Below are 288,358 nucleotides of genomic sequence, written 5' to 3'. Positions count from 1 at the left end.
CTAAGTCCCACAGTTCTTTCCAGGACTTATTCACATTTAAATAAAGCTCTTAGGCTGAACATTTCTTGTCTAGTTCACCAGTGTATTATTTTCAGAGCCCAGTTCTGTGCTTAACATTCTATAGATTCTCAATATATATGCATTGCATGAATCAAAGGACACCAAATGGTCTCTAAGAGATGGAATAGGAAGGTGAGAATTTCTGGCCAAAGGAGAAAGATATTTCAGGGGCAAAAGGAGCTTACATCTGCCTGAGTTTAGTCATTCAAGGTCTTTTCAGTTTTCACAGATTATTACACCTTAGAACATTCAGGTGTTCCAAAAGTCTCCTCAGTTAATCCAGCAAAGGAGAAAGAGGAAGAGATGGCTTTTTTTTTAAGGAGGTCATGTTTGTAAACAATCATTAGCACATATCATCTCTTTGCCAAGGACTCTGCCAAGCGCTTCACATGCGTACTACGTCACTCATTTTCACAACAATCCAATGAAATAGATATTATCCCTATTTGAGGTGAAAAAATTGATACAGAAATGTGGCAACTTGCCTAAAATCAGAAAGTTTGTGGTCTCTAAAATCCAAATTGGATCGATACTCTTTTTACTTACTTCACTTTGTTTTTATATTCACTATGTAGCTTTTGTATGAGGTACTATCTCTGTTTCACCAATTCATTTGTTCTTTCAACAAATATTTATTGGACATCATTTGCCTAGCACTAAGTGAGCTAAAACAACCATAATCCCTGCCCTCATGGAGATTAGAGTCTAGCTGGAGGAATGGATATTAAACAAATAATCACAAAATGGCACCACTTACAATTAATTAAGTGCTATGGAAGAAAATAGTAATGCTGTAAGAAAGTGTAACAGGGAGACCTATTTGGGGCTGCTTGAAATAATAGACTCCAGGAAAATCCACTGAGGTCTGGATTTCCAGTTTTGCCTCCTGAGATTGCTACTAACACTTGTTTACCATTGCTGGGCCTGACAAAGGAGCCTTATTACTGCATTTCTTTTTGAAAAGAGGATTATGGGTCTTCCTCCCAGGGTTTACCATCTCCCATTTTATTCCTCAGTCACAAGGCTCTAGTAACAGCGGACAATAGAGCTTTTTTGATGTTGGTAAATCTCCAAGGGAAGCTTACCCTCTGATGCAAAGTTCCCTGGGACAGTTTCCAGATAAAGAAATTTACAAGCACCTGTGTGTTACGTGCTCTTCCCAAACCCGTGGTTGCTTTCTTGTGGTGTAGATGTATAGGTCATTAGATATGCCCAAGTGCTTCTACAACTCTATGTGCTTCTACAAGTCCATGAAAGAAGCAGAGAGTGCTGCAGGAGCATTTTTGGGGTGCACAGAACCAAACTTTCCTAGGATGAAGATTGTAGGTGAGATGAATTTTGGAGATGTCAAGACTGGGAATTAGATAGACAAAGGGCAAAGGGAGTAGGAATGCTCTTATTAACAGAGGAAGCAGCAACCAAAGTATACAATGATAGCAGGAGAATACTTTGAAATGCATGTGTCCTGACATAAGGTTTTAAAGGGTTATAAAATCTTAATCAAATGAGCATAGTATCATGAAAAGAAATATGGTTTTATAATCAAGCCTACATTCCATTCCAGCTCAGTCACAAAATATTTTGAGTCCTATAAATCATTTTATCTGTGAAATGTAGATAATGATACCTATGTGACAGTATTATTGTGATAATTAAATTATAAATATTGCCACATAGGTGTCATTTGATGCCTGGCCTTTAAAGTAGTAGAAATGGTGGGTTTTAATGATAAGATCAATAATATTACATGGGGCTAATTTTTACTGACTTCATTACATGTGTTCATCTAATGATTACAACTTAATGCTAAGAATTTTCATTATCCCCATTATAAAGATAATTGAGACTTAGAAACAGTAAGCGACATGCCCACAGTCACATAGCCAAAAAGTGGCACATCTGGTAGTCTGACTTAAGCCCCATTTCTTAACTGCTCTCCACTGTCTCCCTGTAGTAGTCAATACACAGCTATTATTATTGTTATCATTGTCATTATTATGATCATTATTTAAAATTCAAAGGTCTTGAGGTCATAACCAGAATTCTGATATCAAACATCTATGATGTGCTTTTTTTCCTGGAGCAAGAGTTTGCAGATTATCTTTAAGGTATTTCCACTTTTGTTGTTATACTTCATAATTTACTTGGCAGATCGGAGTTAAATTCAGCTTAAAATGATAGATGATCCCAGATAACAATGACTTAAATAAGAGAGAAATTTATTTCTCACTCATATAAAGAAACTCAGAGGTAGGCAATCCCTGACAGGGTGGCTTCAGGGACCCAGAACCTAGACTTCTCAGGGACCCAGACTCCTTCAGCCTTTTTGCTTGGCTAGCCATCCTTAGCAGGTGGCTTGCACCTCATGATCTAGTGTGGCTGCAGCCACATATCTGCTTTCTAACCAGTAGGAAGGAGAAAAGGGAGATGAAGGTCATACCCTTCCCTGTTAAGGACGCTTCCCTAAGTCACACCTGAAAATTGGCATACATGCCATTGGCCAGAATTTAGTCACATTTAATATAACCCTTGCTAAAAATTAAGGATTTTATTACTAAAGAAGAAGAGGAAAATGGTCTTGGAGAAAACTAGAAGCTTCTGCCGTACTAGTAATAAAATTTTAAGATACAATAAATATTTAATTTAGATGTTCAATTTGTTCTTTAAAATGTGATATTTAAAAACCAGCAAAAAAAAAAAACAATGGCTTTTTAAATTCATGCCTAAGGTTCTAATCAACTATGTCTTTTACAAAAAACACTGTGAAAGAGGTCATACAACCTTGGTATTCTTGGCTGGGCTTCGCTTCTAGCTTTTCATCTTATTCAAATCACTTTCTTTTGTTGGGCTTTAGTTTTGTCATATGTAAAATGAGTAGGGGTAAACTAGGATTTATCTAATATCCTTCCAGTTCTACCTGCTATTACTGAATGACATAGGTAAATCACATTCATTTACTTACAAAAATTTTAAAGTAATTTAAGTGTTATAGGGCAAAAATCTAGCAATGAGCCAGTTTTCTCAGGAGTAGATACAGATTTATCTTTGTATATTTATATCCTTCCTCGTCATAGAAAAGAAGAAGACTTCTATCTATCTGTGAAAAACAGTACAATAAAAAATGAAATAAGCAGAGTAAACATCAGAAAAAATAAACATCAGAAAAGAGATTAAACTGACATCTTTTGCTGATTATATATATTGAAAATCCAAAGATTCAAGTAACAACAAAAATTAGTAAAAACTGGATAAGGAGACTAGCTATCAGATAAATTACAAAAATAAGTAGGCTTTTCTTTTAGCTTATCAAAAAATATTCAGAAATTAAAATTAGAAAAAAAGTTCTATGTTCAGTAGCAACCAAGGTAATATTTAGGATTAAAAAATGGAAGAAAGACAAAGTGCCTGTGTGTAACTATAAATCTTATTGAAGAACAGAAAATACAGTTGAAAAATTAAAAGACAATAGGAATACATCATATGTGTATATATATATATATATATATATATATATGTAACAATTATAATGCCACAAGGGTTTTTATTTTAGGCATGCATTTTTAAGTTGTTTTACATGGTCTTCAAGTTTGTCTGGAAGACTGCATTCTCAAGATTAGAGGTATTTAAAAAAAGAGTGAGGGTAAGCTTGCATTACCAGATGCCAGAACACACAAGCATTATAATCAAATGATATGGAATAGGCATACGAATAGACAAGTAGACCAATGGAACAAAATAGAATATTCACAAAGGTATTTCATTGTTATAAGATTTTATGAATTATCAACAAAGGTGGCATTTCAATTCAGTGGGAAGAACGTAGCTTATTTAACGGATGGTACTACTGGCACAACTGATTAACCATTTAGAAATAAGCAAATCTGAACCCCTATCTCACATTACATAAAATGAATTCCGGGCATATTAAAGACTTCAATTTTTTAAAGCCTCAGAAGAAAATCTAAGCGACATTTGTATAATCTAGATATAGTGGGAAATAAGCAATCAAGAAGCTATAAAATAATAGGGATATTTGATTCCATAGAATTGTAAACTTTCATTATGTCAAAAGATGTCATTAACATAGAAATTTGCAATATATTTTAGTATGCTTTACAAGATAGATCTCTGTATCCTCTGTACCATAATGCCTGGTCCATAACTGAGATTCAGATTACAACATATGAGGTAGAACAAAGTAAGAGCTACTACAAACAGGATAGACTATGTACTAAGACATTTTAGACATGGGAGAACAAATCTGTTTTCAATAGATTTCTTAAGTTGCTTCTTTTGTCCTCAAAACTTTTTTCAGTAAGAGTGTGACAGTTAATCCAACTCAACAGTTCAAACATTAATTGAGTGCCTATTATGTGTCAAGCCCTTTACTGGAAAAAAGATAGAAACAAAAAAGGATAGACTTCTTGATAGAGCTTATGGTAGGGAAGGGACAATAAACAGATGATTAAAAATTGATCAGTCTGAAAAATGGGGTGAAGAATAAGCTCCTGTGGACATACATAACAAAGAGAATAACTGCCTATGGAATCTAGGACAGAGACAAAGTGGCATTTGTGTTGACATCCTAAGTAGGAATAGGAGTCAGCCAGGTGAAGAGAGGCACAGAAAGAGTGCTCCCCACAGAAGCCCTAGCATGTACAAGGGCTGGATTTGATAGTGAGCCTGTTGAAAAACTGGAGCTTCTTAAAAAGGGACTTGGATGAATGGCACTAGATACTAGGATGAGGCTGAAGAGTTAGGTAGCAAGCTGTCAGGTTCCAGATTGTGATGAAACTTCCAAGCAGTATTAAGCAATTTTACTCCATCTTAAGAGCAGTAAGAATCTATTGGAAGCTTTAGAAAGGAAGTGATTTGATCAGACTTGCATTTTCAAAAGATACTTTTGGAGAATGGATTAGGAAGATGCTAGATGGAGACAGACCAGTTTGGAGGCTATTGCAGTTGCCCAGATGACGGATGATGTTCCTTTTGATATAGCACAAATTCAGAGACTTGTATAAATCTGAGAGAATTTAGGAGGTAGATCATAGGGGAGCGTGGCTGTGTTTGTGAGGAAAGAAAAAGAGGAGAGAGAGACTGTTTATGAATGATTGGGTAAATGGTGGTATAATTCTTCAGACAGAGAATCCACACCAAGTATCTATTCTTTTTTTTGGTGACTCTTAACAATAGCCAAGAAGTTAATCCAGAAAATGACACTCCCTTTACATTGTTCTAAAAAACTACTTATTGGAATAAAAATGTGACTCACATCAAACTCTCACCAGCCAACAGGGTCTGCAATGCCCCCAGACTACCGAATTACCATTCAATTCCACTGAGGTTTCCTCAGGGCTACAGTTTGTGTCAAATGTTTCCAATCTTTTTCAGCAGCACTGCTTTATACTTCTAAGACTTTGTAATGCCAACAACTTTTTCAAGCTCCCAAGGTTAGTAGTTGATCGAAAGAACACATAGTGACAAATAGCTACTATAAATTTAGAAATGTTAAAATTAATTCATATTTTATTAATAGTGATAGAATTGACATGAATTTGAAAAATAATGCAATATGTGAAAGAAACTCTATTCAGTTTCCAAAGCTTAGTGTTCATTTGCATTCACAGACTCTTGGCAATAATTTGTTGGATTCCCCCACCTTCAGACTTCACCCCAGCAATCAACAGACCACATTTTATTTTTCAAGATGAGCATTTTGTTTGCAATAAGAAACAAAGCTAATATTAACATGATCTTTTTAAGAATTTCACATTCTTTAGAAATCAAAGCAAAAAGCGTTTGGTCCCTAATGATGGCATTAAGACAGGGCAATGAGATTATATAAGCATGTGTTCTTTCTGCTCCCCTATAAGTATGACCTTAGGTTTAAAAACTAGAGTCTATCCATAATGAGGGCATACATTGCACTAAGGCAGATGTACCTGCCTCTAAACGTTGTGATTAGAAGAGGAGTTATTTTAAGGATAAACATCAGAACTAGACCTCCAGAGCCATCAGGAACCAGCAGATCTCTAGGGATTTATTGTCTTGTGAGATTCAAGATGTTCCTCTAACTATAGATAGCATTTCAGCTTTTCTCTCTGCAGTTTAGCTTTGCGTTCACTATTGGTGAATGATCTGGTACCATCTGTCTTCCATTCCAAATCCATGAAGGGGCAAGGCTGATTATTTTTACCTCTATTTGCAGAGTTCTTCCAACTATCCAACCCTACTAGTCTTATCACCTGGCCTGTACTGTGCCACTCTTGGGTCGGTGACTCAACCTTGATTGCCATCTCTGCCTAAAAACAGCTTAACACTACCTCCTTGAACTTGAAGTATGAATAGAGCCATTTCTGCTTAAAAAAAAGGGATGGGACATATTAATAACCAATATGCTCAATATATTTGACAAGAAACAACCAGAAAGGTGAGATAAAGGGAGAAGGGAAATTACTTCGTCCCAAAAATAAATCAAGCACCACTTACATGTATTACATAATGCATTATCCTCAGAGCAAAACCTAGCAGGGTTATAAAGTTATCTCCATTTAACAGAAGAGGATAGTGAGGCTTTGAGAGCTCACTAATGTGCTTCATTATCCAGCAGATTCAGGCCTGTCGGACTCCACAGCATGGCTTGTTTGCAAATTCATTGTAGCTGGGGGTGTTTAGCTATGTGTGGCATCAGTCAGTACTGTATGGAGAGAATACAGAGTATGGAAAATATTGGTCAGTCACCTTGTTCAGTTTAGGTAGGTCAAGACAGCTCTTCAGATATTAAGTAAATAGGTAATTGCTGAATATTTGAGAATTGCCTGTCCGCTATCTGAATGTGTAAGTCCTTTTTAAAAAAAAATACAGTTTTAGCTGGGCGTGGTGGCACGCACCTGTAGTCCCAGCTATTTGGGAGGCTGAGGCAGGAGAATCACTTGAACCCAGGAAGCGGAGGTTGCAGTGAGCCGAGATCGCACCACTGCACTCCAGCCTGGAGACAAAGTGAGAGTCCGTCTCAAAAAAAAAAATACAGTTTTATTATAAAGTTAATATTTGATAATGATCATGAATCTAGAAAAAAATTAAAGTAGAAACATAAAAATTATCATCCTAATATTCAAAGGTAGGTATTGTGATTATTTGGTGTTTTTCTTTCTGGTTTCTTATCTATGTTCTTTTTTTGTTTCGTTTTACATAGTGTTGACATAGATAAAATTTACCTTCTTACTTCTAAATAGTCTTCTTAAAAATCAATTCCTTTAATTACATGAAGGTTTTTTCAGAGTCACACCCTTCTTTGTCTCTTTCCTTGTTTCAGAAAGGATTTCAGTTAGGTTTAGGAAATGTGTCAAGCATCATAAAATAAAATAAAACAGAAAAAATGAATTAGAAAGGAGAGGTTTGAAAAAGGAAAACAAGGCTTTATTCTATTTGTTCTGGCCTAGATTTCTTTTTTCACCCCCATTCTTTTCACAGGTGTTGATTGGCCCACACTTCTGATCATTAAGTAGAAGTTTTTCTATGTGGTCTGGCAACCCGTTTATGCCTTCCTTGAGTCTTTCCAATCTAAAATGCATTTTCAGAGCCTATAAGCTGAAAGGAACTATGTCTGGATAGATGGCCAAAGATTGTGTTTCATTTTTGTAATGAGATGCATATTTATCATTAAATGAACCTTTATTACACCATCTCGTTAGGCTGTTCAGAGTGGTTTTTAAGAAATTATTCCAATACTTATGCTTAGGATTCTGTAAAAACAACAACAGCAGCAACTACAAATGATTATATCCTCATTGTGTGTTCTTAGTACAATGGCAGAAAACCAGATGACTCAAAGTGTTACTCCCCTTCCAACTTTGTTTTTTTTCTATTTTAGAACCTCTAAAGATAAGAATTTCTCAAGTTGCTTTACAAATTTGTGTTAAACGGCTGTGCCTAGTATCCCAATTCACAGATGAAAATAGAAACTTTATAAAATTATTTTTTAAAACACTTGCTGAATACCCACATGGTATAATTATTGATGAGCAAGACAGACTCCCACCTTCAAAGCAGTCAGGGTCTAATGGAGTCGGACGAGTAAACAAGTAGTTGCAATGCACAAAAAACTAGCTTGAAAGTATCGCAGATGCAATTGTAGTATCAACAAAGTAGTCATAAGATTATGGAAGTTAACCTGAATTTCAATTTAGTTGAATTTCTATACCAAATTTGTATGTCATGAAAATGAAATCACTTGAGAATTAGCAATGGAGTATCAGAGAAATGTATTTTTTCCTAAACTTAAAATGGACATGCTTTAAATTAGCAAAATTCTTAGTTATGGGACAGTTTTCTCTTTAGTATTCTACCATGTTTCCTTTGAGATGAACATGATTCTCTCTATGGTAAGAGCTAGAAGAAAAAAGATTATCTAAAATCATAGATGGCCATTTGATTAATCTTCAACATTGTAAACTACCTAGGACAATGTTAGTCTCGATTAGGGAGAAGTCTGAATTACAAAATACTTTAAAAGAAAATACTTTTTTATTGGGAGAAATTTCAAACATACAGAAAAATTCAGAGAATTATATAATAAATATCCATTGATCTACTACCTAGAAGTTATTAATATTAATGCCTTCTCATATTTTGAAATTATTTTCATTTCTATTCTCAAACTCACTCACCTACACCTTCTTCCTCAAAAGCAATCTTTCTATGTAATTTGGTATGTATTTTCTTCATGAACACTTTTATTTTTACTTAATATGTAGATCTATACAGTATGATTTTTGATATTTAAGTAGCTGACATCATACTTAATATATCATTCACCAAATTGCTTCTCTCAAAAGTACTTTTAGATCATGTTTATTATGATAATATGATATGCTATTATCAATTTACATGTGATAGTGGGTGCCTAATACAACAACAGAGAAAGAAAAATATATTCAATAAAACTATGTTAGTATAACCAAATGTCTACAGGGCAAAAATAAAATTAGATTTCATATAATATTATTCATTTATTATAACTACTATACAGCTTAGATGGTTTGGCTGTGTCCCCACCCAAATCTCATCTTGAATTGTAGTTCCCATAATTCCCACATGTCATGGGTGGGACCAGGTGGACTTAATTGAATCAACAGTTCCCACATGCTGTTCTAGTGATAGTGAGTCAGTTCTCACGAGATCTGCTGGTTTTATAAGGGTCTTCCTTGCTTCACTGGGCACTGATTCTTCTCTCTCCCGCCACCATGTGAAGAAGGATGTGTTTGCTTCCCCTTCTGCTGTGATTGTAAGTTTCCTGAGGCCTCTCCAGCCATGCTGAACTGTGAGTCAAATAAACTTCTTTTTTTTGTTATAAATTATCCAGTCTCTAGTATGTTTTTATTAGCAGCGTGAGAACAGACTTATACAGCGGTATTTCATCATGCGACTATATCTTGTTATTTATTCCTTATTTGATGAACATTTAGTTATCTTTTCTTTTTTTGCTATTACAAAGTTAGAGTGTACATCTTTTTCACATGGCTTCTTGTATGTATATGTGAGATATATAGTGAAATGGAATTGCCAGATCATGCTCTAGATGCATCTTCTGCTGTATTAAATACTGCCAAATTGTTCTCTACAGAAAATATACCAATTTATATTCCCACCAGCAGTATATTAGAAGAGTTCATATTGCTCTACATCTTTGCAGTCATTTGGTATCATAATACTAAATTTTTAAATCAAACTGATTATATAAAATGGTCCTTCATAATTTTTCATTTTCTTAATCTTTAGTGGCCATTTAGGTTTTCTTCTCTGTAAATTACTTATTCACAGGCCTTGCCTATTTTTTTAATAGGATTGTTTGTCTTTTTCTTATCCATCATTCAGAATTCCTTATATATTCTGAATGCAAACTATTTGTTATATACATTGCAGATATTATCTCTTTGCCTGTCACTTATTTAACTTTGTTTATGGTTGCTTTTGTCTTAAAAACAAAATTTTAAATTTTGAGATAGTTGGATTTATCAACCTCTTACCATGATTTAAAATACTGTGTTAAGTTTGGGTTTTAATATAACTGAAATGTATTTTTGAGATTGGTGTGAGGTTGAAATCTAATTTTATTTTTGCCCTGTAGACATTCAGTTATCCTAACATAGTTTTATTGAATATATTTTTCTTTCTCTGTTGTTGTATTAGGCACCCACTATCACATGTAAAGTCCCAAATGTTTAGCTCTCTGTTCTATTGCCATTTTTTATTTTTCCATTATTTTACCAGTACCACCACACTGTATTAAATAGTGTGGCTTTATAATAAGCTTAGATATTTAATGGAGTAGAACACTATCCGTAGTCTTCCTCAAAGTTGTCTTAAATATTATTGACCTTTTGCTTTTTCATTTGGTTAAACTTCATAAAAAATGTACTTGGGATTTTTATTAGAATTGAATTGAGTGTTTATACTAATGATAACAGAACTGATGCATTATAAGATGATTTGGTTTCCAGGTATATTTAAAATTTATTCAAATTTTTAAAAATAAAGTTCTATAGTTTTCTCCATAAAATTTTGGCACAGTTTTATGAGGTGTATTCCTAGGCATCTTACATGATTTTGGTCTTAATGTAAAGAGAGTCTCACAGAGTCTCACTTTTTTTGTTTTTTTTTCTAGAAGGAGTCTGCCTCTGTCGCCCAGGCTGGAGTGCAGTAGCGCGATCTCGGCTCCCTGCAAGCTCTGCCTCCTGAGTTCACGCCATTCTCCTGCCTCAGCCTCCCGAGTAGTGGAGACTATAGGCGGCCGCCACCACGCCTGGCTAATTTTTTTGTATTTTTAGTAGAGACAGGGTTTCACTGTGTTAGCCGGGATGGTCTCACTCTCCTGACCTCGTGATCCACCTGCCTCAGCCTCCCAAAGTGCTGGGATTACAGGCGTGAGCCACCGTGACCAGCCCAAGTCTCACTTTTTTAACGTCACTTTGCTATAGGTTTTTTGGTATGAACCTTTATCAGGTTAAGGGTATTCGTTCTAGTCTTAATTTATTGAGAGTTTTCTTTTTCTTTTTTTAGTAATCATTAATGTGTGCTGATTTTATTGAATGCTTTTCTAATAAAAGGCTTTTTTACTTCTTTACTAATAAGGTCAATACCTGTAATAGATTTTCTAATACGTATCATTTTGCATTCCAGGAATAACCCCTGCTTGATAGTGATATTTTAAATACATTGCTGGATTCTATTTGATAATTTGTAGGTATTTTACCTCTCTTTTCAAAAGTTAAATTAGTCTATTTTTTTTTAGATGATTCCTTACAAATGGCATATAGCTGGATTTTACTGAGATGATGAATGTATTTAGAATTCCATCTATCTTCTTATATTATATTTTTAATATATGCTAGGCTTATTTTTTGGCCTCTTTTCTGTTTTCTATTGAATTAAGGTTTATTTATTTTCCTTCCTTTCTTCTATTTACCTAGAAGTTATAATTACCACTGTTCTGATAACTATTTTTTTACCTTTTTAATATGTATACTTAACCATTTGGCGTTGTTTGTTTGTTTGTTTTGACAGGGTCTTACTTCGTTGCCCAGGCTGGAGTGCAGTGGTGCAATCTTGGCTCACTGCAACCTCAACCTTCCAGCCTCTGGTGATTTTCCCACCTCAGCCTCCCCAGTAGCTAGGACTATAGGTACATGCCACTATGCCAGACAAATTTTTTTTTTTTTTTTTTTGGTACAGACGGGGTTTTGCTATGTTGCCTAGGCTACTTAACAAATTTTAAGGTCAGTCAGTATCTTTAGTTGTCTTTAAACAAGTGAAGGACCTTGCATGTTTTGACTCCAAAACACAACCCCCATCATTCATGTCATTGCATCCTAGTATGTTTGTTGCACCTTAGTTTTTAATCCCAAAACATCCCTTGTTGTTGTTTACCAACTTTTTTCATCTATTTCTTTGCTCATCGTTGCTTCTTACAACTACTTCTTCATTCTGGTTTCAGTGTCCTTCCTCCTGAAGTACATCCTTTAATAATAGGGTCCATAATTAGTATTTCCTCTAATTTTTATCCAGTTGAAAATGTCTTTATCTCACTCTCATTTTGAATAAACTTTAACTGGGTATATAATTATTAGTTGATTTTTTTCCTTTAGCATTTTGAAACTATTCTGTTGATTTCTGGCATTAAATGTGGCTGATGAGAAGGCTGACTTTAGACTAATGGCTCTTCCTTTAAGTTAACCAAAATTTTCTTTCTGATAGATTTTAAGATAATTTTCTTCAATTTTTATGTTCTTAAATTTCATTGTCGCCGGGTATGGTGGCTCATGCCTGTAATCACAGCACTTTGGGAGGCCGAAATGGGCAGATCACTGAGGTCAGGAGTTCGAGACCTGTCTGGCCAACATGGCGAAACCCCGTCTCTACTAAAAATACAAAAATTAGCTGGGCGTGGTGGCAGGCACCTGTAATCCCAGCTACTCGGGTGGCTGACGCAGGAGAATTGCTTGAACCCAGGAGTCGGAGATTGCAGGGAGTGGAGATCATACAACTGTACTCCAGCCTGGGCAACAGAGCGAGACTCTGTCTCAAAAAAAAATAATAATAATAAAAATAAATTAATTAAATAAAATAAATTAAAAATTAAAAAAATATATTGTCATGTGCCCACATGTGGACTTGTTTCATTTCTCCTACTCTGAAATTCGTAAAATGTTTTATTCTGAATTTTTCAAATCTGAAAAACTCTATGGTTTAATTTCTCTCCTACTCTCTGTCTTATCTCGCTTTGGAGCTATTAATAGCTCTATATTGGAGCTTCTCATTCTAGCTTCATTATCTCTTAATGTCTCTTCCATATTTTTCATCTGTTAACTCACTGTGCTCCATTCCAGATAATTTCATTAGAACTAACTTCCAATTTACTCTTTCCTCTTCATCTGTGTCTCAACTATTATTTAAACTCTCTCTATTTAAAAATGTATCAACTTTATATTTTTAGAATTTCTATTCCATTATCCCTCATAATTACTTATTCTGATCTTCAAGTCTCTATTTTTAATTCTTTAACAAGAAATTACTGAAAGCAGGTAATGAAAACATCCCTTTAAGACCATTTTAGAATTTGTAATTGCCAGAGCTCCATAATAGTTCAGTGATATTTCTTGGCTTAGGGTTCTTACTTTGGGGAAATAGTACAAACTCAGACTATAACTAGGTAAGCATTCCAATTCAGGATTCCAATTTCTTGTTTTAAAGTTTTTATTTTGGAATATTTGATGAAGGATCTTTTCTGCTCAGTCTCATATACCTGGCATAATGTAAAGGAGACATTTTGAAATCTTGCAAATCTCCAAATTGGGTGTCTGACCGGTAATTTTCTTCATGAAATAAAGTGAAGAGATTGACCTCTTCTCTTTTCACGTCCATTATCAGCAGGAGGAGATGTGTTTTTTAAGGGGGACATTGTTCACAAAATAAACAAAGCTTTTTAGTTTTTGCTGTGTTTTTAAATCATTTATGAGACTCCCTACATGCATAGGGTAGAATAGAGATGAACAAAACTGTACTTAAATGCAGATGCTTGGGAGAATCACTTATTAGGGCTACACACCAGCCCTATACCAATCATGTTTTGAATGTGTGCTCCAAGAAACTTATAAACCACTTGACTTAATGAGCTGTTTAGGCCCATTATGAAATACCTGAAAATTTAAATATTAAATCTATTAACACCAAAGGTTTATAGTATTTGGCATCAGGATTTTTCTGAGTGTATCTATGGATTGGTATTATTTTCAAACTTATTTCCAAATGCAAATGGAATACACAGATTAATACAATCTGAGAAAATAAACCATAAAGGTAGATACTATTTATTAAGCATCTCCTATATCAGCCACTGTGTTAGGTTTATTACTTACATTATTTCTAATTTTACAAATGCCCTTTCAGTCAGGTGGTAGTATCATAATTTTATAGATGAGGAAACTGAGCCTTAGAAAGGCTAATTGATTGTCAAAAATGGCAAGACTAGGCTAGGTGCAGTGGCTCACACCTGTAATCCCAGCACTTTGGGAGGCCGAGGTGGGTGGATCATGAGGTCAGGAGTTCAAGGCCAACCTGGCCATGATGGTGAAACCTCAATTGTACTAAAAATACCAGGCGCGGTGGTGGCGCCTGTAATCCCGGCTATGTGGGAGGCTGGGGTCGCTTAAATCCAGGAGGCGAAGATTGCAGTGAGCCGAGATTGCGCCACCGCACTGTAGCCTGGGGAACAGAGCAAGACTCTGTCTCAAAAAAAAAAAAGGCAAAACTAATTTTCCCAAAATAAACTGGTAATATTTCCCTTTTTCAAACTTGGTTGATTAAAAAACTCCAACGCACTTTAAAATAGGAGGGAAAGAAATAGACTTATGATCTAAAAATATGCAAAATACCAAGAGCTTGTGTTTTAGCTATGGTTTGGGTCAGGCAACCTCCCTAGGGGTTTTGTAACCCTCAACCACACTTTCCTTTAGGTACTAGGGTGCTATCTAGCCGGAACCTAACACAACTAATAATAATTTTTTAAACAGCATTGTAGCCTTTAATCTGATTTAAGGTTGTTTTTCAGTTCTTCCTTGAGGTTGCTAATAATTAAGAACCCTACCTACTGATGCGTAACCCTACTGAGCTCATGAGCAGGCAAGGTAGCTATAGGAATTTCAAGTTGACCTTTCTTTCAACCAATTTGACAGAGACAACCTTTTTGCATTAATATATGAAATGAACACATTTATATATTAATACCAAAAGTTGTCACTATCAAGATAGATAGCCTATTTTTAAAAATGATCAAAAATTAAGATATTCATTGAACAAATATTTATTAAGCACCTACTCAGCACCAGGGACAATTCTAGGTACAAAGAGTGCTAACAAGACAGACCAGGTTCCTGCCCTCTTGGAGCTTACATTCTAGTGAAAATAGACAGTCAATAAATACTCATGTAAATTAACAAATACATTAGATAAGTCCAGATCATTTTAAGAGCTACAAAGAATATAAAGCAAGGTAATTATATAGTCACTAGGAGTGTGTCATGGGAGAGACTAGTTTAAATAGGCCAGAAAGACCTGACAGGTCACATTTGAGCAGTGATCTGAATGGCAAGAAGTCAGCCATAAAGAATCTTAGGAAAAGAGAATTCTAAGGAGAGAGAGAAAAGTTCACATAAAGGCTCTAATATGAGAAGGAACTCAATATGTTAGAGAAGACCACAAAGTGAGTATGACTGAAGCACAGTAAATAACAGAGAGGGTAATAGGAGATAAAGTTGGAGAGGTAGAAAGAATGTGCACCCTGAGTTTCTTAAGGTAGTCCTGAACAATGCCTGTTGTCCTGGTGTAAATAATAGCACCTCCTTTCACTCTCAAAGTATGCTTTTTGGACAATAAATTATACGATCTTTCTGTGGAGAGATATGGAGGAGCCAAATTATTTGGATATAGATAGCAGATGAATAAAAACTTTAGAAACTAGATAGCAAGTGGATTTCTTCTTCTTCCATTGGTCCTTCCTATTTTCATCTGAGTTGGAGGCACTTGTTTTTATTTTACATATGTCTGGCGCATGCAGTAGGATAAATAAGATACAGATATGTAAATAAGACCCGGTTTTCCACAGAGAACATCCAGGGCAGAGGTTTTGGGGTTTAGATCTGTGTACGACTAGGGGTCTCTAGTCTTACACTGTGACTGGAGCAGCCCAGGATACTTATGCCAAACCAAGTAATTAACACTAAAAAAGAAGAGGAGGAAGAAAAAGAAGAAGGAAGCAAACGGAGAGGGCCTCTTGTTTTATGCCATAAAATAACCATTATTCATTTCTATTACTCCATGTTTAATCTTCACGTAAGAGAGGTTTTATAGCTTGATTGGAGTCATACAGGTAGTGAGAATTAAGGCTGGGATTTAAATCTAACTCTGTCTAACCCTTTCCCTCAGGTTATCCTGCCCACCTCAGGCTTTCCAGTGGTATTCTCTTACTACTTAATCTCTGAACATAACATGCTCTTTCACATCTCTTTGTATCTATCATTCCTGCCTGGCAGTCCCTATTCATCCACTGCAAAGGTTGCTTCTCATGTGAAGCTTCTCTCAATTCCCACAAATGTGTTTGATTGTCTTCTCTGTCCTTCCATAATAGCCACATGAATCTCTGCTGCAATGTTTTATTCATTCATCATCCATTCATTCATCTATTCAACTGTTAAATACTGGACATATAACAGCCTACAGGACAGACGTAGTACTCATCCTCAGAGGAGCTTATAACTAGGGAGGATTAATTAGCAAAGTAATCAATATCTGTAAGAAATTTCTTTATTAAATCTCTTTTGACTCATTTGTTCATTCATTTGGCCATTCGACAAGTGCGTACTATGCTGACAGAGGCCTGATAAACCATTGACACATTTTGGAAAATGCAAATTTACTCATGTTGTAAGTCTGGGAGCATGAAGTAGGAGAAGTAAGAGATGAAACTGAAGAGAAAGGCATAAACAAGATCATGATGACCCCTATGGGTCTTACAAAAGAACTGGGACTTTCTCTTCAGGCATCAGTAAGGCATTGAATGCCTGAAATGGTCAGATATTTATTCTAGTAAAATTACTATGGAGGCAACGTCAAGACTAAATTTGAAGGGTACAGGCTACAAACAGGAAGACTACTTAGATAGCTTTTGCAAAAAAAAAAACAAAAAAAAGAGTTTCTGAAGTGAGGTGGAATACATGAAATGGAGAGCAGAAGAGGAATTCATGGTTAGAAATTATAGAATTTCTGATTAATTAGAACTAGGGGAAGAAATGGAGCAACATAGGCTGACTCATAAATTTCAGACTTGGGATTGCAAACTCATGACGCTTTGCTGAATTACTGAGACAGAGACGAGGTCCTGCCCACTGTATCCTCCATTGCCTTATGCTTCTCTGCAAGATGAGTAAGCTCATTTCTTCTGACACCTACTTGGTGTTTTTGTTGATTGACTTTGGGTAAAAGTGGCGACTGAAGAGAATATTGGATTTGGAATCAGGAGATGAGGCTTTGGAACGAGATCTGCCACAGATATTTTTTACACACTTAGAGAAAGCTTGTGTCTTCCCTAGACATGTTTCTCATCTGGAAAAGGAAAGAGTTTATCTAAACTAGGATCTTTCGATTCCCTCTCAGTTCAGTGATTCTAGGATTCTGCTTGGCGGCACTTGCTTAGTGGTTAAATGCAGTTCTCAAAAGCCAAACATGCGTTTTCTACAAGCAACCTAACTTTAGCAGCAAGGAAGCCATTTACTGGGATTTGACTTCACATTTTCTTTGTATTTCTCATGCATCTGGTAATTTCCATTGACTTCAAGTTTCGAAGCTTGTCCTGACATCCATTCTATTCTCCTGCAAGTCATAACTGACCCATAGGTTCTCGGTAAATCCTATCCTATGTCTTTCTTTAGTCCCCCCACCCTGATCTTTATATTTCTATAAAAAAGTCAGCAAAGTTCAGTTAACAGATAACTTTTTCTCTACCCCTGAAAATGATTATATATGGGCCAAAATACAGCACTTTTAGCCCTATCATCTCACGTGAAACACTCCTTCCTGACTCACTGTGTTCTTTCACAAAAGCTAAGCTCCTTTCTGCACCATGGTTTCAGAAGTGTCTGCCCCCTAACAATTTAAACTGTGCTTTCTCAGATGAGTCACCAATTTCACTCTTGCCTTCATCTTTCTTATTCAGATTTTAACTAATATTCCAGCTGAAAATTATTTGAGCATATTCAAGTTAGTCCTTTCAAAAAAGCAATCAAATACAGTCCATAGAATTTTACAAGTAGTTTAATAAAGGTGTCCATACACCCTGGGATCCTTGCCAGTCACTGGCTCCAGCTGAATACTCAGGTATTTTCCTCTGTTTGTTTCTCTTCTGCCCATTCATTTTCCATGCTGTATCTTTGGGTTGGATGTGGAAAAGAGCCTTGCCACTTATGGAAGACTTCACTATTTCATGAAAACTAAGCTAGCAAACTTTGTTTTTTGAGATAGGGTCTCACTCTGTCCCCCAGCCTGGAGTGTAGTGGTGTGATCATGGCTCACTGCAGCCTCCACCTCCTGGGCTCAAGCAATCCCCCTTCCTCAGCCTCCCAAGTAGCTGGAACTACAGGCACACACCACCATGCCCAGCTAATCTTTCCTTCTTGCTTTCTTGCTTTCTTACCCTTCCTTCCTTCGTTCCTTCCTCTTTTTCTTTCTTTTTCTTTCCTTTTTTCCTTCCTCTTTTTCTTTCTTTTCTCTTCTTTTCTTTGTATTTTTTGAGACAGGGTTTCATCATGTTACCCAGGCTGGTCTCAAGCTTCTGGGCTCAAGCAATCCACCTGCCCTGCCTCCCAAAGTGCTGGGATTACAGGCATGAGCCACCATGCCCAGCCTATTAAACTTTTTGTAGGAGATGGCCAAGAGCTGAACCTCTTCCTTCTGGATTGCCGGTACTGGGAAGGTAGAAATGCACCTGGTTGCTGGTCACCTCCCAACCCGGGAGGGAAGCAGAGGAGGAATTCAGATTCCTCAAGTCCGGAGAAAATAAGAATAAAAGGGCATCCATCATTAGCTTAAAATACAAGGGACTACCTACCTCTGAATAATTTGAAGGTTAAATCATTGAAGAAAGTCCATAAAATAATTGAAATAACACAATAGTGGGAGTTAGGAAACCTGGTTCTTTTTCTAAGTATAGTTCTACCTTTGTCACTCTAGACTACTTACTCTCTTTGGACCTCAACCTTCTCAACCTTATATAGGGAAAATTAAGTAGATTTCACAAATATCTTTTTTTTTTTTTTTTTTTGAGATGGAGTCTCACACTGTCGTCCAGGCTGGAGTGCAGTGGCGCGATCTCTGCTCACTGCAATCTCCGCCTCCCGGGTTCAAGTGATTCTCCTGCCTCAGCCTCCCGAGTAGCTGGAATTAGAGGCATGCGCCACCATGCCCGGCTAATTTTTTGTAATTTTAGTAGAGACGGGGTTTCACCATGTTGGCCAGGCTGGTCTCGAACCCCTGACCTTGTGATCTGCCTGCCTCGGCCTCCCAAAGTGCTGGGATTACAGGCATGAGCCACCGCACCCGGCCCAATTTCACAAATATCTTTACAAGTTCTCATATGTTAATATATAAGTTAATATGATAACCTATAAGAGATCACTATTTAACATTCACTTATTACCATAGAAACTGTAAATTATAGGAATATGCTTATCATTCCATATTATAAATTATAAATAATTTTTTTTGCATATTATTTGTCCCTCTCATTGGGTCATTGGTTTGTATAGGAAATAAGCCATTTCTTTTTCATCTCCATATCCTGATACATAACATGGTTTCTGCTTATAGTCCACACTTTTTATTCATTTGTAAGGAGCAAGAGAGGAAAACAATTGTCTTCATTTTTTGCAGTAACTAGTTGTAATTATAGAGTGTGTTTAATTTTGCATCTCTGCTTTCTCCACTTAGCATATCATAAGTAATTTGCCATGTTTCAACATTGCATTCACAATTTTATGTTCCATTGAGTTAATGTGCCATAATTTACTATCTATTTCCCTAGTGGGAAATGGTTATAGTGCTAGAGTTTCTACTACTATTAAAATGAAAATGCAATAAATATGTGTCTGTATGTAACTTTTTCCTCTTGGGTTATTTCTTTAAGATACCTTCCCCTGGAATCAAAAGTTTATATTTAATTATTTATTTCTAGTGTTTTCTGGTGGGTTATATTAACATGCAGTTTTGCTGTATTTGATTATTTGTAGGTGTAAACTTGGCCATTGATATTTAATCTTTTGTTCATATTCTATTGATGTTCATTGCTCAGCCTGCTAGCATAATCCTCTTCCCATTTATTTTTAAGCAATCTTAATACTTAAAAGACACGTATGTGGAATATATAGTCCCATGTTGTTATTTTTACTTTTTCTGTTTTTTTAGATTCCCTAAACTGTGAATCTCGATGTAGTTATATCTATCAGTCTTATCTTTCATAGTTTCTGTCTTTGCTTTTATTTAGAGAGTCCATCTTGACCTTAATAATCAGGTTAAACATACTTCTATCAGTTTACTATTTGTGTTTACTCTAGTATGAATTTTCTATTCATACTCTTTAATCATTTCTGTCTTCTGTCTCTGATGGTTTCCTTAATAATTGGTATTTGCTTTAGATATAAATACAATACAATCATGCATCACTTAATGACAGAAACATGTTCTGAGAAGTGTATCATTATGCAAACATCATGGAGTGTCCTTACACATACCTAGACGGCATAGCCTACTACACACCTGCCTATAGGCTACAAGCCTGTACAGCAGGTTACTGTACTGAGTACTGTAGGCAATTGTAACACAATAGTATTTGTATACTTAAATATATCTACACATGGAAAATGTACAGTAAAAATATATTATACTCTTATGGGACCACCATCATATACATAGTCCATTGTTGAGTTAACCGTCACTCTGAGGCACATGACTTTATATACACACACATAGCTATTAACCTTTTGTCTATATTTTCAGTTTCTGATAGTTTTCTTTGATAGTTTTTATATTGAACTTTTGATTCCAAATGTTAATGATTTTTTAAAAGATGGCATATGGTATGGTTCTTACTTTTTTTGTTAAATTGCTATCAAGAGGTGATTATGTCACTTATAAATTATATTTCCTCTATTTCCCCCCTTGTTCTGAAAAGCTTCCTTGATCATATATTAAGTGAGTCTGTATAGCTGGATCTATTTCTAGACTCTCCATTCTGTTATGCTGATCTATATGTCTATTTTTGTGCCTGTAAATTCTGCATGTATTTGAGGAGACCTCAAATGTCTTCTCTTGAGTCTTTTTTTTCTCCAGGCTAAACATTCCCTGTTCTTTCAATGGCTACCCTTGTATTTAGCATCCAAGTCCTTTCCTATCCCCCTGGGGACCAGGGGCAGGCAATTGTGAGATAACTGACCAAGCCTCAGGGGACCCCAGAGTTCCCTCACTTGGGGAAAAAAATGTTACATAAAGACAGCACCCAGGTGAAAAAGGGAGACTGATGAGCTCTTATGTGGAAATAACAGTTTTTGTCACAGAAAAGTACTTTCTTGTTTCTCATCTCTAATCTGACAGAATAGTTTACAATGGCTAAGGGCCTGTCAGGGTTCAAATCCCAACTCCATCATTTTCTTGTTGTATAACCTTCTCTGTAAGCCTCATTCACCTCTACTGTAATATGACTACTATTTTGTCATATTACAATTAGTAGTAATTGTATCTACTTCATAAAACTGTTGTAAAGAAGAAGTGAGGTAATCCATGAACACATAGTGAGCACTTGATCATATAAGCTGTTGTTATTACTGCTAAAATATCAGTCATATAGATTTATTATTTTATTTAACATTTTGAGGTAGTTATTAATATACACAATTTAATGCTGAATGAACAGGATAAGAAAAACTCAGTAACTTTCCTTTCCCAGCTAGTAGATGTGCTCCAGCAAGTATCTCACCTTGTTTGTCTAATGAGAAGGCCCGGGTCTTTGCTGTAGACAACACAACTCCACTGTATGATGGAAGGCACTGAAAACTGGCTCTTTGGATTCTGCCATGGTTACTAGGTGAAGCTCTAAATTCTTAGACAAAGGTAAATATGAGGTTCAAACATAGGATTGTTTTGAGGTTTTCTTTTGGTTTCAACATGGAGGGACATTAGGTTAATGGGGAGACACAATATGGTTTCATCCTTATTTGCAGATTAGCTGATGTGGAAACATGTCCCTTCAAACTGAGTATCACTTCACATAACTACTCCAAGTGAAAGTGACACAGGCCCAGAAGCATTTGTCATCCCCACAGGGTGCCAGAGGAAGCGGCACTTCCTCTCCTTCAGCACATGCTACCTGTGCTCTCAGAAGGCCCACGGCTGGGAGGGAGGCAGGTGGAGGAGGCCATACAACTTGCCAAGTCAAACACACCGGAAGGTCTAATTTTAGTCCCCCTAGCCTTGGCATTGTCCCTTTCAGCAAAGATATTTTTCATGCACTACAATAAAGTGCTTTGTTCCAGCCTTGCTGGATACTTCACAAAGGCCCAGCAAGGACAGGGTAAGCCTAAATCAGAGCTGGAAACACATCAAACACAGGGACCTCACAGGAGAGGGTCAGCATTCCTCTCGTAACCTTTGGTAAATACGTTCTTTCCATCCAGCTCCCAAAACCCTAAGAAGGAACACTTGGTTGTGCTTCTCCTTCTATGCAACTCCTCTTCCTCCAGCTTCTTTTTTGTGAATCTTCTGTTGGCTCCTCATCAACAAGTGTGTTTTCTCCATCATGCCAGGGATTTGAAAACCTACTCCCTCTTTTTGTCCCTGCCTAACAAAGCCCCCTTCTTTCTTTCTTTCTTTTTTTTTTTGAGATGGAGTCTCGCTCTGTCGCCCAAGCTGGAGTGCAGTGGTGCAATCTTGGCTCACTGCAAGCTCCGCCTCCCGGGTTCACACCATTCTCTTGCCTCAGCCTCCTGAGTAGCTGGGACTACAGGTGCCCGCAACCACGCCCGGCTAATTTTTTTTGTTTTTAGTAGAGATGGGGTTTCACTGTGTTAGCCAGGATGGTCTCGATCTCCTGACCTCGTGATCCACCCGCCTCGGCCTCCCAAAGTGCTGGGATTACAGGCGTGAGCCACCGCGCCTGGCCACAAAGCCCACTTCTTTCTATATAGTCTAGGTCTTGTTTTCTTTTCTGACGTTGCCTGGAAAGTGCACTAGATTAAGAGCGAGAAACAATTTTACAATTTGCAAACTAGCTCCAGGGTTTGTTCTTACAATGACCTGGCAAATTGGTTGAGGCAGAAACTTTCACAGAACTTGTATAGATGAGAAAACTGAAGTGCAAAGAGGACACAGACTTTTGCAAAGGTCACACAGGAAAACACTGGCAAAGCTGAGACTGAAACCTAGCTCTGGTGCTTTAGGAAAGGTGTGGTCCAATGAATTTATCAAAGCACCGAAAACCCACACAGGCATTTGGGAGGGCCCTGGGATGAAAGAATTCTGGAAAAGGAACTCTTGTGGTGCTTTCAGTTAGAGCCACTCCCTTTACAAACAATGAATTAACAGCAGTATTTTAGGATTCACAGGTAGATCAAAGACCTTTAGTTCTTAGGCTCATTCTATTTAGCTCTGGGTGAAGTGATGAATATGGAGGAGAAGCTCAGGAGAACCCTGAGCTGACATCTCAGCATCTTGGAGAAGTTGTGATCGGGAGACACAGTGCTGGGAGTCAGAGTCCCTGACCATCAGAATCTACTATGTCACCAAACCTCTCTGAGGCTCAGTTTTGTCTTCTGTAAGATTGATGCTAACAATGCCAAGGTTTATGTAAGATGTGAGATAGGAGAGAGCTTTGTAAATGCTAAAGCACTATCCACTGTTCATTACAATGACTTATATTCAAATTCAAAAAATAGAAAATTCAGAAATTCCATAGATCACCACTTCTGGGTGCCTATGGTTGGATCTAGAGTTGTCCAGTGAAGTCCAGAAAGGAATCTACCCAAAGGACAAAGTAAAGATCCGAGAAGCCTTGGGGAACATTAACATCTCTGGTCAACCTTATCTGCTGCCTTTCCAGGAAATAAGGAAATGATTTCTCTGAAAGTAAAACCCACCATTCTGGGACCTCAACCTGAAACTGTTGACCACAAAACCAGCTAATATCCTCAGGAAGTTTTCCAAGCCTCCCAAAGGCCTGTGTGAGTTTTCTGTGCTTTGACAGGTTCATGGGACCACACCTTTCCCTAAAGCACCAGAGCTAGGTTTCAGTCCAAACTCTGCCAGCGTTTTCCCGTGTGACTTTTGCAAAAGTCTGTGTCCTCTTTGAACTTCGGTTTTCTCATCTATACAAGTTCTATAAAAGTTTCTGCCTCACCTAATTCACCAGGTCATTGTAAGAAGAAACCCTGGAGGCAGTTTGCAAATTGTAAAAGTGTTTCTCACTCTTAATCTAGTGCATTTTCCAGGCCATGTCAGGAAAGAAAATGAAACCCAGACTTTATAGAAAGAAGTGAGCTTTGTTAGGATTTTATTAGTTTGGTGAATGAAATACATTTTGTGCATTTATTTGTTTGCTGAAATAAAAACATTTGCACATTTTTCTGCTTATAAATGTTATATGCTCATTATAAAGAGTTCACAAAGATATTAAGGAGAGAGTGAAATGCCACCATTATACCACCAGCAGTTATAACCACTGTTAAGATTTTGATATAAATTATGAACTGACCAAACTTCCTGTGCACACAAGCTCAAGCAAGTGTGTGTGTATAAAGCAAAAGTAAGTGGTGCTACACTTACTGTTTTGTGACCTGCATTTTTCACTTAACAATTTATTACAATATTATCTCTCCTTTTTCTTTCATTTTTATTCCTAAAGTGCTGCTTATGTTAATCGTATTCCTCAGATCATGGCTCAATATCAACATTGTTTGTATAAAGCCCTTATTGTGTTTTCTCATATAGTTTTAATTTATCCTTTATCTGCTATGCTCCCATTCCCTTCCTCCATTATATTGTATTATATGTCCTCAGGTAAGGGTTTATCCTTAAAAATATACAGTTTATTTGTACATTTGTGTGTTTTCACTTAAATAAATGACATTGAGTCAATACCCACCCATATCCATCAATGTAGATATACATTATCACTTTTAATGGCTTCATAATTTCCATTCGTTGCTCTAAAGAAATTTATTTAGCCAGTTTCCTGTGATGGACCTTTAGGTAGTTGGTAAAAGTGGTTTTTAAAAATGATTTTAAACAATGCTGAGGTAAACACCCTTTGTATATATGTCTCAGCAGGCTTGTGTCATTATTTCCTTGAGATAATTTCAAGGGACCACTTTATAAAATATTCCTTACTCAATCTCTCAAAGAAGCTTTGTTGCTGGTTTCCTAGAAAGAAGCATGTTCTCTCCCTCTTCCTTATGGCACTGCTTTTCTCTCCCTAATAGCACTTAGTGCAATCATCTTTAAGCTTCGTTTCATGGGTTCTCTCTTATTGCTCAACTGATAAGCTCTAGCTGTTAATGGGAGGGATTACATAGTAATTAATTAATTCAACAACATTTCCTGGGTATCTGTTCAGCAGTGGGCTCTGAACTAGTGCTGAGGTGAAGTGGACAATCACCCACCCTTGAGGAACCCCCATCTGTGAGATGGGAGACATGGATTACAGATACTACTGTGGCAGGTGATGCAGTAACAGCAGTTGTGTAATGTGCAAAAGAAGAAGTAGCCAGACAGTGAAGTCACTGAAAATGAGGTACCTCCTCTACATCTTGAAATATCAGTGGGAGTTCACTAGAGAACCAACGTGTAGCTAATGAGAACTGCCCTCAGAGCAAAAGGAACAGCAAAAGGAAACACAGAGAGGTTTGGCATGATATTAGGAAGTTGTAGCATAGGTGAGAACATGGGGAGAAAGGAAACTAAAGAGGTGCTAGGAGGGGTGAGGGGAAGGAGGAAGGTGGGAGGCTGGAGGGAAAGTATAGGCCCAAGTGAGCAGGTCTGGGAAGCCATGCTGACAGTTGGAATTCAGAGTGAGGATAATGAGAGACCGCTGAAGGGTTTAAGCAGGGAAGTGACATGATTGGGTTTTGTGTTTTAGAAAGGTCATTCCAGCTATGATAGTATGGAAGATGGAATTCAGGAGGGCAAGACTGTAGATGGGGAAGCAAGTTAGAAAGCTATTGTACTACTCAAAGTGATAGAATAATGGCTTGAACCAAAGTAGTGGCTACAGAGAAAAGTAGATGGAATCAAGAGTTAGAAAGTAGAATCTACCAACTTCTTAACTTGTTGATAGGTTTACATATAGAAACACGAAATAGAGAAGTTCAGAATGATGCCCAGACTCTGAATGGAACCTTGTGAAGATGGCGGGCCACTTACTCAGAGAGGAAAAAGAATAAAAGGATGTTTTAGGGGAAAAAGGAGGACAAATTCATGTTTGCATAGTATGTTGAGTTTGATGTGGTTGTAGAATACAATGGTGGAAATGTCTACCAGGCAGATGAATACATTATCTAGTATTCCCAAATTTTTCTTTAGGACCTCCCCTAAAGACCTGGAAAGACTTGTCCTAAAGAAAAATTTGGGAATCATATGATAATACTGAGTAAAAGTTTGCTGAATAAATGAATGAATTGACTCATTTTCAGCATCATGTTTCCTTCAACTAGAACACTTTACTTCTATAAAGCCACATTCATACGAGAATTTCAAAGTTGTTTTTAAGACTAACCAACATGAATTAAAGTATCTTTTTAGAATTACTGTAGAGATAACAACTTAGGAACATGGTGAGTGCAAATGGCTCTCAGAGAGGAAAGAGCACCAGCCTAAGAGTCAGAAGATGAGTGAATTGGGACTTGTCTACTATTGGTGGACACTGGTACATGCCACTCACCCCCTCCACCAAATATTCAAGTTCTTTGAATGCAAAGACAGGGGTTGCATTCCTGATGATCAATGCCTAACCCTGTGACAGGGAATGTGCAGGTGAAGCGGGACACTCCAGGTCTGCTCTTCCCGGCAGCTCCCTGCTGTTCTCAGATAAGGGCCACAGTCCCTCCCCACTGGGACTTGGCAGCACAACCTAGAACACAATCTGTTGGACAGAAGGCTGTGATTATTAATGAAAGCATTTCCTCTGTTACCTCACAGAACTAAGTGAGGTTCTAACACTGCCAAAGATGGCCCATTTCCTTTCATAGAAACCAATTCTCAGAAACACATAGAATGGTCAGAGACAGGACACATAGGGAAGTAAAAATAAGACGCAGAAAAGTGGGTGGCTGCTTGAAACCCTCCCAGATGAAAGGTTACCAGCTATTAATCAGCTCACACTTCTGTTCAGTGGGTGAGCAAGAAATTGGATGGAAACTTCACTCAATGGTTGATGCTTAGTTGGGGCTGTGAGGTCCTCAGATGACTTTCCTCAGTCGGGTCGGATATGATGCACTTTTATATAAAGGAAGGACAGTCAACAAGGCCACAGTAAAATTCCCTATGTTTCACAATTTGTGTACTTCTGTTTATGTGTGCCAGGCTTGGTGCCATGTATTGAGGTTAGGATGACTCCTGCTGTCTAGGCCTGAATCTTGAACAGTCCGCCTCTCCATCATCTGGAGCAGCCCAGTTGGCTGGGTCCTGTGATGAGGATAATAATAGTTACTGTTTTTTGGACACCTGCCTCATGGAAGCCACTGTTGGAAAAAAGTCAGCATTATCTCATTTATCCTCACAACAACCCTTTGAGCAAATAACATTATTTTCATTTGAAAAATGGGAAGATTGGGGTTCCAGTGGGCTAAGTAACTTATCAAAATTCACGCACCTTGTATTAAGCAGGAGCATCATTTGACCCTAAGACTGACTCCAGCACACACTTTTTTTCCCTACTACGCTAAGTCCAGTTGAAAATAAAAGAGACATCAGAACCTGACAAAAAGAAGGAAACCCACAAAATGGGATACAAGGGAAACTGAGTCTGAGTAGAAACTTTTCCAAAGTCATAGACTAGCACCTGGGTATCAAGTATGGCTTGGGTCTAAGTCATATTTCCTGGGCACTCAGGAAATGTTCTTTGTGCCTTGGAAAGGAGGCAGATGGCAGTTGCATCTGACCCCCAAGGGCTGATTATGCCATTTTGACCCTTTGCAGATCAGAGCCCCTGGACATCTGGCCCCCAAGTTTCCAAGTGGGTTTTAGCTTGAGACCACCTAGTGAAAGCCAAAGACCAATGTCCACTGGCAGCACCCAGCCTAGAGTCAGGGATATGCCATTTGGCCAAGGCTCCAGAGCCACTTCAGGCTCTCAGCACCTGCCCTGTAAAAAGACAGCTCAGGTGGAAACTTCACTGGGAGCAGCTGGGGCAGGCCTAAGGAGGGAGTCCACTTGTCACACCCTACTCACATGAGAAGACATGATTCTGAAGGGCTTAGGACCTTCAGCCTGTCTCAGTACCCAAGGATCAGAGGCCTGGGCACTGCAGCAGGCATGAGTCTTATCGTTGAGACTTGGTAGCCAGGGCATGGCTAGGCTGTTACTAACTCGCTATGTTTTCTGGCATAAGTCCCCTAGCCTCCTTGGGCCTCCTCTAGAAAACAAAGGGGTTGGATCAGATGATTGATCCCTGGGGCCCACTTCTGCTTTCACCTTCAGATGTTTACTATACTTTGGCAAACAGAACTCTTGTTACTCGCCCTAACATTGCCACTGCCACTGCTGTCAAAATATTTTCCCTCACTTATTATAGATTAAAAAAATATATTTGCCTTATCTTGAGTCCCCAGGGATGCAGTCTGTGGCCCCCCTCCTGTTCCATGCTTATGGGGTGAAACCTCAACTCTAATTCCAAGAGATTCAGGTTTTGAGGTAATGTCATCAGAGGATGCTGTAAGAAGGGATTTCTCTTCTTTCCAGAAGCTGCTTTAGTCCCCCGACACAGCATGAAATGCCAGCTTGTGGTCCACACCCTCCCTGCCCGCTGGGAAATGCTGCTGGGGGCTTGTGAGTACTTGGCTTCTGGAGGATGAAGAAGAGGGGAACAGAAAGAGGCATAGTGTCAGATATTTGCCTTCATTATAACAAAAAAAACCCATACAATATGCTGGGCAATTTTGAGGTATGGTTTTCAAGGCTGTTTTTAACAGTCTCTGGAAACTAGCGGTGTCAGTTGTTTATAGGATCCAAGGGGGTAGTGCTGGGGGTTGTTTCAACATCCTTGCACAGAGAGAAACATGGGTAGTGGCTTACAAGCTTTGAATGTTAGACACAGGGACAGCATGCTGTGGGGGTGAGGAGTAGGGGACACCCATCCAGGTTGGGGGATGGGCTTCTCATCCCAGCTCTGCCATCAGCTGCCCATGTGATCTGGGAAAATTCATCACCTTCCTGAGCCTCAAACTCTCCAACCTAAAACCAAAGCGCTTAAAGCAGAGAAGCCCACAGGCAAATCTTTTTAAGCTTTGGTCTTCCCTTGTTGTGTGATCTTGGAATTCTTTTTTTTTTTTTTTTTTTTTTTTTTTTTTTGAGGCAGAGTTTCACTCTTGTCACCCAGGCTGGAGTACAATGGTGCGATCTTGGCTCACTGCAACCTTCTCCACCTCCCTGGTTCAAGCAATTCTCCTGTCTCAGCCTCCCGAGTAGCTGGGATTACAGGTGCCCACCACCACACCTGGCTAATTTTTATATTTTCAGTAGAGACAGGGTTTCCCCATGTTGGCCAGGCTGGTCTCAAACTCCTGACCTCAGGTGATCTGCCCACCTCAGCCTCCCAAAGCGCTGGAATTACACATAAACCACTGCGCCCGGCCAATTTTGGAATTCTTAATGCTAGTCCCCAGTACAAGGATCTTGAAACCACATCAGGAATGCCAGACGGGGTTAGTGAGGAATCAGGGAGACCTTGGGTTATGTCTGTGCTGGTTTGGGGTGTGCTTCTTATATCATGTACTTCGATTTTTATTTATGCTTTCCAGCAGCATTTCCCAAGTTGACTCATGATCATATTCCCCTGAGTTGCTTTTTAAATGTACAAATTTCCCTACAAGGGATCAACCCACTAAGCTGTATTTTTAAGGAAGAACCAAGGGTGATTCTTGTATTCAGACAAGTTTAGGAAAGACTGCTTAAGAGTTTTCACCTGGGGACTGGTGACAGGTGAAGGTGCCTGATTTGGTCAGTATTTGTCTATTTGTCTATCCTCTGTACTATGTAGCTCTCTGCTATGAGTATTCATTTCATCATGCTTCATATTCCAAGACTTGTAAATGTCTCCTGCACCCAGGTCTGAGCCCTTTAAGATTGGTACCATGTTTTCTGTTTATATCCCGCCTTACCTAGCACAGAGGTAGAGAATCTTCTCCTAGAAGATTCTTACAAACATCTGCCAAACTTAGTTGTGCAGAGAGTTTTTTGCCTGATTCCATCAAGTTAATTATGCCATTGGTCATTGATGACCCCAAACCACAATATCAAATACAAGGAAAAGACAGGAGTAGTAACAGTTGGCAGAGAAGTATCATGGAGAAAACAGGATTGGAATGGAGCCTTGCAACAGGAGTAAGGTTTAGATAGATGGGGAAAAAAAGCACAAGGGCCATTCCAGGCAGAAGTCTAAGCATGAGAAGGCCAGTCTCTACAAAGGCAATTGTTTCAAGATATAAGTGAAGAGCCTAGGGCTCAAAGAAAAGATTTATTCAAGACTGACCTAAGTAATCTGTCACTGACCAGCCCATTGCAGCCTCTTTCAATACTTGCATTACATGCAGGTCTCCAACCTGAGCCCCTAAAGCCCTTTCTTCCTTTGCTCTGGGCCCTATTTCCAAAGTTGTTTTCCCACTGCTGTGTTTATCCTGCTATGTATTTGCACATGTGGTGGGACTGCTCCATTTCAGCCACTCAGTTTTTATTTAAATGAATCTTGCTAAGATTCAGCCAGGCTGATTGCTAGATTACCTGGGAGGAGCTGGATATGCAGTTCTGTGTGCCTCTTCATACTCAGCAGGCCCTGCTATGTCCTGGAAGACTGGATTTAGATACAGTAGGTAAGAGACAAGCTGAGGGCAACACACACACACACACACACACACATATATTTTGTTTCAATCCTCTTTAATACCCAAAGGGCTTATAGAAAAAAGGTGCTCATGGGTGTTTCTTAGCTCCCTTGTAGGCCCTTTCTGCATCCACGAAGTTCTCCTGGTCCTCTTCTAAGAGCATTCTTAAATCCTCTGCCTCTTCTGCTCTGGAACCTGCTATCAAGACAGGGTAGGAAATGGATGAGAGATGAGTAAAACTCAAGACAGGAAGACCAGTTGGGAGGTAGTTGCAGTATCTTTGAGATGATCCTGCAGGTGAGAGAAGACGATGGCCTCTATTAGGAAAGCAGTGGGGTGCGAGAGAACTGCATGCATTCTTTACTAAGCCCTTACTAGCTGGTTTAGCTAGGGTAAATTACTTAATCTCTCTGGCCTTCAAAGGTCTCATCAGTAAAAAGGAAACAATCGTAATCTCTTTTTTACAGAGTTTTTAAAAATACTGTTTTTAATGCTGTAAAAAAAGGGTCAATGGTTTATATGGGTCAATGTTGTTGCACAAAAGCCTGTTGTAAATCAGTGTACAAAAGTGCCATCTTCTCTGGACATCATTTGCCATTAAGTGAAGCTGTGCTTTCCTCCACAAGGGTTCTATCATTTGAAGTTCTCTTGTCCATCAAAGCCCTTCCACCAGTCCTGTTTTGTTCCTAGCACTGAACTTCTCTCTGTGACAACACAAGCAGTGAGAAATTCTTTTGGTTTGGGGATGGGCTGGCTTTAATATTATAGCTTGAAACCCCAGCTTAAAAGTAATACACTCCAGTTTCTGTCCCCTCCCTTCTTCGGTAATAAATACTTAAATGCTGATGGGTTCTCAGGTCAAGAATCCACAGAGCCCGCATGTGTTGAGACAAGCCAATAGGAAGTCTGACTCATATTTTCATATTTACAAAACCTATGTGGGAAATCAGTGAATGGTAGAGTTGGAAAGGCCTTAAAGATCATCTGGTCCAACTCCTCATTTTTTAAATGGGGAAATGGAGTAACTAGGAAGGAAAGGATCTTGGCCAAGATCACAGAGTAAGTTAGAGACAGAGCCAGCCTGCTTCCCCCTCATATGGTGTAGGGGAATCTCTTTATTGGGAATGTGATAAAATGTACTGTTTGTACTCTTTCTGTTATGCTGGTCCCATAATGAAAGATACTGCTTGGCCCATATCACTGCAGCCCAGAGCAAAAGGACTATAGGTGGAGAGTATTAATCTAACTACACTTTCATTCATTTATCACACATTACTAAACACCACCTTTATGTCAGTTACTGAAGATACTGAGATAAAAGACATGGGTCCCACCTGTGAGGTATTCAATTTTAATGATGAAGACAATCTCCAGGAGGGCTGAATATTTTCCATGCAGTTAAATATTTCTCCCATCTGCCAACTGCATTTTATATTTATACTTGTGAATGCATTGACTCTCCTCATATATAGATTATGAGACATTTTCTCAGAAAAAAAAACATACCAAGTATCTCAGACCCCTTATTTATTCACGTCTTCAAGAAATATTACTTGAGCACCTAATAGGAGTTACCAAGAAGCAAAAATAAATAAATAATAGTCCTCTCTCTCAAGAAACCATAATAACAATCCAGTAGAGAAATACATAATGATCATGGAAGCTTTTACAAGGAAAGGGAGATACCTAAGAGAATGGGTGCCTAAGTTTGCCATGGAGAGTCCACGAAGGTTTCGTGGAGGAGGTGGTGTGTAAATTGAGACTCTTTAAAGAAGGGGAAGAAGTCTGTTGAGCAGAAAACGGGGGAAAGTCATTCTAGGAGGAGAGAACAGCATATGCAGAGCCACGGAAGTGTGGAAGCGTGCAATCCTGGAATCTATAATAGTTTATAATCACTGACACATGAGAAAAGACAGATGGGCAGAAAATGAGGATATAAGTAGGCAGGACCTGAGCCACGCTAAGGAGATGAGGTTGCATCATGGAGACTAAGGAGAAGTACAGAGGCTTTTAGAGAGTAGATCAATGAGGTTTGTATTCTGGAAATTCACTCAGGCAGCTGTGCAGAAGGAGGGTGGTTGGAGTCAGGTAGCCCAGTGGGGAGGCCAATCTTTAATCCAGGCAAGATCTGATGAGGCCTATGAGGGCAGTGGCAATGCCATTCTGAGCCAGGCCAGAACCTGACTTTCTGTGTGATTCAACCATTGCCCGACACACCTGAGTGATGGTGCAGACCCATACAAGGAGCATGAAGTTATGCACTTGAGTCTCCAAACTGTGATTCACAGTCCTGACAATATTTCCTGTGTGTGTAAGAGACCACCCTCTCTCAAGTCAACTGGAACAGTTTAAGACATCACAAGTGACCCATGGAGAAGCCAAGCTTCCTTGCCTAACAAAGAAGCTGATACGTTGTTGAACTTCTAAAGGCACTTGGGGGAGGTGGTTTTTAATACAAAGTCACTTCTGAGCTTGTGGTTTGGTAAATTTAAGTCTTTTCCAAATAAGGCAGCCAGGCTGGCAAAGTGATCCTTTTTCATCCGTTCTAGGCAGTGATTCAGTTCTCTGAAGCCTTCCTGCTTTTGCTCTTCCTGTTCCTTCTCCTGAAATGTCTTTCATCCACCAGTCTATGATTGGACATTGGAGTCTTATAGATCCAGGTTCAAATTCTAGCTCTGCCATGCATTAATTGTATGCTCTTATACAAGTAACTTACCATAAGCGTTCTGAGCCCCAGGGAGCTCCCCTAATCCTGATTGCTTGGTGATTGCTGAGCAGGAGATGAAATTTATGAGGTGTTCCATTAAGTGCCTTCTCCATCACCAGCACTCAATATTAAATAGCTATTTTTCTTAGGAGAGATTCTAGTTTAAGAATGAAGGTTTTGTAATTCTCTACCAAAAAAACCAAAGTGAAGTACTGAAAGGTTTCGCAATAATACATCTTTTGATTTTCAGGGTAACCATGAATTAGAGTTTTCTTACCCACATTAATTAAACCTGACACCTGAGTACCCACTTGATTTCCACACCCAGCTGTGGAATTCCACAGTAACTTATAATTAAGAGACAGTTGCCAATAAGACATTTGGAACTTGAATTCAGAGCAAAAATAAGTAGAGAAGCCCCGTGACAAAGGGAAGAGTTGCTGATACTGGGCCCTTTTCTCATGCTGAAGAGTTTGGAGGGTAAATGGCCATCTTAATGGTATCATCTGACTGCATTTTGTGCTGCTGAGATTGTGCTGAGTGGAAATTTCCCTGGAAGTAGCAAGAGTGGCTTAGTTTCATTACAGTGAAAGAATTGGCCAATGTTGGGGCAGGTTGCTGACAGTGGGTGTGGAATCTGTTTTAGGAGAAGTTAAAAAATAATAACAATAAAGTATGTGATGAGATTACCCCTTCCAGGCTATTGCAAGTGTAGACATGTCTGCAGCCTGAAAGAGAGTTTGTCTCAAGCACAGTGAAGGACTGGGTTCGCTTGGTTAATTCTTCAGCCCTAACTCAGTATCTTTTAACTGAATTTGAAAGATCTTCTGGCACTTTCCTGATTCTGGAAATTTTCCAATTTTCAAGTTTAACTTGACTTTTTAAATCAACCTGGGGTTAATTTATGTTTTAATTCTTTTATTATTATTATTAGCAATAGTCTTATTATTATTTATTATAAAGCAACTTTAAAGGGAAAATTTTTTAATTATCTTTAATTTTCCTGCACAGTTATTTTAATTTTGGAATTTTTTTTGGCCTTTGTTTACCTACTTACTTGTTAATTAGCCATCACAATGAATCTGAAAGAGCTTTATTGTCTGCTTTATTAATGAATAAGTTGAAAATAATGCAGTTAATTAATGTTGCCCTAAGTAACACATGTAGTAATTGGCCAAATCAGGAAGAAAAATCAGGAATTATCTCAAGCCTGCTCTGTCTCCCTACTCCCTGCTGTGATGTTGGCCACACAACCTGGTGCTTAATGGATATAGGTAACATTATCTTATGCACTATTACTTTAACTCAAAATCAGAAATAATAGCAGTCTGGAATAATATCAACAAAAACTCCCCAACCAATCCCTAGAAGAAAACCATTAAGATTTTGTCAACTCTGAAGACAATGTTGTATGAAGTATCTAATTATGAGAGGGGAAATAGAGAATTAGTGTGACTAATAGAAATAGCTGTTTTTATTGGGGAAAATAGCTCCAACTTGAACCAGACCAACTGAGACTCCTTAATATTGCTGATTGGATATTCCAAGCCACTTATTGATCATTTAGTTATAAAGTCTTCTCATTGTTCTTGTCAGTAATCCCACTGAGTATCCCATTAAACTAAATGTAGAGTTAAACACCTGGGAAGCAAGTGTTAATAAAGTGTAATTTGTAGAAGGAAAAGAAAAACAGCTTCTATATGCTTACTATGAATAGCATGAAAAGGGATGGTTGCCTTCCATTTGGGAGTCAACACCATAAGAAAGATGACACAATGAGGTAAAGAGTGAACCCTACAGCCCTTGGAACTGTCCGAAGAGTCTATTTCACTCATATATTTTTCTAGAATACCAAGTAGAAGGAGGCAGACTTGGGAAGATATGGATCAGCCACACTGGAGGGAGTTCCGACCATGGGACTGCTCAGAACTCTAGCTTGGCTCCTCACCAAGTTTGAAATGATCACAGCCACAGCGCTAATTGAATTAATTTGCTTTTCTTCAGGCAGGATGGGGAAGCAGAATAGCAAACTGGCCCCTGAAGTGATGGAGGACCTGGTGAAGAGCACAGAGTTTAATGAGCATGAACTCAAGCAGTGGTACAAAGGATTTCTCAAGGACTGTCCAAGTGGGAGACTAAATCTCGAGGAATTTCAGCAGCTCTATGTGAAGGTAAGTTGTTTTTCAACCTTATTTTTATTCCTTAGGCCAGAAACTATGGCCTTCATGAAATGTACCCTCACATGGAATTATAACTCTAAGTAGCTAGTTTGTTTCAACTCTGGCTGTTTTCCATCCAGAAAGAAAAATTGACATTTAAAAATGCAAATGTATATGTGTTGTTCCCAAAATAAGCAATTTCTGAACAAAAAGAGTAATTGTTAAATCAAAGCACTGAATAGAGCTCAAGGAATGACAGCATCTGGTGAAAGAACCATAAAAAGCTCAGAGAGGAGTGTTTGCTGATAATTATTGATGGTTTGCTAATTACAGCATTGTTTGGCCTGTTAAAGGTATGTGTACTTCTCCCAGTTAAAGAAAAAGTACACAAGAGGGCTTCTTTTCTCTCTCTCTCTCTTTTTTTTTTTTTAAAACCAAAAAAGATACTCCTGTATCCAGATAAGAACCCAGATTCCCACAACAGCACATTTAGAAAGGGGGTGGGGGAGTGTAGCGTATCTCTGGTCAGCAATGTCTACAACATGGACGATAACTCAACACTGTACACTGCTCAGAAGCTAACTTTTCCCTGAACATTACACAGAACAGTCCCATAAAAGGTACAATTTCTACTGCAGTAGTATTGTTTTGGCTTGTCTGAGTCTACAAGTTGTATTGGTTCTAGATTGGGCTGATCTAAGACATTCCACTTCGTGTATACTTATGTAATGTTACACAAGTGAAAGAAATACATTTTTAAAACTTTTTCTGATTAAAATACCAAATAGAAAAATATTGCTTTATATCATTTAATTAGCAAATGTTGATTTGGGCAATATTGAATCACCCAGATATATATATGTGTATGTGAAATGATTGAATGAAATATTTAGCATTATCATTATGTCCTGAAGCTGAACATTTTCCATAACCTATGATCCAGCAATTCTATTCTTGTACTGTACAAGAAGGGGCATGTGTAAGAATGCTCATAGCTGCGCTATTCACAATGGCAAAACTGGGAAACAACCCAAGTGCCCATCAAAGGGGAAGTGGAAAATAAACAGTGGTATATTTGAACAATATAACATTATATGGCAGTCAAAATACTTGAACTGTAGCAACACTAAGACATTAAAAAAGCAAGTCTCGAAAGATTCTAAAGTAAATACAAATTTTAAAAAATGCACTTTATAAGATTACCAATAAATGCAATAAAATCATATAAAAAGGAAAGCAGGGAAGTGATGAACACAAGATTCAAACGAATAGTTACTTCAAGTGGGGAAGACCAAGGGATGAAATGGGGGTATGGCCATGTGGTTAGATATATATTGTGTTCAAAGTCATAACTGTTGCAAGTGTTTATTGCGTCATTAAAAGCTCACTAATCAACAGAATAAATAGTGTGCATTTTATACGATCACTGTGACATTTCTAAGATCTGAGTAATCAATTATTAGCATGCCAGGATCTTTTCTATAGAAGTGCTGAGAAAGTGCATCTGTTACTCAATTGATGTCTATTGCTTTTGCAGAGAAGTGGGATAGTATGTATTTCCTAGACAGCCATACTGCTCACCCTAGTTTTCAATGTCACGTCTTCTATTTTATCACCTAGGGGCTAGTCCGTGCCTCGGACCTATCTCTATTCTCAACCCCAAGGAAAGTACAGACAAACAAGATTTGTCAAAGTCACTTTCATACCACTAAAGGCCATGCAAGCTGTCACCCTATGATTAAGAGAGCTCTGTGTGCCACGTTCCTCACTATTTGTTTAAAATGAGAGGGGTATTGCCTTTGAAGAAATAGTTGAAATGCAGGAAATCAGGTATTTTATTTACACACTGGAAGTATGTAGCACTGAAAAAGCACCAGCCTCAAGGTGAGGGGTCATGTAAACATTAAGCATGGCTTGGTGTTTTATGGTACAAGTGATGTATATGCACCAAAATCATCTCCCACCTCCCCATCTCACTCCTAGAGTGGGTTTTTTATTCCAGGAGGGGAATATATGACTTTCTGAACTTAGGTCTATATTTTTGGCAACCTCTTATTCCAACTCTGCCTGTGCTCTTATGTCAAATAGAAAGCAGGCAGTCTTTTTCTCCTTCTAGAGTTGTCCAAGGACAGAAAAAACTGCAGCAGAAATATGCCACGTACACAGAAAAAAGAAAGGCGGATCTGATAAGCTGGAAAGGAGAAGCATGGAAAAAGATGTGGATTATGTAATAGGCCCAGAAGATGGGCTGATGAGAAAAAGCTTCTTTCAATGCTTCTGGAAAAAAATGCAAATATTCAGCAAGACACAGTCATTATCCTGGTGAATGGGCACATTCAGTAATTCCTTCTATCTTTGGTGCAGAGATTGAGGCATCTTGGGATGCAACTGAGGGAGCAAAGCTGACTGCAGCCTCTGACCTCCTGTGTGTGCAGTCAACCTGGCACATCCCCTCTTGCTACCAGACCCATTTCCCTTTCCAGGGGGAAGTCACCTCGGTTGCTAAAAAACAAGTTCTGATGAGTGTTTAAGGAGGAGCAGGATAATGGGAGTGGCTCCGCTGCAAGGCCAGGGGCCACACTCTCCCAACTTTAGAAGCCCTTGCATTCCAAATGTGAAGGAACTCCTTCAGCAGATATATTTTTAAAAGCATTTAAAACTGAGGTTTAGAGAAATGAGGCAATTTGCCCAGCATCACAAACTGAATGTGGAACAGACTTCAAAGACAGGAATGCTGACTCCCACTGCAGCACATAGCTCTGCCTCTCAGCCAAACTCCCAGGGCAGCTCCTCATTAACCCCCTCCAGCCCATCCACCATACAGCTGCTGGAGTGAGATTTGTAAAACACAGATCTGAACATGGTCCCTCCCAGCTAGATGCAGGCTTCACTCTTTAGTCATGAAGACACAGTCACCTCATTTCAATCAATGTAAGAGACCCAGCGGCTAGCACAGGGCCTGCCACAGAGCAAGTGTGGGTAAGCATTTCTTGCCTGAATGTAATAAGTGCTGGCTGTGCATCTCCTTCTTAGGCAGCCTTGTGATGGAGGCATATAAAAGTGACTATGGGACAGTCCTGCCTGCACTCCCGAATTTCACAGGCAAGTTGGGAAGATGTGATTCACCACAATGTAAGGTGTAATGACAGAAATGTTTGGTGGTAGGGCAAGAGTAGAAAGCAGAGAGGTTGATTTCAAAATGGAATATTAAAGCAAGAAGTTCATTAATGCAGTGATGAGAGGAAGACTTTTCTATTAGCCTTTTAGAAAACAAAATGTCCTCTAGCAGATAGCTCTTTCCTTTTTCAAGCTTGCTGCCTGTTATCAGCTGAATAATATTCCCCCAAATTCATATGTTGAAGTCCTAACACCCAGTACCTCAGAATGGGACTGTATTTGCAGACAGATCATTTACAGAGGTAATAAAGTTAAATGAGGTCATGAGAGTGGGCCCTAATCCAGTGTGACGTGTCCTTAGAAGAGGAAATTTGGACACAGAGACGTACATAGGGAAGGCCACGGGAAGGCACAGGGAGAAGATGGCTGTCATCTACCAGCCAGGGAGAGAAGCTACATTTATTGGTAATCCTATAAAGTGTGTTTTTTAAAATTTGTATTTACTTTAGAATCTTTTGAGACTTGCTTTTTTAATGTCTTATTGTTGCTACAGTTCAAGTATTTTGACTGCTGTATAACGTTATATTGTTCAAATATACCACTGTTTATTTTCCACTTTCCCTTTGATGGGCACTTGGGTTGTCAACACATTCTCTTGGACTTCCAGCTTCCAGAACTGTGAGAAAATAAATATCTTGATTTAAGCCCCCCAATCTGTGGTGCTTTGTTATGGCAACCTGAGCAAATGAATATAATTCTTATTCCTTCTCTGTTGTCACATGCGTTCTCTGCGCCCTCTACATCTGATAGAAAGATGCTTTCTGTCCCAGATGTCTGGAACTCCCTGCACACATAGGGATTTCTGTGTCTCTGGCCACAGAAGTCATAGCAGATGTTTCATCATCCCCACCACAGCACTGCCGCTGATAGGTTGGGAAGAAAGCGTTTGAATTTTGTCACCAAGAACCAAGTACCTGATCACCCCCCAAGGGAATTTCCTGTTTTCAACAATCATTTTGATTGCCAATCCATCACAAATTAAGATGGGCAGTTTGCAATTTTAACTGTATTTTCACAGAATTGGCCGCAGTTTAATGAGAAAATCAACCCAGGGGAAGAGCAAGCAAGTGTGTAGGGAAGAAGTGTCTCCATCCCAGGGTCCTCTACCTAGGAGAGTCGGTGCCATTGCTATTTTGCTTAGCCACTATGACATCAAAGGCAAAGAAATCAAGAAACAAACCTAGAGGAATCCTACAAAGAGCCCTAAGTGGATTTTAATTTATGTTTGGAGTTTGACTTTCAATATTATTTTCATCAGGAAACATTTGGGTTGGTTTAGGTTCAGTTGAAAAGGCAGTCACAGAGTTGTTTAAAAAAATGGGATTTGGAATCTGACAGATGTGAGAGTCATTCCTAGCTGTGTTACATTTACCAAATCTCTGATGGTTTGAATTTGTTTCCCTGTCTATAAGGTGGAAATAATAAGGCCTGTTTCATCACCTCACATGGCGGAGTCCCAAAGGAAAGAAGGGAAATGAAAACTATTTATGACATATCAAAAGTTGTGTTTGCTGTCCTGATTGACGGTCGTCTCATTTACACTTAAACAGCCAGGATGAAAATAGGTTTCATTTCATAGGCCACGTATGATGGCAGCACCAAATGGTGCACAGAGGAGGGTGAGAGACTCTATGAAATTTCAACAGGAAAATGTGCCCTAGTCAACTAGTGATGTCTACCGTGTATTCCGGTGGGTTTGGGGGCAGTGGTCATGGCAGGACATACTATGAGGCAGTGTCATCCCTATTCCCATCATGGATTCTTAGACACCGAACTCTGTGTCCCCTAAGCACAAACCCTTCCCCAGCTCCCTGCTGCCAGATAGGATGAAGATGGCACTTAAGGCCTTCTTTACCATTTCCTACCAATCTCTCAATGTCCTGACCCTCATGCCCCTCCTCCAGAAAGGAGACTTCCTACCTCAATTCTACTGCTTATTATTTTTCAGATGAGAGGAGAGGTCCTCAGAGGCCACTGAGTACCCAAGGGTTGTTCTGTTGGGCTCTGGCCCACCTCTCCTGAGCCGCAGCTTGTGCCATTGCTCCAAATTTTCTTCTAGAAAAGTCTTAGGCCACTGACAGGTGCACCCGAGACAGGTGAGAGAGCCCTAGAGTCCAATTTGATCATCATTGATTTAACAGTTTGAATTTTAATAAAATATATTTGCATATAACAAAAGAGTTCCTACCAAGTCATTCCCTGTCCCTCTAGGTGGTCATTTCCTGAGGAGTTTCTGTAATTTTGCCATTAGAAAACACGCTTCCAGCTTTTCTAGCTAAGAGCAGGCTTGTCCATTGGTTCATTCATTCACTTGAGACCCATTTTCTCTGTGCTTTCTGTGGGACAGACAGTTTATTGGGCATTGCCTTCAATTGCCCTGAGCAAGCTCAGAGCCTGGAGGAATTGGTGTATCATCTTATTTTTGAGCAATGCTTTTCACTTCACAAACCATCTTTATTTTTACAACAAAATATACTGGTGGAATTCCCTTCAATGAGAAATTTTCCAGGCCTAAGGCATTGAAAATACAAATTTACTCACCAAAATTTTGTTGATACAACTACCCAGGAATATGTATTAAAACAAAATAAGAATAAATGCTATTATAGGACCAGCACCTAAATATTTGATGGTAAAAATCTTTTAATAGAATAAGAAATATTTTTCTAGTTAATAAGATATTATGAAAACATTCTGTAATTGTATGGTTTTAGAATTCTACTTTTAAATTGTGCCCTTCGGCTTAAAAACCTACTATGTGGAATAAAAGGCATTCTTCCTAAAGTTGTACACAAACATATAATAATTATAGGATTTTAGGTGCATAACCTCTGTCTTATAGAATATGCAATAAAGTATATAATCAAGGTCTGCACTGTTTGCTGTGGGATTTGAACAAGTGCCTTTGTTTTTCTGGTTCTAAGTTCAGCATCTGTGCAAATGAAAACGTTGGTCTATGTAGGTGGCTTTCAAATCTCAGAATCACTTGGGTTGACTGCTCAGTTGGCAGATTGCTAGGCCCCCTCCTCAGGTTGCTAGTTCACTGGAATTAGAGACCCAATATCTGTATTCTTAGTAAGACCTGCCAGGTGGTTCTAAAGGACAAAATCTATAAGTGACATTTTGAAAAACACTAATCTAGGTCTTAACCTGGAAGTATGTTTAAATAGGCTTCAGTAGTTCTGCCCACACTGAAGTTGCAAGTAAAATTTTATATATAAACTCTCTTGGGGTAGCTTTAATCAGATTCATTGAGGATTCTGTAGTCCCAAGAAAGGATAAGAGTCACTAAAACTGTTTTTAACCATTGGCAGACCTAACATTCTAGGTTCCATAACAGCAGTTATTGAGTCTTAATTGGCACTAAGACAAATGCAGCAAAATCCCCTTCTAAGTTATACTTTCAAACAAATTTCACTGGCATAAGAATACAAATAAAAGCTTCTAGGCTTTGTTTTGTTAAATTGGTTTTTGGTATGTAGATGATGTTTGTCTGATTCATTTATGATCTACCAATCAAGCTTTATTTTGTCTATAGCTCCATGCTAATGCAGAGGGAGTCTCTAGTGGGATAAAACGCAGCCCCTGCTTTGCAGTCCTCCTGAGCCCTCCTATGTGCCAGGGGCTGTGTAGGCCCTGGGTTTGCAGAGGAAAACACCACAAATCCCTGCCGAGGTGGCTATGGTCTGCTGCCATCCAGAAACCTATAGTCAAGATAGGGTAAAAAAATACGTATATGAACAGCTATCACACTGGGTTGATTGTGATCAGGAACAGGAAAGACAAGGAAGGGCCTAGAGGGTCAGAGAGGGCTGGTTAGGAAGGTGACATTCAAGTTGATCCACAAAAGAGGGTGAATTTGGACATGAGGACCCATCAGTCTGTCTAGAAACTAAAAAATCTCATTGACTAAGACAAAAAAATTTGAATTTAAAAATGATTATTGTGTTTTAGAGCCTCTGTTCCTATTGTGTTGGCAGGAGGCCCACTGGATCAAGTATGTTAGGTTGAAACAAAAATACAAACATAAAAAATAATCAAAAACCTCTTGGTAGCCTTGCTGAGATCAACAACCCGAAAACAACCTGTGGAAGAAAAAGCTTGTATACTTCTGGGGCTTCTGCCATAGATCTCTCCCTTGTTTCTCACTCCCTCTTTTCTCTCTTCTTCTCTCTCCCTTGTCTGCTTTATTCCCTTCCTTTCCAATTATTCTAACCCCTGTCAGTCCGACAGTGGCTTACTTGATTTCACCAAGTCCTATGAAATCGATCTTAGAGATAGCATTTCCCTCACTTTAAGCCATAGAGGTCGGGAAGTCAGGAGACTTGGCTGAGGTTACAAAGTGGTGAGTGGAGACAAACACCTGAGTCACTCAGCCCAGCCTCCTAGCCACCTTTTCGTGCTTCCTGTGTCCTGGTAGTCACGTTCAGGAGCAGGCATCTGGGAGGTTCTCCAGTTTATCTTGTGGTAGAGCAGAATGCACATCATGTTGCTCAGTCCTAGCCGTCTTTCCAGGATCAGTTCAAAAGCTTCTCCCTGGGAAATCATGTCTTGACCTCCCCAATTCCCAAAGCCAAAACAGTCTCTTCCCCCTGTGTTGACAAGACTTTGGTGTGCATCTGTCCCAACTTTTAGCAAGGACTTTCTGTTCTGCAACCTGAATACAGGTAAATGCAGTGTGATTTTAATTAGAAGGCTGGATGTGCACCTGGTTCTGCCATACACTAGCAGTGTGAATTTGGGAAAGTCCTTTATGCTTAAGATTTGTTAAATAAATCCACAGACCACTCTGCCCCTCAGTTTTCTCACCTGCCAAATGAGAATAACACTCTGGGCCTTGCTTATTTCATGGGCTGTTGTTGAGATAGGAGGGTGGTGAGAGCAAAAGTGCTTCATAAGCATTGAATCATCTTGCACAGGTGAGGCTTATCAGTGACTTGGTGTTAGGTACCTCAGCATGGGAGGATATCCAGATGCCAAATAGTCCAGTTTATTGGGATGTGGCATCAAGAATTTTCTCTCTCATCAGATATTTTATCAAAAGAAAATGTGACAGAGATGACTACTGTCTCTTCTCAACATCTGATTCAAATAATTTTGAAAATAAAACATTTCAAAAAAGATTTGGGGATGACCAGTTTTTAGGGATTCAGATTTTGTTTGTTACTAAGATGTAGTTAGGAGCAGACTTTATTAAAAATTCGTTGGGCAGAGCTGTATATAGAAGGGTTTTAATTCCTTAAGGAATAGACATTACATGAAATACATAATGTCATCCAGACAGGGCTGGTGAGGATGTTGCAATTTTTAGCGTTTATTTCCACTTGGAATGTTTGCCAATACGATTGAGGCTGCATTCAACTTGAATTAATGTGGAAGACAAGAGCTGGGGTCTGAAATCTCAAGGAAAAGACAATAATAATCTAGAGTTCTGAGAAAACAAGGTCCTATGTGAGGCTCCAATGGTATTTTATTATGGTGATATTGTCTCAGGGAATAGCTAGCTACCAGCATTAGAGACAGCAATTACCCCACAGGGGTCAAAATGATAACCTTCCCCTGTCTCCAAGGGTGTGAAGTTATTTTGGATGGCTTCCACACCTTGGGATTTTGCTTTCCCATGGTAGGGCAGGTGTCGTTTAGAGATATATCAGTGGTTATTGTGACTGTGGCATCCTGAAGGAATGCTCTTAGATGACACCTCAACCTCTCTGCCCTCAGGATAAGGTTGGAAAGAGCCCTTTAGAAGTCTCTCAGTCCACTCCCTCCCCCATTTTACAAATAAGGACACTGAAGCCCTTGAATGAGGGTTTAAAGCTAGAAGGATCTGCTGTCCCATTAGTTATTCTCTGCAGCAGATTGCTCAAGGACACTCCATTTCTAATTGCAATAGAAGAAATGTCAAAGCAGCCAGGCATGGTGGCTCACACCTGTAATCCCAGCACTTTGGGAGGCTGAGGTGGGTGGATCACCTGAAGTCAGGAGTTTGAGACCAGCCTGGCCAACATGGCGAAACTCTGTCTCTATTAAAAATACAAAAATTAGCCAGGTATGGTGGTGCATGTCTGTAATCCCAGCTACTGGGGAGGCTGAGGCAGGAGAATTGCTTAAATCTAGGAGGCGGCAGTTGCAGTGAGCCAAGATCACGCCATTGCACTCCAGCCTGGATGACAGAGTGAGACTCCATCTCAAAACAATAAATAAATAGGCTGGGCACAGTGGCTCACGCCTGTAATCCCAGCACTTTGGGAGGCCGAGATGGGTGAATCACATGAGGTCTGGAGTTCGAGACCAGCCTGGCCAACATGGAGAAACCCTGTCTCTACTAGAAATACAAAAATTAGCTGGGTGTGGTGGTATGCACCTGTAGTCCCAGCTACTCGGGAGGCTGAGGGCACAAGAATTGCTTCAACCCGGGAGGCAGAGGTTGCAGTGAGCCGAGATTGCACCACTGCACTCCAGCCTGAATCATAGAGCGAGACTCCACCTAAAAGAAAAAAAAGAGGAAGAAATAGCACATTTATATTACAGAATTGGACTTGAACATGCAAAATCATGTCTGGATTTCTCAGTGAAAAGCTGTTTTACATTACTGGACTCTTCTAACATTTTGAAATGGTGATCTGGATTTGGATCTGGCTATCACTGACCTACCTTGGGTCTGTGAATGACCAGCTCACCTAGGTGGGAATCAGTTACCCCTGCCCTCCAGTGGCCCATGGAGCAACTGCTGAAAGAAGGCTCTCTGTCTTACTGATTCTTCCATCTTTGGTGTCCAGTTGGAAGGATTCCTGGGCCATTGACTGTTTCTCTCTGAGGGTTGTTATGAAGCTTGTGGCTCCATCCTCATGACTACTGTGATATTGCTGTGAATCTGACCCTGCCCTGAACTCCAGGTCAGCTTCTCGCCTCACAGGTGAAATCCAGTCCTATTATAACTGGGGGAGTGATAGACAGATTTCGGCCTATTTTACGACCAACTTTCCCTGTCTAAAATGTCAAAGCAGCTGGGCGCGGTGGCTCATGCCTATAATCCCAGCACTTTGGGATGCCGAGGCGGGTGGATCACCTGAGGCCAGGAGTTCGAGACCAGCCTGGCCAACATGGTGAAACTCTGTCTCTACTAAAGATATAAAAATTAGCCAGGTATGGTGGTGCATGCCTGTAATCCCAGCTACTGGGGAGGCTGAGGCAGGAGAATTGCTTAAACCTAGGAGGCGGCAGTTGCATTGAGCCAAGATCATGCCATTGCACCCCACCCTGGAAGACAGAGTAAGACTCCATCTCAAAAAAATAAAATAAAATAAAATAAAATGTCAAAAGGAGGAATCCCTTTGTAGTAATACAGAGAAGCTATTAGTTGTCGCCCACCTTCAACAAACAACTATAGAATGGTGTCTAAAACGAGTCTGTAGCCAAGAGCTATGGAGTGTGTGGAATTTGAGTCAGACTCTTACCCTACTCTAAGGGCCTCACAGCCTAGGGGAAACTCTTAACAATCTGTGTAAATAGCTAGAAGAGATACAAAGTAACGTTTGCCCCAACATAGATGCAGATTTTCTAGCCTAAGAAATTTCTGTATAAATAACTTCACTGAAGATTTCAAGACACCTTGAAATTTAGGTGGATTTGTAGCTGCAAGGATGTCATTCCTAACAGAGAGACAACCTAAGAAAGGGCACAAGGGCAGAGTCTCAGTTCATTTGAGCTGCAGTAACAAAACACCATAAACCAAGTAGTGATAAACAACAGAAATACACTTCTCACAGTTCTTGATGCTGGCAAGTCCAAGACCAGGGCAGATTCAGTGTCTGCTGAGGGCCCACTCTCTGGTTCATAAATGAGTCTTTCTTGCTGTGTCCTCACATGGTGAAAGAGGCCAGTGAGCTCTCCTAGGCTTCTTTCAATAAGGGCACTAATCCCATTCATGAGGGTTGCACCTAGTCCCCTCCCAAAGAACCTATCTCCTAAGAACATCACCTTGGGGATTAGGTTTCAACATGTGAATGTTGCAGGGGACACAAATATTCAGACTGTATCGGGCAGGAAGACAGGGGGATGATGTGGGAAATAGCAAGGATTTCTGTTGGCTGAAATGTCAGGTAACCAAAGAAGTATCGGGGGAAAGTGAGATGAAGATATGGGTAGAGCCAGGTCACAGAGGGCATCAAATGCCACAAAAGTCCTAAGGTCCTGAATGTGGTATACAAGGTGATCAGATGGTTTTCTGCATAGACAACTAATCCACAAACTGCCAAATGTGTTAGAGGACAATGGAAACTCTGGTGGCCTGGGGTTGTATTCTTAAAACAACATGATGGACAATACCAAGAAGGAAAAGTTAATTTTCATTTTTCCTCATAAATGTCCCAGTGACTCAAGGGATGAAGATACAGGAGCTTGCATTGTGCCTTCAGGAGAATGACTTAGAGCCCAAGATGACTCAAGTTACTCATGAAGAATTTACTGTCTGTACCTTGTGTGTACAGTACTAGAGTCAACACCAGGGGGGTCAGCAGGTAGGACATTCATGGATATCCCAGGCCACCTGGGAAGATAAAGCCTTCAAAACTGGCAACTGCAGCAACAGCCCAAGAGCTAAGTGTGGGTGTAGGTGAGCTGCGGCCTTGGGAGCTCAAAGAACAGGAAGGGAGAGAGCAGGTTGGGGGCGTCCAGCAGGGCAGAGGGTGTGGAGCTGAAGCTGATGTCCAGAAAGGACTTAGACAAACAGGAAGGGTAAAAAACACTCCCTTGCACTGAGCAGGTGATGAGCAGGGGAGCAGAGGAGCAGGTGGTGGCAGGGCCTTGATCTTGGAATGCCAGGCCCATCCCTGCTCAGGGGCATGTTGGGATTTCCCCTCATGTGGTCTGTCTGCTTAGCCAGCCCCTATGGGCAAAGGCTGACCCCAGCCCACCAGCCTAGTCTTGTGGTGTCATCCTTGTACAGTTCCCAGCCAGAGCTGCCTGCCCTGAGCCCTCCACTTGCTTAGGGAGGAGGCCCTTCCTTGGCCTTTGTTTCTGCCACTTCCCACAGAGAGAAGCTGGTGATGACTTGCTGAGTAAAAAGTGGATTGACCAACTCCGGGTAGAAACAATAACACGGTGTTCCCGTGAGAACCAGCTGGGCCTGGGGGCCACTCAAAACATTTTGGTCTGAAAGCAAAGACAAATGGGTTGTTTTATCAATGTGGCTCACAATGCTTTTAGGGACCAGTGCAAGATGGTTGTTGTCCTATGTTTGTTCATTTGGGTGCTTTTTTTTTCTCCTGTGTATATTTTTTATTACTAAATGGCACAAAGATGTGCGGTGAAGCTATACATACTATCGTTTTGGGCTTGGTTCTCTCTATCCAAGTCGGAGACAACAGCTTAGAATACGTGTTAAGTAATAGCTGAAAAGGCAGCTGCTCTGTGGAGAGAGCAGCCCTGGAGTAAGACACAGGGTTCTTACGGGGTTTGAATCCAGGTTCTGCCCCTTGGGAGCTGTGAGTTTTAGGGCAATGGCCTTCACTTCTCTCATTTTAGATTCTGCAGCTGCCCAATGGCTCTTCATATCTACTTTACAAGTGTCTGCCATTCAACTGCTCAATAAATGGTAAAGGTCACTCTAATTATGACTGAGGATAGAGTATGGGGATGAGGAAGCTGGCACTGCTGTCTGATTATGCAGCAAAGATCCTTCTCTGCACAGCATCAAGTTAGGATCTGATCCAGGGGACTATACCCCACTGGTGGTATAGAAACTGTCTTGGCCTCCAATCCATGTGAACCAGCCTTGCCAGCCTTCCCCAGAACCCCTACCAGGCTGACCCAGTCACCACTGCTTCTGTGTGAAAAAAAGTTTGAGGAGGAAGAGAAAAGGCTGTCCCTGGTGCAGGCACCAGGGAATCCTCCCAGCGACTCAGGGGGTAAGCCAGCAGAGAAGGAAACCTCCTGCTCCTTGAGCCCCTCCGCAGCAGCTGGTAACAGACTTGAAGGTGTTACACTGATGCAAGAGAAAGGCTCTCGGAGAATACAATTTTCCCTCGACAAAACAACCCAGGCAGAGTGTTAGGGGCATGTGCAGAGCCCCCTCTGAGGGCTGACCCAGAGGGACAGGATCAAATTTGACACCAAGCATCCTGAAACTTGGAAATATTGGAGTGGAGGTGGAAGGAAAGGTGTCTGTTATCCCCGTGCAGCCATCAAATTTACTGTTGGCTCCAGGCAGGCTGCCACACCCTGGGAATGCAGGCAGGGAGTCTGGTTGGCTTTACCACATAAAACACCATAGAAAACCAGATACTTTAGGTCCTTTCTAAAATAAATCAAAGGATGACTAGATGCATAGATGAATAATAGATAGAGAATACTAGCCAACATTCATTGAATGCTCAGTGTGCGTCAGGCATTGTTCCAAGCACTCTGCATATATTAACTCATTTCATCCTCATAAGGGTATTTGAGGTTGGTGCTATTATTATTTGCCCCATTTAACAAATGAGGAAACTAAGGCACAAAATAGTTAAGTAACTATCCCAAGGTCACACAGCATTGAAACCCAGCAGTTGGACTCCATTGCAAATGCTCTTTACCTGGTAGAGAGAGCCTTGATGGAAATCTCAGGTGATCCTCATCCCCACTAATAAGAGTGGTTTGTGTGCTTTCCTTTCCTATAGTCTTCAGATTTAAAACATTGACATAAACGTCTGATATGGTTCCAAGTGGCTCCTAGGATGAAGTGCAGAGAAGTGAAGAGTCGGGGGCTGGAGTCAGACAGAAATGAGTCCAAGTCCTGGCTCTGCACTGTCCAGCTGTTTGGCTGTAGGCAAGTCCTTCATCCTCCAAGTCCGAGTTTTCTCATCAGACAAATGGGATGATGACCTGCTTCACCTGCTTCCCAGAGTAGTGGTGAGGGCCAGGAGGCTGAGGGTCTGACAGTGCCTACACTTCTAGCTTAGGCTCCTTGTTGACAGCACTGGAGTTGGGTCAGAAGAAAACCAAGGTGGGCTATGTCTGCGAGGTTGGAGAAGCCCACCATGAGGAATTACAACTTCCCTCTCTAGCATACTTCATGACCATAAACTGGGATCATAGGTCCTCATGCCTGGCACTGAGGAGCCAAAGAGAGGGGGCTTGATTAAATGAGACACCAGACACTGTTGGTTACCTACCGGATGGTCACTATCCCTTCCTCTCTAGCAGTAGCCTACCTCTCAAAATAGAGGCTAAAAATCCAGTTACATGCTTTCCTGGTCTACTTTGCATGCAAGACCATTGGGTAATGTAAGTTACCCAATCCTGGTCAAAGGGGATCTCAGAAAAGGTCTCCTGAGGTGGGAAGGATTCTGGAAAAGGTTTTTCTTTCATCCAGACAAGCCTGCTGGATTTTGTTGTGTCTGTGTGTGATGCCTGGAGTTGCCGTAGCTAACTTTCAATGGTGAGGGGAGATAAGGCTTCCAAGCTGAACGTGGCAGAGTAGAAAGGGACTAGGAACATCCCTGAGCTGCAGAATTAGTCCTGAAACAGGACCTGGGCCACATGCTGTGTGGGATAATTAACCCTTTGTGTCAAGGCCTGTCTTAATGGGGTCTTATGTTCCTTGCAAGAGAAAGCATCCTACTTAATATGAAGGAGAATGGGGCTGAGCCAGGAGGCCCAGAGCTTGGTGAGGACTGCTGCTAGCGAGTTGATCTGGGCCAGTTACAAACCTGTCTGGGTTATAGAGTCTAAGTTTATTAAAGAGGGTTAGTAATCCCTGCTCTACCACCTTCAAAGAGTATTTGCGAGGCGAAATGAAACATTTTTTTTTGTCTCCACCTCCTACTTTGATCTGGAGATACAAAAATGAATAAAATGTGGTACAAAGGCAGAGATAGGAGTGAACACCCTGTTCAAGGGACAGAATGAAGTTCAATATGAGTGAGAAAAGTGGTCGGTGAGTAGGAGAGGCAGGTGTGACCTCAATGTCTTCCTTTGTATAGAGAGGGAGTTGAACCACGTGACTTCTTAAGTTCCCTTCCAACAGCAAGATTCTAGAAATCACGTGCAGCTGTCACTCAATCTCTGCTAGACATGCCTTTCCCTATAGCACAGGTCCCTTGACATTGTGGCTATTTTTTTGTCCAGCTGCCCACAAGGTCAGGGACTGTGTCTTAGTCATCTCTGTATCCCCAGCAATCAATAACAAAAATTAGTTTGATGAAATAATAAATTAACAAATGAATAAAGGACTCTGTTTCATAGCTTAACTGAAACTCAGTTGAAAGAATAAGTGAAAGAAATGAAACATTTAAAGTGTGTTATCCAGAATAATGAGCTACAGAGATTCTCAATGAACCTTTTCAATACAGAACATTTAAATAAGTAATATGCAGCATAACATAACAGAATAACATAACATCCCCCATTCTGAGAGTCAAGTAGCTAGCTAATTTTCTTACGAATACGGGAGGTACTTACCAGCAAAAGAGAGTCGTCAATGAACTTCCTTAAATACTATTTTCCCAAAGAGGAAATGAAAAGATAAACTGTAAAACTTGACATGCCCAGTATGAAAAGGCTATCTGATGACTTGAAATTAGGCTTCTTATGTTGGAGTTTGTAACGAGATATTCAGAGAAAAATGTGAACACTGAAATGATTTTCTTTTCGAAGAAATGCAAGGAAGACCATAAAAGACAAAGTTGGTCTCTGAAAATAGATAGCTGTGTCTGCTTTCTAAGTAAATCTCACTGCATAGTCAAGGTAGTACTTATTTTTATCCATGTTCTTTTAAAAAATGTGACATGTCTACCAGGAGCACGATAAATGATGACATCGTGTTAAAGCTAATATGTCGTGGCTTCACAGCTCAGCCCCAGTCAAATCTCTTGCAGACTTCAAAGCTGGTGCCCGGAGACATCTTTCAAGATGACACAGCTGGGTTGCCAGGGTAACCCACTGGATGAAGCTCTAGCTGGCTTTGGGAAAGATTACATAAGACCAGACCAACTGGGAAGAGTCAAGGGATATCCTGGGGGTGAACAGAGTTGTGACTGTTGTCTGTTCAGCTTTCAGGATAAGGGAATGGTGGTGACATTTGGAAGTGAGTAGCATTAGACACCTGGAGCACCTATCTCAATACAAAAGTCTTTGTGGCGAGACTGATGACGAAAGCACTGGGAAAATGGGGATTCTGGTTGACAGAGAATAATAATAATACATATCAGGCAGGAATGACCATTTTCCCAAGAATCAATCTCACCATTTAGTTTTCCGATTTCCAAGCTGTCATAGATATCCCATTATTTTGTGTTAGGGATGTATGTTAATATGTGTTTATCATTTGAAGGGATGAATGACTCCCTTAAAGGATTAAAATTCTATTAAATTCATAACTTGCAATGGAGGAGATATAAAGAACCTGCTGACTGTGTGTGTGTGCATGTGTGTCTGATTTTCTACATACATACATACACACATGCACATATATATATTCAGTTCATTGATGTGAGTGCCTAAGTTAGGATCTAAGTTCAACTGTGACAGAGACTCGCATGGTGTTGACATGATTGAAGATTAATTTTCTCATGGGGAAAGTCCAAGCTGGTTTGGTAGCTGTGCTCTGTGAGTCCTCGTGGCCTCGGTCTCTTTCTCTTTTCGAGCTCCTTCCTAAGGTGTTCCTGTGATTCATGACCTTACCTGGCTCACCACAGTGTCACATAAGCTGGTAGGAAGGAGAAGATAGAGGGGTAGGGGAGCATGTCCTTCCCCTCAGGGTCAAGACCCAGAAACAGTGTACATCACTTCAGCCTATGTCCAAGACCTAATCTCATGGCAACAGCTAGCCGCAGAGGACACTGGAAAAGTAGCCTTCATTTTGGGTGGCCACATGTTCAGTTAAAAGTCGGTTACTATGGAAGAACAGGAGACTGGATAATGGGGATAGCTAGCAGTCTCTGCTCAGTGGGTACATTTTTGGAGGGCTTCTTTCTGTCATCAGCCTCTCCTCTGAAGGTCAAGTGCAAGATGTACAGCTATGTCAGCTTCCTTCCTTGCAGATGGGATTTGAGGCCCTGACAAGCAGGAATGGACTCACTCTGTATGCTTCTGCGTTATCAAGAGTGGTTGGTGCTAAAATACCCTGTTCTGCTGCCTGGGCTGGACCTCACAGCTTCCCCAGGGCTTTGCTCTGTCTGAGGCACTGAGGACTGAGAGAAACTTCATCCAAATAGAGAGAATTATACTGTGACCATAAAGGTCCCACCAATTGATCACTTCATATGCTGTAGGTGATGGGGTTCATTTTAAAAACAAGAGAAACTGTTATCCATAAGTTGATAGCTTACACAACCCCCCACTGCCATCATCTCAACCCTTTTCCTGCACCCACTCCCCAGCCTTTATCCCCACATGGAGCCCAGCGGGCTGTGCCACTGGACTGGTTGACTGTAACTAGTACTTTTGTTTCTTGCTGTGTGTCAGTCTGGCAACAGAGGCCTTTATTTAATTGCATTACTTGAATATCACATAATGAGCAGGCCAGCAGGGGCACCAGGCAGTGCCACATGGGTAAGGGACAAACACCTAGCGTAAGAGATGCTGAAACACAGGGGCTTGGGCCTGCAGTCACACTCATAGTCAGATTTACTGACACAGAATGACTGTTTGGTCTTTGTACTTCATCCATCCATGTATTTGTTGAACATTATTGAGCGTCTACTCTATAAAAGCCTCAAATTAGGATTCTGGAATGAACCAACAGCCGTGACTCCTGCCCTCAAAGAGCTCAATCAATGAGGGAGTCCATCAAGTGGACTGGCAATAATACTACAGTGAGACAAATGTGGCCCAAGAGGCTGTGAAAAATGGGTGGTGCTGGAAGAGGCTCCAGGAAGGCCTCTCAGAAGAAATAACACTCAAGCCATATCTGAATATAGTGAACCAGGTGGTGATGAAAAGAAGGAACTCCCAGCAGCAGGAAGCATTTGCAATCTTTTTTTTTTCTTGCTAAGATTTATTTCTTCCCAGTCCTAGTCCGCAAAATCATCTTGCAAGGCAAGATCCTAGATATTTCTCGGCCACTCTAAAAATACATCCATAATCTAATGGAAACAAGCACATTGGCAAGACATTCCCCTTCCTGCCCATTAGTCAGCCTTTTATCAGAACAGCCCTGTTGAGGACAGAGAACATGATGCAGATTGCAATGTGTCAGTGACATGGGACTGGAAGCATCCAGATGACAGGGGCTTGGCTCTCCATCTCCAGGGAACCTTCCTCTGAACTCTAGCCAGGCAAGGGCCACAGTTCAAGGCCCTGAACTCTGCTTGCTTTGATCCAGTAGTGCCAGGGTTGGCTCTTTTTCCCAAGGAAGAAGAAAATCTTTGCTTGATAGATCAAGCAGTTGTGGCATTTTTCTGATCCTGGTGGTAGTTTTCAGAAAAATAAAGGAAAGGGAAAAAGAAGAGAGCTAATGTTTATTGAGACCCTACTATGTGTTAAATAGATGCTATGAGAGAAACAGAGAAGGAGATAGGATCCCTTGGAAACAGTATTGAACAAAAACAAGAACAATAATTACAGCAAATGCTTATGTAGCATTCACTGTATACCTGGGTAGTATGCTATACATGTTCTCTGTGTTATCTATTTAATTCATACAACAGCCTTCTGCCCTAGATACCATTATTATCCCCATTTTACAGATGAGGCAATTGAGGCACAAGGAGAGAAAGTAACATGTCTAAGGGCACACAACTAGTGAATGGCTAAGCTGTGCGTAGGTTCTAACTTCACATTTCCCAGCTCTGACTCTTGCTGTGTGACATATGACATAAACCATTTGAGCCTCAGTTACTTCATCTGAATGATGGAGATAGCAATGCCTTACACCCAGCTCTGTGGTGAGGGTGTCAATGATTATACTGAAAGACAAAGCTTGAATAGAGATAAGATGAAGGATGATCGCGCCACATCACTAAATGTGGGGTAGTACACTCACATATGACTGCTGTGGGGATAGGCTCCATCCAGGAAGGGGGCCTTGAACTTGGTCGAAGAGTAGACTAAGAGGAGGTTTGGAGGATTTTCCCAAACTGCCCGGACTAGACCAACTCCAGAAGTCTCTGAAGAGGACAGTGGTGGCTCAAGGTGCGAAAGGAGCCAGCTCAGTCTCCAGCACCCCCACTTCCACTGCTCCGTGCCTTGCTCTCTGCTCTGTAATCCCCACCCCATGCCCCACTGCTATACTCTTGTCTTGCCCTCACCCAAACCTGCTCCCCCAAATATCTCTCATCAATTTATTGATATTAACATATCTATCAGTGACTGATTATATTTAATGTGTACATCCTGCTAAGGGATTTATAGTTTATCAGGAAAACCAAAGTAATACTGATGAGATTTTAGGTCCTGTTCAGGGGACTTTCTTTATATTCTCAAGTTAATATCAGAATATATGATACACACAGAGGTGGGCAATGCAAGGCAAGACTTTGTCATTTGTCAGGGAGAGGACTTTGACAAACCATATTCTTCATGCACTCTGTGTGTGTGTGTGTGTGTGTGCTCTCACTCACACACACGCACGTGCCTATGCATACCGTGAGAATGAGGAGAGGGATAGATGTGTTTTGAAGTTCTGGCTTTCCTTGATTTTGACCCCCTTCAGGAAAATAATCTCTTTGCAGCGTGGTCCTTTTTGGAGGCTGAAGCCTCTCAACCCCAAGAAGGGAAGCAGAGGTGGCCCCAGAGGCTGCCTGATAGCCATGTGATTTCTGTGGCTTGTCTCGGGGACTGACCAGCAAAGCTGCTGAGCAGGGATCCCCCCTCCCTAAGTGCTCCACAGTGTAAAGGCCCCTTCCGCCTCCATGCACATCCATCAGTTCTCCATCAGAGGCTGAGGTTGGGGCTGACTGTGGGACGCTGGGTAATGGTTCTTATGGTTAGGAAAATCCACATAGACATTCAGTTCCCTCAAACCTTACTAAATGGATGAACCCAGGTATGACAAAGAGATGAACCTGCAGTCAGTGCAAGGTCATCTACAGAAGAGGCCAGGGAAGGAGGAAGACTGTGACAGAGTGGTCCCCAACCACAGGAGTATGCATTTTTGATTCACCTGATGGGGCGCATCCCTCCCTCTTCCGATTCAGTGTAAAGGAGGTGAGACCAACATCTATACTTTGAAAAAGCTCCAAGATGACTCTGAAATGCATCCCAGGTTGCCTCTGGGCTTTAACATGTTGCTGGAAGGGGACAGGCAGCTCTGAGTGACAGCAATTCCTTCGTTTCCCAGAGGGTGGATGTGCCCATTCTACAGTACATTTATTCACTCAAGGAAGAATTTCCAAAGCCCTTCTCTGAGTCAGGCCCAGGGCTCAGTCCTCAGTTCTAGGGACACAGAGATGAATAACATACCCAACCTTGGGACAAAGTGCTTCCAGTGCAGTGCAGTACAGTGCAGTGCAGTGCAGTGAGGCAACTTTCCTCTCCTCAGCTCCTCCTCACCCCATCTCCTCTTCATTCCCTTAACTCCTTAGGCCATCCTCATCCTTCTTTGTCCTCATTCCCAAATCCACCCCATCACTGTTCCCATCTTCCCCTCTCTTCTCTCTTTTTTTGGAGCTCAGACTTCATACTGCAGCATCTTCCCCCACAATTCATCACCATCCACCAATACCCAGGAAGGCCAATTTCAGTGGAACAAGAAGGGATATGGCTGTGTGAAGGTACCATCGGCAGGAGTGATTTCTCAAATCTTCAGCAAGGGATTATTTAGCAAGTGCATGGAAAATACTAATTGAGATAGGAAACAGGAATTGTTGAAAGCAATTTTTTAAGTTACTTGGAAAAAGTACAGCGAAATTCCTGGAAAACATTTGATGAATTATACATGTACCTACACCCCTGAGACTGTCATGGCCAAATTCAAATCATGGCCACAGGGCAGCAAACAGAAGTGAGCCCTGGGCTGGACCTCAGTTCTAGCCCTACCACTGGCCCCAGTGATGCATCCTCATAACAGATGTTTCCCTTCTCTGGGCCTGTTTCCTCATCACAAAAGAGGTCAGAGCTAAATAATCTCTAAGGACTCTTGCTGGGATGGTCAGTTCAGTGTTTTCTTTGTGCTGAGCACTCTTCACTCATCATTACACCCAGATTTCTTCCTGGAGCGGGGGGTGGGGCCATACACAGGGGAATGCTCAGCTATTCCCTGTGCTGCACAGACCCACTGGTCCAGACCTCATTCACCCATCTTTCCACGTTTCATCCTGTTGTCCATAAGCAAATGACACAGTTGTTCATCTATTCATCCAATAGAAATGTAAATAGCTTCTGCCATTTAAATGGTTGCATGTAGGGAGATCAATAATTAGAAAGCAATCAGACAGATCTTGCTCCAGAAGAGCCCCCAAGTCAAGAGGAGAGAGATAGACAGTTCGCTGTATTAGGCAAATTGTGCTCAGCTCCCTTTGAAAGGGAAGTCCAGGAAGGTTGGGGAAATGAGCTGAGGGCTAGAAACACGCATGGGGAGGTGGCTGGTTGGAAAAGGCTTTCTGGAAGAGATCAGATTTGAGTGGGGCTCTGAACTGGGATAGAATTCCAGGAGAAGGGCCCTAGTGGGGAGGGCATCACACCAGGAAGTCCTTCAGTGTGGGCAAGGCCCTCTGAGGTATAGCTGAAGGCACCATAAGACTCGGGGGCCCCTCTTACCACTGTTGCTTGTGTGGCAACGTAGACCTGGCAGCTCTTAGGAGAGGGCACTGAAGGCACACTTGCCTGTCATCCCCAGTTGGGGGAAACATTGGCTTAACAGTGTTCAGCAAATTACACATTCATAATGAATCCTGTTGGCAGAACTTCCAAGCCCTTAGCACCAGGCAGTGCCTCTGACAGCATCATTACCCCTCAGTATGAGTTTTGCCAGTTGTCATTTTCCCAAGCACTTTGGAGCCGACTCCGCCTTTGCTTAGCAGTCACAGGGAAGCCAGCCCATTGGGCTCCACATGGCACTTCCTTTGGTTTTCTTGTCCTGTCCCCATTTTCCTCCAAACCCATTCCAGTTTGTCCCTGCCTCACTCACTCAGCTGTGGCCAACCCCAAAGAGGGCATTTATCCCCTCAGGGTCAGATCCAGGGCATTTTGTCTTGTTAGCAGGGCCCACCAGGAAGAGACTCTCTGAGCAATCACTCTGCATTATGCCTTTCCTAAGGGAATTCAAATATTTGCATTTAGCAGTAGGAAAACATGGGCAGTTATGGTGGCTGCCCCATGGAAAAATGCAAAACCACTCATTGGTGAAATAGAGAGACCAGAAGCTTTGGGTCAGATAGAGCTGGGTTCCAATTTTCAGTGAACCTCTGTTTCCTCATTTGTAAGATGAGAATAATCTCACAGAGGAGTCTGAATTAAATTAAAATGCCTAGCATATGCCTGCACTTAGGAAGTTACCAATACTTCCGTTTCTCTCCGCTTCTTTCCAGAGAGAGCGGAAGTTTTATGTAATATAGTTTTGGGCCAGTTTCTAGACTACTGAATAAATGTCTTCACCTTTCTTAACTACAGCTCCCATGATATCCTACCTTTCCTCAAAAACCTCCTGTATCCATGACATGTCATTAAATAAGAAAAGCCAATTGCAAAACCCTATATATTAATAGAAAGATGTGCAGAATAATCTTATTTTTGTAAAATATACACACATAGCTCCCTGCCCCCTCTCTCTTCATAGCAGAAGTGGGATTGGTGAGAGTGAGGGGGCCCCTCGTGCCTTATTCTATTTATTTTTTTGTCACTTAAAGTTTTCACAACATGTATGGAGTATCATTTTTTTAAAATATTTTGCTGACACATGGTAATTGTATTCATGAGGTGTAATTTGATGTTTTGAGCTGTATATGCATATGTTGTAGAGTGATCAAATCAGGGCAGCTCCCATCACTATTCATGTAAAACTAAATTCTAAAGAATAACAAAAGAAACCTCCTCTAACTCCCTTTGCCTCTGGAAAAGGTAAAAATCCCATTTCCTTGCACTGGGCCTGTCTCAGATATTTGGCTACAATTAACTGAATCCAGCAAACAGTGGTTTAAACAGACAGGAGTTTATTTTTGTCACATACAAAGAAGTTTGGAGCTGGACATTTGTTTAGCATTGGATCATGACTTCTGAACGTCTCTGAGATTCTCTTGGTCTCTCCCTCATGAATACAAGATGATTGCTGCAGTTCCAGGCTTCACATTACCATTCAGGTCTGCCAGAGATAGGGAAAAGGTTCCAGCTGCATCAGTCCTCTTTAATCAGGAAATCAAAAGATTTCCAAAAAGTGCCTTCTACCCACCCACCTTCAGAAGACTGACTCATCTGTCTCTTTGGCCTAAACTATACCACTTGGACAGGAAATAATAATGAAAAGCAAGAAACAAGATCATCATGATTCATTTTAGTCCAATTATCATCTATTTCCTGGAAAAGGCAAGGGAATGGATCTTCCCCTGCAGTGCTTGGGACTTGAACAAAAGCACAGTTGTTACAGAAAGGAAAAACTGGGAAGGTGGAGTAGAAAGGTGACTAAGACTGTCTGCCAAAGGTCCCACTAACTTTCCTTCCTCACTGCTGTAGTCTGTGCACTAGCTCACATGGGTGGCTCACAGACCCCAGACATTCTGCAACATTGCACCTCCAGCCTTGTACTCAAGCTGTTCCCTTGGCCTGTGACATTCTCCCTTGGGAAGCTGTGGTGACAGGAACAAGGCACTCACGTACTGTGAACATCATCACAAGAGTGAAGCCCAGCAGGTTCCATGTGGCTTCTTGACTCTGGGTGGCCCCGCAGCCAGCTCTGTGGCTCCTGTCGGGCTCTCATATCTAATTGATGAGCTCCAATAGGTGACTTTCTTTATCATGGAGGATTATGAAATGACATAGTGTAGCCTTGATCCAGTGACACTTCTCTGCAGCACTGTGACGAGTCCTACAAAGAAGAGGCAGAATAGAGTGTACTTCTCTAAACACTGATGGACGGCACAGTGGTAGGTGGTGTGAGTTGATGGAGGGAAATGAATTTGCTTCCTAAACAGCCAAGCTTGGCCACAGTGAGCTCAGTGTCACCCTGGATTGCAGTTACTTGTGTGTATGTCTCAACTTCCTGGAGGTCAGGGGCTAGCTGAGTATTCTTGAAAAGTTAACCGGTGAATAAGGTTGGTTTGAGGATTTCCCTCAGCTTTATGCCATCTGAACACCAGAGTCCCTCCTGCCCAGTGGCAGAACTTCAGAGCTATACAGCCCCAGAAGAATGGTAAAGGAAGAAAGGCCCTCAAAGCTCAACAGCAGTGAGTCCTGATGAACAGGCCTCAGGGGGTGAGCGGGTCATCCATTCTCCCTTTACTCATTTCAGAATGGACACTATTCTGAGAAAGATGGGGAGTGTAACACAGAGAATAGCCTCCTTTGACACCCAGTTGTCCCTTGAGGGGTTGGCCGTACAGTGAAAAATCTGGTTGTCACTGAGAAACAGCCATCAACCTGACCATTTTTGAGCTCCCCCCGTTCCTTACTCTAAATTTATGATCTCCCCATGAACTTAATCTCATAGCTGTGGGGGAGGCTCTTATGGGTCATTCCGGCCAACTTCCTGTCCATCAGACAGAAGAGGAACCTGGAGCTCAGGGGAGGGAAAGACCTTCAGCAGGAGGGCTTGAGAGGTCCCAGGCGAGGTGGCTCATACCTGTAATCGAGCACTTTGAGAGCCCAAGGCGGGCAGATCACCTGAGGTCAGGAGTTCAAGATCAACCTGGCCAACTTGGAAAAACCCTGTCTTTACCAAAAAATACAAAAATTAGCCAGGCATGGTGGCACGTGTCTGTAGTCCCAGCTACTTTGGAGGCTAAGGCAGGAGAATCCCTTGAACCTGGGAAGCGGAGGTTGCAGTGAGCCACGATCATGCCACTGCACTTTAGCCTTGGCAACAGAGCAAGACTCTGTCTTAAAAAAAAAAAAAAAAAAAAAAGAAGTCTTGAGACCAGTACTCTGTCCACTGTACCTTAAGCCTCTCATCCTTGTTCCCAAACCTATTTCCTGGCCTCTAGAGTTCATTCAGTTAAATTAGAAAGAGGTGAAACAGCAGAAGTGCCCCAGCCAGCGTGGGACCCTGCCAGGGTGTGGTGCTGCCGAGAGCTGGGTGGTGACCACATTACACAGTGAAGAGCAACACTAAGGAGGCAGCAAGTGGAAGTAAGGGATGCTGTCTCCATGGCAACTGCCTTTCATCCTCAGCTTGTCAGGCTGGGCATGCTGGAGTTGAACAGGGCTGAATTGTTGCCCCCATCATGTGGTACTTTTCCAATTTTGAGATGCCTTCACCTGCATACGTGCACACGCACATGCACGCACACACACACACACACCCCACCTTACACTTTTTCCTCTACCTTTCTCCAGGGAAGAATAGGTGTGGTTTCCAGTGGCACAGTTCAAGCATGGCAGCACCTTTCCCACCCCAGAAAGCAGCAGTACCTGGGGAAAGAATATGGGGAGGGGCATAAGGGAAGTGTGAGAGGACCAGCTCTTGTCCTGGTACCTGGTAAGCAGAGGAGGAGTTTGGTGGTCACTGTTGCTGTCTGTGCTCAAGGATGTAGTCACCTGGTGTATCAGTTTCCTACTGCTGCTGTAACAAGTTACTACAAACTGATGGCTTAAAACAACACAAATGTATTGTCTTACAGTTTTGGGGGCCAGAAGTCTGAAACAGATTTCATTAGGCTTGGGTTTCTTTTGGAGGTTCTAGGAGAGAATCCATTCCCTTACCTTTCTCACCTCCTCGAGGCTGTTCTCATTCGGAGGCTCGAGGCCCCTCCTCCATCTTTAAATTCTGCTGCGTATCATCTTCAAATCTCTGCCTGCTTTGCTTACACTGTCATATCCCCTTCTCTGACTCTTTTAAGGACTCTGTGATTACATTGGGTTCATCTGGATAATCCAGAAATAATTTCCACATTTGCAGATCATTAACTTAATCACATCTGCAAAGTCCCTTTTGCCATGTAAGGTAACATATTCACAGGCTTCAGGGGTTCGAATGTAGACATCTCTGAGAGGAGAGCATCATTCTGCCTCCTCTGCCCAGGTTCTGTGAATTTAGGCCCTCAATAACCATTATTGTAAGAGTAATAATAATATTTCCCACAGACTGAGCACCTAACATGTGAGAAGCACTCTGCTAGATTTTTACACATATTAACTGATTTAATCCTCACTAAAGCTCTACAAGGATGCCTTAATTATACACATTTACACATGAAGAAATTAGACATGAGGAGTTAAGTGAATTGGGCCAGTGGGCTTAGGTAAGGAAGGCAGGGGAGGGAATGGCTCCAGGCGTATGTTTTTTCCATATGTCACCAGAAAATTCTCCCAGCACTTTGGACCTACTGCTGCTTGTAATCATTCTCTCATGATCCAGTGAATTGGTGGTGGGGTCAGGGGTGGGAAGAGAAGCTTGCAAAGAGAATCTGACAGTCGGGGCAAAGGAAGAGAGCCAATACTGAATAACCACTGTGTGCCGCATGGCAGGGGCTCTCCCAGGATGCTTCACAAGCTCCTCACAAGGTCCAAGAGGCTGCCATCTCCCCAGTTTTACAGCGGATACCACCAGTGCCCAAAGAGGTTATGCAGCTTCTTTGAAGTAATACAGCTAATAAGTAACACAACTGAAATTGGATCTGGTCTTCTCTGAATCCAGAATCAGTATTCTTCCTTCTTTTATCTGTCTTTAACCAAGTTACCACATGGTGGAGGCCTGGGCATGGGTAGAGAGTGGGCAGTCTTGGTCCATGTTCTCAGCAGGCTAATTTTTCTTGGAGATTGAGGGGTGGTTTTTTAAGTTAACTAACTGATGGGTTTTGCAAACACATTTCAGTTTTTAAAAGGAGATATTTTAGGGCACATAACACAAATTTTACATGAATATTAATTTAAATGCGAAACTTCAGACTCAGCAGCCCCTGAGCCTTCTGAGGTCTCAGTTATTTTCTACTCTTAAGGGTGCTTTGGTGGAAAGTTTGGGCACTGGACCTCAACTTGTTCAATTTTCCCTTATTTGCCTTTTTAGAAAAGGCAGCTTCTAGGCAGGAAAGTAGAGAAACCAGGTCACAAACAGTATTAGAACTCATGGTCCTGACTCCCCATCCAGGGCTCCCTCCTTGTGCTCCATCACTTGCCTCCCTCCTTATGCATTTCCTCACCTGAGAAATGAGGGTAACATATTCATTCACTGAATAAAGATTTATTGGGCATATACTATGATCAGGAACGGTACTAGACACCGGGGATTCAAATAATTTGTTTGTTACAGTCTTAAAAAAACAAACAAAAAAAACAAATGCAATCCCCCCTCAAAAGGCCCCCAGCAATGTTACAGGGCCATTCTAAGTGATTACAATAACGTGTGGTGGAGTCATGCCCAGGGTCTTGAGAGGGCATAGGGGAAGGGCACTTGCCCTAGCTTGGAGTTCAAGCTTTCTATATGAACTGAGTGCTAGAGCATCTGTAAGAAAATGCCAAGAGGTAGAAAGCGTTTGAGAGGGAGGCCTTCCTGCAATGGGGAAAGCATGGAGATAAGAAATTACAGGTCATATACTGGAAGGCACATTGGGAAACATGGAAGTTCATTTTGCTTATGCCTAACGTGTCCATCAGACAGAAAGGGTACCACTGTATGAACGGGCAAAACCCTGGAGATGTGAGCCAGGCCCCTCTCATGGGGATCCAACTCCAGAAAGTGATGAAAAACCAGTGAAGGGTTTTAAGTAGCACGGGTAGGATGGCTTCATGGAATTTTCTAAGTGGTTCATTCTGGAAGCAGTCTGGACAAGGGATTGGCAAAGCGAGAAGGGCAGGCTAGAGGCAGAAATACCAGCAGGAACCTGGAGGGGATCCAGATGGGAGGTGGAGGGGCCCCGCCTCCTCATTCTCAGGGAAGATCTGCTGTGCTTTCAGTGCGCCTCCCATGTGGAAGGCTTCTGGATGGGGGACTTGAGCTGCCTCCAGCCCAGGATTCCTCACCCACAGACGAAGCCTCTAATTAAAACTAAGGGGCCACAGTAGAATGCAGTCATCTCTCTTCCCCTGAGAAAGTGGGTGGGTAGGTGAGCATTATGCTATTCATGATATTATCTTTTGAGAAAAAGAATTCCACACCCACTATTGTCTTTTATCGAGTGACGCTACAAATTGATTCTAAGCCTCAGAAATAAAAGAGGGTATAATATAGTACAAAAAAAATTGCAAAGATCATACAACCTTCATTTGCTAGTGTAAAACAGTACAGACTAACCCCGATAAATTCAGAAAAAAAGTAGAATGAAACCTCTCCATTTAAACTCACTGGGGAGGGCTAATTTACATTTTACATTGTTTCAAAGGAATGCAACTCCTTCCTCTCACATTCAAGCATAATAAAACCTTAAGAGAATATTTGTGTAATCAAATGCTGATGAGTAGAATAAAGCAAGTTAATAGGAAAACTATAATAGACTTATGGTTACATAATGGTGAGTCATAAGCAATATGGTCATTTTTATATACAAGAATGAACTTGATGAAGGAAAGCTACTTTAAAAACAATACCTAGCATATCACTTAACAGAGAATCTCACTTACCAGGCAGCCCTATAAAAATTACCAGTTTCTTTCTCTAAAAATCAACAGTTTCTTCCTTCCTTCCTCTCTCTCTTTCTTTCCTTCTTTTTCTTTCTTTCTTTTTTTCTGTCTCTCTTTTTCTTTCTTTCTCTTTCTTTTTCTTTTCTCTTTTATTTTCTTTCTGAGACACAGTCTCACTCTGTCACCCAGGCTAGAGTGCAATGACACAATTTCATCTCACTGCAACCTCTACCTCCCGGGTTCAAGCAATTCTCCCACCTCAGCCTCCCGAGTAGCTGGGTCTACAGGCGCACAGCACCACACCCAGATAATTTTTGTGTTTATTGGTATAAACAGTGTTTCACCATGTTGGCCAGGCTGGTCTCAAACTCCTGACCTCAAGTTATCTGCCCGCCTCAGCTTCCTAAAGTGCCGGGATTATAGGCATGAGCCACCGTGCCTGTACTCTTTTGTTTTATTTTTTAATAGAGAGGAGATGTCATTTTGTCACCCAGGCTGGAGTGCAATGGCACAATCATGGCTCAGTACAGCCTCGAACCCCTGGGCTCACGCAACCCTCTCATCTCTGCCTTTTGGGTAGCCGGGATTATAGGCACTTGCCACCACACTTGGCTAATTTTTTTGTTGTTGTTTCAAATATTTGTAGAGACAGGGTCTCGCTATGTTGACCAAGCTGGTATGGTACTCTGATCCTCCAGCCTCAGCCTCCCAAAGCACTGAGATTATAGGAATGAGCCACCGCACCCAGCCAAAACTAACAGTTCCAGGGGAGGCTACTGATTTTTAGACTGGATTCTTCTGGGCTGCTGGGAAGATCCTGGTGAGTCATAATGAGAGAGGCTGGGCTGATAGTGAAGTTTGCTTCATGTCCTGATTCTCCTCAATTTTTCTGAGTCCCTCTCCTTGCCTTCCTTTTCCAGTCATCTATCACAGACATCAAATCCAGAGGTATTCCAAAGCAGGCAGCCTTGTACTAGCTCATCCTACAAATTTTACCTCTGAACATGAACATAAAAATCTTCAGACTCTATCTCAAAACAAAACAAAAACTTTGGGAGCCCTTGAGGTCAGGAGCTCGAGACCAGTCTGGCCAACATGGTGAAAACCCTGTCTGTACTAAAAATACAAAACTTAGCCGGACATGGTGGCGGGTGCCTATAATCCCAGCTACTTGGGAGGCTGAGGCAGGAGAATCACTTAAATCCAGGAGGCGGAGGTTGCAGTGAGCCAAGATCGCGCCACTACACTCCAGCCTGGGCAACAGAGCCAGGCTACGTCTCAAAAAAAAAAAAGAAAGAAAGAAAAACAAAAATCTTCAATGAATCCTAGTAATGTTGCAGAACTTTCTCCTTAGCTCAGCTAAAACCAGGCTCTTGTCATATGACCAGGAAAGATTAGGCTCGTGGACACATAGAAGTGTGAGGAAAACGGAATTCACTGGGTGAAAAGGAAAAAGACATAAAAACTCAGCAAAGCAACAGGGGGCCTTGCCAACAACTTCCTGCCTCACAGATCAAATCCCAGGTCCCCACACAGGAACAGGAGAGGCCAGGCTCCTCCCTGCTGCAAACAGCGTGAACTTCCAGCTGGTCCTCCCAGTGCACAGGAGGGCTCCAATCCGCTGTGGCCATGTCCAAACCAGCCCTGCGCAGGTTCCCTCATCTACACAAAAGCATCTGGTATAAACACTTGTGGGGTAGGTTAGAGATTCTCCAGGGATCCTTTTTTATCTGTCTCAGTAATCCATAGCTAGTGCATGTTAAAGCAATCATCCACCACAATCAGGTAAGCTTGTTTGTTGGCCAGGAGTTTAAGGACAGTTTAACATTACAAATGCTATAAATACTTCATAATTATATCAATATCTTTAAAAAATTTGAATAGATGTAATTAAATAAGAATTTAAAATCATTCTAAAGTCCACTTCGAAGAGTAAATAGCTGAGAGAGACCAGCTGACTTGTAAGTGGGATACTTGTTCTGTCATAAATGAAAACATGCTTTACAACTTCAGTAATTAAAACAGTACGATATTGATGCCACAACAGAAAAATGGCAAGAACAGTTAAATCAGAGCAACCCTGACTGGGCTCGGTGGCTCATACCTGTAATCCTAGCACTTTGGGAGACCGAGGTGGGCGGATCACGAGGTCAGGAGATCGAGACCATCCTGGCTAACATGGTGAAACCCCGTCTCTACTAAAAATACAAAAAAATTAGCAGGGCATGGTGGCAGGTGTCTGTAATCCCAGCTACTCGGGAGGCTGAGGCAGGAGAATGGCATGAACCCCGGAGGCGGAGCTTGCAGTGAGCCGAGATCGCGCCACTGCACTCCAGCCTGGGCGACAGAGTGAGACTCCATCTCAAAAAAAAAAAAAAAAAAATCAGAGCAACCCCTAGCATATATAAGAATGGAAAATATGATCAAATGCTATCATAGACTAAAGGCTGCTGGGATATCCAGTTGAATTTTTGTGAAGAGAGAGTGGAAAATAAATTCAGATCCTCTCCTTCTACCAGACACCAAATAAATTCCAGATAAATTAAAGAATTGATAGCTTACATTAAATAATAAGGAAACAGAAGTGACTGTTAATTGATTCCCTGGTGAGGATGGCTTCTAAGGGTAAACGTGATGGAAAATATCTGTTAGATTCATAGTGTAGCTAGCTACAACTTAAGGTAGTGTAGGTCCAAACGTGCCACAGGCCAAATTCAAGTCCAAGAACCAATTGGAATTCTGTGATAGAAACACATTGTGGTGAATTATCATGAGGACTAAAGGAGCAGATCAGGAACTCTAATTTCTGCAAAGAAACTTCAAGGAAGACATAGAGCACAGTCACCTACACTTGTTTCTGTGTTAAAAGCCAGGGTTGATTTTGGCTGATCAATTTCAGACCCAGTGCTTTTAGGGAACAATGCCTTTGTGGACAGCTGGGGCCAGTGTGTGATTATCTCCAGGTCTGAGGCTCACTCGCTGGGAAACCATGGATTCGTCACCTCATCTCTCTGTGCCTTTTGTCTCATGCATAAAATGTGAAAAGGAACAAATGTAATAGGCAGAATAATGTGTCCCCCCTTCACTCCAAGGTATACATGTCCTAACCCCAAGAAATTGTGAAAATATTACGTTACATGGCAAAGGTCATTTATGGTAGTAGATAGTAGATAGAACTAAGGTTACTAATCAGCTAACCTGAATATAGGGAGAGCATTCTGTATTATCCAGGTGGGCTCAATGTAATCACAAGCGTCCTTCAAGTGAAAGAGGGAGGCAGAAGGGAAGGTTGGAGTGACTCAATGTGAGGATTCCGTCTGCCACCACTGCCTTTGAAGAAGGAGGAAGGGGCCACAAGTGAAGGAATGCAGGCAGCCTCTTGGAGCCAGAGAAGGACAGGGAGTGGAATCCACTCCCCTGGAGCCTCCAGATGGGAATGTAGCTCTGCCAACACTTTGATGGCAACCCAGAGAAGACCCATGTTAGACTTCCAACTCCCAGAACTATAAGATAATGAATGTATTGCTTTAAACCGAAATGGTTGAGGTAATGTGTTACAGCAGCAACAGGTAATATTCAAATAATTAAGATAATTAAATGAGAAAACACCTGTGTGAAATGTCTACTATGGGGCTCGATATGGTTTGGCTCTGTGTCCCCACCCAAATCTCATCTTGAATTATACTCCCATAATTCCCACATGTTTTGGGGGACCCGGTGGGAGATAACTGAATCATGGGGGCAGTCTCCCCCATACTGTTCTTGTGGTAGTAAATAAGTCTCACGAGCTCTGATGGTTTTATCAGGGGTTTCCACTTTTGCATCTTCCTCATTCTCTCTTTGCCTGCTGCCATCCATGTAAGACAGGACTTGTTCCTCCTTGCCTTCCACCATAATTGTGAGGCTTCCCCAGCCACGTGGAACTCTAACTCCAATTAAACCTCTTTTGTAAATTGCCCAGTCTCAAGTATGTCTTTATCAGCAGTGTGAAAACAGACTAATACAGGGCTCAGTTAAAAGTACCCTGGTTACCATGCCAGTAGCATCTGGCATGGGCTTGATATTGGAAACCAGGTTTCCTGAAATCTCTACTCCTCAACATACAAATGTGAAATTATTTTTTCCTTATAATTCCATATAGCAATTGTGCTATGATGAACTATTATCTCCTTTGTAATAGTTGCTTTGACAGCATCTTGGCAAGATTCCCTAAATTAGCGACACTCTCTGTTACCGGTTATCAGAACAGAATCATTTCAGGTATTTAAGACAGTCTTACTCATTTTAAAAAACTCCACCTCCAGCTCAGTTCAGTGCTCTCCTTCCCTCCCCAGCACAGGCTGCCTTGTCTGTGGCTGCAGTTAGGAGGCAGAGGCTGGGGGTGGGACAATGTGTCAAGGATCAGCACTTGGCACCCACCCCTTCCTCTACTACTAACCAGCTCCGCCACTCCTTCATGTATTGAGGCAGGGAAGATATAGAGAAAACGGAATTTCAGTAAGTTCCTTATGGAACTAGGCCAGGTTACGGCATCTCCTTAGCTGATTTTTTTTTTTTTTTTTTTTTTTGAGCTCTCAGCTCACTACAACCTCCGCCTTCCCGGTTCAAGTGATTCTCCTGCCTTAGCCTGCTAAGCAAGTCGTTGGAATTAGGATTACAGGCAGCCACACACCACCATGCCTGGCTAATTTTTTTGTATTTTTAGTAGAGATGGGTTTTCGCCTTGTTGGCCAGGCTGGTCTCGAACTCCTGACCTCAAGTGATCCGCCCGCCTCAGCTTCGCAAAGGACTGGGATTACAGACATGAGCCACCAGGCCCAGCCCCTTGGCTGATCTTCTAATCTTCTCACTATCTCTGGGCTCCTTGAAGGCTAGCCATGACCCCAATATGCTCCACCTGCAAAAATTGGTGCCCTTGCTGCACTTCTATGTCTCTGCAGCACCCCTAAGTATTGGCAGACTGTTGGGAATTCTGGTCTTAGCTAGCGCATCACAGGCCACATTCCCCTGAGGACTCGTGTACTACCCCTTGGGGCCTGAGCCAACTACAGGCCAGTGAGCACATGTGGAAGTCTTAGGAACTGGGAACTGGAAAAGGTGACAGGAGTAGGGAGCATCTGGCCTCAGTGCCCAGAGCCTCGGTGCACAGGGGCCACTAAGCGAAGTCCTAAGCGACAGCCAGTCAGGGAGCAAAATGCCCATTTCCTGCCATTCTCATAGATGAACTCTTCTGGAACCACCAGGGGAAGCACTCCCCAACCCTTCCCACCCACCCTGTCCCTGTGGTCTGCAGAGGAGCAAAGAGAACATTGTCTCTAAGCTGGCCTGGGAGATGATGGTTGGATGCAAGAGTGATTCTTAAATGCACACCTTTATTAGACCCCATCAGCTTATGGCTGACCCCAACTGCCAGCAGCTCTCTGAAGTCAGAATGAAGTGCTTACTACCTTTTATTTTCAGTTTGGAGCATTGTCCACAATTCTAGGACAAACGAAAAATCTGTCACTGGGTAGAAGCCTCACTAAGATACTCAGAAGAGGCTCTGGGAATATTCAATGATGAAGAACTGTGGCTCTCAGATGCCAGCCCCACTCCAGCCTGGCCTGACCATGGCCATAGCCTGCTGGGTGCAGCTTGTCTGCTGCACAGACTCTGGGTGGGGTTGCCCCAAGAAGGCTTTTTAGCAGCAATCAAAGCAATAAAGGACTATTTTGTCTAAAATCTGTTCCTGGACTATCCCAGCAGTTTCACCCTCATTTCAACACCACATCCAAACAGCTTCAGGACCTAAATGCAAATCCACGCCCAGGAGACACGACATACCCCCCTCTCACCACATCACAGCCCATGGCTGCCTCAGGGCCCTGGAGGAGATAAGACAAGCACCCCTGGAACAATCCTAGCCCATTTGCATGCATAACAATCTGTCATTGCTTCTAGGGCTTACTCATTTATTCATCCTTTCAATGAAGCACCTATCTTCTGCCCCCTCTGTGTTTTCAGGTACACGAAGATAGATAAAAGATTACCTTTTCACCTTGGTAGTTTGCCCAATCTGTAACCGCCCAAGGGGTTCACCTTGCCCACTGCCTAGACAGAGGCGATTTATCAAGACACGGGAATTGCAATAGCAAAAGTGTAATACACACAGAGGTGGCTATGCAGGAGACGAGTTTTATTATTACTTAAATCAGTCTCTCTGAAAACCTGGGGATCAGAGTTTTTAAGGATAATTTGGTGGGTAGGGGTCCAGTGAATTGGGAGTGTTGATTGGTTAGCTCAGGGATGAAGTCACGGGGAGTTGAAGCTGTTGTCTTGTGCTGAGTCAGTTCCTGTGTTGGGGCCACAGAACTGGTTGGCAGGCCCAGGTGGGGCCATCTGTTGTTAGAAATGCAAAAATCTGAAAAGACATCTCAAAAAGCAGATCTTAGGTTCACAATAGTGATGTTACCTTCAAGAGTGATTGAGGAAGTTGCAAATTTTATGACCTCCGAAATAATGGTTGGTAATATTTCAAATTCCAGCCCCTCTCATCTTGATTTGGTGGCTGATGACCTTTCATTTGCTTTACAAGAATAGCCTTTTGGGAAGGGCTATTATATAACTATACACTAAATTCCTTTCCAAAGCTAGTTTGGCCTATGCCCAGGAATGAACAAGGACAGTATAGAGGTTAGAAGCAAGATGGGGTCAGTTAGGTCTGATATCTTTCACTGTTATAATTTTCTCAGTTACGATTTTTGCAAAGGCAGTTTCACATCTAGCAAGGTAGACACAGACACATGGCCAGAAAAAAATAACACAATAGTGTAAGTATCTTAATAGAAGTACAAATAAAAGGTTAAGAAGCTCAAATCCAGGCTGGAAATTGTAGCCGGCAGGAGCAAAGGCATAATAGAGTGTGAGTTATTGAGGACAGCAGTCCATCTTGGCTCTTTCTGGATTCACCTGGGTCTGGCACATATTGGATATCTAACAGTTGTTAAATTGACCTAGCATTGGAGGCATAGGAGTGTGAAGAATTTGAATAAAAACAAATAATTTTTTCTGTCTGATATATAGTGTAGGGAGGAGGGAGTGCATGATAAAAGCTCAGGACCTAATTTTGAAGGTCCTTGAATGCTCAGCTGAGGAGTCTACACTGTTTCCACTAGGTACAGAGGGGCAGGAAACAGAGAAGAGTGACATTGTGGTTTTTTTAAGGCCTTATTAGGCCACTGGATTGTGGTTTAAGTCCAGAGTTGTGGGTGAGTTATTTTGTTCCAGGGAGAAAGATTTGTGAGGACTGCAGTAATCTGAGCATTCAGATGTGGTTTCCAAGTTGTTCGAATACCTCCCTCTAAATGGTGTTAGAAAAATTCAAAGTTCCACAGCACCTTAGGCAGGCTGCCCACATCTGAGGTATAAGGGAGGTCTTACTCTGTACATATAAGTCCTTGAGTTTAAAAGGGCCACAGGGAGGCTGGGTCCTGGCCTGAGCTCAGCCACCTGCCTGTTCTGTAGCCCCTGCTGGGATCTTTAGGGAGCCAGGGCTCCAAGGAGGCGCTGCTCTCTGCATTTAGGTGCTGAAGAGCACAGCTTTTCTCTGAGGTAATCTCATTCTCTCCTCTGCCCCACCTGCTTTGATTCCTGCCTCCCACATAGTTACTGAGCCTTAGGTCTCTCTGTGCTTCAAAACTCCTCACTCTAGTGGCACAAAGAGAATGCCTGCCTTCAACACAGGGCTCAGAGCCAGGCAAAGCTTCAGAAGCCCAGCCACAGCTAAATCACCTGTCTCTGCATCTTCCTTGAGTGTCTGTCCCACCTGGCCCTTCTGGGCACCCAGCCTGGGGCTCTGGAGCTGTCTCCACCTGCACCCAGTCTGAGTTTTCAGGGCTGTTATAAGGTCCCTTAAGGCTCAAGGTTGTTTAGTTGAAGGGCTCAAAGGCAGACACATGTGAGATGCAATCCCAGAGCATTAGCTGCAAGACCTTGGGGCAGGTGACCAAACCATATGCCCCTTCCGTGTTACATAGGGCAACACTAGCCACTTCGCATGGTTGGTGAGAAAATGCAATGAGAAGCTTCTATAAAGCAACTATCCTAGGAGGTGCCCCCATATCAGAAGTCCTTCATTTAACTCATGAAAGGTCTTTCCTGCCACCCCTACTGAGATCTAAGCTATAGCAATTTCTCCAGAGAAAGATAGATTTGTTCCTGGGGCAGGACTGTTCTAAATCCCTTCTCTGTGTAAGCCCTTCTGAGTTCAGTGGACTTGACTTACTTGGCAATGGTTTCCAACTGCCACTGGTGATGCAGAATTTTTCTCAGCCACTTTGCCAACCAGGGAACTCCATGGCCAGCAATACCCCCTGCCATGCCTGGGCCTTGCTTGGCCCCAGGCCTGCTGGAGGCACCTCGTCCACTCGGCCTGCATGTGTTATAGATTGTACCTGCATTCAACAATTCCTGAGCTCTTGTCCCTCATCCAAGAAGAATAAGGTTACACTGACAATTAGAAGGTAAGGATGGGCAGAGAATTTTATTGAGCAATGAAACAGCTCTCAGCTGAGAGGGGACATGGTGGGGTGGTCCCCCCACCCCCACAGTCAGGTGATTTCTCTCTCAGTGTGGCTGGGTCCCAGGCTTTTTATGGACTCAGAATGGGGAGTGCATGCAGATTGGTTTGTGAGTATGCAAAAACAGGTTAAAGTGAAGACAGCACCCAAAGGTGGGCACGATAGTGTAGAAAAACAATTAGGAAAGGATAGGTAAATGTAAAATAGGTGAATGGTGGGGCTTAATTGCAGGAACGCAAGCCAAACGAGAAAACAGCTTCTCAGTCTCATCTGTGTATTTTACTTGTAGCTTGGATTTCAGGCTTTTAACTGTCTTTGCCTTGTCTCCTAGTAATTAAGTGTGTACCTTGGAGGTGGGGTTTCACCATGGACCCACCTCATCTGCCTAGGCATTTGGCTGCCTCCTGCCACTGTCACTGGGATTTTAGCCCAGAGTGCCTTCTTGAGTCATTCCCTCAGGCTCAATGCCCTTACTCCAAAGCTGCAGGGCTTGCAGCTCTGTGAGAAAGGGAGGTGGCAGTTCACACTGCAGAAGCCTCATCAGCTGAGAGACATAAATAAGCAAGTGGATGTTCCTTGTTCTTGGATAGGAAGACTCAGTGCTGCAAAGATGCCAGTTCTCCCTAATGAATGTAGCAGCTCAAAGCTATCTCAATCAAAATCTCATCACAGTTTGCTTTGTTTCGTTGCTTTGCCACTTGATCTAATTATTTTAAAGTTCCTCTGGAAGAATATATTTTCAATAATAGTCAAAAGAAGAAGAGAGAAGAGGATAACTTCCACATACTAAAATATTTTATAAGCTTGCAATAATTAAGATACTATGCCATTAACAGAGGAATAAATTGACAATCAAATAAAGAAATAATAACTAGTTCAAACATATCAAACATACACCTGCATATATGGGGCAAAACGGCATTTTATATTTTTTTAATTTATTTTTTTCAAGGCAGAGTCTTGCTCTGTTGCCCAGGCTGGAGTGCAGTGGCACGATCTTGGCTCACTGCAACCTCCACCTCCTGAGTTCAAGCAATTCTCCTGCCTCAGCCTCCTGAGTAGCTGGGATTATAGGCACACAACACCACGCCTGGCTAATTTTTGTATTCTCAGTAGAAACGGAGGTTCACCATGTTGGCCAGGCTGGTCTCGAACTCTTGACCTTGTGATCCACCCGACTTGGCCTCCAAAAATGCTGGGATTACAGGCGTGAGCCACTGTGCGCAGCCCAAAATGGCATTTTAAATCAGAAAGGAAAAAATGGACTTTTCATTAAATCTTATAACAATTGTCTAGCCATTATATTCACAAATTAAATGTGAATATTCAAAGGTAAATGAGAGAGAGGAAAGTATTAGAAGAAAACATAGGGAAATGTTCTGAATCTCAGTGTGGGGATGGACTTTCAAAATGACACCAAAACCAAACACCATTTAGGAAAATTCTGATGCCTTGATTATATAAAAATCTAAACTATTGTACAGGAAAAAAAAAAAGCAAGCTTGTATATGATTTTTCCAAAGGATATAAAAAAGATAGTGAACCTCACTAGAAATCAGAGAAATGCAAAAATGGTTGGATAATATTGTATCATTTTTCTGGTATCAGAGGCAATGTCAAGGGTGCATCACACATTAGCACTCTGGTTAACTATTGGATGGTGGTTTGACAATATGGGTCATAAGTCATATTTGTGTATTCCTTCACCCATAGTCCATGTTTAGGAGATAACCAGATCAATTTTATAAATAAAACACTTTAAGGTATTAATAACAGTGAAGACATTTTAAACCATTGTCAGAGGCTCCAGATTTGATTAAATAAATTATAGAACATTCATATAATGGAATATTAATCAGCCACTAAAAAGAGGGTCATATATTTAAAGCCAGTGACCTAAAAGGTTTTCATGACATAGCACCAAATGAATAAATCTAGAATTATAAATAGACACGCGTGTATGTGTAAACATGTAGAATGCAGAACCATACACAGGTCTCTACTTAATGACTAGAATGAAGGTAAGGTTTGTTGTTGTTGTTTTGTTTTTTTTTTTTGAGATGTAGTCTTGCTCTGTCACTGAGGCTGGAGTGCAGTGGCATGATCTCAGCTCTCTACAGCCTCTGCCTCCCGGGTTCAAGCAATTCTCCTTCCTCAGCCTCCCACGTAGCTGGGACTACAAGCCCATGCCACCATGCCTGGCTAATTTTTGTATTTTTAGTAGAGACGGTTTTTCACCATATTGGCCAGGCTGGTCTCGAACTCCTCACCTTAACTGATCCACCCACTGGGATTACAGGTGTGAGCCACCACACCTGGCCAGGTAAGGTTTTTTGTATGATTCACTGCTGTATCCCCAATACGAGAAACTTTGTCAGTGTTCAATAAATACACATTGAATCAATGAACTCCTAGAACAATGGTCACTGTTTCTGTTTTTGTTTTTGTTTTGTTTGTTTGTTTGCTTCGAGATGGAGTCTTGCTCTGTTGCCCAGGCTGGAGTGCAGTGGCACAATCTCAGCTCAGTGCAACCTCCGCCTCCCAGGTTCAAGTGATTCTCCTGCCTCAGCCTCCCAAGTAGCTGGGATTACAGGCATGCATCACCACACCCGGCTAATTTTTGTATTTTTAGTAGAGATGGAGTTTCACCATGTTGGTTAGGCTGGTTTCGAACTTGTGATCTGCCCACCTTGGCCTCCAAAAGTGCTGGGATTACAGGCGTGAGCCACTGTGCCTGGCCAAACAATGATCACTCTTAGTAATAACTCTGAGTGGTAGGTTTTCGGCTAATTATTCCTTTATTTGTGTTTTAAATTTTTTCTTCATAAATGTGTATTATCTTTAGAGTAAGAAAAAAGCATTGCTATTTTCATTAAAGTGCCTTAAAAAATAGACACAGCATATCTCCTTCAGTTATACATTGAATAAATCACCCTTTGGAGAAGAATTATGAAATGCAGAATAAGCATTAAAAATACTTCTTGGATGATTTGGTATTAAAAGTAAGAAAAGCGCCGGGTGCAGTGACTCATGCCTATAATTCTAGCCCTTTGGGAAGCCAAGTCAGGCAGATCACTTGAGGCCGGGAGTTCAAGACCAGTCTGGCCAATATGGTGAAACCCTGTTTCTTAGTCTGTTCTCATGATGTTAATAAAGATATACCCGAGGCTGAGTAATTTACAAAGGAAAGAGGTTTAATTGACTCACAGTTCCACATGGCTAAGGAGGTCTCACAGTCATGGCTGAAGGCGAATGAGGAGCAAAGTCATGTCTTACATGGCGGCAGGTAAGAGCTTGTGCAGGGGAACTCCCCTTTATAAAACCATCAGATCTCGTGAGGCTTATTCACTATCACGAGAAGAGCGTGGGAATGACCCTCCCACTGGGTCCCTCTCAGGACACATAGGAATTATGGGAGCTACAATTCAAGATGAGACCAGGGTGGAGACACAGTCAAACCATATCACCCCATCTCTACTCAAAATACAAAAAAAATGGCTGGGCATGGTGGTGTGCGCCTGTAATCCTAGCTACTCTGGAGGCTGAGGCACGAGAATTGCTTGAACCCGGGAGGCAGAGGTTGCAGGGAGCCGAGATTGCACCACTGCACTCCAGCCTGGGCGGCAGAGTGAGACTCTGTCTCAAAAAGAAAAAAAAAATTAAAAGTAAGAGCTGAATGTGATGGATCTAGCAGAGGCCACCTTCACCTATTGAGTTAGTCAGGAAATACTTATTGAATATCCATTGTGTTCCAGGCACTACGAATACAGACATGAGTCAGGAGTGACCCTTCCCTGGAGGATGTCAGAGCAGAGTTGGGGGCAGGCATAAAACAGCTCGAGACAAGACGAGGCGCAAGTGACCCTGTGCATCAATACAGGGTGTTGTCATTGCTCAGAGGGGAAGCCCTTAGCTCAGCTTAGGCAGGGGAGAGAGTTGGAATATGGGGTGGAAAGGAAAGAGCAGGCTGAGAAGACAAGGGGCTCAGAGAAGTGCCCCTTGAGCTGAGTGATAAAGGACTAACAGGAACTAGCAAGGAGTGAGGGGGCAAGAGAGAAGCATGGGCAAAGCATGCAAAAGCACTCTGGAAAGATTTCCGGTGGATTGGCACCAGCTTAGAGTGTCTGAGGAGGGGAGGGTGGTGGAGAAATGAAGCTGGAGAGGTTTGCAGGACCCAAGTCCAGAAGGGCCTTGTAGGACTGGACTAAGCAAAGTGGCTTTCATCCTAGAGTGTGGGGGAGAAGGCAGGGGAGGGCATCAAAGAGCGTGCAGTAGAGAGGTTAAGGCCTAGACTTGCAGATGTGCTCACTCATTCTAACAGCAGTGTGCAGGCGAGACTCAGGGCTGGCAGTTGCCCAGGGCCCTGTGCTTAGAAGGACCCCACACTTGGCTTACTGCTCTGCTGCTGCCATCTTGATTCTTAATAATTTTTAAAGAGGAAGCCCTACATTTTCCTTTTGCACTGAGCCCTGCAAATTATGTAAGAGGTCCTGGCAAGACTTGAGGCAAAGTTTGTTATGCAGTTGACCAGGAGAGAAGGCAGTAGGAACTTCTGTCCCTTTCCATCTCAGCCTTTGTATTTAGGGGTCTTCTCAACACATGTCCAGGGAAGAAGCAAGAAATAAAAAGGCAATGTGTGACATTTCCCAAGGTGCAGACAATGCCCTGCGATGTGTTTGTTTTACAAATGAGGCTGAGGCAAAGCTTAGCTATGCCCCTTCCCCTCCCCTGACACCCTCATCTCTCCTCTGAGATCAGCAAAGTAATAATGAGCCTCTCAGGTTGTAGTAGGGTGAGGAGGAAAACAGGTGTTTTTGTGTGTTTGTTTTTTGTTTTGCTGAGATCACAACTGCTAAAGAAGAGAAAATGGTTAGCTCATTCCCATACTCACACAGTTCCATCCCACCCACTTCGTGCTCTGGTGCTGCTTCCACTTTCTCCTGGAACCCCTCAAACCCCAGCCAGAGCCTCCTCGCCCCATGGGTCCCGCTGCAGGGAGTTACTGCTCCTGCTTGGTTCTGACTCATGGTCAGGCTCTAACTGGCAGCTCGACCCCTAGCTCCTTTGAACACAAATACACATGTACACACACGTACATGTGCACATACATACATACACACTTGGCTCAAGGCACGTGAGGGTTTGTTTTTGTCACTATGAGGTTTTCCTTCCACACATCTCGGCGTGCACCAGCTGCTTAGCAACAAGCTGTTGGGCAGAAGTGGGAATTAAATATCTCCCTGGTTGCTGCAACCACAGGTGCCAAAAAGGAGGGTAATGGTCCACCAGAGGGACTGGGCTGAAGGACAGGGGTGTGCGTCTCCTAGACGAACGCTCGGAGATGGAACAGTCAGGTCTCTGGTCCTGTGCCAGGAATCTCAGAGGCCTGCTGGGAATGGTGCTCCAGAAAATAGAATCCTGACAGCAAGCCGTGGGCGGTGGGGAATCTGCAGGGATGGCTGTTTTCAGGTGGAAGGCAAAATGTAAGAATTCCTAAATCTCTGCTGATGGGATTTGCCTCAGCAAAATCTGGGTTCAGGTCATCATCGTGGCCACCCTAAAATCTTCCATGCTGGCTTGTGGTTCTTGCTTTTGGAGTTTAAGCTCAAAAGCTCCTTCTCCTAGGAGTTCTACCTCTCATGTAGCGTCGAGGCAAAGAACATTAGCACCAGGATTCTGCAGCTGGATTTTCTAGGTTCACAATTTAGCTTCTGCCGTTGACTTTGTGATCTTGAGAAAGTTACTTTGCCAGTCTGTGCCACAGTTTTCTCATCTATGAGCCCCACCTTAGAGGACTGTTGTGAGAATTACATTAAAACAGGTAAAAGGACTTTTTGTAATGTCATCTCCAAAACAGACATCCACTATGCTAAGGACAGAAGGAAGCAAAGTAAGCTACCTTTTTAAAAGTGTCTTCCATGTGCCTGACACTGTACAAAATGCCGTTTACTCATGGGATTGATCTTTTCACACCCATGGAAACCGAGGCTTACAAACAGAGCGCCCTACTCAAGGCCATGCTTCAGCAATGGGGCCAGAATTTGACATGGTCACTGTGGCTCTGTAGCCCTCACTCATTCCTCAAGCCAAACTGCCTCCACTATTGCTTTTCAGAGAAAGGGAAAAAAATACTAATTTATCTGGCATGGGGTGGGGGCGGGTGTCAGGATTTGGTGGAAAGAGCTCCTCCCCAGAGTAACATTTTATAATTATGATATGAAGCCAGTATAATTACCATAGCACTCCCTGGCATATGGTACCTGGGATGGGGAAATAGTAAGCCAGGGTCTTGGGAAAATGAAAGATGTCATCAAGGTACAAAGGCAATAGACACCTAGATTTGGAGTGAAAACATGGATTCCACCAAGCTCCAAGCAAGCAGAAGGCCTCATCTCTCTGGCCACACTCACTGTCCTAGAAGACCGGGGAGTCCAAGGGCAGGAAAAGGCTGCAGCCTGTGCTCAGATGCTCATGGTTTTCCAGGTTAACACACAAACCCCTGCTTCCTTGACCAGTGGATGCTCACACCATGACATGCACATATTCCCGAAGATCTTTTATGGCAACAGCTCATACATGCCCTTTCACACCATCTGCACTGCTGAGAACTGCAGGGTTCAGTATGGTAGCCATGGGCTGCATGTGGTTTTGAGCACTTAGAATATGGCTAGCAGGAGTTGAGATGTGCTGTGAGTAATGACACATGTACCTGCTTCAAAGACTTAGTCCAAAAAGTCAAATATCTCACTGATAACTTTAATAGTGATTACATGTTGAATGATGTAAATTTGGTGTGTTTTGAATATAATGGGTTCAATAGAATCTATTATTAAAAACTATTTTTTTTTACCTTTGTAATATGGCTATTAGAAAAATTCCAATTCCTTATGTGATTGGCATTTGTGGCTCATGATATCTTTTTACTGGACAGGGCTGCTCTCAAAGGTACTCACAGCAGGCTTTGTGTTTGGAGAGTGCTTTAGCAGTCACAAAACATTGGCCTCTCTTTATGACAGAATCACAGAAAGCCAGACCTGGAACAAGTACCCTTAAGCTGTTTTGTTCAATCTCCTGATTTACAGGCAGAGAAACTGAGGCGTTGAGAGGAGAAATGATTCCAGTGTTCCAGGTGCCATCCATAGGCCGTCGCCCACCTGGATCTAGTCCTTGCTGCCTCCAACCTCTAGAGCTGGCTGTTGGGTTCCCCTCCGGCCCCTCTTGCCCAGCTCTTCCCCTCCCTTCCCCTTCCCTCAAGGAAGGCTGGGAGAACTCACCCAGGGGAGGCATCTTTATTCATGAACCTGGCCCAGGGGAGCCCGGAGAGCCTGTCTGAAGGCTGCTCTGTGCTTTCCCTGCAGACTCAGAGAGATAAATATGGAAATGTGCGAGAAGAGCCCCATCAAGACTAAGGGCTGCTATGACATCTAATACATAAACCAGGAGGGGTAGAGGAGGCAGCTCCAGGGCTGCAGCCGGCAGAGTCTCCTCAGCCCCAGCTGGGCCCTTGCTCCCCCTTAGACAGGCTTGGCTGACCCCTGGACATCTGCCCAGGCTGGGCTTTGTTTCTGTTTCCCACAGCACATCCTGTACGCTGCCCCCACAACACCACAAAACTGCACAGGTGCTGGCCCATCTCCAGCTACCATCCAGCCCCCAACCCCACCCCAGGATGCCTCCCCTGACTTCTCCAACCTGCCTGGGCTTCCTCCTCCAAATCCCAAGTGCCTGGAGGCTACACTCTTGCTTTCTGATGACCCATTAGCAGCTTCTGCATCAGAGAGTGTGCGCTGTGCAAACCCCAGCCTCAACCCAAACCTGCTGAAGCAGAATTTGCATTTTCAGGAGATCTGCTCTGGCCCACACCAGTGAGAGCATGGCACTGTGTCAGGTTTATACTGTGCTCACTGCACTGCCTTGCACAGCACTGGGCTCCTGGTAAATATTCCAACCACAGAAAGAATGACCTTTGTTGAGTCCTTGAGGTTGATGCAGCACTCTCCCAGACGTGGTCTCACATAACTCCCCCACGGCCCTGGATAATGCTGAGCGGTCAAGTCAAGACTCTAAGCAACTTGGCTTATGGGGGTTTTGGAAGAGGTGCTGGCCCCACATGCTCAGTTTCTTTGCTGCCTCTGTCTCACTAGAATGCATGCAGATGTGAAAATAGTATTAGAATTGAGATGTTGCCCTCTTGGGGGTCTGTGTTCCTATATTTGGTAGATGAGAGGTATGTAGAGTCTATACAGCCCCAAGGCCAAATTGCCTGAGTTCAAATTCTGCCACTAACTAAGTATGTGACCCTGGGCAGGTTACATAATATCCATATGCCTCTGTGTACTCATCCATGTAATAGGGACAGCAGTGGAACCTACTTCAGAGGATTGTTGGCGGATTACACGATTCAATATGGGTAATGTGCTTACATAGTGCCTGACACATAGTAAGTGTTACAAAGTTTAATTAAACCAGTGTCTTTTTTCAAGTGTAATGTTGAAGATTTTGCAGATTTAGAACCACAGGAGTTGGTAGAACTCCTAGGGCTCAGAGGGAGCCAACTCCCTCGTTGCACACAAGAGGAAACAGGCCCAGATGGTTGAATCCCTCTCCCAGCATCTCACAGCCAGTAAGTGGCATGATTGGAACCTGGACTCACGCACACTCAGCCTGCTCCTCCTTCCCACGCCCTACAGGACACGATTAGAAAGTAGAGCGAGTTCCAGACCTGGCGTTGGAGTCCAAGCTGCCCACACAGGTGTGAGCGCCTGCTCTTCATTCTCAGTAGGATGGGAGGAACCTACTAGCAAACTCTCCAGAGATTTCCCCTCTGCTCTGAGATCTAGTCTCTAAGTTGGTCCTTCTTGACCACTGAGGCAAGAATCAGGTCACATTAGCTGCAGTTACTCCTTAGGGAAAGGAATAATCAAGGAGTTGGGGTTTGGGAGGAGCGAGCAGCATAGGAGGGCCCCTTCCCAGGGAAGTATTTTGCCAGCTCCCACTGTTAGCTGTTATCCCTCAAATGCTCTGCAGTGAGGATAAGGAAGTGAGAGGTCTCTGATGCCCTGGCGTGGCCACCCTTTTGTGTGGGTTTTATGTTCATGCTCTTTGTGCCCATGAGTTCTGACTCTTGTTGCATCTTGTGGCAATTCCAAATAAGCCCTCCCAGATTCCCACAGGGATCTAGTCTTTCTATTCTTTTGCTAAGGGGCTGGTGGGCTGAAGGGATCTATTGCCCCAGCTGCCCTTCAGGGGAGAGGGAGGCCTTTAACTCCTCATAACGTCTCATGTTGCAAAATGCATTGCTTCGATGGAAGTATTGGTTTTGAGCAAATTTGGACTCCGGATGACCAAGGTTCTGTTTGGGCTTGACAGTAATAAAAGGAAGATACAGGTATACCAGGATGCATCCTACACATCCCGCAAGGTGAAACCCACCTTCCTCTCACTGGTTGTCTCAGCCGCCTTGGCTGGGTTTGCGCTGCGCATTAACTTTGGGTATGCCTCTCTCTGCCTCCCTAACCACATGCAGATCCTAGCCTCAGTGTCTGCCTTTCTGCATCTCTCTGAGCACCTTGCCTAGTATCTGCCACGTATGGTGCACATAGTGGATGATGATTGACTGATCACTCAATATATTGTTTTCTATAAAAGAATGAAAGAAGATCATTTCCTCTTCTGGTCATTTCCTTTAAAGAATATATGTACTCTTTAAATGTTCCTTAGTTTTCATATTATTGGCACATACACAGAACACAGCCTTGCTGAAACTAAAATAATAATAACAATAATAATAGCATCTTTCATTGGCTGAATACCTATTATGGGCGCAACACTGTGTGCACATCATGTGTGCGCCTTACACACATCATCCTAATCCTCACAGCTTTGCTACCAGGGTGATCCAAAGAAGGGAAGCTCAGTGCCCCTAGGCACACTACTCTTCAATAGTGGAAGAACTGGAACCCAATACCAGGCATTCTGACTCCGTTCCAATGTCCTCTCCATTAAATCCCAAAGGCCCCAGCCCAGCAGCCAATTCTCCTCTATCCTGTCCCATTTTTTGTATGAAGAAACTAAGGCTGGGTGTGGTGGCTTGCACCTGTAATCCCAGCACTTTTGGGAGGCCAAGGCAGGAAGATCACTTGAGGTCAGGAGTTTGAGACCAGCCTGGCCAACACGGTGAAACCCGGTCTCTACTAAAAATACAAAAATTAGCTGGGCACAGTGGCACATGCCTGTAATCCCAGCTACTCAGGAGGCTGAGGGAGGAGAATTGCTTGAATCTGGGAGGCAGAGGAAGTTGCAGTGAGCCAAGATTGTGCCATTGCACTCCAGCCTGGGCAACAGAGCGAGACTCTGTTTCAAAAAAAAAAAAGAAAGAAAAGAAAAGAAACTAAAGCTTTGAAAAGATTAAAAATCCTTTGCCCGAGACCAGGTCCCACATGTAGTGAACTGCAGAACTGATATTCAATCCCAGACCCATCCAACCCCAAAGCTCACACTCTCCACCACAGCATAGCATCCTTACTTCTCTACATGATGCATTTCCTTTGTTTGTTTCTTAGTCTGCAACCAGATCTTATCCTATAACTGTGGTGGCAGAGATGGGATCATGTGGGGCTCTGTAATTTGGGGAGAAGTTAAAGATATTGCAGTAACGCAGGACAGGAATACATTTAGGAGAACATGTAAGAGTTGGTAGGAAGCTTCCTCTCCTCCAGAAAACAGAAGCCCCACCTTCTTAGGCAATGGTCCTGAACTTGTTCATTTCTGACAAATGTGTTCCACTTCTTTTTTTTTCTTTTATTTTTATTGACACATAACAATTGTACGTATTTGTGGGATACAGATGATATTTTGATACCTGTAAATAAGGTGTAATGATCAAATCAGGGTAATTAGCATATTGATTACCTCATTTATCCGTGTGTTGGGAACATTCAAAATCCTCTCTTTTAGCTATTTGAAATATACAATAAATTATTGTTAACAATACTCACCTTCCAGTGCCATAGAACACTAGAACTTATTCCTCCTATCTAGTGTAATTTTGTATCAAATGTGTTCAACTTCTGCAGATAGAACATTCCTGGCTCTGGCTGCCATTGCTGTCACCAGCTGTGCTATAATAGCTCTCTTCCCACGATTCCAGACCTGGTGGCCAATGGCATTCCAGTAGGGTTCTAATTGAGATGCAGCCAGGCTCAGTGTTCTCATCATTGTCACCACGACGCTGTGAAATGAGTTGGGTGCAAGGTGAAATGAGAATCGATCTTGGATAGACCGCTTTATTCTGGAGGAGGCAGGGAGATCAAATAAGTTTTAGAACCAGTTGTGAAATCTGCTGTTCTACCCACTTCAGTTGAAGCGAGTGAAGACAGTACGAAGGGAGTGGTCTCATTCTAGCTTTCCCCACAGCAACCAAGCTACTACCAAGCACCTTCAAAGATGCTCACCACTTGCCTACTTTCAAATTCAGTGCCGTTTAAAATTAATAAAAACAATCTTTCCAATCTAGCAGACTGGCTCTAAATGGAAACTCACCACAATTTCCAAAGTGTAATTTGTTATTGACATCCTAGTTTCATAACAAAGAGTAATAGGTTGGTGGCTCAATATTTACCAGGAAGAGAAGTACTAGAATAATCCCCTACCCAAAATCAAAATGACATTGACCTGATTTATAGTGCAAATGGTGTATTAGACAGAAATAAAAAGAGTTCGTTTGATTTTAAAGTCTGAGTAATCAGTAAGTACCCTTCAGGGTCTGTGACATTTCCAACGGAGATAGAAATAGGGATAGAGAGACAGAGAGACCAGAGATAGATACTTAAACTTACTTATAGGTACAGAGATAGAAATAGAGAAAGAGGTATGATCTAGATGTAGTTGTATAGACATAGACTTAGACATAGACATAGGGATAGAGATAGAAATATGAGAAAGGGAGAAAGAGAAGAGAGAGATTCACCGTTCGAAGTTTGATCCTGTAATTAGGACATTAGATACAAAAGGAATGGTAGGTGCTTTGGTCAATGACAAATCCAAAGTCATGAAAGTAACATCCCTTCTTTTTTAAAAATTTTACTTCCAGAATCAGAAAAACTAAATAAAATATTATAGCGAAATGAAATTTTGAAGCTTATCTGATTTATCCCTCATTTTATATCCAGGGAAATGAAAGTCCCAAGAGACAAGATGACTTGACCTTAGTCACACCCAGATACTCTGTCACTCAACCAGCATCTTTTCCTCTGCAATAAATTGCTTCCTTTACCCATCTGAATATAGTAGCACTTATAAAGCACCTACAGCATACCAGAGCCTTATTCGAGAGCAGTAAGGATACAATGAAGAACAAAATATAATTCCATCCTTAACATAGAGATGATTCTGGCTTTTCCCATGGTGAGCATTCCTTTTTTTTTTTTTTTTTTTTTTTGAGACAGAGTCTAGCTCTGTCGCCCAGGCTGGAGTGCAGGGGCGCAATCTTGGCTCACTGCAAGCTCCGCCTCCCAGTTTCACACCATCCTCCTGCCTCAGCCTCCCGAGTAGCTGGGACTACAGGTACCCACCACCATGCCCAGCTAATTTTTTGTATATTTAGTACAGACAGGGTTTCACCGTGTTAGCCAGGATGGTCTTGATCTCTTGACCTTGTGATCTGCCCGCCTCAGCCTCCCAAAGTGCTGGGATTACAGGCATGAGCCACTGTGCCCGGCCGGTGAGCATTCTAATGTGAAAGAGATCTGGAAGGTAAGGAGGCTGGATTTCTACTGCCTGATTCTCATTTTTTATAAAAAAGCAGAAGAACTTCTCTGGGAGTTCATGACCTTTCTGGGGCAGTCTGTGTAAACAGAGAGATCTGGTCTAAGACATAAGTGAAAATTGCTTATCTTGTCCCAGGAGGCAAAAGCCCCTTCTCTAGAAATTTAGTTCAAGAGTAATTTTATTCTCAAATAGATGTAATTATACAAGAATCACAGGTTAATAATGGCTGCCTTGTAATAAAGACTGTAATGTTGAAGAAGCAGTGACGATAGAAAATGGAAGTTGTTACCCAGAGGACAAGGGATGGGACAGCTCTGAGAAGCAACCTTAGGATCTGTGAGAACCCTTTGAGGGTGGGGGTGGGCGAGGGTGTCCTTAACCTCCTTCTGGAGAGCCTACATGTGGAAGGAGCTCATGTGTCAGGCTGCACCTACCTTTGGCTTATCACGTCTGCTTGAGGGCAGAGACCAGACCTTCTATCTTCTTGTTAATGGTTGCCTCTCCTCACTCTCCCTCCTGCCCTCACAAAGCTCAGCATGGAGCCCAGCACCAATTGGGCTTCTGCGAGTATCTGTTGAATGAAAGCTTTGGCAGGAAACAGTTTTTGGACTCACCATTTCTAATTAAGGGAAAATGTCTCTCCTCTTCCCATCCACGTGACTAAGTGCAAGTGCGGCTCTGGGCTGATTCATCTCATGAGTCATCTGCTTAAGTAGTAATGCGAACGGGCTTGCAGGCCAAGTGGTGAGCCTTCTGCAGCACAGCCGGCTTCAGGCAGCTTCCAGAGCACATTTCAACCCTTCTACTGGTCAGTGGGTAGATTTGCCCTGTCTCTCAAGGCCTCAAAAAGATCTGCTTGCTGAGTCACTTGTTCATTTAGCAGACATTTACTGAGCACCTACTGTGTGCCTGGCCCTGTACCAGGCACCAGAGATTACAGCAATGGCAAAACCAGGTCATTCTCGGCCCCGTTTAGCTTAGAGTCTACTCGGGAAAAAGGGCACAAATCCACAATCCTGGCAACATTTCTTCACAATTGTAACAAGTGTTCCCTAGGAAGGGACCCAGTGACATGCATGTGTGTAACAGGGGTCTGACCAAGACCAAATCAAGGTCTAAAGAATGAACAGGGGTTCACTGGGCCAAGGGCAGCAAAGGAACTTTCAGACCACAGCAGCAGCATGGCAAAGGTCCCTTGACTTTGGCAGGGGAGGGAGAGCCAGCAAGGCCCCAGGGAGTGAAAGCGGCCCCAGAACACGGGAGCTGGGGGACCAGAAGCTGGACACAGAGGTGGGGACCAGACACAGAAAGGTCTCTGAGGCCTGGAAACAGTCTCGTTCCTTCTTCTGAGAACAATTAGATGCTATTGTTGGGTGTGGGAAGGAAACTTGACCAAACATGGGTGTACAAAGTTTCCCCTGGAGCTGTGGTGACAATGGATGGAAGGGCCTCAGTGTAGGGGAAGTTAGGAAGCAATGAATGTACCACTACAATGGGGGTCCTCTTCCTCGGGGAGGCCTCATGGATGTGAAGAGCTGAAAGCCAAAACCAAATATCAAATGACCTCTCAAAGGCATATGGTCAGCATCTCAGGGCACATGAGACCCCAACACTAACCTTCTGCCCATCGGTAGGAGGTCTGCTGGAAAGGCCCGACTACCCCATGTGAAGGTCTCAGCCCCCAGGACAAGGAGTTAGGGGTGAGCTCATCTGAACAGCTCCTGTCCTTGGTGGCTCCCACAGGAGGTAGACAAGCCCAGCAGGCCTTATGCAAAGAGCAGCCTGACAGTGCACGAGGGGCCCCTTAGGGAGCCTCTGAGATACAGCATAGCCAAGGAAGGTCAAGACCCCGGAACAGACAGGCCAAGGGTCTGTCTGCAGGGCTGGTGTGGGAGGAGAAGGAGACTGCAGTTGGTGCTGGGAAGAGCCAGGGCTTCGACTCAGACGACATTGAGTTTGATCCCCCTGCACCCCTTAGTGATGTGACCTCATGCCAGTTACTTACTCCAGAAAAATGACCCTCTTCCAAGTCCTACCCTTGCTGAAAGAATCAGCTGGGGTGGCCTGTGAGAAGGACCTGCTTAGAGCCTTGTTCCACAAGACACACTCATGAAACAATAACTACTGTCTCAGTAGCAGGGCCTGAAGAGGTAGGTACAAGACCAGGTCATCCAGAACAGGCTAGAAGCCACTGGCTAATTCCAGCAGGGTAAGGGGAGATGACCTTGGAGGTTGAGCAACTGTATTTCAGGGTGATTGTATTTGTATATTCATAGGTCAGGCAAAATAGGCCTTTGAAATTTGAGAACAAAAGAAACAAAATTGACCCAACTGAGGGTGTTTTAAAAGCAACTATGTCTTATGAGGGATTGGATGGCAGACCTCTCCAAGACTGTGAGCAGCAGAGCAGTCCAAGAATACTCTTCTCGTTTTTTGAAGCCCTATTTCCTATCAAGAGCTCTGTTTCCAGCAGACAAATGGGCAGAAATCTATTCTGAGGTCTGAGGGCTGCCCAGCATTAGCCAGGAGCTGGGCCTTGGGCAGAGCCCTGGAGAAAGGCATCCTCTGAACTGGCCTTGCCACCACCCCTCCTGACACAGCATATCAGCTGTTGCATGGGCAGGGGTGAGTCCTGGCCAAGGCCTTGCTTGTGCCCACCCCACCCCCACCCAAAGTTTGGGCTGGAGAACTTCTTGGGGAGCTGCCTCCTCCATCACATTGAGGCAGTGAACTAGGGATCTTTGGAGGGGAGAGATTCATGTGGGAAATGCTGCAATATTTTCTCTGGAAGGATAAGGTATCCAGGCAGCAATGGTGCTGGGGAGGGCTGGGATAGGGGGTGCAGAGGAAATGTGTCACTGGAGAGAGGCACAGTGTTTGTAGATCATCACACAGCCTTTCTGTGCCCACGCTGGGTGGGGCCCTGGAGGCCCAGAGGCTAATGTGTCTGGTTCTCATGCACCACCTCTTAGAGGAAACAAACATTTTGATATTCACAACTAGATAGATTACTGAAAAGAAAGAAGTGCAGAGTGGGGCCCACTGTCTGTAGGAAAAGCTCCTGCCCTGGCCAGGAGGAAGCTGGTTAAACCACGCAAAGACTCTTGTTGTCTGCCTGGGGAAAGAAAAGACCTCAAGTGTTTCCTGGGGTTTTCTTCTGCAGGTTGTTCGGTTCAGGCACAGGGTGTGGAGTACAACCGGGAGCAGTCAAGGTCTGTGTAATCCCAAGAAGTCTCAGACTCTAAAACTCTACGCTGTGATGAAGAACAATGAATTGTCAGCAGCCGGTATATTAGGATTGGAGGAAAGGACCACACGCGAATATTTTAAAGCTTCAAACTGACAATATCACATCCGTTACTTTTGTTTGCAGCTCCATACACTTGTAATTTATCACAGTATAATTTTATACTTCTTTATATGGTGGTTTGATTAATGCCTATTTTCCCCCACTGTCCTTAATGCTCTATGTCTTTCATCTATTTTATTGCCAGCACCTAACACTGTCCTTGACACATAGCAGCTGCTCAATCAATGTTGAGTTAAAGAATGAGTCAGAAAATAACTGTTAGCATCTTAGTAATTTCCTTGCAGTACATATGTGCTGCCAGAAGGTGGCGAAAATACTCAGAGCAGAGAATTTCAAGCTTCAGAGGCAATGGATGCTAAGAATTACATAATGCAACAAATTTGGTTGCTTCATCAAATGTGGAGTTAAGTTTATTTCCTCGGCTAACACTTGATTAAGACAAATCTCAAGGTGTGGCAGAAACGGTCAGACAGATTTGCATTCAAATCCAGCCTCTGCTGCAGACAACCGGGAATCTTAGGCAAATGCCTTTGACCTTTCCTGGCTTCCACTTCCTCATCCACAAAATGGAAAGTACAATGTCAGATTTTGTTATGAAAATTAAGTGAGAGAACACTAATATACACACACACACACATATATATACATATACATATGAGTGTGTATATATATTTATAATTTTTCAACCCCAAAGTTCTTTGTATCTATATTATTTATAGATTATTACTGCCATCAAATATTACTTCCATGTCAAAATTTAATACAAGAGTTGAAGCAAAATACATTGAGTTAAAAAGAAATTGAATAAGAGTATGCAAAAAAAGAAAAATACTGTGCTTTTCAGGCCCTGTTGTCCTCCAGGAGAAGTAAATCTGAGTTCAAGACCCTGAATTCTTCCTAAAGAAATTGAAGGGAATGCGGCTTCATTTCTCTGTGATGATCCATCTAGAGTTGAATTATTTTGTCAAAATAAGGAGCATGTCCCTAGTTAGAAAATCTCAAAGCACTCAGAACATGATAGGATAAATTTCCTAAAGGAAACAACCCCTCCAGAAATTTGAGGGCTCTTGAGCACACACTCAGTTCTAAAGTAAACAGGTTGGTTGTAAAAGTCAGTATATAGACCTTCTGCAAGGCATGTAACTTTATAGCTCAAAATTTACAATTGATGTTTCTCTCAAGGTTTTTTAGACCTAAATTAATTTTTAATATACTGACCTAAGGTGCCCAGTTATTTTTAGATAAAACTGTGAACTATCCCTTAACCTAAAAGTAGGCTGTGAGACATAAGATAGTTAAAGCATTACAGTGCCAGAAACCTACATGAATGGAGGTTTCATGCCCTCTGGTCTCATGCCAACTGCACATAGAAATGCTGGCGGGTAAACAGCACTAAGGGGACTTGGGAACCTGTCCAGGGGCTCGCTCTGCTCCACTCCAAGTCAGGTTCACAGGTGCCAGCTCCACCCAGGCCCCTAATCACAAGGCAGATGAACACATCAGCCAAAGTACCCTCTAGAAAGGGACTAGGACCACTCATGCATAAGGCACAGGAGGAGCAAACTTGCCTATTCAGAAGTTTTCAGGTTCAACATTGTTTAGTTCAAAACTCAGTGCCTGGCAGCCTGTCCTCAGGTACCAAGCACCTAAGTAGCATTGGGGGGTAAGGGGCTGGGGTCATGCTGAGCTGTTCAAAGAAGAAGGAAAGCCCTTCCTTCTACAATTACCTCCTTGAAACTAACAGCTCATTTACTGAGCTTTAGTAATACTTTGCCCTCTCCTCTGTTCTAGTTCTTATCAAGTAACATGACCAAGTCAATTTTGAGTAAAGTCCCCCCATTAACTGTGCAGTCTCGGAACACAGAGACCTCGAGATATTGCCCTCTGAGTCCATAGCACCCAAGACAAGGCCCGACATGAAAAAGAACACAGTGAATTTTGATGAATAATGAAAAATGAAGGATAACATAAGTGAAAGATATGTTTAGGGAATGAGGGAACATAAGAGAACATTGTCCTTTGTAACCAGGAAAGATATGTTTGATGAAAAAAATAAATGGGTCTCAAATGTTTATTTCGTGAGATAATAAAATGATTGTTGTCATTTTAAGCCACTAGTTTTTGGGGTGATTTGTTATCTAGTAATAGTCTCTGGAACAGATCATTGTGCCTAGCAATGGGTACTACCAAAATATAAGTAATGGGTACTTTCCTTCTCCTGGAATGCTTGGCTGTTCCCTGGGTCCCATGTACAGAATCCTTCTGTGTTAAAGCATATCTTATGTCTGGAGGGAAATTTTCTACCTTCCAATGTGCTTCTAGGTGCAGGAGGAGTGGGCAGCAGAGCTCTGCAGGACCCAGGGCAGGATGCACAGTGAGAAAGATGGACCGAGTGCTCCTCGAGGTAGATAGCCCAGAGTGGGAAAAGAGGCCATCTGTATGAAGGCTGCTCACCTGGTCCATTTAGCAGGTGCAAAACTTATGAAGGAATAGGGATATCAATGAGCAACCTCAGTAATCTTCTATAGACCTTGTAGTGCTTGTCTATAGAGCCCAGAACCCAGATTTATTCATCCAGAAACATATACATAACTTCTCTGCTTTAAAATAGCACACGGTTTGTTTTTGGTTGTATTTGGGGCTTTGCAGTTCTTCCTTGTTAATTATCAGAACTACCTGCTGTTTGTGACTGGCCTAGGCTTATGTCCAAGGGGACTGAGGCCACCGCCTACTGATTCCCCATGGCCTTCCCTCCTTGTGGTCTCTGCTTGCCTTTCCTCTTGTGTCCATTCTCTGCCTCCCACACACCCCTGGTGACAGTTGGCTCTGTGAAGAACCCTCTTTATGTCTCTCAAAAATAAGCCCAGTCATGTTCTATTTTTAATGGGTTTTAAATGTCTGTTCTGCAAAAGAAAAGTCCCTGCAAAAAGAAGTTAGAAACTGGAACCTCACCCAGGGAGGGGATAAGTGTGGGCCCAGGACGAGGGCTGGTGGCAGGAGAAACCAGGTCTGGTCACCCTCCCTCTGGCCGTACTGGACAGCGATGAAGCCAGATTCTCATATCTAGAGGAACACGGAAGTTCGTGTAGCACCACCTGTGTGGGGAGAGAAACTGCTGTCTGCCTCAGTCCTGTTCCTGAGGGGAGTGAGCTGAGATGCTGCAACACTAGCGTCAGGTGGTGCTTGTTGACCGACTCCAAGCCCCATCAACTGAAAGCCACGTCACCAGCCTCACCCACAGGAAACAATGAGATGCCTGTACCTGAGCACCTGTTGTGAGAAAGCCTCCCCTAATGCCTGCCCTTGCCCTTGACAGTCAGGCCAAACCGCTCTCCAATGGGTGAGGCTCCGACAACACCCAGGAGCACCTGTGATGCCGTCATTAGGAACCTACCTCATCGCCCCAATTCCATCCCCTCCTGACACCTGACTGCATGTGTTCTCCTTTACAGTTCTTTCCTTATGGAGACGCCTCCAAGTTTGCCCAGCATGCCTTCCGAACCTTCGACAAGAATGGGGACGGCACCATTGACTTCCGAGAGTTCATCTGCGCTCTGTCCATCACCTCCAGGGGCAGCTTTGAGCAGAAGCTGAACTGGGCCTTCAATATGTATGACCTGGATGGTGATGGCAAGATCACCCGAGTGGAGATGCTGGAGATCATCGAGGTGAGACCTGGGGCGTGGTTGGCGGGTGGTAGGCACAGAAGGAGACTCCACGGCAGCCTTCTAGGTGCAGGCCTTGGTGGCTCCTTCTCTTTCTGCTCGAGCCCTGCCAGCAGCACACCATACCTGGACTTCTCCTGCTTCTGTCCCCACTGCAGCACAGTGCTGGGGAGGTCCCAGAACCAAGTCATGGGGCCCGTACTGTCATGACGGTGGCATTGTCATCTGCCATTCACTCACTACTGGATCTCCCATGAACCTGTCTTACTGGGCACACAGGGTGTCATGGGCTCAGTTTCTCTGGCACTTGGTGTGTCTCTGCTCTGCCTCACTCCAGCTGCACCTAGTGGGGACCCGAGGCTGTCAGGGGCTCCCGGGACATCCTTCCAGGTTCTGATCATTCCACAGCAAGCAGGCTTTGCCTGTTGTGTTTGCGAGTAAACCAGGATTCCTCTGCCACGCCACCCACTGCGTACTGCATTCCCAGTGTGAAGGTCTTCTTGATTTTCTTCTAATGCCCCATTCCACTTCAGGGCCTTCCACTTCCTCTCTCTCTGCCCAACGTGCCCTCCCCTGGCCTCTGGGGGCTCCTGCCTCACTTCACTCCCATCTCTGGTCTTATCCCAGCTCCCAGAGAGGACTTCCTTCCCGCGTACCTTCCCAAATATGCCCACTCCACCCCCACACCAAAGCAATCTAACCCTTACCAAGAGGGGTTTTGTCCCAACATTTGTCCCTGCCCCAGATTACCTTGTTGAGTGGAATATATGGCAGAATGCAAGCTCTGTGAGGAGGCTCTGCCCTCAGGGCTGCATGCCCAGAACCCAGACCCAGCCTGGAGCTTGGCAGGCATGCAATAGCGGACGCATGGTTTAGTAGCTTTCCTTTGATTGACTGTCTTAGCATGGGTTCCCACCCCTGCACCAGCCACTCTAACCAAGGAGAGAAAGGTACCACTTGCTGAAGGCAGAGCCAGGTGCTCCATCCTGAAGCTGGGGGGTTGCCCCATCCAGACACCAAGAGCTGAGATCAGGCAGGGTGGATCCCCACAAGAAAATGGGATGATTGCAAGAAACAGAAGCCAAAGCCCCAAGGTCCCCACAGGACTCTCACTCTGGTCCCAGCCTCAGAGAGAAGTCACCCATCAACCCGCTGCCTGGGAAGCTGGCCTCATTCACTTGCACACCCTCTCATTCCACATCTTTAGTCTCTTCTTCTCCGTTGGCTTCTCCCCTTCTATCTTCAATGCCCACTCCCTTTCAAATATACCCAGCAAACTAACATCTTAGTTCTTTACTTGTGTTCCCTTCATTCAATTAAATATATATTTTTTCCAACAGGTTATCAGAAAAGATACAGCACAATAATTCTGAACATGTGGCTTGATTTTCTCATCTTTCTCATTCTTTAATCTTTTGTCCATCTTCCACACTAAACTTAGCTCCCTCTAAGGTCTCTCTATAAGCTCCCTACAGAGTAGGTTTTTCCAAGTTTTTTCTCCTCTTTGATTTCTTGTCATTTCCCCTCATTGGCCACCAAATCCCTTTCTCTCCAAAACTTTTCTCTCTAATCCTTGTCAATGCCCTTCAGCCAAAGTCCCCAAGGACATACCCACACTTACACAAGTTGACTTTATTACTGCTTGCAGTGAGGGAATCTTGGGGCAATTCAGCAGGAGGGTGTTAGAAAGGACTTCTAGGATCTGGACTTTGGGAGGGTGATTTGGGGAGCGTTCGGAGAAGCAGAGGTTTACTGTGGATTGGGTACTGTCAGGGAGTTGGGACACTTCTATGATTAGGTACCTAGGAGGAGGGCACACAGACCGATGCAATGCTCTAACGGGTGAAGAAGCAGTGGTCACTCATCATAGCAGGAAGCAGGGATGCTTGGTGTTTTGTGTCTGTGTTCACACTTAATGACAGAGTGGTCTTGTTTTTGCCTTGCTCCATCATGGTCACTGGCATTTTGTGACATTGGTTATGTTTGGTGTGAGACCTGACTGTGAGGGCTGGGCCAGCTCCCGGTAGCACCAAGGCCTGGTGGGCAGTCCAGGCCATTTCCTGGCTGTCAGCGGCTGCTTTTCTTTCTCTTAGTTCTTCCACGTTTCTCCCCATCACTTCCAGCTCTTCTTTTCTTCTATTCAGAGCTTTTATGGATTGATTTCTCACCTGATTATGGGTCACATTTTCCTGCTTCATGACACATGTAATAATTTTTATTGGTTCCTGGACATTATGAATGTTGCATTATAGTGTCTGTATTTTGTTGTCTTCATTTATAGAGTGCTGAGATTAGTTTTGACAGGCAGGTAAGTTATATGTAAATTAGTGTGATCTTTTCGAGGCAGTTTTATAATTTTAAGCTTTTAGAGCAGATGGAGAGTAGGTTTTCTGTAGTAAGTTAGCCCAGTGACCAATTTGTGACCATTTTGGGGTTCTTATTGATTTTCTCATACATTTAGTGAGGTTTCTCTACTCTGGCTGGTGGGAACCAGCCCCATGTGTGGTGATACTTATTCAGGTATTTAAATGAAAGAAGACATATCAGAGTATAACTAGACAGAGAATATAAATAGAAAAGAGGTTTCCAGAGGACTGAGGTCCTGGGGCAACCTGATGTTTAGAGGTGAGGAACATGAGGCACAATCAGTAAAGGAGATGGAAAAAGAATTGTCAAAAAGGTCAAAGTGAAAAAGGAAAAGTGAGAAGTCCTGGAAGGGAAACACATTGTTTTGTGGGGAAGGAATGGAAGGTGCAATCATGTCAAATGCTATTGATAGGAGAAGTAGAAGGAGAAAAGTAATCATTGACAATTGGAATTGGAAACCTGGAGGCCATAGGTGAACTAGCTGGGAATAGTTCCAGAGGAGTTGGTGGCAAAATCCTAATTAGAGCAGCCCAGGAGAATGAGAGTGGAAGAAGTAAAGCCAGTGACTATAGAAAACTCTTGCCAGAAGCTTTGCTTTAACAAGAATGGACAATAGCCTTCCTGAATGCCAAGGTATTTAGCAAGCTCTTTGCATTAAGAACTAGAATGTTCTGCAAGCCTGTGTGAGCACCAAGAGTTGTTCAGCTTATTGTTCAGAAACTTCTTTGTGAACTTTTATCTTCTGTGTGCAGCCTAGTTTCCAGACAAACATTGAGGAGTCCTCCTAGGCAGATTTCTGAGGCTTTCTTTCTGCCTGGCTCCCTCTCTGGTCCTCTGCCCCGAAATTTCTGGCTATCTTCACCTTCCCCCTCCAATTGTTGTCTCCTCCAGTCAGTGATTCAGCCCTGCTTGGGACCCTTCTCCTTGTGCTGCGGTCCAGGAAGGACTCCAGGCTGAGATCATAGGGTTCATGTACTTTGTTTCCCACCTCTTAGGAATTACAGTCTTGCAATGCCAGTTGTAAAGTCTGAAAACAGCTATTTCTTTTATTTTTGTCCAGTTTTCTAGTTTACAGTGAAAGGCAAGTCAGTACAGGTCCATCAGGGCTGGGGACCACAGGGGCAGGTTCACACCGAGTTCTGCGTCTGGCATGCCCGGACTTTGTGATATGTAAGAGTCTGCATCTGAAACGGCCCTTCTTGGTTGTCGTGTTCACAGTCCCAATTGTAGGGCTGTGTCATGGATACGATTAATGAGATCCTGCCATTTTCAGAGTTGCTTCCTGAGGTCCAGGAGGACTTCTTGTGTTTACATTTCTTATTATCCTGACTTTATTAATAGTGCACTTGTTTTGCTGCCTTCATACCCACTGCCTCATGTAAGGGCTTTTGATTTCACCTTTTAAAGGCCAGGGTGAGAGTGGCAGCTTACATGTGTACGGGCCATTTGTCTCTTTTTAAATTCCAGACAGTACACATTCCCTGCTTTTCCCTTGTGCACTGCTCTGGCTACTAGACTAATCAGGACCTTGTCTACCAATTATCCACAAAATGAAATTTCGGAAAGTCTGCCTCTTTTAGAGACAACTTTCTTAAAGTGTTCCATGATACATCAATACCGTCTAGCTACAAAAGTAAATGCACACAAAATATTTTATCTCAGTGGACATTTTAACTTGTTAAATAAAGCACTTTCTAGTGAGTGGTTTGCTCTGATTGGCATTTCTAAAAACAACTTTATGCGTTGTAATTTACAGACCATAAATTCACCCATGTTAAGTGTACAACTTAAATGATTTTTAGTAAGTGTGCAGAGATATGCAACCATCACCATAATGTAAATTCAAAACATTTTTATTCCCCCAATTAGATCCCTCATGCCCAAAGGCCTGCTCCCACCCCAGGCTCAGGCAACCAGCACATCACTGTGTCTCCATGGATTTGGCTGCCTTTCTGGGCATTTGACACAAATGGAATCACATAACATGTGGCCTTATGTGTCTGGCTTCTTTATATTTTTGAGATTTATCCATGTTGTAGCATATTCATTCTCTTTTGTTGCTAAAATAGTATATTTTTTTTACTGTATAGCTGTATCTTATTTGTTTACAGTTGATGAGCACTTGTGTCATTTCCACATTTTGGCTATTAATAATACTTCTATGAATGTTCTCATGCAAGTCTTTGTATAGATGGGCATTTATTTTTAAGGCACGTTTCTAAGAAAGAAAATAATTTATACTTTGGAAATTCCATATCAAGAATTAATTGTATACAATTAGTTGGCCTGGATAATTGAAATCTTCTCACTCTATTCTTTAACTTATAAACAGAGTCCCTGCTCCACAACTCTCCCTAAACTAACTTCTTGCAGAATTCAATTTTAATGGTACAACTGGCTTGGTTGTCTTACTAGATTCTAAGTTTCTAATCGGTTGGCCCCACAATTCATCTTTTCCTAAATCCCCAAGGCTAGTGCTTTTTGACTGTTTCCTGCACCTACATGCAGAATGTTTAAAACTGAACCCATCATGTTCCTCCCTGAACCTATTCCTAATCCATTATTTCTAATCTCACCATTGAGCCACCCTTTCTAACCACTTCCTCCAGCCAAAAACCTGGGAGCCACCCCAAATTCTTCTATATCCAGTTGGTCACAAGACTCATCCATATTTGATTATGTCATCTCTTATTCAATAGCATTTAAGGAGTTATTTGAAATAAAGTTAAATTCTTTATCCTATCCTAGGAAAACTCTGTGATCTGCTTCTCATTTCCCTCCAGCTTCATCTTTCAACACTTCGCCTGGCCCTCCCTCCTACTGCCCCTTGCCCCACATCGCACACTCCAGCAGCTAAAGCTTTTTCATTTGATCAGTATTTATTGAGACCTATGATGTGCCAGGCATCATACCAAGCCCTGGACTTACAGGAGCATGTGGTTCCTAGCTCCATAGAACGTACTCTTTAGTGGGGAAGACAAAGCAGTTATTTTAATAAAGGTGAGATGTATTTTGATGGGGGAAATGGTATGGGTTGTCACAGAAACTTGCAGCACAAGGAGTGAAACTCCTTTGGGGAAAGGGAAGCTGAGGCTTGGAGGATGGGTGGGATCCCGTCAGGTGAAAGGGAGGCAAGAAGAGCTCTCTGTCCTCCTGGGTTTCTGGTAATATCACCTACAATGCTCTTTTCCCCAAGGCTATCTACAAAATGGTAGGCACTGTGATCATGATGAAAATGAATGAGGATGGCCTGACGCCTGAGCAGCGAGTAGACAAGATTTTCAGCAAGATGGATAAGAACAAAGATGACCAGATTACACTGGATGAATTCAAAGAAGCTGCAAAGAGCGACCCTTCCATTGTATTACTTCTGCAGTGCGACATCCAGAAATGAGCTGATGTCAATGCTATGGACTGCACAAAAGTCTCAATGTTCCATTCAGTCTGCAGCTATTCACACACACACACACACACACACACACACACACACACAAATATTGCTTGGACTACCTATAAATGGACTTGCTTCTTGTGTTTGAAACACTTGTGTGCATGAGAATGTCATTTGCTAATGAATTTTAAAAGCATATATAAAACAAAACAAACAACCTGCCACAATGTGATATGTGTAATATCATTTCATAAAAATCCCTCTTCCTCCAAAGCCTGGGCAGAAATGTGCTGCAAAGAGTTATACGATTTCTTGTTCATGTTTTGCTAATGCTCATATCTCCTTGATTACATAATGTTAGTAGCACTGAGATCCCCCATGGTAATGTAACTTAATTATAAGCTATGTCACTACCCTCCTGTAAAATAGTATTGGACAGAAACAGAGGGACCCTTGGCTCCTGTGTCTGGTCCACACACCACAAGAGCTTGTATTATCAGTGAATATAAATGTACTACATTTGCATGCCTTTTGGGTTTGCCTTAATTCTTACCTCATTTGCATCCTATCGATCTGGAAAGAGCTGTTTCGGATGAATGCAGTATAAAATGTAAAAACTCTGCTAAATGACTTATTGATTAAGTATATCTATCTATATATACATATACACAAAGATATTATTTATCGAAAGTAAAAAAGATGGAAGTGTATTGGTTTCTGTTTGAATTTTCAAAGGCTTCCAGTGTGGTGGCAATAAATATCCCAAATAAATTTATAACAATTGATTTTCCCCCTAATTCTTATTTTATAATTTTAAAATTGCAGCAGATGCTAGCAACAACTTACTAAATCTACTCAAATATAGAACTTTGGAATTTGAAGAATTAATGACAACAAAAGGGAAAAAAGCAACTTTCCAACTTTTCATCCAGGCTCCCAAAAGAGGGACAATGAACATGGCATGTGAAAAGTAAAACAGATTTGTTCATTCCGAAAAAAAATGTTCATTCTATGACAATAAATTTTATCTCAGTGTGACTTTGGTGCTAACAACGTATGTTCAATGCAACTCTGTGGAGCTGTACACACACAGTAGGTAGGCTGCAGGTGTCCCCCAACATAAGTCAGTAGAAAAGATGTCTGTCTTCCCAAATCTAAAGTAGGCAAAAAATAACAGAAGTAGTTATTTTTAATAACAGAACAGAACTCTGACTCTTTTGATCTTGAAGGAGGAAGAAGAGATTCCATCAACACCTCTAAAAGCAGGTTTGCATTTTCAGAACATGCCCCCCTAGAGAGTTGCGTTTTTTATACAGCACTGCCCGATAGTACTTTCTCTGATGATGGGAAGGTCTACATCTGCACAGCACACTAGCTATAACTGCACATATGGCTATTGAGCACTTCAAGTATGGCTAGCGTGACTGAGGAACTGAATTTTATACTGTAATTAAATGTAATTCGCCACATATAGCTAGTGGCTTTAATAACAGACAGTTTAGTGTTATATTATTTATTCAAGTACTTTTTCTCAAATTCGTTTTTTACCATTCTTTATTTGTCTTAGGATCATTACATAACACTAAACTAGGGTCTAATGATTCTATTCATTCATTTAACAAGAAATGGTGACCTCATTACAAACACTTAGGACACCAGTGGTCCTGAAACACTGATAGAACCAAAATTCTGCCCTGAGAAGATAGTCCTACAAGTGAATAGAATGTCCTAATACCCTTCACCCTTGTGCATGGTGAGCCCAAACTGTAGGCAGGGAGAGATCATGGATGCTCAGTACATCTCAAGGCTCCTTCCTCACTAAGTGAGGACGGGTAGGTGAGGAGCTGTTGACTGCTTCAGAATGGCACCCGGTTAAACCAGGCCCTGAGTCATTCATTCATAACAATTCTTCATTGGTCACCTACTGTGCACCTAACATCATTCTTGTGTGGAGAGGGACACACACTAAATACGCACACAGACAAATGCCAAATTATAATACCTATGAAGAAGAGCTGGGCAGGATAACAGGGAGGAGAGTGACGGGATACTTTGGTGGCCCTTCCCTATAGACTGGTGAGGTGACATCTGAAGTAAGACCTTCATGAAAGGAAGTGAGCTGTATCTGGGGCACTTATGGAAAACAAACCCTCTAGCAGACTCACTGGTTGTTTTTATAAATAAAATGTAGAAGCTGGGCCAGCAAGCAAGCATCTTGTTATTTGCCTAAGTCCCTGCTGCTGTGAGAGTGTGGACTGGTGCAGTGATCCTGGAGAGATGGCCAGCAGCGGGTAGCTAGAAGTATACTATTCCCTCTGTCCCAGCATTCCCACTCCAGGTGTATTATCCCAAGAAACTCCCACTGAGGGCTATAAGGGGACATGTCCCAGGATGGTCGCGAGGTGGGTATGGGGGCAATCTAGCGGTTTGTTGCTAGAGAAACAGGTAAGGAAAATATGGTGGATACACCCTATGGCACGCTACACAGCAGCTGGAAAAAACAGACCAATGGACACAGCAACATGGACATTTAAAAAATGCTGAATGCGGGAAAAAGAGCAAAATATATTTCCCAGTGTTATATTCATACATAAATGAAAGATGCATTCTCACAAAGGATCTCTAAGGTCACATAAAATAAAAGGAAATATCACATTATAGTGGTTTCTATAGGATTGGGTGGTGATGGGAGTGGGTTCAGTTATTACTGCTCCATAACCTACCCCCAAACCTAGTGGCTTAAAATGAAAACAATCATTTTATTATTCTTCCTGGCTTCTGTGGGCCAGAAAATTGAAAAGGAAGGGCTCAAATGGATGACTCCGCCTCATGGTCTCTCATGCCGTTGCAGTCAGGTGGCAGCTGGAGCTGAAATGGGCCTGGAGCAGCTGGGGGCTGACTGGGGATTTCTGTGCTTGCAGTCTCAGGAGGAGTCATACTACTTACACAGGGACTCTGGTCTCCAGCACAAGTATTCATGCAAAGTTGGAAGTTTCATCACCTTTTCTGACCTAGTCTCTGAAGTCACGAAGTATCACTTCCACAGTATTCTACTGGTAACAAGAAAGCCACTAGCCCATCCACATTCAAGAAGGGAATCAGACTCCATCTCTTGATGGGGTGAGGCAAGGTTCTAGACGAATTATGTGGCATAAAAGATACTGATGCCATCATCTTTGGAAAACAGTGTGCTACAGTCTACCTTGTGGCCACAGTTCACATCCTTTCCCATGCAAGATTGTTCATCCCCTCCCAAGAAACCACAAAAGTCTCATACCATTATGACTTCAGGGTCAGGCTTGAGGCCCAAGATCTCATCATATAAAGCTCCTCAGATGTGGTTCTTCAATTATAGCACACTGAGTCACATTCTTCATGATCCAAAAGCTTGTGAAATAGAGAATTATCTCCTCTCTTCCCTTCCACATGCAATATGCAATGGTGGTACAGGCTTAGAATAACCGCAATAGACACACTATCCGAAAAGGGGGAAAAGGAAAGCACATGGCAATCTCTGGTCTATGGCAATTCTGAAATCCAGCCAGGTACACCCTGTAAGGTCCTTGACTAGGGTTTGGTCCTACTCTCTGGGGTTTTTTCTCCATGATTCTTCGCTCTGCTTTCTGTGCTTGTTTCTACCCTCTGGGCCAGCCTTTCTTTTTCATTAAAAAAAAAAAAAAAAAAAAAGAAAAAATTGTGTTTACGGCTGAGTAGTTTTCTCAAGCTACTGCCTGCCTATACAATTTCAGGAGTAGAAAGACTCTTCATTTTGCACCGTCTCTTTGTCTTTCAGTCTAAGCTGACATTCTTTTTAAAACCTTATGGGTTTCTCAAGTGTCAGTTTATGAAATCCACTCCATTAGCAGAGGCTCATTGTGAGAACACCCCTAATAATCCGAGAAGCCCTACTGTTTAATGGAGGGAACCTGAAAGGCACATCTTTAGAAGGCAGACTGCTGCCTCTCTGAAAAGGTCTAAAAACACTGCCTTAGATCTTTCTGACGTCCTCACAGAGGACCTTACAGTCCTATCCTGGATTTGACTTTTGCATTGAAGCCATGTCATATTTGAAAATCAGTTTTCCCCTTGAAGAGAGTCCGTGAATGAGAAATGGTCTCACCTCCTTTATACGCAATTGCTTTTCTTCATTCATCTCTCTTCTCACATTGTGTCACAGGCAGCAAAGAGCAGCCAAGGGGTCCTTTTCATACTTTGTCTAGACATCTGCTTGGCTAGATCACCTTACTTATTGGGTACATCTCCTATTTTCCATGTTACCATGGCATCGGTGTTGCCAAACACCTTTTCTCCCACTCTCAATTCCTTCAGCTCTCCCCAAAAACACCCTTGAGACTTCAGGATTCTGCTAACAGCTTCTGCTAACAGCTTCTGCAAGGCCCTTTAGATTCATGAACAGTCTCGAGGCCCTTCCACCCAGTGCCACATAGCTTATTTTTATTTTGGTACTTATACTTCCAGATACCAGTTACTATCACTGTATAACAAATCACTACAAAGTTTAGTGACCTAAAACGATTACTGAATTATCTCTGAGCTTTTGTGGGCCATGAATTCTCAAATGATTCACTTGGGCAGCCTGGCTTGGGACCTCTCAGGTAGTTATAGGGAGATGGTGAAACAGAGGGTCTGGAGCAACTGAGGGCTGGCAGGGCATCTCTCGCTGTCCATGCAGCCTCAGGCTTTCTTCACACAGGCTAGTTTAGGCTTTCTCATTGCGGCGGCCTCAGGGAAGTCAGACTGCCTCCACGCCAGCACAGGGCTCCAGCATGGGTATTCCAGAGCTCAAGGCAGGACTTTCATTCCTTTTCATTGCCTTTCTGGCCCAGCCTTGGGAATTACAAAGTATCATTTTTACTGCATTCTGTTGGTTAAAAGAGAGTTACAAATCTAACCAGATTAAGAAGAGAATTAGACTCTATAAGGCAAGGTTCTGGGAGAACATGGGAGGGATTTATCCTTGTGGCCATCTTTGGAAAATACAGCCTGTTACAGCGGATAAAGAATGAAGATAAAAGGAAATAAATAATTGCTGCATGCCCCAATGCTGAAGGTAGCCATTAGCTGATGTGCACATTTAACTAAACCCTCTTCAATTGAGTTCCATTTAAATACACATTGTATCTCAGCAACCTGAATCCTCGCTACCTTGATATCCTAACCAGCTACTGCGGTTCCTTCAGAAAGGACTAACTGCGCGGGCTTCCTTTAATCAAGTGGACCTGGGTTCTACTGGTTCTAGCTTACACTCAACTGCAATTTTAATTACCATGTTAATTAGCTGTTTAAGCCCTGATGCTGTTCTGAAGGGAAAAGGCCCCCAGGTGTCTTTTTTATTTTTTTCACAGTCTTGCTCTGTCACCCAGGCTGGAGTGCAGTGGCACAATCTTGGCTCGCTGCAACCTCCACCTCCTGGTTCAAGAGATTCTCCCACCTCACCCTCCCGAGTAGCTGGGATTACAGCCATACGCCACCACGCCTGGCTAATTTTTGTATTTTTAGTAGAAACAGTGTTTCATATGTTGGCCAGGCTGGTCTCAAACTCCTGACCTCAAGTGATCTGCCCACCTCAGCCTCCGAAAGTGCTGGGATTACAGGCGTGAGCCACCATGCCTGGCCAACCCCCCAAGTGTCTGATTTTCTATACTTTGTCTAGCCTCAACTCTTTCTGCATTTAGAAGTCCTAAGTTTCCATATTTCCTCTCATTCTGTAAATAACTCTAAACTATTTTAAAAGGGAAATCATACTGCTTTAAGGCTTCATTTTTCCTGTAATTCATTCATTCAGGGTTACAGTCTCTGGATGAATATAAACTAGTTTCTTAGAGTCCAGATGCTTATTTCTTGCACACAGTTGGAAATCACATCAAGAAGTAAAGCACAGGCTTAAAAAGACGTCTTCAGAGAGCCTCACAGCAAAGGATGTACAGGGGTCTAGCAAGAAATGGTCAATCAGAGCTTCTAAGTAAAATGAGAAACGTTTCCTGAGCTTTTTTTTCGAAAACAATTAAGTTTCCCACATAGTTTGGGCATGCAATTTGTATTTTTTCCCAGCATTTTGCAGGTCTTCAGTATCCTAAGTCATATTATTATTTTTCAAGTAAAGTTACCCATCAAGTACGTGATTAACCAGCTGGTTAGTATCTACAGTTACCTCAAGGTTGCATACTCAGCCCAGAGCTTTCATCTCTCCACAGGGCAGTTCGTTACTCCCTCCACTTCCGCATTGTTCCTGCCTCTGTGAATGAATCATTGTTCATCCAGCTATTTAGGCCTCAGGCCCCAAGAAAATTATCCTTGATTCCTCTCTCACAACTCCAGTATTCTCATCGGTAAGTCTTGCTGCCTCTCTATTTCAAATCTGAATGTTTCTGTCTCCACCACCTTAGTCCAAGTCACCATGACCCCTTACCTGGACCACTGCAAGTCTCCAAATTGCTCATACTCTTTCCACGTTTGCTCCACTTTAATCTATTCACACAGCAGCCAAAGGATTCTTTTAAAATGCATACACCAGGTCTGTTACTTACCATAATTTTAGGGCCTCAAATGATCTCGGTCTGCCTACCTCTGAAGTTCACCCCCTACCAATCCACCTTCCTCACTAAGCTCTATCAACACTGGCCTTACAATTCCTAGACATGAAGTTCATTCTTATCTCAAGCCCCATGCACTCATTTCTTCTGCCTGGAACCTTTGCCTTGCACATTTTCCTCCTCACAGCTTGCTCTATCACTTGTTTCAGGCCTCTGCTCAAATATTGCCTTCTGTAGCCTTGACACTCCTTTCAAAATACTGGCCGGGTCCGGTGGTTCATGCCTGTAATCCCAGCACTTTGGGAGGCTAAGGCAGGCAGATAACCTGAGGTTAGGAGTTCAAGACCAGCCTGGCCAACATGGTGAAACCCTGTATCTACTAAAAATACAAAAATTAGCTGGGTATGGTGGTGTGTGCCTGTAATCCCAGCTGCTCAGGAGGCTGAGGCAGGAGAATCGCTGGAACCTGGGAGGCAGAGGCTGCAGTGAGCCAAGATTGCACCACTGCACTCCAGCCTGGGTGACAAAGCAAGACTCTTTCTCAAACAAACAAACAAACAAACAAACAAAAAAACCCAGTCCTCTCTGCCCTTTCAAATCCTTATACTGCTTTATTATTATTCATAAGAATTACCAGTCACTGTGATTATGTACGGTATTGCTAGATTTCAAACTCCATGAGGACAGATTTAGTATTTTAAGTATGTGTGTAGCATTTTAAGTACTACAGTCTTCCCAGTAATTAAAAAAGTCCCTAGCTCATGGCGGGAACTTAATCATTTTTTAATGAATTAATCTCTACATTTTCAAACTGGAGAAAAATTAGGCAGAAAAAGCCCTGCTAAGCTTGCTATAATTAGTGAGTACACCCAGGCCACTCCTGTTTCCATGGATTCTATCCAGATGCCAATGCCAAAATTAGCATGCTAACTATCAATATTATATATGCTTTAGAAAATTTCATTTGCTGACTCAAAGAAACAGCTTATTTATATCCACATTATTGCTTTGCCAGCCCTTAAATAACAAAACCTGTTCCTATAAATATTTTGATACATCTTCACGTCCATGGGCATTCAGTTCAAGCCATGAAACATTGGTAACTACACTTTTAGGACTGCAAATTTCAAACCAAGTTCTCCTGAAAATCTGAACCGGTCAAAGTAGAAGGCATATATGTAGATGCATAGCTAAGTCATAAATGTAACCAAAAAAGTATTGCCCCAGCACAAAGTTTATAAACATTTTCTCCCCCACACCCTGCATCTAGTTTGCACTCAGGAGAACTTTTAATCGATATTCTAGACCACTTGGTTTTCATCAGAGTCGGCAACATTTCTAATCCGATTCATGACTACCAGCCAACAGCTTTCTACACAGAATTTAATCATTTTGGTCTCATAAACTGCCCAGACATGAGGAAGACATACCCCCCAGCCCCCGCAAAAAAAAAAAAAAAAAAAGAACTAGGAAATGGAAGAAATGAGACATGAAAACTTGGAAAATATTTAAGAAGGCAATTACTGAATCTTTAGTGTTGATCACTAATTTGAATAACTATATTATTTACACTTTGGTTTATGAAAACTCATCACATTTGTCACTTTAAGAATGATTTTAATCATTTCTACTCCCAAAGATTTGAGAAGGTAAGATTTAAGATCCAAGTAAGCCTTTATTATTTTCTGGAACTTCATTCAGTGATAGCTGCACTGATGACAAACTAGGAGTTGAAGAGTCACCTGTATGATGTATTTAGGTCACGATTCATAGAGGATCAATTTAGTCAATTACTTTCCCCAATTCACAAAAGCATGACCTTAATACATATAAATTTTAAGTTTTATTTTTAGAAGTTACACATATTTTAAAAGAACAATTTCTTTTTATTCTTTCATTCTAGTAATATTATCACTACTTAGAACATTAAAGGAAGATATTTTCACTTATGATAGTTGAAACCAAAACTTTGTGAGGCCAAAGCAATGAATAATCTTCAATTCAGCAAGAGACGCTGGGATACCTGAGGATTATGTTTCCCATTCTGTATTAAAAAGCACAACATTCAAAACTATAACAAAATTCAGACATTAGTTCCTTAGCTAATGAAAGTTTATGCATTTGGTATACTCTACTTCATTTTTAATTTGGAAAAGCATATGTTAAAAATAGTCTTAATACAAAGGCATTATAAGTGTAAATTTAAAAATCAGACTTTGTATGATCAGTGAGAAATGTTTAAAATATTCAGCACACACTTTCCTCCTCCTGGAAATTCTGATTAGAAAGCCCAAGTTTTTGAACTTGTCATTTGGCAACAAACCTCAATTTAAGACTAAAGTATCTTAAACTTCTTCCTCCACCAAAAACACAGAGTCCAGTTTTCCTCAATAACTAGAGAACAGTCCCTGCTCTTAATATACTGCCCTTTTTCTGAAAATAGTTCAATTTCATATTCATTCTAATATTTATTGCTACTAATGTAAGGAATGCTTCTTGATATCCAATACATTCTTAAAAAGTTTAGCATGAATCCTAGTATCACACAAAGAATACAGGGAGCAATGAAATTCATGTTTTCTAAAATAAAAAGTTCATAAATATCATTTTTTTACAATAACTATATTTGATCATTCTAAGCAGCACACTTTTTAACACCCCTAAATTAGGATGAGTCTTAGAATTGATGTCAGCTCACCATCAACCGCATGGCCTCAGGCTCCTGGAGCCACGAGCTACTCTCCTGCTCCATGAGGATCCACCCTCCACTCCCAGTTTTCCCAGCCCTTCTCCCAGCCTGGTCTGCACAGTCCCTCTAGCCTGTGTCCTCTCAGCTGAGGACAAGCCTGAACAGTCCTTGGACTGCAAACTGAGGGCTTTTAAACCAGGCAAGCATGCTGGAGGTCAGAGTGAAAAACTGCATCATTATCCAGTTCTGATACTGGTTACAAGCTCTTGGTAGGGTGGACAGTTAAAGGACTGAGAAAAAGGCATGTGTAGAAGTTGGAAAAGCTTCAGTGCTCTGTACAAGTGTCTTACTGCCCTTGCACCCCACCCTCTGCAATGAGAAATCCCTCCCTTCATCCATTTTTAGTAACCATAGAATGTAATATCTGGAAAAGCAAAACTAAATATAATCAGGTGGTCAAACTTTTATTTTCTTACAAAATGCTATAGAAATGAACCCAAACTAAACAGATATGTACATGTATATATGTACAAAATTTTACTTCTGAAAAAGAATCTATAAAAATAGATGATATTAAAAAAACTTAAAAAGATTTAAAACCAATACTATGAAATTGATTTTCTTAAAGTAATAGTAATCTTAAATTGCTGGTTGTAGTTGGTTTTCTAGGTTTATTTATACGTTTGATTGTGGTTGGATATATAAAGGAGTTTCTTTCATTTCAGAATGCCTCCAGTCTCATTTTATTATATCAAAGAGTCCAGAATTTTTTTCCCTTCACAAATCCCTCAACATCAGGACAAGGCATGTTAAGTTACAAATCAACTTTGGTCATCATCTTCTTCTTGAGTCACAGGTCTGAAAGGCAACGTAGTTTGTCCTCTTTCAGGATCAGACATTCGGAGAATTCTTATCAGTTTACTGGACGGAAGTGAACTAGAAGAAGCAAAATCAATTACTCAAATGTCCAAGAAACCTTTTACCAATTAAAAAAAATTCTAATATTACCTCATGAAAATATAAAGCTAAATATTTGGCTATTATCTGGGATATATCTAATATCTAGAGTTCTAGGAGAAACATTATTTGCAATAAGGAAATAATTTGTTTTCAATTTTAAAAATTAACTTCCTGCTAGATCCCATGGGTTTTCAGTTTGGAGGAAAAGAAAATGAAAGAGATTTATATATCAACTATTTTAAATTTCCGTTATTGTCTAGCAAGGAAGGAGTTAGCTGAATATTCCCAACCACAAATTTAGATCCCCATATAATCACATGGCTACTTTAGACACAGAATATTAACTCTAGGTGACATAGTGCTTGACACATTGTAGGCACCCAGTAAATACTGACTGACAGCAGAGTACAGCTCTTTGTTTAGAAAGATTGACATTTGTAAGTCACCAAGAGAAAAGAGGCAAGATTAGGGAAATCATAAATCATTTTAGTGCAAACAGAATTACTAAAATTATATTACTTTAGTTTGTCATCATAACTACAAAGAAGCAGACTCAAAACAGAATAGTAACAACTTGCTTCAGTTACGAAAGGGAAGTAATACAAGTAAAATTTTAAGTATCTCGAAAAGAGAAAAACATCCCAAATCTCCTGAACTAGTAGGGGAGCTAATTTTTATTTTCATTGGTCTTGTATGTATTTGTATTTTAAAAATTAAAATTGTAAAATATTTCTTTCCGCCTTTTATATACTTGATATGTATCTAGAAAGTTTTAAAAAGTTACCTCATGCTTTGAGGTGTGAGCAAGATAAACTGTCTAAAGCGCTGGGAATCTGCCATCTTCAGGATCAAGTCCATGGCAATTCTCCTATTAACCATATCCTGAAAAACAAAGGCAAAAGTTAGGATTGCCATTGTGTAAGTCACGTTTCTGTAAAAGCAGCATTCTGTGGGCTGATACAAGCTCCTGGATTTTCATCCAGGGATCAGTCATTACATTACCTATGATGTCCAAGAAATCTATTATACTGGAAAAGAAATACCAGAAACTATTAGGAGAAAATTGGCTGGGTGCAGTGGCTCATGTTTGTAATCCCAATGCTTTGAGAGGTGGAGGTGACAGGATCAATTGAGGTCAGGAGTTCGAGACCAGCCTGGGCATAATAGCGAGACCCTGTCTCTACCAAAAAAAAAAAAAAAAAGTTGGGCATGGTGGTACATGCCTGTCGTCCTAGCTACTCGGGAGGTCGAGGCAGGAGGATCACTTGAGCCCAGGAACTCAAGGGTATAGTAAGCTATGATCGCACCATTGCACTCTAGCCTGAATGACAGAGTGAAACCCCATCTCTAAGGGAAAAAAGAGAAATTCTTAGGGGATAATAACTGAATAAATATGTCTTTCAGGTAATTTCTATAGTCAAAATATTTGTATGCATGGCCCCCTCCCTCAAATATGTGTAGCAATTGAAATAATCAGAAAATATTCTCCTGACACAACTAAAGGTTAGAGAATAAATCTAATTTGTACAGTAATGGTTAATGAGTCAGGGGAGTAACAAAAGTGGCTAGTCTCAAATTCATTAAGTCTCTCAAATTTTCCCTCAATGATAAAGGTTAAGTTTTAAAAAAGTCTGCCTCTCCCCATTACCTCTACCATTTGTACAGTGTAAACCAATTTGAACTTACAGACCAATTTCTTGATTATATCTTTAAATAAGTTAAATAGCACATCAGGGTATAGAAAAAAAATAATGCTTAGTTATAATAGGTTTTGGGATTAAATGATCTAGACCTGTGGCTACATTTTCTGAGTTAAATAATAGTAAAAGAAAATCAAAGTGTTCTTCAATCCCCTTGAAAATTCCTAAAAGTTGAAATCATTGACACACGAACACGTATATTTTAAAGGTCTTAATTTAATACTATATGTGGTGCTGGGCGCAGCAGCTCATGCCTGTAATCCCAGCACTTTGGGAGATTGAGGCGGGTGGATCACTTGAGGCCAGGAGCTCGAGATCAGCCTGGCCAATATGGCAAAACCCAGCCTCTACAAAATATACAAAAATTAGCCGGGCATGGTGGTGCACACCTGTAATCCCAGGTACTCAGGTGGCTGAGTCACAAGGATCAATTGAATTCAGGAGGCAGAAGTCGCAGTGAGCTGAGATCACGCCACTGCACTCCAGCCTGGGCGACAGAACGAGACTGTGTCCTGAAAAAAATAAGTAAATAAATAAAAAATAAAACTGTATGTGGCAATACAGCATGGAGATTTAGAACAAGGGCTGTGGAGTCGAAATGGGATACAAATCCTGGCTATATTGCTCAATGGCTCTGATTATAAAAATTCCATCAGGCATATGTACTGTGAGAGGCCTATTATTTTATAACAAAACTGCCAAAGTACCCAAAAAAAAATTGTTTTCCTTGGATTAGCTCACAGAACTTGGATACATTCTTCTGAATAATTTCATTGGGGCAAAGTGCCATTCTGATTAAGAAGCTCTAAGTTTCTGAAAGAGAAAGGAGCTGCTTAGAATTAAATCTGACATACAAGATGAGTGATAAGACTGCACAGCACCATTCTGGACAAAAACACTGCATGGAAAGAATAATCATCTTCTATGACTCGTGATTAGCTCTGAAGACAATTCTTGGAGGAATATCTAACCCATTTTCTGCAATAGTATCATAGAAAAAAATTGACACTGAAGTATTATACAGCACTCACAGGTATAAATTCTGATTCATGAATACACACTTACTACACGGTCATTATAGACTAGGCATTAGGAGACATAAATATCTAAGATATAGCTGATAACCTCAAAATGCTTACTATCTGGTAGGGGATTCAGATATAAAAATGGGCAACTGCAACAGAATAAAAAATAGTATAAAATACTATATAATAACATAAAGCATTTTTATATTTTTATCTTAAAAATATAAAAGTAATATATATTATGAGTTGATGTAAGGTAGTGCAAAGGAAGCTCTGAGAAGTTCCTCATCCTGCCTGATAGGGTACGGTGGTCACAGAAGTCTCACAAAAGTGGCGTTGGAACCATGTTCTGAAAGATGAGTAGAGTGACATGTGATTAAGGAGGGCATACCAGGCAGAGGCACCATGTTTGGAGAATTACAAATAGCTTAGAACAGCTGAAAAACGTAGGCAGGTACGATATCATGAAGGGTCTCAAAGCTACCCTAAAGAATTAAACATTTATTCCATATATAATAACCTCCAAAGGGTTTTACATAGATGAATGACCACCATCAGATCAACCGTAGAAATGTAAACCTGTCAAAATGGTGGAGGACGGACCGAAGGGGCCACACGCAAGCCTGGGAGTCCGGAGAAGAGGCTATCACCACAGGTATGAGGCGAAGATAGGGGGATGAGAGGAAGAATGTCAGTGAGAAAGGAGAAGAGGGCAGAGACCAAAGAGCAGTCTTAAAGGAGAAGCGGACAGAGGTCAGACTTGAACAAGGAAGAATCAAAGGTAAATCACAGGTGTCAAAGGTAGGTGACTGCACTGGAAATGACAGTTTGCATTCATCAAGGTAGGGAATTCAGGAAAAGAAAGAGGCTTTGAGATGAAGGCACATTCAACCTCGGGCCTGCTGAATTTCAGATATTGGTTGTTTGCCAGGTGATGTCTAACAGGGCATCTGGGTCTAGAGTAGAGGAGAGACGTCAGGATGTGGTGCTATGAGTTGGTAGGTATCTGTCCATATGCGGGTAGTAGTTTTGGGGACTGTGATATGTGTATATGTGTAGGGGGAAGTAGGATATGGAATTCAGGAAAATCAATAACACTATAACAAGCAAACAAAGATCTCAAATGCTTAAGTGCAACAGAATTAGGGGAGGCAGCTTAGCAGATTAAGAACGAAGAACAGAAAAACAGGAAAACCAGGAAAGAGAGGGTGGCAGCTGGTAAGAAGACATTTTAAGGGATGGAGGATAGGTCTATGGTGTCAAATACTTTAAAAAATAAGGTAAGATTAAAGCTCATTTATAATCTTTGCTAAACAAGTTTTGCTAGAGTAGTGTCATCTACATCCAGATTACAGTTAGATTGAGCAAACAATGAGATATGAATTAGAAAATAATTGCTAATTTATGAGAACTTACTATATGCCTGAAACACAGTAAGTATAATGTATGAAAGACACCATCTGAGCCTCACTCTAACCCTGAGAGGTAGGAATTAGTAATAATATTGTTTTGTAGATGAAAAAATTGAGACCCAATAAGTAGAGATATTTTGCCTGTCAGAGGTAGGTCTCAAATCCTATGCTTTTTAACCGGAAATTCAAAAGTTCTTGTTCGCTTATGTTCTATACATTGTTCTGAAATGTGTGGGTATGAAGGAACAGTAAACAGTGGCTAGGGTGAGTCAAAGCCAGGGTGGTGAACAGGTTATAATTTTGTATTAAAACAAAAAGTCTGAACATATTTATAGGTTGATGAAAATAAGCTGGGAGAGAGGGTGAGGGAGAAAACGCAGATATGATGGAAGGCACGGATATCCATGCTGGTGGAGAAGAGGAGGACCCCTCCAGGGTCTCTAGGGGTACTGTGTGCATAGAAGCAAGGGAGAGAACTCTAGTTCTTTAGTTCTTCCCCACTACTGGTCACAGAGTAAAGAATCAGGGCAGGCTCTTTCCTGTTAGGGGTAAAACTAAAGAAAGATTTCCTTCCTTTAGAAGTATATGTTTCAAACAAACAAAAAAATGAAAAAGAGAATTTAAAATTTAACAATACCATGTAGACATCAAATTCATCCAGGCATCTGAAAGGAGATTCCGCGATGGACCATAGCGAAAGAATAAAACACACTGTGGAGAAAGAACGTTCGCCTCCAGACAAGGCTCTCATGTCATTGAAAGCAGCTTTATTTCCTTCTCCAGGCTGAACCTTGAAGAGAATGAGTTGACAAGGAACAAAAAACTAAGTAAATGAAAGGCCAGATTAAATTCTTTACAAGACAGATAAATAATAGATTTACAGGAAAAAGGAGATGGGAATAAAATGACTTAGTGATTTGGAAATATCCATTCCTTTCAAAAAATTATACAGTAAAACAGTTACACGTATAATGGTACTTTTTGCTCTACTGCAAGAGAATAAAACTGAAAACTTTTTTCACCATAACTGAATCTAACAGACCAAAATTCCAAAGGCTTACTAATTTAAAACAATTTTTTTTTTCTGAAACAGGGTCTCACTCTGTCAACCAGGCTGGAGTGCAATGGCATGATCTTGGCTCACTGCAACCTCTGTCTCCCAGGCTCAAGCGATCCTCCCACCTCAGCCTCCCAAGTAGTTGGGACCACAGGAGTATGCCACCAAGGCCAGCTAATTTTTGTATTTTTTTTTTTTTCAGGTGGAGATGAGGTTTCCCCATGTTGCCCAGGCTGGTCTCGAACTCCTAGGTTCAAGCAATCCTCCCGTCTCAGCCTCCCAAAGTGCTGGGATTACAGGTGTGAGCCACCACACCCGGCCCTGAAACTTAAGCTTCAAACATTTAAAAGTGCTGAGATTTTTTGTTACTTGAATTATAGTGACACCTAGTGGTTAAGCTGCATTAAAAGTAATTACTGAACGTCAAAAGGACAGAATCAACTTTAAAAAGCTTACACTGGCCAAAGAAGTGCATTGAAATATATCTTTTAAAAGATTTAAAGGATTGCTTTAGGAATCCTTTAAAGGAACCTAGGAGTTCGAGACCAGCCTGGGCAACACAGGGAAACCTCATCTCCACATGCACACATACACACATACACAAAAATACAAAAACTAGCCAGCCATGGTGGCATACTCCTGTGGTCCCAACTACTTGGGAGGCTGAGGTGGGAGGATCGCTTGAGCCTGGGAGACAGAGGTTGCAGTGAGCCAAGATCATGCCATTGCACTCCAGCCTGGTTGACAGAGCGAGACCCCATCTCAAAAAATATATATATTTCTTTTGTATTGTATTTATTTTGAATTCTAAATAAAATCTTTTAAAATTTAAATAATTTTAAATTTCTTTTAAAAGCTAAATAAAATCTTTAAAAAATTCTTTACTAAATAAGGGCCCATGGAAACAATAAGAAAGCAACTAATAAAATTAACAGCAAATCATTCACACAATTTCCTAGAATATACAATAACATTAGGAAGGGTTCTATTTTTTTGACAAAATTCCAGATACACATATATGCATACAAGGTGAAAAAAGAGCAACAACTAGTTTCATATCAATAGCAGACATACAGCTTCCAATACTTTTCAATTCACTGTTTGAAAAGTGATACTGCTCTCAAGTGAGCATTCATTTATTTTTTAGTATTAACATTATTAATATTCTAAGGTAAAAATTCCAATTCTAAACCTACTCTAAAATTTTACATCTATCATAAGTCTAAACAAACCAAACCAACAATCAACCAAATAAAAATTCCCACATAAAAGCAAGAACTAAATACCAAGATGCAATCTTGCCCCCAAACTGTATTTTGCACCAATTTAATAAATGAAGCCCCAGGTAAATCTGGGAGATCTAGCTTTTACCCTCTCATCTATTACTAACATATCATGGAACTTCAGTGTCACTTTCCTTATTAGTAAAATGAAGGTCACATAAGTTAAAGATTCTTCTGATATTCTTTTGAAAAACAGAGATGACAACATCAGAAAGTCTAGCTTGAGTTGTTTTGTATAGTTAGCTCTGGAGATAAATTATTCAAGCACTTCTAATACTTTCCTTTTTCTCCATTTTTTTATTACGGTAATAGTTTTTATAAAGAACACAAAAGTGTACAACTCAATTTTTACATGAATACATACACACACCTGGTAACCACTACTGAGATCAAGACACAAGAATGTCCCCAGCATCTAAGCAAACTATTTGTATATTACCATCCCTGAAAAGGTAACTATTATTCTGATTTTAATCACCCAAAATCAATTTTAACAGTTTCTGAACTTCATATGTAGAGGTTACACATACTCTTTTATACATATACTTCATATTTATATACACTATGTACATCCTTGTAACTGGCTTCTTTTACTCACCATTGTCAGATCATCTATGTTGTGTGAAACAGCAGTTTGTTATTTTCATTACGGAACAGTATGTCACTGTTTGAATATACCCGAATTTATCCATTTGACTCTAGGTAGACACTGGGTTGCTCAGTTTTGGGCTATGATAAATAAAACTTCTTTGAACATTTTCAAATATATCTGTTTGAGAAAATAAGCACTAATTTTTTCTTGGGTTTATGCCCAAGAATGGAGCTGCTTTAACAGACATCGACAGAGAGGTTTCCAAATTAGTCTGACCAAGTTATACTCGCACAAGCAATATATGAGAGTTGCAATTCCACAACCTCACCAACACAAAATATTGCCAGTCTTGTTCATTTTCATCATCATAATAACGGTGTGACAGTAACTTACTGTGGTATAAATAATATTTCTCTGATGACTAACAGCACTTTTTCATGTGTTTACTCACCATTTAGATACTTTAAAGTGGTTTCAGTTTAAGCCTTTTGACTATTTTAAATGTGATGTCAGTCTCTTTCTTACTACTATTTTTAAATTCTAGGTAAGTCCTTTATTCCATGTATGTATCACAAATATCTTTTCCTAGTCTGTAGCTTCTTTTATCACTTGTTTAATGTTACTTTTTGATGAAGAGAAGTTCTTAATTTTAATAAAGTCCAAATTATCAATCATTTCTTTTGAGTAGGTTGCTTTTTGTGTCCCATTCAAAAAATCTTCTCAAAAACACACGAAGACATTCTCTTCTTTTAGAAGCTTTATTGTTTTAAATTTAGGTCTATGATCAATTTCTAAATTACTTTTTATACATAAAGTTAGGGGGTCAAATTTTGCTTACTGTTTATTATTTAAAAAAAATTTTTTTTTTTTTTTTAGACAGAGTTTCGCTCTTGTTGCCCAGGCTGGAGTGTAATGGTGTGATCTCGGTTCACTGCAACCTCCGCCTCCCAGGTTTAAGTGATTCTCCTGCCTCAGCCTCCCGAGTAGCTGGGATTACACGCATGTGCCACCATGCCCAGCTAATTTTGTATTTTTAGTAGAGATGGGGTTTCTCCATGTTGGTCAGGCTGGTCTCGAACTCCCGACCTCAGATGATCCACCCACCTCAGATGAGAAGACCACCCTCTTCCACATCCTTGCAGTGGAGTCCTGTCATTACATACATGTGTGATTTATGCATATAGGTAAGGTCCTCCTCAGGTGTCTATTGTTTCATTGCTATTGTACATTTGCTTTCTACTCTCCAATTTCTGCTCTTACATCACTGTATCCTTCTCTCTACTTGAATTTATAATACACTTTTTTCCTTTTAGCATCCTGAGATAGAACTTAGATTATTAATGTTCAGCCCTCCATTTTTACTAATGTATATATTTAGAGCTATAAATTCCCTTCTGAGAAATTCTATGGCTGTATCATACAAGTTTTGATGTTTTCTTTTTATTGTTGTTTGATTCAAAATTATCTTCTAATTTCTATTTGATTTCTTTTTTGACCTACAGATTATATAGAAATGTGCTACCTAATTTTCTAACATTCATTAAGTTTTAAGGTTATCTGTTATTTCTAGTTTCATTCCACTTTACAATATATTCTGTATGACATCAATCCTTTGAAATTTGTTGAGATTTGCATTATAGCCAGGAAACGGTCTATTTTGGTAAATGTTCCACATGTACTTCAAAACAATATACACTCTGTGGTAGTTTTCATGATGTATCTTTTATCATATTTTACTTAGGATCTTCTCTGTCCTTATGTTAATATTTAAGATGTATTTTGATAAACAGCATACAGTTAGTTTTTGTATTTTTCTTTTCAGCCTGTTTTTAATTTAATAATTTAGTGCACTTACACTTAATGTAATTACTGATATATCTAGATTTGAGCCATGCATCTCCTTTCAATTTGTTCCATATGTTCTTTATTTCTCTTCCCTTTTTGCCTTCATATAATTGAGTATTTTTGTTTTCCATTCCTTTTATTTGGTCTCTGTTAGCTTTAAAATTATACATCCTTTTAAAATTCAGTGGTTACTATAGAGATTGCAATATGTATTGCTGATGTATTCGTTTATCTTAAATTCGTATTGGTATTACTTCCTGAAAAGTACAAGAACCTTACAACAGTTTAGAACTCCATGTACTTCTATTCTCTTTTTGTGCTATTGTCATATATTTGACTTTTACAGCTTCTAAGCCCCTCAAGACTTGGGTGTCTATTCAGCAATATTATTATTGTTGATTTAGACGGACGAAACTGTTTTGTATTTACCCATAGATTTATCTTTTGCATTCCTATCTCTGTTCCTGCTGCAGTTCCATGTTTCCATCTGTGACCATTTTTCTTTCATCTGAAGATGTTCTTTAGTATTTCTTGTAGGCCAAGCATACTGAAGAATAATTATTTCAGCTTTTGTTTGTCTGAAAACTAAGATGTTTCATCTTCATTTTTGAAAGGTAGTTTTGCTAGTTACTGAATTCTAGATATCAGTTTTTAAAAATAATTCTGCTAGCACTTTAAAGTCTGTCAGGTAACATTTACCTTCAGAATTTCTGTTAAAAAGTCTGCCTTCGGTTTTATTGTTGCTCTTTCGAAACTAATGCATATTTTTTGTCTTGCTACTTACAAAAAGGTAAGGTTACCTCTTTGTTTTTGGTTTTCAGCTATTTGACTATCATATACATTTTAGGTGTGGTTTTCTTTATATTTACCTCACTTGTAGGTTGCTGAGGTTTCTGAATCTAGATTGATGTATTTCAGTTTTGAAAATTCTCAAACATTATCTCTTCAAATATTCTTTCTGCTCATTCTTTGTTCTATCCTATCGGGACTCCAACTATGTTAAACTTGCTGGTTGTGCTCCTCATATCTCAAACTCTGTTCAGTGTTTTCTGTTTTTATGCTGTTCAATTTAGATATTCCTTTCGACCTGCCTTGATTAGTTGATTTTGTCTTCTGTTGTGTCCAGTTGGCTGTTAAATCCATCCAATGAGTTCTTAATTTCAGATGCGGCACTTTTCAGTTTTAAAATATTCTTGTAGCTTCCAATTCTGTATTGAAATTGTGGATTCCAATTCTATGTTGAAACTCTGGATCTGTTTTGTCCATTTTGTTTATGATTAACTCTATGTTCTTTAACAAATTAATCATGGTTAAAAATACTAGTCTGCTTTCTCTTGTAATTATCATCTGGTAGTCTGGTTCTATTTCCTACTTTAAAAAAAATTATCAGTCACCTTTCCATGCTTCTTCATATATGTGGTAACTTTTACAGCTTTAAGTATAAATGAAATATAATAAGCTGCATATATTTAAAGTGTACAATTTGATAAGTCTTCCAATTTTATTCTTCATTTTCAAAGCTGTTTTGGCTATTTTAGGCCCTTTGCATTTCTATATGAATTTTAGGATCAGCTTGTCAATTTCTACAAAAACTTCTGCTGGCATTTTAATGAAAATTGAGTTGAGTCAGTCTGTATATCAATTTGGGAAGAACTTACTTCTTAATAATACTGAGTCTTCTGATCTAGCAACACCCTATATCTCTCCATTTATTTAGATCTTCTTTAGCTTCTCAGCATCTATTTTAGTAGTTTTCAGTGTACAGGTCTTAAATATCTTCTGGCAGATTTTTCCCTAGGTAGTTTATATTTTTGATGTTAATATAAATAGTATTTTTTAAAATTTCAATTTCTAATCATTTGGTGCAAGTATATAGAAATGTAATTCATTTTTGCATACTGATTGTGTCTGCAACCTTGCTAGTTATGACTTCAACTAGTTCTAGTAGCTCTTTTTGTAGATTCCATCAGATTTTCTGCAGAGATAACCATATTATTTGTGGATCAAAAGAATTTTACTTCTTCTGTTCCAATATACATGCCTTTTAGTTCTTTTTCTGGGCTAACTGCACTGGCTAGAACCTTTAGTTCTACTTTCGAATATAAATGGTGAGTGTGGACAGAACTGCTTTCTTCCTGATCTTAGGGGTAAGCACTCAGTCTTTATTACCTTATGCTTGATATTTTGTGTAAAAGATCAATGGCGTCTCCAAATGTACAATATTTCACTAAAGAGGGGCCCCCTTTCCTTATATTAGGCTTGAGGTATGATAGGGCTCACAGTCAATAAGGGAGAAAGCTGGGTTGGGCTTAAATTGCAACTTTCCTAAGACTTAGTCCATTTATCATTCATAACTGTTCCTTGGGCCAACTGTGCACAAGATCAGAACTTAGGAATTGACTAACTGAAATATTAGTTAGGTGCCTAGCAGTTCCCTTCCCAAGTTTCTACTCTGTCTTGTCAGCCCTCCTACTACTACTAGACTACTCAAAGTCCAGAATCAGCAAACACTCCCAGGAAAGAAAACGTCCAGCAATTGTCAGCTTACCTTGGACAGGCTCCCCTGTCCCTTGGAATTCCAATTTGTCTACTCATTATTGTTTAGACAGCTTTCCAATGTCTTTAAAAATAAAAGTTTTGTAATTTCCCTGGCTTTTTCATAGTCTGCAGTGAGAACAATAGACTACCATGACATACTACCTTCCCTATCAATAAGCACAATTCCTCCCAATACTTTCAAAATTGTATCTTTAATAATTGCGTCTTTTAAAAACCAAAGGTGCGTAAAGAGGAGTTACCCATGATCTACCGGTAGAAATTAAAGAGAGAGTAAAAGTTAACTTTCTAATATGGTTAAAATGCAGAGCTTTTAAACAAAAAAGATGTTCCAAAAATTTAACATTTATTCTAAGTATTAAAATGAAAGGATAAGATTTATGGTAACTAACAGTAGTAGGTAATTATTTGAAAATTCTGCCCCAGAATATTTAGAGTGGGTACTTGTTCCTGACCTCCTGACTACACATTTTTTTAATGCCTTATCTCCATACACCCTCTTTTAACACATGACTGTGAAAGAACCCATAAAATCAAGTTGAACAGGGTAGTTGTTTTTACTCAAAAGTGGCCAGATCTAAGGACAACTTCAGAAGTAAATAGTATAAACACAATTAAGTGGGGAAGAACCATCTTTGCTTCCTTTTAGGAGACTGGAGACTATGTACTTTCCATAAAGTCCCAAATAACTTAAAATACTGTGTAAATTTTAAAAGGGAACTAGTGGAGTAGAAAGACAAGGTAAATACTTGTCACTGAAAAAAATTTCCCAATTATCACCCTAAGAAAATAATGTGTTTGTCTAAAAATAAAATCTACGCTAGCAGCTTTATTTAGTAAGACCGATTTAAATTCAACACGTTGGCAAAGACCATCCTTAACTTAAAAATCAAAGACAATAGGTTAAAGTTTATCAATGTTTTCTCAAAAGAAAAGCAGCAGGCTGGGCATGGTGGCTCACACCGATAATCCCAGCAATTTGGGAGGCCAAGGCAGGAGAATTGCTTGAGGCCAGGAGTTTAAGACCAGCTTGGGCAACATAGTGAGACCTTGTCTATACAGAAAAAAAAAAAAAAAAAAAATTAGCTGGGCATGGTGGCATGCACCTATACTCCTAGCTACTCGGGAGGCTGAGGCAGGAGGGTCGCTTGAGCCCATGAGTTCAAGGTTACAGTAAGCTATGATCGTACCACTGCACTCCAGCCTGGGCAATAGAGTAAGACTCTGTCTCTAAAAAAAAACTCAAGAAAAATAGAAAAGAAAAGAAACAACTAGTTTTTCTAATGATTAGGATGAAAAGAATTAAGATACTTACTGATATACTTAGAGTTTCATTCTTGTGGTCAAAATTCATTTTTCCACAATAGGCCCGCTGAGACAGTAAGTTGTCAAAGTACAATTTGCAACGTAAAGTCAAACACCTTGAAATTTAAAAATTAGGCACATTAAAAAGAGGGCAAAGATTTTTTAAAAACTATATTCCGCATGATCTAAGCATGTTAGAAAACCAGATGGAAATATGCCAAAATGTAAACATTGGTTACTCATTTAATAGTTGAGTTTTAGGTAATATTTTTTGCCTTGTGTCTTTATATTCATTTATGTCCCTACATTTTCACCAGTTCATTTACTTTTACAACAAAAAAATTAATGAAATGAATTAAAGAGTCATCTCACATTTAATATAACCCATTATACCATAGTCAGTGCTTAGGAATGTACCAGTCATTCAACTAATTAATAATCTAAGGCATTACCCTAATACATTACAAAGGTATCTTGTCCTTGAGAGGATTAACTGTAATGGTGACAAGATAAACAGACAAAGTATTTATTTGCCTCCTTCTAACTTCACAGTAGCAAAAAAGCTAAGGGCACTCTCTTAAGCACTGGGTACCTCTAATGCCTTACACTTTGCTTGGCACAATGCAAACTCTATCTTTCCTTCTCTGTATATTAGATGGCATTTTACTGTAAGGAACTTTCCCTTCTTCCTCAATTCTTTATTTCCTTATCTAACTTTCTATTTATCAGAATAGATTAGGGAGTCTGATATTCATTGGTTTTATTTTTCCATTATTCACACCATCTATTACTATCCTTATTGAGATCCTCAAACTGTCCTAGATTTTTCCAGTGGGCACCCCTTCAAGCTGGATGTGCCCCCATTTTTTTTTCAGCCCTTCCTTCCTCTCTGCCATAGTATGAGGCTCATCTGTACCTTCCCTGCCCAGCTCTGGAATCTGCCATTTCTCCATGGAGCCCTGGTTCCTTTTAGTGGGGAATGGTATTTAGAAAATAAAATCTGCATGGTAAGTCACTGGCTGTGGTTTCATAACATCTTTACTCCCTAGTAAGCCTAAGGCTCATTTCTCTGGTATTCTTTTCCTTTCTATTTCCCTCCTTGAACTGCATTAAATTCCCACACTAGAAATCACTGATAGCCTGAGTTTCCTTCTGCTGCCACAGCACCCACTGCTAGCTGGTTTTCAGAATTTTCTGTTAACTTTTCTTTCAATACAGATATGTATTCATTCATCGCTTCCATTCATGGGATGTCTAAAAGAGATTGTTGTCATAAAATGGCAAAGTTCTCCAGAGTAAAGACATAAACAATTTTAAAAATTAGGTTGTTTTTACTTCCCTCCTAAGACTGAGTAAACAATATGAAATATGTCAGTGGTGAAGAATCATATGGAGGTAATACAGGCATACTTCAGAAATACTGCAGGTTCAGTTCCAGACTACCACAAAAAAGGCGAATATTGCAATAAAGTGAGTCACACACATTTTTTGGTTTCCCACTGCATACAAAAGTTTTGTTTACACTATTGTTGATATTTTGACTTCCTCCCATGAATCATAAATGTTCTTAATGGTATCTAGAATGATGAGTCCTTTCCAGAAGGTTTTCAATTTACTTTGCTCAGATCGATTAGAGGAATCACTATGTACAGCAGCTATGGTCTTACAAAATGTATTTCTTAAATAAAAGACTTGAAAGTTAAAATTACTCCTTGATCTACGGGTTACAGAATGGATGTTAGTAGGCATGAAAACAACATTAATCTCCTCGTATATCATATCAGCTCTTGGGTGACCAGGTGCACTGTCAATAAGCAGTAACATTTTCAAAGAAATATTTTCTTCTGAGCTGTAGGACTCAATAGTGGGCTTAAAATATTCAGTAATCCATGATGCTATAAACAGATGTGCTCTCATCAGGCTTTGTTTTTCCATTTGTAGAGCACATACAAAGTGGATTTAGCACAATTCTTAAGGGTCCTAGGATTTTCAGATGGTAAATAAACATTGGCTTAAACTTAAAGTCACTAGCTTCATTTGCCTCTAATAAGAGACTTAGCCTGTCCTACGAAGCCAGGCATTGACTTCTCCTTTCCAGCTATGAAAGTCCTAGATGGTATCTTCTAATACAAGGCTGTTTTGTCTGTGTTGAAAATCCATTGTTTAGTGTAGCCACTTTCATCAGTTATCTTAGTCAGATCTTCTGGATAATGTGCAGCTTCTACATCAGCACTTGCTGTTGCACCTTGCGCTTTTATATTACAAAGACGGCCTCTTTCCTTCAACCTCATGAACAAACCTCTGCTAGAGTCATACTTTTCTTCCGCAGCTTCCTCACCTTTCTCAGCCTTCATTGAATTGGAGAATTAGGGCATTGCTCTGGTTTAGGTTTTGACTTAAGGGAATGTTGTAGCTGCTTTGATCTTCTATCCAGATCATTGGAACTTTCTTCATATCAACAATAAGGCTGTTTAATTTTCTTATCATTAGTGTGTTCACCGGAATAGCACTTTTAATTTCCTTCAAGAACTTTTCCTTTGTATTTACAACTTGGCTAACTGGCACAAGAGGCCTAGCTTTTGGCTTATCTTGGCTTTTGACATACCTTCCTCACTAAGCTTAATCATTTCTAGCTTTTGATTTAAAGTGACAGAAATCCTACTCTTCCTTTCACTTGGACACTCAGAGGTCACTGTAAGGCTATTAACTAGCCTAATTTCAATATTGCTGTGTCTCAGGGAATAGGGAGACCCAAGGGGACAGAGAGATGAGGGAATCAATAGCCAGTCAGTGAAGTAGGAAGAACACACACAACATTTGTTGATTAAGTTTGCTGTCTTATATGGGCAGTTTGTGGCACCCGAAAACAATTTGAACAGTAACAAAGATTACTGATGACAGATCACTACAACAGATTAATAATAATGAAAAAGTCTGAAATACTGCAAAAATTAAACAAAATATGACACAGAGACATAAAGTGATCATATGCTATTGGATAAATGGTGCTGACAGACTTGGTTGAAGCAGGCTTGCCATAAACCTTCAATCTGTAAAAATTGCAATATTTGTAAAGTGCAGTAAAGTGAACTGCAGTAAAATGAGGTATGCCTGTAAACTGTAAGACCAGTACTTTACAAACAACCTTTTAAATACAAATTTCTAAGTAATGATATAAAAATAAATCCTACTGCATCTGGAACAGATTTATGTAGTAATAGAGATTGGGTTTATTCTTCTGCCTGAAACTAAAAAACGAGACAAAATATATAAAACAAGCATTTTCAGACTCTGGCTATCTTCAGGCTCCACATCTAATTCTAGTTCTCTTGCCACTTCCACCATATCTGCAGTCACTTCCTCCACTGAATCCCTCAAGGACATCCAAGGGGGTTGGAATTAACTTCTTCCAAACTCTGAGGGTTTTCACACTCTGGCTATCAGATAGTGACTATCAGGTCATTTGACTAAAACTGCCTGCTAGTTCTAGGAAACAAACAAATTGAACCCCACCAATGCCCCACACTGCTCTTCACCGACAGAGGACAAGGGAGTAGAAACCAAAGTGGAGCTGTTGCTCTTGTTTCTGGAGCTGGAGCTGGAGCTGGAGCTGGGAGTCTGCGGAGGCAAAATAAACTCCAGAGAATCTATAAAGGGTTCTGCTCCAGTCTTGAGCTGAGTACTGGTCAGTGCATAGGTGTGAGGACACCATTTGAGGCTGCGAAAAGAAATATCCAAAGGAAATAGAAGTAATTCCGACAGCTCACACACGACCAGGAATAGTTCATGTTCTTACTGGCCAGAGTGAAAACCTCGTGATTTACAAGGTATCGGTAGAGTACTCAGAATAGCACTGCCTCAGAGGTCGGAAAAAATTAGCCCACAACCAACGGCTGCTCTAATCTCATCTAACAAGGCTTAAAAGTAGCCTCAGGGCCAGGCGCAGTGGCTCACGCCTGTAATCCCAGCACTTTGGGAGGCCGAGGCGGGCGGATCACAAGGTCAGGAGATCAAGACCATCCTGGCTAACACGGTGAAACCCCGTCTCTACTAAAAATACAAAAAAATTAGCCGGGCGCAGTGGCGGGCGCTTGTAGTCCCAGCTACTCGGGAGGCTGAGGCAGGAGAATAGTGTAAACCCGGGAGGTGGAGCTTGCAGTGAGCGGAGATCGCGCCACTGCACTCCAGCCTGGGCGACAGAGCGAGACTCCGTCTCAAAAAAAAAAAAAAAAAAAAAAAAAAAAAAAAAAAAGTAGCCTCAAAAGGGTAAAAATGGGTCCTATTTAATTCAAGCCCTACTAATATGCCTGTAAAACTGAAACAGGAATTTCAAAAACTAACCTATAGTTTCACTAAGGAATATAACAGCTAGGTACTTTTTTTTTTTTTTAATTTGTACAGGCTTAAGATGGTAGAATTTTTGGTGTAAAGACAGTTTTAAAAAGCGTATTACTGAGGGAATTTGCCTGGAGAAAAACAGAGGCAAATGGAAGGACTAGGGCTGTCTCGGATTCATGTATATTAAAGGGCCGTCCCTCCCTATCGATTATCCTCTGTTTATTTCTGTCACTTGTGATCAGTTGGAGTCAATCTATCTCTGTGAGTCTGTACATCTCTGGATATGTTAATATCCAGTTTCCCTAATTCTGTATTCATTTATCCAACCAATGTATATCGGTATGTATCAGGTACGGTTATAGAAACTAGAGATACAGCAGTAAACAAAACAGAGTTTCTGCATTCATGGAGCTACATCATTCTAGTAGATTATGGTAAATCAACTGAGGTATTACCTTTATAGTTCCTACCAAATGCTTGTATCCATTAAAAACATGCAACAGCCAAGGGTAAAATAGGCTATTTTAGAACCAATGAGTTCCCTTTCAAAGGATCTATTTAAGCATAAAGGACCTATTAAGCATAAAGAATATCTAACAGAGTGGAAAAGTTGGATAAGCTCACCATAAAGAGCCCTTCAGATTCAGAATTGTCTGATTAAATTAGAGAATCCTAAGAACTGAATAACAAAGCAAGCATTAATAGTCTCTGCTGTAACAGAATTATATAAATAATGTGAAAACAGAGAAACACAAAAATGTATAATACATAGTAATGTTTTTCAATGTACTTACCTTCTAAATTGTTGATATGTTTTGAATCTGTGCTCCATGATTTCTCCCAGTAATTTAATAAACTTTTTTAAAGTCCTTACTTTACTATCCAGATCAAGATAGGTCTCTCTTGCTTCTTGGTACTGCCTATTATATAAACAAAATATTATATAAAAAATATGCCACACATAAAAAACAGAAGAGTAGAATCTTAAACAGGTTTAACTGGGAAGAACAGGGAGGGGCAGAGAGTACTAAGGGGGCCTAGTAGCAGTCAATTTCATAAATTTCCAGTCAAATTACACTCCCAGAATGAAAGGGTGGTACAGAATGAGAAAGTGCTACCCTGACAGGGAAGGAACAAGGTCCAAGCTCTAGAGGAGGCAGAGACAGTGTGTGAACAAGTGCCCTGGTACGGCCTAGAGGTGGCAGATCTTAGAGAATGCTAGCAAATACACACCTTCAAAAAGGGAAGGGGTCACACTGGAAGAAAGGTTTCCTTCAGTGACAGATGCCAATAAAAGAAAAAAAGAACTCAAGCCAGCATTAGAATCCACCCTCCCCTGTCCTAAACAAGATAAGATCAAAGAGGCAGAGATGGCATGGCTACTCAGAGTGCTATTACAAAAGGCAACAGCCTATTACTGTGGCAAGCCTGTAACTCGATTAGTATGAAAGGCAACCCTGGTCGAGGCTCCCACAGCTACCCTTCCCATTCTCCTTCAAATAACTGGTCCAGGAAAATTCAACTAATTAAAAAAATAAGTAACAAAGAATGCACTGGCACAGCATCCAGATATTTATGGGGAAAATATGAAAAAGAACAGCAAAACTCTCCTGCAGACAAAGAAAACTTATTAGAACAGTGTTGCCACAAAGCAGATGAAAATTATAACTGAACACCATAAATTAAAACAAAACAAGAGGCCAGGTATATTGGCTCACACCTATAATCCCAGCACTTTGGGAGGCCAAGATGAGAGGACCGTTTGAGTCTAGGAATTAGAGACCAGCTTGGACAATATAGCGAGACTCTGTCTCTACAAATAATAAAATAAAAATTAGCCAGGTGTGGTGGCATGTGCTTGTGCTCCCAGCTACTCAGGAGGGTGAGGCACAGGATCACTTGAACAAAGAAGTTCAAGGCTGCAGTGAACCATCATTGTACCACTGCACTCCAGCCTGGGTGACAGAGCAAGAGCCTGTCTTAAAGAATAAAAACAAACAAACAAACAAACACAAACATTAGATAAGTGCTACCAGGAAGAAATACCTCAAAGCAGACATAAAAGAACTGAAAGAATAGATACGCAAAAGAAGGTAATAATCAAACCAGAGGAGTACTTGTTTGATTCAAGCAAAAGAACCCACAGACGGGAAGGTAGGAGGGCTAGAACCCCCTCCTAAAAAGAACACACACAGATATGAAGACAAAATGAGAAGATGCATAGGAGAAAAGAGAAACGTGGAAAACACATAGATGGAAATAAAGAACATAAATGAGAAAATCAAGCAAAATAAAAAAAAAAAGACAAAATGGTTGGACAAAATGATAACTAGAGAAGATAGATATTCAACATTATAACTAAAGACCTCAAAAAAAACCAAAACAATGAAACAAAATATTTTAAAGTAAAATTCAACAAAATTTTTAAGAACTAAAAGACTTAAATCTAAATATTGAAAAAGCAATGTTTAGCAATGAAAAAATCACTGAATTCTAACATTCTGGATAAGTTACAGGACATAATAGACAAGCACCAACATAAACAAGATGCTCAGGAGAAAAAGTATGAGCTAAGGATTTAATACTAGGTCAAACTATCCTTCAAACATAAAAGCTAAAGACAAATTCTTATCAACTTGTAAAACATAGAAGATATTCATACATGCCATTCTCAAGCAAAAAAGAACAAACAACTTTTCAAATGGCTGCATAGTCATGTGGAAAAAGACAAAATCTATTCCTCACACCATACATGAAAATAAACTCCAAATAAATCACAGATATCACACAAAAATGGACATACACAGGTACTAAAAAATCATAGGTAATTAGAACATGTGGAAAAAGGAATAAGAAAAAAAAATCATAGGTGAATACCTCCATAACCTAGATGTAGAGAAAAGCATTTTAACTATGACCCAAAATCCAGATGTAATCAAAGAACGACAAATTGAACTAAATAAAAATAATCTTTTCATGGCAAAAAATATATATGCAAATTCAAAAAAGAAATCAAGAGAAAAATCTGCAATATTTGGCTAATACTCCTAATATATATATATGTTAAAAACTTAAACTTTGAGGAGAAAAACACCATAGAAAAATAATTTTAAAAAAGAATAGATAATTCACAAGGTATTCTTAAATATATGAAAAAATGTTGAGTTGTATTCATAATGATGGAATGTAATTAAAGTTACATTAATATACAATTTCTCAGCCATCAGACAGGCACAAATTACAAAGCTTAGCTATACACTATACACTTTGTTGGAAAAGTTGGGGAAAAAGTATCCTCTCTCATACAGGTTGAGCATTCCTAATCCAAAAATTTGAAATTTGGCCAGGTATGGTATCTCACACCTATAATCCCAGCACTTTGGGAGGCAAAGGTGGGAGGATCACTTGAGGTCAAGAGTTCGAGACCACCCTGGCCAACATGGTAAAACCCTGTCTCTACTAAAAATACAAAAATTAGCCGGGCATGGTGGCAGGTGTTGGTAATCCCAGCTTCCTGGGAGGCTGAGGCAGGAGAATTGCTTGAATCCAGGAGGCAGAGGTTGCAGCGAGCCAAGATCGTGCCGCAGCTCTCCAGCATGGGCAACAGAGTGAGACTCCATCCCAAAAAGCAAACCAAAAATCTGAAATTCAAAATACTTCAAAATCTGAAACATTTCAAGCACTGATATGATGCCAAAAGTGAAAAATTCCACACCTGACCTCATGGGACAGGTTGCAGTAAAAATGCAGGCACACAATGCAGTTTATTTATTCAGTGTCCCCAAGGGAAAAGAGACCTTCCTAGCCCCCTTCAGCTGTGATGTATCTTTTCTGTACATGTATGACATACATACATGGATATGTATGTCACATTTTTTACTAAGTACTTATGTGTGAATTAGTGTAAGAAAATGATTGCTTATATAAATTCAGAATCAGGAATGACAGTGATGTCAAACAACCACAGATTGTTTACATGGATGGCTAAGATAGTAACGCCTTCACTTTCTGATGATTCAACGTATACAAACTTTGTTCCGTGCACAAAATTATTCAAAAATTACATAAAATTACCTTCAGGCTATGTGTATAAGGTGTATATAAAACATAAATGAATTTTTGTGTTTAGATTTGGGTCCTATCTCCAAGATATCTCATCTATATGCCAATATTCCAAAATCCAAAATACTTCTGGTTCTAGGCATTTTGCATAAGGAATACTCAACCTGTACAATGTTGGCGCAAATGCAAAAACGATACACACCCTATAGAGAAGGTTTGAAAATATCTAACAAAACCACTTACGCATTTATGCTTCAAACTAGTAAAGTCAGTTCTGGAAAATTACTATGAAGATACAGATTCGAGCACTTATATGATGCCACAAGTGTATCCAACAATACACATACACATGTGTGCGTGCACGTGCAAGATAATTCACTGCAGCATTATCTGTAACTGCAAAATACTGGAAATAACCAAAATGCACACACACAGAATGACTGAATAAACTATGGTACAGATCAATGTGTGTGTGCAGACTCACAAAACAGAGTACAATGAAGCTGTAAAAAGAATGAGTAAGATCTCAATGAACTGATATGGAGTGATCTTCAGGTACATTGGTGAATGATAAAAGCAAGACAGTTGACTACCTTTTGTGAAAAAAAGTAGAGGAACCATGGAAAAAAGAAAACACAAATGAACCTGCTTACTTTCACAAACAAATAAAAAACATGAAAGACAGAAAATAAAAAAGAACTGTTGCCTATATGGAGTGGGCCAGGGGAAATGGGGTGGAAGGGATGAAAGAGGGAGAACATTTCCCTGAATATACTTTTGTTTATGGCTTTGACTTGTGAAAACATGTTAATTCTACATATTCCCCTCAAAGAGAAATTAAATAAACAAGGATCAGAGAAATCTAAAATTGAATGCAAACAAAAACAAATAAAAGCATTTCTAAATCAAGTCAATTAATAACTACAACAATAAAGAAAAACCTAATCCAAATAACTTTAGAACAGAGTAAATTTACTAAATAGTAGAGAAAAAATAATTGCAAACACATCTTGAATGTTTTTCAATAATTTTCTTTTTGTAGATATATATTGTGGAACTGAGTAAATATTAATGTTGTTGAGAGCCAGAATTCCTCCTGTGGAGGAAAAAAAGACAGAAACAAGGAATAGGTTAAGGTTAAAAAGCCCTTTGTGGGACTGGACTGCCACTGGAGACACCAATACAAACTCACGTTTTTAATTCTGTTAACTGAAAGGTACTGGAAGAAATGCTACCCCAGCAACAATTAGCATCCCTAAAATCCAAATTTTGTTTTTAGGTATCATTCCTTAAATAAAGGAACCAGGGCTCTTTGGAGAAGTTACTGACTCCAAGGCTGGGTCAGGTATAGAATAGAATGAGCTTGAAATATTTTGTTATGTCATGAAGTTTAAAAATGCTATTTAAAAAAAAAAAAAAAAAAAAAAAAGAAGGAAAGCATGTTAAGAAAATGCAGGAACCAGCTTGAAGAGCCTCCATTTGACCAAAGATGGAACAATTTAAATCTTAAAATAGGCCATGCAGTGGCTCATGCCTGTAATTCCAGCACTTTGGGAGGCTGAGGTGGGAGGATCACTTGAGCCCAGGAGGGAGAGGTTGCAGTGAGCCAAGATCCTGCCACTGAACTCCAGCCTGGCCAACAGAGCGAGACCCTGTCTCAAAAAAAGAAAATCTTAAGATAAACATGGACTGTAAATGACTACAGTCCATTGAGTAAAACAGAAATCTGTGGAAACTGAATGCAAATAAAAACATTTCCAAATCAAGTCAATTAATAACTGTAACAGTAGAGAGAAAAACCTAATCCAAGTAACTTTACAACACAGTAAATTTACTAAAACTAGAAAAAAAATAATTGTAAACACATCTTGCAGAGGGGATTTGGCAATAATTGCAAAGTCCATATTGCAAAGGCAAGTAAATAAATTAAATAGATAAATCAGAGATAACGTAGGCTCTTCCTTACAAGTGACTGATAAATATGAAGGATGCAACAGAATTGAAAACTCCTCATTTTGCAAGCAGTATAGTAAAGATTCGTTCAGGTAAGAATCATTAGCAGATGATAAATCTAGGGATGAAAATATGATGAAAAGAAGGATACTGGCAGGGTTGCAAAGTGTCTGTCTGCAGAACATTTATTAGTTGCAAGGGAAAAAAAACAGTAAAGCATATAATGGAAAAACCAATTAACACCTTTACTGGGTGGTCAAAATTAACATCATTAGTAAGAGACAGAGAGAGAAATAGATAGATAGATTATGTGCCTCTGGATGTGATACCCAGAAAAAGATACATCATCATTTCTGTAGCATCCTGGCCAAGAACACATATGAACCTAATTATGAGAAAAAATATCATATAAAATCAAAACAAAGAGTATTCTGTAAAAGAGCATGACAAATGAAATACGTGACCCTAGACTGCATCTGATATCGTAGGAAAGACGTGGAGAACCGTCAACATTGGAATTGGACTACAGGTATCAATGTTAAGTTTCCTGTACTTTATAACAGTATGGTGGTTATGTAAGATAATACTCTTATTCTTAGGGAATATATTGAAGTACTAAGAGGTAAAGGGTCATGATTTATGAAACCTACTTTTGAATGGTACAGAAAAAAAATGTAAAGAAATGTGAGTGTATGTATATGTGTGCATGTATACATGCTAAATATATATGGCCTTTCAATAATGTTTGAAGTTTTATGATTTTTGATAGAGCTGTCCCTCAATATCTGCGAAGGAACTAGTTCCAGGACCCCCTGGGCAGATACCAAAATCCATGAATCCCTTTTATAAATGTCATAGTATTTTCATATAACCTATATACATCTTTCTGTATACTTTAAATCATCTCTAGAGATTACTTATAATACCTAAGACAATGTAAATGCTATGTAAATAGTTGTTACACTGTATTCTGTATTTTTTAAAAAATTTGTATTAGTTTTTACTATTGTATTCTTTTTTTGTTGTTTTTGAGTTTTTTCCCCCCGTCTTTTCAATCTGTGGTTGGTTGAACCTGTGGATATGGAACCAGTGGATACAGAGAGCCAACTGTATTTACAATAATGGATGCATGTCTATGGCAATTGGATCTAGGCACTTTCTCTATTCAATACATTATTAATTCCAAATGGGAAAATCCACTAGGATTAAAATTTTGTTTGAGCTCCAGTTGCTTCTTAAATCATTACTGCAATTATTTTATTTTATAACTAATAGAAAGAGAAATGTAATATGTGAGTGACTAGCAGACCATGGAATTAAAATTGATTTTGCACAGAAAAATAAATAGCTTTTGCTCAGGTTACTAAATTCACTGAATAAATTAACAATGAAAATCAGAAAGAACATCATAAAGCCACAATAACTAAAACAGTATGGTTTTTTAACAATTGCCTGTGGTGAGGTGTGGTGGCTCATGCCTGTAATCCCAGCACTTTGGGAGGCTGAGGCAGGTGGATCACTTGAGGTCAGGAGTTTGAGACCAGCCTGGTCAACATGGCGAAACTCCAGCTCTACTAAAAATACAAAAAATCAGCTGCACGTGGTGGTGCACACCTGTAATCCCAGCTACTCAGGAGACTGAGGCAGGATAATCGCTTGAACCCAGGAGGCAGAGGTTGCAGTGAGCCAAGATCACACCACTGCACTCCAGCCTGACAGAGGAAGACTCCATTTCAAAAAATCAAACAAACAAAAAAACCAAAAAAACAAAAAAAACTACCTGGGAATATATTAAGTATCACAAAATTAATTTAATTTTAAAAATCTGCATAATGTACTGAATAGAGAAAAAAGTACATGAAAAGGTCATAGAAAAATAAATATAAATAAACGAAAAGATGTTCAACTTCACTCAATGTAAGAGAAACGTACATTAAAATTACAGTTAATTCTTTTTCTTGGGAAATCTATCAGCAAAAAGAATCTAAGAAGGCCACATGCTGTTTAGGCTGTAGGAAAACAGGCACTCTAATACATTGCTAATGGGAATGCAAAATTGGTACAATCCCTATAAAGGGAAATCTGACCATATGGAGCTTATACTATTAAAAAAAAAAACCCTGAGTACATATAAAATAATGTACATTCAGTTATTGTGTTCCACCATTTGCAACAACAAAAGATTAGATTAAAACTCAACTATCCATGAAAAGGAGATTATTAAATACAGTGAAATTATAAAAGACAATGAGGAAATATCTATGTACTGACATAAGATCTTCAAGATATATCACTAAATCAAAACAGCAACTATTCACAATAGCCAAGATATGTACTCAACCCACATGTCCATTAATGAATGAAGAAAAATGTGTATACACACACACACACACACACACATACACACACCAGAATACTATTCAGCTATAAAAAAGGTATGAAAAAGCTGAAAAGTATTCTGGTGTGTGTGTGTGTGTGTGTGTGTATACACATTTTTCTTTCTTCATTCATTAGTGGACATGTGGGTTGATTACATATCTTGGCTATTGTGAATAGTTGCTGTTTTGAACCAATGACAAAAACCACATGATTCTCAATAGATGCAGAAAAGGCCTTTGACAAAATTCAACAACGCTTCACGCTAAAAACTCTCAATAAATTAGGTATTGATGGGACGTATCTCAAAACAATAAGAGCTATCTATGACAAACCCACAGCCAATATCATACTGAATGGGCAAAAACTGGAAGCATTCCCTTTGAAAACTGGCACAAGACAGGGATGCCCTCTCTCACCACTCCTATTCCACATAGTGTTGGAAGTTCTGGCCAGGGCAATCAGGCAGGAGAAGGGAATAAAGGGTATTCAATTAGGAAAAGAGGAAGTCAAATTGTCCCTGTTTGCAGATGACATGATTGTATATCTAGAAAACCCCATCGTCTCAGCCCAAAATCTCCTTAAGCTGACAGGCAACTTCAGCAAAGTCTCAGGATACAAAATCAATGTACAAAAATCACAAGCATTCTTATACACCAATAACAGACAGAGAGCCAAATCATGAGTGAACTCCCATTCACAATTGCTTCAAAGAGAATAAAATACCTAGGAGTCCAACTTACAAGGGACGTGAAGGACCTCTTTCAAGGAGAACCACAAACCACTGCTCAATGAAATAAAAGAGGATACAAACAAATGGAAGAATATTCCATGCTCATGGGTAGGAAGAATCAATATCATGAAAATGGCCACACTGCCCAAGGTAATTTATAGATTCAATGCCATCCCCATCAAGCTACCAATGACTTTCTTCACAGAATTGGAAAAAACTACTTTAAAGTTCATATGGAACCAAATAAGAGCCCGCATTGCCAAGTCAATCCTAAGCCAAAAGAACAAAGCTGGAGGCATCACGCTACCTGAATTCAAACTATACTACAAGGATACAGTAACCAAAAAACAGCATGGTACTGGTACCAAAACAGATATAGACCAATGGAACGGAACAGAGCCCTCAGAAATAATGCCGCATATCTACAACCATCTGATCTTTGACAAACCTGACAAAAACAAGAAATGGGGAAAGGATTCCCTATTTAATAAATGGTGCTGGGAAAACAGGCTAGCCATATGTAGAAAGCTGAAACTGGATCCCTTCCTTACACCTTATACAAAAATTAATTCAAGATGGATTAAAGACTTAAATGTTTGACCTAAAACCATAAAAACCCTAGAAGAAAACCTAGGCAATACCATTCAGGACATAGGCATGGGCAAGGACTTCATGTCTAAAACACCAAAAGCAATGGCAACAAAAGCCAAAATTGACAAATGGGATCTAATTAAACTAAAGAGCTTCTGCACAGCAAAGGAAACTACCATCAGAATGAACAGGCAACCTACAGAATGGGAGAAAATTTTTGCAATCTACTCATCTGACAAAGGGCTAATATCCAGAATCTACAATGAACTCAAACAAATTTACAAGAAAAAAACAAACAACCCCATCAACAAGTGGGCGAAGGATATGAACAGACACTTCTCAAAAGAAGACATTTATGCGGCCAAAAAACACATGAAAAAATGCTCATCATCACTGGCCATCAGAGAAATGCAAATCAAAACCACAATGAGATACCATCTCACACTAGTTAGAATGGCGATCATTAACAAGTCAGGAAACAACAGGTGCTGGAGAGGATGTGGAAAAACAGGAACACTTTTACACTGTTGGTGGGACTGTAAACTAGTTCAACCACTGTGGAAGTCAGTGTGGCGATTCCTCAGCGATCTTGAAATACCATTTGACCCAGCCATCCTATTACTGGGTATATACCCAAAGGATTATAAAACATGCTGCTATAAAGACACATGGACACGTATGTTTATTGTGGCACTATTCACAATAGCAAAGACTTGGAACCAAGCCAAATGTCCAACAATGATAGACAGGATTAAGAAAATGTGGCACACATACACCATGGAATACTATGCAGCCATAAAAAATGATGAGTTCATGTCCTTTGTAGGGACATGGATGAAGCTGGAAACCATCATTCTCAGCAAACTATCGCAAGGACCAAAAACCAAACACTGCATGTTCTCACTCATAGGTGGGAATTGAACAATGAGAACACATGGACACAGGAAGGGGAACATCACACACCAGGGCCTGCTGTGTGGTGGGGGGAGGGATAGCATTAGGAGATATACCTAATGTTAAATGACGAGTTAATGGGTGCAGCACACCAACATGGCACATGTATACATATGTAACAAACCTGCACGTTGTGCACATGTACCCCAAAACTTAAAGTATAATAATAATAAAAAAAAAAAAAATGAATGAGGCCAGGCATGGTGGCTCATGCCTGTAAGCTCAGCACTTTGGGAGTCTGAGGCAGAGAGATCACCTGAGGTCAGCAGTTCAAGATCAGCCTGACCAATATGATGAAACCCGGTCTCCACTAAAAATACAAAAATTAGATGGGCGTGGTGGCATGTGCCTGTCTGTAATCCCAGCTACTCAGGAGGCTGAGACAGGAGAATCGCTTGAACCCGGGAGGCGGAGGCTGCAGTGAGCCGAGATCGCGCCATTGCACTCCAGCCTGGGTAAGAGGAGCAAAACTCCATCTCAAAAAAAAAAAAAAGAATGAAATCCTGTCATTTACAGCAACACAGATGGAACTGGAGGTCATTGTATTAAGTGAAATAAGCCAGGCACAGAACAACAAATCTTGCATATTCTCATTCCTATGTGGGAGCTAAAAAAGTTGACTTCATGGAGGTAGAGTTGAATGAGGTACCAGAGGCTGCAAAGGGTACGTGTCAGTGGGATGGGAGGGGTAATTAAAAGAGATTGGTTAATGGGTACAACCACACAGTTAGACAGAATAAGTTCTGCTGTTTGATAGCACAGTATGGTGACTTTAGTTAACAACAATGTAAGGAGATTTGAAATGTTCCCAACACAAAGACATAATAAATGTTCGAGGTGATGGAGATCCTAAATACTCTGATTTGATCATTACACATCGTATGTATGTATCAAAATGCCATATGTACCCCACTGGAGTATGTAATAACAAAATTACCTGGTCAATTAAAATTTTGACAAAATATGTTGACATACCACTAAATGCTTTTCAGAAAGACATTAATGGTAACAACTAATATACTACATTTCCCACATATTGTTTATGGATCATTTCATTTAATCTTCAGAACAATCCCAATTTTGTGAATGAGAAAATTAAAGTTCAGAGAGATAGCTAATTTGCCAAAGTCACATAAATAGGTGGTGGAAATGCAATTTAAATCAAGATACTCTTTCTTCAGAACCTGTGCTCTAATTATCAAGAGCATCTGTTTTTATCAGTAATATAAAAATATCTATTTCATTGAACCTTACTGACCTAGAATATTAGTGTTATTTTCATCTTATTCAATTTGATGTATTTGAAAAATGGCTTCTGTTTTGATTTCCATTTCTTTCATTACTTATAAAGTTGAACATTTTCATGTCTATATGAACCTTATAGATACACAAAAGCATTTACGTTAAAATGAAATTCCATAATGAGTTTTGTAATAGTTCAGAAGAAAAAAGGTTACTATTTATGGATAATAACACACATATAAAGGACTACTTCAGCTATAACTATTTGCTTTAGTAACACTTCATTCAAATTTAAGACATGTATATGTTTTTAATTTTTTGTCTTGATGATATGCATGAATAATGTGGTAAAGCAGAAAAGCTACCAGCTACTTACCTCATTATTTCCTCTCGATCTCCATGACTAGCATGTTCTGCCTGTATCTTCTGTCTTAATCGATTAATTTCTTTGTCCAGAATTGATGCAGATTTTTCTACTTCTATACGCTCTGGGCAGATTTGTCTTGCTTGTGACATTTTTGCCTAAGAAAACAGATGTTTATATCTTTAAAACTCTTCTTTGATATAACAATTCATTATACTACTTGTGCCAAAATATGCAAAGTAAAATTCTGAACTCACGTTTAAGAAATGTATTTTAATTACATTTAATATCAATGTTATTTATATTTATCTAAGTTTTATATTGAAGATAAAGTCCAGAGTAATGACCTCAAGAGAAAACTGCATTGCTGTGTGTAACTAATAAGGTGCAAGATCTCCACAACTTCCTAGTGAAACAAATTTAATGCAGCAGTTACGAAAAGCTTGCTACCCAGGGCACCGAGGTGAGATGTAGGTTTCCACATCCTTTAGGGTGGACTCTGAGCACCAATGGTATTAAAAACACAAACAAACAAAGACCCTCATGGGGTAAAGAATACAAGGCACTTTTATACATAGTACTTTTTTATATTCACAACTTTCTGTATTATTCTTAAACAAATGAGGAAAACAAGTAAGAAAATGAATTACAGAGTTTAGATCATTTTCCTTAAGATATAAATGCAAAATTGGAATCCATCTGTTCTGGTTAGGACAAGGTTGTCTTCAATTTATTCTCCTCTAAACACTGGGTCACTGCTTAGAATTGCCAACAGACATGTCTCGTAGGAGCTAAAATCTAGCCCAGCCCACAGCCCAACTACTCACTGGAAGGGGTGCCTTTTCCAGACACACAAGGGCTATCCGCTTGCCAAGGTGGGCATCTAAGGAGCTATGTTAGCTGAAAGACAGTGCTAGTTTCTAAAGCACTCAGAGGCATAATACAGGACTGTTGGAGTCTTGCCTATTTAAGTCCTCACACTTTGAGGGTCCCTAAGCCTCTTCTGTTGATTCACCCAAACACCTATTACTCTATGTGAAACAGAAATTCAGACAACTTGTCTGTTTTTAGAAACATGACATTAGGGAAAACACACTTTAATAATCATGGCTAAGGCTGAAAACAAAATAACTTGAAAAAAATGGTAAAAAACCTCTAGTTCTTTCTCTTTCATATCCAGTTCTCGTTTCTTTTTATTTAAGGTATCCAAGTGTTCTTTTTGTTTTTCTTCATAATGTCGTTTCCCTCGTTTTTGGTTATCCACTTCAGAATCAGCAAGGTTTAATTCATCCTGTTTGAACAAGCCAGAATAAAAGATTGTTTTAAGAAAATTTCCAGCATAGGTATAAAGATAATAAACAACTCAATAAAGTGGCTAGGATTATGCTGTTTGAAGAGGCAAGTGTTATTATATCCATATGTGTCTGAATAGAAGTGAGAAGTTTCCCAAATTAGGAAGTCACATTAAATTCAAATTCTTATCTGAATTGCCCATATATTATGGTACTTTCAGTTTTATTTTAATAAACTAGGTGTTTTTTGGGGAATCCACATTAGCCTTTAAAAACTTAAAACAATGCAAGTGTTAGGTATTTATAGAGGACACCTGAAAAAGGATACCTGGTTTTAAAAAAGGTGGGTCGGCGAAAAAGCAAGGATGTAAAATTTAACACTGATTTATTTAGTCACATCTGGTATAACTTCACAATTTTGAGCATAAAATACAACTGGAAAGAAGCTATCCCAAGATCACTTAAAAAACAAACAGTAGTAGATATAAGGTAAAGATGCATACTATAATGCACAGCCACCACTGGAAAAATAAAACAAGAGGTATAGCTAAAAAACTGGCAGAAGAGATAAATGAACACTCATAATTACTTGGTAATCTCAAAGGGGACATAAAGAGGGAAAGTATGAAGAACAACAAAAACAGGACAATTAAAACACAAATAGTAGCTATTACTTCATGATGAAATATAGAATGCTTTCTTTCTAAGAACAAGAGCAAGGTAAGGACTTCCAGTCTCATGGCTTCTATTCAACAATGTACTAAAGGTCAACAGTTGTTGGAGGTCCTGGCTAGTTCAATTAAAATAAAAGGAAATAGAAAGCATAACAATTAGAAAAAAAAAAAAGCGTGATACTGTATTTATACAAAAACACATGATGGTACATAAATTCCAAAAGAAGAACTTTAAAACTAACAAGTGAGTTCAGAAAGGTCACTGGATACAGGTCAATACAAAATTCAGTCATGTATCTATATACTAGGAATAATTGAAAAATGAAGTAAAACATTTACTATACCATGAAAAACAGCCAACACATATCCAGAATATATAAAGAACTCTTACAACTCAAAAATAAAAGACCCATAACCCAACTGTAAAACGGGCAAAGATTTAAAAAGACATTTCCCTAAAGATAAACAAATGGCCAATAAGAAAAAGAAAACTACCAAGAGTACTAGCCATAAGGAAAATGCAAATCAAAATCACAATGAGATACCACTTCTCACTCACTAGCATGGTTAAAATTAAAAAGGCAGAAAATAACCAGTGTTGATAAGGATGTGGAGAAACTGGGACATTCAAACACTGTTGGTGAGAACATTAAATGGTACAGTCACTTTGGAAAGTTTCAAAGTTCTTCAAAATGAAGTGTAAGCATATAGCTTAGTAATTCCATTCCTTGGTATCTGAGACAAATGACAATACATATCTATACAAAAACTTGTACATGAATGTTCGCAGCAGCAGCACCCAAATGTCCATCAATTGATGAATGCATAAATAAAATGTGAACATGACTAGGCAATAAAAAGTAATAAAGTTCTGACACATGCTACAACACGGATGAAACTTGAAAACATTATGCTAAGTTGAAAACATTATGCTAACAAAAGACCACATACTATATGATTGTACTCATATGAAATATCTGGAATAGGCAAATCTACAGAGATAGAAAGTAGATTAGTTTTTGCCAGGGGATGGGGACAGGAGAGAATTGGGAGTGACTATTAATCAGTACGGGTTTCTTTATTAGGCGATGAAAATGTTCTAAAATGGTGGAAATGGTTACACAACTCTGAATACATGAAAAATCATTGAATTATACACTTTAAATGGATAAATTTTACTGAACAATATATAAATAATGATTAGATCCTGTTGAGTTTTTCTATATCCTTGTTCATTTTTGGTATAGTTGCTCTATCAATTATTGAGGAAGTTCTATAAGATTTTGCTTCCCTTATGTTACAGCTCTAATATTTGTTGCACACATACTTAGAATTGCTATGTATTTTTGGTGGACTGAACCTTTTGTCATTACGTAATGCCCTTCTTTGTCTCTGGTAATTTTATTTTGAAGTCCACTTCATCTGATTTTAATATAGCTACTCTTGTTTTCCATTGATTATTATTTGCAAGATGTACCATTTTCCATCCTTTTACTTTCAACCTGCCTATATGGCTGTATTTGAAGTGAGCTATTTATAGAGAGCATATAGTCATGTTTTAATCTACTCTGTCCATATCTGTCTTTTGTTTATTTAGACAAATAAGTCTAAATTTAAGTCTGTCATTTTATTTTTTGTATTCTGTTGTTCATCTGTCTTCTCTTTCCTGCCCCATGTGGTTATTCCAACATACATTAAGGATTCCATCTCGATTTATCTGTAGTACGTTTTAGTGCATCTCCTTGTATAGCTTTTTTAGTAGCTGCGGTAGGTATTACATTAGATACACCAAACATCACAGTCTACTGGCATAATTATTTTACCAGTTTGAGAAGGATAGAAATCTTACCTCCCTTTTGTATCCCTTTTCTTTTCCCCATTTTAAATATAATGGTCCTAAATACTTCCTCTACATACATTTAGAATCATCTCAGATATTATAATTTTTGCTAGCCTTCTAAACATAATTTTTAAAACTCAAGAAGTAAAGTCTATTGCATTTTTTCCTATTTTTATCTCATTTTTTTTCCTTCCTGATGTTCCAAGATTCCCCCTTTTATTTTTCCTAACAAATTCTCTAAGTTTGCCTTTATCTGAGAATATCTTGAATTTTTCCTTTATTGCTTGGAAATATTTTTGGTGGACACAGGGTTGACAGGTCATTTCGCACTTGAAAAATGTGCCACTTCCATCTGGCCTCCATGGTTTCTGATGAGAAATATGCTGTCACTCAAAAATCCTTTTCTATATAAGGTTTTCTCTTGCTATCTGTAAGACCTTTTCTTTAATTTCCAGAAGTTTCACTGTAATGTGTCTTATTGCAGATTACTTTGGGTTTATCTTGTTTTCGGTTTACATACATTCTTTAATCTGTAAGTTTATGCTTTTTGCCAAATTTGGGAAGTGTTTAGCCATTACTTTTTTAAGTACTTTTTCAGTCATGCCCTCTTTTCCCTCACTTTCTAAGACTCCAACAATACAAATGTCAACTATTCTGTTATAGTTTCACAGGTCCCTAAGATGCTGTTTGTTTGTTTCAGTCTATTTGTTTTTCTTTAGTTTATTTTTTCTCTGTTGATCAGATTTATGAGGAATAACAAGGGAATATTATGAAAAACTTCATGGTCAATTTTGTCTCAAAAAGTATGTGCTAAAAATAAAGTCAATTGAATTCAGCTTGAAACATAACTGAGGTAGCTGACAAACAAGAGATGAGTAGTACTTTATTTCAAGTTGGCTTTTACAGCAACTAATCTTTGAGTTATTGAAGCAAAGCTGGGACAACAAGCAAGCACAGAGACATTCTACATGTACGAGACGTCTCTGCTCCTGGTTCTGATTTTGAAAAATCATAAAGAGGTGAAAAAAAAAAGCTATAATCCTCTAGGAGAAATGGAAATTTGGCGATTTATTCTCCTAAAGCCATGAACAGAAGTGTTTAATACTAATTGATCTAATGATGAAAGTTTGGTTCCCACCATTCTTTATATTCAATTTTTATGCTATTTACATTTAACCAAAAATTCTTTTAGGCCAGTATCCATTGAGTACATGTGGATATAAAACTAAAACATAAAATACATACGTAACACAGTATCAAAAATATATACCTTAAGTGGGTCTGCTAGCTCTGATAGTTGATTAATTTTTAATTTAATTGCATCATACTTATTTTCTGCTTCTATTTTCAGACTTTTAAGATGCTCCATATTTTCTTTTTGTTGCTCCATATGTTTCTCAACCATTTTCATTTTGCTTTTATTTTCCTGAGCTTCATCTTCCTGATAAAATTTAAACAGCATATAGGGTTAATTAAAATACTTTAAGTTTTCAAATAGAAGAAACATATAAATAATTCTGAGAGAGGAGAAACTATAGGCTATATGCAAATCAGATCAAATACAAATAGAAAGAACACTAGAATATTTTTATACTCTTAATGGTAAATTAGGAAGTAGAGGAAAACAAGCTGAAAAATCAGAAGGGATGACATTTAGGAGACAATATTCTGCTTAAGATCATAATCAAAAAGAATAACTTTCATTCTATCTATTCATTTTTTCCAAACTATACAATATATATCTTGTGCCAGAGAATATGTTAGATGCTAAGTAAACAAAGATAAATAAGATATTATCCATATGTTTAAGAAATTTAGTTGGCCACGTGCAGTGGCTCATGTGTGTAATCCCAGCACTTTGGGAGGCCGACACGGGTGGATCACCTAAGGACAGGAGTTTGAGACCAGCCTGACCAACAGGGTGAAAGCCTGTCTTTGCTAAACAAAAAATTAGCCGGGTGTGGTGGTATATGCCTGTGTAATCCCGGCTACTTGGGAGGCTGAGGCAGGAGAATTGCTTGAACCCAGGAGGCAGAGGTTGCAGTGAGCCAAGATTGCACCGCTGCACTTCAGCCTGGGCAACAAGAGTGATACTCCGTCTCAAAACAATAATAATAATAATAATAATAATAATACAAAAATTTAGTCTATCAAAAAAAGGAATTAAAGCAGAAAAATAAAAAGCAGAAAGTGAAAAGACTACTAGTAAAAAATGGAGACAAATTCTTATCAGAGTAAAGCTTCACTAGCACTGAGACTTATTCCATTTTGTGCACTGTTGTATTCCTTAGCAGTTAATATGCTTTCTGATACAGAGCAGACACTCAATAAATATTTACTCACTTTAACAAAACTGTGCCATTTATCTAATTCACTGTTTACTGCAACTCAGAAAAAGCTAAGTGTCATAAACAGATTCCCGAAAAAAAAAAATACAGTAAAAAATGTGTTGAATTAAAATGAAAAATACTTATTTGAAAAAAAAAAAAACAAGACACCAACTAGAACTGACTAAAAGATGATCCTGACATCTGTGCCCATTCATATTGATACTGATGAACTCTGAGAGTGCCTATGTGAAAAACACTATGCTCAGTAGCAGGGTTTGATGGGCCCTTGTTTAGAAATACAATTAAGTTTTGGTAAAGTTTTTTTCCATGTGATAGAAGACAAAATCAATTATTACGCATGAAAGTTATATATACACAAAACATTAAAAAATATGAAGGCTATATACCAGGTAGTTTTTACCTTCTTGGTGAATGGAGACAGCAATCATAAAGATAGCTTCAATTAAAAGAACTTTCTAAAAAAGCTGAGTTGATGCCATTCACCTAAATGGTGGCTTTACCCTTTAATATTACATTTAAATTGAAAAAAAGTATTTTACCAAAGTTGCAATATCTACAGACTGGTGTTCTTCTATGTTCTCAAGTTCCCGAATTTCAGAAATATTTTTTCTTATTTTCATCTAAAAGAAAAGTATTTGGATTTTAGTAACATAAAAAAAAATTTAAACCAAAAATCTTGGGAAGGATGTATTAATCTACAAAGCTCTATAATGTTGATAAAAAAGAAGGATTCCATAATTAATGAAAGGGGTACATTAGTATTAAATCAACCAAAGGAAATTACATATAAATTCTGCCATATCATTCTTATATACTAATCCATTCCCATGCAAAAGAGATATAAGTAATCCATCTTAGCATTTTAAATGATAGCACTGTTGAGTCCATCGAGAAAAATTTTTCTGAAACATCCAAAGTCTCAAGTTATGGAATGATTATTCTAATCCAGTGGTTTTCAAAATATGATCCAAGTAACCTATTGGGGTTTCTGATATCCTTTCAGATGGTCTGTGAAGCCAAAACTATTTTCATAAAAACAATTAGACATTATTTGCCATTTTTATTAGCATTTTCTCATGAGTGTATATAAGGTTTATAAATATATGATTTGTAATACCACAACAGACTGAATGCAAAAACTGATATAACTATTTAATTGAATTTTATTAAACTTGGACATCAGATACTTAAAAAATATTCCAATCTTCTCACAAAATCTTTTTGGTTTCAAAGCTTTGTTTTTTTAAATAAAAAATATTTCTGTTAACTAAGTTTATTACTATTTTTAAATGAATTGATATGGTTTGGCTGTGTCCCCACCCAGATCTCACCTTGAATTCAAGTTCCCATAATCCCATGTGTTGTGGGAGGGACCCGATGGGAGATAATTGAACCATGGAGGCAGCTTCACCCCTACTGTTCTTGTGGTAGTGAGTAAGTCTCATGAGATTTGATGGTTTTATAAGGCATTTCCCCTTTTGCTTGGCTCTCTTTCTCTCATGGCTGCCGCCATGTAAGACGTGCCTTTTGCCTTCCGCCATGATTGTGAGGCCTCCCCAACCATGTGAAACTGTCAGTCCATTAAACCTCTTTTTCTTTATTAATTACCCAGTCTTGGGTATGTCTTTTTCAGCAGTGTGAAAACAGACTAATACATGAATTAATAAATATTCTTAAATTTTGTTTTAATTTTTAAAAATGTAAACGTTGATAGATATACCCACATAAATGAAAGCTCTTTGATGAGTGTAAAGGGGCTTGAGGCCAAAAGGTTTGAGAATTGCTCAGAGTCAATAATGGGATCTTAAAATCAACTTGGTAGTAGTAAGTTGAAAAAAACAAAAGAAGGTTTATTATTATTATTTTTTTACCTTTAGTTCTTTATAATGTAGTTGGCACCTTTTAAGAAGTTCCTCATTGTGTTTAATATCTTTTTCAAGGGCAGATAAATGTTGCTGAAGATTTAATATCTGGGCCGTCTTATTTTCAACCTCATTCTCCAAGTCACTTGATAGGAAAGGAGAAGATAAAAAATACTTTAAATCTTTTTCTCAATATTACAAATACTTTAGACCTTTACAAAGAAAGCCTTATTTATAGTAAGTTATGTGCTAAATCCTTTTCAGTTAAACCAGTTCCATAATCCTACCAAGCTATTAATCATGAAAATCATTGCAGACATTTCAAAAAACATTCTAAACAGAAATCAAGTTTTACTTATTTCCTTAACAAGTAGAGTTGACTCTTGAACAATGCAGGGTTTGAAATATGTGGGTCCACTTATACACAGATTTTCTTCTGCCTCTGCCACCCCTGAGACAGTAAGACCAACCACTCCTTTTCCTCAGCTTATTCAATGTGAAGACAATAAGGATAAAGACCTTAATGAAGATCTACTTTTATTTAATTAATAGTAAATATATTTTCTCTTCCTTATGATTTTAACATACTCTTTTCTGTAGCTAACTGTATTGTAAGAATATAATATATGATATACTGTATGGTATAATATACTATATTTGTAGTATATTGTATAATATACTGTACTGTATATACTGTATTATAATACAGTACATAATACATATAACATCTAAAATATATATTAATGAACTATTTATATTATCAGTAAGGCTTCCAGTCAACAGTAGGCTATTAAGTTTTTGGGGAGTCAAAAGTTATATAGACTTTGACTGCATTGGGGGTCAGTGCCCCTAACCTCTGCACTGTTCAAGGGTCAAATATACTTATGACTTATGTGTGCCAGTATTATGCATAGTGGCAGACAGAAGTAGAAACAGAATTAAGATGTAACTCAAAAAAAAAAAACAAAACCAGGAAATAAACTATAACATTAAAATGTTAACAGGATACTAGATTATATATCCATAGTACTACAGGAGCATAAGAGTGAATCTGGGAGAAGAGAGAACTGAATTGTATTCTCTAAATTTTTTATCAGCTGGACCAACTAGGGGAGAAGATAAAAAGAAATACAAAAATACAGAGAGTGATTAAAACAGATAAAACTAATAGCTTAATACTTCTGTTGGTGAATAAACGCAACGAATGTGTGAGGAGTGAAGGGGAAGAACAGGACGACAATAAGAAGACATGGAGAATAAATAAAGTACCAGATTCCAAATTCATAAAAATGAGTCTCCATACAGCAGAGTTAAATGGCTTCAGAAGTGATCTTTTCCTCACTAATCCAAGTATCTGTCTTCCAAAGCTGTGTGCTTGGTGGAAGAGAACTACCTTTGTAGTTAAGAACAACTTTTCCCTGGTCTGGGGGATATTCCCTGGAGCTGGCCATATTCCACTAAGATGCATATTTCTCCACATTTTAACATCTCTGAAATCTGAAACCATTTTGCAGTTCGTGGTTCAATTAGCATTTATTTCCTTTTTACTGGTACATAAAATAATAGTATACACAACATTTACTGGTATGTAAAACAACTGTGCTACCTTGCTAGAATTTTTAAATTAAAAAAAAAAAGGCTCAATAAATGTTAGCTGAATAAATGATAAAAATGTGGAAAGGAAGAGAATAATGCAATTTCTGATAAAAATGGGGCCAGGTGCAAAAATGTAATATGGGCCCTCAGGATTTAATATGAAATATTTATTTTATCATATATAAACCTAAACTTTTATTAACAAACAGTAATTTTGCTAAAAAAAAAAAATTGCGGCTGGGCACGGTGGCTCACGCCTGTAATCTCAGCACTTTGGGAGGCTGAGGCGGGCAGATCACTTGAGGTCAGGAGTTCGAGACCAGCCTGATCAATATGGCGAAACCTTGTCTCTACCAAAAAGTGCAGAAATTAGCCGGGTGTGGTGGCACGTGCCTGTAGTCCCAGCTTCTCGGGAGGCTGAGGCAGGAAAATAGCTTGAACCCAGGAGGCGGAGGTTGCAGTGAGCCAAGATTGCACCACTGCACTCCAGCCTGATCGACAGAGTGAGACCCTGTCTCAAAAAAAATAAAATTAAAATTAAAAAAATAAATTGCCAGGCCGGGTGCGGTGGCTTACCCCTGTAATCTCAGCTCTTTAGGAGGTGGAGGTGGGTAGATCACTTGAAGCCAGGAGTTTGAGACCAGCCTGGTCAATATGGTGAAACCCTGTCTCCACAAACATTAGTTGGGCATGGTGGTGTTTGCCTGTACTCCCAGCTACTCAGGTGGCTGAGGCACAGGAAACACTTGAACACCGGAGGCAGAGGCTGCAGTGAGCCAAGATCCTGCCACTGCACTCTAGCCTGGGTGACACAGTGAGACCCTGTCTCAAAAAAAAAAAACCAAAATTGCCAGGTAAACAAACTTTGGAAAATACAGCCTAAGCCAAAAATGAAAACCAACAGAATAAGCAAGACAATATTGTTATTATACAATTTTTCTGAACATACAGAATAAATTTAAGCAATCAATGTAACTTTAATAAAACTAATAAATTTTACAACTTTGTTTTTACTGGGTAAAACTAATTCCTATACATTTTCATGTAGTGGTCCTCCTTAGTTTTTTTTACTGAGTTTTTACATAGAGAACATGTTACCTAATGAAAAATATATTAAGCCTGAGCTGAGTATGTGAGTTGTTTGTGTGGGATGAATACATCTTTCCCGACAGCCTATCTAAAGTAGTATACTCGTCACTCTCTTGCCCCACAGTATGCTTTATTTGTCTCCACAGCACTGATCACCACCCAACCTAGTATTCATTTATAGTCTATCTTCCCCTTAATTTAAGATCCAGTAGAGAAGTTTTGTATATTAATACTTTGTTTCCTTATGTGTCTTCTGCCGTGGTTAGTGCCTGGAATATTAGATACCCATTAAGTATTTGTTGTTTGAAAGAACAAATAAAAGAATAAAATTTTAAAGAGCATACTTCAGAAGATTACATTAAAATGTTACAGCATTTTAACAATTCAAAAATTCACAGGTAATTTTTTTTATGAACCACCCTGGTAATCATTCTAAGGGCTTGCTTACACATTATGTGTACTTTTGTAACTGAAAACGGCATTGAGATAATAAACAAAAGCAATTGCCAGAACACCAAGGTGCTAGTCATTCAACTTTTTCTATTGCTAATTGGTGTTTTACTAAACTTTCCAACATCCATTATGGTTATTTTCCTTTATTCTGCTCTCCCATAATCACATAAAAATGACTAGAAGAAATCTATTTCAACAAAACTCTCATTTCCCCTACACATACAAGTCATTTATAATTTATTATTATTTTTTTTTTGCTCAGTTTTCTTAGACATTTCTTTTACTTAAGTCCTAAGTTCTTCTACTGAAAATCTTCTAAGTCATTAATTCAGGCCCAAACCATCAATTCATCAACCGAATGAATTCAGTTGAGAAATCATGGGGTTGTTTTTGATACCAAAATTTCTTTCTGCATGCTCATGAATCTCTTATTAGTTTTTCGTTTAACTTCTCAATTTGTCTCTTCTAGTAGCTGTATTTTCCCAGGCATGTGTTCTAATCATGTCAATTGATCTTCTTTCTAGAACTGTGCAACTCAAAGTACCAATCAGGGACATTACAAGGAGCTTGAGCCAAAATGTAAACCAGCCTGCTGTATCCTCTCTGAGACAAATGGGCAAAACTAAACAGCGAGCACAGTGATGTAGCTGATTTACATTCTGAGTCAAGCTCCTATCTCCTTGAGGACAAGTAACAAATAGTGTACAAATGATCCAGTTGAAGGAATACGTTCTGGATTATCAGTCCTGAATGCCGTTGTTAAAGTGAGATGCAAGATAACTGTCAATCTCGAATTCTATGACTAGGTAAGTGATGTTTTAAGACCAAGCACTGAGATAGATTACTCACGTCCTCACTGAAACAACCACTAAAAGTGTAGTATGAAAGAAAATCAACCCCAAAGGAAGCAGTGGGAATAATACAGTAAAGCTAAACTTGACTCTAACCTTATTTCAGAATCCACATCTCTGCTTAGGAACTTAGGTCTTGTATTTTCAGATGAATAATAACGTCCTGCAAAAACTTGATCACCATCAGCAGTAAAAGCTTCTCTACAATTTTTGGGTGGCTTTTGTGACTGCATTACTTTACGAGCTACAGAATTATTCTAAAAGAATAGAAGAAAATAAATTTTTTAAGACGATGTGAAAATTTTTCTGATGTACGGAATTTCAAAATGTTACTCGTCCTTATTATTTTAATATGATTCAAGTATTCTTTTTAAAACATTCAAATAATTTCATAAAGTTAAATATAAGAATTTTAAAAACTTTCAAGGTTAGAAGAATTAAAACGAAAAAGTCTTAAAACAGTTTAGTAAACAATGCTTCATGACAAATTGGTGTATATTTATTTTTAAATTCGAATATTGCTATCTATTTAAAAGTTAAAACTATTCAAAGTGCTTTTTAATGTGAAAATATAGACTATAGACCAGTTCATACTAATTATTTTTTCTAAATGACTTTTACACCCTAGAAAAGATATGAATGAACAGCAAATTCCAATAAAAGATTAATATACTGAAATATGTAGGGAACGTCTGGAAATATTTAAGTCCTGGAGGAAGTAAAAGAAGATTAGGTTAATTAAGGCCTAATCAACCTCTCTGGGGACAGACCTTTACAACAAGGCTTCATTATTTTTCTCAAGTACCATTCTAAAATATGAGTAGAGCCCACAAATAATTACAATATGAACATATGTATATGTATATACACACACACACACACACACACATTTGAGTTATCTAGACCCTTCTTAGCATCTATTAATGAGAAAAAAAGACTTTTGTTTGTTTTGATTACAGATTTGTTTTAAATAACAAGACAATATAAATCACCTTGTCCCTTCTCAGCAAATTTATGCCAACAGAGGAAACAAAATATGGTGATCTAACAAGCACATAAAAACACCTACACAGATAAACAGTAAATATTGATTTATCTAACAGAGTACAAAGTTATATGAAAAAGAAGTCATAAGATATCAAGCAAAATATTTAAGTAGAATAATATATGTACCTGTAAGGGCAAATAAAAAATAAATTTGGCAGCCAAACAAAAATGAACCAAAAAATTTTATAGCACCATGCACCAAAAGAATGATATGAATTTGTGAAATGATTTTACAAAGAACAGCTGAAAGTTACAAAGTTCCATGGGGCAGAAAACGTACAAATCAACCAGTTTCTATATTATCCTACAGATTTTCCTATCAGGTAAAAGTACAATAGTGAAACACATCAACAACTCTATGATAAAAGGGGAATAGGAATTTATATAATCATCTTCAGTTTTAAAAATTTAACAATAACATAAAATACAGCAAAGATCTGGAGGTCTTACTTTGATTAGTAGCACTGTCTCTATGCCTCTCATGTCAATTAGGCTATTTGCCACAACTGCATTATCTATTTCTAAAGCTGTCAGAACTGTTGGAAACTCCGGATGATAAGCAGCTCTAGGAGACAAAAATACAGGAGGATTAACTTAGCAAATTTTAATTATAAATATATACATATGAAAATCGTGTGTATATATATATATAATGGAGTATATATTTTCCATATATATTTGTAATGGGGGAAATTATAAATAACAAGACAATATCAAATATCTGGTAACATTTGAAAACATAGCTGCATAGGTTTATTTATTTAGCATTTATATAATACTATGTGCTAGGCACTGTTATAAGCATGTTACAAATATTAGCTCATTCAATCCTCATAACAACCACATAAGATAAATAGTATTATTCTCTCCATATTTTTTTCAGATGAGGATGCTTCAGAGAGTTGAGTATGTTCCCCAACGTCATGAAGCTAGTTATGTAACTGGGCTAGGATTTAACCCAGGCAGCTCAGCTCTAGAGTCCAGATTCTTAATCAATATGCCCTGCTGCCTACTATAATTAATAATTACAATTTCCTTAAATCTCATACAGTTATCATACATAAGTCAATTCTTTAAAATTCATTATAAACAGCTAAACAATCTTTTCCCTGATATGAGAAAAGAAAAACTGAAGCAAAGTTTATTCCCAACACAGAGGAAATATGAAAGAAAAGATATTCTTATGAATTGTAATTTGGCCTCATGAAAGAGACAATCTTTCAACTAAAATGTAAACCATTGAGCTATTAATAGCACTGAAAAATGAACATACTAAGAATAGGAGGTACAGGAGCAATGAATGGCTGAGGAGGAGGAGATGGTGGTAGCATTCTTAGTGCTTTCCTAGTCCTAGAATTCCAAAACAAAGTATCTTTGCATGCATGTTTTATACCTATTTATCCATTAATTCAACACATATTTAGTGAGCACCTACTCTGTGCCAGGTGCTGTTTCAGAGGATAAAGGGAGCAGTATACAAAACAGACTACACCCTGTTCATGGAGCTTACATTTTTTTGAAGGAAGACAGAGAATAAAGAAAAAGAAGGGAAGGGCAGCTTATGGTGCTTTTTAACACACACAAAAAAGACCAGAAAAAGCCTCACTAAGGTAACACTGGGCAGATACCTGAGGAAATGATATAGTCACATAAGTAACCTTAGAAGACCATTTCAGACAGAGGGAAGAGCAATCGCGAAGACCCTAAAAGGTGTGTCAGAGAAGCAAGGAGACAGATTGCCACAGTAGGCAGATCAGGGAGGGAAGTGTTTCTAGAGATAGGATAAGAAAGATGGTGAGAGGACAGATCACCCAGGCCTAGAGGTCACAGTCAGCCCTGTGATAAGGAAAATAGCAAAGTTTAGAGTCCTTTGAGCAGAGGCACAACATGACCTGACTTTATGTTGGCTGCTGTACTGAGACTGTGGTGCCCAGTAACCAGAAGCAAGGAGATCAGCCTGTGCAATCCTCAAGGGAAACATGATGATGGCGTCAGCCAGTATAGTCACCACACAAGTGGTCAGATCTTGGATATATTTCTAAAGTACAGCCAGTAGGATGTGGGGTAGCAGAAAGGAGTCAAGAATGACTCTGCAATAGAGAAATGAAGATGGAGAAGATTACTGAAAGTGCAGGTTTTGGGGTGGAAATCGGGAGTATGGCTTTCAGACATGGTAAGTTTGAAATGCTTATTGGGCATCTAAGTGAAAAATATATATTAAGTATATTATATTATAGAGTTCAGAAGAAAAAGGCAAGCTACAAACATAGTTTCACAGTCATCAATGTATGATCTGTAAAGCCATGAAATCCGATGAGTTCACCTAGGGAGAAGTGCACACCAAGAAGAGTTCTGGAGCACTGGTACAGTCAGCAGTGAGGAGGAAGAAGCAAAAGATACCAAAAACGAACACTTAGAGAATTAGGAAAACGAGAAGAGTGAGGTCCTTGGTGCCAAGTGAAAAAGTGTTTCAGGAAGAATGAAAGGATCAAGGGCAAATACTGCCAGTAAGTAAAATTAGTGAATAGTAATGACTTTGAGTTAACTGAGTTAAGCAAAGTGAGGCTTGCTGATGCCTTGATGAGAGCTGTTTTGGTATGTGGTGAAATTATAAAGTCTGACTGGAGAAGGTTCAAGAAAGAAGGTAGAAAGAAATTAGAGACACAGACAACTCCTTTGAGTTTTTCCTGAAAAGGGAAGCAGAGAAAAGAGACAGTAGCAGGTAAATGGCTTTTTAGGACAGAGTTCAGGTGGAAAAAAAACAAGGATAAGAAAGAATAGGGTGTGGGTGCTCTAGAAATGTCAGGCAGTCAATGAAACAAAGTAGGGAACAAGGAAATCAAGAAAGGGAGTAGGAGTCTAAGAGGGGAGGATGTGGTAGGCAGTTCTGGTGAAATGTAGACTCTCGATAGCCTGTTGAGAGCACAGGTTTTGACACTAGGAAGGTGTCACCATTTTGGGGCAGCCAAAGGCCATCATTACATGAAGCTGTTACTACCAGTTTCCTCTAAGCACCAAGTCACAACTACTTCTTCCTTTTGCTATTCGTCCCTGGGATTTACCTCATACTGGCTTATATTACAATTAACAGTATGTTGAGGGAGGATACAAAATCAGTCTAGCAGAGCCAAAAGTAGAAAGGAATATTAGTAATGAGATGTTGGTGACAGGGGACAAGAAGATAATAGGACATAGGTTCACAAACAATGTTAAGCAGAAAGTCTAAACAAAACATGCTGACAAAGGAAAAAGTGCACAGAAAATCTAATCTAGTCAAGTATAATAGGCCTCACTGGTAAGCGGAGTTACAGGACAAAATGATTTTTTTCATCCTAATTATACTTAAATCATTTGATAAAAAGATGTGATTTCTAAAGCCAAGTAAAAGGAAAAACACCACTAAGTTAAAATATAGCAAAAAAAATGATTAAAATTTGGTGTATTTTTATTTTATTTTTTTGAGACAGGACCTCCCTCTGTCACCTGGAGTGCAGTGGCACGATCACAGCCCACTGCAGGCTTGACTTCCAGGGCTCCAGTGATCCTCCCACCTCAGGCTCCTGAGTAGCTGGGACCACAGGCACATAGCACCATGCTTAGTTTATTTTTGTATTTTGGGTAGAAACGGCGTTTTACCACATTACCCAGGCTGGTCTTAAATGCCTGGGATCAAATGATCCACCTGATTCGGCCTCCCAAAGTGCTGGGATTACAGGTGTGAGCCACCGTGACTGGTCTAAATTTGGCGTATTTTTAATTTCTCCAAATATAAGAAGATATAAAGTGAGAAGTTATAACAGACTATGAAGAGAGCTGTGGGGAGCACCAGAAGGAGATGAAGAAAAGCCCACAAAATAGGCTGAGAAACACCTAAAGAGTATGAGAACCAAGAAAATGGTGTCATAGTAACAAAAGGAATATGAAGTTTGAAAGAAGGTGTATTTAATAGTATCTAATGCTTGAGAGAAGGTAAATATCAACTGGATTCGGCAACAAGGAAATAACTGGAGAATGTAATTAACATTCAGGGACTAAGAGTGGTAAGTCTATGAGTGAATGCAGTCTCCCCTAGCAGACGTATGTTTTTAAAAGAAGAAACGCAAATCAGAGACCTACCATGTTTAAAACGAGAGAAAATTTAACAGGAAAGTTTAAGGCTCAGGAGAGGGCTGAAATAATTTTTTTAAATGGTTAATAGAGTCAGGCAAGAAAGTATGTGATTCAAGGCACAAGTAGACTAGCCTCAGACAGAAAGAATCTCTCTTGAGATGGGGGCAAGATGTACAAATGCAGGCATACTAGCAGGAGTAATAGTTTAGTAGCTTCTATGTCCTCTGAAAAGAAGAAACAAGACCATCTTTATAGGAAAGGAAAGCACATTTTCTGAATACTCCTTATGAGCTAGGCACCTTCCTAGGTACCTCTGTTAAGGTTATCTAGCGTAAGCCTAAATGACTGAAATGAGTCCTATGTATCTGATGCATTATAATACCCTAATAATATTTTACTATTATTTTCCACATTAAAATAATATAGCCAGTTTTTATATTTGGCATTTGAACCATAATTCATACCAAAAAATTTCTTCAAACACAGAAAAAAATCACCCCTTCAAAATGTTTACAAGGCAGGTAAAGTTAACAGAATGTTAGACATACTCAAGACTCTTGTCAATATCCTGTCAACACCCAAAAGGATTAGAATCTAGTTTCTTCCACAACTCCAACAACTTGTGTTTCAGCTACCCGCTCCTGAAGCCAAAACATGGACTTTGTCATCCCCTAGACCTGTTCCATTCAACTTGAATTTCTCACTCTTACCACAACCTCCTATCCTTCCAGACTTATCATGCATTTAAGCATATTCTCTAACTTCACTGAGGTGGGTCTAAACACTTTCTCGTAGGCCTCTCTTTCTTTAAACTAGTTTGTCAACAAAACACTCAACTGCTTCCCTCTTCCCTTTCTGCAGTACCTACCCACTCTAAAAAACTCTAATATTTATCTAACAGTACAGACTCTCCCTCCACTCACATCTCTAAAGAAACATTATTAGTGAAAAATCCTGTAGCCACTAGGCTTTTATATCTTAAGCAGACTTTGAGTCAGCTTCCTCTCTCATTCTCCTTGGCAGCCAATCTAAACCCTTAAAGAAGGTACCTCCTAGCAACTCCTGAGGCCCTTGTTCTCAGCACATAAACTCACCTACTTTCAAGAAAACTGGCATTATGACACATACATTGGATCCTTTGTCACATGTGTTTCGTGGCTAAGTGATTAGAAGCACAGGCTGGGACACACAATGTGCCAGCAAGGCAGTGCCAGGCACTCTTCTTCAGAGTCCTTGTGGCAGTTCACAGAGCAGGCCCTGCCAGAATGGCCAGGACTATTCTCTTTGGTCCTAAAATGACAGTTCGGATTCAAGGAGGACATTCCTCACAAATGATGGCATCCTTCAGCTAGTCACTCCAATCAGAAACCTAGGAGTCATCCTGATTTTTCCTTCCCTTGCATTCAATTAACAAATTTTATTGATTTTGCCCAAATCTCTGTGCTGTTTCTTCCTATCAAAAATGCAAATGCTATTTTTTGCAGAATAACTCCCAATGTCATGCTTCCATGCATTTTGCACACAGAATTCTATTTGCCTACAAGGCAATTAACTTTTTCTATCACTTGACAAACTCATCAGTTAAAAGACTGATGATTTCTCAACTCCTCTCTGAATTCGTCCTTGATCTACCTATTAACATGAGTTAATCACACACTAATTTACCAAATATGAGAGACATCGCATTAGACTTCATTAAAAAGAAGGTTTATTTTAAAAAGTGGAGATGGGAGAGAAAAGAAATTTTAAAATGTCATCTGGGAATAGATGTATACATTCATTTTTTTTGAGACACGGTCTCATTCTTCACCCAAGCTGGAGTGCAGTGGCATGACCTTGGCTCGCTGTGTCACTACAACCTCCACCTCCTAGGCTCAAGCGATTCTCCCACCTCAGCCTTCCAAGTAGCTGGGACCACAGGCACATACCACCAAGCCTGGCTATTTTTTTGTATTTTTGGTAGACAGGTCTCCCCAAGATGCCCAGGCTCGTCTTAAACTCCTGAGCTCAAGCAATCTGCCCACCTTGGCCTACCAAAGTGCTGGGATTACAGGCATGAGCCCCTGTGCCTGGCCTACATTCATTTTTAAAGTATTAGCCAGTAGTTAGCAAAGAAGCCAGTTTGGGTACTGAGCTCCCTTGAAAAGACTTGTTAAGGTCATCTAAGAACACAATTACTGCTCTTTACGGATTCTGTGAAACACCTTCAAAATTTAACTGTGTGTAATGGGTGCCAATGTTCTTCCTCAGGCCCTCCCTCTTAATTTGGTCATATCATTTTCCTCACTGGTGTAATTTCTAAGCCATACTACATCTGTTTCCCTGTAATGTCTCCCACATATAAGAACTTCAATGGTAGGGAGTATTTATCTATGTTTCTCTAACGCCTAGAACTAATACCTAGACAGAAATTAAAGTGGCTTGATGAAATTTTACAAATCAGTGGTAAAGATATGATTAACATTAAAAGTGTTTTAACTCTTTCCAATCTTGCATATGATTAAGCAAAGCCAGAAACATATTCAATTACTAATGCCTTACCTGTGTCTTACATCATATATCTCATTCCGAAACTCAGAAACTATTATCGGTGGCCGTGAGGTCCCTGGTAAATAAAACCTTTTCATGAGTGCCTGAAGGACCCTTTCATCAGCATGATTATGGCAACAATAGGCCTGCAGAAGCCCTTTTAAGCAAGATTCAATAGCCAAAGCAAGTTCTGGGTCCCGAAGATGAATGCAAGCTCCTAAAAGTGAGAGAAAATTACAGAAGGGCTTATAAATACTTATTTTGAAATATTAACATCACTCCTCTTTAATTATAGCATATAAATGACTTATATTTTTATATAAAGCAGTTTAAATGACATTACAGATCACTTAATCATGGTTTATAAATGATTTAACATACTTTTATATAAAGCAGTTTAAATGATATTTTAACTGAATGGGAAATCCCCTACACCCATAGGATACAATGGAGAGAAAATCCACCAAATCCTGTGAAAAAAATTGTCCCACTCTAATGTAAATGAACGGTGGCTTTTCTATGTTCAGTTTATACTATTCTAGCCTTCCAATGGGGTTCTGAAAATCAAAGGATTTTCAAAGTCCTTAACAGGATGTGAAAAAAAAAACCCTCATCCTTTGAAATGGATCCTGGTATAAAGGTACATATCATTTAAAAGAGATATTACTACAATACTTAAATGCAATACTTTACTAACAAAATATATTTATAAACATTTTCACCTAATGATTTTCAGAATTAAAGATAACCCCCCAAGAAAACGTGACTAAAAAAAAATTTTTTAAGTACCATGTATATGTAAGAGTAAAGTAACCACAGATTTTACAGTTGGAAGAGAACTTAGAAATCATGCCGCCCAACCAAAATAGAAACTAAGAAAGAAAAGTCATTTTAAAAAGATTACCAAAACTCAGGTAACTGCTCCTTCAACTATATCTTGATGTTACTGTTTTTTTTTTCTGAATGATCAATTATATTACATTAGTTCATTTACTTATTCACTCATTTATTCAGAAAAACAAGAACCAAATCATTCAACTCTATAATTACTTTTCCTTTTCCAAAGTTCTCTTTCTTTCGGATATTTTATGCTTTAAAAATATAAAACGAAAGCTACAAAGCTTTATATGATTTCATTATTTTATTTTTTTAAATGAAATCATTTTATTTTGAAAACTTCATTCAATCATTCTGAAAATAAAAACTTATTTCTAAAGTTTATTATAACCTTGCTAAATTAAGACAAATACCTAAAGGGCCTACAGGTTTATAGGTAAAATGTCCTTGTCTATAAGCATCATCTATGGCTTTAAGAAGAGCTGGAACATTAGGGCCAAATCTTTTGAGTCGATCAGTTTTACTATCTTTCAATTCTTTCAGTTGCCTCTGATTGTAGCTCAGTGCATGCTTCACATCTAATTCTTCTCTCCTAAAAAAAGCAGAAAAACAGAACATATATGTGATAGTTTTACAGAAACATTTAACCTTTGCCCATAACACCTACATCCCAGTGAATGACCCAGCTAGCTACCCTAAAAACCAAAAGCAGAATTATTTATTTGAAAATAATTTTGTTACCAGAGAAAAACAGTCTGGAGTCCTCAAAACTTGGCATAAAAAAATAATGCAACAATGATGGGCTAGGAATCCCAGAAATTGTTCAACTCTACAACTATAAGAAAAGTCTTGAAAAGTGATTTTAAAAGAGCCAGCTGGCTGTAGGTGCACTGCCCATGAGTTAGCCCTGCTCTGCAAAGTATTTCACATAAAAATAAAATCTTTTTAAAGAGATCCCTTATTATGTAGAAGAAACAACCATATTTGCTCTCTTCATATAAGAACAAAACTATATGATGTAAAAGTAATTGAAAAAAATCATTCTAAGGATGTTGCAACTTACTTAATTTTGTCATGTTCTTCTTTGTCCTTTTCTATGGCTTGCTGAAACTGTTCGATCTCCTGATTGACTGAATTTTCTTGATTTTGAAAGGCCTTTACTCTCTCTTTTAACCAAGATATTTTTTTTTGTCTTTCCAACCGTTCAGGTTCCAAAGATTGGTCAGTACTAACAGTAAATAACCCAAAGTGAAAAATGTTAGTTTAATGAACAGCCTAACATTTAAAGAACACAAACCGATGTAATAAAATTCCATTAACAACAATACAAAAAATATAACACTCCAATGCATCTACCTTACTTTATTACAAAATGAGATAGTCATGAAAATTTCAAAGTAACTATCCTACCTTTTTTTCAGCTCTTCAATTCGTTTACAAAGCTGCTCATCATCTTTCTTTAATGCTTTATATTCGTTTAAGGATCGGTTATATAAAACCTAACAAAAAAAATTAGATACACTTTACTAAAATGAAAACACAAATATCCCATTCAAGTCCACTTTTGTCAAATCTTCAGAGGCTGAATATGTACAGGAATATATTTTTTAAATGAAGCACAAAATGGCCATTTGAAACCATTACATTTTTTAAAATCTCAAAGCATCACTAATTTCAACTCAGGTACAAAATCTCTACTTTAAAAAATAGAAGGCCGGGTGCTGTGGCTCACCTCTGTAATCCCAGCACTTTGGGAGGCCAAGGCGGGCAGATCACAAGGTCAGGAGATCTAGACCATCCTGGCTAACACGGTGAAACCCCACCTCTACTAAAAATACAAAAAATTAGCCGGGCATGGTGGCCCCTATAGTCCCAGGTACTCAGGAGACTGAGGCAGGAAAATCGCTTAAACCCAGGAGGCAGAGGTTGCAGTAAGCTGAGACTGTGCCACTGCACTCCAGCCTGGGCAACAGGGCGAGACTCCATCTCAGAAAAATAATAATTAAAAAAATAGAGGAGGCTGGGTGCAGAGGCTCACACCTGTAATCCCAGCACTTTGGGAGGCTGAGGCAGGTAAATCACTTGAGGCCAAGAGTTCAAGACCAGCCTGGACATTGTGGCGAAATCCTGTCTCTACAAGAAATACAAAAAAATTTAGCCAGCCATGGTGACAGATGTCTGTAGTCCCAGCTACTCAGGAGGCTGAGGTGGGAGGATAGCGTGTGCCCAGGAGATAAGAGGCTGCAGTGAGCCGTGATGGCGCCACAGCACTCCAGCCTGGGTGACAGAGCAAGACTATTTAAAAAAAAATAAAATATAATAAAAAAGGACAGAAGAACAGCCTTTGTATTTGCTGTGTGGCTTTTAATATTCCAGACTAGAAAATTTCTCTCACCTCAGCTTCATTATAGGCCCTTTTCTTGGCAACAACATCTGCTTTCAACGCCATACATTCTGGTGCTCGTGCATTTGTCTCTTCACTAATCTTTTCTAGTTTGTCTTGAATATCCTTGTACTTTTGTTCTGCTTCATTAAGTCTGACCTTTAAGAAAATAACATTATTGAAGTATATTTTTTCTTCAATAGAGAGAATTTTTAAAAATAATTATCTATAGTTCATATACCAATAATAAATTTAACTTCACTCAAGACATCAGGCAAATAAACATAACATAACATTATATAAAATACTATAATATAATTTGATCTTAACCCACAGTTAGTTATCCAACAAATGTGTTATCCTCTGGGGATAAAAAGACATGATAACAAATGTCCTCAGATAACATAAAAGAGAGAGATATAATTTGGCAGAAAAACAGAACACAAACTGATGACACAGTCTGTATACAATAATACTAAAGTAGGGTACATTTATTTTTAATTGTGGTAGCACAGAGAAACAAACCAGAGGTTGGCCAGAAAAAGTCAGGAATGCCGTCAAAGAGCAAGTAGTATTTTGAGCTGAGATTTTAAAAATTAGATCTAAGTGTACCAAGAAATAAGTTGAGGAAGGGTGTTAGAGGCAGATGAAAGAGCATGTACAAAGGTATTAATACGTTAGAAATTAAATATTGCTAGAGTTTAAATTGAAAGGATAATGGTAGGAGATGAGACGAAGGGGTAGAAGGGCCTTGCATTCTACAATGAACAGCTTACAACTTAATCTTCTAGACAACAGGAAGACAGCCTAAGTCTGTCTCTTATCTCCTAAGTCTGCATGTTAGATTACTCTGGAAGCACTTGGAACACAGGGTAGACAGAAAAATCAAAGGAAAAGATTTCAGTAAGAAGTTAATATGATATTATGGAACAAAGACAATTAGGGACCAAAATGGGATGCTGACAATAGGGACTGATTAGAAGGAACAAATATGAGAACTATTTTGATCGGGGTCAGCAAACCTTTCCACAAGGAGCTAGACAGTGTACACTTCAGGCTTTGTGGGCCACATGGTCTCTCCTAAAACAATTCAACTCTGCCATTAAAACATGAAAGCGCCCAAGGACAATGAGTAGAGGAATTGTTTTTTTAATAAAAATGAAAGCTGGATCCAGGTTTTATACAAACTAAACATAATTCATATTATTTTTCAGTTTTAAATTAACAAAAGTTTAAAGTCTGCTTTAGACACTGTTTCTTCAGAAACCTTCCATTTAACAGTCATTCTACAAGCAATAATCAAGCACACACAATGTGAAAGGCTTTATGTAAGACAAGGTGGAAAGGATATAAAGATAAAATAAGAGAGTCTTTACCCTCCAGAAATTTGCCAATTACTACATAGAGTATGCAAACGCTTAAACGGAGAAAAAGGCCTACAAAACTAAACGTCACCTAGCCTTATGATCCTCCTTTCCCATTTAAAAAAGAGGTGAGCATCTATTACTCAGATTGGATTCCATTTTAGACTGGGAAATGCTTGAGGAGGAAAGTATTTAAGGCCTTACCTGATGATAAGCTGAGAAATGAGGGTGAGAAGAGAAAAATACTTGGTGAAAATTTCAGAATATTCTTTCAGAAATGAAAATTTAAGGTGAGAGGTGGAAAGGGTTGAAATTCCACTTACTGCCTGAAGAGGGAGTAAGAAACTTAGCCCAGAAATCACTAAGTGTCCCATCTTTACCTATTTTTACATACTCATCTATTACCTCTGATGAATTAATGTTATAACCCTTAAAAGAAAAAAAGATCAATCTGCTTATCTTGGAGGCAGACAGGAAAAAGCAAGCCAGGAAAGATTACCTTCTATACCACAGCCAAGCTTGGGGGCCAGAAAGAAATTTCCTAAGCAAAGTAGAGAAAATGCTAAGAGGTAAGTAAGCTACACTGACACATTGAGTACATTTGTGGGGGAAGGGGAGTAAAGAAACACTAGGAGTTCTACTTCTGGCATTACAGCATGAGGAGCCCCACAGTTCTGGCTGCTCAACCTTGTGAGTATACTAAAACCCAGTGAATTATATACTTTAAATGGGTGAATTATGTGGTATATGAATGATATCTCAATAAAGCTGTTCAAAAAAGAAAGAGTGAGTATAAAGAGTGGATCTGCTGAATGTTAAAGGGTCCACATGGAAAGCCCCAACAGAGAATGACTGCCTTTACTCAACACTCAACTTCTGTAACCTCTAGGCCCATGTGGAAGACTTTTATGACTTTCTTGAATTTTAGATAGGGTAGTTTCTACCTGCACTCTTAGATGTCAGGCTGAAATTAACCTTAACAGACCTAACAATGAATCCTACTTGCCTTCCACCTATATGAAATCCTCTGACAGGCCATCTTGGTTCTGGACCATAAATCTCAGTTCCCTTAGCAATCTCTGGGCATTGTTTTCAGTTCTGAGTTCTCATACTTCCTGATACTTACCTTGAATGTGATTCTAATTTATATTATTCTAGCACCCCTTTATTTCTCAGGTCTTTTTGTGTTTCAACTCCTTAATGAACTGAAGAGTAAAAGCTTCATGCTCTTCTTATATGCCTTGTCAGTAACAAAGTTCCACTGACAATATGCATGAGTTCTAGAGCTCTAGCCTCAGACAGGCTTATCATGGATAGAGTATTCTTTTCAAAAGAGAGTCACCACAACAGACCTTGAAAACAAGCTTAGGTCTATTTCACCTAAGCAATAAATTCAAATATAGACAAATATACTGTCAGAAACTGCCAGTTTGGTGGGTCATAAATAGTCTAGTATCTGTAATTTCATATGATTCAACCTATTAAATCTGCATTTAAAAAACTGTAATTACCTGCTGTTCTTCAATTTTCCTGTCAAGTCTAGCAGCACGATCTTCTCCAATTTTAATATTATCTCTGATAGCATTCAATTGTTTTTCAATTTCATTGACCTAAAAAAGAAATTATATAGCAAATTGATCAGATTAACAATAATAACCAAATACATTCTGCAGATCACATAGATACGTGAACAAGTAATTTAGTGATAATTACCACTGCCCAAGCCATTTCATGTTTCAAGGACTCTAAATTAGTCTTCATTGTACTTAAACCAGCAATACTTTGAAAACGTTCCTCTTTCTCTACGCACTGGCGCTTTAGTTCAGTAAGCCGCTTAAAAAAACAAAACAGAAAGGACGTATTTTTTATTAATGTTGAAAAAACACATTTTTGCAAATCTATTTCTTTTAAAAACAATGCCTAAACAAGTACTACATAAATATTTGTTTAAAAATAACTTCCATTTTTTAAAATTATTCTTGATTCTTTGGTATACTTTTAGTAAGTCCAATAATTTTGTGAATTTCTACACTATAAAAATGGCCAAATACTCTTCAGATGAAGAGCAAAGGAATTAAAGGTTCAAGACTACACAAATATAGAGAAATCCCAAAACTCACTTTCCCATTTTCCCTCTTTATTCCCTATCTGATAGACATGATGGTCTGTTCTTCAAAGTATAGTCAGTAGGCATTCCAAAGAGAATGTAAGGATTAGAAGAAATTTATTTCTGAAAATCAAACAAGTTATAATTTTCTTAACTAAGTTCACTTTTTTTTTTTTTTTTTTTTTGAGACAGAGTCTCACTCTGTCACCAGGCTGGAGTGCAGTGGCACAATCTCGGCTCACTGCAACCTCCACCTCCCAGGTTCAAGCGATTCTCCTGCCTCACCCTCCCAAGTAGCTGGGACTACAGGCATGCACCACCACGCCCAGCTAATTTTTGTATTTTTAGTACAGACGGGGTTTCATCATGTTGGCCAGGAACTGAGTTCACTTTTAATAATTAATTAAAAATCACCAAATATCAAATACTGTGATATTCAAACAATTTCTGTAGCTTATGGGCCTCATATTCTATACACCTGGGTAGAGAGCCTCTCCCCTTCATTCATGCTTACCATATTCAACTTGGGCCTGAACACTATAGACCTTACTTTGTTTCCCTATCTAATGCACTTTCCCATTTTCCAAAATTCTTTCAATCTATTATCATTCTCTTCAAACCTCATACACCTCATACACCCTGCCACCATATTCCCTCATTCATTCCCTCTCTCCAGCTTAGACAATTAGAAGCCATCAGACAGAAACTCCCTCAACAATCTTAACTACAAATCTAAAGCAGCCCTTCCTTTTGCAACAAAAGAGAGGTGGCCTCATATTTAAGACCCATATCATCCTCTACCTGTATCTTGGATTCTACCCCTTTTCTATCTTCTCAAAGGTCTAAATCCACTGATTTTCCATCACATCTTTTCATCTTTGTTTCCACTTTACCTTCTTCATGACTTATGTTCATCACTACTTGCTCATCTTTCCAACTTACAAACAAAACCACCAATACCCATCCCTTGGCACCACCTCCTCCTCTAAAATTCTTCTTCCCTTTCTATCCAGGTTTCATGAAAATTGTCTTTATCTCCTCCATCTCCTCACATTTTCCAGTTCCACAAATCTGGCTACTGTTTTCACTGCTACTGAAACCCACCTTGCCACGGTCATCTATGAAGATTATGCCATTAAATACAGTGAGTTTTGTCAATTCATGTAGTGTCGGACCACACAGTACATCTCACAGTCATGACTGGTTCCTTCTCAAAATCTCTCTGCCCTTGGCTTCTCATGGCTTCCATGAGAATTTCTCATGGTTCAGGCCTGGGCCCACTTTTCCCCTATCTCAGCAATCTAAATTATTCTTTTGGCTTATATACTAATAGCACACTGACAACTCCCAAATTTTTATTGAGGCCAGACTTGACTTCTGTATTCTTAATTTACATATCCCACTTCCCACTTCACATTTCCACTTGGATGCTTTTATTATAAGCACCTCAAAATTAATGTGTTCAAAATATAATTCAGCTTTCTTAAAAAAAAAAAAAAAGAAAGAAAGAAAAAAGAAAAACTGGCTTTTTTTCCCAAACTTCCTATCTCAATAAACTTACTGTACTACTAAAGTAATTAATCTGGAGGTCATTCAGTCACCTTTGATGCCTCTTTCTTTACTTCTCCATGTCCACTACAACATCTGCCTAGATCATTTCAAAGTTCCCTCTCTTACTACTACCAATGTCCTTAACTTAAGCCATCAACATCTCTTTGGACAATGATAATGCCTTCTTTATCAATCTTTCCACATCTCTTCTCTCCTTATAGCAGTTCATTCTCTTGTATAGCAATCTACCGAAAATACACAATTAATGAAGTCATCCATTTTCATGTCCTCTACTGCCCCCTAAATTTTATAAGGTCCTCCACAACCTGGCCTCTCATCTCTCACACCCGTGTTTTACACTCTAGCCAATCTGGAATTCTTTGTTTTGTAAAAGCACACATGCTTTCTTGCCCCTGAGGCTTTAACCATGCTATTTCTTAGAACATCCTTGCCTTCACCATCCTTTGCCTGGTATTACTCATCCTTCAGTTTTCTTCTTAGGCATCACTTCCTTAATAACTTCCCCATCATGACTGTCCCTGACACTGCCAGTACCCTATTAAGTGCTGTTGTTTAGTCTACATCTCTTTTAGTAGTCCTCACGATACTCAAATTATTTACCATCTATGTTTCCTGCTGAATAACTAGGTCTATGATCCCAAGAATCCTATTTATCTGTCAGTATATGACCATGGCCAAAGCACGATGCTACAAGGCACATGGTAAGAACTTAATATCGACTGAATGATTATTCTAGTTTCCAGCCTTTACATGCTATTTCTTAAAGATTTAATTATTCAAACCCAGAGTTTATTTTGAGAATATAGGGTATTTCACCAATTAAGAGAAAAGTTCTTATTGAGTGCATATTATGCATCAGGAATTCTCCTACATAATTTAGGGAAGTGCTCCTTATACTTCATAATTACAATGTCTTTAATTGTTACTGGTATACTTTGTATATCATGGAGAAAATAAGTGTTTAATCCCAAGTGTCTGAAACAAACAAATTTATTTCAAGTCCTGATTATATTAAAAATAATAAATGTAATATATAGTAGGTACAGTTTGTTTGAATATACAAATATTTCCCTTCCCCAATAATAACACTGATATTCCAAGAAAGTGTACTTTAGTATTTTTGTGGTTTATAGTAACTCCTTAAACACCACCACATAACCCAGGTTTGAAAAGATAATGTGGGAAATACAAATAAATATACTCATCCTTGATTTTTGAGTTTTCATTTGATGAACCACCTAACTATAGACCTAACTTAAAATATGCATTTCTCAAAAATGTGAAGTAAAGAGGTCAGTATAACATAATGAATTTGACTTTAATCATTAGTATAATCCTACCTCAAAAGGACAAGCTACAAAGTTGATGAAAACTCAACTGGTTATACAAAACTAACAAATGAACAAGATATGGAATTACATAAAATTGGTGGGACTTAATATACTGGATAAACAGCTATAATGTAAGCCTTAAAATTTTGAGGCCTCTGATTATCACACCAAAAGTTGGATCTTCAGGAATCTGAAGAAGAAAGTATAAGAACAAAATATAACAGATTTAAAAACAAATTGAAGTAAGTCATGGCTGGCATGAGTGATTTAAAGTGCAAGCAAATTTGCACAGCTGCCAAACCTGGTAAGGATGTCATAGCTGCTACTAACCTACCAGTTGCTTAAGGAATGTTAACATTTTACTAGAGTTATAATTACTATGATTTGTAGATTACGGTATATAATTATAAATGCATACTATGTTTAATAACAGCTTGAAGCTTGTGCTTATTATCCCAGCAGAAGAAATACTGCAGTTTTTAAACTACTTATAGTTTTTAAACTACTTAAACTACCATACCTTATTGTGGAACCCATTAGTCATATTATCAGAGGATAAGTATGTAAGATACTGCCCTGTTCTCTAGCTTATAATCTGAGAGAGAAAGTAAGACATGTACATACTCATTATTACAAAATAAAAAAGTAATAGCTAATTAATACCCGGAATATAAACACTACATTGCATATACTTCAGAGTGCTATAAAAATATTACTAGTTTTATATAAATATACAGACACATAGTTTTACAATATCATTTACTGTAAGTACTATAAGAATTTGGCTGATCTCAAAAAGATTTACATTAACTGTTTACAAACCTCTTCTCCTTGATGTATCTGCTCCTTTGTTCTTTCTTTTGTTTCCATAATGTATGAATAATCTTCCTTCATCTGTTCAAGTTGTGTTGCTTTCATGAAGAACTATTATCAATAACAAAAAAACGCAATTAGGAGTTTGTAAACTTCCACAGAACTGTTAAAAAGAAAAAGAAAAATTTAGTTTCTGAAAACTTTTAGATCAATGATGTAAAAAGACATTAAAAATATAAGCAATCACACAAACACAAAAGAATACATCATATTTCAGATTCAAATTGACTGAACCTACTATGCTCACATCCACATGTTCATTTGCAAAAGCTCTTAAAACCCCGTGAAAGAAAACACTGCGGGGTGTGGTAATAAGCTCATTTTCACTAATTCCATTCTTTAAGCAAAAACAGCTGAAAAGACTGGCATCGTTGGTCTTAGTACATCTTAAATTTTTAGAGTGAGAAATACCAAAACTCACTCAAAAGGCTACACAGAATATTTAGCAGTATAGTCAAGTATTTTGTTAGTTTTTAAAATTTTTAATAGTTTAAGATTTACAGGCACAGCGGCTCACACCGGTAATCCCAGCACTTTGGGAGGCCAAAGCAGGTGGATCACTTGAGGCCAGGATTTTGAGACCAGCCTGGCCAAACTGGTGAAACCCCATCCCTACTAAAAATACAAAAATTAGCTAGACATGGTGTCACATGCCTGTAACCCCAGCTCCTTGGGAGGCTGAGGCACGAATATCACTTAAACCTGAGGGGTGGAGGCTGCAGTGAGCCGAGACTGCGCCACTGCACTCTATCCTGGAAGACAGAGCAAGGCTCTGTCTTTAAAAAAAAAAAAAGATTTACAAGTTATTATGTATGTAGGAGCAACTGTTACCCTGTATTTCCTTAAAGATTAAGAATTAAAAGCCAAAAAGTAAAAACAAAGATTTAAAAAAATTATACTCCCATCTTATTTAACAATTTCCTAATCTAGGAAATTGAATTACTTTCAACAGATGGCTCTAAGGAAAAAAAAAAACAAACTCAGACTCCATTTGTGAGCAAGAATATTGTTTACAATATGCCTAAAGGTATTCTTTTTAAATGGGTTTATATTTACTTTGGTGTCACTTACTTTGTATTTGTCTCCTTCATTTTTAGACTGTAAGAACTGCTTGCTCATTTCTTGTGTTAAAACAGAAACTGGATTATCCACCTCAAACAAACAAAAAGTCATTTTTGAATATTTTACTTTAATGCTTTAAAGATAGGTAAAAACTGAAACGTACATTACAAGTGACCTATGGTGCCATCAGGAAGGCCAAGCAATAGCCAAAGGTTATAACGTTAGGATAAAAATACTAAAAAAAAAGTTAGAAATGTATAATGCAGGAAAAATAATTTAAAATTCCATTATACCAACATATATGGTATAGTTAACATTCAATATTCTACCAGTACCTGAGGGCACAAGCATAAGAACCCTGTGAAAAAGTGTTTTTATTATAAAGTTTTTCACTTCTTACCTGCTGTATAGAATATCACCCTCATGCCACTGGTTAATCATGGGACAGCAGAATGGGAAGAGTCCTAGCATGGTAAGGAGTCAGCCACCTCGGGTTCTTGTTTGAGCTCTGTTGCTAACTTCCTATGTAGCCTTGGACAAGTCAGTTACTCCAACTAAACACAGTCCAACTCAGTTATTTCTAATGAGAATCATGACAACAAGTATTGTTTATTTTTCTTACAGAAGTTCTTCATATTATTCCTTCATGAGGATATTGTAAAACAAATGAAAATAATGAAGTCATTTCTATCTTTTGGAAACTAGTCATTGCTTGAATGAAACTACCTTTGCCTAATGTGACAGTTATTACTGAGTACCAACCTGATTGGATTGAAGGATGCAAAGTATTGATTCTGGGTGTGTTCCCGAGGGTATTGCCAAAGGAGACTAACATTTGAGTCAGTGGGCTGGGAAAGGCAGACCCATCCTTAATCTGGATGGGCACCATCTAATTGGCTGCCAGTGCAGTTGGAATATAAAGCAGGTGGAAAAATGTGAAAAGACTAGACTGGCCTAGCCTCCCAACCTACATCTTTCTGCAAAACTGTATGCTTCCTGCTCTCAAACATTAGACTCCAAGTTCTTCAAGTTTTGGGACTTGGACTGGCTCTCCTTGCTCCTCAGCTCGCAGACAGCCTATTGTGGGACCTTGTGATCATGTGAGTTAATATTTAAAACTCCTCTTTACATATATATATATATATATATATATATATATATAAAATCTCCTATTAATTCTGTTCCTCTAGAGAACCCTGACTAATACACCTAACAAGTTAAGATATCAAAGTACAATTGGAAAAGTATAGAAAAAATACAACTTTTTTCAACAAGATTCAGGGTCATTACTCAATTACTAACAAATAAGTTTACATGTTAAACATTACTCAATTACTAACAAATCAGTTTACATGTTAAAAATAATCTTCATAAGGTTATTGTATAAATGAAAAAAACTTTAAGCCCTTCATGTTTACTGTCTACAAAATAAATATTGTGTAATTTGTTGGTATACCAATGGTTAAAACATTTCTCTTAAGTACAATGTTGGGCCTCTCTTCAAGACAATAAAAAACATTTATGTAGTTATAAACAAAACTTTACATGTGACATGTTTCTTATTATATAGACCAGAATCCATCTGCCACATATTTTTTCACAAAGCCCCCCCAGCTCTTCATTTCATACTGCATCTGACTTCTTAAGAGACCTAATGCAGTAGTAACTCTAATAACAAACATCTTAACATCAACTTTCAATTAAAAGCTTCACCGAAGTTTATATTCATTTCTCTATACCTTTTTGATTGTTTTTGAAATGGAGTTCCTATTTGTTATACTCCTCTTGGGATTATTTAAGAATCTTGGCCAGGCACAGTGGTTCATACCTATAATCTCAGCACTTTGGAAGGCTGAGGCAGGTGGACTGCTTGAGCCTAGGAGTTCAAGACCAGCCTAGGCAACATGGTGAAACCCTGTCTCTACAAAAAGTACAAAAATTAGCCGGGTGTAATGGTACCCGCCTGTAGTACCAGCTCTCAGGAGGCTGAGGTGGAGGATCACTTGAGCCTGACAGGTGGAGGTTGCAGGGAGTTGTGATCATGCTGCTGCATTCCAGCCTGGGCGACAGAGTGAGACCCTGTCCCAAGGCTCATGCCAGCACTTTGGGAGGCCAAGGCTGAGGTGTGAGGATCGCTTGAGGCCAGGAGTTCAAGACTAGCCTGGGCAACATGGCAAAACCCAGTCTCTAAAATCAAACCAAAAAAAAAATGTTGTAGCTTTATCTGTCAGAATCCTGAAAAAAGCAAAAGCAAAACTGGTAAACTTCAGCAAGAGGATAAGAAACGGAGGCACAGAAGACAAATATGATCAGACACTTAAAGATATTAAATACTCTCTTCCCTCCTGGTTATGCTAGACCAACACTGTCCAAGAAAAATATATGCCAAGTCACACACAATTTTTTTTTTTTTTGAGACAGGGTCTCACTGTGTCACCCAGGCTGGAGTGTAGTGGCGTGATCTCAGCTCACTGCAACCTCTGCCTCCTGGGTTCAAACAATTCTCCCACATCAGCCTCCCAAGTAGCTGGGACTAAAGGCATGTGCCATCATGCCTGCCTAATTTTTGTGTTTTTTTGTAGAGACAGGGTTTCACCATGTTGGCCAGCCTGGTCTTGAACTTCTGACCTCAGGTGATCCACCCATCTCAGCCTCCCAAAGTGTGGGGATAACAGATGTGAGCCACTGCACCCAGCCCACACAAACAATTTTAAATGTACTAGTAGCCACATTAAAAATATAGAGAAATAGGTGAAATTTAATAACATATTTTTAATCCAATATAACCAAAATATTATCATTGTAACATGTAATCAATACAAAAAACTAAGTTATTCCTTTATATTAAGTTTTCAAAATCTGCTGTGTATTTCACATTACTGCATATCTCAATTTGAGCTACCCACTCTTCAAGTGCTCCACATCTACCTGTGGCACGGCTCTAGACCTTCTGCATTTTAATCAATGAACCTGAATCTTTTGTTACGCATTAAGTAAACCATGCAAGAAAAGGACTAGGAATCTTTAAATATTTCAACAGAGAATAACATGTTTTACATTCCCCAAGGAAGTGAGAGCTTACAGAAATAGGCTTTTTTTCAATTTTCCTCATAATGAAAACTTTCTAATAAATACAGCTGTCCACAGAGGAAGGAAGAAGCCTTGGACAGAGGTGATTACCCCACCATTATCCTTCCAAGCACTTGCACAGGAAAACCTGGTGGAGGTTCTACACAGGGTAAATACAGAGTACTTACACAGTATACTGAATGCCCTTCAAGATTCTCCCCACACCCATGATTCCATCAACTCTAACTTTTGGTTTTCTCGATTCTAATAAATTGTCCTGCATTCTAGTCTGAAATTTATTTGCTGTACCTGCTTTTCTCTAGATTTTAAGAATTATTTTTTCTAAACTTTTACTGTCTGATATGCAGCAGGCCCATTTGCTACGTGTGGCTTTTTCTACTTACAAAAAATACAATTAAAAATTCAATTTCTTAGTCACAATTTCAAGTCAGTCAAGAACCACATGTGGCTAGTGGTTACCCCACTGAATAGCATAGATACAGGACATTTCTACCATCACAGAAAGTTCTGTACCCTTTGTTCTAAACCAAACTGGAAAAGAGACCCAGACTCCTAATTGTTCTTTTTATTTGATGGCAAGTCTTGGTGTTCTTAATTCGGTAACGGGGCAGTATTGCACAATGGATAGAACAGTAGAATGAAACAGGATGCCTGGATCCCAAATCCAGGTTCTACCAGTAACCACGTCTAGACAGCCTTAAGTATAAATTTATTTTTTGTGGCTCCCAGTTTCTCATCTACAAAACAAACAGCCTGGATTAGGTGTCTTCTAAAGATAATTCTTGTGTAAATGTTATCAATTAATTCAGCCAAAGCATCTCAGCAGAAAGGACTCAAGCCTTGGCCCCTACAAGTGTGATCAATAGCTCCAAAATAGAGAAATGCTTTATCTTTCTAGAATAAATTTTCTTTAAGAATTTAGCAACTTTAGAAGCTAAACGCTCATCCAAAAAAAAAAAAAAAAGAAGAGTTTAGCAACTGAGTTTAGGGAACAATGATGCTATTTTGACTAGGACAGCAAAAAGCAAAGAAATCTGACATCCTTATTAAGATAAATTTTAGCCTAGAGCAGTATAGACTAAATGTTCTTGACTGGTCTATCAAATTAAAGGTGTTATATTATGTATTGACAATCCTGTGTTGAATTAATAAATTCTTTTTTTTTTTTCTGAGATGGAGTTTCACTCTTGTTGCCCAGGCAGGAGTGCAGTGGCACAATCTTGGCTCACTGCAACCTCCGCCTCCTGGGTTCAAGTGATTCTCCTGCCTCAGCCTCCCAAGTAGCTAGGATTACAGGCGCCCGCCACCACACCCAGCTAATTTTTTTTTTTTTGTATTTTTAGTAGAGATGGGGTTTCACCATGTTGGCCAGGCTGGTCTTGAACTCCTGACCTCAGGTGATCCACCCGCCTTGGTCTCCCAAAGTGCTGGGATTACAGGTGTGAGCCACCACACCGGGCCGAATTAGTAAATTTTAAACAACTTCATTGATAATAGTTACACATATGCTTCCTGCAGTCAGTTTACTCATATGAGGCCATTAAAATTTTTTCTACACAAGTGAAATCGCACTAAAAAAATGACAAGGTGTATGAATTAATCTGAAACACAAATTCACCAATTACCTGGATGTTAAAATGATCAAGAATTGCAATCAGCTCTTCTTTCTTTGTGGAAACCACGGAGCCTAGTTATGAGAAACATATGAAATAACCAAACTGTTTCTAGGGCATAACACAGAAAAAATGTATAGTTACTTACAAAATATAAATATTAATTAGCTTTCATTGCATCATCAAGAAAGGTACTATTGAATATGTATAAATATGAATGAACATGGCACAAGTACAGAGGAAGAAAAAGTACCCACATGCAATAATGGTGCTTATCTTGTTCCTACAGCTAAACATATTTTGCTCCTTATCTATCTCTTTTTAAAAATTAAATGCTCACCTCTTCTTTTATGTCATTTTGCACCTTTTGCTAACCATTTATTTCCACATGCTATAAAAACCCTGGTGTGACAGGAAGTCTGTAGGTGAGAACAAAATAGCACAACCTGTCTCAAATAATCCCCAATTCTGCTAATCATGCTTTTGGTGCTATAATATTCTGGGGTAAAACAACCATGTGTAACATATGCACGTGTGTGTGTGTGTGTGTGTATATATATATATGCACACAACCAATCATGTTACAAGGAAGATAGTTCAATCAATACCAGCAGTCATCTAATTCTTTTTAATTGAGTATTTCCTAATATTTTATATGAAATGAAAAGAATCAAAACAAACCTGTTGCACTTTTAAGTTTATAAGATCGACTTCCATCTATGCTGATGTGTTGCTGTATAAGTATAGAGTTACCATACACACTGGCTTTAAAGGCATCATCTCCTCTGTTCCTCAATGTTATTGAGATATCTGCAGAGCTGAAACAATGAGGTTGAGCTAAGTTACATGAAGATATAGTGTAATTACAATACTAGGTTGCCACAATTTGCAAATTTTTCAAAACCACCAAATAATTTGGCCAATTCATTCGCAAATTAGCTTTACATCAACAGCTGACACTGATTGTTCACTACAGCATAACGTTAACGATACCGTGCCTAACAAAAAAAGTTGAGAATAAGTGAAGCTTCATAAAAAATAATTGACTGACTATTCTATCCATAATAGAAATAGCACATCTGCACAAAAACCATTAAGTTTCGGTTGTTTCAAGACATGTAGATAAGTTACACATTTTCCTATAAAAATCATGTAATCAACATTATACTGCCTGACTACTGTAAGTTATATAAAGCATCATGCTTGACAGTAGGCCTTTAAAGAATGATGAAGTAAGAATTATGGTAAAGTAGTAACATTTTCAAAGAGGATTAGAATTAAGAAAGGTAATTTTAATTTTTCAATTACTTGGCAATAAAAAATAAAACCACTTGATATCAAGAAATGTAACTAGGCTGGGCACAGTGGCTCACATCTGTAATCCCAGCACTCTGGGAGGCCAAGGTGGGTGGATCACTTGAGGTCAGGAGTTCGATACCAGCCTGGCCAACACGGTGAAACCCCATCTCTACAAAAAATACAAAAATTAGCCAGGCATGGTAGCGCATGCCTGTAATCCCAGCGACTCGGGAGGCTGAGCCAGGAGAATCACTTGAACCCAGGAGGCAGAGGTTGCAGTGAGCTGAGATCGTGCCATTGCACTCCAGCCTGGGCGACAGACAGCGGTCTCAAAAAAAAAAAAGAAAAGAAAAAAGAAACTAAAGCCCAAAATTTCTTAAAGCTTTACTGGCATTAAAAAGACATATTTTAAAATAGTACAATGCGGCTAAATACACATACAAAATGATGAGTATAAATCTGCCTAACCAACAGGCTCTGTTATAGTTTTTAAAGTTTTAAAGATGTTTTAGCGACTTACAGCCACGCATATTTTAAGATCTATAGGGGTAAAAAAAAAAAAAATCTTTATTTGTGTATTCCAACTTGTGTTAAAATAAGACTTGGTAGAAAAACAAAGATGCTGATGAAGGACATTAATAAAGATATAATTTCCTTACACATAAAAGCAGATATTTTACCTGGTTCATATGAGCATCTGTCAAAATGCTAAAGTCCCTTAATATAAAAGTGTTTAAATTGGTAATTAAATGAAACCTTTAACAGAACAAACTTGCTTTTGTGAATTTGTAATCATACTCTAAAACTGTTCCCATTTGTGGGAAATGCAGGAAGAAATACTCCAGATGAGCTTCATTGTGAATTACTGCTAAGACAGTAGACACACTGAAGTATTTGCTCTGTTGCTCCACCATCCTTTTCTGTACAAGTGCCCTAGCAGAAAGGGTTTGGCAACGATATAATTTTCCATCCCATCCTCTTGGGATTGAGCTAAATAAAGAAATTTTTACCAACTAAGCAATCAGATTTTCTTCTTTAAAAAATCAAACTAAGAAAATGTGGTTAAAAAATTTTCAGAAGTCTGTAGTTTAGTTGATATTGTATCAATGTCAATTGCATAGCTTTGATAAATGCATCTTAGTTATGTAAGATATCTACATTAAGGAAAATTGGGTGAAGGATATACAGAAAATTGTACTATCTTTGCAAAATTTCTGTAAATCTACAATTATTTCAAAATAAAAAGGTTTAAAAAAAATCAAATTAAGACATGATCAAGTCGAGAGATGGTGAATCCTGGGAGCTACAAAGTTATGGAGCCTCTAGACCTAGAGAAACCAATTTGGGGCATTATAGTCTGATAAGAAAATAGAAAAGTCTGAATAGAACAGATAAGCTCTTTGGAAACCACCTAGGCAGACTAATAAAAAGACATAACATACTCACAGATACTGGCTGTGAACCAGAGGCACAGAAAACATAAGATCCCTTCCTTATACACATACACCTACAGACTAGGACAGTAAGACTTATAAATGCCTGCACATGCAAAGACACACAGCAACAAAGATTAGCAAAAAAATAAGAAAGTACACATACTTGAGACAGTGATGGAGAAAAACACACTCACTTATCTGTACACTTTTCATAAGGAGAGACAGGAGAGCATAGTGCACACACAGAAGTATAGCCAATTAAGTTAGGATTGTGAGGGAGGTGCACAGAGGAGAGTTGCAGAACAAACCAAAGGGAGGGAGAGGAAGACAGAGGCCCAGGGACAAGACACACAGAGACAGCCAGAGATGCAATTAAAAGAAAGCCCCAGAGAGAGAAGTGACTAGGTTCTTACAGGGTCTCAGTCTGGTCCCTCAAGAGACCCCGCAGTATTTCCTCTCTGCAGTTTCATGGATATATACCCCTGCATCTTTATGGCAAATATCCTTTCCTAGAGCTACCTTGAATAAATTGGTGTGGTTTTTCTATAAAAACAAAATTACCTAATTAAGACAGATATGCATCAGAAAAATTACAATTAATGGGATTTTTTAAAAGCTCCCCAAGTTGATTCTAATGAACGGTTAAGATTGAGAACCACTGAAGTATGAGGGGAAGGGAAGCTGGCCTCTGATAATGTAGCTAACGAATATTTTATTTCATTAGCTAGTATGATTACCCGGCATTAAGTTACTGTACCTCATGAAAACATTTCTTAAATGACTACATATATTTGCTCTCTGAATTATCAAACACCTCTCTTGATTACAAAACACCTACTTTATTATCTTCATTCCTAGCTACTCCTTGTATTTGAACTATCTTTAGTATAGTGAGAACTTCAGAGGCACTGATATCCTACTGTTATATACATTTTCTTTTCTTTTTTTTTTTTTTTTTTTTTTTTTGAGACAGAATCTCGCTCTGTTGCCCAGGCTGGAGTGCATGGCATGATCTCGGCCCACTGCAATCTCCGCCTCCCAGGTTCAAGTGATTCTCCTGCCTCAGCCTCCCCAATAGCTGAGATTACAGGCACCCAACACCACGTCCAGCTAATTTTTGTATTTTTAGTAGAGACGGGATTTGGCCATGTTGGCCAGGCTAGTCTTGAACTCCTGACCTCAAGTGATCCGCTCAACTCGGCCTCAAAAGTGCCAGGATTACAAATGTGAGCCACCGTGCCTAGCCTGCTATATGAATCTAATAAATACAAGAAAGCAAAATTCTTCTAAAAAATAACATTTATAAAAAAGCCTCATAATTACTGCTAAACAAACAAAAAAAACCACTTCTGCAGGAAGACAGAGGCAACTGAGCTGTGTACTAGCTCTGCAGTCTTCCCCTTTCTACTGATATGGTCTGTGCTAATGCTAAATTTGGGTCAACAGCCATAGAGCCCAATGCCTGTAAATACAGGAGAACCTTAAGTGAAAAGAGAGACTGTCTATGAGATTTTTTTTTAGAGTGACAACACAAACAAGCAGTGCCACAGTAAGAATTTAGCTTCTTTCTCAACTCAGGAAGAATCTATCTACAAGGAAGTAACTGGCAGCAGTGCACATCGATGAGAACAAGGAATAAGAAAAGTCATATAAAAAGATGATACAACTGCTCCTTCTCTGGGTCACCAGCTCATCTGTAATAAGTTCTGTATCCCTGACTAAATAAATCAGGAACATAAAACAGGAGAATGAGTTTTTGTCCCTCTATAACCCTTGTGCCACAGCTGATGTTAAAAATTAGACTACTGCAAAGACCCCAAGGCTACCAGGGTTGGTATTAGGAAGGCCAAGGGAGGGAACAGTAAACTGCGTATGTTTAAAGAGAATCTAAATAGCAAAGGGCATGAGGCCTTGGGTCACTGAGAAAGGTTTTCATGTGAAGAGATATATCAGGAGGATTCATTCAGTCCCTGTGTCACTGCAAAGGCTTGGTGGATAATTAGAAGGATGAGTCCCAGGCAATGTCTCAAGGTTCAGTTCTCTGGCTTCTCCTAACAGTATTAGGCAAGCATCTCCAAGGAGAGTTGAAATATCCTAAGAAAGGCGGCCCACAGCCCAGGTGTCACAAATGGTGAGTGTAATGTTAAGAGATGGGGGAAGGGAGGGATAGAGTCCTTAGAACTACCTCAAACTTGTGCTGGACCACACTGACAATCATTCTTCAGGCAAAGTGAGACTCCTTCATAGACTTTAGATGTGCAGTAGAGCAAGAGCAGAACTAAAAACCTCAACAAGCTGATTCTGCAAAAAAGTGATGACAGAATCAGAGACTATAAAAACAAGGGAAATTTTATAAATGCCAAATGTTTTCAATGAGGAAGGGGATAGATAAGAACAATAAAGATGTGGAAAAACTCTGCTTTTGGTTAGTTTTTTAGACAGAAGACTGAGCTAAGGTTAGAGTTTTTAGCTGTCACTGTGTTTTAAAATATATTTCCCCCAATTTTGTACTGGAAAAGAAAAAATAATATATATATATATAACTATTTCACTCTACAGGCAGCCATGTCCTTAAATGTTGGTGATTCGTTTAAGCTAGTCTTTTTTTATTAAATAGTATTCAGAGGACAGGTCTCAGAGAGAAGCTTCTACCCTGGTCTAAGTACTTCTCAAATGGGGGGGAAAAAAAAAAGTATTTAACTGAGAAAACATTTAACAGTGTATAAAAAATAATTTCTTCTTAAAGACTGTATCTGAAAATTCAACATGCTATCTGGCCAAGTAGACTGGGTGACTGTTTGGACAGCTAAGAAATGGACAGTTAAGTATAATGAACTGTGGCTGAATGTGGTGGCTCACACCTGTAATTCCAGCACTTTGGGAGGCTGAAGCAGGTAGATCACTTGAGCCCAGGAGTTCAAGGCCAGGCCCCTTCTCTACTAAAAATACAAAAAAAAAAAAAAAAAAATTAGCCAGGCGTTGTGGCATGGCTGTAGTCCCAGCTACTTGGGAGGGTGAGGCATGAGAATCACTTGAACCTGGGAGGTAGAGGTTGTAGTGAGCCAAGATTGGACTACTGCTCTTCAGCCTGGGTGACAGAGTGAGACTCTGTCTCAAAAAAAAGAATTTCTCATGGATTCTAATGACTAGTAAATAATAATAATTTAAAAAAAAAATTTAAATATAATGAACTGAAATAGAGTTGATACTATTAACTTAAAGGTGTTAAAATAACTAATTTTTTGCTACAGACGTCATTTTGGTTGGTGGTGAAAGGAAGACTTTGCTGGACTGGGGCCCCATGAAGTGGAGACAGAAACTATGCTGGAAATTGTTATCAAATAGTTTTTTCCTAAGGCCATAAAGCATGGGAAATAATCTTCTGTGTATCTTTTCTCCTTTTCTTTGAGTCAATTTGGAATCTTGGCTTAAGGTTAAGATTCCTAAGGCTTCTGAGGAATACGTAAGAAATCTGCAGGCCTGATTCACATCCTGTCCTTGTTCTATTCTTTAGTAATAAAATAGAAGATAAATGGATATAACACTGAGCAGAAGGAAAAGTCTACTGAATGAGAAAAAAGATATTAGTGTTAATTATGAAAGTTTCAAAAGTTCTCCGCACTGGGCATGAGAAGGAGGAATGGGAGTAGCCTCATGCTAGAAGATGTATGACAGCATTTGGGGCATTTTGTTGTTATGAAAAACAAAGATCCCTTCAGAGGTATCTGGGGCAGTATGGAAAAGAATGAAGAGATAAGCCTAAAGACAGAACAGCTAGTGGGCAAAAAGCAGTGAGTCTGTGATGATGCAAACTGGACAATTCACATATAGCTATGTGATGGCAACCTATGACAAAAAGAAATATAAATGTAAAGCCAAAGAGAGTAGTGATATGACTATTCACCAAGGGTCTGGGATAGACTAAAAACAGATCTGTCATTGTGGTCCTCAAATTAAACTCACTGGCAACCCACTTGGGTAAAGGGTATAAAATCAGAGTCAATAAGTAGAATTCTTATTTTGTGACTTCTTAGAGAGCTAAAGACAGAAGTTTTGTGCAGGGACACTTTGGCTGGTCACTGATTTTGCTGTCCCTACTATCGTATCAATGTGGACTCACCGATGCTGGGTTTGGGTCAAGAGTCAGGAACTAGCAAGGTTTATAAACACTTGTTAAACAGGGTACATAGATTTATCACAGCCATTTCTTTCAGCAAGTAACAAAAGCAAGATGGCCAGGCACATGGCAGTAAGTTACACAAGCTATCTGTCTTGAGAGGGTAACAGGCAACAGTGGGCCATGCCAGCAACAAGGGGTAAAAGAAAGGAATGAAAAAATAGGACACCTCTGCTCCTATTCTGGGAAGGCACTTCATTTCCAGTCATGTCTATGTGAACTGAGAATCTAAAGTAACTGTTTTCTTACTAAAGAATTGAAAATAGATGGTAGAAAGCAAACACTTACTTCTGTCCATCTTTCACAAAACCTTTTAAAGAGGATCCTCTATTAGTAGCAACTGCTCTTCCACCAAGACCAACTATGAGAGCTGTGAGTACTGCACTCTTCCCACCTAAAGAAACAGATGTTGAAGAAATCACATTCATTAAAAGAAAAAGGAAAATGCTGACTCCTACCATGTAATGCAAAAAGATTTATGAATGAGACTCACTTTAAAATAAAATGTTAAAATTCAACTATAATTTTCTTCCCGTGCAAAGCAACAACTTAAAAAAAAAAGTTATATATGTAAGGAAAAATTGAGCTGCCACCATTAGCAAAAAAATAGTACATTTCAGGAATCAAATTTTTGCCACTAAAAAGAAAATGGTAAAAATTGTCGTGACACCTTTCCAACCTAAAACTTTCATTGTACCACCTTGGCCTATCAACCTAATAAATGAATTTATCCCTCTATTTACACGTATATTATTAATTCATCTAATTTTTATGACATTCTATTGGCACAATCATTGCTCACTGTAACCTCGGACTCCTGGGCTCAAGCTATCCTCCTGCCTCAGCCTCCTCAGTAGCTGGGATTACAGGCACACATCACTACGCCCGGCTAATTTTTTTTTGTAGAGACACAGTGTTGGTATGTTGCCCAAGGTGGTCTCAAACTCCTGGTTCTCAAGCGATCCTCCTGCCTTAGCCTCTCAAAGCGCTGTGATTATAGATGTGAGCCACTGGGCCCAGCCAGAAACCACTGTTAACATCCCTCAAAAGTAAGCTCCATGTGGACAGGAATATTGTCTCTTTCATTCAATACTGTATCCTTAATATTAGCACATAATAAGTACTTGCATTATTTGTTGAATGAATGAACTTAAGTAGAAAAAAATCAGCAAACTCATATACATGTTTTTATATAATATTTTGACAATTATTATTTGTAACTTGAATATTATTCATTTTCTAGCTCTTTGAGAAGTGTACTTCTTTATACCCTAACAGATCTAAAATATTGCAAGCTGAGGGCTAGGTATGGTGGCTCATACCTGTAATCCCAGCGTTTTGGGAGGTTGAGGTGGGAGGCTCATCTGAGACCAGAGAGATCAGCCTGAGCAACAAGAGAAACACCTGGTCACTACAAAAAATAAAATTAGGCACTGGTCACTACAAAAAATAAAATTAGGCAGGCAGGCTGCGCACAGTGGTTCACGCCTGTAATCACAGCACTTCGGGAAGCCAAGGCAGGTGGATCACTTGAGGCCGGGGTTTGAGACCAGTCTGGCCAACATGGTGAAACCCCATTTCTACTAAAAATACAAAAATTAGCTGGGAGTGGTGGTGCACACTTGTAATCCCAGCTACTTGGGAGGCTAAGGTGGGAGGATTACTTGAACCTGGGAGGTGGAGGTTGCAGTGAGCCAAGATAGCACCACTGTACTCCAGCCTGGTCAATAAAGCAAGACTCTGTCTCAAAAAAATAAATAAATAAATTAGGAAGGCATAGTGGCATGTGCCTGTGGTCCTAGCTACTTTCAAAGCTGAGGCGAGAGGATAGCTTGAGCCCAGGAGTTCAAGGCTGCAATGAGCTATGATTACACCAGTGTAGTCCAGCCTGGGTGACCCAGAGAGAGAGATCCTTTCTCTTTAACACACATACACACACACACACAGACAGACACACACACACACACAAACACACACAATGGTAACCATTTTCTGAACTCCATTCAACCAATCCAATCAACTATTATTAGCCCATTATCTTCTGCAAAGTAACACAAAGTAACTAATGCACACCACTGATTAACCCAATTTATTTCCTGGAATGCCTTTAAAGTTCCTATTCTAACTCTCTTTTCTTCATTACCAAATGCACTGTTTCCACTATTTGCATTATTTCCTCTTCTATTAGGTTTTATTAATAAAAATCATTGTTTCAAAAGTTACAAGACCTAACTTCAGAACCCATCACTATTTATTTCTTGTCCCATGTGACCCCTCTAAAACAGTGATCCCCTTGTCCATCTGTTTCTCCTAGAGACACTTTCTTCTTGACTGAATGATAAAGTAAGAAAAACAACAAAAGGAACTGCAGAGCTACACGTAACCTAGCTTCTTATTCTAGCACTGTCACCAGTTGGTAGACTCTGGCAAGCCTCCTCTCCCTGTGTACCTTCTCAGACCAGCAGCCAACACCTCATTCTTGGCGGGCCTACCACAGAACTGCCCAGAAACTTTCTGCCTTCTGTATTTTTCCCCTTCTAATCCATTGTCCACAATGTGGTCAGTTTGTTTCACGAATTGTGGCCATGCCATTCCTTTACTCAAAAACCTTAATTGTGGCCAGGCGCAGTGGCTCACACCTGTTAATCCCAGCACTCTGCGAAGCCGAGGTGGGCGGATCACTGGAGCTCAGGAGTTTGAGATCAGCCTGGCCAACATGATGAAACCCCGTCTCTACTAAAAATACAAAAATTAGCCAGGCGTGAAGGCACGCTAATCCCAGTTACTCACAAAGCTGAGACAGAAGAATCACTTGAACCTGGGAGGCAGAGGTTGCATTGGGCTGAGATCGCACCACTGCACTCTAACCTGGGCAACAGAGGGAGACTCTGTCTCAAAGAAACAAACAAAAAAACAAAAAAACAAAACAAAACAAAAAACCCAAACCACCAAACAACAAACAAAACTCTAATTGGTTCCCCACTGTCTTCAAAATAAAACTCCAAACTCTTTAACATGACATTCAAGATCCTCAACAATATTGCCTAGAACATGACTCTCCACAGTCAGCTTCTGCCTTTCTCCACCGTCCACCATACAATAAACCATGTAAGGTTATTCACCAGTTCCTATACACATCTACCTCTACTCCTCCAAACCTTAGCTAATGAGCAATCTTTGCCTGGAATATCTCAGCTTCTTCTTGCCAATGAGACCTAAAGAATTGATAATTTTCATTCAAGAACTGGCACAAATACCACCTCCTCTTAAAGCGTTTATTGGCCACCTGGTGAGAATTACTTTTATGTTTGGATTGCCAAGTCACTTCATTTGTGCTCTTACAATGTTTAGTAAGGCAAGACACAAGGCTGCCTCAACTGCAATGAGGATCGCTTGTCTACCCTTCTATGGTATAGATTCCAAGATAAACAGATTAAAAACATAAGCAGGAAATGTTTATCCCTATTGCTTAAGTAATGTACCTAGAGTTAACTCAATATTTTCTTTAAGTGTACACTTGCAGCAAATACCAAGAATATTCATAACCACAAGTTATACATCTATAGAAAAAATACTTATTAGCACTAATAGTCACCTATTTCAAAAAGTTAATATACTCTAATCTCAAAGTACTGCTCAAAGTCAAACGAGGAGGGAAAAAACACTTACTTCCATTGTTGCCAACAACAAAGTTGACATTAGAACCAAACTTAAAAGGTCCAAGCATTGAATGACACATGAAGTTTTTTAGGTGGATACTCTCAATTATTCCAACTTCTGCTGCAGTCTATTAATAAAAAACAATGGGAGAAAATGGTCAATCTAATTCACTCATTATAACCATTCCAGCACTGCTGGCATCAGAAAGACTAGCACCATCACCAATGAAAAAATTTACAGAAAGTGAATAATAGTAACTTCAATGAGTAAGATGAAATTAAATGGGAACCTTCTATGAGTCAGTACTCATTCTAAAATCTTTAAAGGATTTAAAAGTGTATCACCAGGTTTCTTAATATTGGCAATGACATTTTGGGTCTGATAATTTTTTGTTAGTGGGGGGGGTCTGTCTTGTGCATTGTAGAATGTTTAGTGGCATCCCCAGCCTCTACCCACTAGATGCCGGCAACACATACCTGCCCCTAAGTTGTGACAACCAAAAATATGTCCAGACATTGCTAAATGTCCCTGGGGGGTGCAAAAGGGAGAGAGAAGAATCCCTTTTGTTAAGAACTGCTATCCCAATTGGCATAGTAAAACTTCCTATATACTTTATTTAGAATACCTCTGAAAGATGACGATCCAGCCATGCATTCAACACTGAATTCACTATCTGACATTCACTATTTCAATTCAAAGAGCAGAGTACATGTTCTTAAAAAGTAAAGCCTGCTCTTCTTGTGACTTTGTCACTTATTATGGCAACTGTGTGACTTTTGGCAATGTATAAAGAATATACAGTTTCCAAGTTCGTAAAACAGGAATAATATTTCCTATACTGTAAATATTATATCAGCATTAAGTTAGATAAGGTTTACAAATGGTTTAACCAAGAGTTTGGCAAATGGTAGTCACTTGCACTTTGTAGTTATCTAAGTACCAGAACAAATCAGCCTTATTTTATCAGGCCTTCTAATTTTTTTGAAGACCATTTTCAAGCCTCCAGGTATTTTAAAGATTTCTTTAAAAACTCCCTGGCTCTCTTCTTCTGGACATACGTCTTATTAAACAGTAGAAAACATTTACATCCTTGTATGAGTAGAATACTGGAAATCATGGTTGAAGAATTTTTAAAATATTTTTATTTTTAAATAATAGCAGATTCACATGTAATCCTTAATGAGATCCTGTGTACCCTTTACTCAGTTTCCGCCCATTGTAACATTTTGCAGAGCTAAAGTACAATATCACAACCAAGATACTGACATTGACATAGTCAAAATACAGAATATTTCCATCATCACCAGGATCCCACATGTTGCCCTTTTATAGTCACATCCACATCCCACCTTAACCCCTGACCCACTAATCTGTTAATTTCTATTAACTTTGCCCTTTCTAAAATGTTAAATAAATGGAAACAGACAAAATGCAGCCTCTTGGGACTGGCTTTTTCCACTCAGCCTAATTCTCTGTTGTTGCCTATATTGGTAGTTCACTCCTTTTTATTGTTAACCTATATTTTATGGTATGGATGTACCAAGGTATATTTAGTAGTTCCTTTGCCTTTTCACCTAAATTTTAGAATAAAATATATACCTACAAAATATCTTGCTGAGGTTTTAATAGAACTGCATTTAAATTTACATATCATTTTGGGGAAGAATTGACATAATTTCTATATTGAGCTGTCTAATCCATGAATAAGTATGTGTCTCCATTTATTCAGGTATTCTTTGATTTCCTTCATCAGCACTATATAATTTTCACCATATTAGTCCTGTACATATTTTGTTAGCTTTAGACCTAAGTATTTCATTTTTTAACACTTAATTTTTTAAGAGTAGTTTTAGGTTCACAGCAAAATTGAGAGGAAGATACAAAAATATCCTATATACCCTCTACCCCCACACATGCATAGTCTCCCTCATTATCAACATCCACCATCAGCATGGTGCATGTGTCACAGCTGATGAACCCACACTAACATATTATCAACCCAAGTCCACAGTCTGTACTAGGCTTCACTCGATATTACTGTACATTCTATAGATTTGAACAAATTTATAATGACATGTTTCCACCATTTTAGTATAGTACAGAGTTATTTTTACTGTGCTAAAAATCCGGTGCTCAACCTATTCATCCCCCCCTTTCCTCAACCCCTAGCAACCAACCACTGATTTTTAACTCTCTCCATAGTTATGCCTTTTTCAGAATGTCATATAGTTGGAATCATACAGCATGCAGCCTTTTCTGACTGGCTTCTGTCACTTAGTAATATACGTTTAAGGTTCCTCTATGTCTTTTCATGGCTTAATAGCTTAATACTAATAGTGCATTGTCTGGATATACCAGAGTTTATTTATCCATTTATCTACTGAAGGACATTTTGGTTGCCTCCAAGTTTTGGCAATTATGAATAAAGCTGCTATAAACATGAATGCACAGGTTTTCGTGTGGACGTAAGTTTTCAACTCCTTTGGGTAAATACTAAGGAGTTCAACTGCTGGACTGTATGGTAAGAGGATGTTTGGTTTCGTAAGAAACTGCCAAAGTGTGTTCCAAAGTGGCTGGACATTCTCACCAGCAATGAATGAGAGTTCCTGTTGCTCCACATCCTTGTCAGCATTTGGTGCTCTCAGTGGTTTGAACTATTGCCATTTTATCAGATGTGCTGGTATCTCAATGTTGTTTTAATTTGCATTGCCCCAAAGTGGTTCTTTTTTTTGAGCGATTGAAAATGGTATTTTGAATTTTAACGTCCACGTGTTCAACGCCAGTATATAAAAGTAAAGCATTTTAAAAATACCTTATCATATAACTTTGCTGAATGTATTTATTCATTTTAAGAGTTTTTTGTAGATTCCTTGAGATTTTTTATGTAGATAATGAACAAATGGATTATCTACATAATCTGCAAACAGAGAGTTTTTGTGTGTGTTTTTCCTTTCCAAACTCTATACCTTCTATTTCCTTGATTTATTTGCACTGCTAGATTTTCCAGCACTATGTTGAATAAGTGATAAAAGCAAACACCTTTGTCTTCTTCCTGATCTTTGGGGAAAAGTATCCAATGTTTTACCATTAAGTATAATGTTAGCTGTCAGTTTTTTTGTGAGTGCTCTTTAGCATGTTGAGGAAGTTCCAGTCTATTCTTATTTTTCTGAGAGTTTTAGTCATGAACAGGTGTTGAATTTTATCAAACACTTTTGCTGCACTGAGTGATATAATCATGTGATTTTTCTTCTTTAGCCTGTAACATGGTGAATCACAATGATTGATTTTTGGATACCGAATCAGGCTTGTATACCTAAAATAAACCCATTAATCATGACGTGGAATTCTTTTTACATATAGTTGGCTTTTCCTATCTGTGGGTTCTGCAGATGTGAATACACAGGGCAGATTATAAGGGACTTCACCATCAGTGGATTTTGGTATGAAGCGGGGTCCTGTGAACCAATCCTGCTTGAATACCAAGGAACAACTACATTGCTGAATTCTCCTTGCAAATATTTTGTTCAGTATATCTGCAACCATATCTATTAGGTATACTGGTTTTACAGTTTGCTTTTTTGGGGGTCCCTCTTTGTCTGGTTTTGATATCAAGATAATACATTGAAAAGTGTTATCTTATGATTTTTGGAAAAGACTGTATAGATTCATGTTAATTCTTCTTTAAATGTTTGGTATAATTCTCCAGTGAAACCAACTGGGCCTGTAGATTTCTTTTATAGGAATTTAAAAATATGAATTAAATCTCCTTAGTAGTTATAGGACTATTCAAATGATCTATTTCATACTGGGTGACTTGTGGTAATTTTTCCTTTTTGAGAACTGGTCCACTTCACCTAAGTTGTCAAATTTATACGTGTAGAGTTGCTAACTGTATTTCCTTACCCTTTGGATGTCTGCAGAGTCTGTGGATAGCCCCTATTTTATTCCCGATATTGGTAATTTGTGTCTTTTCTCTTTTTGCATTTCTTGGTCTTACTAAAAGTTTGTCAATTTTATTCAAGTTTCTATACATTCAGTTCTTTCTCTATTAATTTTTCTAATAACATAAGCTTCAAAATTAGCCAGAACAGATTTTACCTCAACTTTTAAAAAATCATATTACTTTTTCTTGCTTTTAAGTTATCACAGAATGTGATATGATGAATGTGACAAGAAAAACATATCAAAAAGCATAATTTTGTAATTTTTCGCTTACCAAAGTAGTACCTTTACATTCGTCTTCGTCACCATCTTTATCAAAATCCTGCAATTCTTCTTGTCTTGGCCTTTTGGCATTTTTAGGAGAGGAAAAATTTTCTTCCTTTCTTTTGGCCATCAGGTCTGAACAAATATTTATAGTAACAATGAAGTAAATCAAGTTCCATATATATTAAACTTAACAAAATAAATCTAACAAAGGTAATTAAACTTTAGGTACTATGTCCATCCATTTTTACCTTAAAAATTAAAGTAAATTAGTCTCACATCTTGCACTAAGGAAGAGGGACATGAGTCAAAAAATGCTGGAAAAGGCAAGGAAACAGACTTTCCCCTAGAGGCCCTAAAACAGAACACAGCCCTACTGACATTTGGATTTTTGCCCAGTGAGATCTGTGTTGGACTTCTAATCCACAGAAGCATAAGATAGTAAGTTTGTATTGCTTTAACATCTGCATATTCTATACTAGTTGATTTTACTTCAGAGGTATTCATAGCCAAGATTTTATCAGTATAAGCCTACCTAAATGTTGTGACTACTAAACTCACAAAAGGTAAAAGATTTTGTGAAATTGTGGTTTCTAGTTTTCTAAATCTATTCATAGAGATGGCATGGTGACTCCTGAAATTATTCCAAAGCAATGCACAATTTTCACAAGTTATAAAGTAAGAAGATAAAACTTTTAATTTTTAAGTTGTTTTCCCAAAGAATCATGTTTTGAAGCACACTGCTTAGCACCAGTGGTTTCCTTTAACTCTTCCCTAAAAAAAAAGTCCAGGTTGATTGTCTATTTTTTGCCAATATACTGCAAAATTTAAACCTAGAAAATTAACATCTTTAAATTACACATGATTTTGCTAAACATATGAATACTGGATCTCCAGTCAAAGCTGATAGTTTATGATTAAAATTAAACTTTATGACCTCTTTGACTGCTGCTTTCATTTTTTTCTTTAGAGTACATTTAAGACCTAAAATGATAGGTATCTAATTTAATTGTTTGCTAAAAGCAGACAAAAATCTCTAACATAATAAAAAATTTCTAAGATATAAGAATATGAGGAACAGTTCTAGGCTCAATGTACTTAAATCCCCCAAATATTAGACCATAGCAACCCTCTCCGTACCATGTATATACCTGGCTCCCCTACCCATGCAAGCAAAATCCAAGTGGGTAGTCTGGACTTCCACCCTAGTGAAGCTACAAGGTGGCATCTCAACACCTAACTGGGTTAGAGTCAAAGAAGGCTAAGTAGACAAGTAGGGAGCCATGATAATGGTGTCAGTGGAGACCACCTAGAGAGCCTAGATTTCCACCCACACAGGAAGTAATCCAGTGTTACTTACTCCTTCTCCTAGTTGGCTAGTGTCAAAGGAGGCCTAGTGGAAAATCAGGACTTTTCCCATTGCCCAGAGGTGAGAAGACCACTCCCACTGCAGTGTCACTGGAGACCATATGGGAAACTGAAACTGCCACCCTAGCCTAGCAGTTGCTGTGGCTAAGGAAATAGCTCTGATTTAAGTTCCAGATCTGAGTCTCTGTGTCCGCAGTCCAACATGGAGGGAAGCAGTTCTCAAAGGTTGTAATCTCTTTTACAAAGGACTTCAAAGAGCTTTTGCTTATGTCTATCAATATTTATTATATTAGAAATTAAAACTAAACAACTTTTTTTCTTTTTCTTTCTTTTTTTTTTTTCAGACATAGTCTTGCTCTGTCTCCCAGGCTAGAGTGCAGTGGCACAGTCGCAGCTCACTGCAACCTCCACCTCTTGGGTTCAAGCGATTCTCTTGCCTCAGCCTCCCATGTAGCTGGGATTAAGGTGCATGCCACCATGCCCAGCTAATTTTTTATTTTTAGTAGACGTGGGGTTTTGCCATGTTGGCCAGGCTGATCTCAAACTTCTGACCTCAAGTGATCTGCCCACCTTGGCCTCCCAAAGTGCTGGGATTATAGGTGTGAGTCACCACGGCTGGCCAAAACTGAGCAACTTTTAAAACAAGGGACACACAGTATATATTCCATCAGTCACAGCAATGACATCTCACAAGTCATGTAACCTCTGGAAAACTCCACTGTACACTCATAAGTGAATGTGAGTGAAAAGGGCAAATAACATCTTACTATTATCACTAAAACAGTTTTGGCCTTGTAGATCCCTTGCAAGAGTCTCATGGATTCCTGCACCACATTTTGCAAAGTGCAGCTACAGGGGGATACTAAAAGCAAGTCCATGATACAGTGTCATAAATTATAAGGCACAGCTAGCAAGCAATAAAGTTAGAGCAGTAGGGAAGAAACAGACCACAAAAGGACTTGTAGACTCCTCATATTTAAAGTGTGGTCCAAGGACCGGCAAGCAAGATCTACATTTCCTGGGAAGATATCCACATATCGGATATCCAGAATCTCAGGCCCCACCCTAGAGCAAGTAAATCAGAATCTTCACTTTAACAAGACTTAAGGTGATTCACAAGCACATTAGAGTTGAACTGTTATGTAAACCATGGAAAATAACTGGGACTTTATCCTATCCTGAAGGCAATGAAGAACCTTATATATTATGAAGTTGAATATCATTTAAAGGGTACATTACTTACCATCCAAAGAAGGATATTTAACCTAAACAAATGCCTTTTAAGACAATATTACCATTACAGTTACATCTACATAATATTCAGCTTCATTTTTACAAATTATTTAATGTTTTGAAACTGTTATTAAAATCAAAAATTCAAAATCAAACATATTTTTCAAAATATTCAATAAGAATCAACATAGATCAGTTTCAGTTTATTATTAATTTAAATTCCCTGAGATACTACCAGGCCATTATTTTTCCAACACTTTCTTCTCTGCTAACACCCTCTATTCCCTTCTCAGTTACTGAGCAGTAATTTATTTATTATAGAAGAGCAAAGAGAAAGCATTACTTTTCAGTGTCCCCAACATTTAATGCCCTTTTAGAAAGTGTTTTTATTAATGCCTAACACATGATCATGTAGTTAGCAAGCACTCAGACATAAGCTAATGGATAATGCACTAGGGAAAATGTGATGCGCTTCTCACAAGGAATGTGAGATTCTATACAGAAGACAGTACACCCAAACACTACATGATGACGATGTTTTTTATTTGCTGAGCATGTTTTTTATTTGCTGAGGATGACCTGGGATTTGCAGTTTGCTATTAGGTTGCCACGGTAACTTGCATCTAACAGACACTGAAGGATCCCATCTTTTAAAATAGGAATCACTTTGTAATTTAATGATGATGGATTTTCAAACACAGATTCGAATGTCTAGAGCGTCAGATACAGATTAAAATAGTAAAATTGTTTCCAAAAGGCTAAAGAGACATACTTACAGATGCAAAGAAAAATATTTTAATTATCCTGGAATAAAAAAAGGAGAAGAAAGGCTCCTCTGGGATTTTCAATGTATCCATAAAGCTCGTCATAGTTTTTAATATTTCTTTACTTATTTATAATTAAAAAAAAACAGAATTAAAGAACACCTCATTTCTCCCTTACAAGATACAAGCAGGAACAATGAAGATTATCAATAAAATAATAAGTTCAAGAAGAAAAATTAATGGCCAGGTGTGGTGGTTCACGCCTGTAATACCAGCACTTTGGGAGGCCAAGGCAGGCGGATCACGAGATCAGGAGTTCGAGACCAGACTGGCCAATATGGTGAAACCCCCGTCTCTACTAAAAACACAAAAATTAGTCAGGCGTGGTGGCACGCGCCTGTAGTCCCAGCTACTGGGGAGGCTGAGGCAGAAGAATGGCTTGAACCCGGGAGGTGGAGGTTGCAGTGAGCCGAGACTGTGCCACTGCACTCCAGCCTGGATGACAGAGCGAGACTCCGTCTCAAAAAAAAAAAAAAAAATTAATAACCAAGAGTTCATTATAGCATGTAGATGCATAGGAAATTTGATAGAGATCATGCATTTTAACAGAATTCTAAATTTTATTAAGTATCTAATAATTCATATTTCCCATTAATACCAAATTAGGAACTAAGAGTAGTGACACACATAACAGAATTAGAATTTAATAAAAAACAGTGTTACCATTTTTTAAAAAAGGCAAATTACTACTACTTCTGAATCTGCCCTGGACTGTGTTTACCACATCCTCAATTCTACTCTGCTTACCACAACAGACATTTATTCTACGGTAAACAACTTCATTTTGAATGTGCTTAATTAAGTCCACTGCTTGGAATATATCATGAAATTATATGAGACTTATTCATTAAGTCCATCCATCTAAAATTTCAGGATCAGCAAAACTGGGAAGTATAAAGCACAGCATTTCAGTTAATAAAATCTGAACCCTTAGATTTCTGTACTGAAAACATCCTGTGGCTCAATACAGACAATAGATGAAACAGAAAGTAAGAATAGTAGAAGAAGAGATGAGCTGCTAAACAAAAGCAGTGGTAATATCAGGGACAAAGGGAAGAGATAAAACAAGAGATTTAAAAGACTGAATTAGTAGAACTGGTGAGTACAAATGGGTGAGTAGAATTAACATCTGTTGAATAACTACATACTTAGCTTTTGAGATGAACACTTTCTATTTCCTTTGATCCCCAACATCTTTATGAGATAAATATTGCCCTTATTTTTACAAAAGGAGAGACTGAGGCACAAGTAAATGACTTGAATTTATGTAGCTACAACTTAATTCTAACATACAAAGGCTTCTATAGCTCTAACATAGCAGAGCTCAGATCCAAATCCAGGTTTGTGAAAACCCAGTCAAACCTCTTTAACGCCCAGGTTCCTACTGGCATAAACTGAAGTTTGACAGTTAATTATTCATAGAGAGTGAAACTGGCTATTAATCTGTCCTTCATCTTGTCTATCCTTCATTAAACTTAAAAAAAAGATTCCATTATTGGCTGGGCGCGGTGGCTCACGCCTGTAATCTCAGTACTTTGGGAAGCCAAGGCAGGCGGATCACCTAAGGTCAGGAGTTCAAGACCAGCCTGGCCAACATGGTGAAACCCCATCTCTACTAAAAATACAAAAAAAATTAGCTGGGTTTGGTGGCGCATGCCTGTAATCCCAGCTACACAGGAGGTTGAGGCAGGAGAATCACTTGAACCTGAGAGGCAGAGGTTGCAGTGAGCCGAAATTGTGTCACTGCCCTCCTCCAGCCTGGGCACCAAGAGTGAACAGCTGTCTCAAAAAAAAAAAAGATTCTCTGATGTTACTATTAAAGTCAATCAAAACTTTGGGTGTGCTTTGTAAAATTTCATTTTGTGTTTCATCTTCACACTTAATACTAAATGCCATTATAAGTTGATGGAACAGGTTTGGCAAGTAGGGAGAATGAAATATTTATTTTATTTGAAAACACTGAGTTTGGGCTGGGCTCAGTGGCTCACGCTTTGTCATCCCAGCACTTTGGGAGGCCGAGATGGGTGGATCACTTGAGGTAAGGAGCTCAAGACCAGCCAGCCCAATGTGGTGAAACCCCATCTCTACTAAAAACTCTACTACAAATACAAAATTAGCCAGGTGTGGTGGTGCATGCCTGTAATCCCAGCTACTCCGGAGGCTGAGGCAGGAGAATCGCTTGAACCCGGGAGGCACGATCGCGACACGGTACTCCAACCTGGGCGACAAGAGTGAAACTGTCTCAAACAAAAAAAAAAAAGGGGAAAAAGAAAGAAAGAAAGAAAACACTGAGTTTGAAGTGCTCCTAAGGTATTTGAGATAGAGGCCAGTCAGTAGTAAAGTATACTCTGCAATAGAGAAAGATTTGTGGGTGGAGCTAAGAAAGCTACTGGAAGTAGTTTGAATTTGGTGACCAAGAAAAGCATGCTCAGAGAGAAAAGATGTTAACTTATTTAAATAGTGGATCAAAAATGCTAACATTAACCTAAGCAACTACACTTGACCCTCGGTCAGCTGGACTTATCGTTGTGTATAAAGAATTATGGCATTTAATTGTGTCTTAAATATAATACAAGCTATCATGGTAAAATTTTGAATTACTTACTAATTCCTAAAAGTAAGCCAAGTACAGCTTTAATTATTTTTCCTAACTTTGGTCTAAAAATGACAGTCAAGATTTAGGTAGGTTTTACATAAAATTCTACAGATTCAGTAAAATACACTCAGTAAAATAAACCTTTGGGGAATAAAACTTGTTTTTCACTGTAATACCTTTAACATGACCTGTGTACTTTTTGCCAGGCTCAATACGAAGTGCTTTATACGGATTGTAGACAGATGTCGATATATAACTACATAACTTTCTCTTCCTCTCTGTCTCCACATATTTAAGAATCCTGTCAGCTAGGTACAGTCAATCCCTAAGAATTGGTTCCAAAAGGACAGCCGCTCTCTCTCACTCAGATACCAAAATCCACAGATGCTCAAGTCCCTTATATGAAATGGTGTCATATTTGCATATAACCTCCCCACATACTTAAAAGTTATCTCTAGATTACTTATACAACCTAATACAATGCAAATGCTACGTGAATAGTTGTTATACTGTACTGTTTAGGGAATAATGACAAGAACAAAAAAAAGTCTGTGCAACCATCCACTTTTTTTCCTCTGAAATATTTGCAGTCCCTTGATTGAGTCCACGGATACAGAGGATGCACTGATAACTAACTGTATTATTTCTTCCAACTTGCATAAGAAGAACTGAAACTTAAAGAGGTGGTACCAACCTGCTCAGAATCACACAATTCTGGCTCTTTGTGATATAAATACACGTTTTTAGGCAATATACTAGTGGTCTCCAAACGTTTTGTACTTGCACCCATTAAGCAAAAGAAATTCGAAATACACGTTCCAACATAAAATTAACACCCTATGTTTCACGTAGAAATCGAATGAAATAAAGTAAATCTAAATAGAAGTTCTAATATGTTCCCTCTCTACCCACACACTCATGGAACAAACTGCATGCCACTGTATATACTATTGTACATGTTAAAAGATCATACAGCAACCATATAAAAGTCAGGAGATTTGGGTTTTTCTTTTTTCCTTTCAATATATATTACTGAGAAGTTTGCCTTTAAAACACTGGCTTTTAATCTCCTACTCGTGAAATATGCAGAGTAATAAGCGCTCACAAAACTTCTGTCTTGAGGGCTTAAACACCAAATGATTGTCCTAAGAATTTTCACAGTATTACCTCAAACCCTATTGGTTCAACAACCTTTCTCTACCCTAGAGTCCTGTTTTCCGCAAATCCCAATTGGGATTCTTCTCCGGTTCATTTCCGTAAGAAATGAGGGCAAAGAAATGCCATCAATAAACCTTTGAACACGTGTTAATTTTTCTAGATAATACAGTTTGCATTTTCGTAAAACTGGGCTTTAATGACAAATCCGATTTCAGTGATCTTTGCATACACCCTTTAAACACACCAGTTGCCGCCTGCGAGGTATCATCAGACTCATGCTAAGAGCCCCGCCCTACCCCAGCTTTCTCCAGACCTCTCCCCGCTTTACAGTTATTCGCCACAGCCCGGGGGAGTCTGGGGACGGCCGCCTGGGAGGGGACGGCCGCCTGGGAGAGAACGGCCCCGAGCAGACGCCAGGTTTCCCGCGGCTCAGGAGACCGGTGCCGCCTCGGAGAGCGCGCGAAGGTGCCGCCGGCCGCCCGACCCGCCCGAGGAACGGACATCTCGCGACCGGGCCCGCAAGGGCGACCAGGAACACCGTCGCAGCTCAGCTGACCCTGCCTCTCCCAAGTGGCTGGGGGTCGCCAGCCAAGGCGGCAGCGGGCGGAGGATGAACCCCGGAGCAAGGGAAAGCGACAACGCGCGCCTTCACCCTACCGCCAGCAAGTCGAAGTCTCCCAAAGGAACCCGATCGGCGGGGCTGCCGTGGTACGACCGGCCGCTAAGGCCACCCTGAGGGCGTCTCGACCTCGGCTGACCGCCGCTGGCCCGCTGGGAACCGCGTGCCGGCCGCAGGAGAAGGTAGAATCCCGGGAGCCCAGGCGCCCACCGCGGGACTAACCGCGCCTGCGCCCCTCCCTCCCTCCCTCCCTTCGGGCTCCGCCCGCGCCTGCGCAGTTGCGGGATTTTCGCGCCGCCGGAGTCTGAGAGGCCGGAAGTTCCCCTTAGTGGGTGGGGGAAGCTGGTAGGCACGGGCGGCTCCGCAGTGACCGGACTCGGGGGAGGCGAGTGATTTGCCTAAGTAAAAGGGAAAGACAACTGAGCGCCCCCGGCGGCGGGTCTACGCATGCGTCCGCTGGGCCGGCTGGGAGCCGGCAAGGGCAAGCCGAGCGGGCCCCACTGAGCGAAAGGGGTCAGTCACTTCCCGGAAGAGGCGGGGCCGCGCGGGCCCGGCGCCGGATTCGAAACGCTTCCTGGTGATCCTGGGCCTGGCGGCTGAGCCCGGGGCGCTAGTCTTTGCTTGGGTAAAGAAACAGGACTTTCCTTTTTTTTTTCCTTTTGAGAAAATTCAGAAATTTGGAGGCACAGTAGTTAGGATTCAGGCCAAACTGGTAAATGACGAAGGGGCTTCTTCCAGAGCCAAGGAGGAAGGGTTGTCCGGGTAAGTCCCGCGGAACGTGGAGAGACCGCGCCGCCCGGGTCCTCCCACTGGTTCCTTTGATCATCTGGCTTAGGGACGAGCTCTTTGTTCGCTGCTCCTCCGAAAACGCCTTCAATGACTCCCTTTGAATAAAGTAGGAAGTCCGAACCGAGCCGCCAGGCCGCGACCTGGCCCCTGTTTTCCACTCGCGAGGGCCCTGCGTTACCCCGCCCCGGGAAAGCTGCGCGTTCTCCGGCCGCTCGCGCTTGGCCGAAGCTGCTGGGTCCCGTTGTACTTCCCCCGGGCATGCGATGGGGATAATTCCCACGCCTCGCTCAAAGCTATCCCGGGCGAGCCCTCCCTGGTCCCCATAGGCACAGTTGGGTGTTCCCTTTTCCGTGTTAACCTTGTATTTCGGATATAGTTCTGTTATAGTAATTACTTTTAAGAGATTGTAGTTGTTTATTTACAATCGGTCCTTCCCCCACGGTAACCTAGAGTGTAAACCCCCTAAATAAACGTCAGAAGTAATGAAGTCTTACTTCCTTGGCTTAGGTTTCAGCGCCCTTCTCAACCCCACACTACCCCTTCAGTCTTTACACAAACCCTTCCCATGAATATGCTGACCTAGCAAGTAACCTACTTTTCATACTCCAAAATCTTCTCTTCTGTGTGGGGAAAATAATGCATTGACTGCCACCTCACCCCACCTCCAAATAAATTGATGTTGAAATTCTGGCCTCCAGTAATGGAATTCTTTACATCAAAGTCACTTTTTATTTCTAAAAGTAATCCCATATATATTATATTCCTACTGTGGCCCTTGCCATGGATCAACAAAAAATATGACATAGTCAAAATAGACCAAAACATGTGGCCTTGTTGTAACCAATGGGAAACACAGTTGGGAGGTCCCTACTTACATGTCACTTGCTTCAGGAACCGTTCCTTGATTCCTAAGTGGGGGACCTTTTTTCCTGAATACAACTATAGCTTGCTTTCTTACCTCTTAAGCCCTTTTTATCTGCAGTCTCACCCTACTAAGGTCTTTAAATGCAGAGCTTGATCTTCTTCCATTATTGTATCTCCAGCACCTATAAAGCATTCCTGTTAAATAGTAGACATTTAGTGAGTATTTATTGATAGGCGTGAATTATGTCTCAACGTTTAGGCTAAATTCATATGAAAGTAAAATTGAAAAAATAATTTTAAAGAACAGCATTAGTTACTGAGATTATGTGGTAAATCCCTTAAAATATAATCTTGCATTGAAATAGTTTTCACCGTTTACCAATCTTTATATGAATATATACTCATCTAAATGGAAATTGGGAAATTTAAGCATTTTCTGCTTTTCCAAAGTAAATATTCTAATGTTTTTCTTAAAGCTGAACTAAATTGCAAAACTTGCTTTAATAAAGTGTGTGTTTTTGCATCAGTTAAGCCCCTGACCTCTTTGTGTTCTTTAAATTTGATTCATTAGTGGAATTAACAAGGTTCTGTGTTTTTCTCACCTCATTCAGTTTTATAATTAACCAATAAAAGCTTATTAGCTTTTAAGGAAGTTTTAGGAACTTAAATTGATTTATGGGCACCATATGGTTACATCAAAGGACTTGTTTTTGTTTTAACTGGAAGTGGATTCTTAAGTCCTTTAAGATGGAAATTTATGTTCTTTCTATTATACCAAGCAATACTTTCTGAAATAGAGTGATTTTTTTTATTCCACGCTACCAGTTGGTCATGCAATTCAATATTAAATACTAGATTACAGATATTAGAATCTTGTAATGCATCTGGTTTAATACCTGTCATTTTGTAGAACGGTTAAATGTCTTCCCAAGGTCATACACCTAATCAGTGGTATGTTCAAAACCCAAATCCTAGGCTTTCTATCTGAAGTCCATTGCTTATGAAGTGGTTTGCTATGTGTTCTGACTTTGTTGATTCAAATAAGTAAGCTAAATAAATTTAAGCCATTAATAGGTTTATAAAGTTATTTGCTATATGTTGTTCTTACGTCATTGATTCATGTAAGTAGACTTGTGTGACAGCTAATTCTTAAAAAATTATGAAGATGTTAGACTTCTTTTGATATATATATGTTGATTGTATGAACAGATTGACATCAATGTAATTATTCATTATAAAAGATTTGAGTGGGAACTCACCAAATCCCACACCAAAAAAATTTAAAATTTTACCATAGTAAAAAAAACTAAAAAGCAAGATGAAATTATACATAGTTCTTGGTGTAGTATTTTTAATTTATATTATTTATTTTTATAGAAATGGGGTCTCACCATTTTGCCAGGCTGGTCTCAAACTCCTGGACTCAGGCGATCCGCCTGCCTCAGCCTCCCAAAGTGCCAGGATTATAGGCATGAGCTACCATGCCCGGCTGGTGTAGTATTTTTAAATTTTACTTAATGCTGAGCCATTTTCAAATAACCTCATCACGTTGATTATGACCTCATGCAAGAACCATCTGTTCTATCTTTCAGTGTACTTGTACTTTAATATCTTAGAAGCTATTGCATTCTGTCCTTTTTTGGAATGTTTTATGCTTTTACAGTCTTAACCATTGCTTCTTAATATCACTTCTGAGGAACAGCTGGTGCAAAGAACATGTGATAAGGAATGGAAAACGATTGATGATGGAAACAGAGATTTGGGGTTAATTGCATTCTTAAAATATTATGATGTTCTTTCTAATAAAATGTACATTTCACATAATTTTCCTCTTTCAGAATTAACCATGGTTAATCGTTCTTTAAACCAGGTTTGCTTCCGACAAAAGAAATGAAATAATAAAAACTAAATTCTAACTGTAGTAATCATGTGATATTAAAGATATTATTTATGGGGTTAGTTAAAAGCCCTCTTTATCTTGCTTAGGGGTTTCCAATAATCGAATCAGTGCTGGACTTTTTTTTTTTAGGCATGGCTGCCCCCCGTTAATAATATATTTAATTAAAAGCTTTACAAAATGATCCTAATATACTTGAAATACTTAGAGGACTGCAGTTTATAAAATCAAGAGTCTACCTTATTGCTGTTTCATTTTTTTTTTTACCATAACCCTCAGAAGGAATACAATTAACATCACAGTCCTGTATATAAATGTGTGTTTATGTGTGCCATCATAAACATCACTGCACTAGGTGGCAATCTTCACTACTATTCATTTGTGTATGTGTAGTCAACCCACGAAAGGAATCATTAGAAACAGGGTAGGAATGTTGAACCTTAGAACTGGAAGTTGCCAGAGAAAATATGTGCCCTGGCCAACTCCACAGGACTAGTTCTAAGCAATCTGAAGGAAACCAGAAAATGTGAATTTCTCTTTCCTCAAAAAGCTATATACTGAAGTAGTATTTAATATTCAAGTACTTGTAAATTTGCAGAACAGTACTTTCTAATTTGACCCATGAATTCTATTTAAATTTGTCACTTAATATTTAGCCAAGAAGCAAACCATCTAAAAAGATTTCTGGTTTATTTCTCCAACTCCTAATAAATAGGGTCACATATTTTTTAACTTTTTTCTAATTTGAAAAGTAATACAGGCATATGGTATTTTAAAAATGAAACAACACAAAGGGATATGTTTTGAAAAGTGGTTCTTGCCATCCCTGAACTGTAATCATCCCTAACATATTCATACCTGTTTTCATTTTAAAAGTTAGATCAGTTTTTTTATTAGTACATATATTTCTATCCTACTGATTTATTTGCTATATCATCTAATTTAGTTTGAATATTGCATAATTTACTTAATTAGTCCTCTATGCAGACCTAGCTCTTCTCAGTGTCTACTATTATAAACAATGCTACAGTGAATATTGTTGTATAAATCCATATGTACCACATAACATATCTTAAATTCCTGGAAGAGATATTGCTAAACCAGAAGATAACCTGCATTTAAAATTTTGACTGCTGGGGTCAGGGTCACATTTAAATGAAATTAGAACAAAGGAATTGCATAATTTTCTTCGATAGCAATCTATTCCAGTATGCACCGTGAGTCACGAAGGAAAGCAAAACTGTCAATAATTTTCTTCTCAGACTTCCGGTTTAATGTGTTCTGATGGGTTAATAATTTGTCTCATTTCTCTTCATAATAATGACTTTGAGAATATGTGTACCCCACTCTTTTTCCAGAATTAACCACAACTTTTCACAGTAACTGAATTAATGCCACAATGGTACATTCAACCAGTGGGGCTTCAGGATGTGAAATAGACAATATTAGTTCTGGGCCACTGTTACTACCAAATACTTTCTTTACCTTTAAGTCTGTATATTTTTATCTGTAAAGTGACATCCATAGATGTCACTGTACACTTCATAGAAATGAGTACACAGAATAATACTCATGGCAGGGCTGGGTGTGGTTGCTCACGCCTGTAATCCCAGCACTTTGGGAGGCTGAGGCAGGCAGATCACTTGAACCTGGGAGGCAGAGGTTGCACTGAGCCGAGATCTTGCCACTGCACTCCAGCCAGCGTGACAGAGCGAGACCCTGTCTCAAAAAAAAAAAAAAAAAAAAAGGAATAATACTTACGGCGGCACTGGCCACACTGTAAAATTCAGGTTCAGAAAAACAGGGTAAGTCACAGACAGCAATCCTTCCAGCATTTATTTTCTTTGCACCCATGTGCAATTTGAGAAAATTTACCTTTAGAACGAACTCTGTTAAAGGTACAGACAATACAGTACTTTTTATTCAGAAGGTTTCTGCATAAAGGTGATAGTCTTTTGACTTAATATATTCTTGTCTCCTGCCTTGTGTTTCTGGAATGAATTAAGGTCATTATTTAGAGGATAATCTGGGTTGTATTTGTGTCATCAGATTGAATTTTCATTGCACATGCTACTTAATGTCTTTACCAAATAATAACAAAGGGAAAGAAAACCAAATATAGATGTATAATAAGGAAAAGCTGGCCTATAGAAAATACCAAACCAGATAATAGTAGCAAAGTTTAAGCCAATTTTGTTTTTAAAATGTCATGTACATGGAAAAAGGTTTAACTTTAGTTTTCTTTGGGTGGTGGTTAAAAGTTATAAGTGATTAAAAGTTTTTTTCTTTTTCTGCAATGAACATTATGTGACTTTGCAATTTAAAAAGCCAACGCCCTTTTAAGAAAGTTATGTCCATCAGTATTCCTCCAACTTCATTTTCTCTCTTGTTTCTTCTTCCCTCACTTTTCTAAGTTTTCCTTTATTAACCCCATTTTTCTTTAGTTTGTTTGCATGCTTCCTTGCTTTTGTTTTTTTTGTTTTTCCTGGGTATGATAGAGAATCAGTCCCATTTTCTAAGTATGTAAATCAAGGAGTGAATTTTCAAGTAGACAAAATTGATTTACAGCATCCTTGCATTCGCTACCCATCTCTGCATTTGTTAGCTCTTGTTTTTAGCTGGGAAAAAGCCAGTTACCGCCATTTTAACATTTCAGGTGTTCTTGATTCATTTTGAAAAGCTGACTGATGAAAGAAATAAGGAGTATCCTCTATGAATTATCCTGAACTGGCTTATATTGTTTGAATTCCTGCTATGAGCTTCTGTTTCTTTAACAATATTTTGTAAAGTGTGTTTCACATAACAGCAGATAATCACCAGAATGGGAGTGAATGACTTGTGGCAAATTTTGGAGCCTGTTAAGCAACACATCCCCTTGTGTAATCTTGCTGGGAAAACCATTGCAGTTGATCTGAGTCTCTGGGTGTGTGAGGCACAGACAGTCAAAAAAATGATGGGCAGCGTCATGAAGCCCCACCTCAGGTATAGTAAAAGCTCTTAGAGTATAAATGTATGATGTATAAACAGTCTTGGTGTCTTGATTTTGTTTCACCTTTTTTTTTTCTTTTGTTGTTGTTATTCTTTTACATTTTGAGGTTTCAAGATCTATTTAACATGTCTAGATTCACCATCTTTATATTAAGGACTCAGATTTGTACCTCTTACCCTTTGAGCTCCAGACTCACATAGCCATCTCCTACTTAACGTATCCACTAGGATGCTTCAGATACTAAAAGCCGGAGATTTGGGAGACATTTTCTCCCTATTTTACTTCTCTCCACATCTAATCCATCAGTAAGTCTTGCCAGTTCTACCTCCAAAATATACTTTGTGTTCACAAACTTATCTCAGTGTCCAGAGGCACCACCTCAGTCTATGCCAACCTCATCTCTCATCTATACTCCTGAAGTGCCATCTTCACTGGTTTCTTGCTCTTGGCCTCCCCTACCCCAAACTGTTTTCCACATAGCAATTAGAATAATCATAAATCTTTGTTGCTTAAAAATATTCAGTGGTTTGGCCTGGTGCAGTGGCTCACGCCTGTAATCCCAGCACTTTGGGAGGCTGAGGCAGGTGGATCACGAAGTCAGGAGTTTGAGACCAGCCTGGCCAAGATGGAGAAACCCCATCTCTACTAAAAATAAAAAAATTAGTTGGGTATGGTGGCGGGTGCCTGTAATCCCAGCTACTTGGGATGCTGAGGCAGGAAAATCACTTGAACCTGGGAGGCGGAGGTTGCAGTGAGCCGAGATCACACCACTGCACTCCAGTCTAGGCAACAGAGTGAGACTCCGTCTCAAAAAAAAAAAAAAAAAAAAAAAAATCAGTGGTTTTGGCCAGGCACAGTGGCTCACACTTGTATTCCTAGCACTTTGCGAGGCTGAGATGGGCGGATTATTTGAGCTCATGAGTTCAAGACCAGCCTGGGCAACATGGTGAAACCTCATCTCTACAAAAAATACAGAAAATTAGCCAGGCATGGTGGCACACACCTGTAGTCCCAGCTGCTTGGGGACTGAGGCAGGAAGATCACTTGAGCTGGGAGATTGAGGCTGCACTGAGACAAGATCATGCCACTGCACTCCAGCCTGGGTGACAGAGTGAGACTCTATCAAAGAAAAAAAAAAATTCAGTGGTTTTCCACTCTAATTAAAACCTTAAATAAAATGTTATTACATTAATGTTTTTGATACTAGTCTAATGTTCTTGCCTTTGTGTTATACTATTTTGACTTTTACTATCAGTGTGTGATGATTAATATATTACTAATTTATATATTTAAGGAACTTATTTTTTCGTATCTCATATTTAACACAAATGGATGTAAAACTGGTATTTGTTATGGAAGGGGAACCACCAAAGCTGAAAGCTGATGTCATAAGCAAGAGGAATCAGACTCGGTATGGGTCATCTGGAAAATCGTGGTCTCAGAAAACAGGGAGATCACATTTTAAATCAGTCTTAAGAGAGGTAAGCATTCAGATTTGATTCAGTAATTCTGATTTGAATTAAAGGGTGCATTTTACTCTTAATAGTTTGTCATCTTTAATACTTATTAATTTTATTGTGACTAGCAGGGCAGTGTGCATAGAGAAAAGAGTTTATTTTTTAGAGTGAAATTGACCTGAGTTTCATTCCTGGCACTGGTATGTAGAAATTCTGAGACATTGAGCAAAATTTGTAACCTATCTCTACCTTGTATGTTACCTTGTGAAATGACAACAGTAATACTCAGCAGGGATGCGATAAAAATAAGAGAAAGTATATCTAAAGCAACAGTACATAGTAGGAACTTGATCTTATTACCTTTTATAATACCTTCAGGACTTAAAGAATTCCCAGAATACATGAGATCTCATTAATTCGTACGTCACTCATTCAGAATTCATGATAGTTTATATACAGAGTACATATTTGGCTTCCCTTAGGGCTTGTAATTTTAAAAACTGCTGTTACGTTATAATGTATCATTTGTATGTTACTTTAATATTGCTATATTTTATATTTGTATAAAACTTAAGAAAGAAATCACCTATATTATATAATTAAAACAATAGGAAGCTTTTTTTTTGTCTGTTTTCTTTTTGTTGTTGTTGTTGTGTTTTTTTGAGATGGAGTCTTGCTCTGTCGCCCAGGCCGGAGTGCAGTGGTGCAATCTGGGCTCACTGCAAGCTCCGCCTCCTGGTTTCTCACCATTCTCCTGCCTCAGCCTCCCGAGTAGCTGGGACTACAGGCGCCTGCCATCACACCCAGCTAATTTTTTTTTGTTTTTTTTAGTAGAGACAGGGTTTCACCATGTTAGCCAGAATGGTCTCGATCTCCTGACTTTGTGATCCGCCCGCCTTGGCTTCCCAAAGTGCTAGGATTACAGGCGTGAGCCACCACGCCCGGCCTTTTTTGTCTGTTTTCAAATGTGTGTATTTTTAAAGAGTTGTAGTAGTACACATGATTTTTAACCTGGCCTTTTCACTTAATGCTTCATGTTGTCATATTTTCCTTTTGTCACATTCTAATCAAAATCATAACTTGTAGTGGTTGTGCAACATGTATGAAGCTATGAATCATACCCCTGATTGTATATGTTATTTACTTTTTTAGTTTTTCTCTACTATACATGAAAGTGTGATTAACATTTGTTGTGTATATAATGTTTTCTTGTGATTTGAAATTTTAGATAAAATTACCCAATGTTGGATTGATGGGTCAAAGTTTTGGAATGATTTTATTGCTCTTGCTGATTAATTTCTGCTAATGCAGATGGTCAGAGAAGCAGTGTCAGTGTACTCACAAGAACATTGATGTTAGGAGGCTTGTCTTTGTAATATTTAGTGTGCAACAATGAAGATATTTGATATGCATTTGTCTTTTAATAATAAGGTTAAACATTTCACCTATTTTTAGTCCCCCTTTGGGTAATGGCTATCATGTCCTTTACCTACTTACCTCTTGAGGTTTTAATTTTTCTTTTGTGCAAGTTCTTTATGTATTAAGGATATAAGCTTTTATCATATTTGCTTTGAATTTGTTTTTCTTTTTTAGTTAAAAAATTATGCCATTTTTCTCCTCTTTTGAAATTTTATTTTCTACTCTTACGTTTAAAAATAGTTTTCATAAATCAATTAGTGAATATTCCACCCTAATGACTATCAGCAGTTGAAGAAAATATCTGTGCTGAGTTCTAATTACTTCTTGTATAATCAGTTCCTGGAAATATTCATGGTCCTCAATCTTAGAGTGTTAAAGAACCAGCATAAAACAAAAAAAGAGATGTCCGTCTCTTCTTAAGAAAATTGCTCCATTCCTGTTTCTTTATTGCTGCAGTAATTATGGTGTTCTTAGGCATTTTGTGTCAGTTTAGTATTGCCTGTCTATTAGTCATTTTTATATTTCTGTACTCTTCAGTTACTAGGCCCTGCTTCCTCCTAATCCACTGCTATCTTTTAGGTATTCGCATGAAAAGCACAAATTAGTCATCCTCCAATACCACCTCCACCCCACATGGTAGAGACATAGAGTGGGAAAAATTGCAACAGCCTTATAGGAAATTCTGTGCTGGTTCTTTGAAAAAATTTGAAGTGGCAAATAGTACAAGAAATTGAAATAACTGTATTATGAAAGGCTATTTTTTACTTAGGGGTAAAGTCGAAGCAACACTGTCACAAAACTGTCTCTCTAAAATCACGGGGCCAACGTCCTGAAAAGTGATATTTTTCAACATAGTACTTTGACTTTTTGAACCTTGTCCACCTTGGGCAACATCTGACAGAGGTATTTATTATGTAATGTGACGTGGAAGTGATTAATCAAAGCAAGAGATGATATTTATTCTATCAGTCTCTAGAAACTACGAGTAAGTAGCCTTTTCTCCCCACCATACTCAGTAGTCCCTGATAGAGAATGAAACATGACAAAAAAGAATGGTGTATGACAAGAAAGAATGAACTAGGCTCTAAGGCCAGACTACAAGCTACCCAGCTGGGTTAAAATCAGAAACCAAAGGAAACTCACAGCAAATTATTTGTGCATCAGCAAAATGATGTAATCATTCTGCACAAACATTTGATTTCCTAGGAGGACACTGACAGCTGACTCCTCCACAGTTTCCCACAATATGAGAGTTTCATTGTACAGGGAAGGCAAGATGAGAAAAAATGCAAACATTAAAATTCAGGCCAAAACTGTATGATAGCATCTTCTTTGGAAGTACACATATTGGGTTGACCATCATGTGAGAAAAATTATTGAAGTCTTGTAGACGTAAATCTTAATATGATTAATTATTATTTAAAGATATTTTCAGAATCTGACTATAATAGCAATGAAATGTGAATATGGATTACTTTGTAATTAACATTAAAATCTTAATTTTTTATTACAGAAAATTTAAATCAACACAAAAGTAACCCATCACCAATCTTAAACCATTATCTTGGCTCATCTTGTTTCATCTATTCCCCTATCTACACATCATTTTGAAGCAAATCCTAGACATAATATTGTATCATTCCCATATTTCATCTTTTCTAAAAGATGATTCCTAAAAAATAGAAAGAAACAAAACCACAATATAATTTTTATTAGCACACGTGAAAGTTTGGCAGTTCATTCCTTAAAGCCCTCAAATATTCAGTCATTGTTCAAATTTCCAAGTGTTTCTTAAATATCGTAATTTTTAAAACACCAAAATAGCTACTATTAATATTTGTAATACAGAAATAGGTTTAATAGTAAATAAATGAGCAGTGAAAACATTCTTTAACATCTTGCACCTGCTTTTTTTTCAGTGCCTCCATATGCTCGAATGCTTAGGAATCCCCTGGGTTCAGGCTGCTGGGGAAGCTGAAGCCATGTGTGCTTATCTCAATGCTGGTGGTCATGTCGATGGCTGCCTCACCAATGACGGAGATACTTTCCTTTATGGGGCCCAGACGGTTTACAGGAATTTCACTATGAATACAAAGGTGTTTATTTTCTTTCTCTTTTTCAGCATTTGTTTACAAACTACCTTTTTTAAAGAGCTGATTAAATGAAATAGTAGATATAAAATGCTTACTGTAATGCCTTGCACATAGCAATTGCTAAATAAAATGCTTACTATTATTAAAAATCATTGCCACATAGTTCATTCTCTTCAAAATGTGGATTTATCTCATAAGAACTTGACTTGTTTGTTTCACATGGTTTGATTCTAAATCATTTTCAAAAATACATCACGAATTGCATATGAAAATGTGTTGCTTTGATCCTGAATTTCCAGTTTAGTGTTACATCCTCAGAAATACCTCCAAATATGCAAAGAAAGATATATAAAGATGTTCACTGTAGCATTGTTAATAATTACAAAAATTTGGCAAGCAGCCCGAGTGCTCATTGATAGGGACATGGTTAAATCCTTCACACTTACTGGTTCCCGGTTGGAGAGATACTGCCGGGAGACATTTTGGTTGTAACAGTTCAGGCTTGGGCAAAGGAGACTATAGATATGTGATGGCTTGGTGCCAACCAAACTAAACCTTCTGCCAGACATTTCTGTTATCCCTCCCGAAATGCTAATATTAGCACCCCCATTGAGAAACACTGTTTCAGAGTCCATATGATGTAATACAGTGCGGTCATTGAAAAGGCTATTATTGACATAAAAGATATCCAGACATATTAATGGTGGAAAATTTCTCAAAATAGTATTTTTATATAATCCTACTTTTACTTAAAAACGTAATTAACAATAAATATTCATATATATATATCAAAGGAGATGGTTTTTTGGAAGAATATGCACCAAGCTATTAATGATAGTTTAGGCAGCGCAATTACGGGGAATGTTTACTTTCTATTATATATATATATATGTTACAGTGTTTTATTTTGTAAGATGGAAAGCTACATTTTTTAGACACCAGAAAGCAATAAAATGGAAAAAATTGGCTAGCATAGTTATTTTTAAGCCATTTTTGAAACTACAACTTTATTTTCATATATTGAAATGTCAGAGTCTATAAAGATTCTGCTGATCAGGATAATTTTCTTATATAAATTTTTTGGAATAATTAAACTTTTTTTCTTTTTTTGAGACTTAGTCTCACTGTGTTGCCTAGTCTGAATTGCAGTGGTGTAATCTCGGCTCACTGCAACCTCCTCCTTCCAGGTTCAAGTAATTCTTGTGCCTCCCGAGTAACCCGGACTACAAGCACATGCCACCACACCTGGCTAATTTTTTTTGTATTTTTAGTACAGATGGGGTTTCACCATGTTGGCCAGGCTGGTCTCAAACTCCTGACCTCAAGTGATACACCCACCTTGGCCTCTGAGAGTGCTGGGATTACAGACATAAGCCACCATGCCCAGCCTGGAATAAGTAAACATTTAAAGATAACATTGACAAATTATTTTTGTAATGTTGTTTAATGTATAAATATGTACTTTTTGAGGATTAAACTAAATCTGTTCTTTAGGACCCACATGTTGACTGTTACACAATGTCATCTATCAAGAGTAAACTAGGTTTGGATAGAGATGCTCTGGTTGGATTAGCAATACTTCTTGGCTGTGATTATCTCCCAAAGGTAAGCTGAAATTGTCATATTTATTTGCTATTCATAAAGTCTTTTTCATACTTTATGTGCTGCATAAATATGAATATAATATGGCTATATGATTAAAAATCGAATTTAAAATATAATTTCAGGCATAATAAGCTATTCAGTGACTAAAATAATCAGCATTTCAGATGGCACTAAAAAGCTGACTTGTGACACTTAATATTATAAGCAAGAATAGAATAACGTAGTACCACAGCTTGAATCTCAGTAAACCGTTACTCTAGATTAAGAGATTCACATTTATGTTTGACTATCTTTTTAAATAAATATAGGAGTTATTCTATTCTTGTATTATGCCATTGTTTCTTTCACTCTTTTTTCTATTTTTTAGTTTTCAGTATTCTTTGTGCACATGCTCAATGCTATTACTGTTGCTAAGTCACGTGATCATTGGGATAAGCCATTCATATTTCCATGCCTCTCAGCGTTGTGCTGGGTTTTGCTCATGGAAATATTTATATCTTAAGATGCACAATCTAGTGCTCTGTAACAAATAGGTATAACAGGTGAGTGATGAGTTAAGTATCATGAGAATAATCCCATGTTTTTAAATGTAGTGTTTAAAAATATAAAATGACTGGTATTGTAGGTCTTACTATGTAGTTCCCTTATTATGTTCCTATTGATCATTTCTGTATCCTTACAAATCCCTCATTTTACCTGTATTCCCAAGAGAAGTATAAAGAAGAATGACATGTAATTTTTTTTCCATCTAAGCTCAGGAGAAAGGAAAATATAGCAGGATAATAAAATTATTAAGCCTAATTTATAATTTATATCATGAAAGAACTTTTTTTAAACTGTTAGGAAAAGAAAGCAGGAGGAATGAAACTTTTAAATACCACAAACCATTATTTTGTTGTAATTCTCCTTCTAAAGTAAAAGACGATTTCCTAAATAAAATTATATCATAATTAAAATCTATAAACAGCCCAATGTTTAATTTAAGAAAAAATTTGCTGACTTGAACTCACAGAAACCAACTTTAGCTACAGTGGTATTTAAATTATGCATTAGCCATAGCTATATTGACCTTTTGTGTTTTTTAAAACCAAAACTGCTATGTATTTACATTGTTCTACTTAAAGACTTTTAAGACTATGTACTAACTTGATTTGCCTTCAAAAACTTAAAGCAAATGCTAATACCAGAAGAACGATGATATTCAAGATATCTAATAACGTGTATGCCAAAGACATAGGCAATAGAGACGGAAGAGACTTCTGAGTATCCCTGCTGTGCCATAGACTCTCTTTTTAGTAGCTGGATTCTGGGTACAGGTGGATTGGGAAGTGTTCAGATTAGATGGGACATTCCTGTGCAGGCAGATACTCAGAATGCTTGGGCAGTAGCTATTTACTAACCAGTTATCACAAGTGTGTCAATCCTAGTGCGCACTGGTTAAATAACAGCTCTGCTTATGAGGACATATTCATACACTTATAGGGGCTGGAAGACTCAGTTTAAATCAGAAATTGTGACAGGAATATACGTTAAGGCATATCATTTTTGTATATTGGAAATTCACACTTTAAATTTTCTTAAGTTTTTAATTTCAAGAGTTAACTTAAAACTTCCTTTGTTCTCTGTTTGTCTGGGTTTTGGAATATTAAATGTTCATGTAATTAAATGAACTTGCTTTTTCCTGATTACAAACATAAAGTTAGGTTAAATTAAAATATTATCCAAATAATTAACATAGTAAATGAAAGCCCTCTATAATTATGACCCTCCCTTCCCTAAAATAAACACCATCAGTGGTTTAGTATATAACTCGCTGAAATTTTTGTTTACATAGATAACAGTGTAATTGTCATTTACTTTACAAATCCTGATCATATACACTATTGTGCAGTTTTTGTTTTATGCATAGCAGTGTATCTTGCACATCTTTTCCTATCTTTATTGAAGAGTTACCTCATTCTTTCAGCTGCAGACTCTTCCGTTCAATTAATGTACTTTTAACCATTCCTAGTGATTAACATTGGAATTATTTTTTTTTCCACTTTCTGAAAGGGAGTCCCTGGAGTTGGAAAAGAGCAAGCATTAAAACTTATACAGATTTTGAAAGGGCAAAGTTTACTTCAGAGGTAACTAATAATTACTTTCTCTTGTGACATTGAACTTTTATTCTTGCTGAACTTAATAACGAATAGTACAAGAAACAATTGTTTTCCAAAAAAGGGTTTTGTATTTTTAAACTGACCTATATTTTGATTTAAGATAATTTATTTTTATTTATTTTGAAATTTTCCAAAGGAAGGATGAGAATACATGTTGTAAGCCGTATTGCATTTTTTTTTTTTCTTTTTTTTGGAGACAAGGTCTCACTGTGTCGCCCAGGCTGCAGTGCAGTGGCGCAATCACTGCTCACTGCAATCTCAACCTGCCGGAGTCAAGTGATCCTCCCAGTTCAGCCTCCTGAGTAACTGGGACAACAGATATGCACCACTGTGCCCAGCCATCATACTGCATTTAAAATATACATATTATTTATATTAAACATGTTAATATATTAATTTTTAAATTTTTTTTTTTTTTGTAGAGATAGGGTCTCCATATGTTGCCCAGGTTGGTCTTGAACTCCTGGGCTCAAGTGATCCCCCTGCCTTGGTTTCCCAAAGTGTTAGGATTACAGGCATGAGCCACGATGCCCAGCCACCATACTGCATTTAAAAAAATCTATTGTTAGCTCACTAAACACATTTAGTACAATGTCAAGTGCATTTATGTACGACCATGGGCATTTTGCCACTAGCTGTTTTAAACCCTTTTACCAAAAGGTAAAGATAAACATGACATTAAAATAATTTTGTATTTAATACTTTGATATTGTATTTAATACTTTGATGTTGTATTTTCTTTCTGTAAATGAAATGTCTGTGGCATGTTGTAAATATTTAATAATAAGCAACATTAATTGAAATCTCACTCGACTGGCCTTTGCTTTATAGCTACATATTTAATAATAACATTAATTCATTTAGTCTCTATAGTTTGAGGATTCAAAACAAGATGCAGATTATATAGAAGTTAACAAACTATGCTATTTACTATCTCAAAAACACATGAATTATATTTACTGATGAAAGCAATGCTTGATAAAAATTAATATTAATGATGATAGGTATAGAATTAATAAGAAAGGAACTAGGACACTGGGAAACTTAAAACAGTCTTGGCCTCCAGCAGGTTCGAGATGGCAAGTGCCTGAAAAAAATGTTAAGAGGTAAAAATGAAAAAGGAATGACCATGAAAAATACATCGAATCACTGTATTCTTTCCTATGATACTTCTCTTTTAGCTGTAAAACTGTTGATAAATCTAAGACTTCAATAAATCCATTATTGACATCAGTTATTACTATGCCCAAGTAAGAAAGAAAAGGTATAATTTGGCATGGGGGTGAGTTAGGGAATCATTTGGGAATTGTAAAAAATAATATAAAGAAGGAAAAGCAAGTGAATATAACACCTGGCTAACTCCAAACCATTCTTATTGAAACAGTTTCAGCAAATAAGCACTGTTGACACTTGAAAATAATAAAATTACATTTATTTTATAATTATCTATTATTCTGTTTTATATACTGACTTTTCCTCTCAGTTATTTTTAATTTTTGCAGTGCTATTCTTTATCTGGAAGCAATTAATGCTAATTTTTAACAGGCTTGTACTTGGTCTTTGTAGTAAATGAGTCAGAAATTCCAGAAGCTAAATAGTAACTCTTAAGTACCAGATACTGCACAATGACCTGAAGAGATAATTTAGCTTTTATAAAAACTTCAACTTGTGTAAGTAGAGGAACATAATTCAGAACACATATGTTTTATGATTAATACCTAACCATACCCTTTGTGGCTTTATGTTAACCTGGAACTTTAGCCAAAAACAAAATTAACTTTTAATTAGTAGAAATCTTTATAGTACTATACATTTTTCTTAAAATCTTTTATGAAGCAGGTAATGTTTTGCTCTTTGCACAAGTGATTAATTTTATATATTAGTCTTTACTCTTCTTTCTGATATAGAGAAATGTTCATGATTCTGTTTTGTACTCTGGCACACAGAGAAGAGATCAAAAGGAGACATTCACAAATCAATCTACTCACATATTGCTGCCTAACTTAAGATTCTTCAAAAAAAAAAAAAAAAAGGTTGATTGGAGATATATATATACACACATATACATATACACATATATATATATACATACATATATATATATACACACAATTTTTTTTAATAGAGATACAGATATATAGATACACACATATACTCTCTCTCCTGTCTTGCAGTTCTGCTGTCCTTGGGCCTTGGGGCCACATTTAAAGCTTGTGACTGAGGGTTTTCCCACACTAGGCCAGCAACTTTATCAGCCACCAAAGGGAAAATAATTAGGTAGGTGAAAGTGAATAGATCAGCCTGATATTCGAGAACATACCGTTTTTGTGACCTAATTTTTTTTCCTTTTTTAAAAACCACTTTCTATTAAAGGTTTAATCGGTGGAATGAAACATCTTGTAACTCTAGTCCACAACCGCTAGTCACTAAAAAACTGGCTCATTGTTCCGTATGTTCCCATCCAGGTAAGGAGACATAGGGAATGGTTATTAGTATCTCATACCCATGTTTTAATTCCTGTTCACATAGTACTTTTTACATACCAATATTAATAATACTCTGAAGGGTTTTACATTGTCTTCTCCACTAGATTGGGAATTCCTTGCAGTCAGGAGTTTTGTTATATACACATAGTAGTCACTCAGTAAATGTTTATTGAAACCAATAATGTGATATAGATGATAAATATAGGATAAGTACGTTTCAAACTATGATACCAAATTACTTAGATCTTAAAACTATGTTTTCAATATAGAAATCCATTTTAAGAAAAAAATATATACTAATAAGTCTTAGGGAAAATGGAACTGAAACCATTTGTTAATATATTGGTGATTTATATTTATCTACTTAAATGATTCTTCATTGTCCTGTAATGCATTTTGTGTGTGAAGACAGTGACTTAAAGCTAATTTCTAATAGATGTTCACTATTCTTGAAAATAGCTTGGATCTTCTTCATTAGTCTTGGTTTAAAAAAAAAAAGACACTACGGAACACGTACTGGATCAGAAAGGCATTTCATTCCCAAAAGAGATTAGGATATCATGTTAACTCATCTTTTAAAAGAAATTCTGCTATATCTAGTTGTTTTAATATATTTTTATTAACATTATTAAATTATAGATAAAATCATGGAAGAAAATCAATGTTTTTATAAGTAAGATGCTATTGTATAGTTTTTTGATAACTTATAAATGACAATTTAAGGTCATATCAAGTATAGGTGCTCTTACATGTTCTCAAGACAATGTTGAAAGTAATCACACTTTGCTTTTTAAGGGAATTAAATTTCCACACCCGTGCCACAGTCATCATTTGTTCATGTTCCAAGGATAGTTTAAAAATAACTGTAACAGAGAGCTAGACATTAGCAGAGGTAATTAACTGCTATATTCTTTTAATACACTCATTAAAGAAACTATTCTATTAGAGCTATTCTATTAAGTAAATAATCTTTTTTTGGCAGTAATTACATTCTACTTTTTATGCATGTAGCTTCCACTTAAACCAGAAAGTTTTCTGTTGTTGATTATTGTAAATGTGTAACTTCAAATGTCTAATTAACACTTTCAGATAGAGGAATAATTTTTTCTAAAGTGTCGTGTGATAGTAATAGCTCAAGATCTACTTGAGCCCAAGAATTACTATGGTGTCTATTACTCTATTCATCCTAAATGTATTGAAACCTTTCTATATGCTAGGTAGTGTGCTAGGCAATATTAATTTTGGAAAATTTAGATACCGGCAAAAAGAATGTATGTAGAAAGTAATTATAAAAGGCAAAAAATATTACACTTTTTTTGGGTCTCCATAAAGGTTCACCTAAGGATCATGAACGTAATGGATGCAGATTATGTAAAAGTGATAAATATTGTGAGCCACATGACTATGAATACTGCTGCCCTTGTGAGTGGCACCGTACAGAACATGATAGGCAACTCAATGAAGTAGAGAACAATATTAAGAAGTAAGTTTTTTTAAGAACTCATGATTTTTCCTGGCATGACCTATATACATAGCTTTGGTTGAATTATTTCCATATAATCTTTCCCCACGTCTAGATTAGTCACATGTTTAACAAAAGTTTTTTTTTCATTTCTGTTCAAAAATTTAGCTAACCTAGAAGACAGTAATGTAATAGTTATTCAAAGAGAAGCTTGACTTTTTGGGATACTGTAAATTCACATTTCTTATTAAATGGGAGGAGATTGGCTGAGATGATTTCAGAGTCTAAAATTGTCTGATTGTAGTAATAACATGTATATAATTTTTTTTTTCAGGAAAGCTTGCTGTTGTGAGGGATTCCCATTCCATGAGGTAATATCCAGTAATTCAACTGTATTAATTTTAGAAACTTTCTTAGAAGTTTAAGTCTCAGTTCCTGTTTTCTTTTTTCTTGCTAGGTTATTCAAGAATTCCTTTTAAACAAGGATAAATTGGTGAAGGTTATCAGGTACCAAAGACCTGATTTGTTATTGTTTCAGGTATCTGAAAATAAATTCTTCTTTACTGTATGAAGTTATATGCTGGAAAGATAGGAACAGATATTCACTCTGATTGGTCTGAGAGGAGGTTTAAAATTAAAACAGGCAGCTCTTATATTTTTTCAGCACTTATTTCTACTCTCTCATTTGCCATACAGTGGCCATCTTTGCACACTACAAGACAAAGTATAGTTATGCTGTTTTAGAAGATGCCTTAATTAGCATATGTGGATATATTGCATCCAGGGATATTTTGGGGGAAGAGGGTTTAATAACAAGAGAATGTTAAGATCAAGTATATAATTATGGAAGGTAGTATCATTTACAAAAACATTGAGGTCTGAAATTAATGACCTAAATTTAAATTTGGACCGTATTCCACCTACTGTGTGACCCTGGATGTGTATTATTCTCAAAATAGAAATAATATTACTTATCTCACGAAGTCACCATGAGGATTAAATGAGATTATTTATATTAACTCCTAATATAGTGGCTAGGGACACAGAGTGGCTCAATAAATTGCAACAGCTGGGTACTTACAAGTATTAATAATGACAGCCACATTAATAATGACAGCCAACATTTGTTAGACATTTAAATTTGCTGTTTTGTTTAACGCATCACATGTAATCTCAATCTTTATAATCTGTGAAGTGGGCTATAATATTTTCACATTACAGATGGTAAAACTGAGGCTAAGAGAGGTTAAGTAAGTTACCCAACATCTAAGAAATATCATCCTGGCGTTCAAACCGAGAGCCTTCACTCTTAATCATTATGCAATAATGATTCTTCCTTAGGAGGCTCATTCTTTCTAGAACATTCTCATTGATACTACTTTAACTTACGTTAATTCTAAAGGAAAAAATATTAATATCACCTAGGAGTGCTATTTGTCTCCAAGAGATAACAAAATCTTGTTTTATTTTTATTATATTTATAGAGATTTACTCTTGAAAAAATGGAGTGGCCCAGTCACTATGCATGTGAGAAATTGCTGGTACTTTTGACCCATTATGACATGATAGAAAGAAAGCTTGGTAGCAGAAACTCTAATCAACTACAGCCAATTCGGTAATGTAAAGAACTGTATGGTGAAGATGGTGTTTTTACTTGAGTATTTTACAATTAAAATATTCCTAATATCTTTAAGCTCGTTTTTGTAAAGGTGGAGGAAAGGCCTCCTGGAATATTAAAAGCTTATTCAGAGCTTATAATCAGAACAACATAGTAAGTCATGCTTTATCATACTTTTCTACTTCAAACACATAGTAATAATAGATTATAAAAAGAAACAAGCATAAAAGGATATAGCCAGGCTTTATAAGACAACTATTTCAGTGGACCAGGAAAGGAACAAACGTGTAAAGGGAATGTGGGAACTAAAACTGGTTTTGCAGAGCCTTAAATCTAGAAGCAGCAGTATCATCCAGGAGGTAAATCGCTTCAGAGAAAAAAAAAAAAAAAAAAAAAAACGGGGACCAAAAGTGCAAGATGTTGATGGAGTCAGGCTTATTTCTTGAAACCCAGTAGCTAGGGTGGAATTTCTCTGTCCTATCGGGATTAGAGCCTGGGGTAGACAATAAAAAACTAATCAAATGCTGCCTGAAGCCCAGAAAGCCCACTGGAAATTACTCAAAAAGACTAGAGAGATAGAAGTGAAGACAGATACAGTATAAAAGAATTGAAGAAGAAAGCTTAACATATGAAGAAATATAATATTTTAAAAATCAACAATTGGGTCATGAATTCACTTCAGATTAAATTAAGTTTTAAAACAGTCTGGCAGGTTTTATGCAGGGGGTGGGTGTGGTTGGCCTTTCAGAATGCTAGAATCCTCAAAAAGATGACATATGTCTGTAAGCAACAGAAGGCAAAATTATAAAAATGTGTGTAAATGGATGGATATAAAAAGTGAACTATTGGCTTAAAAATAGTTGTTGAAATAAAAAGCAATAAAGGGGTCTCTAGGCTGAACTTGGTCAAAAAAAATTAGTGATTTGGAAGACAAGTCACACACAAATCATCTCAAAGACTCTCATATAAAAAATGCTTAAGAGTAGTTTTGGATTAATTCCTGGAAGCTAATAAAAGAAAAGGTTGAAAAGTAATTTTTGAAGAGATGATGTCTGAGAGTTTTCCAAAATTTAAGACAGATAGTTATACTCCAAATTATAGTCGCAATACATGAAATACCCAAGGCATATTGTAGACATCAACGATAAAAGGAATATCTTAAAAAGTACCAAACCAATCAGGCAACAATCATCAGTGGATGTTAAAACCATTAGATGAAAGATTGCTGGAGAGAAAGGATAGTCACAGTCTCAAGTACCACTCTACAGATTAATTACAAAGGAAAAATGGTATCTTCAAAAGTGGAGAAATCCAGTGGACATCAGCTTAACTCAATGATTAATTACCAATAAAAGAACAATAGACTGATTTCATATGCTTTCTAATATGTTAAACTGAGAAAGATACTACATTATCATATTTTTGCCAAAAAAGCTTGAGCTAGGTGGGGCGTGGTGGCTCGCACCTGTAATCCCAGCATTTTGGGAGACTGAGGCCGGTGGATCGACTGAGCTCAGGAGTTCAAGACCCATCTCTTCCAAAAATACAAAAAATTAGCCAGGCGTGGTGGAGAGCACCAGTGATCCCAGCTACTTGGAAGGCTGAGTTGGGAGGATTACTCGAGCCTGGGAGGTGGAGGTTGCAGTGAGCTGAGATCATACCACTGCACTCCCAACTTGGTGGCAGAGTGAGACCCTGTCTCAAAAAAAAAGAAAGTTTAATCTGTATCTAATCATGAGGAAACAATCTAATGAATCCAAGTGAAAACCATTCTGTGGAGCTATTATCCTGGACTCTTCAAAAATGAAACAAAAAAAAATCTAGATAGTTTTCTGGATTAAAATAAAGAGACAACACAATTCAAGAAAAATGATCCTGATTGAACTCTGAATTGTTTTTAAGTCATAAAGGACCTTTTTTTTAGGACAGTTGGGGAAATTTGAATATGGTCTGTATATTGTATCATTGTTAAACTTCCAGAGTGTGAAAGTTTTTTGTGGCAGTGTAGGAAAATACTCTACATAGACAGGCTGCAGTATTTAGGGGTGATGTGCCATGAGACATGTTTGCAACTAACTTGCAAATGGAGGAAGCAAATGTGGTAAAATGTTAACAATTGATGAATCTCGGTAAAAGTATGTGAGCATTCATTGTTCTATTTTTGCAACTTTTATAAAGGTTTGAAATTTTTCAGAATAAACAGTTTGCTGGGAAGTATCAAAGAAAAAAGATCAACTATCTGATAGCACACATCTTTCATAACAGTAATAGATGCCAGAAGATGCTGGAGTGATGTTTCAAAGTACCGAGTAAAAGTAATTTACAACCTTGAAATCATTAAAACATTATTCATAGGAAAAGCGTTTTTAAACATATGAAGACTAAGAGAATTTACCACTCATAAACCTTCCTTAAAAGTGCAGTTAAAGGGCTGGGCATGGTGGCTTACGCCTGGATTAGCACTTTGGGAGACCAAAGCAGGCGGATCACTTGAGGCCAGGGGTTCTAGACCATTCTGGCCAACATAGCAAAAACCCCTGTCTACTACAAATACAAAACATAGCTGGGCATGGTGGCACATGCCTGTAATCCCATCTACTTGGGACACCGAGGCACGAGAATCTGTTGAACCCAGGAGGCAGAGGTTACAGTGAGCTGAGATGGCGTCACTGCACTCCAGCCTGGGCAAACAGAGCAAGACTCAAAAAAAAAGGATAATTTATTTTTTAAAGTGTTGTTAAAGGATATACTTCAGCAAGAAAAAAAATGAACACGGAGGGAAGATGTGAATTACAAGAAACAGTGGTCAGCTCAGGAATTGATTAAAACATATTTGGATAATTTAATAAACTGACTAAATAGAAAAAATTATGTATATAAATATTTGTATAATATTTAATGATTAATACATGATGATGATGATAAGCCAAAACTCCCAAAGTATGCATTCAAACACTTAGGAGTACCTGCTAGAAATATAATCTCTGTCTTCCAAACCAGCACAATTAAAGTAAGAAAGTAAAACTATCAAACCAAAATAATACAGGAAGAAGGAAGATGGAAGTAACAAAGAAAAAGCTGGTGACAGCAAACAAAATAAGATGCATGAATGAATCCAGCAGCTATATCAGTAATCACCAAAAATGTAAGCAGATTAAACTCACCTATTAAAAGACAGATTGTATTTGATAAGTAAATAAAATTCAGCAATATTCAGCTTACAAAGTACATGTAGAATAATACTACACAGAGTTTGAAAATAAAGAGATTTAAGAAGACTTAGTAGACAAATACTGTACCTACCAAAGTAATATAACAAATTTTAAAACAAAAATCATTATTGTGAAGATGAGGAACACTGCATAGTAAGGTAAGAAACAACTTAGAAGAACTAACAATAATAAACTCTATGTACCTAACAATATTATCTTTTGAATAAACTAGTCAAAGGAATAGGCAGTAATTCCTTAAAATGTTTTTACCTGGGAAAAAAAAATCTATGGAAATTATTCAGGTTACAAATGGAAAATTTCCAAATATCTTATGCAATTAGACTTCATTAAATGAATTTGTTTTTCAGAATTGTTAAGACCCGAATCAGAAATGGAGTTCATTGTTTTGAAATAGAATGGGAAAAGCCTGGTATGTATTCACTTTAAGGAAAATATTCCATTTATAATATTTGACCATGTATGTCTAGTAAATATTGTATATGTGTATGTGTGTGTATATATATATATATACACACACACACAGCATGTGTGTGAAAAATAAAGATGAAACCCATCACATGCACCACAGGTTGATTTCATAGTTTGCCTCTGTTGTTTTAGATAGGTTTTGACTAATAGTAAATATGATAAACTTTGATTTTATTTTAATGTCTCAATTTGACATTTCTTTTGTAATGTTTAAGGAAGTAATACTGAAATAATTTTTATTTATATTTCTCAAATAAATGCTTTTACAAATGCTGTGGTCATTCAATGTCATGTATAGTTGCATCTGAAAAAATTGAGATTGCTAAAATACCCCTGGGGTACACTTACTTTCCTTTTTTTTTTAACCCTGCTTAGTTTTCAGTGGGAATTCTTTATTGTCAAATTATTCTTATTTTTGCTACAGACAGAAATACAGTGAACTCTGAATTAGCTCCCAAACTGGAGATAGTGAAACACAGATAATTTAAAATGAAAAATGACACCAAGTTGATTTCTGTGTGGCTTTGAAATTAAACTGTATCATCATATTTGAGAGAACAGATTTGTCCAATGGAAGTTTAAGCTGTAGGTAACTTTGAAGAATGAAATTATAGAGAATTAGATAAATCATTCCAAGCAGTAAGAGGAAGATAGAATGTTGAAGAATTTTGGAAAATATTTAGAAACAGTTACACCAACTAGTATATTTTCAGGAAAGAAAATGATATTAATTCAGTTTGGCAATGCAACTCTCCTGTCGAGAACGGAGGATCAGATACCCATTTTCACTGACCCTTGTGGGAGCTATTACAGGAGAAAATGTACCCCAAGCTCGTTTAACTTAAGAAACACTTTTAAGATCACTCATTCTCTTTGTTTGTGCTTTAACCTTATCAGTATTTTCTTTATAATTTGGCTTATTTTATAGTTTTGCCCACATATAAAATAAACACAAGAATCGAGTGCACTGTTTATATATACACTGTACTGTAAATTTACATATGAACATTCTTATTTTCATTTATTAATTGCTTGTAAGTCCAGTTAGATTGGGCTTGAGACATTGATACCCTCTGAAACAACAATCTAGAAAGTAATAATACTTTATTTTTTGAGACGGAGTCTTGCTCTGTTGCCCAGGCTGGAGAGTGCAGTGGCACCATCTTGGCTCACAGCAACCTCTGCCTCCTGGTTCAAGTGATTCTCCTGCCTCAGCCTCCCAAGTAGCTGGGGTTACAGGCACCTGCCATCATGCCTGGCTAATTTTTATATTTTTAGTAGAGATGGAGTTTCACTGTTTTGGCCAGACTGGTCTCGAACCCCTGACCTCAGGTGTTCCACCCACTTCGGCCTCCCAAAGTGCTGGGATTACAGGCGTGAGCCACTGCGCCCAGCCTGGAAAGTAGTAATACTTTTGATGGCCCTTTCAATTGTGTTCTTTTCAGAAGCCATCACTAAAGAAAGCTGATGTTGAGTTTTAGGAAACTGTTTCATTTCTTACCTGGAATTTTAACACTTACATAACTGAATTAAACCAACCAACCTTACCTAAACAAAGTTTTCTGTCCTTTCAGCTACTGCTACCATCTCTGAAATAAGAGGATTTAAAGTTCTAATTTAGAAAGAATCTCCATCCGGCTATTGCCAGGCAAAAAGAAAATAAATTATGTACTGCTATCAACAGATTGTTAGAATATAGGTGTTATAAAGCAAGATTTGCAATGAATAGTTCATTTGTGAATGACTTATTTTACCTGATAAAGCTACTTAACTGGAAAGATTGATTTTTTTTTTTTTTTTTTTTGAGATGGAGTTTTGCTTTTGTTGCCCAGGCTGGAGTGTAGTGGTGCGATCTCGGCTCACTGCAACCTCTACCTCCCAGGTTCAAGTGATTCTTTTACCTCAGCCTCCTGAGTAGCTGGGATTACAGGCACGTGCCAGCACGCCCGGCTAATTTTTGTATTTTTAGTAGAGACAGGGTTTCACCATGTTGATCAGGCTGGTCTGGTGTTGGTCAGGCTGGTCTCGAACTCCTGACCTCATGATCTGCCCGCCTTGGCCTCCCAAAATGCTGGGATTACAGGTGTGAGCCACCAAGCCTGGCCGATTGAACTTTTTTAAATGCCTAATTAAGGACACTTTGCTGTATTTTTAATCTTTTAGAACATTATGCTATGGAAGATAAACAACATGGAGAATTTGCTCTATTAACAATTGAGGAAGAATCATTGTTTGAAGCAGCATATCCTGAGATCGTTGCTGTTTACCAAAAACAAAAGTTAGAAATTAAAGGGAAGAAACAAAAACGTAAGTTTTGGGTTTGATAGCTATTTATGCCACATGCAAATGTTATAGAAGAGCCACCTCTTCTGTTTGAATCTGCTCTGTCTAAATTTTACTGAAAAATCTATAAAATCAAGAGTCAAGAATTGTATTCTTCCTTCTTTGTCTTCACATACTTTCTTTTAAAGCTGAAAAGCCAGGAATAAATCATTCTGCTCTGTCTACTAACAGGCACGTGTTAATAATAATAGTTACACTGACCAATTGTTCAGCAGCTACTGTTTATAGCATATTCGGATTTTAAATGTTTTCTTTATTTCCCAGAACTCAGTGAGGAAAACAACTCAATTATAACATTGTTTTCAGAGGGAAATATTTTATAATCTAGCAATACACCGAGATCAAAAAAAGCAAAAACTATTCATAGAGATTTCTCTCTGAACTGTTTATTTTTTTATTTTTTACCCAAGTTAAAGCAAAGAAAATAAATGTTGATTATATGTTTTTTTTCTTTTCAGGTATTAAGCCTAAAGAAAACAATTTGCCAGAACCAGATGAAGTAATGAGCTTTCAGTCACACATGACTTTAAAACCCACATGTGAAATCTTTCATAAGCAGAATTCCAAGTTAAATTTGGGGATTTCCCCTGATCCTACATTACCACCGGAATCTATTTCTGCCTCATTGAATAGCTTGCTTTTACCTAAAAATACTCCATGTTTGAATGCACAAGAACAGTTCATGTCTTCTCTAAGACCTTTGGCTATACAGCAAATTAAAGCTGTCAGTAAGTCTCTAATTTCAGAATCTAGTCGACCCAATACCTCATCTCATAATATATCCGTGATTGCTGATCTACACTTGAGCACTATTGACTGGGAAGGTACTTCTTTTAGTAATTCTCCAGCTATTCAAAGGAATACTTTTTCTCATGGTTTAAAATCAGAAGTTGAATCAGAGCTATCAGCCATCCCTGGTGGCTTTGAAAATATCCCAGAACAACTGTCATGTGAATCAGAAAGGTACACTGCAAACATAAAGAAAGTGTTGGATGAGGATTCTGATGGGATTAGTCCTGAAGAGCATCTACTTTCTGGCATTACTGATTTATGTCTTCAGGATTTGCCTTTAAAGGAACGAATATTTATAAAATCATCATATCCTCAGGATAATCTACAACCAGATGTCAACCTGAAAACTTTGTCCATACTTAGTGTAAAAGAATCTTGTATTGCTAACAGTGGTTCTGATTGTACATCACATCTTTCAAAGGGTCTTCCAGGAATTCCCTTGCAAAATGAATCCAGAGACTCTAAAATTCTAAAAGAAGACCAGCTGCTTCAAGAAGACTATAAAGTCAATACTTCTGTCCCTTATTCTGTCAGTAACACAGTGGTAAAGACCTGCAATGTTAGACCACCAAATACTGCTTTAGATCATAGTAGAAAAGTTGATATGCAAACCACTCGGAAAATTTTAATGAAGAAGAGTGTTTGCCTTGACGGACATTCCTCTGATGAACAAAGTGCCCCAATGTTTGGGAAAGCTAAGTACACAACTCAAAGAATGAAGCACAGTTCTCAAAAGCATAATTCATCCCATTTCAAAGAAAGTGGCCATAAAAAGTTGAGTAGCCCTAAGATACATATTAAAGAAACTGAACAGTGTGTCAGATCTTATGAAACAGCTGAAAATGAAGAAAGCTGTTTCCCAGATTCAGCAAAAAGTTCTCTGAGTTCTCTACAATGTCATAAGAAAGAAAACAACTCTGGTACTAGTTTGGATAGTCCTCTTCCTTTACGCCAGAGATTAAAACTAAGATTCCAAAGCACTTGAAAGGAAATTTAAAACACTTAAGTATAACTTACTATTTTAGTACTATCAGCAATAGCAGAGACAGAGGGAAGATATCTAGTTCATGTGTGGTAAAAATTTTAATGTTCTCTATGTCATGAAACACTTGCCATTTTAATCAAAATTGTAATTTTTTAAATGTCACCTAAAACTCTGGTTTTAAAAGATCCTCTGTATTGAAAACTTCTGATAATGTATGTCATTATCATGTCCTTATTATTCCTTAATTGTAGTTTTAAAATATTGGTAAAGTACTTGACAGAGTAAATGCTTCACCTAATTGTTCACTTTTACTTTTTCTTCCACAAGCCTCTAAAGTATTTATATTCCAGCTTGTTCCCAAGAGGATAATTCTTTATACTTCTCTTCATTCTTTTAAGGCCTTGCAAGGTCTTCCGTTATAACTGGCTTTCCTAAGAGCTATTTTCTCCCTCAGTGTGAAGATACCTTTAGTGTGCTCTTCCACCTTGGAAGGCCCTTCAAGGTCTTCCATTATAACTCTTTTTCCTAAGAGTTATATTCTCCCTCAGTTTGAAGATACCTTTAGTGTGCTCTTCCACTTTTGGTGTCTTAGTCTCTTTTGAGGGGCAAAAATAGAAAAGGAGAGAAGATGTCAGTATATTTAGTAAAATTCATGCTTGTAATGGCTGAATAAACTGAGCAAAGTAACTTCTTATGTATCCCCAGAAGTTCACAGGTATATCAAGTGGAAAAAAATCTGGAAAAATCAAATGTATAACCAAAAGGATTAGAAACTAGCCCAGGATCACGTAGCTAACTAATAATTCTGTGGGAATCAGTTTTCTTGCTTGCTAATTTTTTTATTTTTCTGTTTTTTCCTTCTATAGCACTTATCCCCCTTTTGTTTTGAATCTATGCAGTATTGACTTTAATACCACCAAATATTAAGTCATGCATTAATTTAGGTCACACTTAAAAATTCTAGAGAGGCATCCAGATTGAAAAGGAAAATGGTCTCTGCAGATGACAAGATTGTATCAAAAAATTCTAAGAAATCCACCAGAAAACTATTAAAACTGATAAAGTGAGTTCATCCAGGTTGTAGAATACAAGACCAATGTGCAATGATCATTGCATTTTGTTTTTGTTTAGTTTTTTTTTTTTTTTTGAGACAGAGTCTCACTCTGTTGTCGAGACTGGGGTGTAGTGGCGCCATCTTGGCTCACTGCAACCTCTGCCTCCCAGGTTCATGCAATTCACATGCCTCAGCCACCTGAGTAGCAGGGATTACAGGTGTGCGCCACCATGCCTGGCTAATTTTTAGTATTTTTAGTAGAGATGGGATTTTCCCATGTTGGTCAGGCTAGTCATGAACTCCTGGCCTCAAGCGATCCACCCATCTTGGCCTCCCAGAATGCTGGGATTACAGGTGTGAGCCACCATACTCAGCCTCAATTGTATTTCTGTACACCTCTAAATAAATGGAAATACATTCCATGTTCATGAATCAGAAGACATAAGATGACAATACTCCCCAAACTGATCTACAGGTTAAATGTAATTCCCATTAATTCCAACTGGTTTCTTTGCTGATTCTAAAATTCATAATGGAAATTTCAGGAACACAGAATATTAGGAAGAATCTTGAAAGAGTTTGCATGACCCACCCTTCCTGATTTTAAGTATACAAAACTACAGTAATGAATGTGTTGTACTGGTATAAAGGTAGACATACAGGTCAATGTGGATCAATGGCATAGAATTGAGAGTTCAGAAAAAAAGCCTTCATGTTTATGGTCAGTTGATTTTAAACCGGAGTGCCAAGACAATTCAATGGGAAAACGAAACAGTCTTTGAACCAACTGTCTTCTGGATCTATTGGATATCTATGTAAAAAAGAATATTTGATTCCTACTTCACATGATATTTAAGAAGTAACTTAAAATGGATCAAATACCTAAATGTAAGAGCTGAAGCTATAAAACTCTTGGAAGAAAACATAGACACAAATCTTTGTGACTTTGGATTAGGCAAGGATTTCTTAAATATACCCAAAGCATAGACAACAAAAGAAAATACACAAACTGGACTTCATCAAAACTAAAAACTGTTGTTTGAAATGACACCATCAAGAAAGTGAAACAGCTTACAGAATGGGAGAAAATATTTGCAAATCATAAATGTGATAAGGGACTTGTATCTTAGAGGGATGTATATAAAGAACTCGTAACTCAAGTATAAAAAGACAACTTTAAAATGGGCAAAATAGCTCAACAGGCATTTCTCCAAAGAAGAAATACAAATGGCCAATAAGCACATTTAAAATTTTCAGTACTATTAGTCATCAGGAAAATGCAAATCAAAACCACAAGACACGCAATAGAATGTCTACAATCAAAAAGTTAATAACTAGTATTGATGAGGATGTGGAGAAATTAAAATTCTCATAACATGCTGGTAGGAATGTAAAATGGGGCAGCCACTTTGGAAAAAGTCTGGTAGTTCTTCAAATGGTTAAATGTAGAGTTAACCATATGAACCAGCAATTCCTCTCCCAGGTATATACCCAAGAGAAATGAAAACATATATCCACATAAAAACCTGTGCACAAATGTCCATAGCAGCGTTATTCATAATAGCCAAAAAGTGGAAACAATCCCAGTTCCAGAATGAGGAAGGGGAAAAACTAATGTGTATTAGCTATTGTGTGCTAAGCATTCAACTAGATTCTTTACAAACCTTGTATCAGCTTAACAACTCTTTAAGGACTGTATTGCAATGTTTTGAATATTCAGAGAGAAAAAAGTCGTTGCTAAAACATTTTCCAAGGTTCTGCTTATTCTGATTTGTTCAGTTGTGGCTGTGATAGTTTAGGACCATCTAGACCAGGTAAATAAAATATCTAGAGGCATTCTTGAGATTGTATGAGATGAAAATAACAAAATTAGTTGGGAGTGGCCAGTCTGAGTTCATTTTGCTATATAGCTCAGGGGTCCCCAACCCCTGGGCTGTGGACAGGTACCGGTCCATCACCTGTCAGGAACCGGCCTGCACAGCAGGTGTTGAGCGGCACGCAAGCAAGAATTACCGCCTGAGCTCTGCCTCTTGTCAGATCAGCGGTGGCATTAGATTCTCATAGGAGCACAAACCCTATTATGAACTACGCATGCGAGGATCTAGTTTGCGCACTCCTACTGAGAATCTAATGCCTGATGATATAAGGTGGAACAGCTTCATCCCACAGCCATCTCTCCCGCATCATCCGTGGAAAAATTGTTTTCCATGAAAGTGGTCCTTGGTGCCAGAAAAGTTGGGGACTGCTTATACACCTAGTACAGGCATAAGTGTAAAATTATACTTCCTCCTCCTCAAGGATTTCTCTGTTTTCATTGTCCAGGTTATACCAATTCTTTTTAAAGCATTCCATGTTCTTGTTCCTTGATGTGGTCATGTTATCACTTGTATATCAAATCTTATAAGTTGCTGCTTATGTATTTGCTCATCACTTCATTGTCTTGTTGAGGATGCCTTGCTTCCCTTTGAAATACTCTGCCAAAAATCTGCCTCCAGCTACTAGGATCCTGTAATTGGTTTCTTTCTGATGGCTCCATACTAAGGCCCTGCTCTGGCCTAACTGCTTTGGGCTTTGTGTAATCAATCTTAAGTCTTTGGCGGTTTTTCTTTTGGATTTTTTTTTCCGTATAAAATGTCTATCTGGCCACACGTGGTGGCTCATGCCTGTAATCCCAGCACTCTGGGAGGCTGAGGCGGGTGGATTGCTTGAGGCCAGGAGTTCAAGACCAGCCTGGCCAACATGGTGAAACCCCATCTCTACTAAAAATACAAAAATCAGTGGGGCCTGGTGGCGTGCACCTGTAATCCCAGCTACTCGGGAGGCTGAGGCAGGAGAATCGCTTGAACCTGGGAGGCAGAGGTTGCAGTGAGCTGAGATAGTGCCACTGCACTTCACCAGGATGGGCAAAAAGGTGTCTCAAAAAAATTAAAATTTAAATTAAAAAAATATACAATCTCCATCTTCTAGATTTTATAATGAGGACTACTTTTTCCTTTTGGGTAGCATGGCTTGAGCCATCTTGTCAGGCATACCTAGCTTCAGATTCTTTTCTGCTAACAGATTTTCTCTGTGACCCTGGAGACATTTTCTAACTTTTCTGAGACTCATTTATTCAAATGTTTATGTGACAGGCATTGTGCTGGGCCCTGGAGATACAGTGATCAATGGTATCCTATAAGGTTTTGATATCTGTGAAGTCACTGCCACCATTGACACATTCTAGGGACTCAGTAAATGGTAGCTGTGTCCAATACCATCATTTGGAAAGAGCACTATCAGATTTTGGATTCAAACTGAATGCAGCCAAGCACTGCCTTTTGGCAAAAATGTGGACACAGTAACGCTAGTAGGGGGCAGTGTGAGGGTGGGAGATGTGTTTTCAGAAGAAGGAAACTCTAGATTAGCATCACACAAGGGATCCTAATGTGGCATTTGAGCTACTGGAAAAAATGTGCTTGCTTAAATATAATGTGGTAACTAATATTCATCTAATCACCTACCACATTTTTTGAGCACCCACTTTGAGCAAGGTTCTTAGGCTTTTCTATGTGTAACAGCCAGCTGGAGGCCTAGTGAGTTTAAAATTTTTCCGGGTCACCCAACTAGAAAAGGTTAAAGCTGGGACTAGAACTCAGATCTCCTAATTCATGAGTGAAAACAATTGTCTGTATTTATGTTTCCACACATCATTCAGTTCTTGACTCAAATATCACCTCAAAGAGTCCTAATCTTTTATATCTCCTGACATTATAAATGTTGAGGTTAGGGTTTTTTTTTCATTGTTTCCCAAACTAGAATGCAGACTTGATGAGGGCAGGGACTAAGTCCTTTCTGTTCACAGAATTCTACAACAGTGTTTGACACAGTAAGTACTAGATGCATGAATGACAATTCTCCACAACCCCCCACCCATGGAGGCTGTACCAGCAGTGGCTGCACTTAACCTTGCAGAATCTGGTCTTAGTACTTCAGCATGGCTCACAAGGCTGAGGCAGCCTGGCCCCAACTTGTCTCTTCAGCTTCATGCACTCATAGTCATGAACCTTGGCTCTAGCCACCTAAGACCATTTGTTATTCCCTGCACGGATGTCTCTGCCTGAAATGCTTGCTGCTTCCTTATTGGCTAGATAAACCTCATCTGTTAAGGACCAGCTCACATGTCATAACTTTGTAATCCCAAGCAGAATTATTTGCTCTATACGTGTCCCCAAAGAAATTACCCATACATTCATCAGAGTATTTATCACATTCATTCATTCATTCCACAAATACTGGCTGATGCCTGCCGTGTAGGAGGCACAATATTCCTTATTTAAAAATGCCTCTGTCTCTCCCTCAGATAAGACTAAGATCTCTGAGCACAGAAATCAAATCTTGTTTCTGTTCACTTCCCCCAGATGCCTACCCAGGGTTTGACTCTTCTGCCTCACCAACTCTTACCCATTGAGATTCAGTGTAAACATGGTCTTCTCTAAGAAAGTCTTCTGTTGCTTCTCTGGATCGCTGCTAGTCCCCATAGACTTCTAAAATATTACCTATCTATAGTTTTATGTTGGGTTACGTTTTTTGTTTCCCACACCAGACTATGAACATCCTCAGGGCAGAGAAACCATATTGTACTTCTGAATTTATAGCACCTGGCAGAGGGATTGGCACAGAAAGTGTCCAGTGAGGCCGGGCGTGGGGGATCACACCAGCACTTTGGGAGGCCGAGACAGGCGGATTGCCTGAGGTCAGGAGTTCGAGACCAACCTGGCCAACATGGTGAAATCCCATCTCTACAAAAAATACAAAAATTAGCTGGCATGGTGGTGGGTACCTGTAATCCCAGCTACTTGGGAGGCTGAGACAAGAGAATCACTTGAACCCGGGAGACGGAGGTTGCAGTGAGCCTAGACCGTGCCATTGCACTCTAGCCTGGGCAAGAAGAGCGAAGTTCCATCGCAACAAAAGAAAAAAGAGTGTTCAGTGAATGGGTGCTGATTGACTGGTGGTGATTTCAGGGTCTTAGTTCTAAATTTTTCTGTGGAAAGATACCAAATCTAATTGGGTGGATTAGCTTGATACCTAGTCGCCTTTAGCCACTTCAAGATGCCTTGCCAAGATGCTTGCTTTCTGAAGGTGAAGAGTCTAAATCAACTGCTGTTCCTGTTCTGCTGGTAGCACTTAGGGTAAAACAGCTTAAATAGTATTACTGAAGGCAGCCTCCTTTCATCTATATATTAACGTGGCAATGTTTATCACCTTCTTAGCCAAGCAAAGCTTTTATCAGGCTCAGCTAACAGCTTGCATTAGCCTCTTTCAGGAACTTGCCACATTGCCTATAAACTGACATGCTGCAGACTCAGCCCCAGCAATAGTCCAAAACAGTGGGACTCTTTTTGATGATTTCAAAATGGATAGTTTAATTAGCCCCAGACCAGATAAATTCACTAAGTTGCCTGTTTGGCAATGGAGGGGAGAGTTATCAGCAAAGTAGGCTGACCCTTCTGTGGGCAGAATGAATATTTTGCTAATGTTTAGAAGAATTCCTTTTGTAAGCATCAAAGAAGAACTTTAATGAGGATTAAGTGTCTGAGCTTCCTTAGCATTATTCTGTTCCAGGACCCAAAAAGTAAAATAACCTCCCCAAATGGTAAAAACTGCTTGTATATTTAGAATTCTCTGATCAAAGACCTAATGAAAAGATTCTATAGTGTTTGCGTCATCATAAGTTAAATCTTCATCTACCACCCAACTGATACCTGCCTTTCTGTGAGTGAAATCAGAAACGGCTGTTCTTTAATAAACGCTTTCAGTCTGAAAGTCAGAAAGTGATCTATGAAACACCCAGGTGAGGGGAGACTACAAGTCCCTTTGCCTTTTAGTTTTCAAGCAGTACTGGTTGCAGTAACTGCTCTGATGTAATTATTGCTAACATTTACATTTTTATTAAACTGAAAATGCTAACTGTGAATGCCAGATGCCAGATGCCAGAAGCCTTATTTTACGTAATTGTCCAAACACAGACGTCTCTAGGCCAGGCGCTGTGAAGGCCCCACAACTTCACAGCTGGGATAGTTCTATGGGAGGTGTCAAAAGACTGGGTACAACCAGGTCTACATCTTCTGAAACAAACTGAAGGACGTTTTCTTAAACCTGAGAGGCACTGGTCTGAGGAAGTGTCTTGGTTCTGATAGAGACTAGCTACACTGGGCAAACCTCCCCTGGCTTCACTTCCTTCTGTCTTCACTCTCCATCACATTTGAGGATACATATCAATATATATGAAACATATATCAATATATAAATTAAGCATTTCTGATGTCTTTAAAATGTGTTCCATTATAATCTGTATAATTTTTTGAGAAGGGAATTGTCTACATATGAAGAAAAAAGAGACAAAGCTCATTGGGCACTACTGAATATAAGTGAGCTTATACAGTTTCAAAAGTCTGTTATGCAAAGCATTAGTGAATCTTGGGAAAAGACAAATGACATATATTAAATGTTTATGTGCCACACATCTAATTCTTAAAATTCCTCATCTACACCCCACAAAAACTGAGAGGGCCAAGTGCGGTGGCTCATGCCTGTAATCTCAGGACTTTGGGAGGCTGAGGCAGGCGGATCACTTGAGGTCAGTAGTTCAAGACCAGCCTGGCCAAAATGGTGAAACCCCGTCTCTACTAAAAATACAAAAATTTGCTGGGCGTGGTGGCAGGTGACTAATCCCAGCTACTCGGGAGGCTGAGGCAGGAGAATCACTTGAACCTGGGAGGTGGAGGTTGCAGTGAGCCAAGATCATGCCACAGCACTCCAGCCTGGGTGACAGAACGAGACTCAGTCTCAAAAAAAAAAAAAAAAAAAGAGAAAAAAGAAAAAGAAATACTGAGAGGCAGGCACTGTTATCCCCTATTTACATCTGAGGCTAAGAGAAGTTAAGGAACTTATCCAAGGTCAACATCTAGTAAACAGCAGGACCAAGATTTTAACTCAGAGCTACTCTAACTCCAAAGCTCCATCCATCGTTTTCTCCCCACTCTTTGTTTCTTTGGAAACAGTTAAGGCTTTTTCTGTGAACCCCACATCTCTCTGAGTCTGTGGGACTTTTAAAGAACCCATTCATCAGAGAGATGCAATAAACTCTACTGATATGATTTCTAGAAAACTGACTACTAAATAAGAGTAGTTCAGAGTCCCAGAAAAGCCGTCTTGTGAACACTCAGGAAATTATCACAGAATTTATTTTAATTTTCACAATTAAAAAAGTAACTATTAGGCCAGGTACGGTGGCTCACACCTGTAATCCCACCACTTTGGGAGGCTGAGGCAGGTGGATCACCTGAGGTTGAGAGTTCAAGACCAGCCTGACTAACATGGAGAAACTCAGTCTCTACTAAAAATACAAAAAATTAGCCGGGCATGGTGGCACATGCCTGTAATCCCAGCTACTTGGGAGGCTGAGGCAGGAGAAGCGCTTGAACCTGGGAGGCAGAGGTTGCAGTGAGCCGAGATCGTGCCGTTGCACTCCAGCCTGGGCAACAAGAGCGAAACTCCATCTCAAAAATAAATAAATATATAAATAAATGAATTAATTAAATAACTATTAAAGTCAACATTGTAGGAGGCTGAGGGGTTTTCATATGAAAACCCCCAGAATGAAGATGAGGGGGACAGGCAGAATTCCAGTCATTTCATTACCCTCCAAAGCTCTAACCACAGGGATGAGTCCTCTGCAAGTTCTTAGTGGTGCATGAGTTAAGAGTGTCTCCTTTTTAGTGTTCATGTCTTAGTTGAATCACCTTTGCACAGTATCTGCAATGAGCCAGGCCTTGTGCTGATCATGTTAAGTACATTTTTTCTTCTCTTGAAAGCAGTCCAGGGAAGGAAAGCAACATGCCTGAGGTCACACTTAGTACACAAATCTCCCAGTTACCTTTGGAGGTAGCATTGCTACTCCAAAGTACCATCTTTCTTGCAGGAACTGCTAAACAGCCTTCCAGTTGATCTTCCTGCTTCAAAACGCTCATGCCTTTCTGTTGTGCACATATCAGCAAGATTAATCTATTGAAAACGCAAATCACATACTAACCACTCCCTGTGTAAAAGCGTCCCATGGCTTCTCATCATCCTCTGTAAATCCCAGCCTCCTCAGCAGCTGTGGTTACCTGTCTCCCTCACCTCACCCTCCGTCGCTTCCCCTTGCTCCCCTGGCCCTTGGCACATGGCTTGCTTTCTTTCCTTAAACACACCAAGCTCACTCTACACTCTGGCTCTTGCCCTTGCTGCCCACTCTGTGTGGACTTCCCACAGACCTCTGGATGGTAAGCTGTTTATCACCACCCAGGTCTCAGCTTCTTGGCTAGTACTTTTGTGAGCACGTTAGCTAAGTAGCCACCTCCCACTCCTACCACCACTCCTTCACACTTGCCTCTCACCCTGTACTATTTTCTTTACAACTTATTGGATTTTTTTCTTTGTCTCCTATCACTAGAGTAACAGCACAAGAGAATAAACTTTGCTTTACTCTTTGTTATATTCCCAGAGCTTTGAACAGTGCCTAACATGTAGTATGCATTTAATACATACTTGTTCAATGAATAAATAAAGTTAGCTTTTCAACCCAAATCTAAAGACAAAGCCCATGCTTTGACCACGAACATGCTGCAATTTTTTTATTGAATTCTTAAGATGGATTCAGTCCTGGGATAGGCATACTGCCGAGTATACAGGAAAACATCTGCTCCCTCCCTTCAAGATGTTTATAACTTAGTTGTGATGCCAGACTCATTTATTCTTGAGATAACAAATACAGTAAGTGCTGAGTGAAGGGAAATGTATCAGAGGGCACCAGAATGTAGAAGAGAGTGGTCAGTGAAGATCCAGGTGGTCCTTATAGGGCCTCCTAGAGGTGAGAAACTTGATAGGAGCCTTTTATGGTAGATACCAGTTAGAGGGAGAGTAAGACTGTCAGGTCTTGGATGAGACTTAAAGAATCCGTGAGTTTATCCAGGAAAGAGTCATCAATGACATGTGCTTTAGGGCATTCCAGAGAGGGACATTTGCTAGATATTTTTTTCTGAAAAAAAGCCTCACTCTTTACTTACAAGTATAGTTTTATGAGAAAACCACGCAGGCAAGAGAAGAGGAAAGCAGGAAAGAGAAAGCAAGGCAGTGAGGTTTCTTCTTTCTCACTCTGGCTATGGTTGCGGTAGGGGCAAGATGGATCGAGACTGGCACACAGTGAGTGCCAGATAATTATTGGCCCACTTACTCTTGAAGGTCTCCTCTGTGGGACTTGCCTGGAATTCCACGCTGTCTCCAGAAATAAATGGCCAATTGTGGGACTTAGGAGGCTACCTCTTTAGGGCCAGCAGTAAGGCAAAGCTGCTATGCAGCATAATCTGCCCAAGTGATTGCACTGCACAGACCCTTGGCCATTGGAAGAGACTGCACCATCCCAGAGTTTCCCAGAGGGCCACAGCTGACCATCATGAGGACTGCTCCTATCATGGCTGCCAGTGAAGGACAGAGCAAGGAGACCCCTGAGAACTAAATTGCCAGCCAGTGGAGATGAATTACTATGCTCAGAATTAACATTCATCCATCCACCACGCCATCCATGCATTCAGGATGCAAATACTCTATGCCAAGAATCTTGCAAACTGTAGGAGCTATCACAAGAGTTAGATAGTTTCCTTTCCTTGAGGAACTCATGGTCTACTCATAAAGAAAACCATATGCTGTTAGTTTCTTAACTCTACCCATGTTTCCAGGGCAGAGTTGAATAAAAGATTTATCACATACCCAGGCTTGGCCACAAAACCACACCACACCAAACCAAAACACTCCATGAAGGGAAAGACTAATTAACCTTCCCCTCCACCCCCCCACCCCTCAAGCCCTTCCCAGAAAGGTGATAATGAAAGATTTGGTCTCTACTGAGCCACAACAGGATTTGCATTTTAAAGTTTGACAGATCTTTATAGGCCTTTTGATCTCTTTTCTGCTCGCTACCTACCCACCCCAGCCTTGCTGCCTCCTCCCAAACCCCCCTCAGTTCTCTACGCTGTACAAGCTATAAGCTTCAGCTCTATGATGGTCCCAGGTCCAGAGGCCTCTAGGATATGTGCCCTGGTGTAATGTGCTCCTAGCCATATAGCTCCTATTTATTGAATACCAACTGTATATCAAGTACTTTTCTTCCTAACCCGCACAATCACCCTGCAAGTTTCACATTATTTACCTTTTTTTAAGTGAGGAGGAAAATGAGGCTTGGAGGTGAAATAACCTGCTCCAAATCACTAATAAAAAGTAGGAGCGACAGAACTAAAACCTAGGTCTGTGCACCGCCAAACCTATAACCTTTTCATTAAGCCACGCTGACTCCAATAGACAATACTGGTTATTGTAGGCTATCGTAACTAAATCCTTCTTGGAAAGGTAATCCTGCATTCCAGTTTTCTTCCAGGTGTTATTCTGGAAATAGCCCAATAAATGTCACAATTTGATTTACTCGAGGACAAACTTGCAGCTGTCTTTTCTTTTAGAGCTCTTCTTGAGCTCTGACTTTTTCTTCTCTTTCTACTCATCTTTCACACAGACTACTGCAGCCCGACAGCTGCATCTTGGTTTGGGACCGTCATCTGCAGCCTCCTGGACTCTGTGGAACAGTCTCTCCAACCCAGAGAAAGCCTATTGGAAACAAACTCAGAGTCTCAGATACTTATATTTTTGCAGCTGGAGGGAACTCAGAAAGCCATCTAAAACTGAGTTTCAGAGAATGACTAGTGCAAAATAACTGGTATCGGATTTACTAAAATACTACAGTTTTGCTATGTTAAGGTAAAAGAAGGAAACAAGTCACATTAACGAATATTTCAATGTGCCGGGTGCTTTATCTCATTTAATCTTCACAACAACCCGGTGAGGAAAAATTAATTACTATCCTTGTGCTCCAGGTGAGCCCTGACTCAGAGAAATAACTGACTCTACAGTGATAGCTGGCAAGACCAGGACCTCAGGTAACTGCAGAGAGCACAGACCTTCTCCCACACCGTGCGGTGGGTGTGAAAAGGCGCACAACCAATATGCTGGCTGGTGACTGACTGGCCTATGAAATTTGCTCCTGCACTGAAGAGCAAATCATTTTGCACTCTTAATGAGGCCATGCCTGTAAGCTAAATTCATCTGGCATTCACAACCTGAGTCATACTTTGACCAAGAGGGCCCCTGAAAAACAGAGGCTACAGCCTCTGACTACAGCCTCTCCTAAAATGTTCTGAGTGTGTGTTACCAGTTAGAAGATTCTGCAAGTTTCTTTCCTCCTTGGAAAGTCCATCCCCCACCCTCAAAGAGGGGGCCTTAGAAGTGCCAAATTGGGAGCCATAAGAAAGCCGCTGCTGGCTGCTGAGTTGTCCTGTCGAGGTTGAGCAATCAGGTTCAAAGCTCCAGCCGCAGTCTCCCCTCCCCCACTCCCCACCCCACCTCCTGTCCAGAGAGGGAATGGTCCTTCCCATCCCCCACTATCATTTCTTGTAAAAACTTCTGGATTGTGCTCAGCTGGGGGTCACACAGGGAGCTCAAGGCATCCTTTCTGCTCTCTCCAGATCGACCCCAACCTCAGAGAGGGAGCTCTTGGGAAAGTTTCTCCCTAGGAAGAATGGCTACGGATGCAGAAATCTTCCCTCCTTAGCACCCAGCATAGATTTTGGTGTGGATTGGGCTGCTCCTAAGAAAGCTGTTTTCTCAGTGATTCTCTGTCAACCATACAGCTGGGGTTCCAGCATTCAGAACAACAGGGGTGGGAGGTAATGCTGGGCCTGTGGCTTCAAATCTTACCCAGCAAGCCCTGGCCAATTGTTCTTTATGGTACAACTCACAATCCATTTCTATTATAGCATTTTTCTTGACTCTCTGTCCATACTAACCTCATTCTTCTCAGAAAGGATATATACCCACATATAACTATCGTGAGACCAGACTGTTCCCGAATGGCATTTGAGTTGTGCCTTGGGGACACCTTGACCCCCTACCTAAGGAAACTTTTCTGCATCCTGATATTCCCCATTCTGGAGCATATAGTTTACCTGCTAATGACAGTTACTAAAGATCCTTACCTGGCATAATTTTGCTAGCATGCCAATTGGGGAGCAAGCACTCCTATTAGGAAGCACTCATCTTCATTATTAATCCCTTCTGTAGCTCAGCCTTTTTAGATCTAGATCTCAAAGTCTTCCCATATCTATAGATCCTAGATCTACGGAACTATATATCCTAGATCTGTAGATCTAGACCTATATCTCTAGATCTTCTCACCAGTAAAATTTATGTGGGCACATACACCATTTTTGTTGCATGCCTGAAGCTTATTCCTGGCCTCTCTCGTGCTGACTTCTCTTCTAGACAGTGAGCTCCCTGTCACAGGGACCTTGTCTGGTTCCCTGTGTGCCTCCAGGACATAATGGGGTTTCTGCTCCCGTGAAGAAGCTAGGTACCCTCTGCCGCAGTAAGAATGGCACTGAGTGATTGCACAACTCAAATTGAGCTCCAAGGCTGCACTCAGGGCGGAAATGAGAGACGGTAGGACGATGAGTTTGACCAGCATTGAAAAGGGAAACACCTTGGGAAGGAACAGCCTGTACTGGATCAGGTGCCAGGTAAGTAATCCCAGGGATTATAAACCTCTAAAGCAACTGCTGTCAAATTTAGCCTTCCTAGAACTCATCTAAAGAGTCTGTTATAAAAACAAATTACTGGGTTCCACCCCACTGGATTTGGATTCAGTGGTCTTTGGACCACACTTACAGAAACTCTGCTGTAGATAGGAGAGAGATGTAGAGAGCTGCAGAAGAAAAGGAGAGAAGAAAATAATGGTGTTTTTTGAGTGTAGACTCACCACACGCAGTCAGGATAACAAACTCTCTCCCCATCTGTCCCCCTCTCCATCATTCTTTCTTCCTCCTTTTAATACTGTAGTTATAAAAAGCTTTTGAAAGTGTAAAAAGCTTTTGATCACTGTCCAGAGTGATCAAATATTAGCCCATGGCAAATTTTTTCTTTTTCTTTTTCTTTTTTTGGAGGTGGGGAATCAGTACTCCTGGCAGAGGCCTGTCACTTTGTATGCAGGAAGGGCCATTTAACAAGTAACTTAGGTGGTAACTGAGGAAACAACAAGCCTACAAAGTCCTCCTTGTTCTGCCTCCACAGGGGAAATGGCTGACCCACCTAGGAGGCCACGGCATGAGCTGTTTTTTCCCAAGCTCTGCATTTCAGGTGCTTCCTGCTCAGTGCTTCTCCTCAAAGAACATACAAGGACAGGAGGTACCATGGCTACCTGCAGCTGTGGATTATGGAAAGCCCACTGAGGCTGGCCTCTCAAGGCCCAAAGATGACCATTTGCACCCAGCATTTCCAAACACAGTTTCCCAGACTGGGATCAAATGAGCTATAAGACAATTGCTTGAAGAACTCTGGATGAGGATGTCTGGGCCTCACCCCAGTGACTCTTGGCTCATGAGATCTGAGACAAACTCAGGAATCTATACCAGGTAATAATGATGGGCAATTGGATTTGGAAACCAGATCCAATTGGAGGACAATAGCATCACAGAATCTGTTTGGGTCCTCCAGCCGGCTGAGGTCAAAATCCCCATCCTACATCTGGGTAAAAGGCCTCCAGGCCTTTTTCCTACAATCCTATATGTCAAGACCCAGTTCTGATGCCATTTTTTCCGGGAAGGTTTTCAGGGTCTCTCAAGTGAAATTATTTCTCCCTTCCATCTCCTCCCACAGCATATTTTCAGTGTCTTTATAATACTTTATAGCATCATCCCTCTTCTCATACAACATTTATCCACCACCATAGTGCAATAGAAATATAATGCCAACCGATTCCTCAAGGATCAAGAACTAGAAATACCGTTTGACCCAGCCATCCCATTACTGGGTATATACCCAAAGGATTATAAATCATGCTGCTATAAAGACACATGCACACGTATGTTTATTGCAGCACTATTCACAATAGCAAAGACTTGGAACCAACCCAAATGTCCATCAATGATAGACTGGATTAAGAACATGTGGCACATATACACCATGGAATACTATGAAGCCATTTAACAAAAAAAGGATGAGTTCATGTCCTTTGTAGGGACATGGATGAAGCTGGAAACCATCATTCTCAGCAAACTATTGGAAGGACAAAAAACCAAACACTGCATGTTCTCACTCATAGGTGGGAATTCAACAATGAGAACACTTGGACACAGGAAGGAGAACATCACACACCAGGGCCTGTCATGGGGTGGGGGAAAGGGGGAGGAATAGCATTAGAAGATATACCTAATGTAAATGAAGAGTTAATGGGTGCAGCACACCAACATGGCGCATGTAGACATATGTAACAAACCTGCATGTTGTGCACATGTACCCTAGAACTTAAAGTATAATTTTAAAAAAAGAAATATAATGCCAACCATATATCTTTACTTTTCTGTTAGCCACACTTTAACAAAATAAAAATAAACAGGTGAAATTAATTTCATAGTATATCTGATTTAACAAAATATTTCAAAATATTATTTCAACATGTAATCAATACAAAAATCATGAGTGAGATATTTTATGTTTTTGTTTCTGTTTTGTTGTCTTTTTATTTCTTTTGAATTTTTTTCTTTTTATGTAGTTTTAAAATCTTTTTTATGATATTTTACATTTTTTATTTCTACGAAGTATTTGAAATCTAGTGTGCATTATACACTTGCATCACATCTCAGCCTTGGGACTTCATTTCACATGTTAAATCACCACACGTGGCCAGTGGATGCCATGTGGGAGAGCACAGTACTGGCTTTTGAGGTCACGTCACGTCTGTGACTTGCCTCTGGGTCCTCAGACTGAGCACAGTCCCTTCCAAAGAGTCTCCATTGGTGTTTTTGTTTGGCTAGCTATTTTAAAGCTCAGGATCTTAGGAGTTTTTAAGAGTAGGGAAGAGATACATCAGTTTTAAGGAGGGTGAAGCTGTCTGGGCATGGTGGCTCATGCCTGTAATCCCAGCACTTTAGGAGGCTGAGGAGGATGGATCACCTGAGGTCAGGAGTTCGAGACCAGCCTGGCCAACATGGTGAAACCCTGTCTCTATTAAAAATACAAAAATTAGCTGGGTGGTGACGGCACGTGCCTGTAGTCCCAACTACTCAGGAGGCTGAGACACAAGAACTGCTTGAACCTGGGAGACGGAGGTTGCAGTGAGCCGAGACCATGCCACTGCACTACAGCCTGGGTGACAGAGCGAGACTCTGTCTCAAAATAATAATAATAAAAAAATGGAGGGTGAAGCCATCCAGAGCAGGGTTCCTATAGGAGGAGTTGAGTGGGAAGATGTTCAGCACAGAACTCTGTGGGGAGCAGAAAATGCCAATCAGGCCAAAGAGGCAGGTGCCTGCTACCTCCTCCACCCTGCATGGCAGGACTGGATGCTGTAGACACAGGTAATGGTGACTCTGAGCCACATGTTCTGCCTGCTTTATGCAGGTTGCCTTGAGCCACCTGGAGAATACTGGCTGCCAAAGGATTTGATTACGATGTAATGTGATCACTTAAATCTCTAAAAAACAGCTGCAGCCAGAAGTATTTTCAGCAAAGATGTCTTCTGAAAACAAGTTGCGCTAGTTCATACTCTGGCCAAGCCTTCCCAAGAGAGTTCATTGATTGGCTTACCTCATCATTCAACCATAATTGGTTCAATTAGGAAAAAGGACGATCACTTTTGCCAATACAGAATTGCCTCCAAGGTAGTGCCCACAGATGTAAGGTTCTCCGAGGTAGCTTTTTGGGAAACAGACATCTCCTGAGAAAACCTGAGTTTCAGCCTTGTTTCCTAGATCCTCAGAGGTCAAATAATCAGCATACAGAGCTGCAAGGACTAGAGTTTGGAACTCCCCAAGCTGGTTGTCACCAGCAGTGTAATGCTTTCCACCTCAACACCTAAGGAGGACCAAACCCTAGGTTGGACCATATCCATTCCCAGATGAGGCCCAGGATATGGTGGCAACAGCCCAGCCTTTGCAGAGGAACACTCTGTTTCCCAAATGCCAGCCCACCAATTCATTTGAAATGTTCATTATGCTAGAACTCTTAACTTGGTTTATGCAAGGCATTGTAGCAACCAGTTAAGGCATTTGGACCACCAGCATGTGACCTGCAGCAAGCCTCAGGTTCTTCCACTGTAAAACATGGGTAGTGTCAGTCCCTACCTCCTCATGCTGTCCGTTAAGCTGTGAGATAAAGTACTAATAAAAATGCATGGAAAGTACTCCACATAAGTTCATAACTATTTCATAACTATAAGTTCATAACATAAAACAGGATAATTTAAATCAGAAAAGTGAGTTTTAAAAAGTAGAGAAAGAAAGATTCTCAAGCAAGTGGGTGCTGAATACACACACACAGAGCCAGTGCTGGGCAGCTGACGGTGATCAGCAGAAGGGCAGGTCTTCCTTCCTGTCTCTGCTTCTAGTCTAATTGAGGGGACTTTCCCATAGGAGGAAATCCTGTGTTGGGCTGTGTAGCACCAACTATAAGCACAACAGAGGCCATCAAGGCCACAAAGTGGTGACTGCTGGGAGTCAGAGTAGATTAGAAAAAACAATTAGGATTTGGAAAGGCAGTGGGATGGCACCACTCATCCTAGGCAGAAAACATACACCAGCCGAGGCACCACAATGGGGTAAGCAGCCTGTCTTCCAAGGAGATGGAGAAGGCAAATTCCAGACTGGAGGAAAGGGAAAGGTGGAGAAGGACCAGGAAGCTTTAGTGACAAGATGAATAACAAACATATCAATGAGAAAACAGGCCAAGGAGTCATCAGCAGGCACAGTCCCTACAGCATGAGAACAAAATGCTAAGCTCCATGAGGTATGTATTCTAGGGAAGGGAGAAGAGGAGAAGGGAGGGGAGGGGAGTGAGGACATTGTCTCTGATCCCTTTGTCTGTCCTTCGCACAGACACTGCTAGTGTTGCCCAGCTCTGCCAGGAATACGCTTCTGGAGAGCCTATCACAAATGCTCTCACAAATTATTGAAAGGGCCGTGTAGCCCCCCAAAAATCTTCATTTTTAAGAATGCCCCGGATAGGTGAGTTAAGACACTTACCTTCTCTCTGCTTGGCTTTCTTACTTGTACCCACCAAGCCTAGTCTTCCTATAAGAAATCATTAGATTTTATCTTTAGAACATTTTGAGCTATGAGAAGAAAGAACATCGTGTCCATACATACAGGCACAGTCATTATCACAGGATTCCATTTCCTCTGTTCTGTTTGAATCCATCTCCTGGCAACAGCTGTCCAGCTCCCTAAAGCCAGCAGCAGCTGCAATAATGAGCCAACCATTTATCTGAGTGTGTGGATGACAGTCACAGCTCCATGTGCATCTGTTCTTTAAAGTCCACTGTCTTGTCCCTCCCTTGGGTCTAGACAACAAAGAGAGCCATTCATTAAACTCCTCTGTTTCAAGTTTTAGGGAACCCCCTATGCCTTTTACCAGTGGTATGGTCTTTTAATTCTGCCACTTGCTGGTAGTTTTACCATAAGCAAGCACAAAAAACCTCCCTCTTTGAACTTTGGTTTTCTGAACTCTCCAGAGATAATAACCATTACCCACCTCGTGAGACTGTTGTGATGCTCCAAAGATGTAATCGATATGATAATCTTTTACAAACTATATGACAGCATTCTTGTATTATTAATTATTAAGGTCCTTGTTTCTATGTTTAAAGTGAAAAAATTGCTAGAAAATATAGGACACTACAGTAAGCTTCGGTGGGCATCCAGATAATTGGTCACTGAGAACTGGAGGAGGCAGAGTGTTTCTGGAGAAGACAGTTGGCCCTGGCTTTGAGGGAGTGGTAGAATCTGAGAGGTCAAGGGAGAGGAAGGGACAGTTGAGTGAGGGACACAAGCCAGGCAAAGGCCAAGAAAAGAAAATGTGGTCTATGGACAGTGTAGCACTATCCTGGAATCAGGCAGAGAATGGGCCTGGGGACCAGGAAGACATAAAGTTGGAAGGGTTGGGATAGGCCAGACCAGAAATAGTCTTAAATGGCAGGCAGAGAATTTATCAGGAGAGATTTTAGTAATATGAAAAGTCAAGGAGTTATAAAAGTCTAGCGATCATCTGGTCCTGCTCCCTGTATCTGTGGTTTTATCTCTGTTTAACAATCTAGACAAAGTGGCCAGCCCTGGGGGTGCTGTTGGCATCCTGCCACCCAGCTCAGTGCTCTTGTATCCTGGGAGGTCTTTGTTCTGTCCAAGTCATCAGTTCTTCACTTTCCTGTATATTAAGAAAAGAGACTATTAAAACCGCTGTTGCAAAATTATTACAGTGAAAGAGATATGACCTAACCAACTCAACTCCATCTTGCTTCTAATCTCCAAGCTGTCTTTGTTCATTCCTGGACATAGGCCAAACTAACTTTGGGAGGAACTTAGTTTATAGTTTAACTTTGAAACAAAGACAATACTAGCCCTTTCCTGAAACAAATCCCTTTCTTGACTTGGGACTAGACTGCCTTTGTAGGACCAACAAGTTAGCCAAAAGATTCAAAATTACGGTTTAGGAGTCATGCAGCTGGAGGCTACAAGATTCAGACCCTCTCCAAATTGGTCCTGGGAATAATATCACTATTGTAAAACCTAAAATCAGTGCTTGAGATATTTTGTAGACCCTGCACTTGATGGATCAGCTGGCACCACCCAGATTCATAAACTGGCTCATCTGATCTGTGGCCCCTACCCAGGAACTGACTCAGCACAAGAGGACAGCTTCGACTCCGTCTAACTTCATCTCCCACCCAACCAATCAGCACTCCTGACTCATTGGCCCCTACCCACCAAATTATCCTTAACAACTCTGATCCCTGAATTCTGAGGAGACTGATTTGAGTGATAATAAAACTCTGGTCTCCCGCACTGCTGGCTCTGCATGAATTACTCTTTCTCTATTGCAATTCCCCTGTCTTGATAATCGGCTCTGTCTAGGCAGTGGGCAAAGTGAACCCTTGGGTGGTTACACTACCAGGCCCCAGCTCTGACTTTACCAAGCCAGAATCTCCAAGAGAGGAGCCTAGAAATCATTTTTTTTTTTTTTTTGAGATGGAGTCTCGCTCTGTCACCCAGGCAGGAGTGCAGTGGCAATATCTCGGCTCACTGCAAACTCCGCCTCTTGGGTTCAAGCAATTCTCTGCCTCAGCCTCCTGAGTAGCTGGGATTACAGGTACCCGCCACCACACCTGGTTAGTTTTTGTATTTTTGGTAGAAATGGGATTTCACCATCTTGGCTAGGCTGGTCTTGAACTCCTGACCTCGTGATCCACACGCCTCGGCCTCCCAAAGTGCTGGAATTACAGGCGTGAGCCACTGCATCCGGCAGAACCCTCTTTTTAAAAATGTGCTTTCCCTCTCCCCAGGTGATTCCTGATAGGAGGGAAGTGTGGGAATGCTGTGAATGTGAACTCTATGATTCCCTACAGCGAGAGGTTTATCCGTGGGCTTCATACCTGCTGGTACTCAGTCCATACTCATACATACTCAGTCCACAAGGGGCTGAGCATAGTTCTTCAACTGCTCAGTAGCTACACTTCTGGGATGGAAAAGACTAGAACCTTTTCTCATGAAACAACATTTCCTCTCTTTCATCTTTCTTGTTGTCCTCCTCTGAGTCTCTTCTCCACTTCTTTCTACTCTTTGCAAGTGAAACACGGAACTCCAACAAGGTCTCAGCAAACCTTATATCCTACCTGTCAATGTCCCAGTCATCTTTACAGGAGCACTTCCCCCTTAAGCTCCTCCCTCCCTCCTTTCCTTCCTGCCTACTTTTTTTTTTTAAATATTTAAATAAGTGTACTGCCCATATGCTTTGATTCAACTTGAGAGCGCCTGTGATTCCTGAATGTTTTTCATTTGCACATGGACCTAATCAGGCCAGCTTTGACCATTCACTGGTTTTAAAATTCTAATTTTTAAATCAGTAATCTTTTTTAGTTTAGAAAACACTGACAACTGTCAAGATGATAGCAACAATTGAGTACTGACAATGTCTGAGGGCAGTAGTATGACATTTCTTTATGTATATTGATCTTTACAACAATCCTGTAAAGTAGCTGTTGTTATTATCCCTCTATTTCAAGTAGAGGAACTGAGACATTAAGAAATGAAGTTACCTGCTTATAATCACTTAGTTAAGTAAGCAGAGAAGTCAAGGTTGGAGCCTAGGAACTCTGGCTCCTAACCACTAGAAGAAAGTAAGATGAATGAAGAAAAAAATTACTCTCAATTCCTGTTACCAGAAGTAACCACTCTTAACACTTAGTCATATTTCTATGAGAAAGAATTTCCAATTGGATCAAAGTATTAATTTTATACATCCTACTTAAAAGCCTTAACATTAAATTAAGCTTTCTATATTAAATGTTATTCATAAATAATGATTTCTTTATCAACTATATAATATTTCATCATATGAATAGGAAATAATTTATGCAATTACCTCTTTGCTATTAGATATTTAGGTTGTTTCTAATTTTTTACTATAAGACTATGGTGAATATTTTTTATCCTAAATATTTGACTGTAACTTTGTTTAGTTCTATAAAGTCCTTGTGTCAAAAGTACTTTTGAATCTAAGATGAATTTTGGACTTTAAGGTACTTTAAAAATTGAACCAATTGACTCTCCCACAAGCAATGTGTGGGAAAGACCACTTCCTCATCCTCTTGCCAACTTTGCCAATTTGGGAGGTGAAAAACGGCCTTGCCTTGTCATTTCCATTTACATGTCTTTGATTACTACCGAGGCGAACATTTTCTTCTATGTTTATGAGCCACTTGTATTTCTTTTTCTGTGAGCTGTTTATTTATGCCCTTGTTCATTTTCCCAGTGGCAAGCTTGTGTTTTTCTTATCTGTGTGAGTTCTTCATAGCAATAATGTTTTGCCTGTCATGTTTGACTATCCCATATCAAAAAACTGAAAAATATTTCCCTCAATTTCTTCTTTGCCTTATATCTGCTTTTTAGGTGTCAGTTAACTGGCAAGTAAGGAAATCTGAATTGAAAACGCTCAAAAGCAGCGGTTAAAGTTGGTGAAAATAAGCAGGCTCATTATGCAGACAACTGTTTTTAGTATTCACTTTAATAACAGGACTTTTGTCATCGCTGAAGAAAAATGAAGTAACGTTATGCTTTTCTCCTCAGGCTGGTAAGAACAGGGGAGAATCCTTGGAGAACAAACTCCGTGCAAATTGCTTTCAACTTTTTGACATGGGTATTAAAATGCCACCCCAAATACCAGTGGTAATAAAGAATCCAACTTAAAAGGGGGAGTAGGTGTAAATGTAACACATGAGATTTCGTTTAAATCTTGCTAGCCAGTTGCTGAAGAATCCATGGTGAAGCACTCAAGGCTGCTACCCCTCCCAAGTTGGTGACAGAAAACTTGGCTATTTGGGGATAAATGTTGACATTCTGAGATTGCCGAATCAAGACAAGCTGCTCATATTTCCTTGCAATAAGAATAATCACAGCATCCTGCCCTGATGCCCTCCGGGGAGAATGCGCTTCTGTTCCTCTTTTTATTACCCTCTTCCTCTTCTCTAATGTTTCTTCACCCACACTTTGCAGTCCCTTCTCTGCCACCCTCCTATCTTCTGCATAACTGCCCATTTTGGGTGGACATGGTGACTGCATTTTGTTCCCAAATTAACATATTTAGTAATATTTTCAAAACAGAAAGAGGTTTATATTCAGGTGCCAGGGATCCCACAGGGACATGGCTGCCCCGAAATGGATTCTTTTTAGAGTAACCCATGCTGCCTTGGCTTTTGTGCACATTCATTTGGCAAAGAAAATTCACACGGCCTTTGATTGTGGAGCGAGCTGATGAGACAGGGTCCTGAGCCCAGACAGCAGAAGTGCTTGAGAAAGGGAGCATCCCGGGTGTTTGGGAGGGAGAACGCTGCTTTTCTTCATGACCAACTAGTGAAGGGGATGAAGAAAAACAAAACTTCTGGTCAGGCTGGAGAAGTCCACAAGACTCTGTTCTAAAGGATCTCTACAGTTTAGAACTCTTCTGTTTCTCACTTCTCCTGTGAATTAAATCTAATTATTTTGTTGCTGTTTGTCTGTTGCTTTGTCCTGCCCAAGGGTTAAATACCCAGCCTGTGAAAATCATCTGTTCACACATTGCACGATGCTCTACAATTTATTATTAAATGGATCAAAACCAAAATGTTACTCTTTGGCTTTACAATGAGCCATAAAGTCAAATCATGAGGCCCAACTACTTTTATTATTTCCTTTGCATAATGGCAATCACATGAAAGCCACAGTCCCAAGACCCTCGCACAGGCTTTGCTGAAGCTGTCACAGGCTTGACAGCACAGCAGCTCCAGGCCGCTACCCATGCAGTAGAGCACCACTTTCCGTTCTCTTTACTATCTCAAGGACACAGGAAAATGTCACATTTCACTTAGTTGTTTTCTTCACACACACACATACACACACACCTATATTCCCTTTGCCCCACAAGAATTATCTATTTTCTGGTGAATGTTAGCTGAGTGCCAAGACTGTGTGGCAGTGTGAAAGGGCCCAGGTTTTTAACCTTTTTTTTTTTTTTTTTTTGAGACGGACTCTCACTCTGTTGCCCAGGCTGGAGTGCAGTGGCATGATCTCGGCTCACTGCATCCTCCTCCTCCCATGTTAAAGAGATTCTCCTGCCTCAGCCTCCCAAGTAGCTGAGATTACAGGCGCTGGCCACTATGCCCTGGCTAAGTTTTGCATTTTTAGTAGAGACAGAGTTTCACCATCTTGGCCAGGCTGGTCTTGAGCTCCTGACTTTCAGTGATCCTCCCATCTCGGCCTCCCAAAGTGCTGGGATCACAGGCATGAGCCACCACTCCTGGCCCAACTTATGTCTAACTGTACATACACACGCTCTGTTGCATGACTGGAAGGCCAGGGCTGGGCTGGCCGGTGGAGTTCTGTATGGCTCTGGCTATAAGGGACTATGGAGTGTACAAAAGTCAGGGGAGTGTGTAGAGCTCAGGGTGGGCAGGAGCCCCCACAGCAAAATACAGCTACTGAAATCAGGGTGCACAGAGCCAGCAGGGTCTGAGTGTCTCAGAGACATGCAGTGAGGGCAGGCATGGGCGAGAGTACTGCAGCTGGCTCTCGGTGTGGCAGCTGCAGAGCCGATATGTGTGTGGCTATGGTTTGGAAAGAAGCTGTGTCCCATGACCTTGGGCAAGGTCCTTAGCATCTGAGCTTTGCTTCCTACCTTGTAAGATGATGCTAATGCCTACCTAACTGGACTGTATGGAGGATGACATGAGTGAATATATGCAAGGCCCTTATTTTTAGCTCCTAGCATAGAGTGCATGCTGTAAGTACTCAAAAAATGGAAAGTGTATTACTGTTATCAATATTAATATACAAAAGGATTTTATTTATAAAAGAATAAAATGTTCTATCTAAAGTGTTTAATTCTAGGAAAATATAATTAAATATCACCCTTACCTGCTGCTTGATAATAATAATTATGTGGCCTAAGGCCAGGGAAAGTACTAGAAGTGGTAGGGGATGACAGCTGCCTTCTATTCTGGAACTGCAAACCCAAAGACGTAAAGCAACTATAAACCTCACAATGAGGGGTCCTTCCAAAATCCTCGTTCACCTATCTCCTCTCTCGGAACATAACATCACTCGCTGAAGTCTTGTGATCCTGGGGTCAGACTGCCTAGGTCTAAATTGTGCTCGTCCACTTACAAATCTGGTCACTTGGGGTAAACTTTTTTTTTTACTTCTATAAGCCTCAGTTTTTTCTTATTTCAGGTGGGAACAGAAAGCTGGATATGGTGGTTCACACCTGTAATCCCAACACTTTGGGAGGCTGAGGTGGGTGGATCACTTGAGCTCATGAGTTTGAGACCAGCCTGGGCAACATGGTGAAACCTCGTCTCTATTAAAAAAAAAAAAAAAAATTAGCTGGGCATGGTGTCACATGCCTGTAGTCTCAGCTACTTGGGAGGTTGAGGTGGGAGGATGGCTTGATCCCAGGAGGTGGAGGTTGCAGTGAGCCGAGATCGTGCCACTGCACTCCAACCTGGGCAATAGAGCCAGACCTTGTCTCAAAAAGAAAAAAAATGAATAAAGAAAAGGAAAAAAAAAAGTAAGATGGGAAAAGAAATAATATTTTTATAAGATTTAAATGGAGTAAACCATATGCAGCACTTAGTAGTAGAGACATTTGTTATTATTATTGCTATCATAGCTGAGATAACTGTGGGTATGGCCAAGGAAGGGGGTGCCTCTAAAGATTACACTATTTCTCAGAAACAGTTTCATACATACAGCTTCACTGGAGAACCAATAGAACACTCAAACACCTTCCCCCAACACACACACACACACACACACACACACAAATACAAACACACACACGGCACTCCTTCAAAACTATAAGAGTCAGGACTGTTCGCTAACCAGGGCAATGAGTAGTTATGTGGATGCCTGTCATGTCCAACCAACCATCTAATTTAGGAATGATGATAGAAGTCTAAAGCTACTAAATCTTTTTAGTGCCTGTAGGACCCAGGACTCTGGCTAATCTCAGGTGCTCTGTACACACTGGATACATGATTGAATGGGGCCAAGGAATCAATCAATCAATCTTTTAGGATTTACCGAGTCTCAGGTCAAGCCTGAGTTCCAGCTTCAACAGCTCTGCAGGGCCCATCGTGCAGATGCCTCCAACTGGTGGGTAAAAGCCTAGACTCCAGTCAGCCTGCCTAGGCTCTCATCCTGGGGCCTTGGGCAAGTTACTTAACTCCTCTGTGCCTCAATTTCTTATCAGGAAAACAGGATTGGTGATGATAATAACACCTACCACTTAGGGTTGTTGTGAGGATGAATGTGGGTTCATCTGTGCTAAGCACCTGGAATATTACTGGTGCACTCTGCCTCTAGTCATGCTCCACAGGTGATGATTAATTTTATGTGCCAACTTGCCTGGGCCACAGGATGCCCAAGTAGCTGGTTCTACATTATTTCCACGTGTGTTTGCAGGGGTATTTTCAGGAGAGATTAGCATGTGAACTGGTAGACTGAGTAAAGTAGATAATGTGGGTGGGCATCATCCCCTTAGGGCTTGAAAAGAACAAGAAGACTGAGGAAAGTTGAGCGGTCTCTCTGCCTGACTCCTTAAGCTGGGACATCAATCTCCTGTCTCCAGTTGTCTTCAGTGCTCCTAGTTCTCCTTCAGATCTTGACTGGAATCTACACCATCCATTGCCTCTCTGGCTCTCAGGGCTTTGAACAATACCACAGACTTTCCTGGGTCTGCAGCTTGCAGACAGCACACTGTGGGACTTCACCTCTATTCATCCAACCATCCATCCATCCATCCATCCATCCATCCTGTTGGTTCTGTTGCCCTGTGAACCCTGGAGAACCAATAGAACACTCAAACACCTTCCCCACAAACAAGCAGAGTGAGGCTCCAGTGCACTACTGACCAAATCTCACCCTTGCTAACTCCCACCAGAAGCTCCTTGTCATCTCCAAGATAAAGTCCAAGTGTCTTATCATTGCAGACGAGGCTCTGCTTTTCAGCTTTACCTCCAGTGTCTGCTCTTTACCTCCACTTGACCTTGTGGAACATGGAACAGCTCTCAATTTCTTGCACAAATCGTGCATGCTCTATGAACCCTTCAAGTAATGCCTAGAATGTTCTCTCCACCTTTCACTTGGAAAAATAAAAGCCCTGCTTTTTAAGGAGCATCTTTAAGAACAAATAGGAGTGCTACTTTAAAAACAGGTCTATAACCACCTGTAATGCCAGCACTTTGGGAGGCCGAGGCAAGATAATTGCTTGAGCCAAGGAGTTCAAGATCAGCCTGGGCAACATGGCAAAACTCCATCCCTACAGAAAATACAAAAGTTAGCCAGGCATGGTGGCGTGCACCTGTAGTGTCAGCTATAAGGAGGCTGAGGTGGGAAAATCACTTGAGCCCAGGAGGTTGAGGCTGCAGTGACCCGTGATCACGCCACTGCATGCCACTGCACTGCACTCTAGCCTGGGTGACAGAATGAGACTCTGTCTCAAAACAAACAAACAAACAAGCCTGTAGGAGTCATGTCTTTCAGAAAGCCTTCCAGATTTACTTTTGTGAACTTCCACTGAGTGCCTGGTTTGTATGTTAAATATTTGTAAGATTTGACCCAGGTTTTGTCTGCCCCCAAGGTTGTCCTCTTGTCACCAATATCACTTTTTATCCATCCACCAATGTCTGGACAACGAGTGAAGTACTAAACTGCTAACATTGTAAAAGAGACAAGTTACAGAGGGCTCCCAAGGCTGTCACATACAGTTGCGCAGATTGTGCCCTATGGTTAAATTTATCAGAGCATTTTTGACATTGTTTCATAAGTAGTTTATGTCTCTATTACCACCTTCAATACCCTGAGCAACCTGAAGACAAACGCTTTTTAATTTGACTTTCTGTCCTCAGCACCCAGTACAGTATTTGGCACCCAGCATGCGCCAAGTAAAAGCCCAAAGACCAAAGGACTAGTCATCTTCTAAGCTCCTAGCACCATGCTAAGAGATAGAAAAGCCATCATCTATATCTTTAAAGACGTTTCAACGTAGCTGCAGGGAATAAGTCATATCCACGTGAACAGAGAACCAGAATATCAGGTGGTAAATATTAATGGCAAACGAATGGTGCCAAATCTTAGTGCTATTGATCAGAGAAGTGGAAAATTCCAAGGGCTGAGGCAGGCAGGGAAAGCTTCATGGAAGAGGCAGGATTTGAACCAAGCCTTGCATCTTGTACCTATTCCCAGTGATTACATTACAGTCATGAAGCTGTTTTTGGGAAATAGTGTAGTAGGGTAGAATTTGAAATTATAATTATGTAGTACAGTGGGGATTTGGAATTCATACAGACTTAGATCGCATTCTACTTTTCCCATCCTCTTGCTGTGTCTGCTGGGTCCCTTTCTGAACACAAATTTCTTCATCTTTAGGTTGTGGATTAGAACCTGTATCTTTCAAAATTGCTGTGAAAATTAAGATTAACTAATGAACCTGAAAGAGAAAAGTCTGGTTCTCAGCACATGGCAGGAATGCAATAAAGGTTCACCTTCATTTTAATTAGACTCCAGGATTAGATTTCTTAGTTTATTGACCAAATTCTTATCTATGGAAGGCTTTTCTGAAGCATTATTAGGGGTTGGAATTCACTGGAGTCCTCCCTCTGACTCGAACAAATGGCCCTTACAAACTACCTCATGTAGAACAGGGATCCAGGAGATCACAAGAGAAATAAACCCTCAACCTTGGTGCTTCTCAAAGGTCTGAGACAGTGCTATTTCTCACGAGACAGGCTTTTAAAGGAGCATGAACCACCTTCCACGCTGATTTACCTGGTGTCATGTATCATGGCAAATGGCTGGGTTTGGAGCAGATAATTGCATTGGTGAAAGTATTTTTGTTAATGTTGGTAATATCAAAACATATCCCTATACTCTTTCATACTGTCCAAAGTCAAGTCTCAATTTTTTAATTTTTAAAAATGTCATAGCAACACGATATATAGGATTCCTAATTTTCACACAAGGAAACTGAGGTCCGCAAAGGTTGAATGACTTACTCAGATTTCCATAGTATAGTAGAGGATTTGGGTGCCTTGAGTGACAGTTCCACACTTCTAGACTGAATTCCAAGTTCTCTTTGGCAGTGGTGTACCAAGGATGGGGGTGTTGGTGGGAGTGGGCTTCCCTAAAGAGGAGTCATTTTATTATTGCCATTGTTTAGAATTGCCACTACATGGTTATAATAAGATAAAGACCAACTTTTAGCCAAGCATTATCACTGTTTTAAAATTATATATAGACAATACCTCCCTTTATTGCCTACACCAGAGGCTGAAGATTCCCACCACCCATCCTGGGTATGCCACTACTCTGGTTCCGTTAAAAAAGAAAGATTACATTTGAAGGAAGGGATTTTGGTTTCTAAGCAGGGGGGACTTGAGGCCAAAAGAAAGTGGGAGTGATATATTTGTGGCTGCTTGTATTGCGGCTCTAACTTCTCTTGACTCAAGGAACCAAGAATGTACCCAGCACAAGATTTTTTTTTTTTTTTTTTTTGAGATGGAGTCTTGCTCTGTCACCAGGCTGGAGTACAGTGGCACGATCTCGGCTCACTGCAATCTCCGCCTCCCAGGTTCAAGTGATTCTCCTGCCTCAGCCTCCCAAGTAGCTGGGATTACAGGCACATGCCACCAAACCCAGCTAATTTTGTATTTTTAGTAGAGACAGAGTTTCACCATGTTGGCCAGGATGCTCTCGATCTCCTGACCTCGTGATCCGCCCACCTTGGCCTCCCAAAGTGCTGGGATTACAAGCATGAGTTACAGCACCCTGCCCAGCACAAGATTAATAATTACAGCAACATTAGTTACCACACTTACAGTTTACAATGTGTAAACCTGCTAAAAGCGTGTACTCTATAAGGCAAGTATTAGTATTTCAATTGCACAGATGAAGATGAAGCTGAAGCTAAGAAAGATTGATTCATGTGTCCCAGGTCACAATAACACAGGAGGAAATGTAAGATGTGACAGGTTTAATCTGGCTCCTATTGCTGCACTCTTGCCACTACCCCCATGTTGTATCTGTTCACTGACGTTCAAACAGCCACCAAAGTACTAAAAATGCTAACATTGCAGAGGACGCACATCACAGGGGCTCCCAGGGCCACTGCTTGAGGAGGGTGCACCCTGAACAAAGGTGCTGGGCTGAAGAGGCAAGCAGGGCTGAAATAAGCCTTAGCTTGGTTGTTTTGTAATTTGCACAGAGGAGCTGTATGGGCTGGCAATGGCATGGAACCACTGGTGGCCACAGCTTAAGGAATTCCATCAGCCTCTTGATTTCTGTTTTCTGTCTATCCTTTGAGCACTATTTGCCAATTTCCTGGAAGTGGCTCTGCCTCAGGAAAGCTTCCTGGCTCTTAAATGTAGAGTTTACAGTCCTCTGAGGCCAGTGTGAAATGCCCAGTTGTCCTGACTGTTGTCAGGAATATGACCAGCATTCCCTCAGAAGCTCATCATTCTGAAAATTAGACACAGACCACTTATTAATATGTATGGCAAATCTGGGATCCTCCTTAGTGGGTGTAGCTACAATAAAAAGGTCAATATGAAGGCCTGGGATTTGAGAGATGAAACAACCTGTACCTTTGTCTTACACTTTGGAAAATAGGACCTGAACATTTTTCAAGGTCTCTTGAGAGTGGGCCTCAAGGTTGGGGGCTTCTTTTCAATCTGTCACAGTCATAGTCACAATAGCTTATAAGTATTTGTTGCTTGAATGACATTTGAAGTAAAATATTTATCCCAATAAATCAGTAATGTGGGAAATACGTAGTCTGCCTGATGTAAACGCTTTGCAATTAGTCCTATTAGTTTCAAAAGAAAGAAAAAGGACAGATATGGGAGGCAGGCAACTTTGGCTTTTCTCTTTCCATCTCTGCCACAGCCTTTGGGTATGACATTGAGCAAGTCATTCACCATATGTAGAATGCAGGTTTAAAGAAATGATGGACTCAATGATATCTCCAAATGTCTTCATGCTGGTACAGTGCTCTTTTAACCAAGCATATTCACATGGTAGTAACATGTTTCATGGCATTTTGTAGCTAGATGGGAGTTTAATGATCCTTTGGTACACCCTCCTCATGTGATGAATGCTCTTGATAAAGAAGACAGAACAGGCTGGGCATGATGGCTCACTATGATCCCAGCACTTTGGGAGGTGGAGTCGGGCGGATCACTTGAGGCCATGAGTTTAAGACCAGCCTGGCCAACGTGGTGAAACCTCATCTCTACTAAAAATACAAAAATTAGCTGAGCATGGTGGCACATACCTGTAGTTCCAGCTACTTTGGAGACTGAGGCATGAGAACTGCTTGAATCTAGGAGGCAGAGGTTGCAGTGAGCCTAGATGGTGCCACTTCACTACAGCCTCGACCCTGTGTCAAAAAAAAAAAAAAAAAAAAGAAAAAAAAAAAGAAGAACAACACAGGAAAAGTGTTATTACCTCCTTTTACACACTAAAATACTTAGGCCGTGAGGGGTGAGTCACCTGCTCTAAAGGAGGCAAGTTCTGTCTCATCCTTCCACAACACCATGCTCTCAGCCAGATTTTACTGAGTCCAGTGTAAATTTTGCCTGTCTGGTCTAGCCTTGTCCAGTGTTCTGTTGCTTTGTTCAAACTGGAGACAGAAAAGCACCAGCTAGTGTCTACCTAACTATAGCCTTCAAATGTCTGTACTGCAGTGTTACATTGTCCTTGACCTTTATTTCCCTCAGATTGAGCACAGAATGCTTCTCAGATAGATGCAAGTCTGGTTCTGCTTTATTTCTTACCAAAGAGAGAGTGCACATCAAGAAACATGAAAACCAGGCAGCTTCCTTTCTCCAAGAATAGTTTCAGGGGCCAAGAAGGCTGGGAAACTGGGATCAGGAGCAGAAGAGTCACAGCTCAGTAAGTCATTCTGTTGCTGGTGCGTTTGACAACGCTCAGTCAATAACAATAATGACAAGAACTACATTTATTAAGTGTCTACAGTGCACTAAGGATTTGACAGATATTGTCTCATTTAGGAAATGAAATTTCTAAAAATGGAAGTTCAAGAAATTAGCAGTTTTAGAAAGAAGCTGTAGGAAAGGGAAAAAAGAGTTATGGAGTCTGAGAGCAGAAGCAGTGTTACATGGAAAACTGTGAAGTTAGAACACAAGGATCGAGAGTCTGCCATGGCAGCGGCCCCCACAGCTGCCTTGTGTCCCCTGGGAGTCCCCTCTCTGAGTCACACTCAGGCCACCTGCCTCTACCACAACCCATGAAAGGGTGAAAATAGATTTTCAAAAAAGAAAGTGAGCTTTGGGGTCTGACAAGGAATCTTTGCTCTACCACTCCCTAGTGACTCTACCACTTCCTACCGGGGAAATCTTAACTGAGTTTCTTCACATCTGAGAGCCTCAGTATTTTCATCCATAACATGTTGGTCTTTTTGTTTTTTGTCGTTTTTAAAAAGAAGCTTAATCATATAAGTTCCTTGAACTCACACAAATCAGCAAGAAAACAAACAAATAATTTCATCAAAAAGTGGGCAAATGACATGAACAGACATTTCTCAAAAGAAGATATTCAAATGTCCAACAAACATGAAAAAATGCTCAACGTCACTAGTTATCAGGGAAATGCAAATTGAAACCACAACGAGATACCACCTTACCCCAGCCAGAATAGGTTTGTAATAAACAAAGTTAAAAAACAACAAATGTTGGCATGGATGTGGTGAAAAGGGAACACTTATACATTGCTGGTGGGAATGAAAATTAGCACAACCTCTATGGAAAACAGGATGGAGATTTCTTAAAGAACTAAAAGTAGACCTACCATTTGATCCAGCAATCCCACTACTGGGTATCTACCTAAAGGAAAAGAAGTCATTCTATCAAAAAGACACCTACACGCATGTGTTTACTTCAACACAATTCACAATTGCGAAGATACGGAACCAACTAAGTGCCCATCAATCAACGAGTGGATAAAGAAAATGTGATATATATACACCATGGAATACTACTCAGCCTTAAAAATCAATGAAATAATGTCTTTTACAGCAGCTTGGATGAAGCTGGAGGCCATTATTCTAAGTGAAGTTACTCTGGAATGGAAAAATCAAATACCACATGTTCTTACTTATAAATGAGAGCTAAGCTTTGGGCATGCAAAGGCATGCAGAGTAGTACAGTGGATTTTGGAGACTCAGAAGGGGGCGGGTGGGAGGGGAGTGAGGGATTAAAAAAAACTACATATTGGGTACAATGTACACTACTCAGTTGACACGAGCACTAAAATCTCAGATTTAACCACTATACAACTCACCCGTGTAACAAAAAAACATTTTACCCCAAAAGCTATTGAAATAAGAAAAATTAAAAAATCCATAAAATTCCTTGCATAGTATCAGCAGATTCTGGGCTTCTCAACAAGAATTGGAAGAGAGAAGAGAGAGGAAAAAGGAGCAAGAGTCATTTGTTACATTTATTACAGTCATTAATATTATTATTTTTCAAGATCCAGCTTGGGGTTCTTTAGTAAATGGTAAAATTAAGAGCATTCTTCTACAGATTACCTACTAGAGATTTTTCTTCCTTGAGCCTTGCTAATTAAAAAATATCATAAATGTTCTAACTAGGCCATTGACATTTATTTTCAATAATTGCAAAGGGACTTAAATAACATGTTAAAGGATATGTTAATATTACCCTACACTTTAACTCACTGTAACTTGATGTTAATACTAATTTGTAGAATTACTTACATGGAAAATAAATTAAGTTCATGGGACAAATGGGGAATCTGAGATCCCTTTTCCAAAATCCAGGGTCTAGCAGAGGATATAGGAAGTGAAGCAAACTAGCACAACCATCCAACTTAACACATTCAGTGGCATTTGGAGCTGTGGTGGGGAAAAGAGGCTCCCTAGTTAATTTCACACTTCCTCCATACATTTCAAAAAGCAAGGTGTGACTCATTTCAAAAAACAAGGTGCAGCTGTGTTTTTTAAAAAAGACTTTCCTTAGGCTAAATGCCAGGTATTCTGCAAACTCCCTGGCTTAAGGGAGTTTTCTGTTTCCTGGTATCTGTTTGCTGTGGGGAATCCAACCTGCTCAGTAACAGCAAGGGTTTTATGCCTCTGGTAGGATGTTTCCTGCTCTTTAAGGCTCTAGGCTTACTGGAGTTGCTGGCCTTTGTCGTTCTGAGTGTAGGCATGTTCTGGGCATGTCTGCACTCTATACGACTCAGGGAAATTTACTAAGGTGGCATCCACTGGGTACCTCACGTGTGTGGCACCCCCAGCAACCCTAGGAAATAAGACCTGTTGTTGTCTGTGTTGGACACATTAGGGAATCAAAGCTCAGAGGGGTTACCTTGTCCCTAGACCATGCTGCTTCTCCAACAATACAGCCCAACTGTGCTGAAATATCTAGCAGGTCCTGGTGGAGGGGATGGAGGCCCTCTCGGGTCACTTTGCTACTCTCCACCAGGGCCCTCGGCCACCCCCTCCTTGCTGCGGATGCCCCAGGTTTGTTTTCTTTGGCTCCCTCATTAATGAGTTCCACAGCACAATGCTAAGTCTAGTTATGCAGCCTTAATTGGTTTAGTTACAACAAGATAATTCCTTTTTTCTTCTCTTGGAGGCCTTTCTGTTTAAAGACATTTTAGCTGGAAGATGCTAATTATCAATGAGGAGAAAATGACACCTGAAGAGTTCATTTTCCATCTTGGTCTTTGGTTTTTCCTTTGAACTCTCTTTACACGGCCCTCTTTCCCACTTCATCACTTCTCCCCCACCATCATAAAAGAGAGCTCTTCCCTGGCCAGGCGGCAGAACTTTCTTTCTCACTTGCCAGGGAGCCATTCCTTCTGCAGCTGTCTCGCAGACATGGACAACCTGCGCGAGACTTTCCTCAGCCTCGAGGATGGCTTGGGCTCCTCTGACAGCCCTGGCCTGCTGTCTTCCTGGGACTGGAAGGACAGGGCACGGCCCTTTGAGCTAAACCAGGCCTCCCCCTCTCAGAGCCTTTCCCCGGCTCCATCGCTAGAATCCTATTCTTCTTCTCCCTGTCCAGCTGTGGCTGGGCTGCCCTGTGAGCATGGCGGGGCCAGCAGTGGGGGCAGCGATGGCTGCAGTGTCGGTGGGGCCAGTGGCCTGGTAGAGGTGGACTACAATATGTTAGCTTTCCAGCCCACCTACCTCCAGGGCGGTGGTGGCTCCAAGGCCCAGAAGGGCACCAAAGTCAGGATGTCTGTCCAGCGGAGGCGGAAAGCCAGCGAGAGGGAGAAGCTCAGGATGAGGACCTTGGCAGATGCCCTGCACACCCTCCGGAATTATCTGCCACCTGTCTACAGCCAGAGAGGCCAGCCTCTCACCAAGATCCAGACACTCAAGTACACCATCAAGTACATCGGGGAACTCACAGACCTCCTCAACCGCGGCAGAGAGCCCAGAGCCCAGAGCGCGTGAGCTCCTTCCGGGGAAACTGACCGGTTCCAGCCTCCTGGGCAGGAGTAGAGGAGCTTTGAAGACCTGGATATCCTATTGAACAATGATCGGCGTAGAGTGATTTTTATGTAGTAAGCGTGGTAATCTTGTGATCTGAAAAACCCTAAGGGAATTCACATCTGACCTGTTGGACCCACCAGAACACTTACCTGCCAGATGAGCAAAGACTTTCACCTCCAGTTTTTTCCAACATCTCTGGGAGGCTCATCCTTTTGCAAAGAGAGATTATTTTGCCCTTCTCTATCTGTTCAAGGTATTTTAAAGGGTCAGTGATTTTAAATGCATTTTTTTAATAGTGTAAAAGTGTTACAGTTAATCTCCTGCCATTTTGGTGTTGAGACCTTTTCTTCTGTTGCTAACGAAACCTGTATTTTGTATAGGATCCGGTGTGATACCTGGATTCTTATTTAGAAAGATTTGTGCCAAGTAAAGGGCTTTAGTGCTCCTGTTTCATTTTGTGTGTGTATGTGTGTGTGTTTGTGTTTGACTGAAATCATGCTGTTGCAGGGACCAAAATCACTTAAATGCAGAAGGCACTGGTGTCATGATAAATGGAAAGTCACAGGCAGACAGGTTAAGTTAAGACAGTGAAGATTCCAAAAGCCAGAGCCTCCTCTTCATAGGCAGACAGCTTATGTGACAGGGAAGGAGGGTATGGGAAGGAGGAGGAGGAGGAGACAGCACCTCAGGGTGGACCTGAAGCAGGGCTGGGTGGGCAGGGGCTCCCTGTCCGTTGTTCTGGGCCTGCTATGAACAGGACCTTATTTAGTCCTTTCACTTACTCGTTTGTCAAATAAAGACAGTCTCAGAAAAAAAAAAAAAGTGATTCGAATCCCATAAAGAATAACTAAAAGGGTCAGTATTAGAACTCAACAGTCTCTGACCCCTCCAAAGGCATTTAGTTCTTCATCTTCCCCTCCTATCCATCTGCCTCTCCCCAACCCCAGATCCCCCACATGCACCCATCACACACACACCCACTCTTCATGGTGCCTTGTCTTAGGGTGGGTATCTGTAGCACCCACAGTTTAGCTCATTTTAATGGCACAGGACATTGAAAAGGGGGCTTTGAATTAAGGAGGTTCTTAAAACTAGTGAGATTTTTTAAGGTTGAATTTTTCTCCCTATGGTTATTAACCATTAGTATTTGTTGTACATGTCTCCTATCATCTTTTTTCTATTGGTGATTTTTTTTTCTTTTTAGTGACATAAATTACAAAAGCAGTAGATATGTTCACTACTTCTCCATTTTTTTTTTGCTGATACAGACATATACAAATATGTATAACTTGTCCATTTTTTTTGCTGATACAAACATATACAAATAAATGTAAGCATACATAAATGTTAAAGAAAAAAACCTGAAAATTCCTTTTTTAACTTGACAATATATAGTATAAGTTCTTCCAAGTTAGCACAAATAAATCTGTGGTGTAAATACCATTATTACCTTAATTTTATAGATGGGGAAACAGATGCATGAATTGCTGAGTCACACATGCAAAAAGTATAACAGAAAACAGAGGTTCTAGCAAGGTTCCATAGAACAGATTCTGCAAAATTTCTTAAGCGAGTCACCTTTTCAATGATTTTTAAGTTGTTTTCAGGTTTTTTATGACAAGAATGCTACAACAAAGGTTATAGACAACTAGCTTTATCTACTGATGTGTTCATTAGCTTGAAAAATTCCCAGAAATGGGATTCTTGGATCAGAGTATGCACATTTTACATTTTAATAAATATTGTTATGTCACCTTTATAAAAGTTTGTAGTTATGTATACTCCTCCTAGTATTATGTGACAGAACCAGTTGCCCCACATTTTCATTGGATACTATCAATTTTATGAATTTTTAATGGATAAAAATTGTTCATTGTTGTGTTAATTTTAACTTTCCTGTCTGTCATTTGAGGTGGAGCATCTTTATTTTATGTGACCATTGTTCATTTTGGTTCCTCTTCTAAAACTTGCTAGTTTATGTTCTTTACCATTTTTCTATCGCGTTATCTTCTTGTTAATTTGAGAGAGTTCTTTGTATATTATGTATTGGAATATTTCCTTCCAATCTTTTTATATTGTGTTCTTTTTTCTTTTTTATTGATGCACAATAGTTATTCATATTTATAGGGTTCATTTGATATTTTGTTACATGCATAGAATGTGTAATGGTGTAATGATCTAGTCAGGGTATTTAGGTATTCATCACCTTGAACATCTATCATTTCAGGACCATTTCAAGTCCTTGCTTCTAGCTATTTTGAAATATACAATTCATTGTTGTTAATTATAGTCACCCTACTCTGCTATCAAACACTAGAATTTATTTATCTATCTAACTCTATGCTTATACCCATTAACCAACCTCTCTTTATCCCCTGCCCAGCCCTCCTGCCACCCACACTCCCTTCCCTGCCTCCGTTTCCTATCATTCTACTCTCTTTTTCCTTTTTTTTTTTTCCACTCTGTTGCCCAGGCTGAAGTGCAGTGGTGTAATGATAGCTCACTGCAGCCTCAAATTCCTGGGCCTAAGCAATCCTCTTGCCTCAGCCTCCTGAGTAGCTGGGACTATAGGCATGTGCCCCCATGCCCGGCTAATTTTTGTATTTTTTGTAGAGCATGTTGCCCAGGCTATCATTCTACTCTCTACCTCCATAAGATCAAGTTTTTTTAGCTCTCACATATGAGTGAGAACATGCAATATTTATCCTTCTGTGCCTGGCTTATTTCACTTAACATATTGACCTCCAGCATATTTGTTTTGATGATGTCTTTTTTTTGAGATGGAGTTTCATTCTTGGTGCCCAGTCTGGAGTGCAATGGCGCGATCTCGGCTCACTGCAACCTCTGCTTCCCAGGTTCAAGCAATTCTCCTGCCTCAGCCTCCTGAGTAGCTGGGATTTCAGGGATGTGCCATCATGCCCAGCTAATTTTGTATTTTTAGTAGAGATATGGTTTCACCATGTTGGTCAGGCTGGTCTCCAACTCCTGACCTCAAGTGATCTGCCCACCTTGGCTTCCCAAAGTGCTGGGATTACAGGTGTGAGCCACTGCGCCTGGTGATGATGTCTTATGATCTTGATTATGGCATCTTTTTTTTTTGAAGCTTTTCATTTTTATATGATCAAATTTGGTTTTTGTTTCATGGATTATGTATTTTTCCCCCTTGTGTAATTTTCCCCAGTTCCAAGGTTGTCCAAGTGTTCTCTTGATGTTTTGCAAATACTCCTACAGTTTTATTATTTATTTATGGGTCTTCAAAATACCTGCAATTCATTTTTGTCTATAGTGTGTGGAAGGAATCTAATTTTATTTCTGTGTAGCTTGTTATCAAGGATTGGTGGGTGGTGGTGAGGCACAGTTGCTAAGATGTCATTCTATGTATATAAACTTTCATCAGCTTCTCATATATTTGGTGTTTCAGAGAAGAAGCTAGAAAACATTGAACAATATGAAGACTTTCTCCAAGGAACTTTATCACATGCCTGTACAGGTGTTCATGTGAGAGCGTATGTGTGTGCACATATATATGTATTTGTTCACCTGTGTATGTGTTCATGCATGTGTATGTGTGGGTTGTGTTTTTTGTGTTGGAGAAGGAGGAGGGTATTGGGGTAAGGGAGAACCAGCTGTTCTAAAAATCAACTTTTGGTTCAAATGCTATTTTCCTCACCGTTTTTAAATGAGTGTGACTCAAATGCTCTTGGCTTTGATTTTTCAAGCTCAAGTATTAACAATGGTTTATAAATAGCTTGGGCAATTTTGGTTGTCCTGGGCACCAAATACTGTGAATGAATTAGGAGGTATTTCCTGTCCTCAGTTTCAAAATATCCCTTAATGTCACAGACTCACCTATTAGCTGGGTATGCCCTCAGGATTTCTAAGGGACCCACTGGAGGGTAGGTGTCTGCAAAACCAGGAGAAGATGGCAGCTTCCTGGGAGGGGTCCTGTGGCCCAGAGCCTTGTCTCACCCACACCCCCTTCCTAGCCTCTATTATCTATCATTCTACTCTCTTTTCCCACTGAGTCCTTCCCAGATTGCCAGGCTGCAGCCACAACTGCTGTACAGGATAGGCAGCTGTATATGAGTGTTTGACTCCTGCCAGTCCCCAGTGGAGTCGCCTCCCTTATCGGGAGGATAGCTGGAATAGGTCCCTCATTCCTCCAGGGAGTGTTTCAAAGCATCTGGCCCAGGCAAAAAGCTCAAGATTAGGAATAAGTTATTTCTGGTGCTTGGACACGGAAAGGGTTGCAGAACCACAGTTCACATACTCCTACTCTGGTCAGTACTTCTACATTTATTATTTCATGTAACTCTCCTAATGACCCTAGGAGATGGGCATTATTCATATTTTGAGGATCAGGAAGTAAGTTTAGGTCAGTTAAGCAATGCAAAGCTACTTGGTCAGGTAGGGGCACATGATTAATTAGTTAGCTAGTGAGTTCAGCTCTAACTCCAAACTTCAGGCTCCTTCCCTCAGTCATGTCGCCTTCTTTTCTAGCTCACTCTGATGCTGCTGCAGACAAAGGGCTTGGCAGTGGGAGAGCATTCTAAACAAATGCTCACTCTTGGGGCCTCTCCACTTTTTCTCTGCTTCCCTACCTCTGGGCCCTCATCTTTTACCATCTGAAGCGTTTCAGAAGGGACTATTTGTCTTAACCTTTAAATTATTTCCCTTTGAACTCCTGCCTCCGCCCTGAACATTTTCTAGAAATTCTCTTCACTTCCTCTGCTGGCGCCTAGAGTCTTTCTTAATCTGCAGAGAAAATCTGACTTCTGTTCATTCGTGTTCAGTAAAGTGTTCCACAATTCACACCGGGCTGAGGTTTCTTTGTTCTGCTTGTAGTTTCTGCCACATTAGCTAATTGGGAGAGAGGCAAGGGAGAGCGGCCAAATCAGGGGTGGAGGGATTCTCTGCAAATTGTCAAGTCCACAGAATTACACTTACATTAAAACTGTTGCTTTTTTTAAGCAACAGCAAAAGAAGATGCGTATGCAAATGCACTTGGGCTTCTAAGGTTATTACAATGGCTCAGTATGCTAGGTGCCTACACCAGGGTGTCATTAGATTCCTCTGACAATTCCTACACACTCCAGGCTGCAGGAGGAGCCTTGACCCTGTGGGCTCAGCCCACGCAGGCCAGACAGAAATCAGAGCCTGGTTCACTCCTTTCGCCCTCCTGCTAGGAACCTGAGACAGTCTCTCTCTTGTCAGTAAAATAGTGAAGATGAAGCAGCATCCTTCTTAGAGCAGCCTGGAAGGTCTTGATCTTGATATTTTGGTCCCAGAGAGACCCTTGAATTCTGAGGAAGAAGAAAGCAGAAAAACTTCTGAGAAGGCTGGAGAAAAAGGACAATTATTTGTTTGTCTCTTGAGTTTGCCAACTATTGACCTTCTCTCCATTAGTTACGTTCTTCTCCACATGAATGCTACTGACTCATGTTTCTTTTCATTAAATTAAGTGGGGAAGCCTGGCAGGGCTGGAGGTCAGGGAGCCGATGAGAGAGAAGTATATTTAGAAAGCAAAGCCATGGGCTGTTTCCAGCCCAGTAAACAGCAGTGTGGAACTGTCATCTGAGGTGTCAAGGCTCAGTGCCAAGGCCTCTATATATGTTTTCTGCTTTAATCTTGATAGCTAATGCTACACAATAGCTAATATTAGCCCATTTTATAAATAAATAAATAGGCTGAAAGAAAAAAAGTAATTATGTGCCCAGGGTCACATAATTGGGTGCAAAGCCCAGAGCCCAGAGCCCAGGTCTGCCTTTTTTTTTTTTTTTGAGATGGGGTTTCACTCTGTTGCTCAGGCTGGAGTGCAGTGGTACAATCAAAGCTCACTGCAGCCTCGAACTCTTGAGCTCAAGCAATCCTCCTGCCTCAGTCCCCTGAATAACTGGGACTACAGGCACATGCCAACATGCTCAAAGAATGCCTGACCCATTTCTTTAACAATACTAAGTCTATGGAACGGAAATGCAGCAGTGAACAAATAACAGAAAAGTTTCTACGTTTGTCTTTCCCCGCAAGTCTATGCTCTCATCTGAAGAAGCTTTGTATTTGGAGTCCAAACACCTTATTAGGATTTCTATAAATTAGAGCATATTTTACATTGTGATACCCTTTACACTTTCTTCCCGCATGGTATGGAACATGAATATTCTTTCATTCTCTCTGGCTCTGTCTATACTGGGTGTGTCTTTATGTTGGTTTAGAGATTACAAAGTATTTCACATATGTTATCCTATTTAATTCTTACCTATACCTCACTATATGTGAGGTTAAATGGAGATTGCTATGACCATTTTACAGGTGAGGAGATTAAGGTTTAGCATGACCTAATATCATAACTATTAGAGCTGGCACCAGAATCCAAGTTTTTAAACTTCTAATCAGGTTCCTAGGATTTTCCTGGGAAAACGTAAAAGTGCTCTAAACTCTGCCCCCAACGGCATCCTCAAAATGTGCTCCATGGTACATTTCTTTTTCTTTCTTTTGAGACAGGGTGATATGGCTTGGCTGTGTCCCCGCCTAAATCTCATTCTGAATTGTAGCTCCCATAATTCCCTCATGTCCTGGGCGGGACCTGGTGGGAGGTAATTGAATCATGGGGGCGGGTTTTTCCTGTGCTGTTCTTATGATAGTGAATAAGCTCACAAATTCTGATGGTTTCATAAAGAGGAATTCCCCTGCACATGCCCTCTTGCCTGCTGCCATGTAAGATATATCTTGCTTTCTTTCCCTTCACCTTCTACTATGATTGTGAGGCCTCCCCAGCCATGTGGAAGTGTGAGTCAATTAAACGTCTTTATTTTATAAACTACCCAGTCTCGAGTGTTTTTTTTTTTTTCTGAGACAGAGTCTTGCTCTGTTACCGAGGGTGGAGTGCAGTGGCGCGATCTCGGCTCACTGCAAGCTCTGCCTCCCGGGTTCATGCCATTCTCCTGCGTCAGCCTCCCGAGCAGCTGGGACTACAGGTGCCTGCCACCATGCCCAGCTAATTTTTTGCATTTTTTAGTAGAAACGGGGTTTCACCATGTTAGCCAGGATGGTCTCGATCTCCTGACCTCGTGATCTGCCTGCCTCAGCCTCCCAAAGTGCTGGGATTACAGGCGTGAGCCACCGCGCCCAGCCTCGAGTGTGTTTTTATTAGCAACGTGAGAACAGACTAATACACAGGGTCTCGCTCTGTCTCCGACTGGAATGCAGTGGTGCGATCAAGGCTCACTGCAGCCTTGGCCTCCTGGGTTCAAGAGGTCCTCCCACCTCAGCCTCCTGACTAGCTGGGACTACAGGTGCAACAGCACACCTGGTTAATTTTTTTATTTAAAAAAATTTTTTTTTTACTTTTTTTTTGAGACTGAAGGAAATAATGTCTACAGTGGTCCATCTCTAAGACAAAGTGCCTTGAATCGGCTTAGGTCAGCAAACTACAGAAGAAACAGGGTATACAAGGCCCCTGCTTGGATAGTCGATGCCTACTTGTTGCCTTTCCCCTTCTTCTCCTCTCTGCTCCCCATTAGTTGCCCTTACCCAAGCCAAAAAAAGTTTAGTTTAAAAGTTTACTAGCCTGCAAAATAGCTCATTTTGTCTGTTCCTATCAGCCTGCCCAGCTACTTAGGTCATAAGTCAAATACTCGAAAAGCCCCTAAGCTAACTAGAATTGCAATGTATTATGGGCTGCAACAAAATGCAGCAAGACAACCTTAAAAACAAACAAACAAACAAAATGCCTAAAGCCACTATGCAACAATCAATAGGTGACATCTGGGAAGATCATGACCCCATAGTACTCAGCCTATAAGGAACCAGGGGAGGGACCTGCGCAGTAGAGGATAAATTGCTTGTTGAAATTGTGCTGGGTGTGCCTGCTCATCAGACACCTGATCTTGCAAGACCATCATTAAAAGTCTCACTTTCGCTGTTCTCCAGGTCTCTAAGTCCATTCTTTGGGTTTGGACAGGTGAGTTTGTTTCTCACAAGACAAGTTCTCACTCTGTTGCCCATGCTGGAGTGCAGTGACATGATCACAGCTCACTGCAGGCTTGACTTCCCAGGCTCAAGTGATCTTCCTACCTCAGCCTCCCAAGTAGCTGGGACTACAGGTGAGTGACACCATGCCTGGCTAATTTTTGTATTTTTTGTAGAGATGGGGTTTCACCATGTTGCCTAGGCTGGTCTCGAACTCCTGGGCTCAAGGGATCTGCCTGCCTTGGCATCCCAAAGAGCTGGAATTACAGGCATGAGCCACTGTGACTAGCCAATTTTTTAATTTTAATTTTTGTAGAGATGGGGTCCCACTATGTTGCTCAGGCTGGTCTTGAACTCCTGGGCTCAAGCAAACCTCCCACTTCAGCCTCTCAAAGTGCTGTGATTGTAAGCATGGGCCTGTTCTTCAGGGAGGACTTTGCATTGAACCTTCCTGAATTTTGAATCTAATTAGTATGCACAGGTTAAATAATCAACATCTTCATGTAGTGTAGTGTAGTGTAGTGTAGTATAGTGTAGTGGAAACAGAAACCCTTGAACAGAATTTTATTCCCCTTCACAATTCAAGAATTTGCATCCCCCAAGAGACCCCATCTCTACTTTTACTGCATGTTTAATTTACTTCCTAAAAGAGAAAGTGAATACTATTTAAATAATTTAAGTTCCAAGGATATTAGCCAACATCAAAAGGCCTGATATGTTCTGTGGTGTGCTGAGAGTCAGGGAGTGGGCTGAGGACCCAATCACTGCAACAAAGAATAGAGAAACACGATGATGGTAAGAGCTGCAAGACCAGAAAAGGGGGACAGGGAAGAAAATGGAGTCACATCTCAGCCTTGACTCTGCCAGTGGGCCTGGCATGGTGCTGTGCTGGATAAAGAGTTGCAGAGATGAGATGCTCACAGCCAAATGAGGGAGACACAGGCAAAGACATGACAGGAACCAATGCTCCCTGTAGGACTCAGGGAAAGCCTCACACAGAAGGAGGCTCTTGAAGTTGTCCTCTGGGCACCTGAGGGAGCCAAGGGCATCCTCAACTGAGGAAACTGCATGTGCAAGAGTGTGCAGGTCCAAAAAGGTTCCAGGGCTTGGGGCATCACATGGGCTGGTTTGGCTGGCACAGAGTGAGTTTGGAGGAGCAGGGAAAGGAGGGTTATGAGTAAGAGGAGTGTGAAGCTGGGGGCTTGAATAGCCTTCAAGCTGGGGAGAAGCTGACTCTCAACCTGAGAGAAGCCCCTCGCTCACTGGCTAACTCAGGTGATTCTAGATCTGGGTCCCCATCAACACACCTGCTGTAGGAAATAACATGCATGCAATGAGCAATTAAGATTGTGATCCACATGGCTCAATTAATACTCAAGTTTTTCCTTTTAAATTTTTTTTTTTTTGAGAGAGTCTTGCTCTATTGCCCAGGCTGGAGTGTAATCGCTCAATCTCGGTTCACTACAACCTCTGCCTCCTGGATTCGAGTGATTCTCCTGCCTCAGCCTCCCAAGCAGCTGAGATTATAGGCGCACGCCACCATGCCCAGCTAATTTTCGTATTTTTTTGCAGAGACAGGCTTTCACCATGTTGGCCAGGCTGGTCTCGAACTCCTGACCCCAAGTAATCTGCCTTGGCCTTCCAAAGTGCTGGGATTACAGGCGTGAGCCACTGTGCCTGTCTCAAGTTTTTGTTTTACTTTTTACACTGTGCTTCTTTACATGTTCATAAAAGGAAACCCTGTCTTTAGCAGTAGCCTTTTCTTCATGTCTTTTTTTCTGAGCTCTGCAAACAATTTCTCCCCATTCTATCTGCATGACTCTCATTATTCACCCATCACCTCTCCTCAGGTACCTGCACCCCACTGGCCCTGTTCTGCACCACACCTGGTGTCTCAGGCGCTTCCTGCTGCTGTAACAAAATACCCATGACTGGGTAATTTAATAAATAATAGACATTTATTTCTCACAGTTCTGGAGGCTGGGAAGTCCAAGATCAAGACACTAACATCCAGTGTCTGATGAGAGTGTTTTCGTTGTGTCCTCACATGGTGGAAGGCAGAAAGTAAAAAAGCGGTGAATGCTGTGTGAACCTCTTTTATAAGACATTAATCCCATTCACTAGGGCAGAGTCCTCTGGCTTAATCATCTCCTAAATGTCCCAACTGTCATATTGGTGATTGTGTTTCAACATATAAATTTTGGGGGACACATTCAGGCCATAGCACCTGCCCAGGACTACAGATCTCCTTGAGGGAGGGAAGGTGGAGGAACTAAGCAGGCAAAGACAGAATTCTCTTTTGTTGGCTAGGTTTACTCAAACAATGTCCATTCTATCACACTTGCTGGGAGCACGGCAGCTCTGTGCTGACTCGGCATGTGTTTAAGAGCCCTTTTGTTCTTTTAATTATCTAGACATTGCAGATTATTAACCATATGAGTAGCTAGCTCAGTGCTAGGCCTTGGAGTAACAAAGGGGCAGAGGGTGACTAAGATGCTGCAGATTTCTTTATTTAGAGATAAGGTCTTTCTCTATCACCCAGACTTCAGTCCAGTGGTGCAGTCTTAGCATACTGCAGCCTCAGACACCTGGGCTCTAGCAATTCTCCTGCCTCAGCCTCCTGAGTAGCTGGGACTACAGGCACATGCCACCATATCTGGCTAATTTTTAAATTTTTATTTTGTAGAGACAGGAGTTTCACTTTGTTGCCCAGGCTATCCTCAAACTCCTGCTTTCAAGTGAACCTCCCACCTCGGCCTTCCAAAGTGCTGAGATTACAGGCATGAGCCACTGTGCCCAGCAATGCTGCCCATTTTTTTTTTATGGTTTTGTTTCTTTTTCAATGCTGCAGATTTAAACACAAGTAGCATTGTTTTCTTTTTTAACCCATGTGATAGTGTTTAATCCTCATAATAACCTTGTGATGGCAAAGTGCAGTTTCTGTTCTCAAAAAGCTTAAAATGTAGTTGAGGGAGCTGGGCCTATACATAATGATCAAAATACAGGCACAAAGAGAAGGAATAATAATTTTTAAAAGGTATCTAAAATGCAGTAGGAATCAGGGATGGTGCTATGATTTGTATGGATATGTCCTTCCAAAATTCATATGTTAAACCTTAACCTCCAATGTGATAGTATTAAAAGGTGGGGACCTTTAGCAGGTGATTAAATCATAGCAATGGGGCACTCATGAATAGGATTTGTGACCTTACCAAAGAGGTTCAAGGGAGCTGTTTGCCTTTTTTTGTCCTTCCCACTATGTGAAGGGGGTAGCATTCAAGGTATCATCTTGGAAGCAGAGGTGAGGTCCTCCTCAGGCACTGAACCTGCTGGTGCCTTGATCTTAGACTTCCCAGCCTCTGTAACTATGAGCAATACATTTATGCTATTTATAAATTACCCAGTCTAAGGTATTTTCTATTGCAGCAGGAATGAACTAAGACAGATGGAGAGAGGCTTTCTGTTTAGTGGGGCACCTGGCTTTGGGGAGGAGCTGGTATTGAACCTGAACCTAGATAGATAAGTCAGATCCTGACATAGGAACAGGGGCATTTCAAGTTACAGAGCAGCAAGAGTAAAGGAACAAGCCAGGAATCAGCTTGTATTAGTCTGTTCTCATGCTGCTATAAAGAACTGCCAAAGAGTGGGTAATTTATGAAGGAGAGAGGTTTAATTGACTCACAGTTCAGCATGGCTGGGGAGGCCTCAGGAAACTTACAATCATGGCAGAAGGAGAAGCAAACATGTCCCTCTTCAGATGGCAGCAGGAGAGAGAAGAATGAGAGCCTGGCAAAGGGGGAAGCCCCTTATAAAACCATTAGATCTCATGAGAACTAAATATCATGAGAACAAGATGGGGGAAACCACCCCCATGATTCAATTATCTCCACCTAGTGCCTCCCACCACACATGGGGATTATAGGAACTACAATTCAAAATGAGATTTGGGTGGGGACACAGCCAAACCATATCAATGCTGTAGTGATGAGCAATGAAACATAGAGGGGAAGAATGAGTTTGGGTACAGATTCTCAAGGGCTGGAACATGAAGCTAAGGGGATGAATTTAGCAAACATCTTTGTGTTTGGCTCCTTCTGTGAGATATGTGAAGATGACAAATTTATTCACTGAATGGGAATTCACATACTGATAGCATGTTTCTTAGCCTGTGCTTGGTTCCTGAGAGAGATATAGGGTCCCTGCCCTCTGGAGGTTTATACTATAGGTGTGGAGGGATTCAGTTCTATAATTGATTAGAGAGGAGTATGGTTTCAATAGTGAGTTCACTCCAAAGTTTGGGGATGGAGGAATGTTCTCTGGGGATTGGAAGTGCAGAAGGAGGGGATTTATGGGTTACAAAATAAACTGAGGCTAGAAGGGTGGGAAGAGAGAAGGTAGGGAATTCCTAATGGAACTATAGAGTAGGATAAAAGGGCAGGAGAAGCCGTGAGAAAGCAAGCTGGGTCCAGCTTCAAAAGCTCTTGAAGAGCCAGTGCAAAAGACAGCATTTCCAGATTCTGATCAGCCCCTGAGCATTCTTTTCTGGAAGGTTCACTTCAGTGCATAACTGGCACATCCTAACACCTCCAGCAAGGCTGCGAGGTAGACATCACCATCTCCATTTTACAGATGGAACAACGAGGCACAGAGAAGTGAGGTGAATTTCCCTGGGCTCCTGCCTAGTAAAGGGCTATTTGGTTTCAGAGCTTCTCCGAAACCCCTCAGGGGCACTGCCCTCATTCAGGTAAAGACCCTGAACATAGAAGGTACAGAAGGAGGATGTATATACGAGGAATGATTCCTTGGGAGGCTTTTGAGCAAAGGTACTATCTGTGATTAACACTTAAAGATTATAAACTCCACCAGTGGGAGGGAAGAGACAGACTCATTTCCCCATTCACGGCTAATGGACGTATGGCAGGGCAGATGCCTCTGCATTTTGATTGGTTTTCTCATATAGGGGAATAACTTTTCAAAGATCCCAGAGGGTCAAATATGGATATAAAAGCAATTTACTGCAACCAAATAATATGCTCTAGTTACCTCTGTGGAGTTTTTAGCCACTGAAAAAGGGGCCCTTTGAGTCCTTCCTACTCCGGTGCTCCCCTGCCAAGCCCTCTCCGCGCAGGTGAGCGTCTGAGGCCTCCTGGAGCCTGCTTTTCACCCTTTAACGAGGCTGGAGGCGCCAAAGTGCGCCCCTGGGGGCCAGAAGGCCAGAGGCTGGGTCATAAAGGGCTCTAGTTAAAAGAGGCAAAAGGTGCCAGAGAAACGCTAGGGCCTTGTTTTTGTTTGTTGGTTGTGCATTTTAATTACCGGGAAGGAATAACTGAGCTTCCACTTCTGAGGCGGGGGCTAGTCTAACAAACCCGAGGACTCTTAGCAATTGGGCAGCGCGAGGTCTCTGCTCCCACCTGCAGAAGACACAGGTACCCGAGGCAGATGCTAGTTCCCCAACTTTTTGAAGGCCCTGCTCATCCTATTTGAGAACAGAGGCTATATATTCTGTGAGGAGTTGCCTGTAAGTTTCCCCAGCCACCAGGCATTCAGCCACTGGCTGCAGATCCCGCAACCCTCGGGTGTTCAAGAGCGCGGGGTGGTGCGGATGCTCCCGCAGTCCGCGCTTGGCTCGCGGGAGGCCTCGGGCGCCCCCTCCAGGATTCCGTGCTAACTGCAAACGATCGCGCTCGCAGGGAGGCCCCAGCGCTTGGAAAACTCCAGGAATCCCTTCAGATCACTTTATTTCCAGGCCAGCACGCGGCGCTCTGCAGACCAAGTCCTTGGCTGTGGATAAGGAAGAGCAGAGCGGATGGGTTACGCAGAGGATGCTCAGGCTGAGCCTCGGGGTCTGGTGCTCCTGGACTCTGCTGAGGGCTGGGAGCGAAGGACAGGTGCCTTCCTCTGAGCCCGGCTTTGAACAGATCTGGTACCAAGGCGAGAGGAACAGCCTGATGACTCTAATTTCATAAAGGGACAGTGAGAAACTCGGGTGCTTTGGTGAAAAGGGCTCATCTGTGGAGTTACTTAGCAAAATCACATGGTTCGTAAACTCCAGATAAGTGTCCTTATCTGCAAAATCGGGGCACAAAAGCTTGCGTCACAGGCCAGATGTGATGATTAGGTGATAATTAAACTCCCAACAGTGACTGATGGAGTCAATGTTGTTTCCTTCCCCTCAAGTTAAGGATTTCTGGTAATTTTTTTCCCCCCTCAAAAAGGTCGGAAGCTTAGCTGAGGATAGTTTGCAGTACATGAACTTCTTCCTTTCACTGCGGCAGGTAAGTGTGTGTCAGGATGTCAGAGACTGCGGTCCTATAAAGGGTCCATCCTGGAGACAAAGACTCAAGCTCACTTAAAGAAGCTGTTGCCTTTAGTCCAATCTAGAGATCACAGAATTATTATTAACATGTTTCAATTACCTAAACAGCAAAAAATAAAGTTCAAAGAATATGAAAGAACTGAAAATGCAAAGTAAAGTTAGCTTTCCTCCTTGCTTAGTCAACTACTGTAGTTGTTCCTTTTAGAGATTACCTTATGATTTAAAGTGATATATATGAAAGAAAGAATGTTTGAAAAGGATAAATGTCCATTTCTATCTCCTAATTATTCCTAATTTTTACATTGGAAAAATTTATAAATCTAATTACAATTCACTTTTTTCTGTACATTTATCAGTCAAGTCTAAAAACTGAAAACTGATAAACAGCATTTACAATATTATTCAGTAATTTTTGTACTGTGAATTCTTAGTTATAGCAGAACTAAATAGTACACACTATTTAGTGTGTTTGGAGCCTTATGGAAGCATTGTATCAATGAGTCTGCACCATGTATAGGTTTAGAGTACGAATGTATACTACCTGCATGGCCTGGGGAAACCCAAGCATAGAAATGGCCATTAAAATTAATATCCCTTAGGTGCTTAGCAGAAGCAGATATAAACCAGACAAAGAGGCAAGCTTCAATCTGGGTCTTCCAAGTGTCTTAAGAGGAGAGAATAATACAAATTAACACACACACTATGAACAAGAAAGAGCAAACACAACCAACAGAATTAGAAGATAGGATTACAACTCTTCAGATTTCAATAACTGAACAGCCTATTCCGTAGTATAAAGTTAGTTTCAAAAAATGAAGACTAAGAAGAAATACATGATAGAACAAATTTGAAAAACGTATTAGAACTATTAATTGTGAAAAATATAGTCATGGGCACTTTTAAAAAGGCAACAAATGGGTTAAACCTCAGGTTGGTTACAACTGAAGAGAAAGAAACTGGATGACAGATATGAGAAATTTACCCAGAATTCAACACAAAGGGATTTAGGATAAGAAACAGGAAAGAGAGGTTAAGAGGCAGGGAGAATAAAAATGTTTAACATATCTAACAGGATTTCCATAAAGAGAGACTTGAGAAAATAAAGAAGGTGCAATATTCAAATATAATGGGGGAGAACATTCAGAACAGATGAAAATGAATTTTCAGAGTTGTGAAACAGTGAAGACATTCTAGAGAAGGTATAAAATCAAGGAAAAAGGATGATCTTAATAACCAGGAAGAATAACGCTCTACAAAGGAATGACAGATGTCAACAGCCACAGAAGACAGAGGACTGTGGATACTATCTCCGAAGTAGGACAGAAAATAATTATGACTCTTGCTTTAAAACCATAACAACTATAATTAAAATGAGTATTTAAATTTTTTTTTCAGATTACTAAATTAACAGTACTGTCACTGTCTTCTGGGTAAAACGTTGCTCAGCTTGTATTTGAAGAGGCCAAGATATGGCTGTGGAAGAAATTTGTTCTCTTAAGTGGTGTAAGCCAGTACTTTTTTCTGTAGATAAACAGAGGAAGAAATATGCCTATCATTCCAGGGAAATTCTTCTCAAACTACCCTAGTCTTTGGCTAAAGTTCTGGTGCCTGTTTAACAAAAAGAGTCTACCTTTGGAAACACTGCTTCAGTTTTATGGACCTTAGCTTCAGGATTTGCTATTTTAAAATTTTCTATAAAAACAGTTTAATATTCATTTTCAGAGCCCTAAATTTCTTGCTCCTTCTAAAGTCAGATCCTTCCTTGAAACTAGCTTTTAAACCAAAAGAAAGTAGGAGATCTGATGTCCTGTCTTGAGTAATAACATTTTTTTTTAGAGTCAGGGTCTCCCTCTGAGCTCAAGCTGAAGTGCAGTGGTACAATCATAGCTCATGCAGTCATGAGCTCCCTGGGCTCAAGAGATTCTCCTGCATCAGCCTCCGAAGTAGTTAGGATTACAGGTACACGCCACTACGTGTGGCTAATTTTTTAACTTTTTGTGGAGATGGGTTTTCACTCTTGCTCAGGCTGGTCTCAAACTTCCAGTCTCAAGCAATTCTCCCACCTCAGCCTCCCAAAGCACTATAATTACAGGTGTACGCCACTGCACCTGGCCAATTTATTTTATACTTATCATCTGTTGTAATTTCTCAGGAAAGAGAGTTATCTGTATTATATCTTTTGGTCAGATAGGCCAACTACTTTTGACTGTGGTACTAAATCTGGTTATAGAGAAATATCATGAAGCAACACAGCAAGTTTCTGCTTGCCAGAAATGTACTTGTTTTGCATAGCAGGTCTGACATGGATTTCTTTGCATCACATATTGCCATACTGCAGTGGATGTACAGCTGCAGGAATTAAGAGGCATTTGTTAGTGAAGTTGGCCAGGGTTATAAGCACTATCCTGGTAGGCCAACATTTCCAATTAAATTTGCTTGGTCTAACCATATTCAACTAGAGGCTGCCATTTTAACCTGCTCTATAGTATGGGCTCATTAACTTAGATCTATTCCTAGGTAGTATTAGCTAAATAGATCAAGGTCAAGAGTCTGAATTCTTCAATCTCTTGTGATTTCGTTTGATCTATAGGTCTGGTGATTCTAAAGTTTTAGAATATGTTAACAGTTTTATATAATGGTTATATAGCTTAATATGCAAATGTTTATATTGTACTTCTAAAATATAGGGAGTTATAGGCCAGGCACAATGTCTCATGCCTGTAGTCCCAGCACTTTGGGATCCTGAGGTGGGTGAATCACATGAGGCAAGGAGTTTGAGACCAGCCTGGCCAACATGGTGAAACATGTCTCTACTAAAAATATAAAAATTAGCTGGACATGGTGGTGTACACTTGTAGTTCCAGCTACTCAGGAGGCTGAGGCATGAGAATTGCTTGAACCTGGGAGACGGAGGATGCAGTGAGCTGAGATGGTGCCACTGCACTCCAGCCTGGGTGATAGAGTGAGACCCTGTCTCACACACACACACACACACACTATACAAATATATATATATATATGGAGTTGTAAATAACAGACTTTATGTGCTATATGTATGATAGACCTATCATGAAAAATTTGAAGTAAAAAGATTATAAGTTAAAATAGAATGGCTGTTTGTTATCTATCTCATCACTGGAATGAATGACAATGGCTTTTTAGACTAGGCCGTTTTATGAAAGAAAGTGCTACAGCCATTTTCAATTAAGATTTGCTAATTCATTCTAGTTTTTCTCTTGTCTAAATATCCACAACTAGACAAATCTGACTTTTTTAAATTAAGTTGCTTTCACTTTGTCTTTAACCTGTTCATTGGCATATTTGAGCAAGTGTCAACATAGTCATAGATGAAGAACCTACTCACATCTTCCAATAATGCATTTTCTTCTTCATGAAGGTAAACATTTTAACTTCAAATCTCTTCACATGGGAAGGAAACTCACATCTATGAAGAAATTATATCCATGGGGTGGAAGACAGTTTCATGGAATTCTCATCATTTGCATAGCTTTAAAAAAAAAACACCAGAAAAGAACTAAGTCTCACTGTCACAGAAGACTCTAAATGGAGCTTTTATTCAAATAATATATTAAGAGGTAGGATGGTTGGGTAGAGGCTGTAGGGTGCAATGGGATTGGAATTTTAAAACCGGCCAGGCATGGTGGCTCACACCTCTAATCCCAGCACTTTGGGAGGCTGAGGCGGGTGGGTCACGAGGTCAGGAGATCGAGACCATCCTGGCTAACATGGTGAAACCGCATCTCTACTAAAAATACAAAAAATTAGCCGGGTGTGGCGGCAGGCATCTGTAGTCCCAGCTACTCAGGAGGCTGAGGCAGGAGAATGGCATGAACCCGGGAGGCGGAGCTTGCAGTGAGCCGAGACTGCGCCACTGCACTCCAGCCTGGGCGACAGAGTGAGACTCCGTCTCAAAAAAAAAACACCAAAAAACAAAAAACAAACAAAAAAACCTGTTGCTTTCTCGTGTACTGGGTTTGGACAAGCCAGGCAGTGCTTTAGTGCCTCTGTGCCCTTGCCTGTGAGATGTTATTGACAACATCTTCACTATGACAGTGGACTAGAATATATAATGGAGGACTATTGTAAACTCACATTGTAGATTATTATTGGAGCGCTGATAAAGCCTATGAGTTAGAGGTAGGGTAAAAGAGAAGAGAACTAGAAAAGAATTCCTGGAGTACAAAGTAAAAACTACAGATTCTCTGAGGAGCAGGACAGCAGTATGGTAAGAACAAGGAACCAGGGGGCAGTACAGGATCTGATCTCCAATCCCATTGTTCTGATCTCATCTTCCCACCTGATTCTATTCCAGACTCATTGGCCTCCTTGCTGTTTCTAGAACATACTGATCATGCTTGGAATAACATTCCATATACCAGCATGCTTTCCTGCCTTCAGATGTCTGCTCAAATGTGACTTCATCGCAGAGGCTTGCCCCTGTGATCCTGCATAAAATGCCTCTCACTCACTCACATTGACTTTCATCTCTTTAACTGTTTTATTTTATTTTACTACCACATGACATTTGCTTCCCATTAAACAGAAGCCTCATGAGAGCAGGAACTTTGTTTATTACCGTATTGCCAGAATCTATAGTATATGGATGGAAATGAGTGAATAAATTGGAATAGGGACAGAATACCTGGGTTCCAGGCCTTCCTCGCTGTGTTAACATGGACAAGACTCTTGTCCTGTCTTGTCCATGTTAACACAGCGAGGAAGGCCTGGAACCCAGGTATTTCACTTGTCTGACTTGGAAGAGATAATATATATTTTTTGCTTAGTAGTTGTAAAGATTAAGTGAAGAAGGAAGAAACATTTATGAAGCCCTACTACTAAGCAAAGTAATTTTCATTAAGTTCTATATCAATCTGATAAATATTAGTACTCCCATTTTACAGATTAACTGCATCTAAGAGAGTTTGTGACTTTTGTAAAATCTCGTGCTATTAAAGTGTGCAAAATAAAGATTAAAGATAGAACATGTAAATGCAAGCTATTTTTATAATCAAACTAGTTACACTTTATCTTTTCTTTCCTTTTTGTGGAGAACAGGGTCTCGCTATATTGCCCAGGCAGGCCTTGAGCTCCTGAGCTCAAGCTATCCTCCCACCTCTGTCTCCCTAAGTGCTGGGATTACGGGCATGATCCACCACATCTGACTGATCAAATTAGTAATGAAATTAATAACTACTTATAATAAACCATCTATAATATACTAGATAAAAATTATATATAGTTAGGCCAGTTTCTTCATTTTTATAACTTTAGGCATAAAATAAGACAAGGAATAAGTAAAACAAAAATAATTCATTTGGATATATTACCATTGGTATTATCTGATTGTTGAAAAGTTCATGTTTTCCACTTTTTATAGAGATACATTACAACTTGAGAGTAATAATTTTCTAAACATTTCAGTCATTTAATAATTTTTTTTGAGATAGGATCTTGCTCTGTCACCCAGGCTGGAGTGCAGTGGTGCAATTGTGGCTAACTGTACCCTCAACCTCCCAGGCTCAGTAGATCCTCCCAACTCAGTCTCCCAAGTAGCTGGGACCACAGGTGCATGCCGCCACACCCTGCTAATTTTTGCATTTTTTATAGAGATGGGGTCTGTGTTGCTCCTCCAGGTCTAGAACTCCTGGCTTCAAGAAATTGGCCCGCCTCAGCCTCCCAAATGTTGGGATTACAGACATGAGCCACTGTGCCTAGCCTAGAAGTTTTGGGATCTACTTATTTTTTTTCCCTTAGCAAAAGGGAAGTTAGGACCGATTACTATGATTATTGACAGCATCTTGAATTTCTACTTCATATACTTGATAAGTATATTGATTTATAGGCCTTTTGTAATAACTTAAAGGTCTTCTAATGTTTGTATCACAAGGCTTGGCAAATGTTTAAGAAATTACATGGGAAGAAAAAGAAACTACATGGAGAATGCGTCTCATAGTGAAGCCTTTTGGGTCAATTAAGGTACACTAAAAAAAAAGTGAAGCAAAAAGGGCGAAAAAAAGGTGTAGATTTTTATGAATTCAGTGCTAGAGGGCATCTGTTAACATTTGTAGCAAGACTAGATTTAATCTGAAGAGCACAGCCTTAATGTTTCTTCTTGCTTGAAGTTTTCCAAAAATATACTTCACTATCCAGATATTAGGTCATTTGCATGCTATAGGAACAGAATACTATAAACGTCTCATTCTTCTGTGAAAGTTGACTTTATGTACTGTCTTTATGCAGAATTTAAAAATTTGCATTTCAATGATTGATGAGAAAAGATAGATAAAAAGACTGTTGACATAGAAAAGCGAAAGCTACTGAGAGAAAAGTTTAATCCCAGGTAGATAAAATGTTCATTTCTGAGCCTCCTATCAGCCAAGGCAGGAAAGGAGATAGTGTCATGGGATTCATTTCCTGAAGACAAAGTACAGAAGAAAATGTTCCTGGCATTAAGCATCAAAAAGAACTGATACAATAAGGGCCAGTCCATTTTATTCCTCCATCTTCAACAGTAGTTTCCTTGAAGATTCAGAGATGTGATGGTTTCACATTGATTCTCATTATGAGCCAAGGACACAATGTAATTTACTCTCAGAGTAAATTAGCCATAGGCAATGAGTTAAGGTGGCCACATTTCTGAATTTGAGGCAGAAAAGTTAACACTTAGAATATTTTTACTAATTTCCTAGGAATTTGAGATAGCATAGATGATTTGTGATAATGCCTCACTCTTCACTAAATGTCACCTCCTCAGAGAGTGTACCTATTCCAACCATGGGACTCACCAGTCACTGCAACCTTTTAAAAAGCTTCATGTTCTTCAGAGCATAATATGTCTGTGCTTATCTTCCCCAGTGAATATAGGCTTAGAGCAGAAACTCTCTTGTTCACCGCTGTCTTCCTGATATGTAGACTGGTACTTGGTATGCTGTGCTCAATGAGTTTGAGTGAATACATTCTTACCTCTAAGATACCTTTCATTGAAAATAAATCTATTCAGACTGGACTCAAAAAAATCTCAACTTATATTATTCACCACCCTCTATGAGAAAGAAATGAAACATTTCAGATTCAGTTTCTATAAGCTTTGAGGGAAGAAAAAGGCTAAATACAAAGAGAATATGTAGAAGTAGTTTAAGAAAATAAATTAGGACTTATACCCTAAGCATTCTAATGAGTTGAGGGCTCAATTTCCTCACTTGTAAACATCACACAAACACACCTGTTATCAGTTTGAAGTGCCTGTTAATAATGTTTCACTGTGGGATGCTCTTGGGATCTAGGCCTAGGGTAGATCAGCAATCCTCTAGAGATAACTCTAGTTGTGGATCTTCAGAATACAGAAGCTCAATTTTGAAGAAAACTGCTTCTTTTAAATATTTTATGACAGGGTATTTTACATTCTTGTAGAATTCTGAATACAATGAGTCAAATAATGTTCTTATTTGGAATTCTTTTGTTCACAGATTTAATAGAAAGTTTTAGCTTTAAAAATAGTAACTGTGATATAATAAAAATTAAGTTAGAAATATATTTAGGGCTGGGCGCAGTGGCTCATGCCTGTAATCCTAGCACTTTGGGAGGCCGAGGCAGGAGGATCACTTGGGATCAGAAGTTTGAGACCAGTGTGGCCAAGATGGTGAAACCCCATCTTCACTAAAAATAAAAAAATTAGCCAGGCATTGTGTGGTGGGCCTATAGTCCCAGCTACTTGGGAGGCTGAGGCACAAGAATCGCTTGAACCTGGGTGCGGATGTTGCAGTGAGCCGAGATTGTACTGCTGCAATCCAGACCAGGGGACAGAACAAGACTTTGTCTAAAAAAAAAAAAGAGATAAACTTAGGTTTGAGGATTCTTTCTAAATGTGTAAGCACAGATGAGAAATCCTAACACCAGCCAGAGAACATTGTTTTTCTAAACTTTTCTGTTATTATTGCCTACAATTTTATTTTATACTATTATCTCCTCACTGCTTCCCCACTTTGATGACTGACTAGTCATTAAGATATCATTTGAATTAACTTAATAGCTAAAACTTTTTATGACCTGATGTACCATAAATCTGAAAAGCCTAAACCTCTAAGAGTTATCTATACAGGGAACATACTATGTATTTATGTTAAATATATATTTGCTGTTACAGATACTAGGTGACAACATTTGTCTGTAAGTCTGAATACATTTTATTTCCTCATATTTCCAGGAGAAGGAATATAAACTCATGCATAGTTTATAGCATAGTATCAGTTGCATTCTGTAAAGATGCTACCAAATTTTTTCACCATCAGCAGTACGACAGCTGTTTACCACACACTTGCTGACATAAAATAGACATTGCCAAGTATTTTAATTTGATAAGAAATTATAACTCATTTTTAATTTGTATTTCCAGTTTCTAGTGATAGACTTTTTAATATATAGAAAGTCTGTGTTTTTTGGTGAGTTTTAAGTATCAATTACTAATATCTATTTGATATTAGTAAGTTTTCACTCATAAGATCTGTTCATGTAGGATATTTGCCTTTTGTACTTTGTGGTAATATTCATTGAACTGAGCTTCAGTTTTCTAACTGATGAAACTACAGTGGTTCTTGCCCGTCTCTTAAGGTAGCTGAGGAATAAATGAGACAACAGACACAAGTAAGACTGATAGGAAGTGTTATATGAGGCCAAATTATTTTGTTATTGTTGCCTTGAACTGAATTGCCTTCCCATACTGCCAAGAAGAATCTATTTTTGGACACCTTCATGGTCAGGGCGATAAGACCAAGTCCTGGCTCAACACTGGGTGCCACGTTCTTCTTTGGTTGGTAATGAAATGTGACTGCATCATGGAGAAGTTACCAGCAGGCACATCTTAATCTAAGGAAAATACAACAGCATCCCCTTAGAAAAGACACAACAGTTCTTGAATCATCAGGCATCACCAGCTGCAAAGCTTATAATGGAGTTTCTCCACTTCCACCCACTTCTGCTGCCTTCTACAAACTCCAGGTGGTGAAGAAAAGGAGGGAAGTATTTAAGTCTCCTGCCTAACAAACAGGACCAAAAATTAAAGTTTTCTGGAGAAAGCCCTTTTCTTCTTTGATCCTCCCTTCCCTTCACACCATCTTACTGGTACATAGGATCAGTTGCTCCAGGTTGGAAGTAAAGGACGTCATTTTCATTAGTTACAATGTCATTTTCAAACTAGTTCAGTGAAGACAATTGTGAACATAGCATCATTCTCACTGGAAGTGGAGAAGACACATAGGTGTGGTAGAAAAATAATCTTACCTTTCTACAAGTATTCACACTGAAGAAAATTGTTGCACTTGTTTTAGTAACAATGGCAGATTTGTCCCTTAAAGTGAATTCCTATGGATCCAGGCCTGACGCTCCTTTCAGCTTCATTGCAGTAACTACCACAGAGCCATTGGACTTGCAGTCTGGCAGACATTTAGATAGGTGAAGAGACTCAGGTCCAGAAATATTGTGAACAGAGAAACATGAAAACAACCACTGCATGACAACTAGAAATGTTAAGATATAATAAATACACTTAAGATCAAGGTTGAGATTCCAAAGACCATAAAGGAAATCTTGGACCATGAAAGAAATAACCAAACCTGGAACAATAAATGATGATCTGACACTGCAGCTGCTAGAATGGTAATGGGGGTTAGAGATGGAGTCAATCCCAGTAGCCAAGGACTTGTATTTTAGTACCTGTAGAGTGACAGAAGCATCTCAAGCCTGTGAGAGGCTTGAATTAAAAATAGGACCCTTGCAGGAAGTCTAGATGCTCTAGGTATTATATTCCTACTGAAAGGGTAACCTAGAAACCTTTTGCTTCCATATAGCAGTAAGAAAAGATAAGTTTCTCCATCTACAATCAAGGTCTTATGGCTGGAAAGTAAGAGGCTAGTTTCCCCTGAGAACTTATAACACTAAGCCTGCCCTTACAATTTAATTCAGGGTTTTAGGTTTCTCAATCAGTGTAATGTAGAAAACCAAATCCATTTTCAAGAATGTCTTCCAGTTATGAATAACTTGGGGTACCTTGCAGAAAAACAAAGCTTCTATGGAAACACATTTTTCAAACCAGGCCACACAGACTATGTGCAAAGCTCTACTCAAGATAGGTTCAAAATACAAAGTAACAAAACACACAAAGAAATCTTTGAGTGTAAATCAGCAAATAGGATTGAAATTTCAAGGCTGGGCACGGTGGCTCACGCCTGTAATCCCAGCACTTTGGGATGCCGAGGCGGGCAGATCACGAGGTCAGGAGATCGAGATCATCCTGGCTAACACGGTGAAACCCCGTCTCTACTAAAAAATACAAAAAAATTAGCCGGTCGTGGTGGTGGGCACCTGCAGTCCCAGCTACTCGGGAGGCTGAGGCAGGAGAATGGCGTGAACCCGGGAGGCAGAGCTTGCAGTGAGCCGAGATTGCGCCACTGCACTCCAGCCTGGGCGACAGAGGGAGACTCTGTCTCAAAAAAAAAAAAAAAAGAAATTTCAAATAGAACTGTAAGAATTTACGAAGTCAGTAATCTCAGAAATTTATATAAATAGTATCAAACATAAGTCTAAAGTACTATCAAATGAGAAGAGGCATATATGAAAAAGCCAAATCGTTCTAGAGATTAAAACTCATTATTGAACTTAATAGAAGGAAATCAGAGAAATAGAAGCTAAATCTAAGGAAGCTGGTCACGGTGTGCTTTGTTATTCCGCAGCTGTCGTCCTCCCACTGATGTTCCAGAAGCAAGTTAATACTATCGGTGGCCCCATAGTGCCTGTCTCCCACATGAGTCTAAAAGGAAACAGTGGAGACAAGATAACTGCAATGCTAAGGCACAGTTCCTTATGAGAATCTTAATTTCTACCTCACTAGGCAGTGATTTTTGAAATTGGTGATAAACTCGTCAGTAACATGGAAATAGACACTAGTGTTAATTGCCACCAAGTTATCAACTTTGTACAAATTCCAAGTTTCCTTCATGACCTTAACTTCTATAGTAATGCAAGGAAATACCCAAGTTTTTCTTCTGTGGTGCTACAAACACCTAATTCCTTTTAGAAAGCTGCTAAACAGTCATATTTTGGTGATTAGAATCTTAAATCCAATACTTGGGGTCCATGTTGTAATGAAGTCTCATGCTACCATTAACTATACTTTCTTAGATAAGTAGTCCATGAAAGGTAGGTATTCCACTGATACTTGTGCTATGGCAGGCCATGTTAGATGGTGTACCAGCATATGGGAGTCCATCTATATCTCACCTACATGTTTCTATATATAGGTTGATATCTATCTTTAAGTCTCAATTAAGTTACCAACCTTGTAATAACCACCTTCTGCACGAAGAGGAATCTTGATAGAAATTGTGTTGCCATCACTCTTCAATTCATAGTGCCTAGAAACAATGTCAGCTGTGGACAGTTTGTGAAGACTCACTCCCATCTCTTCAGAGAGGTCCTTGAAGTGGCCAGCCCCATTGAGAAGGGGGCTGATGTTCTTGGGGATGGTCCAAGTAATGGTGTCCGTGGAGTAATACATGCTATCTTAAAGATACATTGTAACCTACTTTTTGTACACGAACATTGGACTTAAGTTAACAGAATTTGGTTGTTGTAGAAAGAATGGGGCTGAGCACGGTGGCTCAAGCCTGTAATCCCAGTACATAGGGAGGCTGAAGTGGGAGGATTACTTGAGCCCAGGAGTTTGAGATCAGCCTGGACAACAAAGTGAGACCTCGTCTCTACAAAAAAAATAAAAAATAAACAAAAATTAGCCGGGCGTGGTGGCACAGGCCTGTGGTCCCAGCTACATGGGAGACTGAGGTAGGAGGATCACTTGAGCCCAGGAGGTTGAGGCTATAGTGAACAATAATTGCATCACTGCACTCTGGCCTGGGTGACAGAGCGAGACCTGGTCTCAAAATAAAAAAAAAGAGAATGTGTCAAGCAATGGGGTGCGGACATTGGGAAGGAGGATTACTTGAGAGACAGACTAAAACAACTAGAAAAATGAGGCCCTAACTCATTTATGTGGTTATGACACAATGAGAAAGCTACAATCTGAACTGTTTCCTAGAATAAGTAGGGACATTGACCAGGCCTTGAAGGAAAAACTTAGGAAACTAATGGACTACCAAAAATAGAGTTGGTAAAGTACTTTGTATTTTATCATGTTAAGGACAGAAAGGGATGGAAACTCTGACAGACAGGAGTAAGTGCAGCAGAGGTAAGGTGACAGATCAGCCAGCATGGAAGATACATGGAGGGGAACCATGAGAAGAAGACAGGAGAGGGGAGCCCTAGATTGTGAAAAGCCTCCCATTTAGATTTTTCACCTTATTCACTTGGGTATCTGGGTAGGCATCTGTTTCCTACTTCTGTTGTCTCTGAATTGCCCCTTCCCTGCTGTACTTGCCAGGGATATAACATGACTGTAGACCCTGCCATAGGAGTTTGAAGGGTAGACTTGGCCATAATGGTTGTTTCAAGGATGGTTAGGTGATAGAGGCTGGGCTAGAAAGGGATCCATAGGGGACTTTTGCTTCAACCATTGGGACTGAAGCATTTGCCCCAAAATCTTTCACAATAAAGATGGACTCAAACTGTTCTATGTTTATCTTTGCCACAACAGAGAGGGTCTTTCTGAGAATAAAGATGAAGGAAAAACCAATCTAGCCATGCCTTGTGTCAACTCTAACCTTGGAATTTTCGATTTTCTAGATGAAGAACTTTTGTTTACCTGATTAGAACTGGGGATCTGTTGATTCCAGCTAAGAGCCCTAATGCAGGAATAGTTCCTACCTTGTACAACAAGTTAAAAAGCCAGATATTCTCAAGTAAGTGCTACCAAAATTCAACTCCATGTCTCTTACCCGCAGGGCAAGCCATAGCTGTGTCCACCATCAGAATCATCCAGCACTACTTGTAGAAAGTACTTGATCTTACAGCAGTAAAAGTAATACCTTGAATATGACAGGAATCACAAGTGATTGGAATCCTGGCAATTTGTTTTAAAGCTATATTGGTAAGTATAGCTTAACTACTATAGAGATAGACTTTAAAGCCAGCTTGCAGCAGGATCCTCGTGTCGGTCACATTGATTCTGTAGCCAGCCCTGTGGGCATCCTGCATCAGCATCAAACGCCACATCACTGGTGTATAAAAGACCATCTGCCAGATGGAAGCCACCCCTGAAGTCACCTGAGCTAAAAATCATAGGTGTGAGGACACTTGAAACTTCATAGTGAGAACTCCCAAACTCCATCTGACCATGCTTTTTAATGGGACCTCAAGTTCCCATCCTAGTTAAAGGTGAGATTCAGTGGCTCAATGGAAGAATCTCCTGGGCTTTCCTATGACACACTTGCCTCAGAGAAGGCCGCCGCCCAGTCCTCTGGCTTGTCCTAGAGCAGGTCCACAGGGATTAATGGAACTTCCTTCTTGACAGAGACCTTTGGGAAGAAGATTTGCTTAACTCTATAAATTTAAAAACACTTTAGGCTCCCTAGTCTTGGTAGATTTGACCTTCTTTTAACTTCAAATCAATGTGGTTATGATCTCATTCCTATACACAATCAGTTACCTA

General features: G+C 39.7%; 4 protein-coding genes across 16 annotated transcripts in view; 3 read left to right on the top strand and 1 right to left on the bottom strand.

The window, feature by feature from the left end:
* VSNL1 (visinin like 1) overlaps positions 1-99,509 on the top strand; it is a 116,191-nt gene extending 16,682 nt beyond the window's left edge. Inside the window, 3 exon segments of one of the 2 annotated variants that reach the window (NM_001132982.1) lie at positions 35,458-35,624; positions 92,501-92,716; positions 98,277-99,509. In NM_001132982.1, the coding sequence (NP_001126454.1) occupies positions 35,463-35,624; positions 92,501-92,716; positions 98,277-98,474 (576 nt within the window). In that variant the 5' untranslated portion in view covers positions 35,458-35,462 and the 3' untranslated portion in view covers positions 98,475-99,509. 2 annotated transcript variants of the gene reach the window in all.
* An 8,653-nt stretch (positions 99,510-108,162) lies between these two features.
* SMC6 (structural maintenance of chromosomes 6) lies at positions 108,163-243,571 on the bottom strand. Of its 4 annotated transcripts, XM_054548361.2 has the most exons (28): positions 243,416-243,571; positions 198,312-198,412; positions 188,777-188,901; positions 184,570-184,687; positions 181,189-181,294; positions 174,670-174,806; positions 174,001-174,062; positions 169,295-169,375; positions 168,173-168,274; positions 164,054-164,173; positions 163,852-163,950; positions 160,989-161,135; positions 160,004-160,092; positions 159,657-159,821; positions 159,007-159,185; positions 157,769-157,973; positions 151,568-151,682; positions 150,167-150,327; positions 146,091-146,226; positions 144,759-144,839; positions 143,139-143,309; positions 139,216-139,353; positions 138,075-138,220; positions 126,582-126,707; positions 121,460-121,565; positions 113,449-113,601; positions 109,459-109,556; positions 108,163-108,650 (listed from the first exon to the last, which is right to left on the bottom strand). In XM_054548361.2, the coding sequence occupies exons 3-28, from the start codon at positions 188,894-188,896 to the stop codon at positions 108,536-108,538; spliced, it is 3,276 nt and encodes a 1,091-aa protein (XP_054404336.1). In that variant the 5' UTR covers positions 188,897-188,901; positions 198,312-198,412; positions 243,416-243,571; the 3' UTR covers positions 108,163-108,535. The 4 variants fall into 4 exon arrangements, with proteins under 4 accessions (XP_054404336.1, XP_002812313.1, XP_054404337.1 ...); XM_002812267.6 differs by lacking the exons at positions 198,312-198,412; positions 243,416-243,571 and adding an exon at positions 196,603-196,835; XM_054548362.2 differs by lacking the exons at positions 169,295-169,375; positions 198,312-198,412; positions 243,416-243,571 and adding an exon at positions 196,603-196,743.
* On the top strand, positions 196,847-228,146 carry GEN1 (GEN1 Holliday junction 5' flap endonuclease). 9 transcript variants are annotated; one of them, XM_054548365.2, is made up of 15 exons: positions 197,090-197,189; positions 202,921-203,096; positions 203,331-203,408; positions 204,398-204,584; positions 207,899-208,075; positions 209,567-209,677; positions 211,730-211,803; positions 214,210-214,301; positions 215,655-215,805; positions 216,119-216,155; positions 216,242-216,322; positions 217,269-217,399; positions 220,983-221,044; positions 223,267-223,410; positions 223,905-228,146. In XM_054548365.2, exons 2-15 carry the CDS (start codon positions 202,936-202,938, stop codon positions 225,221-225,223), a joined length of 2,805 nt encoding a protein of 934 aa, XP_054404340.1. In that variant the 5' UTR covers positions 197,090-197,189; positions 202,921-202,935; the 3' UTR covers positions 225,224-228,146. The 9 variants fall into 9 exon arrangements, with proteins under 9 accessions (XP_063569847.1, XP_054404340.1, XP_054404338.1 ...); XM_054548363.2 differs by lacking the exon at positions 197,090-197,189 and adding an exon at positions 197,236-197,326; XM_054548364.2 differs by lacking the exon at positions 197,090-197,189 and adding an exon at positions 197,237-197,326 and having other exon boundaries at positions 202,904-203,096.
* Positions 243,572-259,779: 16,208 nt separating the features above from the next.
* Positions 259,780-261,122, top strand: MSGN1 (mesogenin 1). The gene has a single exon (XM_002812271.4). The coding sequence runs from the start codon at positions 259,839-259,841 to the stop codon at positions 260,418-260,420; it is 582 nt and encodes a 193-aa protein (XP_002812317.4). The 5' UTR covers positions 259,780-259,838; the 3' UTR covers positions 260,421-261,122.
* Positions 261,123-288,358: the final 27,236 nt, after the last annotated feature.

This window comes from Pongo abelii, chromosome 12, assembly GCF_028885655.2.
Source record: "Pongo abelii isolate AG06213 chromosome 12, NHGRI_mPonAbe1-v2.0_pri, whole genome shotgun sequence".
In the NCBI taxonomy this organism is placed as follows: domain Eukaryota; kingdom Metazoa; phylum Chordata; class Mammalia; order Primates; family Hominidae; genus Pongo; species Pongo abelii.
The sequence above is the reverse complement of the archived record's forward strand: the minus strand, read 5'-3'. Positions and strand labels throughout refer to the sequence as shown.

What these genes read in the sequence shown, in the direction of transcription:
- SMC6 (XM_054548361.2), bottom strand. Translation starts at nt 188,896, where the DNA reads ATGGCCAAAAGAAAGGAAGAAAATTTTTCCTCTCCTAAAAATGCCAAA. An exon ending in AGATACATCAAGGAGAAGAG is followed by an intron (nt 164,174 to 168,172) that starts GTTTGTAAACAG and finishes TGTTTTTTTAAG; the next exon opens with CGGCTTACTGAACTAAAGCG. An exon ending in ATGAATTTGATGTCTACATG is followed by an intron (nt 109,557 to 113,448) that starts GTATTGTTAAAT and finishes TTTGTTTTTCAG; the next exon opens with GATATGGTTAATAGGAGAAT.
- GEN1 (XM_054548365.2), top strand. Translation starts at nt 202,936, where the DNA reads ATGGGAGTGAATGACTTGTGGCAAATTTTGGAGCCTGTTAAGCAACAC. An exon ending in TTAAATCAGTCTTAAGAGAG is followed by an intron (nt 204,585 to 207,898) that starts GTAAGCATTCAG and finishes CTTTTTTTTCAG; the next exon opens with TGCCTCCATATGCTCGAATG. An exon ending in TAAAGGGAAGAAACAAAAAC is followed by an intron (nt 223,411 to 223,904) that starts GTAAGTTTTGGG and finishes TTTTCTTTTCAG; the next exon opens with GTATTAAGCCTAAAGAAAAC.
- MSGN1 (XM_002812271.4), top strand. Translation starts at nt 259,839, where the DNA reads ATGGACAACCTGCGCGAGACTTTCCTCAGCCTCGAGGATGGCTTGGGC.